The sequence below is a fragment of the Xyrauchen texanus genome, chromosome 13, assembly GCF_025860055.1.
Source record: "Xyrauchen texanus isolate HMW12.3.18 chromosome 13, RBS_HiC_50CHRs, whole genome shotgun sequence".
Lineage (NCBI taxonomy): Eukaryota > Metazoa > Chordata > Actinopteri > Cypriniformes > Catostomidae > Xyrauchen > Xyrauchen texanus.
This window is the reverse complement of record NC_068288.1, coordinates 35,385,172-35,673,529: the sequence shown is the minus strand read 5'-3', so window position 1 is coordinate 35,673,529 and position 288,358 is coordinate 35,385,172. Positions and strand designations below refer to the sequence as shown.

The 288,358-nt window shown below is 38.4% G+C and overlaps 7 protein-coding genes and 1 long non-coding RNA gene across 10 annotated transcripts; 6 read left to right on the top strand and 2 right to left on the bottom strand.

Moving 5' to 3' along the window:
* Nucleotides 1–3,535: 3,535 nt before the first annotated feature.
* Nucleotides 3,536–20,763, bottom strand: LOC127653514 (macrophage-stimulating protein receptor-like). Of its 2 annotated transcripts, none has more exons than XM_052140204.1 (21): nt 20,643–20,763; nt 17,517–18,777; nt 15,043–15,216; nt 14,718–14,843; nt 14,359–14,529; nt 13,668–13,828; nt 13,378–13,513; nt 12,334–12,470; nt 12,031–12,201; nt 11,253–11,346; nt 10,951–11,160; nt 10,080–10,226; nt 9,666–9,819; nt 9,328–9,417; nt 8,833–9,039; nt 8,622–8,702; nt 8,259–8,440; nt 7,542–7,651; nt 5,663–5,828; nt 5,312–5,448; nt 3,536–4,403 (listed from the first exon to the last, which is right to left on the bottom strand). In XM_052140204.1, the coding sequence occupies exons 2-21, from the start codon at nt 18,705–18,707 to the stop codon at nt 4,181–4,183; spliced, it is 4,068 nt and encodes a 1,355-aa protein (XP_051996164.1). In that variant the 5' UTR covers nt 18,708–18,777; nt 20,643–20,763; the 3' UTR covers nt 3,536–4,180. The 2 variants fall into 2 exon arrangements, with proteins under 2 accessions (XP_051996164.1, XP_051996163.1); XM_052140203.1 differs by lacking the exon at nt 20,643–20,763 and adding an exon at nt 20,496–20,642.
* Nucleotides 20,764–23,816: 3,053 nt separating this feature from the next.
* Nucleotides 23,817–79,923, bottom strand: LOC127653520 (uncharacterized). Its single transcript, XR_007971823.1, has 3 exons — nt 79,805–79,923; nt 28,635–28,724; nt 23,817–25,056 (listed from the first exon to the last, which is right to left on the bottom strand). It is a non-coding gene; the product is annotated as an uncharacterized LOC127653520 (long non-coding RNA).
* Nucleotides 79,498–89,831, top strand: LOC127653518 (inositol hexakisphosphate kinase 2-like). The gene is made up of 5 exons (XM_052140207.1): nt 79,498–80,086; nt 84,083–84,296; nt 86,627–86,799; nt 87,666–87,841; nt 88,465–89,831. Exons 1-5 carry the CDS (start codon nt 79,876–79,878, stop codon nt 89,053–89,055), a joined length of 1,365 nt encoding a protein of 454 aa, XP_051996167.1. The 5' UTR covers nt 79,498–79,875; the 3' UTR covers nt 89,056–89,831.
* Nucleotides 89,832–100,626: 10,795 nt separating this feature from the next.
* LOC127653516 (protein transport protein Sec61 subunit alpha-like 1) lies at nt 100,627–108,445 on the top strand. Its single transcript, XM_052140206.1, has 12 exons — nt 100,627–100,762; nt 101,522–101,589; nt 101,677–101,742; nt 101,848–101,926; nt 102,555–102,686; nt 103,753–103,862; nt 104,063–104,216; nt 104,317–104,477; nt 105,911–106,108; nt 106,659–106,850; nt 106,975–107,051; nt 107,180–108,445. Exons 1-12 carry the CDS (start codon nt 100,756–100,758, stop codon nt 107,364–107,366), a joined length of 1,431 nt encoding a protein of 476 aa, XP_051996166.1. The 5' UTR covers nt 100,627–100,755; the 3' UTR covers nt 107,367–108,445.
* A 705-nt stretch (nt 108,446–109,150) lies between these two features.
* On the top strand, nt 109,151–113,148 carry LOC127653519 (ER membrane protein complex subunit 3-like). The gene is made up of 9 exons (XM_052140208.1): nt 109,151–109,272; nt 109,765–109,949; nt 110,062–110,119; nt 110,231–110,324; nt 110,418–110,522; nt 111,384–111,465; nt 111,555–111,634; nt 111,743–111,825; nt 111,938–113,148. The coding sequence occupies exons 2-9, from the start codon at nt 109,795–109,797 to the stop codon at nt 112,064–112,066; spliced, it is 786 nt and encodes a 261-aa protein (XP_051996168.1). The 5' UTR covers nt 109,151–109,272; nt 109,765–109,794; the 3' UTR covers nt 112,067–113,148.
* A 5,997-nt stretch (nt 113,149–119,145) lies between these two features.
* On the top strand, nt 119,146–143,316 carry LOC127653515 (ubiquitin carboxyl-terminal hydrolase 4-like). Its single transcript, XM_052140205.1, has 22 exons — nt 119,146–119,365; nt 120,701–120,828; nt 121,395–121,525; nt 125,123–125,249; nt 126,781–126,926; nt 127,048–127,109; nt 127,523–127,666; nt 128,213–128,330; nt 128,446–128,619; nt 128,708–128,866; nt 129,168–129,392; nt 129,476–129,559; nt 131,498–131,592; nt 131,677–131,859; nt 131,960–132,186; nt 134,696–134,920; nt 135,075–135,145; nt 135,220–135,335; nt 135,513–135,662; nt 138,621–138,724; nt 139,053–139,141; nt 140,689–143,316. The coding sequence occupies exons 1-22, from the start codon at nt 119,217–119,219 to the stop codon at nt 140,809–140,811; spliced, it is 3,030 nt and encodes a 1,009-aa protein (XP_051996165.1). The 5' UTR covers nt 119,146–119,216; the 3' UTR covers nt 140,812–143,316.
* A 4,031-nt stretch (nt 143,317–147,347) lies between these two features.
* On the top strand, nt 147,348–179,305 carry LOC127653513 (Fanconi anemia group D2 protein-like). Of its 2 annotated transcripts, none has more exons than XM_052140201.1 (44): nt 147,348–147,452; nt 147,702–147,811; nt 148,716–148,850; nt 151,741–151,808; nt 151,899–151,999; nt 152,126–152,183; nt 152,293–152,345; nt 152,478–152,556; nt 153,190–153,314; nt 154,758–154,845; nt 155,022–155,126; nt 155,277–155,377; nt 156,516–156,627; nt 156,741–156,776; nt 156,889–157,035; nt 157,440–157,574; nt 158,920–159,051; nt 159,599–159,706; nt 159,942–160,051; nt 160,143–160,197; nt 162,071–162,190; nt 162,685–162,758; nt 163,172–163,318; nt 165,434–165,534; nt 166,074–166,189; nt 168,360–168,468; nt 168,659–168,760; nt 168,859–168,956; nt 170,606–170,773; nt 170,871–170,987; nt 171,117–171,245; nt 171,361–171,479; nt 171,974–172,084; nt 172,167–172,300; nt 172,519–172,618; nt 175,539–175,661; nt 175,753–175,846; nt 175,955–176,026; nt 176,468–176,506; nt 176,630–176,704; nt 178,090–178,164; nt 178,351–178,497; nt 178,647–178,733; nt 178,992–179,305. In XM_052140201.1, the coding sequence occupies exons 2-44, from the start codon at nt 147,748–147,750 to the stop codon at nt 179,064–179,066; spliced, it is 4,344 nt and encodes a 1,447-aa protein (XP_051996161.1). In that variant the 5' UTR covers nt 147,348–147,452; nt 147,702–147,747; the 3' UTR covers nt 179,067–179,305. The 2 variants fall into 2 exon arrangements, with proteins under 2 accessions (XP_051996161.1, XP_051996162.1); XM_052140202.1 differs by lacking the exon at nt 147,348–147,452 and adding an exon at nt 147,457–147,564.
* Nucleotides 179,306–179,569: 264 nt separating this feature from the next.
* On the top strand, nt 179,570–286,734 carry LOC127653816 (testis-expressed protein 264-like). The gene is made up of 4 exons (XM_052140594.1): nt 179,570–180,080; nt 200,325–200,546; nt 272,028–272,208; nt 286,198–286,734. Exons 1-4 carry the CDS (start codon nt 179,823–179,825, stop codon nt 286,509–286,511), a joined length of 975 nt encoding a protein of 324 aa, XP_051996554.1. The 5' UTR covers nt 179,570–179,822; the 3' UTR covers nt 286,512–286,734.
* Nucleotides 286,735–288,358: the final 1,624 nt, after the last annotated feature.

The following is a 288,358-nucleotide window of genomic DNA, read 5'->3' as shown; positions in this document are numbered from 1 at the left end:
ACCGGTGCATTCTTTCTTTTTAAGAATGTTCCAAACAGTTGATTTGGCCACACCTAATGTTTTTGCCATCTCTCTGATGGGTTTGTTTTGATGTTTCAGCCTAATGATGGCTTGCTTCACTGATAGTGACAGCTCTTTGGATCTCATATTGAGAGTTGACAGCAACAGATTCCAAATGCAAATAGCACACTTGAAATGAACTCTGGACCTTTTATCTGCTCCTTGTAAATGGGATAATGAGGGAATAACACACACTTGGCCATGGAACAGCTGAGCACACACTTTCCCATTACTTTTGGTCCCTTAAAAAGTGGGAGGCACATATACAAACTGTTGTAATTCCTACACCGTTCACCTGATTTGGATGTAAATACCCTCAAATTAAAGCTGAAAGTCTGCAGTTAAAGCACATCTTGTTTGTTTAATTTCAAATCCATTGTGGTGGTGTATAGAGACAAAAATATTAGAATTGTGTCGATGTCCCAATATTTATGGACCTGACTGTAAATAGCAAAACATTTTATTTTTAAGTTACTTATTAAAACTGCACAGTAAATGCAGGACGTAATATATCCAATGTCCTGACTAAGAAAGAACGGCTAAAGATTGTAGTTGTTCCAGTAACTTTTCTGGTGGATCTGTATATATTTTTCCTATAGGTTTAAAGGAGAACAATAAAAGCAGTCAAATTACCTGGCAGAAGTGACTCAGCACTTCAAGATACTGGCATTTAAACTTGTCGTATTCCATCTACATGTGATCGTTAGGACTCAATTAGAAGACAAATCTTTATACAACTACTGAGCCAATGAGGTTGAAAATGACTAACAGCTGGTGTATACTGACCTCTGGTGACGAGGTAAATTTGACAGCCAATCCCTTGAAGTATGCAGCATTCAAATAAGGACTGCCTGCAGTCTCATGGAGGAAATATCCATTACATCTTGAAATTTACAAAACACAAACAAATGTGCCATCTGTTACGACCTCTTATTTTGGTCTAGGGTTAGAGGGAACATTGAGATTGAAAATTGGAGTGATGGTAGTGACAAGAGACAACGCTAAACTAAGTAATGTCAAGACAAAAGGGTGATTTATTATACATAAGTAACAAGCTATAATGATAAAAATGAAGCAAATAGATTATATATATATATATATATATATATATATATATATATATATATATATATATATATATATATACATACATACATACATACATATATACATATATATATATATATATATATATATATATATATATATATGTACAATTGGAATAAACATATTCCAAGTAATTAGCCCAAGAGAAACGGGACCCAAATAACACCAAAGAAAAGAAAAACAAAACAAATCTAACTGAATGATTAATCCTCTAACCTAACATAGAAATAAACAGAAAACAAGTATTCAGCGTCAATCGCCGTAACTTACCTACTCTATCTATAAATACAAAACTTAGAGGATGGCGTTCACTTTCTTACCTGGGGTGTCTAACATCAAGTTACCTAATGTTGTACGGTGTATGTCACGTGACATCATACCTGTCCACATTTCTCTTGGGAAGAAAACATGCCAGTTATCAAAAAATTAATAAACAGGGAGTAGTCATACAACGTCCCACCCACACGAAAACGACAAACCAAAAGTGGTAGGGATTTTAGAATGTCACAGAACCAAGAGAGATCTTTTTATTTATTTATTTATTTATTTATTTATTTTTATTGAACAAAAAACGCAGGGGATACATGTATCAAGCACAGAAAAATAAAATAAAATAAAAATAAGACAGTACACTCAAAGTAAGCAAGGCAATAGGCTAGATAAGGGATAACCAAGAGAGATCTGCTCACGATCAATTTGAGAGGCCTTTTAAACGCTGACTGGAAAACTTGATTGGCAGCGGATGAGTTGACGTCATAACGCTTAATGAAGATTGACATCTTCTGGGACCAATAGGAATTCAGAGAAGTAATGAACCTAAGCGAGAGAGAGAGAAAACCACAGGCACACCCACAGGAACGTACACCGGAATTCCTTTTGTATAGAGTTATTTACAACTGAAATGGACATGAACTTTCATTTTTAAAATTACCTTTCATGTAGTGTATAACATAGATTTAAGTTTGAACAAAAACATCCTGCAAAGTTTTATATATGAAAGTTCACCATAAAAAAAGTTATTGTCTCTCAAAAGTAGGAGTCGACTCTGAGTCAATTTAATGAATCGTTTTTCCAATGAGTCATTTTCCTTTTCGTTGTGACGTCAAGACGAAAAATTATCAAATTGGCCGCGCCCACTCATTGCGCGCGCAGACACCAGGGAAAACTTGAAAACATCATGTCGACAAGACGCTGTGTTCTGAAGTGTATATCAAAAGCGACCTTTTTTTCCACTGCCCAGGGACGAGCATGTGAAGAATCAGTGGCTAGAGTTTATATTTACAACTATACCACACAAGTATAGCCCGAAACTTGTGCTGTGTTCGTGTCATTTTAATGACGATTGCTTTAAGTGTGGATTCGCGAGCCGGTTGATACTGAAGGAAGGTTCAGTACCAAGTTTATTTGGATCAGCTTCCTCCTCCGAATCACAACCTGTAAGTGTTATTAAATAATTGTTGCTTTTCTGTGTTTTTTAGCATGCTTAATAAGTATTTGTGTGTGTTGTGAAAGTTACGCTCAGCGCAGCTTCTAGGTCTCCAATGTCAATTTTTTTGAAATATGTGAAATGTTTGTCGATGTTATTGGAGTTGTCATAAAGAATAGAGCAATAACTTGTAGTAATGCAGTGCTTTACCAATATGTTTATGCGTTGGGCTAACGCAAACAATAACTGATTGGGTGTTTACCACCGAACTTTGGGCTATGATCGCTAACATAAATCAACTAAAATTCCTTTTCTGATTTAGATTTTTTTACTACAAAGCAGTGATGGGCGTTCCGTTTCCGACAATCTCTGCACAGAGTATACCAATCACAACTGACTGGGTCATCTGACCAATCACCGCAGATTAGCGTCACGCAAAGGAGGGGTTTAGAAAAATGAGTCGTTGAACGAATCATTTGGGAGTCGGTGAGCAAATCAGGTAAACATAAATGCATATTATAAGACAACAAGTGTTTTTTGTCATTGCATGCATGTAAAACTGTTGTTGGGGACTCCCAAAACAATATTAGGAACATTTTTAAATGCCATAATAGGTGCCCTTTAAGATTTTAGGTTAAAATTTACCTATACTGTATTTTTATTAGAGAAGGTATAGATTTTAGGTGCTGTGACTGGTCACTATTTTAATTGCCTTTTAAAAAAAAATTTTTTTTGCCGTTTTTACAGTAAATAGTCATCCAGGGAAACAAATGAATTGACAAAAGTACATGTAGTCTCTCAATTTATATTCATAAATACGGCATATATAATTATACAAGAATTAGAAAAGTGTTGTTTATAGTTATGTAATTATTAATTAGTATAAATAGGTTATTAGGTAACAGGTCATTGTTTTACATACAGTATGGCATGGGCTGCTTGAATGTCAACTATCCACATATTGCTGTTTGAGTGCTTTATTTACATAAGGGAAATGTATTTACAGACAAAAATAAATCAGTAAAACTTATCAAACCATATTTCAAGTAATCTCACTGCTCTTTGTCAAACGTCTTTATAGAATGCAAAAAAATACAAAATGTTTTGTGAAAAGTGGTGTCTAATACCATAAAAGTGAAACTAAAAATCATCTCAAACAGTATAAAAAAGATATACAATAACAGATGCTTTGTTGTTATCCAGTTTAAGACACAATGCTCTCTATTTAAAAATAAAGTATAAAATAAGACATAGGCATCCAACACAACACAACACAACACAAGCCTTGCATTCATTGGAAAAGTGCACTTGCCCAAAAATATTTTAAATTCCAGAGAGTAAGATACCAATTTGCCTGTGCGACACCTGGCACACAAAGTTCACAAAAGCATGCCATTTAAAAAACGCACAAATAATTGACATTTTCTTCTGTTTAATACACTGTGGGTTTGTCCGGATACAACAGATCATCTTCAGTGCATAGCATTGGTTTTCACTGTTCACAAAACCATATAAGCCTTTGAATTAATGCGATGAAAGCAGCTAAGACTTTGTTCACTCTATGGTGGTAAATGAAAGATCCCAGTGTCAGGTGGCAGAGGAGTGTTCTGACATATCTGAGGCTGTGGGTGGTGCCGGAGAGAGACAGGGGTAAGGCCGGGGCTGGTCCAGATTCACATATGTCATCTGGAGATTGATATAATGCTCCCCTTCAAGGCTGGAGTGGATCTGTTGAATGGCTTGCACAAGTATGGAGAACCCTGGTCTCCTCTCAGGCTCTGGATGCCAGCACTGCACCAGGATGGACCACCTACAAAGCAAAATGTGTGTTATTATCATTAATGAAACCTAAAACGAAAAATAAATGAAGACATTTTCATTTCTGAAATAAAGCCTAACATGACCACAATTTATTTTTAGATACACAGTATTTTATGAAATGTGAAATAACCCGCCTTCATAAACATTAAATAGCCACTAGATGGCGATAACATTTCATGACCTTGAGAAATGAAAACATATTGGAATGATACATCATATATATGACTTTGGCAATCCAATAATACTAAAATTAAAACTAAAATAAAATTTAAATATACTGAAAAACTAAACTGTAACACGTTACAATAAGGTTCTATTCATTAACATTAGTTAATGCTTTAGGTATTATGAACAAACAATTAACAATTTATATTTTACAGCATTTATAAAACATTTTAATATTAGCTAATACAAATACAACGGTTTATTGTTAGTTCATGTTAGTTCATAGTGTATTAACTGTTAACAAATTCAACATTAGATTTTATGTATTGTATTGATATCTGTTCTGATTAACATCAACTAAGATACCAAAAAAATGCTTAATAAGTATTGTTCACTATTTGTTCATGTTAACCAATATTGTTAACTAATGTTAACAAATGAAACCATATTGTAAAGTGCTACCAACTAAACTGAAACAAAAAAAAACTCTTGGAGGGAAAACAAACAAAAATTAAACAAAATTGAAAGGACAAATTGAAAATAACATAGAAATACAAAAATATAAAAAATAAACTATATTAAATTAAAAAAAATTCATAATTATATAAATGCTATATTATAATTTAGCAAGTTCTAAAGAGTTTTCGCATTTATAGCCAAGTTATCACAAATAGTAAATTCAATGTTTATACAATGATTATGTAACTAGGGCAGATATGAAAAGAATCATACAGGGAATCTAAACAGTATTGTGGCTGGCGCAGTCTACGGCCTTGTGTCAGATAGGGAGTAATATCATAAGGGTCCACATCAGGATATGGACAGGCCCCTCTAGTCATCATCTCCCACATCAGTACTCCAAACGACCACTAGAGGGAACAAAATACACAGTGTACAATATAGTCTGCATTTTGTTTACATGTATGTATATGGCATTATGCCTCATTTTTATAATATATTCATAAATATTTATTCTCATTTTCAGCTTATGATATAAAGGCGTGGCAATTATAACCAAAAATATTATATTATATTATCCTTACAAATTCAAGTGATTTCATAAGCATGTTGTTATTAACTTACCACATCTGATTTGGTAGTGAATTTTTGAGTCTGCAGGCTTTCTAATGCCATCCATTTGATTGGCAGCTTTGCTTTCTTACTATCTTGGATGCTATAGTATTCCTTATCATAAACATCACGCGCCATGCCAAAATCAGCCACCTTCACTGTAAATGATTCATCCAGCCTAGGAACAGGTTTTATTACATTTGTTAGATCCTTATTTGTGTATATTCATTTCACTTCTATTCAAATACAAAAAGACTATTGATATATGGTAAATATCAATAGACTTTATAATATATATGGTATATGCTACAGTCGTATGCAAAAGTTTAGGCATCCCTGACAATTTCCATGACGTTCATTTATAAATAATTGGGAGTTTGGATCAGCAATTTCATTTTGATATATCAAATAACTGAAGGACACAGTAATATTTCGGTAGTGAAATGAGGTTCATTGGATTAACAGAAAATGTGCAATATGCATCAAAACGAAATTAGACAGGTGCATAAATTTGGGCACCCTTGTCATTTTGTTGATTTGAATACCTGTAACTACCTAGCACTGATTAATTGGAACACACAATTGGTTTGGTGAGCTCATTAAGCCTTGAACTTCATAGACAGGTGCATCCAATCATGAGAAAAGGTATTTAAGGTGGCCAATTGCAAGTTGTTGTTCTCTTTCACTCTCCTCTGAAGAGTGGCAACATGGGGGCCTCAAAACAACTCTCAAATGACCTGAAAACAAAGATTTTTCAACATTATGGTTTAGGGGAAGGCTATAAAAAGCTATTGCAGAGATTTAAGCTGTCAGTGTCCACTGTGAGGAACATAGTGAGGAAATGGAAGACCACAGGCACAGTTCTTGTTAAGGCCAGAAGTGGCAGGCCAAGTAAAATATCGGCGAGGCAAAGGATGGTGAGAACAGTCAAAAACAGACCACCTCCAAAGACCTACAACATCATCTTGCTGCAGATGGTGTCACTGTGCATCGTTCAACAATTCAGCGCACTTTGCACAAGAAGAAGCTGTACGGGAGAGTGATGCGGAAGAAACCTTTTCTGCACACGCCACAAACAGAGTCGCTTGAGGTATGCAAATGGTACTGGGAATCTTGTTAAAGTTGAGGGTCACATGGATTCCACTCAATATCAGCAGATACTTGAGAATAATGTAGAGGAATCAGTCACAAAGTTGAAGTTTTGCCGGGGCTGGATATTTCAACAAGACAACGATCCAAAACACTGCTCAAAATCTACTCTGGCACTTATGCAGAGGAACAAGTACAATGTTCTGGAATGGCCATCCCATTCCCCAGACCTGAATATCATTGAAAATCTGTGGGGTGATTTTGAAGCGGGCTCGGCAACCATCAAACCTAACTGGAGATGTTTTGCAAGGAGGAATATTCCAAAATACCTTCATCCAGAATCCAGACACTCATTACAGGCTATAGGAAGCATCTAGAGGCTGTTATTTCTGCTAAAGGAGGCTCAACTAAATATTGATGTGATATTTCTGTTGGGGTGCCAAAATTTATATTTATAAAATATATTTCGTTTTGATTCATATTGCACATTTTCTGTTTGTTACACTACTGAAATATTACTGTGTCCTTCAGTTATTTGATCAATCAAAATTAAATTGCTGATCCAAACACCCAATTATTTATAAATGAAAATCATGGAAATTGTCAGGGGTGCCTAAACTTTTGCATACGACTGTATATCTATAAGAAAAGTCAGGATACAGACTGGATGCATTTTTAAGATATATATAAGAAAAGTCTGTTGATATATTGTTTCATATTTTTTTTAATTAATTATGATAATTAAGGTTATGACATATCTATCCATATTGATAAATTAACAACAGATGGATTTGCTACTTACATGCAGTTACGAGCAGCAAGGTCTCGGTGTACAAACTTTTTGTTTGCGAGATATTCCATTCCTTTGGCAACTTGAAGACCAAAGCCAATCAGGTCTTTCATTGTGGGATTCTGAACATAAAGGACAGCTGTTACGTTACAGTATACTTAATGACTGAATAGCAGGGGGCCTGGGTAGCTCAGCGAGTATTGACGCTGACTACCACCCCAGGAGTTGCAAGTTCAAATCCAGTGCAAGCTGAGTGACTAGCCAGGTCTCCTAAGCAACCAAATTTGCCCGGTTGCTAGGGAGGGTAGAGTCACATGGGGTAACCTCCTCGTGGTCGCTATAATGTGGTTCTCGCTCTCTGTGGGGCGCGTGGTGTGTTCGTACACGTATTGAGTCGAGTCACTATGCCACCACAAGGAATTAGAGCACATAGGGAATTGGGCATTCCAAATTGGGGAGAAAATGGGAGGAAACAAATTTGACTGCATAGCACACAATACCAATTAACTGAGATGTGCTTATGAATAGAAATGAAGAGAGGTTATCAGAGGATTGGCAGAAGCGTATTTATGAAACTACAATAAGTAGAAAACAAATTTTTTAAGTAACATTTTAGACTGTATGAAAGATGTTCTGACAAGTGGTCAAAAGCATTGTCAACTTTTATCCCACTGATTAAAACTACAGTATAGTTAAATGGTCTGAAAGTGGCATGAAATGCCTGGTTACCCTCTGCTCAGAGCGGATGAAATGTCTGAGGTCTCCATGCTTCATATAAGGCAGGACCACCAGAGGAAGCCCATCACTTGGAAGAAGAATGCCCAGAAGAGATAAAACATGAGGGTGGTGGAAGGCCTTCATAAGGATCCCTTCTCTCAAAAACTGCTCCACCTCTTCCAGATCAGTGATCCCTTTTAAGAAAAAAAAATAATAATAATAATAATAAAAGCATATTTTCTGTTATCTTTAATTGTCTATTGGTGAAAAAATCTATGAAAGAAACAACCACCCCAAAACACTGTAATGTCAACATGTTTTTATGAGTTTTCATGAGTATCTTCAGCACACTAAAAACAGTGTGAGTTTACTCACTGTTCAATGACTTGACAGCACAGTGGATCGCTTTGTCTTCATTATTGGTAAGATAGCCGTGACACACTGTGCCAAAATGACCTGAGGAATATTTGAGATTAGAATGTAAAATAGAACTACACAACAATTGAATGTATATCTAAAAAGAGTGGAATATAAACAAGAAAGCAACAAATCTAGATGAATGGGGGATCGTCTAAAGAAAGTCAACCTTTGCCAATGATCTGATCCTGCTGAATTTTGAGCTTCTTGGGTGGGATCAAAACATCCTTTACCTCCTCCAACAAGCTGGGCCGGAGGGCGGACATAGAGAACATCTGAGAGGGCATCAGAGGAACTGCTGCAGAGTCCATAGACCCAGCACACAACACACTAGAGAATGTCGTGCTTGAGCCTTGGATTGGAGAAACTGATAGACCTACAGGATGCATAATTTATGTTTAATGAAGATTGAATGCTGTTTGACTGCAAATCTGCAAAAGCACAAAATGCTCTGTGAACACTTTTTATGCCACTAACGTCACATATGGAATTGCAAAAACAATTATTGTTTTCCAGACGTGTTTCAGAATAAGCCATTGTTGCAGCACTTGGCTGGTTGGGATGTTCAAACCAACTTTTGGTGAAAGCAACTTAAATTAATTTAAAGGTCAATTTCACTGACTGTATCATTGCTTTCACAAAAACAGATGTCAGGTTGTCTTACCTCTTCTGTAGTCACCATCAGGTGATCTGTCATAATGCTCCCCCACTGTGTGAGTTGAACGCATGGATAGCCGAACCTCAGCATTGGAAGCTGTCAACCAAATAAAGCCCTTTAACAATGCAATGCAACCAATACTGTGCAAAATTTGAGAAGGCTTTCAAACAAATCTATAATATAACAATTCAACAGCATGCTGAATTAAAAACAGAAACACCAGAAATCACAGCCATTAATTTGTCTGGACATCCACACTTTAAAATAGATATTAATTACTGGTCAAATTAATTTAGGATAACAATGCATTCTATATGTTTTTCGAGGGCAGAATACTGGTTTACCGTTCTTCCTCTTATGCTTTTGTGCCATGGCTACATAGGCCAGAACTGCCCCCAAACCAACTGCAGCTACGATTCCCAGTACAATTCCCACATTGGCATTATTGTTTGCAATTACCACCAAGCCAATGTCATAAACTTCCCCATTCACCAACACCTGAGGAAAACCGAGTCAAAGAGATGCAGTGTGTTACTTTAACACATTTAATGTTTAAATCTTGCGACTCTAGTTTTGAAACAGTGCATTTTTTAGCATTTATTCTTCCATTATAAGTGCATACTTTAATTAACAGCATGTCACAAATGCTGTCAATAGCTCATTACTTCTATTGAGTGTGGAATATTGCATTAAATAGATTGGAACAGAGCGAACTTGAGCATATCAAAGACTAATTAAATTAATTACATTTTCCTCACCTTCACGGGTGCCCCCTTGCTGGGGATGGTCAGACTTTTGGGGATCCTGCAGGTGATCTCATTTTCCAAAACTGTAGTTTTGCAATTTACACCATTAACGGTAATGATGATATCCATGCAACCAAACACCAGGCCTAATCTTTTGTGCTGAAATAAAAAAACAATGTGATTAGATTATAATATTGTCACGTTCCCCTGTTGTTTGCCCTGTGTTCTGTGTCTCACCAGTCTATTGTTTAGAACTACATTTCCCACAATCCACCTGCCGTCATCACTGCCATTTTGTGTCATTGTTCACACCTGTTTATCATTTGTAATCATCCTGTCCTTGTGTATTTATACCCTGGTTTTTTTGTTCTGTCTTTGTCAATCGTTGAAATGTTGTTAGCCTGGTGTATTTCCCTGCCAGTGCTGTTCTAGTTTTATGTTTGTTTCCCCATTGAGGCTATATTGTGAATATAGTCGCTGTTAAAGGGTGCTGTTATAGGCACACTGCACAGCTGAGACTATATTTACCAAATAGCCTGGTCTTAAGTAGATTCTTGATTTTTTTTTAATGCTACACTTAATGCTACACACTGTAATAATGTTAGGGATACAATTGTCATTAAAGCATTATTTTATTAACCAAATTCCATACTTTTGCTCAAGAATATAGTCCCTGACATGTAAACTAAGGTTAATAGTTGGCATCTAAGGGTGCTGTACAGTGGTATAAATAAAAGGTTGGTGAACAGGTGTTTCATGTTACAGCTATAACTATATATTGTTTATTTTAAAAATGACTGGAATACTGTAGTGACCAATCAGCATCCAGGATGGTAACTGTCAGTTTTATATGAAGAAATAATATGCAACCAAAGACACACACTTGTACTGAGATTTTGTCCTGTCCTGAGCTGAGTTCAAGCACATGGCCTTCCATTTCAAATGGGATGGGCTCGGCATTAGCATGACAGGTGAAAGTTTGAGGCAGGAGTTCTTTTGCGCCATCCAGATCTACAGAGAGGATTCCATGCGACTCCTCACATATTGGGCTTGTACACTCCATCTGTGTGGGATTCCCTTGACCACTACACACCTAAGATGTAAGACAATATCCAAGTGACAGCATATCACTAAACATGGCTGTTCAAATTACATACATTTATTGAAAAGAAGAAAGAGTCTTACGATTTGCACAGGTCTTGTGTTGTTGCCTCTGTAATTAATTACGGCCTGGGAAACAGAGTCTAGATTCTGTCCGATGATTGTAATTTTTGATCCTCTTCATTGTAGCAGGTCCCCAAAAAATGCATAGAACAATTTAATCAGCATTCACATCATATTGCATTAATGTTTGCTTCTGAATTCAGAAGTTAAATCTGCCATGTTTTATGAATGCAATTTTCTTTCCTCTATTTAATATTGAATTAGGCAGTTGTAGCTTTAAGATTTATGCCACAGCTTACAACTATTACTTGGTATTGCTAGTCAGTCCCAGGTTGTATTTCTGGACCGGGACAGTTGCTTTCTAGAGAGCATTATAAATTTAAATTTACAATCAGACTTTCATTTTAAAATGCACACATCTGCTAAAAGTTTATTTTGTAAACTTAGGAGTACACTCACATATAGTATATGGCTTAAAAACTAAAAGACATGGACTAAAAAAAAAACATTGATTTTGATTTAATGGGGTCTGTAGTCTGTCATGATTTTATGTGTCTCAACAAGATAATCAAAAATGTTCAATCTGATGATAAAAATTTCTACCAATAGTCTTTTCAATTAACACCACCATTTGTGCCAAAGCGCAGTTGGACAATGGAATGCAAACCAGTTTGAACTTATGCAGTCTTATTTCCACTTAGTGTTATACACAAAACTTGCAGAGGATCATATTACACTATAGCACTGTGAAAGATCATTATCAATTGTGGAAAGAGCAAAACGCAAAGTTTTGACTCACCTTCTAAAAGCACAACTGGGTTTCACCCCCGTCACCTCAGGATTCACCCTGTATCTAAACATTTTTGCAGCTGAAATAGTTGATTCATCAATTACAACCTTCACATCTACTTCTGTAATCTTCTCCACACCTTCAGACCTGCAAACTATAAAAGTCCCATTGCTGGAGATTCTGTGGTGAAATTACAGGAAGGAAAAAAGTCAGAACACAATAGTTAATGAAGCACTCCGTTGGCATTTCTAAAATATTTCTAGACCATGACTTAGCTGTTAAACACTGAATTTCGTAACCTTGCACAATAACCTTTCAACAGGGCAGATTCTGTCTCCAAGCTTGACTGTTCTGCTTCCGCCAGCATCCAGGTGTTTTCCAGACAGCGTGATCAGGGTTCCTCCAATCTTAGGTCCATAGTCTGGACTGATATCTGTGATTTCTGGGGTCTGATTGGAGATATGAAGCATGAAAGTGCTATATCAATTCAAAGCTGCATAATCATCTCACCCTGCAGTTCTCGCCTGGTTACTGAAGCCAAGCAGGCTTCAGTACCTGGATGGGAGACCTCCTGGGGAAAACTAAGGTTGTTGCTGGAAACGTGTTAATGAGGCCAGCAAGGAGAGCTCATCCTGCGGTCTACGTTAGTCCTAACGTCTCAGTATATTGATGGGGACACTATCCTGTAAAAAGGCACCGGCCTTTGGATGAGATGTTAAACCAAGTTCCTGACTCTCTGTGGTCATTAAAAATCCCAGGGCACTTCTCATATTAGGCCTCCTAATAATCCCTATTATAAATTGTCTCTATCACACTACTCTCTCCTCTCCACTGCTAGCTGGTGTGTGATGAGTGTACTGGCTACTACACATTGGTTGTGTTTGAGGAGAATCCTCTGTTCACTATGTCAAGCATTTTGAGTGTATCATCAGAAAAGTGCTATGTAAATGTAACATTAATTCAATAATTCATTCATTCATGCAGTGGTAATGACATTTTTTTACTCGCATTATATTTAATTTCTCTAAAAGTATTTATCAAGAGTTTTTACATGGCTCTCCAGAATACTTTATTTTGATTAGACAATCACAGAATTCTGTGGCCAAATATACATGGCTGCTAAACTGTATAATTAACCATAAATATGCCAAGCAACTGTTACATATCATAGCAGTACTAGTTTATGTCTTTTGTAAATTATCCCTCACCAAAACCCAACATTTATTTATAATCACACTACAAGTCAAATTACATAATTTGACCATAATTAAAAAAAAAACATCACAATGCTGAATAACCTCTGAGGTTAACAAGACTTCAAGTTAATGATAAGGTAGAGAATGTTTCAATCAATACCACAAAGCTGAATCCATGTATGCTGGTATTTCCAGAGATGGAGTATCCATTGTCCACTCTATTTTCATCTACCTGCACTGTTATAGCCACACTGTGGTTCAGTTCTGACCCATCACCTTCAATTGAACACACAAGCCTTACAGAAAGATGAAAAATTATATTCATGAGTGCATGTGCCGGTGGTATACTGTATGTGTTTATGTTAGGATAGAATTCCATATGTCATCTAAACTGAACAGTATCTGAAAACATAAAAATATTTAAAACATGTGTTTGAGTGTGTTACTCACTGGGAGCTACTGCTCTTCTCTGGTATAATAATACAGGTTTTGTTTCCCACTTCAACCTGGTGAGATGTCTGGGTGATAGCAGTTCTAGAGGCTGATTGAATGTCAAAGCCACACAATGTGAGTTCACTCTTGCCATTTGGGGGCACTGTACTGGGGAAAAACTAAAAGAAACACAATTCTAACTATGAGAATTACAGTATATAACAACTCAGATATTTCTTTCAGACAGCAATGAGATTTCAAGGATATCAACTGGAAACTTTGGGTTATCGGTCCTGCTTCCAAAACCCCTGTGACCTCACATGTATCTCCTCTATAGAGTTTCATAAGAGATCAAAATTATGTCCCAAACTGTGACTCAGATTTGCAATGATACCAAAGCATGCAATCAAAAGTCACAATTTCAATATGAACTCTAATATTTCTCGTAAATTCAAAGACAAAATAATGCTTATCAGTCATTTTTTTACTCATTTATTTCTATTTCTATTTTTATGGTGATGCTGGTGGTGCAGAAAAAAACACACTTCACCTTTATGTCTCCAGATATATGAAAGAGCACTCTTTGAGCATTTCATTGCTGTGTCTACGTATTTCTCATAAATTCTTTGTTATGAAATTCTTTGTTATAATTTAATGAAGCATTAAATTATTGCCTAATAATCATTATCTTCCAAAGGCTATATGTTACCTGCATGATAACAGGAGGGCATGAGTTGCTACTCCACTGTTTCTCACACTTAAGCTTTTGGGAACAGACTCCACCACACCAACCACATCCCATAAACTTGGGGGCCGCAAGGCACACAGAACAGTTGAGGAAATGGGCACAACCTGGACCTCTGGGAGACACATTCAAGAGCTGTATATATGAGCATAGAGAGAGATGGTTGTAAAGACACTTCAGTAAACACTGAAAAATGTATCAGCATGAAAAAAAGTTTTTAAGTATGAAACCTTAAGTTCACTGTTGATGGTGAATAACTCTTTAAACTATATAAAATAAATGTGCATACACTGGTGTAATGTAAATTTTGCTGATGTACATGCCTTATTTCCAACGACAAAGAGAAGGGACTCTGAAGAACGAACAGCAGCTATGCGTGACACTCTCTGCTTGTCTTCCACAAGAGAGAAGTTGGCAAACACTACAGGGATTGACTTGCTTAAAATGACCTGAATAAGGAAGAAAATGTATTTTTGTTATGTCACAATTCTTGAGCAATGAGTCAATACCACACATCTGCCTACAGGACACTTAGCCACAACTACCAGAAAACTAATATTATAATATTGACTATAAGTGTCCAATATCATGGGGCGAATGTATACTAATATGCCACTAAAAAGGGCTCAAGAGGGATGCATTAGAAACCTGCAAGAGCCTTCCATGATCTGTGCCGATGTGTGCCACAGTTTTCATCTCAATGGTGGTGACCAGAATAGAAGTGAAAAGCACATCTTTAATCTGTCCGTTGAAGAAGTCCACTCTGTAGTAAGGCTTGGATACAAAGGTAGGGTGAGCTTGGCATGCCAAACTCTCTGGATTCTAAACAAAACAGAACATAAACTTGCAGATTAAATACATGTTTGCTCAAATGTTATTTTATTTTTAATGTATGGATTTAATTTTTTTCTGCTCAGCAAAACTCACAGCCAGGCCCTTGACAGAAAATGCCAGTTTGACCAAATTAAAATCAAATGCCACAAATGCTAAAATGCAAACATCACACTCAGCAGTGCTATAAGTTCTTATATACTTAGAGAACTTATTTCCTAAATATACACTGCAAGTTTACTGCCCATATGCAAAGGTCAGTGGACTGTTATCTTAAAATCCCACCATTTCATTTTCAATTGATTGGTAAAGACTTCACAAAAAGATTACATTTTTCCATTTGTTAGCATTAGGTATCATTAAAAGACTAGTTTACCCAAAAATTCTCTCATCATTTACTTACTCTCATTCCATCCCAGATGCATATGACTTTCTTACTAGTGCAGAACACAAAAAAATATTTGTAAAAGAATATCTCAGCTCAGTAGGTCCATACAATGCAAGTGAATGGTGACCAAAAATTTTAAAGCTCCAAAAAGCACATACTGGTATCATAAAAGTAATCCATATGATTCCAGTGGTTTAATCCAGCATGTCTTCTAAATATAAATGCTTTTTGGATCTTCAAAGTTTTGGTCATCATTCACGTGCATTGTGCACAGAGCTGAGATATTCTTCCAAAAATATTTGTTTGTGTCATGCAGAAGAAAGTCATGCACAACTAGGATGCTTTTCATTTATTGTACATTGTTGTTTTAACTATTGTGTAAACTGATGTTAACAAATACAACCTTATTGTAAAGAGTTACCACTTTATCAAATACAAATTTTACCTATTGCCCATTCCCTGTGCCAGTTTAGTTATGAAATTAAATAAATACAATGTTTACATAACATTTTCCCACTTAAAAGTCCTGTAGATCACTGGGGGATTTGTTTGCACCACAGTGACAAACAAAATCACATCCACCTCAACAGCAACCCGGAGAAAAGGAAGCAACAACTTGTAAAAAGAAGGCTGTAGACACCATCTGGCAGTAATAAATGATTTCCTGCCCCTAGAGCCAATAGACCCAGCTTGAACCCTTGCACCAAATTAGGGTTTGTGCAAAGTACATTCTGCCATTGGTGGCAAACTCTCAATAAGTAGAAAGCAAATTTACTCTATCAAGCCAGGATTTCAACAGTGGCACCTGGAAGCTCGTCTACAGTGATCAGCTTCGGGCAAACAGTATGTTAAGCCTTTCACTGCTGTAAGAACTAATCTCTTCATCCTTGTTAAGACTTTATTAGAATTTTCCATCCCAAGTTCTGCAAGACCATTAAAATGTCCAAGTTAGGGATGATCACTTGTCACATACACTAAAACAACAAATAATTTAAAGAAAATATTTTGCACATCTGATATAATTGGCAGAAGGGCATAAACTAAATGAAATATTCAAGAAGTACTGTATAGCATGGAATGTTTATGTACAATCAACATGTAAATAATATAAAGTACATGTACTTTTCTTATAATCCTACATATGTACAGAACACTGGCTTCACACATCACCTCCTTTTATATTAGACATCCCTTTCCTGTACCTCTGTTTTAAAAACAAACTGTTGACGTCACTTGAATATTCCACCATGGAATGAATGATTTATCATCTCTGGCTGCACATTGCCTTTTAAAATCCGAGAGATAAAGCAGAAAACTCTGATAGCAGATAGGTATTTTATGACGTATTTTATTCATGTTTGAGCATGTGGCCGCTGGTATCTGCGTAACAGAAAGTGACTACATTAATTCAAAAATGCAACAGAGACTTCCAAACTACATGGAATAACAGTGTATGACAAGACCTGGCTCTCACAGCTCACAAAACGCTCCCAGCTCCACTTGTGTGTTTAAACAAATATCAGACGTAAATAACAGAATATGTGAGCAATTTCCATGAACTGGCTAAAATTTCAAGCACTATAATTATTTTATGGTCCACTCCTTTTAAGGTATAGTTTGTGTAATATTAAATACACAGATTAAACCCTTTCACTAAAAGGAGATGGGGGAAAGTATTTTAAAAGACATATGAAGTGAGAAACATGCACACAATTTAGCATTTTCAGGAGGGACAAAAATAATTCATATTGTCTCTACTAAATATACAAAATACAATGTAAAAACAGTCAAAACTTGCCCATAACCCATCTATAAATGTAAAGAGATGGATGGAATCACTGAAATAGATTGGAATAATATGCTTTTCAAATTACTACTTTCTTGGAGAGGAATATTAACTCACCTCATGAGGGAATATTTCATAGGGTTGTAAATGGCATAGTCCCCGTGAGAGCTGCTCTGTCCCATCTGAACAGCAGGACTCTACCCCCTTTTCAATGGCATTGTTCACATAGTCCATTGGAAATGCACACAAGGCAGACTGGCTGGTAGGTTTGCCATCTTTATCTGTTTTAGCAAACACCCCATACAAGATCGGGCTTTCCATCTTCTCCCCTAGTTCATCCGCCAGCTCCTTGCCTGCTGTGCTAAAGTGGGCAGCTTGAACTGAGTTGTACACAACATCCCTAAAGCTCCTTCTCCTTCGTTTGGGCTCAAAGCGGCACTCTAGAACTATCTCCCTGTACATCCAAGGCTCACTATCCTTGATCGGCATCCGCCCCAGATGGGTCTGCAACATGGAGTTCGGTTTCAGTGGGTTCTCCCACTGTACAGATAAAAAATACACATATTCTTCTGTGGAGAATGTATAGATGTAATCAATGATAAATGTATCCTGGAATTTGGGAAGAACTGTCAAACCCCTCACTTGGCTGTCAAAACCATCCTCTGTGGCAAGTAAGCGGCGAATTGAGAGGGATTTCTTGCCATAAGAATCAGCAATTGTGCTATTGATGGTAGCTGCGGTAAAAAGGTATGTTGAAAAACCATCTTCGACCACGCTGACCTTTGTACCCAGAGGACTAGCAACACAATCAGGACAATCCAAAGGTGAATTGGCCTTTTTATTGAAAAAACACTTTGGGTTAGAGGGTTCTTCACCTCTTTTAAGTTCAAGAGCAGTGCAGACTCCATATTGTGTGCTCCCACAGATGTAGAGGAAGTCCAGATGTTCCTGAGGCTCTAGAACAAGAACCTGGTTATCTGTATTCAGTGATGTCCCTGGTACACTCTCAACATCACAGAGACAGGTCTGACAATCTGGACTGCCAACAGGGCCAGTTCGTAATTCCCATAGTTTTGTGAGCTGACTGTCCAAAGCTTCAATCACATTTTGAGAGGCCACGTAGACCTCGCCAAAATATTCACTCACTACTATGTTCTGTATGGCTTTTGTAGTTGGGAAAAAGGGAACTGAATAGGTAACAGAAAAATTCAAAGGTATTTGTGGCACTGTTGGACATGTGTTTAGGGCACATGTCAGATGTATCTGTAACCAGACACAACTTAACAAGGTCCTGGGGCTGAGGAACATCTCCACTCTTCTATGTGGCCTAAAGGAGTAGTCTCTGCTCCTTAACACATGCTGAACATAGCCAGGGTCTCTGAAAGAAACAAGAAATGTATGTCATCATAACGTCATTTTTGTTTCCATTCATTTACAGTAACCAGTCAGGGTACTTTCTGTAATGTCTACTCAATTTTATGGGTTTTCAGAGTTTCAACTCATCAACTCATTCAAATTTTAACAGTAAGTAAATTCAAACCTAACACTGCCACTTTGATTTTACATAAGCTTTCATTTTCTTTTTCAGTGGGTTGAAACTTTGAACAATGTGCATAAGTCACTTTAAAAGGCCTTAAAAAAATAAAAAAAAACATTTTAAATGAATAACGTCCACCAAAATAGACTAGGTAGTTAACCTACTAAAGTAAAACTAATGGTTTAAGCCTACACAGTGCTTGAAAAATAAATTAAACATAACTGCTTGAAGGCGGTCATAATCTCATATTTTGGCAGATATATGTTACCATGGTAAATGAGTAGATGGAATAAAACGATGGAAAGCCTGCGCAATGTCTGCACTTGAAAGAAAATGTAACACTCTTCAATATTGTTGAATTTGTTAGCATTAGTTAATGACATTTGTTAACATGAACTAACAATGAACAATTTATTAATCTTAGTTAATGTTAATTACAACATATAGTAATACATGTTTAAAATATTTTTTTTTACTTGTTAACATTAGTTAATGCACTATGATCTAACATGAACTACAATGAACAATAGTATTTTTATTAACTAACATTAACAAAGATTGCAACGAACAATGATGTAAAAAATATTTTGTTAATTGGTAGTTCATGATAACTAAAACATTAACTAATGTTAAATGAATATTCCGGGTTCAATACAAGTTACGGTCAATCGACAGCATTGGCAGTATAATGTTGATTACCACGAAAATTTATTTTGACTCCTCCCTCCTTTTCTCTAAAGGCACTTATAATGGAAGTGAATGGGTGCCAATTTATATGTTAAAATCCTCACTGTTTCAAAAGTATAGCCACAAGACATAAAGAATATGCGTGTAAAAACAATTCAGTGTGATAAAATCTCTTACTAACCTTTTCTATGTGAAGTTATAGCCAATTTTACAACTTCATTGACATGATGCAATGTCAACAAACCCTAAAACCCCAAAATGACTGTAAAAATGACATTTTAAACAACTTAACAGCTCAAATACACACGTTTTAATAGAAGTAATGCAAGTGCTTTTATAAAATTATAAGATTCACATTTCTGTGTTTAAACCTTCAAACAATTGGCCACATTAATATTCATCGTATAAGTACCTCCCTGTAAAACCAATTTTTGCTTATTTATTTTTTTAAGAAAAGGAGGAAAGTGTCGATATTATTTTTTTGTGGTAATCAACTTTATGCCACAAATGCTGTCGATCGAGCTTAACTTCTGTTGAACCCGGAATATTCCTTTAACAAATGGAACCTTATTGAAAGTGTTGCTGAAAATTCTTTCCAGTGTAATACATGTGCATCAAAGTTCCTCCAGCATAACATTAATCAAACTTTAACTACAATTTACAAGAATCGATAGACAGAGCGCTGCTGTGTCAGTCAAGATTTACGATAGCTTTGATTTTCCGGTTTGGCGACGTAATTTGAATGTGCAGCGATTTATCCTGTAGGAAATTAAATTAAATGCGTAGTCCTATATACGTGTACATGTTACACCAAAGTCGAAGAATTTAAAGAGAAATGTGTTAAAAATTTACATTTTTACACTTATGCTCACCTGAGACGGTGGCCTTTTACCCTTTTATCTGCAGTCATAACTGAACGAGTGAACGTGAGCGCGACGAAATCCACGCGCAGGAGTTCGAATGTCAAACTGCATTTCAAAACCTAGTAGAAAAGTAGATACGTGAAAACGAAAACTCACAAGATCCAGGATTAACCGGTTTCTTCGTGCGGGACAGTTTCGACATCTTGTACTTGCAGAGAGAAGGGTAATCAACCATTCACAGTAGGCTACACGCCTAAAATACCTCATAAGGAAGTCATGTTGCACAATCCTGACATGACATAATCTCCCTGTGGGTTGACATCAAAATTAGGGGTTGCACACTCCTTTGCTTGTCAAAACAGCCTTTATGCTCATAAAATATTTAGATGATGCCTACTAACATCTGGATTTCACACCTGTGGCTTTCATTATGGCTAATAACATTTTTGTTGCAAGGAAATGCAGGGAATTGAGTTCATGTAGGCTAAATTCTGTCCTGGAGGGAGGATAAAATAATGCCCTATGATGTATTATTAAAAAGCCAGCTAATTCACACTTACAATGGTAAAAAATAAACAGAAGTCGCACAACATTAAACTGGGAGGGCGGGAAGCAACGAGTATTTTACTCGTGTATTTGGGTTGTTTCGTAGTTAAATGTGGCATTAAGTCAACTTGTGATGCATTTGGGGGTTTTTTTTCCACACAAATGAATTACAAATATTCGTATCTGCCAAGGTCTAATAAAAGTCTCTTTTCACAGCTTATTCTATACTGTTTGAATTACAGAGAGGAAAAAAAGAAACAATATGAATAATTGCATGTTGTATCAAAAACCAATGTATTCATCATTATTGGTCTGCACTGTAAAAACTGTGCTGCCAGGTATAGTAGTTAGCCTAAAAATTGACATCTTGTTGTAAAATCTGATTTGATATGACTGAATCAACCTGATTAAGATAAAGTAGAAATAGATCCTTAAGGCAACAATTGCACATATCTACTTTTTGCAGTGTAAATAGCATCTGCCTACCCTGTACACAGGATAAGCGGTTGACGATGGATGGATGGATGGATGGATGAAATAGCATCTGTAAATACTGTAATTTGCCCCTGTTCGAAGTCATTTTATTTACATTTCTTTTATATTCATAAAGTATTTTTCTTTATATATTTACTTATTTGCTTGTTGAGTGGCAATTGGAGATGAATAAGGTCTCATACAAAGGAAATACAGTGGCACAGATAGTCTCATTGTACATTTTCCACACTCTTTTAGACAATACATGAATTAGGAAGAGTATTGAAAAAGTGTTTAAAATGTATTGAAATTGTTATATTATTAGTATCCAGAAGAATTATGGTGGCATATCAATCTTGGTATTATTAGTTTTACTGTAAATAATAGGTTATGTGTTTACTTAAAAACCCATTTATACACCGAAAATGACAAGTAAAAAAAAAAATACAATATTTCACAAATGTTTGCACACAGTAAATTTTAATGGTAAAATTTTTTTTTAGTAAAACTTAAGTTTGTGACATAATATAAGTAAATTTAACTTAAACAATTCAGTAACCTTTACAATGATACATGATATTTAAATAAGTTTACATTTTTAATCATCTTTTCTTATGCTAAATGGTAAATTTACCATAATTTTCTTACACAGAACAACCTACTAAACAGTAACCTGCCTGGCTTCAAAAGTGGACACTCTACAGAGACTGCCCTGCTGTCAGTTACTGAAGCTCTGAGACTGGCAAAAGCAGCATCTAAATCATCTGTACTCATCCTGCTGGATCTGTCTGCTGCTTTCGACACAGTAAACTTCAGTTCTCCAGTCAACCTTCACAACAAAGGGTATAAAAGGAACCACACTCCACTGGTTCAAGACTTACCTCAAAGGTAGGTCTTTTAGGGTGTCTTGGAGGGAAAATGTGTCTAAGTCTCACCAACTAGCTACCGGGGTGCCTCAGGGTTCAGTGCTTGGACCGCTCCTCTTCTCCATATACATGTCATCACTAGGATTGGTCATTCAGGCACATGGTTTTCCTATCACTGCTATGCTGATGACACACAACTCTACCTCTCATTCCAGCCTGATGATCCAACGGTAGTGGCCCGGATCTCAGCCTGCCTAGCAGATATTTCATGTTGGATGAAAGATCACCACCTCCAACCCAACCTTGCTAAGACAGAGCTGCTCGGGCTTCCAGCGAGCTCAGCAATTCATCACAACTTCAGCATTCAGCTAGACTCGTCAACGATTACACAATCCAGGACAGCCAGATATCTTGGAGTTGTGTTTGACAATCAGTTGAACTTCACAGACCACATCGCAAGGACTGCCTGATCGTGCAGATTTGCCTTAGGAAGATCAGGCCCTTCCTATCGAAACATGCTATACAACTCCTCGTCCAAGCTCTTGTTCTTTCCAGGCTGGATTATTGCAATGCTCTTCTGACAGGCCTTCCAGCATGTACTGTCAAACCTTTGCAATTGATTCAGAATGCGTCAGCGAGAGTGGTCTTCAACAAGCCCAAGAGCGCACGTCACGCCTCTCTTCATCAAATTGCACTGGCTTCCAATGGTTGCTTGCGTTAAGTTCGAGGTATTGATGCTTGCTTAGAGAACAACCACTAGCACCGCACCCCACTATCTAAACCCACTACTTATGTGCCAGAAACCTGCCATCTGCAGATGAATGGCACCTCATGTATTTGTATTACAGCACTTATTGTATTGTTGCCCTTTTGTTGGATGGATCACTTTTTGTGTTTTCCTCATTTGTAAATCGCTTTAGCCTGCTACATGAATAAATGTAAATGTAAATAGAGATACATTTTACTATAACATTCCACTTTTAGAAGGACCTTTATTACTACTGTATGTTAAAAAATGTACTACATGATATATGGAAGCTTCCCTCATGAAATAACTCAAATAATTAGATCACAATTTAGACCTCAACACTTGGTGCACAAAACACAATGATGGTAAAAATTAACGGATTCTTTTTTTTTTATTTGATCATGAAAAGGTCATTTTTAGAAGAAAAGTAACTTCAGATTTCACAAAAGAAGAAGTTACTAAACGTATCAACAATAAAAATTGTGTTATTGTATTTACCATTAAATTTACTCAAATTAGCTAATCAATCTGAATAAATGTTCTACTTTAGGATTTGATACATGGTGATGCATTGTAAAAATAACAAATAATTATAAATAATATTTACTTATAAGATAAACAATACATTTAAGTACTTAATCTTTTGTGCTATATTTACTATACATAAAAATAACAATTTTCATTGTACTTTCCATGCAAATATACTCACTTCAACAACATTAAAGGTCTCATTCAACCTTGAAACACTCATGATGAATTTAAACAATAGACAGTGTAAGTAAATTGTATTTCTGACTCAGATTTTGAATTGTCATAAATGCCAAATCAACAGCCTTTGCAGCACAATTTTGATAACCACAAAAAATAATCTTGACTTGTATTTTCTTTTCTTTTAAATTAAGTAAAAATTAATACAGTGAGGCTTATGCAATAGAAGTGAATGGGGCCAATTTTTGGAGGGTTTAAAGACAGAAATGTGAAGCTTATAATTTATAAAAGTACTTAATTCATTCTAATGTTAAAACATGTGAATTATTTAAGCTGCAAAGTTGTTTAAATCATCATTTTCGCAGGATAACATATTTTACGGTGTTACATCGACATGGCAATGAAGTTGTAAAATTTTATATCACTTTAAGCAGAAAAGGTAATAAGCAATTTTATCAAACTACAATCATGTTAACAAGCATATTGTTTATGTCCTTGGCTATACTTTTGAACTAGTGTGAATTTTTTAATGTTTACAGATCTGCCCCATTCACTTCCATTGTAAGTGCCTCACTGTAACCCAGATGTTTAAAAAAAAAAAACATTTTGTGGTAATCTTTCCACAAATATTGTACTTGAATATTCCCATAACATTTTGTAGAAACACATGCTGTCTAAATTTGTTGGAACATGAACAAAACACTATAATAGTTACTTTTTTGAAAGTTAGCCAAGACATTGAGACATTAAGTTTTCAATTTACAGTGTAGCAAATGCAAATAATTTGTGGCACAGAATTATCTTTTCACATTGTTAATATTGCTGCTATTTGTATTATGTTTCACACAGTAGTGTTACAAGAAAAAATTGAAAAAGTTAATGGAGGAAACATGTCAAAATATTAGAGCAAACAGATTTAATAATAATAATAATAATAATAACTTTATTTTGTATAGCGCTTTTAAAAGTTAATTCTCAGAGCGCTTTACATAAGCAAAATAAAAAAAATAAAAATAAATAAAAAAAAAAAAATATATATATATATATAAAAAACACATAAAAAGGCATGATCACACAATACAAAATATTTCACACAGGATTACAAACCTAAAAACAAATTATAAATAAATATCAAGACAGATGCCCTGCGATGGACTGGCGACCTGTCCAGGGTGTCCCCTGCCTTTCGCCCAATGTTAGCTGGGATAGGCTCCAGCCCCCCGCGACCCTGTACACAGGATAAGCGGTTGACGATGGATGGATGGATGGATATCAAGACAGATTAAGACCATAAGATACATCTCATTGACAACCACCAATATTACCTTTACCCAAATGCTTCCGTAAAATAATGAGTTTTAAGTGATGTTTTAAAACTTTTCAAAGATGTGAATTTAAAAGATTTGTCTTTTTTCTCTTCTTTTTCTTTACTTTTTTGGTACATAATTTGGTACAGCTCAGCCTGTTATTAAACAGCCTATCTTGGACAGCCAGTGTAGAGTGACAAATGCCATCCCAATTTACTTTTGTCCGCTCAAGCTCTGTTTGGGGTCTGTAAAGACCTCTTTAGTGTGTGTCTGTTTGCCAGAACGTTGGAAATAGAGTTGTTGTTGAACTCAAGTCCCTGTAAACAGAAACAGTCATGAATTTACGTCATAGCCATTCACTCTGCAGTGAATAGTGTTCTCTCCCTGTCTGTCTCTGCTCAGTGTTTAGAGGTGCAGCTCAGGCCTGTTGTGTGGAAGAGGACAATACATTAAGTCCAAAAAGAGAAAGGGGGGGAAAGAAAGAAAGAAAGAAATGGGGAGGGAAAAAGAGAAAGTATATATGACTATAGCATAAATTGGTTAAAATAAAAAAGTTATGTATTCTTTTCACCTTTAAAACATGCTGTCCCTTTAAAAAATGTAACTTATTTAACAATTAGAGATGCATGATTGTAAGCTGGTTTGGTGTGTCCTTTTCATATTCACGTTTACAATAAAATCTGTAATATTTCTCTACTTTTGTTTGTGGATCACCTATGTAAGCCGCCTCCTGATTTCATGTTGTTTAAATGTAATAAAGGGCAGATTTTTGTAGAACTATGTCACAAAATAAATGGCACTTAGTCAATACATACAGCAGGGGGCAACATTTCTCTGCTCTAACATGCATTATCTTTTCTCTCTTTTTTTCGTTTTTCTTTCTTTCTCAACTTGAATTCAGCAACATAACAAACCTTTATGTCTCATTAGGTTTTTAGACATACTACTGGTAATTAAATTTGCTAACTCAGTGATCCAGGTAAGTGAAGCATGGTGCTTTATTCCCATTTGGTCAGTTCAATTTGATCCAGTCATTTATTTCACTGTGCTCACGCTGGTGTGCTGGACAAGTTTGACATTGAACTTCTGGCTTACATAACTGCAGACCCCCTCACAATACACACTATGTTCCTCTCTCCCTTCTCACTCTCAATCAGTTGTTGTGTTCTTTCTTTGCATGATGAATTACTCTGTGTTTGTTTTGCCAAAGCAGTTTCTGGCAGCTGCAAATAGTGGGAATGGTGCAAAATAAAGAAACAAAAAAGTAGTTGCTAGAGAGTGTAGTTTTTTTCTAAGGTGTTCTGGGTGGTTTCTTGGGCATTACTTGGTGGGTTTCAAGGGTGTTCTGTGATCTGCAACCTATGGAGCTGTCCTTCAGTTTGGGTCTATGCAACCCTAACCTTAAAGGGACTGTTCACCCAAAAATGAAAATTCTCTCATTTACTCCATTTACACCCCAGATGTGTATGACTTTCTTTCTTCATCAGAACACAAACAATGATTTTTAGAAGAATATCTCATCTCTGTAGGTCCTCACAATACAAGTGAATGGTGATCAGACATTTGTAGCTCCACAAATCACCTAAAGGAAACAGAAATATTCCATAAGACTCCAGTGGTTAAATTCATATCTTCAGAAGCAATATGATAGGTGGAGGTGAGAAACAAATCAAAATTTGTCCTTTGTTTACTCTAAATCTCCACTTTCACTTTTACATCTGAAAGTCACATGAGGTGCCTATTTAATTTTACTTCCACATCTGAAAGTAAACGTTTAAGCAGAGATTTAGAGTCAAGAAGGTCTTAAATATTGTTCTGTTCTGAAGATATAAATTTAAACACTGGAGTCTTGTGGATTACTTTTATGTTTCCTTTATGTGATTTGTGGAGCTACAAAAGTCTGATCACCCTTTCAATTGCATTGTGAGGACCTACAGAGTGGAGATATTTTTCAAAACATCTTCGTTTGTGTTCTGCTGAAGAAAGTCATACACATCTGGGACAGAGTAAATGATGAGAGAATTTTCATATTTGGGTGAACTATCCCTTTAAATAAAAGCATTGTAATGGCTTAGCTAGCAAGCATTATGCATATTAAAAAGACAAAGAATAAATTAAGACAAAAATGAAAGTCAAAATAAAATATTTATGCACAATAATAATAATAATAGTTATTATTCTCTCTCTCTCTCTCTCTCTCTCTCTCTCTCTCTCTCTCTCTCTCTCTCTCTCTCTCTATATATCTACTACTTGGCTGGGTGCATGTTCCTGGCAATAATTATAACAGATGGAGGGACGGAAGGAAGTATAGAGTGATAATGAACAGCAGAAACAGCTGAAAATTTGTGATATTTAAATAGAGGAATTCATCATGTCAGGTTAATGTCTTGATGGTGTTACACTGTAAAACACGGCAAAAGGAGAGTGAAATCTATCAGGATGACCATGTTTACAGTAAAAAACTCATTTACTCAAGTTTTGACATTTGTACCATCCAGGCTCTTTTCCATTTTAAAGGCAAGCCATAACTGTGATAAACAATTATTGACAAACATGTGTCTTATACAAATTCTGGTCTGGCATTGCATTTAGTTTTATTATTACATCTAAAATTATATTTTATTGATTGGTAGTTTACATGTAATGCAGAAACAGTTCTCACACATTTCTGGTGTCACCAAATATTGAAAGACAAAACTTTAGTTTGTGTGGCAGAACAGACATTATGATTTCAAACCTACAATTAGAACACACACTTTAAAAGGCCTTTCATGTCACTCACATTCGCTGCAGGTAAGTGTATGCTCTGACACCATGTGGAGATAGTAGTTAGTAGCAACATGAGGTAAATCACCAGCCCAACATCACTATTTCCCTTTTTCACTTCCCTGAATTACTGCTGTGAAGCACAAATATATCTTAGGCACACTTTTGAATAAAAGTTTTTATGTGGAGTTTTTCACATATATGAAGAAAACAAACTTTGAACTTTGTCCTGGAAATAAGATTTGGTTCTTCATGCACATTGGATATATAATGTGTTTTCAGGGCCGGCCCAAGCCTTTATGGGGCCCTAAGCAGAATTTGATTTGGGGGCCCCTCTGTGCCGCCAATATGATTGAATATTGTCAGTGCTTGATTATTCACACACTATTAATCTAACATACCCCTTATCAATTTTATTAGTTGTAGCTGTGTTGCTTACAACATACCAATGTCTGCCTGGCATGATTTTACCCTTCTACAGTTTTAAATGTAACAGTAGCACACCTATATTTACCCAATCCTGTTGATCCTCTGTTACCAGTTTTGTGTACTTCCTAGAGAACAATTTGCAGCAGAAGCTGTAGACTGCATCATTTTTTTTTGAATAAGTGAGCAGCTCCACTTAAATTTTTTCCCCATTAATTAACTTTCTGTAGGTGTAGTGGAAGCTTCGGCCATCAGGTTTTTCAGGGAATGTGAAGTTTTCCTTTATAGGCAGTGGCCCTCTGCTTACCAGATCAGTCCTTTCTGAGTTAGACAGGATAGATGACCACATCAGTGGATGCACGTGCTGGGAAGTGCTCCTCGCATGCAGAGGATGGACCTGATGAAAGATGAAAATAATAATAAAATAAAAGATAGCCATGTTAGATGTCATATTAGAAGGTAATGCAACTGTCTGTCAAAAACAAAGGCATGGTTTATCCATATAAATATATTGATCTGGGATTGTTGAAAAATCATCATCAGCTGTAGCACAGGAACTTGGGGCAGGTGGCGTTGGTTGTGCCCCACGTCCAAAATATTTAAACAGTGCTCCTAGGGAAGTTTCATAAGAGTGCATATTTGACAGAATATTTGACAAAATAAGTTATTTTCTCAACACAAATTATTATACACAGCAGCAAGCCATCTGTACTCCTAAAACAACAACTCTTAATCTATAACTAGCTAACTGAGGCATAATTATATTGGAATATAATAGCAAAGACCCCAAAATGGTAGACTAATGTAAATAATGTTAAGTTGTTATCAGTACAAAGTTTATGGAACAGAAGCTTATTTTTATTACAAAAATATATACCCAGGAAAGTAATATAACAGAAGACAAAAACTTTAATCTAAAACTTGCTAAGTAATATGTTGTACTAATAATATATTAAGATGTCAAGGCTATTTACGGATGATTAATCAAACCTTCCTAAAAAAGAAGATATGCTACATAGGCTATGTTAACTAACTAGCCAGCTAATGTTAGCTCGTAACATAGCCTAGCTACTTAACATACCTTTATCCTGCTGTTTTTTCTCTTCCTTTGTTTTCTTTTTTTCCTTTTCTCTGCACCAGAGGATATGTCCTTTTTTGTGACATTGCTGTTTTGCTGTCTGAATGTGCTTGCATCCTGCAGCCCGTTAACATAATATTGCATTTAATATTGCGTTTTTGTATAATTACCATTGTCCATCGACAGTATAATAATAAAAATAAAAAAATAAAAAAGCAGCCACTTAGTTCGCTTATGCCTTGGGCCGGCTCTGTGTGTTTTTACCAAAACTATATGTGGTACATAAAACGCAATTGTGAAGTACCACAAAATGATTCAGGAAACAGCAAAAATTGTAAAAGGTAACAAATACGATAGATAGATAGATAGATAGATAGATAGATAGATAGATAGATAGATAGATAGATAGATAGATAGATAGATAGATAGATAGATAGATAGATAGATAGATAGATAGATAGATAGATAGGTCAATTAAGTAATTAGCTGTATAAACGTGCCTTGACCTGCCGTTTTATGACAATTCCTTCAGCCTGAGAACATGTGCAGTTGAACCCTTTTGTCACTTTTTTGTAACAGGAAAGATTGCATTAATTGGGTTTTTGTGGCTTAAGATTAATGGGACTTTGGGCATTCTGTCATACTAACCGCATTCAAATGGCAAACATTGTCATAATCATCATATAGAAGAAAAAGATCAAAAGTCATATGTCCAGTATGGACTTGTCTGTGATGGCCCAGTATTAGATTTCATTCTGTCACATTCTATTCTATCTTTCTCAATCCAAATGAGTAGGAGGACAAGTCAAGAGTTTGAGAACAGAATGTGAATGTTTCTCCATTGTAAGATGAGCAAAAGGCTCATTGTCTTTGGAGAGAGACAGAGTGAAAAATAAACTACCCACGCATGCTCTCTCTCAGACTCTCTGAGGTCTGATCACTTCATAATGATTTGATATTCTTGTGAGATACGTTTGGCTCATGCCTAGTTGCTTGACCTTTGCATCACCATACGTCATTGCTCTTCAAAAAACATCAAACAACAACTTGTTTGTGGGAGCACAAAATTAACCATAAACAGTTTAGAACAAGTTTGATGCACTGACGATCATGTTTTTCACTTGTCCATCTGTTGGGGGGGCAGTAGGCCGCTCTTACGTAACTCATTACCACACTGGTTGAACCAGTTAACCCATAGAGATAGATAGGATATAGCTCAGATGTTTGTCTACAGCAGGCAATTTAATGCCCATCAAAGGATTGTGTTTACTTTTGCTTGACCCTACTGACACTGTCACTAAATATATTTCACATCAGGCCCATTCAACCATTGGCTTTTTTATCTAGAATTAATAGGTTGGTTTGGTGACCTTCCACATTGACTCAGAACTTGTCCTGGACATTCAATAATAACTGGCCCTTTAATCATACAATACTTAGATGGAGTGAGTTGAGGCAAAATTTCTATAAAGGAGTGGTTGCTGTGATTTTCAGTGGGATGTTGATGATTCATTCTTTCTTGGGCGTATGTATGCCTAATTTCTTACTTGGGCGTCCATGTGGAGCTATAGCGTCACTAAGATCATTGTGAGAAACATGATAAAAGTGTGGGTTAGCTGGTACACTCTTAAGTGTACACAAAGTGTGCAATCATTGCACCGCAAGTGATACCAAACAGAATAGGGAAATAGTGACTGTTTTCAAACAGGTTTCCCGAACGCTCCCCCATCTTCCACGGATTGGATATATTATCTCCTCGAACTCATGCACAATACAATGGGATAGGAGACAGACAGATCACACTGTGAATCTGGCAGCAGCAGGTTGAATATTTGGCTGCTAAAATCGGTCTGAGCAACAAAAATTCAAATCACTGCCCCCAATGGCTGAATCTGTAAGTTTTGTTGAACGTATTTGCTCATGTGAGCTCCAGTTGCCAGGGAAAATAACCACAGAGTAGTGCCAAATGTAGGATGTTTTTTTAGATTTAAATGATATAACATAGTCAACAAGAATGCATATTTTATTACCTTACCAAACCCCAACCCTAAGCCTAACAGTCAGAGAAGTAAAAATGACATTTTAGAGAATAAATCCAACTTCCATAAAATGTTCACCATTGTTTATTGGAACGCAATAACCTCCCGGTTCGCACAGGACCAATTATTTAAATTTTAACTGTAGTAGAATACAATTCCTTATAATTTGCATTTTAAATACGTAATCCAGTTACATGTATTCTCTTACTCCCCAACCCTATCCATAAAAATCCATATCTTCAGAAGCAAAATGATAAGTGTGGGTATGAAATCCTTTTTTTACAATCAATCTCCACTTTCACATTCTTCTTCTATTGTTTTGGTGATTCAAATTATTTGTGCATATCACCACTTACTGGTCAGGGAGGAGAATTTATAGTTAAAAAGGACTTAAATATTGATCTGTTTTTTCACTCACATCTATCTTCTGAATATAGATATTTAACCACTGGAGTTTTATGGATTACTTTTATGCTGCCTTTATGTGCATTTTGGAGCTTCAAAATATTGGTAACTATTCACTTGCATTGTGAGGACCAACAGAGCTCAAATATTCTTCTAAAAATCATCGTTTGTGTTCAGCAGAAACAGAAAGTCATATATATCTGGGATATAAATTATAAGAGAATTTACATTTTGGGGGGAACCATCCCTTTAAATTTATGCAAAAATGTCTGATGAAGAAAACCCTTGACATTAATTCTGCAGTATGGGGTTGATACCAGGATATATGAAGCAACATGCCAATTTCCTGTGTGATCATGTTGTTGGAGAATGTGAGTTAACATTGAAAAAAAATACACACTTCAGTTTTAAGAAGCTTATTTTTACCAAATTTGACTATTAAAAATGATTTTTGTTGGTGTAAAGTACCCAAGTTCATTTAGTTATAATATAATGACTTGAACAAAACTATTTAGATGTTACCACACATTTTTAGGTTACCTAGAGACGATGTGGGTGGTGTATATTAAAGTGTTAATGCATTAAAAGTGTGTGTATAATGAACAGTTAGAGCCCTGTGCGGGTCATGGCCAGCTATAGACCCCATGCTGAATGCCGTTCCTGGAATCAGCAACACTTAATAGACATCACCTCAAACCACACATTTACAGACTCTCTACCATCTCACACACTAATCTATGCATAAATAAAAGTTGCCTAGATGTGCAGTCACATATGTCTTCTTTAGACTGAGGTTGTAGTGAGGATGCGAGTTGTTGATGGAACGTGACCAAAGGTCCATGTTTTGCACCGATACGTAACTGAGATTCAGATATTAAAGTAAAATACTCTGAGCCCCTAAGAGGCCATTTATGTGTCTTTGTCTGCCTCAACTCATTTCCTTTCTAAAGAAATAAAAGCCTTCAAGCCTTTCAGCATTTTATTTAACAAATCTACACTACAATACACTCTTACGTACTTCCATTACCCAGACACGTCTGCCAGAACATCTGGTTTTGTCTTTTCATTTGGTCTGTGCCTCACCCGGTACATCGTGAACACGTGCTGCAGCATGAATGTGTATTTCTTTTGCAGCATTATGTAAGTCTACTCCTCCTCCTATACTAAGTCTGAAATAACTTAAGTGGCTTCTTCTGAGATCTTCATGTGATAAATACTGAATCATAGATTTTTACAGGTGAAATAACAGGAACAATGCCGTTGTCTCAAGTTATCTGCCATATTTTGAACTGCTTGTCCCTGCATGGCAACAAAGCTTATTTCAGAGGACTGAGCTTCTCCAAAAACCTAATCATATCAATTCTCTCCCACGTGTTTTTGTGGTGAGTGACTAACACTGTGTTTCCTAATTAGGAATGGTTTGCAGGCTTTAAATATTACTCCAGAAATTATACAAAACAAAGGATTCTGGTTCTCTGCAGTTAGTAGCCAAATGATTACCAGTAATAAGATTTGAATCATCTTGTAATATTTACACAATGAAAAGTCTGAGGCCCACTGTCAACCCACAAGTAGATGCTAAAATAAACATAGACAGCTGTTGAGTATTTGTTGCCTGCCTACTGTTTTCAATTGCATGAAGTGGTGTGGTGCCATTTAAAATTTTGAGTCTAGAGAAATTCCATATACACTGAAAACTGCCAACAAATGATTATTTTTATTGTAAGTGAATTAAAGTAGTCTGCATTATGCAACGATAAACGTTTTCAGCAGTAGTTGCAGTGTTGGCTAGATCACTTCTGAAATGTAATCCGAAACTGATGTAATCAGTAATGAAATCTTTTAGATTAAACTTTTTAGGTAATCTAATCTGATTACTTTTGGATTACTCAATGCATGTTTTGATTAATCTAATCATTAAGTTTTTTATTTATTTAGAACCAAAATATTTTAATACTCCTTTCAATAATCATCAGAAGTGAACAAGAAAAAGTCCCACACACTGCTGTTTTTCAAATTTATTGATACAATGTTTTGGTCATGCGCTCTTCTTCAGGCATGATTGTTTAATCTTAAATTTATGAGCACAATCACTAAATTGTGCACTAGTTAGTCAGTTGACTGATTTGTGATCAAACATTTAAAATGAACTGTATTCTGACTAAGCAGATTTTAAAATGCAATGCAACTACAAGAATTTGTATTTTACAATCTGATTTCAGATTCCACAATATATGTAATCCATTACTACCAAACACTGGTAGTATGATGTAACTTAACCTTAGTATGTGCATTAGAGTGGCAGCCAGTTTCTGGGCATTTACTGTGTTTCTAGAAAAATATATAAATATACAGTACATGTAGCCGGTGGAAACAAAACCATCTTTTTGGGGGGGTCTTAATGGATGGCTGTTTTCCAAAAAGGGAAAAAAACGCAATCGATTGGGCTGTACTATATACCTAAAAACAATAAGAACTGCAAAAAAAATAAAAAAAATAAGGTATAACAAAATACAGTAATGAAATACAACAAATGAATTAAGGGTCTAATGTCAAAAGAAAATACAAACAAGAAAAATACAAACAAGAGCTAGACTCTAGGGGACTTGGAGAGCTAGACTCTAGGGGACGCAGAGAGCTAGACTCTAGGGGACGCGGAGAGCTAGACTCTAGGGGACGTGGAGAGCAAGGCACTAGGGGACGCAGAGAACAAGGCTCTAGGGGATGTGGAGAGCAAAGCACTAGGGGACTCGGAGAGCAAAGCACTAGGGGACTCGGAGAGCAAAGCACTAGGGGACTCAGAGAATTCAGAGGCCAGGGAAGCTGAAAATTCGAGGGGCAGAGCCATGGAAGACTTGAAGGGCAGAGCCATGGAGACTTGAGGGGCAGAGCCATGGAGACTTGAGGGGCAGAGCTGTGGAATACTTGAGGGGCAGAGCCGTGGAAGACTTGAGGGGTAGAGCCATGGAAGACTTGAGTGGCAGACCCATGGAGGACTCTTCGATAGCCTCTGGGAACTGGACAGACTCGTCGACAGCCTTAGGGAACTTGACTGGCTCATCAACAGACTGGGGAACTGAACAGGCTCGTCAAAAGCCACTGGGTTCAGAAGTGCTGGCAGCGACTGGGTAATGGCCTCTAAGGCTGGGAGTGCTGGCAGCGACTGATTAACAGCCTCCAGGGCCGTGGGATCAGGCAGTGACAGGGGAATGACCTCCGTGGCTATGGGCACTGGCAGTGACAGGGGAACGACCTCCGTGGCCATGGGCACTGGCAGTGACAAAGGAACAACCTCCATGGGCACTGGCAGTGACAGGGGAATGACCTCTGTGGCCATGGGCACTGGCAGTGACAGGGGAAGGACCTCCATGGCCATGGGCACTGGCAGTGACAGGGGAATGTACTCCATGGCTGTGAACACTGGCAGTGACAAGGGTACAACCTCCGTAATCTAGAGCACAAACAGTGACAGGGGAATGACAGTGGAACAGCCTCTGCGGCAGTGAGAACTGGCAATGACAGGGGAACGACCTCCGTGGTCATGAGCACTGGCAGTGACAGGGGAAGGACTTCTGTGGTCGAGGATGCTGGCACTGGACGGGCGAGGCTTCAGGCGCTGGCTCTGGCAAGGACGAGGCTTCAGGCGCTGGCTCTGGGAAGGACGAGGCTTCAGGCGCTGGCTCTGGGAAAGACGAGGCTTCAGGAGCTGGCTCTGAGATGGACGAGGCTTCAGGCGCTGGCTCTGGGATGGACAAGGCTACAGGCGCTGGCTCTGGGACGGACAAGGCTTCAGGCGCTGACTCTGGGATGGACGGGCGTGGGTGCTGGCTCGTTGACTGTGGGGGCATGGGTGCTGGCTCGTTGACAGTGGCAGGCATAGGCGCTGGCTCGTTGATCGTGGCGGCCATGACAGGGAACTCAACCTTGGCGGCCATGACACAGAAACGTCTATCATGATCTATAACTCTGCATAAAATTTTATGGAATCTACACTAATATTATTCTATTTGTTTCCATATCTCAACCTCGGGATTCATATCCTGAGGTTACCAGGTCCGGCCAGATCCAACTCCTGCTTGGTGTCTGACTTCACTGAAAAGTATCGCTGAGTAATGATGACAAACAACAGCTGGTGCTAGCCAGACAGCACTTCAATATTTTAAGATGGACTTCAGGGAATTAACTGATGCCAACTCCAACTGTAAGACATCGGATACTTCATATGCCACTGCCTGATCCTTGGATTATGATGGACCCCACCGAACCTCACCAACATTAGCTACTAGTTGAACTGCGATGCACCTCATTGATCTCTGCCTCCATCTCCTTTGTCTATTGATGGACTACACTCTTGAAATGGAATACATAGACTAAGATTTAATTGCCAACAAAAGCCTTCATCAGCCAACTAACAAAGGACAATGCATCTATGTGAACTCCAGCAGTTAATCCAAGATGGGCTTCAGAGACATTAGTCATTAATCTTAAAGTTTATATCTAAAAAATGTTTTTTAGACACTGGACCTTAAAAATTACTTAGTCTACAAATGTTGAACCATGACTTGCATGGCACACAAATGACTAAAATTGGCATTATATTCATGTTGTTTAGCCAGAGGGGACCTGGCCCCCACAGTGAGCCTGGTTTCTCCCAAGGTTATTTTCATCCATTAACCAACAGTTTAGGGATTTTTGTCTTCCATGCCACCTTCAGCTTGCTCACACGGGTTCTAAATTCAATTCTAATTACATTTTTATACACAAATTTAAATCATATTTAATCAAACTACACAACTGTAGGAGGAATGCTGATTTCCCACAGTGAAGGTCAAACCACTTAGGAGCAGGGCAAAGTCAATATATTTTCAATCTATTCGCCCTGGTGGCATTAAAATAAAAAATCAGCTTCAGGGAGACCTCTTCGAAACTCTCCTGGTGGCAGAGTCCACAGAATTCCACCACAAATTCCTTTATGTGACGATCCCCTTGCCGTAGGCGAATAAGAGCACCTGCTGGGTTCATATTTTGTAGAGTATTCTGTAACATCCTGGCAGGCTGAAGACAGGAACAGATGGAGACGAAGTAGCTGAAGTGTGAACCCGAGTGCAGTTTATTTACAGTGTTGGTAACGGAACATGAAACATACAGACTTGACTTGACATGGAAACAGAGTTACAACCAACAATAATTAACGAGGGACTCTTGTAAATGAGGGATTAAATACACTGACATTGGAAACACAAGACAGCCAATGAAATGATTACATGTTATAATTTTAGCTAAATCCTTCATTTTTATAAGACCTAAGTCTGCAATAACATAAAAAAGTTGAATTGTTTAGGGTTTTGCCTTATAAAACCGAGAGATAACATGTCAAAGGGGGAAACACCAGCAATCTTATTAAACACCTTTGGACACATCCCACTGATTCTACAGCATATAAAGGGGTTAGTGCCACTTCATTTAACCTAAATGCTTTATCTTAACGTTGACAGATTTACCATTTCTCTGTAAAACCGAACATTGCACTTGTTTAATTTTTTTTTCCAATTATAAGTGCATGGTGGCAGTAACTTCACACATTCAACATTACAATTTCTTTATTTTTATGTTACCAACATGCAAATAATCACAGAAATAATGGAATAATAGTTTAAGTCTGTGCCATATGAACTGGCTGTTTTGATGAGGTGAAGATTTGTATTTTTATTTTTACATCAAACTAAAAATTTATTAGTTAGTCCATTTGAGCCTTCTCCCTGTTCATCCATCAATTATATTTACCACTTCCGGAGCAACAAGTGGAATGGCTAGTTTCTAGGTACATGGTATCATGATACTTTAGATAATACAGTATCGTAAGATATGATTATGGTATTGTGACAACCCTACAAGGCATTACTCTACCCATATGCTTCTGTGTACATCACCTTAATACATGCTTATTTCATTCTTATATAATTCACAGCATTTTATGCACTCAAGCACTTGCTTAAGTTTAGAATAATATAATTCTCATAACACATGTTCTCACATAACACGTATTAACTTGTTTGGAAAACTCTCTGGGCTATAATTTATTGAATAAGATATGATCAGGGTTGGGGAGTAATGGAATACATTTAAAATAAGTATTTAAAATACAAACTATAAGTAACTGTATTCCACTACAGTTACAAATGAAATCATTGGTAATTAGAATACAGTTATATTCAAAAATGATTTTGATTACTGAAGAGATTACTTTGCATTTTATTGTCATTTGTTTCATTTAAGATTTAGTCCTTTCAGATGGAAACCATTTATACATATACATTATGCAATCCAAAGTGCATTTGAACAGTGGTGAAACACTTTCTTGTGATGTGTTACATTCATACGTGCAGACAGAGAAGTAAGTTTGAAGTTTGGAGCAGACAAATACTTTGTGTAAATTGTCAGCTTTATGCTAAACTAAAATGCTATGTCTAGCCATTTTATATGCACATGTTACCAGGCATGATCATATTTGTTTATTAAGAAAAGTTATGTTGGATCACAATTACTTTTTTTCTAAGATCTTGGATATTAGGGCAAAAATCGTATTCTTGAAAATAATTTTTGTATTGTTTTCCTATAAAAATATAAAAAAATCATTAAAACAAGATCAATTTGATTAATCTTGCTTTAGAAACAAAACTGCATAAAATATTGAAGTTTTTCAGAGAATGTATTTTTAACATGTGTCTTACTGTACTGGCAGAGAATTTATAGTCAAAAAAATTTAACAAAATCTACCAGTGCTGAAGAAGTAATCCAAAGTATTTAGAATATGTTACTGACCTTGAGTAATCTAATGGAATACATTACAAATTACATTTTACAGCATGTATTCTGTAATCTGTAGTGGAATACATTTCAAAAGTAACCCTCACAACCCTGGATATGATTAATACTACATTTAAATACCCAGTTCTCACATGTGTGCAGAAAGTGCGGTCAAACACCACACATGCAATTCATATGAATCCTTAAAAAATAACCCATAACAAACACTAAATTTTTGGTATAAAATTTGATATTTACCCAAAGAATTATCAACCAATGAACAAAACTTGGAGCTCTATTGCACAATTGCTGTCTCGTTTCGAAAGCTACACCCTCCTGAGCTCACATTTGTCGGCCGCATACGTAATCGAGGCTGTCTCGTTTCGAAGGCTACATGCTAGCTAGGATGCGTCCTTTGAAGGCAGTGGTATACCGAGCGTTCTCCTTTAATCAAGCCTCATTTAAATGAGACGGCCTTCGTAGGACAAACGGAAACAGAATTTATCACGGTTGCTATGACAGCATGTCACTCTTTAGCAAGCGCAAGCGCTTTGAGTGCGAAGGGAACAAAGACCCTTTGGTGTATGAGGTAAGTTTGAGGAGAGTTATAATAATGTAGACAGAAAAGAAAATAGATTTTACAGGTGTACTTTTAGTCTATGATACTTTATTTTAATTACATATTACTATAATTATGCATATTATATACTCTGCACTCATCTACTTCAACTTTGAAATTAACACTTCTTTAATTTGAACATTATATTTTCAGGCAAATTGGCATAATTCGTTTTTTAGACAAATTATGTTAATTTCTGTTGAAGCAAAGAATTGTGGGTTGTGAGTGCCCACGAAGGATACACCTCATGCCTCCTCCGAATTCCCATGAAAGAAGGTCACATTCGAAGGCTGCATTTAGGAATGTCCTACTCGCTTTTCTGAAACGAGACAGCCTCGATGACGTATGAGGCTGAAAAATATGACCTCTGGATGATGCAGCCTTCGAAACGAGACATTTACTGTCTGTTTTCACGTCTCTAACCGGCATGCATGCGCAACACAAGGAGTTCTTAAAGGCACCACGTCCAATTCATGACTTGTTAAATTACATAACATTTCTACACTTGTATACCCTTACAGTGCATTCAGGGTATTTATTTTATCAGTTTGTGTGTTTCCTAGGAATCAAACTCACGATCTTGCCGTTATAGCGTCATGCTCTTCCAGTTGAGCACATGTATATTTTGATTTTTTGACTAATGGGTGAAATACAAAACAAATTATTTTCATTAAATATTACTTAGTTATTAGCACAAGCACATTGCATTGTGGATCACAGTATCCCATACAGAGTGAGGTTGTATACTAGGTCACCTGGATATTCTATATATACAAAATGAATATGCATATTATGTATGCTCATGTATACAAACCATATACTGTATGTATATACTGTATACAACAGAAATTGAAAGAGATGTATGGCTATACCATGCCATAGCCCATGCCTATGGGACTTCAAGAATTTCATTGATGTGCATAGTTTCATCCAAAACAAGAGAAATTCTCCATGCATCCTCTCTATACCTCTCTCTTGTCTCTCTCTCTCTCTCTCTCTCTCTCTCTCTCTCTCTCTCTCTCTCTTTAATGTATAAATGTATGATGAATGAGTGTCTGATCACAGGTGTAGCCTGGCTAAGGGAGCTCTGCCATGGCACTTGTCACAGTATCAGTTAAGTGATCCAATTATGTGTGTGTCTTTTGGGTGTGTGTGTGTGTGTGTGTGTGTGTGTGTGTGTGTGTGTGTGAGCGTGTATTTATCACTTTGTGGGGACCAAATGTCCCCATAAGGATAGTAAAACCCGAAATTTTTGACCTTGTAGGGACATTTTGTCGGTCCCCATGAGGAAAACAGCTTATAAATCATACTAAATTATGTTTTTTGAAAATGTAAAAATGCAAAAAGTTTTCTGTGAGGGTTAGGTTTAGGGGTTGTGTTAGGTTTAGGGGATAGAATATAAAGTTTGTACAGTATAAAAACCATTATGTCTATGGAAAGTCCCCATAAAACATGGAAACACAACTGTGTGTGTGTGTGTGTGTGTGTGTGTGTGTGTGTGTGTGTGTGTGTGTGTGTTTGAGTAAAACTGCTGTGTGGTAGCTGTTAATATATATTCAGCCAATTTGTATAGAGTGCCAACTTGTGCCTCACTACAAATGGGTTTTGTGGGTGTGTATAATTGTTTGACTTTCTTTGTGCCGCACTGTGAATAAGTGTGTACCTGTCAGTGCAAGTGTGTGTGTGTTTATGTGTAGGGTTGTTCTCATTTCACTGCTTGTGTAGAAGGTCTAGTATTACTGGGTTCTTGTTTCAAAGAATGACCTTGCCTCTGGTCCACCCTTACATGTATAATTCAGAACTAATCGGGTCAGTGCCAGTGACATGGGTTTTACTATCTACTAACTACAGCCAAACTGCCATTGATTAGAAATGTTGTGTATTGACAAACCCATTAATGGTGCTATTTTTGAGTCATCTCAATTTGACTAACCTTTCACACAGATAGTGTTAGTCTGTAGGTTTTTACTATTAGGCCCGATCTCATATACCCATTATTAAGACAAGCATTGCTTGTATTGCTTAAACATATATTTAGGGGTTTGAACTAGGGCTTGGGTTTGTGTTTTAGCATGTGCTGTTCAGTCTCGCTAATGGTGAAGCGCTCAGCCTTTCAAAGTTTACTGTTTTGAACGTGCATGCACACTTCGACTGCTTTGTGATACTCATTCAGTACAGTCAACTGCAGGAGCATTGGTACAAAAACTTTCCACGTGTCCAGAGAAATTAGTCCGGGTGTACTGTGCTGATGACGAATTTTGCATCACACACAACTTGCTAAACTACTCAGAACGTATTAGCAACCAATTAGCAAAACCGTGGCAACCATCCACAACACCCTAACATTGTGGTTACAAGAAATTAAAAAATAAAAATAAACAATCTAACCACTACATTGCGCTATGTCTATTTGACCTTTTTGAAGTTTATATTTACATTATGTTTTATATTAAGTCATGTTATGTTCTTTGTTAAGTTATGTCTTTTATACATTTAGTACATTTTAAACCAATCTGATATTAATGTTATAACCAGCAGGGTGACACATTAAAACAGAGTTCTTAGAGCATTGTATAAGGAAAGAGGTTTTCTTTCTGATGGGGAAACCCAAACACTGGTGGTATCTCACTTTGTATGGCCTCACCTCTGGTATTTAAACCCTGGCCTTGATTCGGCTTGTGACAGAATCAAACTTGGGAGGTTGGTAATAACTTCCCTAGACTTCACCCTAGAGCATTATGTCCAATTTAGAAATGGCCTAGGAGCAGAGGCATTTCAATATATCACCGAGTAATGCATACATTTGCTGTAAAATGAGCACATGGATTTGTCAAATAGTTCCATTTTCAGCATCGTTCATCATGTGCAACCCATTAATAAACCAAATACTCCATAGACACATCAACATGGAAACACACACTAAATTAACCCTTTATATTAGTGACCTGAAAAGGCTCATGATCTCAGATCTAGAACCCCCATTGAGCACCCTGTCATCAATCCAGATTCCTGAAGATGGCATGGAAAATGCAATGGAGTTTTATATTCTCACACATGGGATGAGAGACCTACAGTAGCCATCATGGAGAAGGTGCTGAAAGCTGACGTTGTGTGCACAGCTCATGCAAAGTGAATGAGATGTAAAATTAGCTGCCTCCTCCAAATAGCAAGAATAGCACTGATATTACAGTTGGTATTCTGTTTAAGGGAAAGTCATTTTTCAATCATCATAGCTTTTATCATTGCTGAATAGAAGGTGACCTTTGTTTAATTGAAACATGATGATTGTCTCTAGCCAGTGTGTTGGAAGGATTTGCTGTTTGGGTGGGCCACCAGAGTAATTGGTTTGCATATTTCATATTACACATCATTGTGTACTGTGATTGGTTTGGAGTGAGTACCAGCTTGGTGGTTCTGGGCCTAAAACATTTGTTAGATTGAAAAATTAATATATCTGCCTTAACCTATAAGCATGTCCATAAAATGTATATGTATAAACTCTATATACATACACTGGCAGCCAAAAGTTTGGGATACTGATGTGACAGCTTTGCATATCCTTGGCATTCTAGCTGTCAGTTTGTCCAAATACTCAGGTGACATTTCACCGCACAATTCCTGTAGCACTTGCCATAGATGTAGCTGTCTTGTCGGGCACTTCTCACTCACCTTACAGTCTAGCTGATCCCACAAACGCTCAATGGGGTTAAGATCCATAACACTATTTTCCAATTATCTGTTGTCTAATGTCTGTTTCTTTTGCCCAATCTTTCTTTTTGTTTTCTGTTTCAAAAGTGGCATTTTCTTTGCAATTCTTCCCATAAGGCCTGCACCCCTGAGTCTTCTCTGTAATGCGTGTGTTAGTGTGAAAGAACATGAGTGAAAGAAAGTCAAAGGTATCTATGAGGACACCCAAATGAAACTTTGCCAGAACAAGCCAAATTCAGTACAGCATTACTGAATTTCATTTTCATTTTCTGTAATACCTTGTTAAATGAACATCAGTTATCCACGTCAGCATTGTACGAAGCCTTTGAAAGCTGTTTATCTAATAAGAATTATTCATGATAATCATAATTATTCATAACAATAAGTTTGATCCTTTCTATATACATACTGTATACACACACACACACTTATGAACTTATATGGTGTATCAGGGAGACCACTTTGTTGTTTACCCCTCATAAGCCCTAACACATCCTCATACACACACCCACACATACAGAGATCTATTTTTTTAAATAGATACTTACACACTGTATGAGACGGTGAAAGGAGAGACGGAAAAATTGTTGAATAAAAGGGGTAAGGGACTTCGGGGGGATCCCACTTCTGAAGAGGTGGGGTTTACTTTGTCTCTTTCTATTTGTGCTTCTCTCTAATACATCTCCTTTGTTTACTCACTCACTCTTCAACCCCCTCTACCCTTTTATATTCTCTTTGTAATATAAACAAATCTAAATAGTCAACAGTGTATGAAATTACATCTCTGCCACCGTTTTACTTTTGCAACCCTTGCAAAATGCAATCAATGTCCTTCTGTTACATGGAATGTTTTAAATATGCAGTGGTCCCAAAAAGTATTAGGACACACTTAAGCACTTAAAAATGTATGAATGACATTGCATTCGATAACGAAATGTCTTATCATCAAAAAGTGTCACCTGCTTGACCATTTCTGTAAATATGTTTGCTGGTCCCAACAGCTGGTCCCAGGGTAATTTATATATTGTGTGTCTAAATTCAATCACCCTCAAGTTCACACATCAGGTGCCTTTGTAGATTAACCACATTAACTATGTTCCACTAAGTTTGACCATCAGAAAGTGTCCAAACACGATTTTTCTTTATTTTAAAGTGTATGTCTGTTGTTTTGATATTTAACGACTAACAAGCTTCCTTTCGTGAAATGTTTTGATGAGTGTGCTTATGCTGTCTTTCTTTAAGACAAATGCTACTTAGTTTGATATTTTGTCTTGTTCTATATCTAATGCAATGCCACACATACGTTACATAATTCTGTACCATTTTAAAGAGTGACTTAAGTGTTCAAATATTTTTGGGGCCATCATAATGCTTCAGCTTTAATGGCCATGAGAGTTAAAAGGAAAGAACAGGCAGGTGTGTATGAAGGGGGAGGGGTGGCATTTGATGTATTATGTGTGGGTAGTTATGGGTGTGTGATTTTTTTAGATATGGAGTCTGAAAGTCTCTGTGGACTGTTTGATAGATCATGGGAGTTATTCCCTTTGTGTGTGTGTGTGTGTGTGTGTGTGTGTGCGTGCGTTCATGTGTGCGTGTGTGTGCGCTTGTGTGTGTGTGTGTGTGTGTGTGTGTGTGTGTGTGTGTGTGTGTGTGTGTCTGTCTGCAGGGCTTCTAAATTGTTCTGTATAATTATGTGCCCTTCGATTGGAGTTCACTGCGTTTATATTTAAACAGTGCACGGACTGGCACAGTCCATGGCACAGAGCATAGAAAATCCTCTCTTCTGAGCACTAGTATTACATCTCTTTGCCTAAATCTTTTCCATTGGTCATCAATCTCAAATAACCAGTTCCTTGTCTGTTTTGAAATCTAAGATTCAATGTGATATTTTCTCTGGTTTTGTCATCTGGTTTGAAATGAGGAGTGTGCAGTGTTGATTTCTCACAAGATGGGCCTCACTTGTCTGGTACAGTGTGTTCCAACTTATAATGGATTGAGAACATACCCTTTTTTCAACTTAGAGAAGGGGGAGAGATAGAGTCAAAGAGTAAGTTATCTAGAACGTGAAACCTTTTACGTGTCCTTTGCATTTTTTAAATTTCCAGTGTTTTTCCAAAATGCAAAATTACTATTCAGTTTTTTTAGTATATCATTTACAGACACTATAGCTCATAATTTTTTCAATAATGAAACAGATAACAAGAATGCTCCAATTGAAGGTGTCGGTTCCCACAGACAATAATGTTGATGAGTCCCTCAGTTTGTAGAAAAAAAACTTTTGCAATTTGCGGTGGAAGTCAATGGGGAAAGACATTGCACCAGGCAAAATTTTAAAATACAAAAGTTTAGAAAGTATAGCCACAGGACCTTATACGTGCTCACATTTCCAATATTTCAACTCATGACTCAGTCAGTAAAAACTGTAACTTTCGCATAATATGTGCAATGGTACCAAAAAAGGGATAGTTTCCATGGAGAAACCCCAACACACAGAAGTTACGTCGATGTTTAAACAGAAGTACATGGGCCTAGAACAGTTTTCCCACAACTAAAAAAGCCATTTAGACATCTTCTCAGTGTAAATAGCACATATTTTTGTACAGAATATTTAACATAAGTGTTTCAACAAAATACAAGCAGCGCATTTCAGATTGCAAACCCTATGGAACACCCATGTTTTAGAAGTGCAGAACTAGAACCACTATTTTTGTAAAAAATTTACAAACTGAAGGCCGAGTCAAAATAATTGTCTGTGGTAATCAACAGAATGCCATAGATGTCATAGATAAAGCTGTTTTGAGCCCAAACCATTCCTTAAATGCTGAAAATTATTTAAAAAGATAGCAAGTTATTCTACAAATACAGTCAAAGGCAGTCATATTAGTCACCATTCATTGCATTTTTTTCCACACTTACATGGTGACTGAGGCTGACATTCTCCTTTTGTATCACCTCAAAGAATGCAGAATTGAAATAACATGAGTGTGAGAAAATTATGAAAGAATTTTCATTAATAGGTGAACTATACCTTAACGTTTAGATTTTTTATTTTTTCTTAAGAACGAAAATGTAATGCTACCTTAAAAAAGTGGCCAGTATGTTCTAAAAAAACTATTTGAAGTGATGAAGTGATGCAGACGTGATGCAACCAAATATGCTCCAAAAGTGTCCGTCTAATGCAAGAGTACATAGACCAACATTTAAAAATAGCACTAAGTAGGGCAATAATAGGGTTGTGTTCAAAGATATTGTGACTTTTAAGCCACTTTTTGTATTGACTAAATGCTTTACTTGTTTGCTGCCACAATACAGTAGATGTATATGATGTAATGTATTTGAATGATCTCAATTATAATATTTATTACATTTTATATTTATAGTTATTTTAATTATTATATACTAAATTATCCTTACAGTATTTTAGGGCCTTTCTCAGTAAATATTGACATATTTAATTACATAATTAGATTAGATCAGTAGATTTGAAACAGAGCTAATATTTATTGCCTCCTCATGATACAAATGCCTATTCATCTTCTATACCGTTGAATATTTGTAATTTACTTTATCCTTCCCACTGGTTTGGCTCCCTTTTATGTCTTTTCTTATTGGGGCAGCCAGGACTCTTGTATAACTCCACAGATGGACATATGAACAGGTCAGGTATTATTAGGATCAGCCACAGTCGTAAAGTGGGTTTAAATTGGCTCCTCTTGCCAGATCCAAAGTAATTTGATATTGGTATAGGACACATTGTTGAGAGACGTATTTTGTGTGGTGCTTGACGAATAGAAAAGGATTATGATGAAAAAGCAGACAGTGATTGCAGTATGTGGTTCACCAATCTTAGTAGATTGTGGGCTGCCATAATTCTAAACATTTCTGATGTCGAAGTTGTCAAAAACTATGTTGCACCATCCACCTTTGTGTGTTCAAGCACATTCGTTCCAAACCTTTGGTCCCTACTTCAAAAATCCTGGTCCTGAAGATGTTTTTATAAGTGGTGCTTGCTAAGCCATTGTTCTAAACCCCTAAACCTAGTATAAAACTTTGGCATGTTACTTGTCCCGCAGTGTTTGTGCAATGAAAATTAATGATAGGTTAACTCAAAGCATGAAGCTTATTGAGGGAGAGGCGTGTCATTACACTTCTGAAGACCAAAGTATAGTTAGATTTTTCGTGTGCCACTTCATCTTGCGTACAGTAAACATGATGCAAATGTAATAATTGACTGTACTAAAAGAGTACCACAAAGCAGTCACAATGTGCATATATGTCATATGTCCTCACAGTTGGTATACTTTGAAAGGCTGAAGGCTTGATCATGCGTAAGGCACATGGGGAAATAAAAAATGCCCTAGCCATAAGTTATCAGATTTATAGATCCCATCAAGGAGGGACTCAAGACATAGCTAAAGAGCAAAATATCATATACATTTGGTGGTGGGCTCTTTTAACTTGGGACAGTTAGCAACCACCTAAATCACCCTAGCAACCATGTAGCAACTCCATAGCAATTACCCACAGAAAACCCTAGCATGATTTTGGGAAGTTTTTCTTTAGAACATTTTTAGCAAAAATTTCAGCATTAGTGAATTAACTTCACAAAATGTGCTCAACATATTCAACTGTGGGCAGATTAGTATTCTACAGGTGAACATTTTTCATTGTTGCAATGCATAGTAATCAATTATGTCATAATTATTCATTGTTGCAGTTAGTGGAACATTTGCTTTATTTACATCCTTGGAAAGGACAGGGATTTTATAAAGTTGTTTTGTTCTGGTAGTGAAACTGCTGTCCTTCCTACCTTACCAAGCCCAGGCTTCATTTTCTGTATTTCACTTGCTAATAACCTAATAATAGACACATAGACAATGTGGGCCATGGTGTGATTATAATAACCTATGATGCTCACAGAGGCTTGATTGCTCTCAAGTACACATATTCTCAAAGGTGTTGAATGTATAATGAATGCATATGTGTGTTCAATTTTCTGTGCAAATGTGCTGTGTTTGTGTGTCTGTGTTTGTGCACCTCTTCACTGTTGCCAGAGTCGTGATGCTGTATTTTTCCACTGTGCCCACTGTCTGGCCTGCACACACACAGCATTCGATTTCTGGTGCACCATGCCTGTAACCCAAGCAATCAAACATCAGCACACTTCTTCAAAACCATCAACAGTCAATCGGAGCATCAGCACCCTCAAGTAGATTCTTGGCTGTAGTACAACCATGCCTCCTATCACCTAAAAACCTTCTCTGTATCCATCGCCATCATTGATACTTCTCTCACACATCAACACATTCATAGGGGAGAGAGAGGGAATATAGGAATATGAAAAACATAAATAGAATTGGTGCTAGTATCAAATTTAACGTAAAACTAAAAGTATTGATTGAGTTAAATTAATGGCAAAGAAATTGATGGCGTTAATGGCAAAAACTGGAAGTGGATATTAACATAATTATAAAAAAGAACAACAAAAAGCTAGATTAAAAAATTTGTGGACAAGATTTAGGTTGGCTTGAAAAAGCCTGGTCTGAAAGTTTAAAAAGAAGAAAGATAGATAGATAGATAGATAGATAGATAGATAGATAGATAGATAGATAGATAGATAGATAGATAGATAGATAGATAGATAGATAGATAGATAGATAGATAGATAGATAGATAGATAGATAGATAGATAGATAGATAGACACACAGACTAGGGTGAAACTAACAAGGCTCCTTGCTAGCTTGAGTCAAATGTGCCAACCTGGAAGTCTCTATGATGTTCTTGTACAGAGATGTGGGTTTTGCTACTTGGCTGCTAGGGTGAGCTCATTTGGTTGCTAGGCAGTTAACAGGGTGGTACTCAAAAGGCTCCTTGCTAGCTTGAGTCAAATGAGCCAACCTGGAAGTCTCTACGATGTTCTTGTGCAGAGATGTGTGTTTTGCAACTTGGCTGCTAGGGTGAGCTCATTTGGTTGCTAGGCAGTTAACAGGGTGGTACTCAAAAGGCTCCTTGCTAGCTTGAGTCAAATGAGCCAACCTGGAAGTCTCTACATTGTTCTGGTGCTGAGATATGCATATTCTACTTGGCTGCTGGGGTGAGCTCATTTGGTTGCTAGGCACTTTGGTTGTTAACACCCAACAATGATGTCTCTATGACATTCAGATCCGGAGATCTCCCTTTAAATCATTTTGAATGGAAGTCAATGGGGTTGGTTGCTAGGGTGCTATAAATGGTTGCTAGGGAATGGCTAAGTAGTTCCCAAATCAGATATTCTCTGATCCAGAGATATGATCTGACAATTTTCTTGCCAATGTTAAGTCAATGGCATTTTTTTTGGTACAATTTATTCAAAAAATTACCCCTGAAAAAAAGTATCCCTGATCACTTAGAAAAGTTATAGCACACCTCTCCTCTATAAGCTGGTCAATTTGACACCTCATTGAAGGGTGTGCACCAAACGGTGTGGGATGAGTCAGATGCCAACTTTTTTTCCGAAATAATAATAATTAGTATGTGAGATAATAGTTTTGCTAAAGCAAGCACCACTAAAAAATACGTTTAATAAGTAGATCAGTTGGTTGGATTGAAAAACGTATTATTAATGGTGCTTGCTTTACCATCTGTTTTAATATCTGTTGCTCTCCCACACATATTATATCACTTCTGAAGAGATGGATTTAACCTGGCAAGGCTTGCATCATATGAATGAGTCTATCATCTTTTGTGCCAATCCAAACATCCTTCCTTTATCTGCCTGTAAGCTCTGTATCTGTGTACCTGTTTATCCAATTAAGAGAAATGCAGTTGAGAAATATTAGCATACCTTCACTTCTCAGAGAGCAAAAATATCAAGGGATGCGGTGCAAATCGATAGAGAAGTAAGGAGGGGTGCAGTCGAGCAGATAAGAAGAGAGAGAGAGAGAGAGAGAGAGAGAGAGAGAGAAAGTGTAAAAGATATGGGGAGAGTGAAAGAGAGCGATAGAGCAGAAGTTCAATCCACAGATGAGATGAGAGAAATGGAAGAAGGACTGTTCTGTATTTGAGCCTGGAGATACATATGCTATGCTCTGAAATACCTGGGTATCTTTGGCACACAGGCACATTGAACTATACGGAATGTACTAGAACAACCTCCCTTAAGATACAAATGTACACAGATCTAGTCTGTAAAGTTTGTTTCTGCCTTAATTAATTCTGAATACACAATTAAATGGTACGGTAAAGCATTATTTCACACCCAGTAAAACACACATACAAACTGCCCCTCCAGATATTTTGGCAGGCAACCTACACATTTTTCTCATTTATAAAAGTTATGTTTATTTCATACAGTAAGATGGTGTTCCTGCTTGGCTCTAGGCCTGCTGTACCTCCTCAAGTGCCAACTGGGTTTGCTGCAGGGTCATAAGAGTTATATGATTAATTGAACCTGGCAAATTAGCTTACACCAATGAAATAAATGTTTAATGGCTTAGATAAAATAGAACTAGATTCTTGAGGTAACAATTGCAAGTTACCACGTTTTTCAGTGTTTTTTTTTTTCTTCTTATCATACACACACACACACTCCCACACACTTTCAGAGCTTTTATGCAAGTCATTTTACACCCTGCTTGTTGTCAGGCAAGCCATTGTTCCAGTTTTGGGTTGTGCCCGAAACTTGAAAAATGCTGCTTTGACAAAAAAAAAAAAAAAAAACATTCTCAATCTAAATTCATTTATATTTGTATTTATTTTTTCTTATTTTGTGGTGGAAGCATAAATGTATTCTTCATTCCCTGTGATGTCCCATAGTTGAAAGAAGTAAATTAATTCAGAAATGTTTTTTTTTTCCTCATTTATTCAAACTAATGATTCCAAATCCAAAGATATCAAGCAGGCATTAAATATTAAAAGCACTGTCGAATGCTGCAAAAAAATAAGTCTAAGTATTTTTGTCTTTTTTTATTTACAATAAAATACCTAAACATTCTTAACCCTTGTGCATCCTTGTGGACATTTTTGGCTTTTTCAGTTTTGTTTTTTTGATAACTTTGTCTGTGTTAATGCTAACTGCATAAAATTTTCCACAGGTGTGAATTTTTATTGGAATTTTAATATTTCACCCTATTTTCTTTAAAAAAATATATTTTTTGCACTAGTTACACAAAATACTCCCTCTTAGCGTCGTTTTGGACAAAAATGGCACATTGAAACCCATTAAAACTGCGATTTTTAATCCCAGTGCCATTTAACTATAAAATTATGCAATCTTGTTTAACATGCTTTCATTATGTTGGCAAGGCTTCAAAATTTACATTTTAAATATTTTTTACCAGATCGTGCCATTTTTTCAGGTTTGGCGTATCATCGCTTTTGTTGTTGTTTTCTGCTGTTTTTGGCTTATGCATATTATAGAGCCAATTAGATACATTATGAATATATAATTGTGTGAGTGTGTTGGTATGGATTTCAGAGTGTGGTTTGTATGTGTCTGAGGCTCTAATAATAAAAATAAAAAAATTCTGTTTAGCATTTATTAAATTGAAAATAATTATAATTATTATATTTTTTATAAAAAACAACAGTGGCATTATGTAAACAAACCGGCGTTTAAAGTGTTAAAATTCTGAAAATAAATGAATGTTTGGTAATTATGATTAGAACTGATGCTGGTTAAAATATAAGTCAGTGAAAGTAGAAAAAAATATTATTCTATAATATTTTTATGACACTTTTTGACATGGCCATTTTTGTCCATTATGGACCTAAGTGGTAGCTTTTTTAAATCTGATACTGCATAAAAAATATGAAAGCATCAAAATGAATGTTGTTGTTAATCATTGACATATCCAAGGCTCTAATAATCAAAGAAAAAAATTCTGCTTAGCATCTATTAAATTGAAAATAATTACTATTTTTCATTTTTTCCTAAAAAACAACAGTGGCATTATGTAAACAAACCAGCGTTTAAAGGGTTAAAATTCTAAAAATGAATGAATGTTTGGTCATTATGATTAGAGCTGATGCTGGTTAAAAAAAATTATGTCAGTGAAAGTGGAAAAAAATATAAATCTATAATATTTTTATGACAGTTTTTGGACATGACCATTTTTGTCCATAATGAACCTATGTGTAACTTTTTTTAATTGATGCACAAGGGTTAAAACAAGTTACATTTACTTTAGAAGCAAAATGACATCAGATATTAACCTGTTGGTACGCAATTCCCTGCACGCGGTGGTGACGTCACTCTAATTACATTTATAGAAGGTAAATTATATATAAAATTTAAGCAATGTTAACAAATTATACATCTTTTCAATGGTTTAAGGGTTCAACATTGATATCCAATCTTTATTTCACGATAGCAATGCTCCAGAAACAGCAATTTAGTTATTTGTGCCAGGAATACAAATGAAAACATGCAATATCAAAACGGGACTTCATACCTTTGTTATGAAAACGCGATCCCCAGATTAATCCAGTTTGCCACATTTGGGTCAATTGTCCATGACAAGCGTTCACTGAAAAACATCCATTAGCACTTTTTGTCTATAAAAGTGATAAATCTAATAAATATTGATATATTCTCCATTGTTTACATGAGATCTCGCCTGAAAATATTACCCTTCGTCATCGTTCTTCAACAAACTATGCAATCTGAGCAGCATTCATGTTGTAAAACTGTATATTATCTTATATAGTAGAGTCTCGTAAACAAAATGAGCCTGTCTCCATAGTTTATTCATAATAGTCAAGCAGTGCATTCAGATTTTGGGCCGTCTTGAAAGGTGGAGCCTTAATTTTACTCTGTACGCTTCCAGCGATTTTAAAGAGAAAGCTTGCAGGAACTTCATTTTTGTTAGATCATCTTCAAATTTGAAACATAACTTCTTTAGACTTGTGGCTTTAAAAACATTGTATTTCTGGGTTGTCTTGGCACTTTTATTATAGTTTAGATTATAAAAACATGTTAGCACAAAATATTTTCATTACTATAAACTTCAGCTTCTCTAACTTTAAAAAATAACAACGTATATTAATTCTGAAACTTGGGAAATAAAGCCCAAAATGTCTTCTTTCAAAAGATACTACAACTGTGTCCATACTCCAAAGGGTCCAGTAAATACAACCATTTAAGTTCAGGTATGTCATTTTCATGGTTTGTGCTCAAAAAGGGTATCAACAGGTTATGTTTTGCTTTTAGATAAATCTAAAAATATTAGTAAGGCTTATGCTTAAAACAAGAAAAAACTATTTGGCAATGGGGTAAGAAAACTTAAAAAGGGGGAATGTTCATTTTCTTCCCAATGACCTTTTTTTTTTCTTGGTTTAAACCTCAAAAGATGTTTTTTCTCTGAAATCAAGACTTATATTGTCAAATACTGTCTCTAATACAAATGTCAATATATTACTGTAAATCATGTTGGTTCTCAACTAAATGTATTTAGGATGTGTAGACATTTTGCCTGAAAACAAATGTATTTTGTAACACTTTACAATAAGGTTGTGTTCATTAAAATTAACCACATTAGTGTTTATGAACTATGCATAATGCATTCTAAACTAACATGAACAAACAATGAACAATTGTATTTTTATTAATAAAAATTAACCAAGATTTATAATTTCAGTTAATAATTGTTCACTGTTAGTTAAGCAGGGTTTTTCCTGGGTCTTTTGTGGTGGCTGACATATGCGTCCATCCACATGCTGGAAGTTGGATTATAACGTAATTACAATTATTTAATAGAATAGAATATCTTTATTTTCATTGTATAAGTACAATTATTATTGCATAGGTACAATGAAATTACGTTTGCGACTCTCCTTACGACACTATGTAAAATACAACAATCAATAAGATCAAATAAACCAAGTAAATAAAATGAATATACCAAACATGATAAGGAAAGTCCAGCAAATGTAAAAAGTGCAATAGCTCAGGTATGTAGTGCAGCAACGGAATCAGTAGTGTGGAAGGGTATGAAACAGGGGTGTAGCTATACCCCTTTTACTGGGGCACATGTCCCAGTATAAATCTGCTGTGCCCCACAAATCTGATGCGTGCGCACAGAAATATATGTCAGTGCGGCGCCTGCCTGTGTGATTGCTATAATAGCCAGTTAGCCACTGCAGCGCGCATGCAGAAGTACAGGTGTCTGCACGCAAGTCAGATTTGAGGTAGGCTATGAAAACATGGCAAAACTAAAGTACGTTTCTAAATAATACCGATGATCTTATTTTAACTCAAACATTATTGGCTCCTGTAGATGGACATCATAAAATTCTTTGGACAAAGCAGGGACAGGAAAGCAGAAAGGAGAGATGAGTTTGAGGGAGGTAAGACTTGATAAACAAACTACATCCTCAGCCGTCACAGTCAGGTCTCAGACATCAGATGAAAAAGCATCAAGTCTCAGAAAAAAATACTATCAATTCTATGGAATTGGAGAGAAAATAAACACATTTTGAGTTCTGTTTGAGTTCTGTACTGTCTTTGATTGTGTATGATAACAATTATCAATCTTTCAGATATTAAATTAATTTAATTCGCTAGCGCTAGTCAAGGACTCTACATAACCAGTTGGCGGGAACTATGGCTGCTGTGTGCTAACTACCTAGCAACTAAAAAGGACTATAATTTGGCTTGTTTTGAGTTGTTGTTACAAGTAAACTTAAGTGTGGTTAGTAAACAGGTTGTCGGTGTCCCAATATCCCCAGCACAACTTTGGGTTAAAAAAGTGATCTTTTAATTCGAACTGGTTTGGGAGCTTTCCCTGGTAGGAATATTCTATATCTAGAGATGCAGCTTTTTGTTTTTCATGTAGGATGTTTGGTACAAACATGAAACATAACACCTTTGGTAGCACTGCTTTGCTAGCAACCAATTGGAAAAAAACTCTGGATCTCTTTAGAGTGCAAGAGAACACACCTGCCCATAAATCAAGCATGCTTTCCTGGCACAGCTTTAAAGCCAGTGCTGCACATGGCAGTGTAATTGAACAATTGCACTCAGCAAATGAGGCTGAAATAAAAACAGATGGGAGTACCTCACCCGTATTGTGGCTGTGACACAATTCCTGGCAATGATAAGGTAAGCCCCAGCCACAACCATGGAAATGTTCTGAAGTGTTTGAAACTCCTAAAACAGTTTGACCCTTATTTGCAATCCTATTCAGCCCCTTCACGCAGTCTTTACTTATCACCTGCATCTAAAAATTAGATAATTGAGTGCTGTGCTGAAGAGGTTACAGCAAATATTGTCAGGGAGGTAAAAGAGGCAGGGATGTTTTCAATTATGGCAGATGAAGCCAGAGATGGCAATACTGAACAGCTGGCCATATGTGTCCCCTATGTTACGGAAGATACAGTGAAGTAGTGCTTGCTTGCAGTGACAACACTAAATAAATTTGATGCAGAATGCATTACTGCTGCTATAAAAGAGCAGCTAGTGCATCGTGGCATCAATCTTAAGTGTGTAGCACAATCATATGAATGCGTGGCAGTTATGAGAGGGGCTGTAGGTGGTGTACAAGCCAGATTTAAAACAAACCTTACAGAGGCCATTTACAGCATGTGCACTGCTATGCACATCAGCTCAACCTAGTTCTATGTCACACCTGTCAGGCCATACCAGAGGCAAGGGAACTCTTTGACCTGCTACAGAGTGTGTACTAATTTTTCAGTGTTTCACTTGTAAATCATCTCAAATTCAGAGAAGTTCAAAATCAGCTAGGGTTACAGCCATCTGAACTTGTGCAACTTTCAAAGACCCGCTGGTCAAGCCAGTTGCAGTCTGTAAATGCCATCTTAGAGAATCTCCATGCTGTTATTCAGTGTCTCTCAAGCATAAACAACTCCATGGCAGTAGGACTCCATGCCAAACTTAGCAGATTCTCCACAGTATACCTACTGATGATGTTTAAAACTTCTCTGTCTGTAACTGAGAACCTGCACAAATATCTGCAAAGTGAAACAGTAGACATGGCTAAGGCTTCTGAGTACAAAGGAGCTGTGTGTGACACTCTACAACAGATGTGCACAGATGAGAATGCTACTATGCTGTATGATACTGTCAGGACCATTTGTGCAGAAAATCAGATCCCAGAGCAGAGTGCTGCTACTAGACAAAGGCAGAAGCAGAAATGCATGCAGTTTTAAGTAGTGGACTCTAGTTGTGGAGCAGTGAGTGACCTCAGTGATGCAGAGAAGCTGAAAAGTAATCTTTTTCTACCTTGACTTGACAGAATGGTGGCTGAGATGGATCAACATTTTTCATCTCTTAATGGCCAAATTTTGAGAGGTGTTCAGGCATGGATCAGATAGCGTCTTGCAGATCATTACAATGTTGATACTATGTATTTTCAACTTTCAAGTCATGTTCCCAACCTTGACACAGGTTATGCAGATCTCTCTTGACAATCCCAGTCAATAGCTGTAGTTGTGAGCGGTCATTCAGTGTGCTGAGACGGCTCCACACTTGGCTGAGGTGCACAATGGGACAAGATAGGCTTCACCATCTTGCTGTCTTATCGGTTGAGAGGGAAGAACTTTGTAAATTGAGTCAGAAAGTGATTGACCGTTTTGCCAAAATGAAGAATAGGCGGTACAGTTTAATGCTCAAAAAATTAACCAACTCAGACTTGGTGATGGGCAAGACTTTTAAACTACTGGGGAATACTTTATTTACTTTTAGAATATACATGCTCTTTATTTTAGTGGTTGAAGTCATAAAATGACTGGTTTCTTGAACTGTTGTAATTGTAAATTCTTGAAAAACCTATAATTATTCATTATTATCATTGTGTAATTTAAAAGAATGCAAGTTTTCTCTACGGTTTTGTTATCTGCATATACAATGTATGGCTTTTATGCCATAAAACATGTTGAGAATGTTCATGTACATTATGTTGAAGATACTTAAATATATGTTCATAAAGATTAATATCTCTACATGTTTACCTTTCCCCATACTTGTTGCAGTGTAGGAATAGTGGGTTAAGCAAGGGAAGTTTGTATAGTGCATTGTGTTCCACACTTCTTGCATGCAGCAAGCTTTCAAGAAAATAAAAAGCGATGCGAGTAATGGGGGCCTGTGTCCCAGTAGAGCTTTATGTCTAGCAATGCACCTGGTATGAAATGTCAAACAGGATGTTTTTCTAAATTACTTATTTGCATTTTATGTTTACATTGAATTTTCATCATCTAGCAGGAACTTTTTGAATTCGACAATTTTTTTTATTGACTTTTTTTTTTTCCTTTATTAGTGCTATGTGAAATCAAACTAAACATTTAATTAACATCTTATTTCAATAGGACTAGTTATTATGACTGTAGTATGAGTAGACCACCTTACTAAAAAGTATGAGTAAAACACTTTTTTGAAAAGTTTTGTTTCATTCTTCATACCAGATATTGTTTTCTTTTAATCGTGCACTTAATTATTTAAGTAATGCTTAAGAATACGTGAAGAGGAACAAAAGCAGTTTATTTCATAATATAAAATATAATTTGAACAGAACTGTGGCAGGGCGGAGGGCGGAGGGCGGGGCCGGGTCGTGATCCTACACACCCGGTCCCGTATTAGGCTAATCAAGCCTCCCGAGAGGGATACAGGTCGACTGCAGAGGATCGTGCGGGAGAGAGAGATCGTTAACGGGCATGTCCGTCGTGTGTGTTTGTTTAAGTTTTATATTAAAAATATGATTTATATTATCAAGCCGGTTCTCGCCTCCTCCTTTCCATTGATCACTTTACACTGGTGCCGAAAACCCGGGAAGGAGGAGGGATACGCCGTAGTAGAGTTCTCGCCACTACCGTCCACCCAAACAGAGCAGCCACGGCCATCTGTCGGGGGACGAGGAGCCAAGCCGCCTGAAAGAGGACGATGGCCGCCGACCGCAAGGGGAGAAGGGGCTCCTAACCGACCGCCTGGAGCGGTCAGGGCCGCTGCCAGGGGCAGAGGAGTTCCCTACCAGCTGCGGGGTTTGAGACCACCTACCAAGAGCGGGGAGGGGCTTGCTGCCGACCGCCTGGAGCGGGAGAACCGCTGCCAGGGGCGGGGGAGACCCCTTCTGTTCCCCGAGAACGCAGCGGGGCGTTCCGTCCACCAGGGGCTGGAGGACTGCCTCTGATCCGCCCGGAGAGGCGCAGCTGTCGTCCGATAGAGGGTGGAGGAGTGGCCGAGGAACAAGCTATGGCGTATCGGAGAACTGGCGAGTAAGAGTTTTTTTTTCATCTTTCTCTCTTCTCTCTCTCTCACTGCTGCTCTGCGTTGGCCATTTCCCTCTCTTTTAAATTTTACAGTGTTTTTTTGGGGGGTACTACACTGTTACAGGAAGTACCCCCCAGTTTAATTATTTCTGTTTCCCTCCCCTTGTCCCCTCCCTCGTCCAGGTAGACGGGGATGACCTGGCAGCTGGCAGGGCTTGGGGCACGCACTCCCCCAGGGAAAGGGGGTGTACGTCATGCTGGGGGCTCCCCAGCCTGAGAGAACGAGGTAGGAATGTGGCAGGGCGGAGGGCGGGGCCGAGTCATGATCCTAAACGCCCGGTCCCGTATTAGGCTAATCAAGCCTCCCGAGAGGGATAAAGGTTGACTGCAGAGGATCGTGCGGGAGAGAGAGATCGTTAACGGGCATGTCCGTCATGTGTGTGTTTGTTTAAGTTTTATATTAAAAATATTATTTATATTATCAAGCCGGTTCTTGCCTCCTCCTTTCCATTGATCACTTTACAAGAACATATATAACACAGGAGGAAAACTTTGTCCACAAGTTTTGGAGATTCAGACTTATGATGTGTAATTTGAAAACCCTTTATTTTGGCACATGGCACAATGTTGTCCTCTTTAGTACTGTTTAGAATGTAGGTGCTTTCTAGTTGTTTGTTAGGTTTCTCTTCCTCCGTTCCTCCAGAGCTTTAAACTAGAAAATTCTCAGAATTCAAATGGTTGACAAAAGTTTTGTGATCTATGGCACGATATCGACGGATGCCTGGTTCATATATGTGCAAGTGAACCAGGCTGCATTATCCGATCTCTGGAGTATGGTTGACACACACTCGCGCCACAGATACAGTAGGATATTGTAGATCATTTGCACAAGTTCTGTGGTTCTATAATTGCGTGCGCAAAGGGAATCAAAAGGGGAGATGACGTCACTCCAATGTGACTCCAATATTATATTATTTGTGGTTAATAGATACGCTGCTTTTGTTTGTTTTGAGTATTTTCTGCCAGCTCAAGGAAACAATGTGTTGTTCCATGTTGCACACTCACCTTGCAAGTATGAGATGGGAAGCATACTCAGCACATTTAAAGTACCGAACACAAGATTAATATCATCACATTTGCTTCGGCAGCCTGACATTTTGCCCAGGCAGTTGCCAAAAATTCCTTTATATTAACAAATAGAACCCAATTTCAAATGTTGCCAATTATTTTTTTGCAGTCTGCTGGGTAATTTGACATGACATTACAGTGCCTTGAAAGCCTGTTTGAAACCAGTTTCCTTTGAAAGTAACTTTTTTTAAATCTGTCAGTCAAGTTATTGACTGACTGGGCAGCAAGGCAGCTGTCTTTGGTTTCAAATGCAGCCTTGGTCTGCTTGCATGTGTAAAAAAAAACATTCCAGATTCTCCTAGAGAGAGGTGTGTGTGCAAGCACCTGTAATGAGGGCTAGAATGTGTATTAACGGAGAGATGAAAAAGCAGTTATATGAAGCATAAATAACTAACTTAGCCATCCTAATATGATTTTTCCGTGTTATCTTAAGTTACAGTCTGTCTGGTTTGAAACTCATGCTTAGATACAGTATCTATTTCTAGCTGTACGTGAGACAATACTTTATTGACTCTAGACTTTGTTTCACACTTTCACATTTTCCCCTCGTTTTCTTTTTCACAGCAGGAGCATGTCTGTCTGGTAGCTTTGTCTTATGGCTGCTGGTGGTCAATTAGCTGCACTTAATTTATTAATTTTACTCCATCAGGTAACATAATATCATACCAAGTATTTTCAACAAATTATGTTTTATTTATGAATGCATTTATGAACTAAGTATTTTTGGAATTATTTTTAACCATCTGGTCTCAAGGTAATTTTAAGTGAATGTGTTAACTACAAATTAATTAAACACACACTATATACGTGTAGGTGTTATACAGTGTGGTTTTTTTTTAAGCATTGTCAGCTGTGGTCTGATATTTTTCTAAAAGATTTGGGGTAAACGTTCCATCATGTGAAATAGGGCCACAGTAATAATTTAGTATGTATTCAGGTTATGGTGAGCGGGTGAGTTTTCAGTCAATAGTGATAGTAAGTTTGGCATGTTTACTCGTCTTATGGCTCACGTGTATATAGGGTATCATCACTCTGGAATGCCCACACAACATCCATTTATTCATACCCAGAGAAGTGTGACACAACAATGGGTTACTATGGAGACCAGATAAAATACTCTCAGTGGAATCTACTTTCCAGCTTTGTACAATGTCTGTACAGTGTCAGTTGTGTAGTGAGCTCTCTTCAGCCAATAAACAAAAGAAAGGTCCTCCGGTGTGGCATTCGCTATTTTATGTAACACACTTTTAAACATGACCTCTCTTTCATATTCCACATTTTTTTAAACTCCAGAATGAACACTGCTCGACTCTATAAGGACAAAGCAATCTTTCATTTGTATTTTCACAGCAATTGCACTCACGTCTGTGAAGCAGCTTCCACAGATACCACTGGATCTTTTTGAATAATGGTTCTTGTACAGTACATTGAGGGCAGTTGCTGCACAGTGACTTTCCCATGACCTACAGCTATACAGTGATCCAAAAACGTATTTGTACACCAAGCTTAATATATTTGAATGCCATTGCATTAGATAACAAGATATCAGACAAAGTGCCATTTATTAGAGGGAGACAGAGGGAGATAGCGTCACCCACACAATTTTCATGCAAATAAAAAAACACGTTTGTTAGGTTTATAATTTAGTTATGTTAGGTTATAATAGGACACATTTGTGAATTTAAGGGGGACTAATTTTACCAAAAGTAACAAGTTATAGTACCAAAAGTAACTTTTTTAACCAAAAGCTTAAAAGTAACTAAATATATATATATTTTCAGTATATTTCTATATATTCATATATATTCAGACACACACTCCCTTTGTAGATGTTGGATGGCACCCTTTAAAGTCTAAGACCAGAGGTCAAACACAAATACTAACATGAATACATATATAAATGAGACTGTAACAATACATTTTTGACCAAAACACATGCGGTATATTCCTTTGGATTTTCCTGCTGGACAAACACACACACACACACACACGCACACACAAACACTAAAGCACACACACACAGGACTGACAGCATGTGCACTCAATTTAGCCTATTTTTAGGATTTAAGCATTTCAATTACATTACGAAATAAAATTACATAAAATTACGTAATCTTTAACAAAAAATAAATAAATAAATAAATAAATAAATAAATAAATAAATATATATATTATATATACAATTCTTACATATTAATGGTTGAGTACGCAGGAAGTTTAAATAAAATTTCCAAATACATGTGTATATATACTGTATATATATATATATACAGTATATATACAAATGTATTTGGAAATATATATGCTAGGAAGTTTAAATAACATTTCCAAATACATGTGTATATATACTGTATATATATATATACAGTATATATACACATGTATTTGGAAATGTTATTTAAACTTCCTGCGTACTCAACCATTAATATGTAAGAATTGTATAATAGAATTAGCCACGTTTGACCACCCTTATAAGAAGGATAAATGACAAATGATCGGATTCAAAATCTGAATAAAATTCTCCACCATTACAATTGTAATACAACAATGAAGGGGTGGACATTGTAGGCTCGTTTTATCCGCTCGCAATTTATATGTAAGGAAATAGCTTAATAAGGGAATTTTGATTAATTAAATTATTGGAGTAATACTATTATCATAGCTTATTGAAAATAATATCACAATATGTTTGGATATGGTTTGAGCTTCGGAGTGCAGATCTTTTAAAAATCAAGTGACAAGATTATTTATCAAAATATACCACAGTCAGATTAGCTTTGAATAAACAAGACTTTATTACTAATCTAAAACTTCAAACTAACTAAAACATATAGACAAACATAAACAACAGGTTGGTAAGTGAGCTGTAACAGAAGGTGAATGGAAATGATCTGTACAGAGAAATTTGAACTTCATGGTGTCTATAGACAATGCCTTGAGAACCATCAATACTTAATTTATTAAAAGTCAATTTGCAATCGGGTTCCTCAAATTATATTAAAGAGACACCAGCACATTCAGTGAAAGTTTGGAGATGTATACTGGTGGCCAAACATTTGGAATACAGATTTCAACTGATCACAATGTATAGTCAGGACATTAATAATGAGAAAAATTACTATTACAATTTGAAAAAAAAACTTAAACTACTCCAAAAAGTTCTCATCAAAAAATTATCCACGTGGGAGTCATGTGGTGCCATGCAAGGTTCAGACGTGTGAATGCTGAGTTCTGCGCTCTTTGCTAGTTTTAACACTATTATTGTCATAAACTGGTGAGATTCGATACAATCTGTTCTGTTACTGTTCTAGAAAGACAATATGTCAAAGAATTCAAAATCTTGGGGCTCTGGAAACATTAAAAGCTCAAGCCGATGCCCCTGAAAAGACTGCAGACCAGGGAGCAGATCTGGCTTTTGAAATGCGGGAAATTCGGCAAGAATTGTTGAACTTGTCGGCAGTGCTGACGAAGGTCGATGCTGACTTGGGAGTATCTTGTTGTAATACATCGATCGATCACTGCCATGGAGATGAAATTCACTGAGGTGGTTAAAAGAGTGGGGGACGTCGAGAAACGAATCGTTTATCTGGAGTGATTGGAGAGCGAATTAGCCGCTAATCCGCTAGGGACCAAGGCAGATTTGGAGCGCATCTGGGTGAAGCTGGATGATATGAGAATCGCAGTTGGCGAAATAATAAATTCCTCAGGGAGCAGAGGGTCAGAATATTAAGGAATTCCTGGACGGGCTCTTTACGAGCCTGCTCAACATTACAGTGGTGGTGGTGTAGTGGTCTAAGCACATAACTGGTAATCTGGTAATCAGAAGAACCCCACAGCCACCACCATTGTGTCCTTGAGCAAGGCACTTAACTCCAGGTTGCTCTGGGGGGATTGTCCCTGTAATAAGGGCTCTGTAAGTCGCTTTGGATAAAAGCGTCTGCCAAATGCATAAATGCAAATGTAAATGTAAAAGGCCCAATCAATTCTGACCAAATTTCGGAGATCATTCGATAAAGATCTCATGGTATGCGAGGCGAGGAATAAAGGTAGGCTTACTTGGAAAAACCACAGCATTTTCTTGTTCCCAGACTTTGCGAATTCAACAAGAATTCAATTCAAGGAAAGCAAGAAACTCTTACATCAACGGAAGGTCACTTTTGCACTGATGTTCCCAGCCAAATTGAGAATCGAGGCTAAGGATGGCCGTAAAACATTCACATGCACACAGCAAGCATTGTCCTTCATAAAATCAATGGAATGGGTAAGTTATTACGTGGTACTCACTTAGCAGCCAAGTGGGCCTGAATCATTGAACATTCACTTGACTGTTCGAGGAACTGAGCGCCTTTTTTGTTTCTTTTTGTGCTGGTTCCACCAAGCGGCTGGAGTTTGTTTTGTGGAATAACACTCCAAGTCAGTGTTGTGGATGACTCTGCACATTCTTTGAGCTAATGCCTCCTATTGGCTGGAGTTTGTTTTGTGGAGTATTTCTTGCAGGAGTGATTAGGTCATTTGTTGCACTCATGTAGCAGTCGACTGGGCCGGCTTACTAAAAATTCATTAGAATGTCCAAAGAAATGAGCAGCTTTTATTATTTTTTTAGTGCTGGTTCTGCCTAGCGAACCTAGCATCACAGTTATGTGGATGAATCTACATGTTCTTTGAGTTTATTCCAACTGTTGGTTGTAGTTTTTTATAGATTATCTTTTGTTGTGTAATTCTGTCTCACAAATTTTTATAGATTTTGGGGCACCACATAAAAAGTGTAAGAAATATGATATAGTGTTTCTTCAAGAAACGCATCTTTCCCCGCAGGAAGATGAAACATTTGGTGGGTGTGGAGCGGAGGGGGGGCGGGGCCGGTTGGAATATCGCGCACCCGGTCCCCAGTCGGCCTGATGAGGCGCGTGAGGGATAAAGGCGGCCGGTGACGATGGTTCGAGAGAGAGAGAATTACGGACATGTCCGTCATGTGTGAGTGTTTGTGTAAGCTTTTGGTTTAAGTTCTCATTAAATATCATTTATGTTGACAAGCCGGTTCTCGCCTCCTCCTTGCCCATCCTTTAACTGTTTTACATTGGTGCCGAAACCCGGGAGGGAGGAGGGATGTCCGTCACAGAGTCCTCGACACTGCCGTCCACCCTGGGGAGTGCCGCTGCCATCTTCCGGGTGACGGAGTAGCCCGACCGCCCGGATGCGGGGAACGGCCGTCGTCCGCGGAGCAAGTGGGGACTGGATAACCCGACTGCCTGGAGCGAGGGAGCCGCTGCCAGGGGCGGAGGAGTGCCCTGCCGTCCCCAGAGACGCGGAGGGGTCGAGGGAGACCGCCGTCCGCGAGAGGAGGAAGGAACAAACTCTCTGACTGCCCGGAGCGGTACAGCCGCTGCCAGGGGCGGAGGAGTGTCCCCATTTGCTGCCAGAAGAGCGGAGGCGCGTTCTGCCCGCTGGGGGTCGAAGGTTTCACTCCGGTTCGCCCGGGGTTGGAGCGGCTGTCGTCCGCCTGAGTGTGGAGGAGTGTTCGAGGACCACGCGACGGTACATCAGAGAACCGGTGAGTGAGCTTTTTCTCTCTCTCCTCTCTCTCTCCCTGTCGCACCGTGTTGGCCTTTTCCCTCGCCTATTTTGTTTTGTTGTTGTTGTCTTCCCCTCCTGTCTCCTCCCAGGGTGAGGAACGGACAGGAAACAGCATCAAAGGTAAGGCTTCTTTAATCTTTTTACTTTCACACTGAATTACAATTTATCACACAGTTCGCTTCTCTTGGCTTGGTGTCGGGCTCTCCCTCTCGAGGCACTCCGTTTGCTGCTTTTTATGCCGCTCTCCTCATGCTACTGCAATTAGACACAGGTTTTAGACATAATCTAGCTCAGGTGTAAGCGCCCTTACCGCTTTTCTCTCCCAGACGGGCGCTTGACCACGCCCTCGCTGCCACAGTGGGATATGTTTTTTTTTAGTGCTGGCTCAAGTAAGAGCAGGGGATTCATTACATTAATAAGTAAACATCTACAATTCAAATGTCTCAAATAGATTAAATAAACATTAAGAAGAGTCATTATTGTTTTAGCAGAAATTCAGGGGCAAAGTCTTTTTTTGGCTAATATTTACACACCTACGTTATTGATCAGGGCTTTTTATGGATCTTGAAGGGATGTTCCAAGCCGCTGGCACCCCTTATGATATAATATTGGGAGGAGACTTTAATCTTTTGATGGACTCAGTCCTTGATCACAGTGAAGCAAAAGTGTGCAAGCCCCCTAGAGCAACATTGACACTTCACAGGATGTGTAAATATTAGTCTTAAATATATTTGGAGACTTTTGAACCCATCTGGTAGGGACTATAAATTTTTTTCATCAGTCTTTTTTCATACATTTCATCAATGTATCCCTCTTGCAAAATCCCGAATTTCAACAAATGTTAAAGGCTGAAATCAATGTTTATATGGAAATCAACTGGTCCTCAGAATCCTCTGTGGTCGTGGCTTAGGGGGCACTTAAGGGGTTGGATCATACAGTATGCCTCATTCATCCAAAAATCCAAAGCACGAGAAATCGTGAAATTGGAAGGGAATATTAAAAGTGTCAAGGCAGCGCTGAATCGCTGAATGTTGTCTAACGGCCTCAGAGAATTGACCCGATTGAAATACAGATATAATACTTTTTTGTCGCAGAAGGTGGAGTTTTGGCTTTTCAGGGCAAGAAAGTCATACTTTGAGTCAGGGGACAAACCAGGGAAGCTTTTGACTAGATATATAAAGCAGGGAGAGTCTTTTTTACCATCTTCTCAGTGAAATATGCTGGTGGTAAAATATTTACCTAAAATATTTAATTATATTGATATTAATAATGCTTTTAAAGAATTCTATCTTGATCTCTATAGTTCCACGTCTTTGTCTACTGATGAAGATATTAAAAATTTTGTGGAACCATTAGAACTTCCTTTAACTGACGACTGAGCAAAACAATTGTCTTCATTCTGAGATAATCTTGGAGAAGCTTGGAGGGGTAATTAAGGACTTGCCTACAGGCAAGGCTCTGGGGCCATATGGCTTTGCTGCTGACTTTTTAGATCTTTTGCTACAGAATTGGCTCCACTTTTGTTTGAAGTTTATATGGAATCATTAAAGAATGGAAAGCTTCCGCCACCATGACACAAGCCCGAATCAGTCTGATTCTTAAAATGGACAAAGATCCAAGCGAGTGTAAGAGTTACCGTCCAATTCCCTGTTCCAGCTGGACGTAAAAATATTGTAAAAGAAAATTGGCTAACCGATTAAGTAAAGTTACTTATACATATAGATCAGATGGGTTTATTCAGGGCTGCAGCTCTTCTTATAACATTAGGCATTTCATCAATATCATGTGGTTAGTGGGGCATGATCAGACTCTGGTCACTGCCATCTCATTTGACGCCGAAAATGCTCTTGATATGGTACAATGGAATTATCTTTTTAAGATTTTTGAAATATACAGGTTTGGGAATACTTTTATTGGATGGATTAAGTTACTTTATAGACACCCGGTGGCAGCGTTACAAATTAATGGATTAATTTCAGATTATTTTACTCTGGAAAGGGGCACCCGGCAGGGTTGCCCTCTTTAAGGGAACCTAATAGCTTTAAACTGTATTTGATATAATGCCACGTGATTTCCTAGAACCAAATTAACAATTTTGCATGATTACTCAAGGATAAGGTGTTAAAGTGGTGGCTGCCTGGAAATGGGGCCTGTCTAGATTTGATCAAAAATTCATTTTTTCAAATAGTGATGGTGCTGTTTTTTACATCAGTAATGTTCATACTATACTTTGTGATCAGTTGAATGCCACTTTGGTGAATTAAAGTACCAATTTCCTTCCGAAACAGCAAAATCTCTACATTATTCCAAACTTTTGCGTTTCCTTGCGTTGCTTATCATTCTTTGGCTCTTTATAGTAAATTATGTGCTTTATTATGAATGGTTACCATTCTAGTAAAATTACATGAATAAAACAAGATTAAAGAGTATACTCATCAATTTGTCAGTTATAAGTGATTAAAAATCACTACACATATTTTAAATGTTACATCAGGCTACAATAATTTGTGTAAGATAAAATTTTACTATCAAAAATAGACTGTGCGTTGTGTGATGTAGAACAATACAATGAAGTCTTATGATAGTTTTATAGCTCATAATACATGTATATGCATTGTTACATAACTAGAAAAGTTAATTTTGCGATTGTGTCAAAGTTCCTGGATTAAGAGATGTCCTGCAAAAAAAGTTCAAAGACATCCTTCCAAAGACAGTTAGACAGTTTTCAAGCTCTCTTGTCTTGTACAGAGTTTTAGCATGTGACACAGGAAATGTCTCATTTTTAAGTGTAAAATTGGTTAAATCAAAGGACAAAGGAGTGTCTTAGATTTCCCTGGCAATTATGTGGTTTCTTCGGAAGATGGCCTTTAAGTCATGTGATGATCATTAACGTTCAGGGCATTCCTTATGTACAACATGGACTAGGAGGAATCTTTGTGCGTCCACAAAACTTTTGTTTTCAAGGCAGTTAGTATTAGCCAGATGCAGGTTTTAGCTCAGACTCATTGGCGCTAGCAGAGCAGAGTCTTTAATTTATGACTTTGAGGAATTTCCGGTGTGACTGCTAGCCTCTGTGTCTTAGTTTTAATAACTTGGAAGTAAATATCAGTGTAAATCCTGGATTTAATTCGATTAAGCATGGAAATTGATAATTCTTCTGCCCTTAAGATCCTACAATATTATTATTATTATTATTATTATTAAAGCTTACGCAATTCAATTTGATGGAATTTTGTTTTGAAATTGAAATGTGTAAATCTTTATCTCAGCAGGATATGGTGTTCTGTTAGATAGGGTGGAGAGCAACTGGAAAGTTTTAGAGGAAGTGCAGGGCTTTGTCAAGTAGAGGATGTGTGTGTTCAGTCTAGAGACCCTTCATAAAAAGATCAGCACACACTCTCACTGTATCCGACATGTGTCATTAACCCAGGAATTAGCTCAGGAAAGGCTTCATATAAAGACAGATGTAAGGGATATTCTAGGCTAGCTGTGTTAACATTCAGGATGGATTATCTCAGAGTCACGTGCATGTGTTTACGTGATGTATTGTTCATGTGATGGATTGTTAGTATATTGTGGCCCCATGAAGTCAAGAGTGCAGGCAGTCTTTAAGATGATGCCCAAGCAATAATCTAATATCATCAAAGACATCAGTCATTTATGTGTAGTTAAAATAGTTCTCTTACGAGAGGTTCTCTCGTATTGCGTAAGATAGCTTACGCTACGGGAAAGATTCATCTTTTCTGAGATATTGAAGCCAAAATAATTATCCTTACTTTTGTATCCATTGTCAACGCAGTGCAGCAACTGCATACCTTGAGCGGGCTAGCTAGCGAGCTCATAGGTTGCTCTGCAACAACTGCTGCAGCCTATAGACGAACTTGAGTGAACTTGCGTCCAATGACAGGCGCCCGCGCCGTCACTGTATCAAAGCCCGCCAAAATGGGCCTGGCTAGAGTGCATATAAGCGTAAGTTCGTAGGCTGGAACCCTGATTTTCATCTATTCAGCTGAGCTCTTCGCGATCTCTGAACTGCAGAAGCCACGCCGCCGTTCGAGGGGCATCTAGCAAGCTTGGACAGCTCGAAGAAGCCGGCCGTCTTCGCCACCTTCAGCCATCCTGCGAGCTATGCCATCCGGCGACGTATCCTTTTTAGACAAGCAAGTTCCTCAGCCGAACTTCACAAAAAGAGCAACGAGCGTCTTTTTTAAGATGCCTCGCACCACCTGCGCCTCATGCCGCGCCCCTCTCAGCGCCGGAGACCGCCACCTCATCTGCGCTCTCTGCCTGGGACTGGAACATGCAGAGCTCGCTTTCGCTGAACTAACGCCACCTCTCTTGCTCTGGTGGACGGCGCCACCAAGAGGGGCTACTCTTCCATCCCCCCGGTCGAGGATTCGGTAGCAGCACACCTTTGCCCGCCCTCCGCGATATGGCGGTCTAAGCCAGTGCTCCCGTCTAAGGCCTGCAGAATTACTTCCGCCTGTGTTGGCCGCGCCTATGCCGCCGCCGGCCAAGCCGCATCTGCTCTGCATTCCATGGCCGTTTTACAGATCCTCCAAGCGGACCTTCTCCGAGAATGAGAAAGGCAGGCACCCAGAGGCTGTTTCAGATCTAAGGAGCGTGACGGATCTCGCCCTTCGCGCCACCAAAGCTGCAGCTCAAGCCCTAGGGAAGTGCATGGCCGCGCTGACTGTGACCGAGAGACACCTATGGCTAACACTAGCCGATATGGGAGAAGCTGAGCGCTCCACGTTCCTCAACGCGCCGCTCTCTCCGTCCGGTCTCTTCGGTTGTATGAAAATCCAAGGAGATCAGCAGTTACAGAAATATTTCAACTGTCAACTTCTTGTAGAAAGAAATTGGAACTTCATTCACCAACATGCATTCAACTGACCACAATATATAGTCAGGACATTAATAACATAAACAATTACAATTTGAAAAAATTTGTAGATTCTTGGCATTCTAACTGTCAGTTTGTCCAGATACTCAGGTGACATTTCACCTCACGCTTCCTGTAGCACTTGCCATATGTGTAGCTGTCTTGTCGGGCACTTCTCACACACCTTACAGTCTAGCTGATCCCACAAAAGCTCAATGGGGTTTAGATCCATAACACTCTTTTCCAATGATCTGTTGTCCAATATCTGTGTTTCTTTGCCCACTCTAAACTTTTCTTTTTGTTTTTCTGTTTCAAAATTGGCTTTTCCTTTGCAATTCTTCCCATATGGCCTGGGTCTTCTTTGTACTGTTGTACATGAAACTGGTGTTGAGCGGGTAGAATTCAATGAAGCTGTTAGCTGAGGACATTTGAGGCATCTATTTCTCAAACTAGAGACTCTGATGTACTTATCCTCTTGTTTAGTTGTACATCTGGCCTTCCACATCTCTTCCTGTCCTTGTTAGAGCCGGTTGTCCTTGTCTTTGAAGACTGTAGTGTACACCTTTGTATGAAATCTTCAGTTTTGTTTTGGCACTTTCAAGCATTGTATAGCCTTCATTCCTCAAAACAATGATTCTAGAGTTCTAGTTTCTAGAGAAAGCTGTTTCTTTTTTGCCATTTTTTAACTAATATTGACCTTAAGACATGCCAGTCTATTGTATACTGTGGTAACTCAAAAACAAACACAAATGTTCAGCTTCATTTAACGAACCAAATAGCTTTCAACTGTGTATTTTAAAAAGTGATTTTCTATTACCAAATTAGCAACTTATGATCACTCAAGGATAAGGTGCTGGAGTGATGGCTGCTGGAAATGGGGCCTGTCTAGATTTGATAAAAAAAATATTTTTTCAAATAGTGATGGTGCTGTTTTTTACATCAGTAATATCCTGACTATACTTTGTGATAAGTTGAATGCCACTTTGGTGAATTAAAGTACCAATTTCCTTCCAAAACAGCAAAATCTCTACATTATTCCAAACTTTTGGGCACTAGTGTACGAACATCTTATAATATTTTTTTTTAGTGTTGGAAGTGTAGTAAATATGAAACTAACTTAGAATATGCAGTATAATATAACATACAGTATAGTTTCACATATATACAGTATATATTTAAGGTAATAAGTGCCCCTCAAATCAGTTTCAGAGAGCAAATATTGCCCTGTAATAAAAAGGTTCATTTCTGACACTGTTCTTCACTATATTACTGGCAACAGTAAACAAATGGTTTAAATTAGATATTATATAACAGTGGTTCCAAAACAAATGAATCCCAAGGCAAATGTAGTCAGTGGTGGAAAGAATACTGATATAATTCACCTGAGTACAAGTAGATGTACTGAGAAATACTTTGATTCAAGTAAGAGTAAATAAGTAGCTTGCCAAAAAACTACAAGTAATTACGTTACTTTATGAAAATGATATATAAAGTATATGCAGGTATGTTGCCATTTTTAGAACACAAAGACATTTTTTATCTTGAAAGAAATGTATCCTTCCTTTCACCGAGGATGCATTCAATTAATCAAAAACACTGCCAAAATCATTAATTGATAATTATTAATACGGTTTGAAATAATTGTTTTGAGTGGTATTTATAAAAAAAAATATTTACTCGTGATAGCAAACATTGTGTCACCTATTCCTTACAAAAGTGCTAATTTGGTACTCAAGAAAATGTTCTTAGAACAATTAAAAATGGTTGGGCTACCATGCGTTTTTTTTTTTTTTTTTTACAATTTGCTGAGGTATTGAGTTCTTACAAGTTGCTTTACACTTGCAAGTTACATTTTGGTTTAAAAATAGGCAAAAAGAGGGAGACCTGGGTAGCTCAGCGAGTATTGATGCTGACTACCACACCTTCAAACCTAGGGTATGTTGAGTGACTCCAGCCAGGTCTCCTAAGCAACCAAATTGGCCCGGTTGCTAGGGAGGGTAGAGTCACATGGGGTAACCTCCTTGTGGTCGTGATTAGTGGTTCTTGCTCACAATGGGGCGTGTGGTAAGCTGTGCATGTATCGCGGAGAGTAGCACTAGCCTCCACATGCGGAGTCTCCGCGGTGTCATGCACAACGAGCCACGTGATAGATGCGAGGATTAACGGTCTCAGAAGCGGAGGCAACTGAGTCTTGTCCTCCACCCGGATTGAGGTGAGTAACTGCACCACCACGAGGACCTACTAAGTAGTGGGAATTGGGCAAACCAAATTGTGAGAAGAGGGGATACATTTTTTTGTATTATTATTATTTTAAAAACAATAGGCAAAAAGAAAAACATTTCTCCTGATATTCTATTTTCTCTTCAAATCTATTGTTTTAGAAAGCGATGAAGGATATTCCAGGCATTATTGTTGAAAAAACTCTGACCAGCATAGAGGGAAGTGGATGGCCAGATGCACAACAAAAAGACAAATCATAGTCTCTAGTTTGAGAAACAGAATCCTCACAGGTCCTAAACTAGCAGCTTCTAAATGCCAAAGATCTGCATTGCTGCAAGAGGAATCTTGGACAAACAGAGAATTTTAAGAATACAATGTTTATTTAAATAGAAATAGCCATTTGGAACATTCTAAATGTCTCTAAATCGTCTCAAAATTACTTAATTTGCATTGTGACTGAAACTATTTCAGGTTTATTCTCATTCACGTATGTCCAAGTATTTGGATATTAAGTTAACATACTGTATAAAACTAATATAATGCAACATCATAGAGGAAATGTGTTCTAATTGCAGCAATTATTCAGATATGGAACAAGATTATTAAGCAAACTGTTATAAACTCTTACATGCCAACTGAATAAAATAAGGTAAAAATATATATTTTGTGTTTAGTGAGAGGTATGAATGATTCAAACAGTAAAAGTGGTTCTTCTGTATATGTATTATTGTATTACAGTTGTAACAATAAAGTCTTAATTAACATTATTTTTGTTTCCCTCTCCCGTCCCCTCCCACAATCAAGAAGGCGGGAATGACCTGCCGGCATACGGTGCTTCGGGCACGCCCTCCCCCAGGGAAGGGGGGGGTACATCATGCCGGGGGCTCCCCGGCCTGAGAGAACGAGGGAGGAATGTGACGGGGCGGAGGGCGGAGCCGGGTCGTGATTTTACACCCCCGGTCCCTTATCAGGCTAATTAAGCCTCTGAGAGGGATAAAGGCCGACTGCCGATCGTGGTGCGAGAGAGAGATTATATTTTCATTAAAATATTATATATATTGTCAAGCCGGTTCTCGCCTGCTTCTTTCCTTTGAACTCCTTTTCACTATTCCTTTTATTGTAACTTTATTGTTTAAAACTTGAATTTAATTTGGTATTTTTTTTAAGTTCATACTTTTCATTAGCTGTAATTCAATATTTCACATTTCTTTTGAATTCATAATATCTTCAATATTTAAAGATTACTCAGTTCAATTTGATGGAAATTGGCCTAACAATTAAAATGCGTAAATCTTAAAAATAGACTGCAGTATTTATTGGTGTACAAGAATATGTGGAAACAACAGTGCTATTTTAAGGCATTGTGTCTGAATGTGCCGCGGTGCAGGTATTATTCAGTGACCTGTGAGGATTTGCTCTGAGCTGTCTGGTAAATAGACTTACCTTGAGCTCAGCTATTTTCCACCCTGTGCAGGACGTGGCAGTTCTGGGAACTCTGGCCATGGGCCTGTATTATTGTCCATTTTGGCTTGTCAGTTAGATTTGTTCTTACAGTATGATCTCACTGCTCAATAGTTGTGTATAGGTCAAAATACACATGGAGATACTGTAGGCCAACCTGTGTTCCTTTGGTGACCTACAGATTTATTTCTGCATTTAAGAGATCTTTATAGTGTTTATATGGAGTGATTGCGTTGGTCTATTGCTTTTGTTTTCCACCAACTTTGTCAGCTGTTGCTCTTCAGGTAACTCAGTCACTGCCTTCTTATTTACTCCCTATTAATCCATCCCTACCGCTCATGCAACTGTCATCACGTGGGCAAAATCAGGCGACTCGGGCTCCTTGGTTCCTCAAGGTCATTCAGTCCTCTTTCAATTGTTCTCTCTAAAACAATGTTGCAGTTTGGAGACATTCAGAGCAAGCCATTATTTTGTCCATTTCTAACCAGTTCTAAAGGTGATTCAAAACACACAATGTATAAAGATGCACACTCATTCTTAAAGTTATAATATATTTGCGCAAACCGGAATGCACCAAATATGACTTCAGACCAAAACTCATGATATTAGTTGAGCCAGTGTTGCTGTGTCTGAACAGTTGGAATGCTCAACATGCAACACAGCCACTAATTTTTGGGGAAATCAGCATACAAATGGCGTACTTATAGTTGGAATATTGGAGATTATTTAAGTGTTTTAACCTCGAAAAACCTTTTCAAGGTTTACATGAAACACCTTCCCCACCTGTTTTACTTTCCTAATGTGACATATAGTATTTACAAGTGAAAAAGGATATTAAAGAAGAAAATTTAAAAAAGAAATAGTAGGCCAGGACTTGATTTTATCCATCCGAGTTGATTGGATCTTAAAAAGCACTCTCTTTTTGGAGGTGGTTGAAGTAGAGGGGTTGAGAAATAAGATATGTGGGGGTAACATGATGCATGCATCAAGAAAGTAAATGGGGTACATTTTACTTTTTGACTTCATGTTTATTTCAAGACATTATTATAAACATCCCACCTGCTCTAACAGTCAGCACCAACTGCAAACTATTGGCGTCCATAATTTGCAAAAGCAAAAACATACTACATACACAGACCGGTATGCACTATGCTAACTCGTACACTTTGTCCTGGTTTGAGGATGCCAGTGTGTACATCAACCCAAGTGTCTTCGACCTATTGAGAGGCACATTGAGGGATCAGCATTACCCTAATCGCATTACTGTCTCACATTCTCCATTCATGAAGTCCAGTCTTAGCCTTGGCCTTGGCCTCTACCTCTTATTGGGTTACAGAGCAGGTCATGCTCCTATGGATGCAGACTCGGTCCGTAGCTGAAACACCAGTACCAGGACTGGGATTGAATTAAGTGGAGTTGAGCACTGCGTTGGCTTTGGCTGAGAGCACTCACTCACATTCCCTTGTTAAAACTCTGACAAAAAAGCACCACAGCTATTGCAAATTTCAGGACTAGTAGTTCAGTCCTATCATCCTTGTGCAGGGGTCAAATGCACAGTACCAAAGCTCAGAATTTTTCATTTCCAAATGATGATGAAAAAACCTTACATCATCAATTGCAAATGCTGAGACTCTCTGTTCCTTCTCAGACCAGGTTGATGTGTCACACTGTTAGCAGTTTGAATTGGATCCACTTGGGGGAAATGTGCTTAATAACTAATGCATAAATGTTGGTTCTAATTAAATGCTTTTTATCTGTAAACACATTTTTATTATATGTACAGTATAAACATTTTCTATACATAAAATGTAGTTACAAACTATCATAATTTACTCACACTTATATTATCATTATTGTCATGAAATGTTACATGTTTTTGGCCATTTTTGTGAGATTTCCCTGAACATCTATATAACTGGCTTGCATTGCGATTAGTTACTTGACATTAAGCAGATGAGGTTTATACAGAGTAACACCCTGTATAACAGAGTAATAATAGCAGGGACGATCCCCCTCCAAGAGCCACCTGGGGTTATGTAACCTGTTTAAAGGTACAATGGTGATATGGTTATCTCAGGATCTCTGAAGTTCACAGGTTGGTGTATCTGAGATCAAAACGTCAAGCTCCTGTATCACTGGCCTATACCACCACCCAAATTTGCATTTGTTCCATTAATTAATACATTAATTCTTTGCCCCTTTGGCATTACCATTGTGTGACGAGGAGGAGGTGTGGCTGGGCCATCACGATGGACATCCGACACTGAATCAGCCCAGTCAGTGAGAGAGGGATAAATAGGAGCCAGGAATGCCAGTTCGAGAGAGAGAGAGAGACACACAAGGCCACGCTGTCTGTGTGTTTTATGTTATGTTTTAGTTTGTTTATGTCATTAAACTGATGTTGAATGTTCTGCCAGTTCCTGCATCCTCCTTGCCTTCCTTTACTCGTTACATGGTGCCGAAACCTGGGAAGGAGAAGGGATGCACTGTCATGGAGTCCTCACCACTGCCGTCCACCAGGGGACGGAGGAGTTGCTGCCAGCCATCTGGAGTCAGAGGAAACGATGTCAATCGGCAGGAAGCGGGAAAGCCGTTACCGTCCCCAGGGGTCGGAGGACTCCCTGCCGTCTGCCAGGGGAGGAGTGGCTGTCGTCCACCAGAGGGCAGAGGAGTGGCTGAGGGCCAGGCGACGGCATGTCCAGGGACCAGTGAGCAAGTTTTTGCCTCTCTCTTTCCTCTCCCTCCCCTTGTATCTCCCAGAGCTCCAGAGAGATGGGGAAGACCTGCCGGTAGAAGGACGGCCGGAAGGGCAACACCTCCAAGAAGGGAGGGGAGTACGTCATGCCAAAGGTTTCTCTGGCCTGAATTGGGCGGAGGAGTGTGATGAGGAGGAGGGCGTGGCCAGACCATAACGATGGATGCCTGGAGCTGAATCAGCCCAATCAGTGGGAGAATAATAAAGAGGAGATTGGGACGCCAATTCGTGAGAGAGAGAGAGAGAGAGAGAGAGAGAGAGAGAGACACACGTGGCTATGCTGTCTGTGTGTTTTATGTAATGTTTAAGTTAGTTTAGTTTATTAAAGTTATGTTGACTGTTCTGCCGGTTCTCGACTCCTCCTTGCCCATCCTTTACTCATTAAACCTGGTCTCAATCTGAAACATGTTAAGGGATAATGTACAGTCCGTAATGTCAGGAATAATGACCGGGCTGATTGTACATGATCCCCCTTACTATACAACTACTCACCAAATAAAAATTTAATGAGCAAGAAATATTGATTTGCATTTAAATGATCTTATGTGGGAAGAAGAGAGATTAAAAGAGATTAAAGTCAAACGCTGTCTGTGGTCCACCACTACTGCCAATGTCCTACTGTTCATGATACATGCATCCACCCTACATCCAATTGTCTTTTCAATAAACATTACTCATGAAAACACAATGTGGCTCCAGATTTTAAACAGTCTTTCTATTGGGCCCACGGAGAAGGGGGTCCACTCATATAACGTTTGTCTTGGGCCCTGTACACTGTTTCCAAACTTTTTTGACCAGTGAATATCCATGACTTTTCAATGACCTTTAAAATTATTTTTGATTACTGAATAATGACTTTAAGATTGTAGAACCATTCAGAACTATTTGTTGACTATAGAATAGAATCAAAACACAAAGCAAAAATGTAGCCCTTATTCTATACCAAATATATATATTTACACCCAACTTTCCTATGCATGTTAATGAGAGAAGCTTATTCATGTGTCCTTACGCTTGAAGCATGCTCGCCAGGGGCATATTAATGCACAGGTTTATGCAGGCTGAAGCCCAGGGACTCAGAACTCCCATAGGGGCCCCATACACCCTCTCTTCCCCTGTCGTAGTTCGCAGGAGAAGTGCATTTAAAAGTGTTCAGCAGGAGATGCTGATATAAACACAGAAAAAGTGTGCAATATTGAAAGCAGGACTCTACAGTGAGACCATTTCAATCGCATTTGCAACTGAAAATTACTGTGTGCAACTGTGAAAAAATATTTAATCGCACCGATGTGAGTGACTCGACAGAAGTAGCAGTGGGAGAAAAGATCGATTCTCCAATTAATTGATTCTGAGAATGTGGCAGAGCATTGGTGCTTATGCACGCAGAGACAAATGTTAGAAACACGCACATATCCTAAAGCCATATCCTAAAGCCAAGTGCATCCTACAAAACTGATCGCAGACTGGATGTATCAACCACACACCATTCGACTACTAATGAATCTATGATCCCAAAATTAATTCACAAACTCGCACACATGGAAACGGGAGAGTTAATTTTGTGATTACATGTCAACAAAGAACATGAAACATGATCTTGCACCTGTTATTGCACTAATATGTACAACAAGGAGAAACAACACCTGAAAATAATGAGACAGCGGTTCAGGAGAGGTGGGTGATGTTTTTATTTTCAAATAATTTTTATCTGCTTCTTCCCAATGTCTTGTACTCATCTTGCGCTATTTATTTATTCCCAGTCTCTCACTGGTCAGGAAGATTGCACACACCTGATGACTCGTTAGACAAATTTTAAGTGTTGGGGGAAGGGTTTTATTTTATATAATTTGATTCTGCATTTTCTGTTGAATGGAACCAATAAAAATTGTTAATAATAATAAAGTTTACAAAGCCTGGCAAACTGAAATATGCAGCCTCTGACTTTTGTTCATTGTGTGACAGGAACGTTAAATGTGTTCAGCAGTGCAGGTGTCAATTTAGAGTTCTTAAATACATCTAAGAGGACCACACTTCAAAGACTGAATATTGTGTATTTGTACATTTATGTTCACAAGGTGAAACAGGTTAACATGAGCAGCTGTTGTTTTGGTTTTTTTTTTGCAGACATCCTGTCAAATTAACTGAAAATATTACATTTGATTTATAAGAATTTAAACTCCTTTGTCAATACTCACACTATGTTCCTGAATTTGACATAACTGGTGAGCTCAGTTTTCTCATGCCTTTTTGTGCATGTTATATTGCGGCACATTAACGTTATCATCTCTTAAAAAACGGTGCTCTTAATTTTTTTTTTTTTAGTTAGGAGCACATGTGCTCATAAAAAACATCTAAGTGTAGAGCCCAGGAAATCCATCTGTGTAGTGCATGTTCATAAAAAAATAGCCATCCCCAAAACCCCCCAACCCCACCCAGCGGAACTCCGAGGTACCTTAATGTGGCACTGATGCTCGCTTGAATGTTCACGCAAAAACTGACACATGCATGATACAAGTGGATGTATTTGCGAGAACATGCAAGAGTGTTTGTGTAAAGCCAGAGGATGAATGTATGAGCTTCTCTCATGAACGTGCACAGGAGTACTAGGCCAAAGTAAAGCTTTTTGGTGAATAAGGAACTTATTTTTTGCTTTGTTTCTCACATAAAGCGATTGTAGCATTTCAGAAGACATGGATTAAACCATTCAATGATATTGATTATTTTATTGCTGTTTTTATGTCCTTTTTGGAGCTTGAATAGTTTTGGACCCCAGTGACTTACATTGTATGGACAAAAAATAAATAAATTCATCCTTCAAAATATCCTCATTTGTGTTCCACGGAATGAAAAAGTAATACGAGACAAACACGTCATGAAGGTGAACCAAGGATAAGAGAATTGTCATTTTTGGGTGAACTAACCCTTTAAGATTTCATTATTGACGCAATGTTTCAAATTCCTTTTTCATTCAGCCTCCTTCGTTTCCCTACCTCAGATTGTGGAACCTGTCCAGAGGTCATTGTATTCTCTTTCGTGTGTGCACATTATCAGCTTCTCTGAAACATTCATGTCACAGTGAGAAAAACAGTCTCTCACAGCTTCACCCCTCTACCCCAGACTCTTTTCCTCCGACTTCCTCCCCTCCCCCGCCGTTCGTCACTCTTTGTTCGCTTTCTGTCTTCTCATCTGGTCGCCGCCTAACACCGTTCCTGGCGCTCTGATTGGTCTGTTTGTTGTAAGAGGCGAGGCCACTGATGCACCAGTGACATTTTCTCAGTTCGGTGAGCGATTACGGTGTCAGTCAGTACAGACCGTGTATGGAAACAGTTGAACCTCATACGGTTTATACAACTTTAATCTTTTACATTTCAACCTTAGAACAAACATAGAAATCCTTATTAAATAAGGCGAATACGAGTTTGCCGATTTACGTCAAAGAGAGAGGATTTGAAACAAAACACTGAGCCTTCTCTCTGTCTTATGTCGTGTCTCGCGCTTCCTCCTTCCTGTTTCTCTTTGTTTACGTCCTTCAGTGCTCAACAGCGTAAGAAGGTGATTCGTGGAAAAACACAAGTTTGAGGGATAGCAAGCTTTCTTACCTCCTTCTTTTCCGTCTACACATCTGTTGTGTCCAACTGGACCAGGAGTGAGAGTCTAATGCCCCCGGAGGATGAGCCCGGCCATCGAAGGGATGCAGACAGAGCAGCAGAGGTATTTGGGGAAAGGGGTGATGCTTGAGCCATTTGTACATCAGGTGGGAGGACACTCGTGTGTACTCCGTTTCGGCGAGCAGACGATATGCAAGCCCCTCATCCCCCGGGAGCACCAGTATTACAAGAGCCTTCCTGCTGCTATGCGGAAGTTTACACCGCAGTACAGAGGTAAATATCAGTCTGACGTCTGTTCTGTTTTTCTGCTTGTTTTAATTGCTGTTTCTTGTCCTTTCGTTGCTTTCTTTCGCGTACGGTGTGATATTTGTCTCTGTGTGTATGCGTTTTCAGTGTGTTTGACTGATAAAAACATCCTTCTTGAAAAAATTGTCCACACGGGTGCGCTAATGTGCGCGGGTGTCGTGCTTTGCTTGAATGGTTTTTATTTTAAAGGTGCAATATGTAAAAATGTTCATGTAATATTCACAATTTTTTCCCAATGTGTGAACGACTTGTAACATGATTTAAAAAATGAGCCCTTCCCGGACTTCCCAGTTTGCCTATTAAAGCCTGTAGCCTGATTTTCATGCGAATGGAGCAGGTCGCTTTCTCCCAGGAAAATCCAAAGGATGTGAAGTTTATGCTCATTTCCAAGAGCCTTGCCTCAGACAGTAGCCTATCTTCAGCTACTCAACAGAGTCTGCAACATAGGTAACGTTATCTTAGAAATGGAATCCAGCAAATGTCCGGCTTCCAGCACAACACTGACTCCTACACAAACTCTGAGTAAGCAAAAAAACATGTATCTACTGAATCCCATCTGGATAAGCGGGAGCGTGATCGTGGTTGAGCGAAAACTAGAGTGAACATCGGCAGGGCATTTGATTTCTGGAGAGATCTTTGTTTGGTTTTGGGATCATAACCGTCCCTGAATTGGCATTCTTTTTATTGGACAGGTAAGCTTACATAACTGCAAATCATGTGAAATATAGTGCCATAAAGATCGATCTGTGTAATTTTAGCTAACTTTATGTTGCCTGCTAACGCTGCCGAATTGCAAGCTACCTTGCTTCGTAATTTTCAAATCATTTCAACGATCTTATCTTTATAGTAAATGGTAGGTTAATGTCAATGTTTATCTGTAATTATTCAGCAAGTTAAACTACAATAAATCATTAAACGAATGCTAGACAATGTTCAAGATAATGTAAAAAGTTTGATTCATTAGTGTAATGTAACTTGGTTATACAGAAAATACAATCTATTATTATAAAACAATAGCGCATCTATATATCAGAATGACAGCTGTGATGGGATCACATAAAAACTGAATTGTTTCAAAATATTTATAATGTACAGTCTATTTTATAAACGGCTACTGTCATCATCATCATCCACCATATTTAGCTAACAGCTATTGATAAAGCTGGCTAGCTAGCTAACGCCGACATAGGCTATCGTATAAATGCAGTCAATGTATCATGCAAAGAAAAGTGATTACTTCAAACTACAGTCTCGTATAGTCATACCTGGATCCACACTTTGTTTTAGCCCTGTTCCAGCACTGGAGAGTCAAATATAATATGCAGTCTCAAAGTTTATAATAAACCAATCATAACTGTGTAATTTTAAATTATGCTACCTCATCTGTCAGCATGATGTCGGTGAATGAGGTTCAGTGTACATTTTATCATTGTTTTGGTCGATGCACGCTCTTGTCCCTATGGAGTGTGTGCATGAGCACGAGCAGCAGGTTGCTGCCTTTTAACGGATATACCAGGGTGCCAGAGTTTTATTTGAGAAACAATATCTGGATGTGGACTTTTGTCTGGACTAGCAAACTTGGACAAGGAGAGACTGCTGACAAACAACAGTATAGACTTGCTCTCTTTTTGGTTTCAAGATTAGCTGTCAGTTCTGAGGATGCACAAGCTCAATCAGATTACACTGACAGACATGTGCATCTGCCTCTTTCTCTGCCTCAGAACCCTCACCTCTATATGCCTTGCCTTTACTGTGTACTAATGAATGTAGGCTTACTCTGTATCCCATCATTTAAATGCCCTGGTTTCCAGTGTGATAATTGCACAGGGCATCTGTTCTGTATTGGTGGAGGGTGGAGGATGGGCATCAAAACAAAATAATGCTTTGACTTCACCTTAGTGATTTCATATGGTCTTATAAACTACAATATTTTTTGAATAATAAAATTGCTGTGTAATATTATATTGCATGCATTTGTTACTTTGTTAAACCTGTTTTAAACTTTTAATATCTCAACTGTGAATTCTTACTACTGACTGATGCGAAAAATATCTTATCTATCTATCTACAGTGTATAAATCTACAGTACAGTATCATTTTCTCTGGATTTACTATTTATAGGTATGTGTTTGAGTAAATTGAACCTTTTTGTTTTATTCTATAAAGTACTGACAACGTCTCCCAAATTCCAAATAAAAATATTGTCATTTAGAGCATTTATTTGCAGAAAATGACAACTTGTGAAAATATAAAAAAAGATGCAGTGTTTCAGACCTTGAATAATACAAAGAAAAAAAGTTCATATTTATTTTTAGGTGCTTGAATTTTTGTGCCAAGAGGGGCATAACGTTATTCAACAGCAATGTGAAAGACTGGTAGAGAGCATGCCAAGACACATGAAAGATGTGATTGAAAATCAGGATTATTCAACCATATATTGATGCTGAACTCTTAAGTTAAAACATTAGTATTGTGTTGTTTACAAATAAATATGAACTGGTTTTCTTTGCATTATTTGAGGTCTGAAAACACTGCATATACGCATACATACATACATACTGTATATAACTTAAGGTACCTTGTACATCCATCAGTTTATGCTGATTGAAATTAGATATTGCAAAAAAAATATTATATTACAGTATTCTAAATCTAATATGAATCACCATAGAGAATAACTAAGAAAGTGCAATGGTAATTTAAAATTTTAGGGGGGAATGTGTTTAAATGTCATGAAAATAATGTTAGAATGAAAATTCTCAATCATCTTAAAGATATGCTTTGTTTTATGTTAAAAATATAATTTCTTGATATTTGTTATTTTGATTTTGGGGTGAAATATGATGTGCCATTTCGGTATTCCCTGAAGATTGCATAAATTTGTTATTGTATTACATGCAAAAACATCCTTTCTGGGGTTCTCTTGTGTACGTCATCATTATAAGGTTTTGGACTGTTTTTCTGGTCTGCTTCATAACACTTCCTTTGATATGACATTTTTCCTTTTCCAATATTTTGGTGTATATTGTGTTTTATCAGATGCTCTTGATATAAATCTTGAATTTGAGTCATAAACTTTTGAGTTTTGATATTTGTCAATAAATAGTGTTGGTTTCATCATATCTTTAGCCTAATGTCATTTTTTTGTGGGATGAATTAATCTTTAATTTATAGTTGATTGGAAGAAATTTGGTGTGGTTTGCTGAAAGTGTGTGTGTGTGTGTGTGTGTGAGCGTGTATTTATCACTTTGTGGGGACCAAATGTCCCCATAAGGATAGTAAAACCCAAAATTTTTGACCTTGTGGGGACATTTTGTCGGTCCCCATGAGGAAAACAGCTTATAAATCATACTAAATTATGTTTTTTGAAAATGTAAAAATGCAGAAAGTTTTCTGTGAGGGTTAGGTTTAGGGGTAGGGTTAGGTTTAGGGGATAGAATATAAAGTTTGTACATTATAAAAACCATTATGTCTATGGAAAATCCCCATAAAACATGGAAACACTACTGTGTGTGTGTGCGCAGATTCATAAAAAATATGCCGTAAAGCGACTGCTACACCACTACATTGGCTGTTGTTGTTTCCTAGCCTTCTCTTTCTCCCCAACTCCCAGCTCTCTTTGTTTCTTGCTTTTCCCTCTTTCTCTCTCTCTCTCTTTCTCTCTCTCTCTTGCATATATGTTTGTCCTATTATTTGTTTGTTGTGGATTGTGTGATTTCAATCAGGTTAGGAGCAGCCCGTGCTGTCGACTCAGTAGTTTTTGTTAAAGACTGGCGAGCTTTTAAGCGCTAAAAAAGAGAAGTGGGTAAGAGATGTTAAAGATTTCTCAGACAGTTTATTTTAAGCTTAGACCTTTTGACTGCTTCCTGTTTGATGATGTAAAGTGAATACGATTTCATCTTTGACCTTATTTCTTTTTTGTCTCTTTCTCCCACACAATCTTTATCCTCTCTATATCTGCAGGTGTGGTGTCAGTAAGTTTTGAGGAGGATGAGGAAGGGAATTTGTGTCTTATTGCCTACCCTCTGCACAGTGAACTTGGGGACTTGGAAAACATGGATCCCTCAGCTGACCTGGAGCCCAAAAACAAGATGAAGTGGGTCAGCAAGATGCTGCTGGACAATGAGGGCTACAGCAAGGACAGATCCAGACACTCTCGCAAGGATAAGGACAAGAGGTAAGGGGACGTAGCAATTTCATGTGCTATTGATCTGTCAGTGTGTGTAACATATGCAAAAATGTTTTAAAAATAGATATATAAATACATGTATACTCAAGGAGAGGCTAATGGGTTGTGCATCAACAGAAAATTACATTACTAGTTCTACTTATTAGAGGTGCTTTCAAAGACAAGCATCACTATGTCTGAATATTTAGGGATAGGGATTTGAACAAACCCTTAACTCTGAGTATTAAACTATGGTGTGTAATTGTCCCGTACAATTTGTGCTACGGACCATGGATGGTAAATACCTCAAATATTTGAGGAGAGATGTGCTTTTACTTTAAGAAATGCACCACCTATACGTAAGTTACAACTTCGCCTAATTGTGGCGTAAATGGGCACTGAGTCACAGTTTACGCAATACTAAGTATTTGAGTGCTTCACCATTAAACTTGGGTAGGACGCAACCCTACGTATAACTAAATATTTACAGAAGCCTCCGACCAGGATTAACGGATGGAATAAAAAAGCAAACTGATATTTTATGACATCAGTGAACTCATGTTTTGCGTGACAGGCTTCAATCCTTTCAACATACAGTATGATGTTGACATTTACGAGAGAGGGAATTAAAATACTTTTAATACTTTCACTCTTTAGCATGAAATTGTGCAGCTTTTAGTTTCAACACATTCAAAATAATATATAAGATATTATAATTAATAAATATCTATTTTTCCAGCCTGTTGTATCATTTATTTATCACACCCGATTTATTTTAGATACAGTTCCTATATATATAGTTATTTACACAGGTCAAATATAATATTTATCTAATCTACTTTTATTACGTATCGTATTTTAATGGGGTTATAATTTATTACAGCTGACAGTTACGTGAGCAAACAAGGATCAAAAATGGGCATCAATCGTAACAAGATCAAATTGAAATGCAGAACTTTAACACTTCTGTGTACAAATGTTTAAAGGATGTTTATTGGACCAATTAAGGTAAATGTCATATTATGTGACTACGCATTACTTTACGTAGAGGTTACAACCTGCTAGTTAAGTCTTGCCTTAAGAACAGGTGGTTCAACCAAATTAAGCACTGAATTACTATCTAGTAGTTACTAAGCCCTTAGTGTGAACTTTATGTCCCAATTTACATGAGACCTTACGCACAGACTATCATAAAGACTAGAAGGTGGGATTGGTACAGTCAATCAACAGCATATGTGGAATAATGTTGATAACCAATCAAATTAATTTGTCCCTCCTTTAAAAATAAGTAATAAATCTGTGTTATAGTGAGGCGCTTCCAATCGAAGTGAATGGGGGGCCAATCAGTAAATGTTAAAATACTTGCTGTTTGAAAAGTATAGCCACAAAAACATGATTTTTGTGAGATAAAATTACTTTCTAACCTTTGTTACCACGACAATGTTACGTTGAAAGCCTTACAGCTCAAATAATACACAAGTTTTAACAAACGAATTCAAGTGCTTTTTAAAAATGTATATCTTCACATTTCTGCCTTTTTAAAACCTCCAAAAATTGGCCCTATTTACTTCCATTGTATGTGCCTCAGTGTAGCTTTGATTTTTTTTATTACAAAAAAAAAAGATTCAAAATATTTTTTTGTGGTAATTAACATTTAAGCTACATATGCTGTCGATTGAGCTTAACTTGTATTGAACCCAGAATATACTTATTCTAAGCTTTAACCCTATGCCACATCACCCAACATGTACCAATGACCTTCGTGTTAGACATCTCTTGAATAATACCAGCCTTTGTTATTTTGTAATAATGGCCCTTCTCAGCACATGGCTGACTCAGTGGGAATGTGACCCTTCACAGCATTCTTGTCCTCATGTTAAGGCACTGAGCAGCACACTGACCCAGAGCACGCCCAGCTGGGCCGAACAGATGCACTCTCAGCTCCTGGCAGCCCGACAAGTGCAAATGTGCAGTTTGAGCAAGAGGTTTATGTAACTACAGTGTAGCTTTGTGACTTACCTCAGTGTGACTGTTATAGGTTAGGAGTGCATTTGTTAATTCTCAATTTGGGATTATAGGACTTGGGGATAATACCTACTGTGCACCACCCTTCTTTAAAGCATGAGGAAATGCAATTATTTAAGATGTAGCATATGCAAAACTCACATACTGCATGTCTTTGAAGGATTAAATCATGCAAGCCCACGCATGAATCACAGCATGTGATTCATAATCTTGTTGTACTTCAAGAATGTTCAAAAATGTCTGATCCAGGGAGTGTCTTGCTGTGAACCCAATCTGTCTGTCTGGCTGACCCACCTGTATCCTCTCCCCCCCAGTATGAAACGCGAGGAGGAGCTGGAGTGGCTCCAGCAGGCTGAGGTTCTCTACTACAGCCTAGAGAGCAGCAATTCTACCGGCCCTCAGCTCAAGCACAACCCCTGGAGCCTCAAGTGCCACCAGCAGCACCTGCAGAGGATGAAGGAGAATGCGAAACATCGCAACCAATATAGTATCCTTCAACTAGTGACACATACAATGGAGAGACTGGCGTAGTGTGGTTTGATCGCTCTACGGCAGCTGTAGTCTCTATGTCTGTTTTATTTGTTTATTTGGTAAGTAGCCATGTAATAACTGGCATAATCACAAAATAAACCACTTTGGGGTGTTAGACTTTACTATAGTGTCAATGTCAGTTTTTTTTCATGTTTATGTATTTAATGTGGCATATTCTGGATTTTACCTTGCTTTTTAGCCAGTATGACACTTAAGGAGAGTTACGGTGATTTGACAGCAGAGTTATACGTACTTTGATGGGTAGTTATCGACCAGATTGAAGATTATTGCATCTGCTTATAATCATTGTCACTTGTGTCAGCTCTATATTCTGTCGACAGCCTTGTCAATAAATAATACATTTTTTGGATTAAATAATTCTTTTGAACACCTCTTATTTACCACCATTGAATTGTATTATGTATATTAGCATTAGCACGATATTGGCATCGGCCATTGAAAAAAAACAATATCGGTGCCTTTGATGTAGAATTGACGCTGAACAGATGTGTAAAGACAATAGATATCATATTGATGTTGGATTGAGTATTTCCCCCACTGATACATATTCATACTAAATGTGATGCAAAACAAAAGGTCTCTTTACTTTTCATAGAATTACCTGAATTTCTCTGGCAGGGCATTTTGTAAAACAGCAAATGGTAAAGCATCTATTCGATTGCAAATTGGCAGCTAGAACAATACCACAGGAGAGTTCAATCAGTATCTGTCATACAACAATACCACAAAGGTTAATTGTATAGTACAATATTAAAAAGAAATGAAAGTTTGGATTTGCCTTAACCCAGCACCTCCCTGTAGAATTTATCCTGTTAGAGAACCTGACGTGGCGCCACACAGTTCCATGCGTGCTTGATCTGAAGATGGGCACAAGGCAGCATGGGGATGACGCCTCAGAGGAAAAGAAGGCAATGCAGATCCGAAAGTGTCAGCAGAGCACATCAGCCAGCATCGGAGTCCGCCTCTGTGGCATGCAGGTCAGCTTATCTTGATGCAATGAGTAATAGACTGATATAGTAGTAGTAATATATATACATGTCAGTTCCAAAGTTAATTTTCAAGTCAATTTTATTTGTATTGCATGAAAATCATGGCTTAAAATAATATTCTGGGTCCAAGACAAGTTAAGCTCAATCAATAGCATTTGTGGCATAATAATGATTACCACAACAAAATAATTTATACACTGGACGTGTCGACTTGAACATTCTAATCCATTTATTTGTGTTGTTGGCAGTAGTAAAAGCGCCAGCGATTACAGCAAAAAGTGGAATGGGACACCAGTTTAATGTTGGCACAACATGACGTGCTGCAACAGAAGCTTCAAGTGTAGACGGCATCATTGAATATAATGGGTTCTATTGCTTCTGGTGTAGACAGGGTGTTACATTGAGGCACTTACAATGGAAGTGAATGGGGCCAATTTTGGGTTCAATACAAGTTATTATTTCAGTAAGTTTTGAGGAAATATTAATTAAAAAATTATTATGATCGCTAGATTATGGAAAGCCTAGATTCAATAAGAAAAGTGTTAGCTACTTAAAAACATTTTAAAGCAATGTTTTATTCATCTCCTGCCACCTCTTCACTTTCACTACAGGTGTACTATTCAGACACAGGGCAGCTCATGTTCATGAACAAGTATCACGGCCGAAAGCTGACCCTGTCTGGCTTCAAAGAGGCCATTTTTCAGTTCTTCCACGATGGTAGATGCTTAAGACGGGAGCTCCTGTCACCAGTGCTGCGGAGACTGCGAGAAATGCAAGCAGCCCTGGAGGACTGCGAAAGCTACCGATTTTACTCTAGCTCGCTGCTCATAATCTACGACGGAGATCCTCCGCGATCCCGCCACTCCCCAGAGGACGGGCTTTCAGAAGAGGAAGAAGATGAGGAAGAGGATGAGGAAGAAGAAGAGGGGGGTGCTTTTGGTTTCCCTCATGGTGCAGGAGCAGCTAGTAACAGCAACAGTGGTGCTTGCAGCAGCAGCAACAGCTCAGCTGTGGTGCGACGCATGGCCAGGTCAGAAAGCGGCCCGTTGGTGGATGTCCGCATGATTGACTTTGCCCATACCACATGTAGGCATTATGGGGAGGACAGTGTAGTCCATGAAGGCCAAGATAGAGGTTACATCTTCGGTTTGGAGAACCTCATCACCATCATTTCCCAACTTGAGGACCACAGCTCAGATTAAACCATTGCTCAGCTTGCAGTCCCTGTCCGAACACCTTAAAAACCAGCATGGCAGCAAACTAGGGAAAAGCAGTCCATCACTTCATTCTCTTTTTCTCTTCTCATTCTTTCCATCCATTGAGATAAGGACTCAGTAAAAGGACTCTCAGAGCTCAAACTGTTTATTGGTTTTTGTTGGTGTCTTTATGCCAATTTTGTTTTTGTGTGCATTTAGGGTTAAAAAGGGTCGAGAAGCTAACATTGAGAAGTCACATGATCTGTTTAGTAGTTTTACTCAGTACCCCACTGAGCTGTTACAATGTTTATGCTGTTCCTCTATTGTTTTATTTATTTAAAAGATAAAACACCGTGCAAAAGTTATTTACAGAAAAAAGAACCGACTCCGATCCACTCGTTCCTTGAAGGTTCCGGAACGTGGATTTGCTCTTGTTCCTGAGCAATATCTATTTGATGGGAAACAGTAGGCGGAGAAAAGGAAGACTGTTAACTTTTGCTCTACCAGAACGCCCCCTGCACCTTTCCCCATTGTGAAGAGATGACTATATTCAGATATTTAGTTGACATACAGAGACTATAATAAAGCTTTATTTATTTGTCATGTTTCCTAAATAAACTAGAAAAAAGCATTGAAAAAGTGAATGGAGACACAAAGACTACATTCCATGTTATCAATGTTACAATAATGATATTAATAAATATTATTATTTGACATGTTCAAATACCTCTATTTCGTATATCTGTTGTAAACGGTATGTTGGAGGCAAAATAAAACTTGTTTGTGTTACATTCTTATTTCTTACTTTTATTTTATTTTCAAGCAAGATATGCTCGGTCTTCTCAGATAAAGTTACAGTTAGTTGCTAAGACTCACTAAAGGCCAGCTACTGTCTGAAAAGATCCTGAACATAAAAATAGAAAGAATGAAGTTGGTTAAAATAATTAGCATGCACAAAAGTTGGACATAATGAATCTTTATTAGGGATAATAGACATTATGAATTCATAATATGGATCTTTAGGGATATATAACTATAATTATTTTTCTGTATTTGAATGTAATACTGCATCTAGCAGTAGTAATCCATTAACTGAGGCTGCTAGAATCAACATCCAGTCAAAAGTAATAAAATAATGCAATAGAGAGGCAGAAATTTCACACTTTGAAATAGAAAACTGTGAGATCTGCTCCAATGCACCTTGACCTTTATTTAACATTGCAATTAGCTTTCATAGTCATTATCTACCAAGCAAAACATCATGTTTTGTCACCTCATTCACCAAATGTTTGTAATATTGCAGGTCAATTCAATTCTCATCTTCTACAATTGTGGAGACAATGTCTAACCCTAGGTGAAGATTTAACACAACGTGGCCTGACCAAGCGGCAGATGATCTGTTGACCTTTTCCTCTTTGCTGGCTGTTTGAATATACAAATGCTGGTCTAAGCAGGCACAATTTCTCAACCATGCTATTTCATATTTGGAAAATATGTAAAATAAAACACACACACAGACTTATGTAATCTCTGTTGACCTCTCTCATCAACCAGGCATTATCATCCACAGAAACACCACTTACTGGATGTTTTTTGTTTTTGGCTCCATTTGGACTAAATTCTAGAGTCTGTTGTGCGTGAAAATCCAGGAGATCAGCAGTTACAGATATACTCAAACCAGCCCATCAGGCACCAACAATCATGCCACGCTCCAAATCACTGAGATCACATTTTTCCCCATTCTGATGGTTGATGTGAACATTAACTGAAGCTCCTGACCCATATCTGCATGATTTTATACACTGCTGCCACACGATTGGCTGGTTAGATAATTGCATGGATGATTAGCCACAGTACTAAATCATCTCCATTTATAGACAATGTGTCTACTGTGGACAGATCTACACTCTTCAATATAACTTGGTAATCCTTTCCAGCTTTATTGAAAGCAACAATTCTTGATTGTAGGACTTCTGAGATGTCTTTTTTGCAAGACATGGTCCACGTCAGCAGATACTTCTTGTGAATAGCAAACTCAAAATGTTTTGAGTGCTTTTTACAAGTCAAAGTAGCTCTAACCCACACCTCCAATCTTGTTTCTATAATTGGATGGCAGGTTTTCCAACTTCTAACTCTAAATAGCTGTTGTTGACATCATTAATCTAGGGGTTCACATACCTTTTCCAAACTATACTACAAATGCTTGGATGATGTATTGGATATGTGCACAAACAATACATTAATTTGTGTGTTATTTGTTAAAACAGATTGTGTTTGTACATTATTGTAACTTAGATGAAGTTCAAACCAGATGTATGCACAAATGGAGATAATTTCAAAGGACCCAATATTTAACCCTCTCTCTTATGTAGTGTGCCTTATTTGATGAAGAGGGCAACCAATGTCAAAAGATAGGCTCTAGAATGGGCTTTGAGGACAGTGAGTGTTTAATAATTTTTCTGTTTGGCTGTTTTATCTGCTTTATTTTTTTGTCTCTGTGGACTGCATTGCTCCAGCTGATTGCACATAGCAAGAGTGGATACGTGCATCTTATGCAAAAATATATTGTTCAGAATTATGTGTGTTTATATTCAATTCCAAGTGTGTTAATTCACATTAGCGGTTTTTGTGTGTTTGATGTGTATGTCAGTGTAGTCAAGCATCTCCCCTTATCCAGTGCACTGCTTGCCATGGCAATGGACCTGTTTGGTAATACTGAAATCTCTATGGCAACAGAAGAGTGACATATTTTTAGTCTCTTTCTCTATAGCTAGGGATCGTATATGGCCTAAATACTGTAAACTAATTAGACTATACCTTCCATGTTCCAACCTTAAACATTTGGGGATATGTTCCTTAGCTTACATAATAATAGGTTTCTAGTATAAAGCTGACTTATTTAGAGTTAACATTTCAACGCTCATTATAGGTACTCAGCTGTGCTCTATTTACATTCATTTCATTCTATTGTCCCTTTTTATCTGTGTTCCCAAGTATAAACCATTGTGGGGGCCTGGGTAGCTCAGCGAGTATTGACGCTGACTACCACAAGGGGAGTCGCAAGTTCGAATCCAGGGTGTGCTGAGTGATTCCAGCAACCAAATTGTCTAGGGAGGGTAGAGTCACTTGGGGTAGCCTCCTCGTGGTCAAGATTAGGGGTTCTTGCTCTCAGTGGGGTGCAGAAATTAGCATGAGCCTCCACATGCTGTGAGTCTCCACGATGTCATGCAGAATGAGCCATGTGATAAGATGCACGGATTGACTGTCTCAGAAGTGGAGGCAAGTGAGACTTGTCCTCCGCCATCCGGATTGAGGTGAGTAACCGCACCACCATGAGAACCTACTAAGTAGTGGGAATTGGGTATTCTAAATTGGGATAACACATATGCACATTTGTAAATATTAAATTTTCATTTAATTTGAACTCCCCATGTAATTGCCAATGTGAGATGCTTCTGATACAGACTAAACTGGGGCATTCTTTCTTGTATATGTGTTCATGCAGTTGTTAGTGTGTTTCTCTATAATTTTGCCTTTAGAATTGAAAAAGGGATATTTTTCTTAGCTTTGTGTTTTCAATGGTATTAAAATATATATATATATATATATATATATATATATATATATATATATATATATATATACCCTTTTCTCCCAATTTAGAATGCCCAATTCCCACTACTTAGTAGGTTCTCGTGGTGGTGCGGTTAGTCACCTCAATCCGGATGGCGGAGGACAAGTCTCACTTGCTTCCGCTTCTGAGACAGTCAATCCGTGCATCTTAGTTTTGGTCACAATTCTTATTATTTTTTTGTAATGATGTTTTTTTCCCCCTTGAGTTCCTTTGATGTATAAACAACAGATGCATTCTGTTCCATTATGATTAAATGTAGAGCAGTGTAAATCTAGGCGAGAGCTAGTAATGAGTGCTTGTGCAAGTTATAATCACCATCTTCCCTCATCTTTTGTTACATAAGTGGTCAAAGTCACACCTCTAATAGTGAGCCACAAAACCCTTACTCGTGCTACCATACCACATTTATTATCTGTGTAAGTTTCTCTGATGCTGCAGTTTCAGTTATTTATTTTCTTTCTTTCTTTCTAACTGTCTGTCTATCTAACTGTCTGTCAGTCTGTCTGTCTCTCTATCTATGAAGGCAGTATGATATCCATCTATCCATCTTCCTTTCTTTCTTTCTGTACGTCTCTCCGTCTATAAAGGCAGTAGCATATACATCTTTCTTTTTCTCTTTCTGTCTGTCTATCTATCTATCATATCTATCTATCTATCTATCTATCTATCTATCTATCTATCTATGTAATCATATGTCATGTGTATCATATGTATTCATATTTATGTTCTGTGATACTCTGTGCAGTAGTAGTGTGATTTATAGAGGTTACTCAATTCATCCACTCTATTTCATCCCACAGCGTGTTTTGTTTTCCATTGTTCTTCATACTGGATTGCCACAATTTCATAGACACTATAATTTTCATCACGCTTTACATATCAGCACTGTTGCTTTATAATAGGGGGTATTGGGAGAATCCAGCCAGTCTATAGACAGACCCTGACAGTGCCAACCTTATATATGCCCTTTAGTGTTGTTGACCACAATCAGATAGTGATAGAGAATACCAGGCTAAGAAAGAATTAAAATCTTACATAAGCACCACTATGACATAATGTAAATGCCTCTCCCATATAGCATAAATCAGGATTTAGTTGCAGTCTTCTGAGTTGACTTAATTTGCTGACTACATGTATCAACATGTGTTTAATCAAGCTTACCAATTACAATAACAAGATAAACAAAGTCTGTCCACAGAAATACTCTAGATCTGCTATGTTGACATGGCTCATTATTTCATTAAAGACTAAATAGTTGCAAAATGCTGAGGTGAGGGTTCTGTTTGTGCAAAATATCATGCACTTTAACGTAAAGACAAGACTGTATTAACTGAAATAACCAAACTTTTTAAACAAACTCTGGAAGTACCAAGCATGAAAAAATAAAAGACTTCTTTTTATTTTCATTAATGTGACTATTCTGTCAAGTGTAAACCGGTTCAGTCCTGTATAACATCTCAGCAGGAAGGGTGAAAGAAACATGGCTGATTAAGTGTTGCTTTTACATCCCTGATGCTCTTGTTTGTCTAGTAACAGAGTTAGAGAAAAATGAAGGGGATGCTCTATACTTTACATGAAGCTGGCCAATGCAGAGAAACATTATGTTGCTCATAGGTTGCTCTTTCATAGCCCAGGATCCGCTATTAGTCGAAGAGGCCTTTCCAAGTAGATTTTGACGACAGATATTTTCCCCATTTTACATTAAGGAATTGAGCTTAGAAAAAGTGCCCATGCTGACCCCTGTCCACCACCGAAAGCGCCTAAAATGGGCATGTGAGCGTCGGAACTGAACCATGGAGCAATGGAAGAAGAAGGCCTGGTCTGATGAATCATGTTTTCTTTTAGATCATGTGGACAGCAGGATGCGTGTGCATTGTTTACCTGGGAAAAAGATAGCAGCAGCATGCACTATGGGAAGAAGGCAGGATCGGCGGAGGCAATGTGATGATGTGGGCAATGATCTGCTGGAAAACATTGGGTCCTGGCATTTATGTGGATGTTAATTTGACACATACCACCTACCTAAAGATTGTCGCAGACCACATACTCCCCTTCATGGCAACGGCATTACCTGATGGCAGTGGCCTCTCTTAGCAAGATAATGCACCCTGCAAAACTGTTCAGGAATGGTTTGAGGAACATGGCAAAGAGTTCAAAGTGTTGACTTGGCTTCCAAATTCCCCAGATTTCAATCCAACTGAGCATCTATGGGATGTGCTGGACCAACAAGTCCGATCCATGGAGGCCCCACCTCGCAACATACAGGACTTATAGGATCTGCTGCTAACGTCTTGGTGCTAGATACCACGGGACACCTTCAGAGGTCTTGTGGAGTCCATGCCGTGACGGATCAGAGCTGTTTTGGGGGGGCACAAGGGTGACCTACACAATATTATGCAGGTGGTTTTAATGTTGTGGATGATCGCTATGTACAGTCATACAGTCTATATTTACATTTAGGTATGTGGCAGATGCTTTTATCTAAAATGACTTACAGTACAACCAAGGTATTAATTGTATTAGTTTTGTGGGAATTAAACCCATCAGCTTAAAGCACCTACAGAGAGGAGGTGCACACTCTGACACGCTGGTGTCAGGAGCACAACCTCTCCCTCAACGTCAGTAAAACCAAGGAGCTTGTAGTGGACTTCAGGAAGAAAGACGGAGAACATACCCCCATCACCATCAATGGAGCACCGGTGGAGAGAGTAAGCAGTTTCAAGTTCCTCGGTGTCCACATTACTGAGGACCTCACATGGTCCGTTCACACTGAGGCCATTGTGAAGAAGGCTCACCGAGACGGCTGATGAAGTTTGGAATGAACCACCACATCTTCACACAGTTCTACACTGTAGAGAGCATCCTGACTGGCTGCATCACCGCCTGGTACGGCAATAGCACCACCCACAACCGCAAAGCCCTGCAAAGGGTGGTGCGAACTGCCAGAAACATCATCGGAGGTGAGCTTCCCTCCCTCCAGGACATATATAACAGGCGGTGTGTGAAATAAGCTCTGAGGATCATCAGAGACTCCAGCCACCCAAGTCATGGTCTGTTCTCACTGCTACCATCAGGCAGGCGGTATCATAGCATCAGGACCCGCACCAGCCAACTACATGACAGCTTCTTCCCCCAAGCAGTCAGACTGTTGAACACTTGATCTATCAGGATCAATAATTAGCACTGCAATTTATTCAGCTATAATCTCACACTGGACTGTCAACATATTCTCCTCAATACAACTACTAATATATATATATATATATATATATATATATATATATATATATATATATATATATATATATACTTTTTACTTTATTGTATTGTATATTGTGTATGTATATGTGTGTATTGTTTACTGTACACTGTATATAATTATTGTGTTGTGTATGTGTCCATTGTCACTGTCATGACTGCTATGTTGCTCGGAACTGCACACAAGAATTTCACCTACTGTTACGCTTGTGTACATGGTAGTGTGACAATGAAGTGATTTGATTTGATTTAGTGTCATGCTCTACCAATTAAGCTACAGGTACAAATTCAGTTTGTGAAATAAACTATTATTTCATAGAGCAGGGGTTAGGAATCTGTTCCATTATATTGTACTCTGCCCAATTAAGTATATTTTTCTCTGATATCCTATTGTGTATGAGTATGTCATATCATTACATGACTCACCATAAGCCTTTAAAACTCACTTATTGTATTTTCAGATGTCTCTAAATGAAGAAAAAAAAAAATTCTGGAACAGATGCAAATTAGCAAAAATTTGAGGGTAATGCTGCATGGATTCATTTACCTTGTTACAGTAGTTTGTACTACATAGAGATACTGTCTCTATTTGGTGTTTGTGCATTTAAATCTGAGCATATATTGTTCTCTCTTTCTAAACAAATTATATGGATAAAATAAATATATTTCAATGAATATGCTGGGTTCAATACAAGTTAAAGTTCACCGAAATATGAAAATGTTCTAATTATTTACTCCCCCTCAGGCCATTCCAATTATGGATGACTTTCTTTCTTCTACAGAACACAAACAAAGATTTTTACAAAAATATCTTAGCTCTGTTGGTGCTCACAATGCAAGTGGATGCTCTGAAGCTCCAAAAAGCAGCATAAAAGCAGCATAAAAGTAATCCATATGATTCCAGTGGTTTAATGCATTTCTTTAGAAGTGATATGATAGTTGTGGGTTAGAAACAGATCAGTACTTAAAGCTGAAGTATGTAAAGTATGTGTTAAAATACTTTCACATATCCTAGCTCTATATGTAGACAACTATAAGTAAGCCATTCATAGGTTAATTTTCTTGAAAACTGTAAACACTGTCACTATAGGGCTATGAAAATCCTTTGTTAGTTTTAGGTGACCAGTCTATACTAACACAATTGCATTGATTCGCCCAATGGCATGAGTTGGGGCGGGACTATCTCTTTGTTTGACCAGTGGCAGACAGGGGGCATATTCAGAAAGCTGTTTTGAAAACTGCTGTGACTGAAATCGCCCACTCCTTCACTCATTCACTATTTCCTATTTAGTGAATGAACATAAAATCTAGCAGAATATCTCCACACTGTAAGAGACCCAAAACAGAGACGGATCCTCACCACCTTTACAGAGGTGAGAGAGAAATACCTCCACAAACTCTCAAACCTCATGCCACAGTTTTCCAGTTCAGCAGAAACAAAACAGATGCTGGTGTTACTGGGGGAGGACAATCATGCATCAGTTGCAACTAAATCATTTTTTAGATGCACACCCTCAGAAACCAATCACTGCCTTAATGTACTTCAGTCACAGTACTTTTATTTTCTTATGTTCATAATGTCTTGTTAAATGCTTATTTTATTTTATATTGTATAGTGTATATAGTTATTATAGTTTTTATTTTATTAATTACCTGGCACATTATTTGAATTATATTTGTATTGTTATGTGTTATTATTTTATTATTATTATTTGTCTTGTCATTATCTGTTTTGTGTATTAATGCTTTGGCAATATTGTATGTAAACACAATCATGCCAATAAAGTACTTTCAATTGAAATTAAAATGGCAGTGAGTGAACGAAATGAGTGAGCGATTTCAGACGCTGTAAATTCCATGCGTCAGAGAGCACACGGGAGCAGACGAGACATTTTGTCATGAAAATTTCACCTGTGTGGCTTCATGAATTTTATCTCTGTAATCTTTATATATATAGTAGGCAATTAAATGTTTTACTGTGCATAACCCGCCATGTTTTATTTTTGCATTAATACAAATTAAACATAATGAAATTAGCATAATAGGCTACAATTAATTTTTTTACAACTGTTCATTTGTTAGGCCTATGCGTATTACAGTTTTGTTTCTGGTGAATTGTATATTCTTGAGGAGAAGAAAAAGGCATATTACACAAAGAGCAACAACTTTCAGTCGTGCGTGTTTACATTAGCGCGTCAGGTGTTAGCTCGTGGACGCCACCCATCGGTAATAAGTTAATTAGACAAAATACATTAAGCTCTAAACTAAATAACTGAAGAACAGATCCACTGAACTCCGGCAACATTTCTTACAGGATATTTAAAAAGTTTTTTTTTGTAAAAATTCAGTTTTTAACTTACAGCTGAATGCATTTTGTATACTAAAAGATAGTGTTAAAATGTATGTTAATAATACATGGGTGTCAGTGGATCATTTGTGTATTTTATGTTTATATAAATAACTTTTTTTTTAATATCCAGAAGAATGGTTTACACATTTTACCATCACACATTACCTTTATTCCCACACATTATTAGGTCAGAGTTATACAAATTTTGAAAACTAAAGAGACCTTTCTACTGACTCTGAAAAACACCAAAAGAAAGATGTCCAGGGTCCCTGCTCATCTGCGTGAACGAGCTTAGGCATGCTGCATGGAGGCATGAGGACTGCAGATGTGGTCGGGGCAATAAATTGCAATGTCTGTACTGTAAGACGCCTAACACAGCACTTCAGGGAGATAGAAAGGACAGCTGATCGTTCTCGTAGTGGCAGACATATGTTACACATGCACAGGATCGGTACATCTGAATATCAGACCTGCGGGACAGGTACAGGATGAGAACAACAATTGGAATGTGAATAGCCAAAACATTTCTCATCCACACCTATAATATCGCTTCAGAAGACGGCTTTTAACCACTGGAATCGTATGGATTGCTTTTATGCTGCCTTAATGTGCTTTTCGGACCTTTAAATATCTGGCCACCATTCACTTGCATTATGTGAACAGAGCTGAGATATTCTTCTAAAAATCTTCATTTGTGTTCAGCAGAAGAAAGAAAATCAATCACATCTGGAATGGCATGAGGATAAAAAAAATTATGAGAAAATTTTTATTATTGGGTTAACTATTCCTTAAAGCTCAGTCGACATCTTTTGTGGTATAAAATATTGATTACCACATAAATACATTGTGTCTTGTTCCTCCTTTCTGGATTACAGTCGGGCCCTTACAATGGAAGTTTAAAGAATTTAATTAAATTAAAGATTACTCAATTCAATTTGATGGAAGTGTGTTATGAAATTGAAATGCTTAAAGTGTCATCAAAATAGGCTAAATATCCACAAATATTCATAAAAAAAATGCATAAAAGTTAGTTACAGCAGTATAAAGCAGATATTTGTTTTTCTCAAATTGTTAACCAAACCCAAGTGGATCAGGTGAGCCAAATGAAAGTGAGAAATGCACTGCACATTTCATTCCCGGGTTGGTGTGAATGTAAGTATATGGCTCAATGATGAGTAGCCTACGTGTGTCATTGCCCTGCATCAGTTAGGTACTAACACCAGATTGGTAATAGTGGCAGAGTCTAATACGGAACCGGATGTGTAGGATCCACTGATCTAGGCCTATATATAACAGTTATATATATAGATCAGTGGTAGGATCACGACCCGGCCCCGCCCTCCCACAGTAATCTGCTGTCATAAACTCATAATCAGGTTATACACATTCAACAAATCTGTTTTGATAGATTGGAGTATATTTTATTTGATATACAATGTCATTTAATCATTTATTATCAAGTTTTAAGTGCGCCTGTGCTGTAAATTATATCTTAACTTTGGTTCTATGGCCTACACAAAATTTAAAATATACACTTTCAAATAATCTCAAATCATATTTTATAAAAATTATTAAACCGTACTTGACTCCCTTACAAATACTGTAGTGCCATGGTGCAGTAGTGTTATCAAATGATCATTATCATAGCCTGGCAGATCAAAAACCCGAATCCTCAATAGAGACGCTTTCGTAAACAAAAAAGGTAAAATTGTTAAGAAATATTACTTCCATGCACATAATACACGAACCCGCCCCATTAAATTGTGTGTATATATTTATAAAAAATCTTAATTCCGCAATCACAGACGACTGTGATTGGTCAATCCCGGACCAGCGCTGAGAAAAGTCAAGGGTAGCTGTTGAGTACAACACGATACACAGGCTGCAAAAGTAAAGGTGAGGACAATACTTTTCCATATGAATAATAATACAGAGAAACAACATTACACATGTAAAACGCCAAATTAATAGTTAAAATAAGACAAATATATTTTTGACCTTTGTACTGACAAATTAGCGACAGCTTCCGGATCACCAACTCCGCCTATTTTATGACCGCTCACGCTTTTTTTTTTCTTTTTTTTGCCATTTTACCCGTTTCTACAGAAAAGACTGGTCTGTGTCTATAGGGTAACCTTTGAGAAACCTAAGTCTCGCGAGAGTATCATTCGCAGTTACAAAGTTTAGGATTAGGGTTATATTTAGTGGTAGGTTTAAGGTTAGGGGTAGGGGTAGGTATATATATTTATGGTTTCTGTAGGACTCAAAATAAACAATAAACAATGTGTGAACGTCGTATGCGAATCTCGCGAGACTTTAGGTAACTGGGTGGTTACCTTCCAGACACGACCAACTGACGTGTATTTGTGCTCTGGGTGATGACGCGTCTCAAACATGCTCCTCATAGATCCGCTGACTGGTGTCCACTAACCGCTAGACTTTGAACAAGACCAGAAAGGACAAGATGGGCAGTAAGTCTTCATAATGTTAACTGTACTTTAACTTCACCTAAGCCTTAGCCCACTAATAATTACTTCAGTTCATCCTTTAGTTATAAACAGCTGCTATTTCAACAGAATTAATAGCTTGTTAGCTTCAACGCTTCATTTTACTGTGGCTTGGCCTGCACTGTTTTAAACCAGAAAGATTACCATGTATGTTTTGCATTCGATAATACTGGGTTTTCTTTGTGTTGTAAAAAAAAAAAAATGCTCTAAACTTTGATACGTAAATAGCATAAATCTGAAGTTGCACTGATTGTATAGGGGCTAGCTCGGCCAGCTAGCACTGTAACCGTAAACCAACCTAAAAACAAATGCATTTGCTTTAGCAGTCTTTAGTTTCTGTGCATTTACATTTTTCTCTTATTTCCCTTATTGTGTATTGAAAGTCATCTATTTCGTCATCAATGTGTATCATGAAAATATAACGATGACTTTATCCCAGTTTCTGCTGACTTGAAATTGTTAGCCATGTAAACCATTGTCTTAAACTGAAAAGTTATTTATTTATTTTGCATTTGCATGCATGCTGTTAAAAGATGAGGCTTTGTCAGTGTTATTTGGGGTCGAGTTATTTTTCTTGAACTGATTAAATGATGACGTTGCACGAGAGATTCATGCAGTTGCCTGAATTCCACGTTGCATTTTAGCATAGTGGCATTCCCATAATGTTCTTTTGAAAAGCATAAGCTTTGTTAATCTTACTGTAGTTGTTCTGTTCTTTTTCAGTTAAATTCCTGGAGGTGATAAAGCCATTCTGTGTGGTTTTACCGGAGATCCAGAAACCAGAGAGGAAGGTATGCAGCTCTGTCACCTTAAAAATTTGATTTATTTGTCTCTGTAGCATTTCAATGGCACTAAATCCTTGAGCCTTTTCCCAATAGATTCAGTTTAGAGAGAAAGTGCTATGGACTGCGATCACCCTGTTCATCTTTCTGGTGTGCTGCCAGGTATGTTTACGTGGATCAAAAATGAATGTAAACCAATCAGTGGAAGTCCAGTGTCAGTTCTAATAATTAACTAATGAAGTTCAACAACATCCCTCTTTCCTTCAGATTCCTCTCTTTGGAATCATGTCTTCAGACTCAGCAGATCCATTTTACTGGATGAGAGTTATCCTGGCCTCCAACAGAGGTGTGTACAATTTGCAGTGTCTGATACTGTTTGAATCAATACATGATGATTGACAAATGATTAATTTATGCATCAATGTCTGATTAATGCTCATGTGGTTGCTTTATGTGATTGAATTTAATTTAAGAAATGCTCCAGGATTAATACAAGTTAAGCTCATTTTCCCTTTTTTTTCTTTTTGCCTTGATGTTGATTCATGCTACAAAATAATTTGTACTCGTCCCTTGTTTATTTCATAATAGTAAGGTTCTTTTGATGGAAGTGAATGGGACCGGTGCATAATTATTTTTTATATATATATTATTTTTATAATAAGTTAGATGGTCCCTTGTATAAGTAATAAGCTAAGAGAGAATTTCTTTGCATGCAAGCAAAATGGAGATAATAATGGAAATATACCCAAATTAATCGTAATGCATAGGAAATCCACATCAATACCTAGCCCACCAATACATAATACTCACTTTCTGCTTTCAAATTTAATTAGAGTATATGTTCTGAAGATCAGTGTTTGATTTCTGCAATTTTGTGTGCGTCTCATTAGCTAAATGTTACTACTGTGTCATCGGCTTGACCAGCCGCTAGTTTCATAAACTCTGGAGTTTAATGATGTATATATGCATTTCAGGTACTTTGATGGAGTTGGGTATCTCTCCTATTGTAACGTCTGGTCTGATCATGCAGCTGTTGGCTGGAGCTAAAATCATTGAGGTTGGAGACACTCCTAAAGACAGAGCGCTCTTCAATGGTGCTCAGAAACGTGAGGCAATCCCACCTTATATTTAATTCTAATACAGGTTATTATCAAAGAATATTACAAGACTGTTTGGAACACTTGATTCTGATTGGTCAGACGTGGCTTTCTGCAAAATAATATTTATTTATAATGACTAGCTGAACTTTATTTTCATGATTGCACTAGGCAGCTGGTTTCCTACCTAGCAGTTTTAGATTCATGTCTTATCACTCTGCAGTATTTTTTTTATTTTTTTTTCTTGCTTAACAAAACTGTTTAAATTCTCAATTAAATCAATATTTCATGTCCACTTGTTTAAATGGTAAATAGCTTGTAATAAGCAGGATAATACCCAGTCAGCCAGTCAATATTGCAAAATAAACCACTTCGGGCTCATACAACGCCCCTATACATCATGTCAGGGCCTGATCACATTGTCTTGGTTATATTTTTTATTTATTTATTTTGAAAGAGCAATATCCCTAACTAATTGCTCCTCTTCCCTGTGTTTTATTTATTTTTTTTAAACCTCTCCCAAATTAAGTAGAATGTACTGGCTGAAACGAATGGAAAGGTCTATTGATGCTCTTAGTGCAGTATTGCTTGTCAAAAACCCATCTGAAAGGGATGGTTCACCCAAAAATTTAAATCCTCATCATTTATGCACCCTCATGCCATCCTAGATGTGTATGACTTTCTTTTTCAACAGAACACAAAGGAAGATTTTTAGAAAAATATCTCTGCTCTAGGTCCGTACAATGCAAGTGAATGGTCATCAGACCCCTTTGTAGCTCAAAAATCATAGCTCCATGGATTACTTCTATGTTTCTTCTTTGTTATTTTTCGAGCAACAAAAATCTAACTACCGTTCACTTTTATTGTATGGACCTACAGAGCTGAGATATTCTTCTAAAACTCTTTGTTTGTGTTCTGCTAAAGAAAGAAAGACAGACATACACATCTGGGATGTCAGGAGGGTGAGTAAATGAGAGAATTTTCATTTTTGATTGAACTATCCCTTTTAATGTCATCACTACATTTGTTTCTTGGTGGCTCTGTAAGAGATCTAACTATGCTATCTTTCCACCAGTCTTTGGCATGATCATCACCATTGGCCAGGCTATTGTGTATGTGATGACTGGCATGTATGGAGACCCTTCAGAAATGGGTGCTGGAATCTGTCTTGTCATCATCATTCAGGTTAATTCTGTGCTACATTCTAAACTGCTCCTTATTTTTGAACTTCAGAAGTACATCTAGGCACTTGTGTTCAAATATTTTTCAACCTTGACTACAAGAGTGGATTGATGATCAAAGTTCTTTAAAGTGAGGTTTAATCTCAATGTTTAGTTGATTGGAACATTGTTGATCAGTTAATGTTGATTGTCTGTTCTTTGTAGTTGTTTGTGGCAGGTCTGATTGTGCTGCTGCTGGATGAGTTGCTGCAGAAGGGTTACGGGCTGGGCTCTGGTATCTCACTTTTCATTGCCACCAACATCTGTGAGACAATTGTATGGAAGGCATTCAGCCCAACTACAGTCAACACAGGAAGAGGTATGAGTTCTGGAGCAAGATCTCATTTTGAACAGTTTTTCATATCAGGTATTTGTTTTATTGATTTAGTTTGTGTGTGTGTGTATGTGCGTGCATTCAGGTACTGAGTTTGAAGGAGCCATCATTGCTCTGTTCCACCTGTTGGCCACTCGTTCTGATAAAGTGCGAGCTCTGAGGGAGGCCTTCTACAGGCAGAACCTGCCCAACCTCATGAACCTCATAGCCACGGTCTTCGTCTTTGCTGTGGTCATATACTTCCAGGTTAGTGGATTGCTGTTCAGACAAAAGTTAGGCTAGGTATGTGCAAAACTACCATTTATTACAATCGACTAGTCTGTGAGTTGTCTGGATTGTCTGACTGACTAGTCAACTAGTCTGAGTTAATAATTGTGCACCGTTATTTTCACGTGACCCCAATCAGACATGTTTCAGAGAGATCTTCGAAAGCTAAGCAAAGTACTTGGTAACTAACGGATATTCAACAATTAAATAGGCTAAATAACTATAAACTTTTATCGCACTTAACTATCAAAGTAAGAAATAAGCTAGACTCCAAAACAGTGGCATAAAGCCAGAACGCTGAATGACTTACTTTAATGTAACTGGAGTGCTTCAGGGCGATCCTTCCTGCACATTAAAGGCGCATTACTGTAAGATATGCATCCAGCAGTTTAAACCTTTACTGCAACTATTTATTTAAGCAGTTCCATACAGAATCAGCAAAAAAAATTCTCTCTCTATAGCACCTCACAAATATGGGAATATTACTCACCGCAGTGCATTTAATGCGCAATAGGGATCGTCTTGAAATATTGTTGTGGTGGGGCGCTGTAACAACAATGCATAAACTTCCAGCAGAGGGTTTTACTGTGCTGGCTTTTATCCACTGTTGGGCACAGCAAGTTGTAATTACGCAAAAATGCTCTCTGAGAAATGCCATCACTCAGTTAATTCGAGAATTGTGTCTATGATCCGGCCCGAAATAGTGGGGCATTGAAACACTGTGGAGGGAGGAGAGGTGCCCAACCAGCACCCCCTAGATCTGGCCCTGTCTCCCTTTAAAACCCCCACCACTAAAATATTAATGTTAGTTGACTCCTCTACTTCAGAGTCAACTAACTGTCTTGTAGCCTTTATTTTTTTGTCACACATTTTTGAACATATACACACAATTTTTTTTGCATATCTCAACTAAGCTGGGCCATGATATGATGCCCCTGGAGCAGATAGGGTCAAGGGCTCAACAGTGGCATCTTGGGATTGCTGGGGCTTGAACCCCCGACCTTCTGGTCAGTAACCCAGAGCCTTAACCACTGAGCCACCACTGTCCCTGATGAATGATAGTCAATTAGTTGACCACTCTGGCTGGCACATCCCTAATTATAGACCCATTTATAAAAGATGACATTCTTTATAACTTGACACAGTGGCTAAAAACTGCTGATGCTGAAAAAAAAACAGCACATTTAGACACATGCGCATCATGTTTACATAGACAATTGAACAATGGAAGATGCTAAAATTACTAAAAATTCTTGATGTATGGTTGTCTTCAATCTTGATTTATGTTTGTCATACAAATGTTTGTCATACGTTGCTTACAAATTAAGTCTTTATGCATTTGTGGATTTAAGTTGTTAGGCATAAGTGCTATGTATAAGTATGTGCTAATTATATTATTACTTGTACCATAGGGCTTCAGAGTTGACCTGCCCATTAAGTCTGCACGTTACCGTGGCCAGTACAACACGTATCCCATCAAGCTGTTTTACACCTCCAACATTCCCATCATCCTGCAGTCTGCTCTGGTGTCCAACCTGTATGTCATTTCTCAAATGCTCTCCACCCGCTTCAGTGGAAACTTCTTGGTCAACCTGCTGGGGACTTGGTCTGTAAGTGACAATTTTGCATTTCTCTTTTCTTTTTAACCTTCTCATCTTAAGTTTTTATTCCAGGTTTATTTCAGGTTCAAAGGTGCATTATTCCATTTCAACGATGTAAAATGAAAACCTTTAAAGAGCCTGAACAGTTTTCATTCCAAGTTTACTTCAGGTTTAAAGGTGTATTTTTCCATTTTAAAAAAGGTTTACTCTACACCTGAAGAAATTACTTTTTCAAACAGGCTTGTACACTTGAATGGTGTGCTCGTGCATGATATGAAGACTCCAGTCATTCCAGAGCTCTAGAAAAAAAGTATTTTTATTCTTCATCAGGTGGGCCACCCCTTATGGCACTACTCACTTCATTTTGGTAACCAGCTATTATTGGACACTTTCAGTTATGTAATAAATTAATAATGGGTGATATATGGGACAGACTGTGAATAAAATGGCATCGTTAACGGACAAATTTGCATTGGAGTAATGCTGCGCCCATGCCAAAACCACTGTCATGACCTTGCACCTTTTAAGTGTTTTTTGTTTTGTTTGTTTCTATCGACAGGACACCTCAAGTGGAGGACCTGCTCGTGCTTACCCAGTTGGTGGTCTGTGCTACTACCTCTCTCCCCCAGAATCATTTGGCACAGTCCTGGAGGATCCAGTCCATGCTGTCATTTACATTATCTTCATGCTAGGGTCCTGTGCCTTCTTCTCTAAGACTTGGATTGAGGTGTCTGGATCCTCTGCCAAAGATGTATGTGCATTAGGTTATCCCTGCTATTTATTAGGATTTGGTCATTGAGATCACAGAGCTGTGCTGAAAGAGATTTCATTTTGTGAGTGGGTTTTATATATACACTTTTTTTTTATATGCTTAGGTTGCCAAACAGCTGAAAGAACAACAGATGGTTATGAGGGGACACAGAGAAACTTCTATGGTCCATGAACTCAACAGGTAAAACATTCACTCTATTTCAACCATGCTTATCTCGAGGCTTAAGTGTTACAGAAATTAAACACTTCTGACATTGAATAACTTGGAGTGTTGAGTAATTACAACTTCTATTTGTCAAAATCATTAAGGTACATCCCCACTGCAGCAGCTTTTGGAGGACTGTGTATCGGGGGCCTCTCGGTCATGGCCGACTTTTTGGGAGCCATCGGCTCAGGAACGGGAATCTTGTTGGCTGTCACCATCATCTACCAGTACTTTGAGATCTTTGTCAAAGAACAGAGTGAAATGGGCAGTATGGGCGCTCTCATTTTTTAGTAAGGCTCTCCGTGACCACATCAGATGGACTGAACCTATGTGGTTTAAGTTCTTTTTGTATATGATTTTGTTTTATTAAACGCACAAATTCAGTGCTCTACATCCAGGATGTGCTCCCATTGTGCATCTGACCTTGATCTGGAGAGGTACTGAATTAAATTGCATTCTCCTGGGGAAAATATGGCAGCTTAATATGTCAGTATTTAGCATGGGAATGTAACATCCTTAATTTCCGCTTTTACCTTGTGACGATCCTCTATTTGTTATTCTTTTCCCTTAGCGGTACCTATCTATGGGTGTTTCTAATTCCATGTAATTCCATTTAAATACAGTACATATTAATCTAGCATTTAACCAATGAGTAGTATGGACACATGCAACATGTTCATATGTAATCGGCTTTTGATACACCCTGGACTACCTAAATTAGTCTCGGTGTGTGTGTGAACAGGTAAATGCAATGTTATTCTATGGCAACAGTTGATTCTGTGTACATAAAACCTGTTTGTTTTTGTTTTTTTTATGTGTGTGTGTGTGTGTGTGTGTGTGTGTGCGTGCACGTGTGCGTACACATTTGCCAGTTGCATTTTTTTTGTGGGCTGAGTCTATGAAAATGTTTTCTTGGTTGGTTTAAAATTGTCCTACATTTTATTTAATCAGAGAGGCCATTGTTGGGTTGGATTTAGTTTTTCTGATAGAGTTTGCATTGTTTATATCTGTTATTGCCGCCCTGTATCTAAAAGCCATTTTATAATGGTTTAGTTCATTTCAGACACACAACATAATGAGCTAGATTTAGATTGTCCCATTTTCATCTAATTAGCTCTGGTTTCTTTATTGGACCAAATGCTGCAGAAACTGCCTATTAATTAATTTTCCAGTGTTGATATGGGTGGGTTTGTTAAATTGGAGTATGTCATGTGTTATTTTCTTATACAGGCCACGGTAATAAAATTATTGCAAACATTTGTGGAGGTTTGTTTATTGTACAATGTGTTCGATAAACATGGTCTCATTTGGAGCACCAAAATGTTTCCAGAAGATATTCCTTTGTTATTTTAAAGACCAAGATTGCTGTCTCGTGCAGGACCCCCAAAGGCAGGGACCAATATGTCGATCGCGATCTACCAGTCGATCACAAAGGCAATGCTGGTAGATCGCACAAAATTTGAATGTACTTTCGTTAAATTTTAATAAAAATAAATATAATGTCTTTCCTTCCTTTAGTTTCTGTCTGACTTGCACTTGACGACTAGGCGAGGTTTTGTTTATTCAGTTGCCATGACAACTAGGTTTGCGCTTACTCGCCTTCCAAGGACTTCTGAGAACAGAGCGCGAAATTGCGATGCTACTGGCCGGATTAGAAGATGAATTCTATGTAGGGATACATGCAGTAGTCCCAACAAGCATTTTCTTATTTTAAATGAATCTCTGTTTTTTAGTTGGTAGATCTTATTGAGTTGGTCATTTAAAAGTAGATCATCACACAAAAAAATGTGGGCACCCCTGCCCAAAGGGATCTAATTTTCTATTTTTTCTTTTTGAGTGGCCTTTTCCATGAGAATTTAATGAATCTATTAAAAAAACGCAGGATAATTTAAGAAGGCTTATCAAATGCAACAAATCGCTTAAAAACAAAATATGGAATACTTAAAAAAAAAAAAAAACTTAGTGAGCAGTAACCTCTATAGTCATGTTCATATTATGAGATGGAGTAGCGCGACAGATTTGAAATTCTGAAAAGTTGTCAGAAATGACTTTTATTCTGAAAAGCCGTTCGCTGCTGCTGAGTCCATGTCGCTGCTGCAGCACCTCGTGCAGTGGATGCGGCTCGATGGTGTCGCGTCGTCGTTTGAGGCGTTACCGGGCTTCACTGAGATAAATAACGAGTTGGATACAAGACCAGGTACAATGCATTGATAAATTCTCTATTGCCTCAGCAGATATCGTCGGAAATATGGCATATGATCTAAGCGAGTGTTAATGATATGTCAATAAATTATGCATTGCCGCCTAAGACTGAGAGAAGGTTGTTAGCAACTAGCTAACCTCGATGCATCGTTACAGTGCTAGATCTGAACTATATGAAGCACCTGCTTCTCTGATTATGTTTTCTGTATAACAAAACATATAGTTTAGTGACGACACAAACTAACGATTTATCAGCAGTGGTTCGCAGTAAAGTGCCAGCTAAGGGAAATATTACTTTGGGTGTTTAATTATTCTTAAAGGATTAGTTCACCCAAAAATGAAGATTCTATCATCATTTATTCACCCTTTTATTCCATATCCTGATCTGAGAAAGATATGTTGGCAGAATTATAGGAACTGACAGCCTCATTCACTTTCATTGAATGGAAGATCATCTCATATATTTAAATTTTGTTGTTTATCTTAGGGTGGTCCATTACTATCCTTTCTCAGAAACATGGCTGAGCCTGAACTCCTGTTGGACTCCAATATTCGCCTTTGGGTTGTGCTGCCTATTGTGTTCATCACTTTTCTGGTTGGAGTGATCCGCCATTATGTCTCAATTCTGTTACAAAGTGACAAGAAGCTCACGTTAGAGCAGGTTTCAGACAGGTAACATTCTTGACAGTACTGATGTGTTTTTCTACTCCGAATCGTCTATTTTTTGCTGTGCGGCCTTGCCATATTTATTACACAAACGCATTTGTGCTTATTCTATTTACAGTCAGGTTCTAATCAGGAGCAGAGTGTTACGAGAAAATGGAAAATACATCCCCAAACAAGTGAGTCAATCCCATCACATTGTTTTTTTTTTTTTTTTTATAAAATTTTTGCTTCGAGAAGTTGCCTTTTTCTGCACTGCACTGAAATTGAATTATCTCTTTAACAATTAGTCTTACTTGATGAGAAAATTCTACTTTAATAATCAAGAGGATGGGTTTTTCAAGAAGACCAAAAGAAAGGTGGTCCCACCCTCTCCAATGACTGGTGAGTAGTTTTTCTGAAAGGCCTTCTTTTTCAGCATAAAATCACTCCCAGGCTTGAGTGACAAAATAACTGTGGTGATTTTCTTTACATTAGATCCCAGCATGCTGACTGACATGATGAAAGGCAATGTAACAAATGTTCTTCCAATGATTCTTATTGGTGGTTGGATCAACTGGACCTTTTCTGGGTTTGTCACAAGTAAGAGATACAATTTTGCCAACCTTTTTAAACCACATGGCTGCTTTTAGTCAAATTCAGCTGGATAAATAACTGTGCCATAGTTCAACCTTTACTGTAACTGTTGCATTGTGAGTATTAAAGGAATAGTTCACCCAAAAAGGAAAATTCTCATCAGTTTCTCCATCACATGCCATTCAAGATGTGTATGATTTTTCATAAATAGAAAATTGTAGAAGAGTATCTCAGCTCTGTAGGTCCATACAATGCACCTGCAGTGAATGATGACCAGAACTTTGAAGCTCCAAAAAGCACATTAAGGCAGCATACAAGTAATCCTTAGGACTCCAGTGGTTAAATCTGAATGTCTTCAGAAGTGATATGATAGGTGTGGGTGAGAAACAGATAAATATTTAAGTCATTTTTTACTATAAATCTCCACCTTTGACACTATCAGTAGGTGTCAATATGCACAAAGAATGCGAATCACCAAGAAAAATGTGAAAGTGGAGATTTATAGGAAAAAATGACTGAATTATGGATCTGTTTCTCACCCACACCATCATGTGGATTACTTTTATGCTGCCTTTATGTGCTTTTTGGAGCTTCAAAGTTGTGGCCACCATTTACTTGCATTGTGTGGACATACAGAGCTGAGATATTCTTTTAAAAGTCTAACTTTGTGTTCTACAGAAGAAAGATTGTCAGACACATCTGTAATGACATGAGTAAATGATAAGAGACTTTTAATCTTTGGGTGAACTATTCCTTTTAACTATATAACCATTAATGATTTACAATCTATAGCAGTTGAATATACTTGTAGTTAATTGTCAACACAGAACTTGACTTAACACCTTGTAAAAATGGTTCTCTCCCAAGCAAAGGTACCTTTTCCTCTCACACTCCGGTTCAAGCCGATGCTGCAGCAGGGAATTGAGTTGCTCTCACTGGACGCATCCTGGTTTGTGCTCCCACACGCATATATTTATCATCTATTTTTTTTCCTCCAAAGCTTTGTCTGTAATGGTTTCTTGCTGTATACATCCACAGGGTTAGTTCGGCATCTTGGTACTTCCTAAATGTCTTTGGTCTCAGAAGCATGTATTCTTTAATCCTGGGACAAGACAATGGTAAATACATCATATACCTTTTTGTCAGCGTATTATGGAAAGTCTTCTGCATGTCTGCTGCATTTGAATCACATCTGGGGTGCATGCAAATTAAATTTTTTGCAACAGGTGCAGATCAGTCTCGTATCATGCAGGAGCAGATGAGTGGTGCTGCAATGGCAATGCCTGCAGATACAAACAAAGCTTTCAAGGTATTTTAAATTGTGAGCTTTGCCCTGTTAAATTGATGCCATAATGCTATTGTTTTTCTACATGTAGTCCTCATTCTGTATGCAAGTTAACTGCAATGGTTTCACTTCTTAGGCTGAATGGGAGGCATTGGAGTTGACTGACCACCAGTGGGCATTAGAAAATGTTGAGGAGGATCTAATGAGCAAAGACTTAGACCTGTCGGGGATGTTCAGCAAAGACTTGCCAACTGGCATCTTCTAAGTACCTGTCCACTACTAAGAGGTTTTGGATGACCTTCTGAATAGTAGTGACTTGATGAAACTATTGGACTAGCTTTGGAAGTGATGGAAAACCTCAGAATTTTCCTAGAAAGTGTCATAAACCTCATTGCAGACATCATATTTTATGTCATATGCATGCACCATTCCTTCCACTGTTTTTTTTTGTTTGCTTCTCTTGGACACATTATGTAGTATGACAAAAGGTTATTTTATCTTAAAGTTGTATGGTTTATGTCTTGCAACTGCACTCATAAAACATTTGCAGTGCATGTCTTGCAACTGCACTCATAACATTTGCAGTGCATCCCATAGTGAAGCGTGTGGCCAGGTTTTCTTGAAAACATTCCCTAATTATTAATGGTGTGTCAGGGTCATTATTTTTGTTTTAACATTAATATGTATACGTTTTATTGTTTTAGTAGCCCTGCATTCTTAATCTGATATAACCACATGATTGTTTGGACCAAGTAGGCAAATTGGAAGTTTTAGGAAGAATTTAAAAATGGACCAGTCCATAACTTAGATACAATTACATAATAGTATATGCTACTGTACATTGTTTTGTTTTTTAATAGATGCTGTCTTTTGTTGGCAATTATCCAACCAACGGTTATGTTGTGAAAAAATACCTTTGGCAGTGAAAGTGAATTCAATAGATTTTTCTCATGTAGAAAAGATTTATTGGCATTTTTAATATTTATTTGACTTTCTTTTTTCCCTTTACATTTTCATCTTGATTTTTGTACAATAAAATGTCACTGCATTTCTAAAAAAAAAAAAAAAAAACATTAATAAAACAGTCTGTTTAACAAAACATGCATATTCTTAATCAGAATGAGCTTTATTGCAAAGTGTATTTTAATTTTGGTGATGGGAGAAACAATTGTACACTGAACATTACATTGAGATGCAGAATATAAAACAAGGTAATGGTATAAATAGGCATACAAATAATAGGACATAGAATGGAGTATGTACATGTGCAAGTGGTAGTGTATGTGCAAGGTAGGGGTATGTACAGTTATTGAATTATTTAATTTATCTTCTACCACTGTTGATGAAACGGGATGGCAATTCCTTGAAAATAAATTCTGTCATAATTTACTTACCCTTGTGTTGTTCCAAACCTGCATGTCTTACTTGTGTCTGTGGAACATAAAATGCCTAATCATAGGGACTGACAGCCTCATTCACTTTAATGTCTTCATTATTATTATATATATTTATTTTTTTTCATAAAATAAAATGAATGGTGTCTGAATCTGTCATTCAGCTACCATTTTCTTTGTTCCTAGGAAGAGGGTCATTTGGATTTGGAGTAACATGAGAGTATGTAAATGATTACAAAATTTATTTTTGGTAAACTATGAACTTCAATCTACAATTAAAGTCAAAATAATTGGAAAACATGGTATGATATCCATCCTGAAAAACAAAACTGCTAAAACAAGCTAGATCGCACAGCCTTCTCATTTAGCCAGTTTTAGAGGGGTTTTCTGGACTTTTTAACAGGTATGTTAAAGTGCATGATTAGTGACTGTGAATCCTCCTTTCCAGACAATACAAATTGTCATTAAGGACATGTAAAGTTGTCTTTAAAATATCAAATATGTAATATTTGTATTAATGTATCTTAATAGGCAACCCCTCTTCGCTTAAAACAAAATAAATAAATCAAAGCGTGCCAGTGTATGCAGGTAAACAACTAGGCTGCGGTTCACTTCAATTTTAACATCCACGCGCTAACTCTCCTAAGCACGTCCCCTCCCTCAGGGGAATCCCCGCCGCCATATAGGCCTACCTTTTCACAGACTGTGATGTATGGACGCGTTTCCGAGTTATTTATCAGCGTAACATTTTTTTAAAATTATACAATTTTTAAATATTGAAAGTGTAAATTTATAACATTATGCTTTGTGTTATATTACCATTGAATTAGTAAAAAAAATATTTAAAAAAATACCACAGCTGCGAGGATGTTTCTATTACAGCTGCTCCCATTTTTTTATACACCCTCTCTATTTTTTTTGCTCAACTGTAAAGTAATTCAAATGTAATAGTGGATTTTTCTTTTTGTCTTGGTGCAAATGGGTAAGTGAAAATAATATTTGCTGTGATCTCCCATTCACCAATGTCGAAGTTTACCCTGCAAACGTTTACTTCTGCGCTCCCCAAAACAATGGTTTGTTTACATAACGTAATCCTGGGTTCTTTTCTAACTTCGCTCTGTGTTTCACTATCTATGGGAGATATAGGCCACTCCATTGCATGACATATTACAACCATATAACAATTAACAACTAAATGGGTTCCGACCTACTGGCTCCTAGCACTGCATGTGCTAAGGATGGCTCAGACACATCCAATCTGTAGAACCACACAAAAGTGTGTGTTCATCTTGAACTGAAACCCCCTTAAGTAGGACCCACGACGTAGCCATACCAATTGAGGAGTGGGCACTCAAGTCCTCTTGCGGATGAGAATCCCTGCATCTGTATGCTATAGATATCGCATATAAAATCCAGTGGGAGAGCCACTGAAGAGATTGTGGCTTCCCTTTATGAGGAGTGGCACAAGCAGCCCTATCTTAAGAGAGAGAAACTTCAACTCCACCCCTTCTAAAGGCTCAAAAGTGTGGTGAGTAAGAGCCTCTAAAACCATAGACAAATCCCACAAAAGGACCAACTGCATGGAACCCGCCCGCTTGTGGTGTGCCCCTTTTATAACGCTGCTTATTAAAGGGACACTGAAAAGTTACAGTATGGCTCAGCCCACACCATTCTTCAAAGACTCACCATTTATTACTATAAAATAAACGAGTGGAGGAGGCTCTGGTAGTCTATAGTGTCTATGACTGATGGAGGCAGACCTGCTGCACTCAAATTCCACATCTTACACGCCAGGCCCAGAGAGCTATTCTGTCCCATCTGCGACAGGAGGTCCCTCCGGAGAGGAAGGGCTACAGTAGCCTGACAGCAGTTGAACTATCTCCGCTAGCCAATGTTTGGATGGCCAACGTGGGTCTATCAGAATTAATGACTAGAGTGGGGGAGATTAAGCTCAGAGGAGGAAATGCGTAAAGAAGGACATGTGGCCACAGATGGGCTAGAGCAGAGGTGTCAAACTCAGTTCCTGTAGGGCCACAGTCAACCCTAATTAAACACACCTGAATCAGCTAATCAAGGTCTTCAGGAGTGCTTGAAGATTACAAGGCATTTTGTAGCAGGGCTAGAACTAAACTCTGCAGGGATGCGACCCTCCAGGAACTGAGTTTGACTCCCCTGGGCTAGAGGATCCACACCTAGTGGATTTCTGTCCGCTAGAGAGAAATACAGAGGACATTGAGCATTTTCCTCTGAGATGAATAGATCTTCGGCAGCCTGACAGTACCTCTGCCATATCTGATCCACCACCTGTGGATGGAGTCTACACTCTCCGTATAGAGGATTTCCCCTGGACAATAAATCTGGCCCCCTGTTCAAAATCCCCAGAACATGAGTTGCCCTGAGGGATAAGAGTCTTATGCTGCACCACAAGGTCTTATGGCCTATTGATGCAGTTGAAGGGAGCATGTGCCTCTCTCCCTGCAACCACCATAGAATTGTCTTTTGTCACTAAAACATACTGGCCTCTGATGAAACTCTATGTTTCATCAGAATAAGTTTCAGTGCTAAAACACTGCCAGCAACTGTAATTTACAGTATATGCTTGTGAATTAGATGAGAAGGTCGCACACCGTTCAAAGTCCTGCCCATCAGAGTTTCTCCCCAGTCCTTTACGGATGTGTCTGTTGTGACCGTAACCCTTGATGACACCACCCCCAAGGGAATCTCCATTCTGAGAGTCACAGGGCTTTTCCAATTTCTGTTTATAATTTCAGTTAATTTTACCTGCGAGATGCACTCTCTTTTTTTGGAATCACAAAGTACGGGAGTAAAAATCTTGACGGCTCTCCTTCTCTGGCACTACTCTTTTCACCCGTTTGTTTTGATTTCAGCCTTCAGGACATGAGCCGACTCTCCCTTGGCCACCGAAGCTATCACTCTGTTGAATCTGGGTGGTTTCATGTCGAATTGTAGCCTGTGTCCCAGTGGAACCGTAGTTATAACCCACAGATGAACTGTGCATGCGCGCCAGTTGTCTATGCAGTCCGAAAGAGGCCCCCTGTACACTTTCGCCCTGCTGCCGTCGCATGGTGATGATATCATCACTGTCAACGAACAGGCTCCTACTGAAGGAGCGAGCACTCTCCACAGCGGTGATACTAGGGAAGAGCTCTTCATTACTTTAGGTTTTTTGGAACATATCTCCCTCGGCTGGTCACCTGGCTGTGATAGTGTATCTTTTATTATTATGTTTTCCGAGGCCTGGATGCGATAATGCATTCTTTATTATCAATTCCCCTGAACTTAGAGGTGCTTGAAAACCCTTTGTGAGTGCTTGGTGACACTATTGAACATAACTCTTGAGTTCCCTCATTTCTCTGAACTTGAGGAGAACTTACAGAGAAGACCCTTATAGAATTTAGAACGAGGGGGCCTTCTCTTTGCTGACAGAGAAAGGGGGGCAGGGGAACATATGAATGTCAGGTTGCACACTTCTTCTTCTGATCCTCAGGGTGGGGCAGGTGGTTCCTAGCCGCTGCGGTCGCAAACAAATGTTTTCCCCATGGTCCCGAGCCATCCGCTCTTGGTCGTTGAGCAGCTTGTTGCTTGTTGAGCAGGTCTTTGACTTCTAGTCCACACTGGCCTCGCTCTCGCTGCCAGCATGGCTGCTGGAAAGCCCCGCCGAGCTGACTGAGAGGGTGGTCATGGCACTTCCTTGCATGGTAAACAAAGGTTAAATTCCTCCTGTTTCCTGAGGGTGCTGGTTTCTCTCATTTTCTCAAGAGCCAGCCCAAACAGACCCTTAGTGGGGTCGTAAGCTGCGTCCATGACTTCCGCTTTCTGACCATCACCCAAGCCTGACAGGTTTAGCCATAACGCTCTCTCACCAGACATGGCCAAGCCCATTACACTGCCACAGCCCTGAACTGCGGCCCGGAAAAAATGCAAAATTAAATCGTTCACCACACAAATTTCGTCCCAGAGTACCAGGTTCGGCACTCCAGTATATAGTTGTCACCCCATCTCCTCCAAAATCTCTGCCTGGTATGCTGACAGTAAAGTCACTGCGTTCAGTGAGCACACTAACTGCGCTGCATAGTTATACATCCTCTGATAGATCGACACAGTCAGCCGTTCCATCTTACTTGGCAGTAAAATCTGAGAGGAAGCAGAAATAGAGTGCCGGTTTGGATGGAGATGATTGGTCACTGAAGATTCTACCGCTGGGTGTCTGGTCCAGACCACAGCTCTCCCATCCCCTTAATCTCCAACTTAGAATATCCCTTGGCCGTGCTAGGGGGTCTAGACTGTTGGGCAGGGAAGGCGGAATTGTCCTCCTCTTCCATGTCTAAATTGAGGTGGTCATAGTTAGCATTGCCCTCTGTGTCTTCATCACCCAGCCCTTCCTCCTCTTGTGTGAGTAGCCCTTCAAACAGCGGAGGCATGTCCGGGGATTCGGCTTCCATAATGTCCGCCCAGCTCATAGTAGCTCGCGTTTGATGGTCAGTAGCCCTAGATTTTCCATTTAGATCTCCAGACAGACATGGGTCCTGTTGGTTAGACACCACCACTCTCAGCCTTCTTTCCAGAATTTTCTCTGGCATTGACACACATTGGATGCATGTTTGCGGTTGCATGAGCGGCGTTTGAGCATGCTTCAGGCACATAGGGTGAGGGTCCCTGCCCGAGATGGTAGCTCCACATGTCGATGGACACGGGCAGGATGCAACCTCCCTGCTCTTCCACTAATTACCTTTGGCGGGGAAGAAGACCGTCGACATAATGGCTAAAGAGTGAAGTTATAATCCCAGGACTCATCACAACACGTTAGCCTGTTAAAGTTAAAGGCTCACCTTGACGCGTAAAGCCTGGAGTTGACTTGATGCCAAAAAGTTCCTACCATTGTAATTTAATACGAGATAGGCTGAAGAGAATAGCTCGCTTTAATGCGGACACTATTCAAAATTTTTGTTGAGCGAACAGCTAAAAAAAATAACTTTAAAAAGATTTTTAAACTAAACACAATCCAGTCCAACCAACCTCACGTTCGGTGACAGATTCCAATCACAGTCCACCTGTTGAACAGTTAAGCAAAATCAGCAAAAAATCTGGATATGCTGAGAGAGCATGCTGTAGTCCCTCCTGGGAAGAAAGTGCAAATGACTTCTGTAAGGGTCGACCTAGGTGATATATGTGGGGCGGAGCCTGTTCACATGTCGACCTGTCTGTCAAGGACAAACGTGGTGTCATAGGAGCTTCTGTATTGGTCAAGCCCAAAGCAAAACACTGAGCAAAGTTAGAAAAAGAACTGAAAAAGGTGAATTTTGAAAGTAGGTTCCACTTCGTTAAGTTAGCTAGGGAAGTTTCTGTTGACAGACCTTCAACCCCTCGATTTTGACAGAGAGAGCGAAACTACTCTGATGTATGCTCCAGGCAGCTCCATATCCCACAGTGCAATTTGATTTAGCATGACAGCATATTGCAATTCATCAACCCCACCCCCACACAACTCTAATGTATGATGGATGTGAAGTTAGTTAAATTAAGCAGTTTAGAAAAGTTATATTAAGATTTAACCAGATAATACTTATAGCTACCTTAAACTGTTTATCACACAGTTATAGCCTGTATTAATTGTTATGTTAACATTTTCGTTTGTGAAAATCTTGATTAATCCTTTCTTACAATTCATTCTAATTAAAAAAAAAAAAAAACATACGACATTTATACAAAAGCCTCTTAAATCATTGTTTTCTCAGGTGCAAAAATCACTATATAATTCCATAAACTGACATCAGCCTTCAACATGCTCCAAGTGATTAAGGGTTACTCGCGCATCGTAAGCAGTGACGTACATCCAAGTTCATGAGCCGGGAGTGAATTTCGCGAGGGAAGGGTATACACATTTCTAATGGAACGCAGCCCTAGTTGAATTCGTTCAGTATGCGCGCTCCCTCCAGCGCTGCGCGTCCCCTGAATATACTTCAGCGCGCCCGCGGTCACTGCGGGTTCACTCGCTGTACGATGGCGGAGGGAGGCGGACCCGAGCCGGGGAACGCTTCGGACGCTGACGAGAAGCCGGTGATGATTCAGACACCGGTACCGTCCACCGAAAGTCAAAAGCAGAGCATCGGGACGCTGTTGAAAACCCCACTTCGAAAGGGAGACGAGTGGTAAGGAGTTTTAAAGGAAGCTGAATTGAAAGCACGCGTTGTCGGCATCACCTTAGGCCTACAGATGGAGAAACGCCGGATATCCATTCACTAGCCGGGGATCTGGACAGCCACCCGCTCCGCTAAAACCCAACTAGATCGCCCCATTATGATCGAACCAAGCTGTCCACACTTTCAATACGGATTATGTCGGTTAGGGAATGAGGAAGCTGTCTAGTAGCTAGTTAGCACAGATTTACCAATGTTAGCCTCTCCTTTCGCTTCAGTTACAACAGTTATTATATTTAAAATGTTCCCTCAGTAATAAATAACCATATCAGACTTGTACTCCCACGTCAGTAGCCGAAGGTTTGTTAAATAAACCACCGCGTTGTCGGTTATCAATTCTCTGAAAGCTACATGACAAAGTAGCGTCATGCATGTAAGGCACTTTATTAGCCGATGCTAGTTAGCTTGGATAGTTTGAGGTTCACTTTATGGCTTGTTTAGTGTTAATTTGTGTCAGGTGCCAGTTTCATTTTAGAGAAGTGTCAAATTGGATCAATAACGAGCAAACTGAAGTTGTGGCTTAGTCAAAGCCATTAATACAGTGTTACAGTAAGGCAGTGCTTTGTCATGGCCACTGGATAACACCCAGTTACTATGTTGTTTGCCACCAGAAAATATTACACCTCTAATAATCAATACACCATGATATATTTGGTGTTAAGTGAAATTAAGGCCTCAAATATTTAAACTATCTTGTTGAAACCTTGAGCATATGCAGTTAGTATATTGTGTGACGTGTCTGACTAGCTAGGTTATTTTGAAAGTAAGTTGAGGAGCTATATAGAAAGTGAATGGGGTAAATATTTTACTTTCAGTATAGGCATTTTTTGTTGTTGTTGTTTTTTATTTTGTACTTTTTGTCAATGAATCTTAAAACATTCCTATCAAAGGTGGACATTTAGAGATCTAGAACATGTTAGAAATATTAGAAAGCTATGTAGGCTAACTGTTCATGCTAATAGCTATTAATCACACTATTACGTTCAGATAACATATAGGGACATACACAATTTTGCTTCTAGCACTTTTATGGGCAGTGTGTCTGACTGTGTGGAATCCTACTAACAAGCTTAAGTGGTAGAATTTGTTCCTACTTTATATGTGATTAAGACATCCTTGTTTACTCTTTTTATATTAGTAGATGTGTAACAGCACAATAGTTATTTGCTTTGAGGACTGCATTGCAAATAACAGCCCATCAATTGTATTTTAGGTGAAAAAGCAAGTTAATTGTCCTCTCACTCCTGACTTATTCACTGATTGCCACCTATTGTTCAACATGTGTAGGTATTTGATTGACAGCCGGTGGTTCAAACAGTGGAAGAAGTATGTGGGCTTTGACTGCTGGGATATGTATAATGTTGGTGAGCACAATCTGTACCCAGGACCCATTGACAACTCTGGGCTCTTTTCAGGTAATGAATGTTGAGTGCTGTGCCTATCTTTGTTTTGCCACATTCTTGTAGATAGAGGTTGTATTGTAAAAGTGACTAATTTTGCCCGCTATAATATGCTACAATTTGACTTTGTATATAATGTTCTGGACACACTTTGATTTAAGATCTGAAATTTGCTTTTTAAAATATGTATGCTTATATTTGTGAATATTTGGCTTAATTATATTAAAGAAAATGTAGTTTCTCACCTGTCGCTCTAAACCTGCATGACATTCTTACGTGGAACACTGAAATAGATTTGTAATGGTAGACAAAGTTATATGGGGTTGGAACAAAATAAGGATGAGTTAATGACTTTTTTTTTTTTTTTTTTACATGTATTCTTTAACTTTACACATTCAATGGGCATTTCAGTGTATTTGCTTTGTGTTTAGATTTTTGTGCCTTAAAACTCCCATTAGATAAGCATCAAAATTGAAGTTGTGGTGCACCACAGAAACATTGCCAAATCTGATGGATGATACTGCTGATTGTGTTAAATGTGTGGTTTTCTGATGTATCTTTTCATCTTCACTCTGTTACAGATCATGAAGCCCAGACGTTGAAAGAGCATCTCATAGATGAATTAGACTATGTGTTGGTGCCTACAGAGGCCTGGAATAAGCTGGTCTGCTGGTATGGCTGTTTGGAGGGCCAGAAGCCCATCATCAGAAAGGTTACACCTCTTCATGTTTACCTCTGATGCTTGTAATGCAGCATTGATTTTAGATTTTGTGTTACCAAAAGCTGCTTTGAGAGGATATTTTATATGAGCACTTTAATATGCTTTTTGTATTGTCTTTGTGGTAGAGACTTGGATCAGTTTTCTATTTCCATTCTTGGAGTTGCCTGTAAACCAGTAATCACCCATTTAAATGTGAGCGTGATATTGGTATGTGATAATTGCTAGTGGTTGACTGAAATGGGTTATATATTTGCCTATACTGATATTTTGACCGCAGGGTCAGTGGTCGATGACCATTTATTTAATGTAATTAAAAGAGAGCAAAAAAGATGTACACAAAATTGTGGAATTTAAAGGAGCAGTTCTTTTTCATTTATTATTAAAGGTGCACTCAGTTATTTATTTATTTTCTAATTTAGAAAGGTTTACTCCTAAAGAAATGAATTGTAATTTTGAAACATGTATAAAATAATGAGCACTTACATGAGATGAAGACTAGTGATGCACCAATACCACATTCTCTCTTCCAAAACCGGAAATCTCAGTATCGGCCGAACCCAAGCTGATACCAGTGTTGTTTTTTGCGTAATCCGTTTAGAATATCTTTACATTATTGTGTGGAACTAATTGGGAGTACTCTTTAATTTGTAAAGAAACACAAACCTCTAACTACACACGAGTTCAATATAAATGTATAATTTATTAAGAAATACTTTATTATTAACTAGTAAACTGGATAATGTAGCAGCAAATTAACAGTAATTCCAGTCTTCAAGTCTTAAGTAGAAAGGAAACCAGTGCTTTTGTTTTTTCCAAAAATGTTGGAATTTAAATAATTCAGATCTCTTTTTTTTTTTTGTTGTTGTCAGTCCACTTTTCATTCACAGTAATTTTTTGGAACTATTTCAACTTAAATATTGTTATAAATTGTAAACCAATATTAATGATAATACTACTAATAAATTGTTAATAATATTATTATTATTATTATTGATTTAATTTTTTAATACAACAGTAATGCGTTTAAATTGTGCACTTTTTAAACCCTCATGCTTTTATTTTGACATTCAAAACTCTCCAGGAAGTCCTGTATGTGCCTGTCTGTAGGCCAGTTCACTGTAGTTTAATTCACTTCTTATTCAAATTCTGGTACAATGCATTTCCGGTGCCACTCTAAATATTATAAGTGAACCAAACTATTAAGCATCTACATCTGAGATGCTGTTCTTGAGTAGCGCTCAAACATTTTGCACCTCTGTGAAGGCTAAAAATAGCAGAGAGTGCATCACCACCCTGTGCCTGAGTTTGTGTCAACAGAGCAGCACCATTCACTAATGTGCTGGCGCTGCGCATACTATATTTTTACTTATTAAACACAGCCTTTTGTGATTCACAGAGCTATCGCACATCTTCAAGTGGCTTTGAATGAAGTGCACGAGTCATATGCTTTAATTTTGTTTTTATGGTTCTTTTGTGTCAGTTTTGGAGCGTGACCGTAACGAACATGACTAACACACAGTAACTAACGATTTGGATCGGGCTCGTTGGACCGATACCCGATCCGTCTAAAAAATTCAGTGTCGGAGCCAATACGATCCAATTATCGGATCAGTGCATCCCTGATTAAGACTCAAGTCATATCAGTGACCTGATAAAAGCTGTTTTATTCTACATGGAGAGGGTCTCTTCATGGGGACTGCCATGTTTGGATGACCACATGACCAGCCGAATAATACTTGTTTAATCTCAGTAACCACCCTGTTATTGGACACTTTGACTTCTGGATAGGGCTGGGTATCGAGTTCCATACATTTTAGGCACCGACTGAATTGCATCTAAACAATCGAGTATCGAAAAATGTCTTGTCGTTCAGTACCAAATTTCGATACCTAAGGGGTTAATCTCGTCAACATCAGTGACTAGCATGTAGCATGCTAGATGTGCCCAAATCTAAAAGTGCTGGTATCAGAAAATGGTTTGAGTTCCAGGACTGAGAAAGAATGTTATAAGTAACATTGCTAACACTGTTCTACATTACAGAGAAATACTAAACCGTAATAATGAGCCTTTTAAAATATTATTACGATGCAAGCCGCAGCGACACCGGGAAAAACAGTAATGATTCTGAATGTGTCAGAAAAACCAGCATGAGACTGTCTGAATGTTTTGTTAATTTATAGAGAGAAATGCACATTCGGGTTGAGCAAACAGACAATTATCTCGGGATCAATGATGGTCAGAGTGATCGCCAATAGCTGATGCCTTTGACCATGTCATGATGATATTTGGCTCGTTTTGCTATTAAACTATTATTATTATTATTATTATTATTATTATTAAACTATTATCAAATTAATATTACAAATAATTTGCCCGTAGACACAAAGACACTTGTTTGAAGAAACACTCTTTTTTTATATTATTAAGTACAGATGGCAGAAAAGCTGTATATGTGCATATGACGCACTGATACAGAGGCCTGCAGTCTCGTGGAACACACGCATCTAAGGATCTCACACTTTGTTTCTTCCTTCTGATTTTGTAAAAAAAATTTATGAGTGCTGCAAATGACTTCAGACATTTCAGTTCAGGAGTTGCCTTTAGTTCAGTTCACTTTATATCCACAGAGCAGTTTATTGTGAATGCAACTCTGCAGCCTGTAAAATAATACAAAAACATGTTCACCTCGAACCATGATTTATATTTCAGTGATTATTATCATCATTATAATAATTATTTTTATATTTAGAATTGTTTTTATGTCTTCATTTGTATAAGTAATTTTCCGCCTGCATGTTTAGACGGATTCTTACCTGACGGTAAATGGAAAGGTGTGTGTGTGTGTGTTTGTGTGTGTGTGTGTGTGTGTGTGTATGTATGTATATATATATATATATATATATATATATATATATATATATATTTATTTGCTGTTTTGTTTGGAGTGCAATTTGAATTTAGAAATGTATTTGATGTACGTCTTTCTAATAAATTATTTAATTTTCAATGCAAAATAAATAAAGCAAGAATATTCACTACGGTAATCCCTCAGCCCCTGGATAACAAAATACCCGACAGGTATAGAAAGCATGGATGAAGCTTCTTTGCCAGAGAGATGTTCACAACTGTTGTAAAGCCATCTTTCAAAAAGTTTTAAAGCCATCTTTCATTACTGTTTTAATGATGCTGCATCCAGGTCACTAGATGTCAGTGTCCAAGTCCAAGAAGACATTAAAAAATTACTGAGAGCAATTATTATTTCTAAAAATGTATATTTATATAAATGTATGCACAATCCATTGACGAGGCTTTTGTTAGCTTTTTGGAAATGACACTAAAGTCCACTTCTGTTAATCAGCCATTCGGACACACTTAAAAGGCTGGTGCTGAGAATCTCATATCAGCTGATTAACTGGTCTGGTTGCTATATCAATCTACTATATGCATTGAAAAGTTACACAACTAAAGAGAATGTTTAGAAGTTAAGTATATTTTGATGCTGATTGCTTAGTTTGGAAAGCCTCTTGATTGTCTTTTACATGCAATCGTTATTTCTTGATGAGTGTTTGTTTCAAACATGTTTTGCAGGTTGTTGAGCATGGGATGTTTGTGAAGCACTGTAAAGTGGAAGTATATTTGCTTGAGCTGAACTTGTGTGAAAATGACAACATGGACAAAGTCATCACCCGCCATTTCAGCAAAGCAGACACTATAGGTATGAATTGTATATTTGTGAAATTTACACTTTTCAGAAAACATACATGGATTCATATCCAAGTTTTACGCAAGTTTTTATTTTTTTGCACTTGTAATAACCATTACCATTTAGGCTACATTCAGACTGCAGGTAAATCAGATTTTTCAGGCAGACTGTTCGCACTATTAATGGCAAGTGATCAAATCTGATTTGCGCATTCAGACATAACCAACCTATCTGCATGGGTTGCTTTGGTAATGTCGTAGGCGTACCCATGTGACGATGATTTCAAAATGGATGCTGGAAAAATGGAGGTGCATCTCGCTCTCCAAATAAACGCCATGTCCAGTCACGGTGCAGAACTCTGTCGTACAAGAAAAACTCGGTGATGGAGGAGACTGGTAAATATTGTGATGTTCTGTGCTGCAGTCACCGATTTATAACCTCATTGTTGTGTGTCGCATTAAGAGTGATGCAAAAGACCATTTGAAATCTGAATTGAGCAGCCAGAGCGTCCGGACTAATACGCATCTGAAAAAAATCTGATTACAATCACATTTGAAACCACCTCTCGATGTGGTTTGAATCAGATTCTGAAAAATCCGATTTCATGTGTTTTTTTGCTGTCCAGACTATCAAAAACTCATCTAGATATGCAAAAAATCTGATTTTTACTGGCAGTCTGAACAAGGCCTTAGACATATAAAGGAGTAGTACTCAAAAATGTACTCACCCTCATGCTATCCTACATGTCTTCTGCTGAACACCAGCAAAGATTTTCTGAAACATATTTCAGCTTTGTTGGGCCATTCAATGCAAGTGAATCGTTGCCAGAAAATTCAAGCCTTAAAAAGTACACAAAAGCAGCATAAAAGTAATCCATACAACTCCAGTTATTAAATACATGTCTTCAGAAGCCATTTTGTAGGCGTGGGTAAGAAACAGATAAATATCTATGTCCTTTTTTTGACTAGAATTTCTCCTCCCTGTATGCATGAAGATTGCAAACTACCAAAAACATAAGAATGTGAAAGTGAAAATTTTTGAATGTATCAACATTGTTTTTATTTGTATAATGCTTTTCACAACACATTGTTTCAAAGCAGCTTTACAAAAAATTAAGCTGTTGTGTCGTAAAGTCTTCATTGTGCGATTTATTTATTTATTTTTTTTAATGAATAACATGATTATAGATTATATCTTAAAAATATTATTTGTCTTTAGACCCCCAGTGACTGTGGCAAGGAACATAAGATATAGTTATTTATTTATTCAACAGAGCTGAGATAATTTTCTAAAAATCTTTGTGTTCAGAAAAAGAATAAGTCATATACATCTGGGATGGCATTAGGGTGAGTAGATACTGAATTTTCACTTTTGGGTGAATTATTCCTCTAAATTAAAGACCAGTAAATGAAAGCTACGGATTCACTTTAACTGTGTATTAATGCGTAAGTCTTGTGCTGAGACATTTCATTGACATTTTAAATAGCTTTATAACATATTACATTCACCCTCATAGCTCTGTGTTTTTTTTTTTTTTCCGTAGATACCATTGAGAAGGAGATGAGGTCTTTATTTGACATCCCATCAGAAAAGGAAACTCGACTCTGGAATAAATATATGAGTAACACTTATGAACAACTTAACAAACTTGACAGCACTGTACAGGATGCAGGGCTTTTTCAGGGCCAGGTAAAACATTGTACTACATTCAATTCCAATTTTAGTTCGATTAAGACTCTGATGGATATTTAAGACATTTGGTTTTATGAGTTCACACCATTAATTTAAACTCACTGACTTTTTCCCATAGGTGCTTGTTATAGAGAAGAAGAATGAGGATGGCACATGGCCCAGGCAGACAAGCCATTCCAAGTATGTAAATGCAGTGTTGGCCCTTCTCACATTTGAAGGGTCTCTAACACTTATGGATAGCTTGGCTAGAAATGTTTACCTGATTAGACAATTTCAATGGTCTTTAATGAATTGTTGCCAACATGCCTGTTGTTTGTAAAGATATTTTGAAAAGACACTTGCATATAAAGCCCTTTTTATAGTAGCTTTATTCTGTTTTAATGAGTTAAGCAGGAGCAGAATGCATTGTAATGCTAAACTTTTAGAAAATCACTCTGTTTTGCAGGTGCAGGTACCTGAATCTATTTTCTTTTCTTTCTACTTTTTTGAGTTTTTGATTTATTGGGAACATGTTGCACCACTAAAGTGAATCAATCTTGCCAGTAACCCTGTTATTATAATAGTACTTGGATTGACACTAATCGTCTTGTTAGGTCCAGTACTTCCACCTCTCGGAATTATACAACCTCCCCAAAAATCTCCTCAAACTCTTCTGCCACCATTTCCTCCACAATAACGAATGGGGATGGCAATAGCAACTCTGGCTACATGCTGAACAACAGTTCTTCTGGTAACAGGTCAGCTCAAACAAACCTCCAATAAAACTGATTGATTTTACATGTACTCACCTGTGATTGCACATCAATTGAATTAATTCTATATTAATATAGCAAGGTTGCTATGTTGCTTGTCAACTAAACAAACAGATAATTTACTATGTTACTTGGTTGATTTTCTATTGATTCTATTTAGTTATACTTTAATTTATTTAATATTGGTGACTTTTAGCATATTGCTATTGCTGCTTTATTATGGCAGCAATAAGCTAATCAAGGCTGTGTGTGTGTGTGTTTTTGCCACATTCAAGCTGTTTTAGGACCACTTATCTGGTAAAATCACTAATATCTGGCCACTAGTGGGTTATTGCTTTAACTCACAATTGGTTTAGTTCATTTTTCATGAAGTTCAGATTTTAAAAAAGGGGACCAAAACAACTTTTATTTCACGTTTTTTTGTTCACCAATCAGAAATGTATGGGATATATATATATATATATGGGGTGTTAACTGATCATATATACTGTATGTCCTAGGGCACCATGCTAACCCTCCATACCTTTACAGATTAGGAAGTTACAACTCCTACAGCTCCTCCTACAGTTACAGAGAATCGGCTGCTCAGCCGGGCCACTGCGGTCTGAGTAACCTGGGCAACACCTGCTTCATGAACTCTGCTCTCCAGGTATGTAAACAAATAATCCATTTAACTTTCTTCAGGCTAATATTTGAATCTTATCCAATGTTACAGTTTTGTCAACTTGATTGTTTATAGATAGCAACTTTCTCTAATATTTCAGTGCTTGAGCAACACTTCACCTCTGACTGAATACTTCCTGGAGGACTGCTATGAAGCCGAGATCAACCGGGAAAATCCATTAGGGATGCGAGGGGAGATCGCAGAGGCCTACGCAGACCTGGTCAAACAGATGTGGCTTAGTCGGAGCAGTTATGTGGCTCCTCGCACTTTTAAAGTGAGTCTGTAAATCTGGAAGTGATTGGCCATTCCTAAGGTGTGCCCTTACAACAAAATCTAAATGTTAAAACGTTTCTCTCTCCTAGACCCAGGTGGGTCGGTTCGCCCCGCAGTTCTCGGGCTACCAGCAACAAGACTCTCAGGAGCTGCTGGCCTTTCTACTGGACGGCTTACATGAAGACCTTAATCGTGTTAAGAAAAAGCCTTATCTGGCCCTGAAAGATGCTGAAGGGCGCCCTGATGAGGTAAACCTGAATGTAATTTTGTGCTAAACCACTGTGCTAGTCCAGATCTTCTGCTGACTAAAAACTTCCTTGTTAGTTTCATGAAGTAGTTATCATTTATCATTTAAAAAAGAAATTTAGAAATACGTTTTACTTACATTTAGAATGTTTGCAGTGATTTCTGCTTCATGTAAGGCTTAAAGAACTGAATGCTGATCTAGGACCCTCTTAGGTTCCCTGCTTTTAAATTCTAATTCTCATTAGCCTTTCAATTTTATTTTTAAGACTGTAGCCACTGATTTGTATTGTCATTTGTCTGTAGATTGTAGCCAAGGAAGCATGGGCGAACCACCGGTTGCGGAACGATTCCATAATCGTGGACATCTTCCATGGCTTGTTCAAATCTACTCTGGTCTGCCCAGAGTGCTCCAAAGTTTCTGTTACCTTTGACCCTTTCTGCTACCTCACGTTGCCCCTGCCCATGAAGAAAGACCGCACTATGGAGGTGTTCCTGGTTCGCATTGACCCACAGTTCAAACCCATGCAAGTAAGAATCAATTTTCTTAAACTGATACAGGCTTTAGTCCAGGATTAGATCTAAAAAGGTCATTTTATACTTATATTTTCCAGTTTCGTGTAGTGGTTCCCAAAATGGGTCTAGTGGCAGACATGTGCAGTGCTTTGGCCAAACTATCTGGAGTTCCTTCAGAGAATGTAAGACTTTTACTGCACCCATTTTTACCTAACAATCAATATTTATTTTATTTATGCTTGCATTTTGAATTTGATTAAAGGGCAATTCACCCCAAATTAGACATTTATTCATCCTCAAGTTGTTCGAAACCTCTCAAAAAAAAAATTCAGAACACAAGAGATGTTAGGCTGAATGTTCATGCAGCTTTTTTAATTTTTTTATTTTATAGAATGAAATTTAAATTGTGTCAGATGGACAAAAAAAAAAAGTGTGTGTGTATACACACACACACTACCGGTCAAAAGTTTTGAAACACTTATTCTTTATAATCTTTTTTTTTTTTTTTTTTTTTTTCCATGTTTTAGAATAATAGTAAAGTCATCAAAACTATGGAATAACATACATGGAACTATGGGAATTATGTTGTGACTAAACAAAATCCAAAATAAATCAAAACGTATATTTTAGCACCTTCAAAGTAATCACCCTTTACCTAGAATTTTCAGACATATACTCTTGACATTTTCTCAACCAACTTCTTGAGTTATTATCCTGAGGTGCTTTTTAAACGGTATTTAAGGAGTTCCCATCTATGTATGTGTGTGTGTGTGTGTGTGTGTGTGTGTGTGTGTGTGTGTGTGTGTGTGTGTGTATATATATATATATATATACACACACACCGATCCGCCACAATGTTAAAACCACCTGCCTAATATTGGGTAGGACCCCCCTCGTGCTGCCAAAATGGCTCCAACACACATCTCAAAATAGCATTTTGAGATGCCGTTCTTCTCTCCACAATTGTACAGAGGGGTTATCTGAGGTACCGTAGACTTTGTCAGTTAGAACCAGTCTAGCCATTCTCTGTTGACATTTCTCATCAACAAGTCATTTCCATCCACAAAACTATCTCTCACTGTAGGATGTTTTTGTTTTTGGCACCATTTGGAGTAAATTTTTAGAGACTGTTGTGTGTAAAAATCCCAGGAGATCAGCAGTTACAGAAATACTCAAACCAGTCCATCTGGCACCAACAATCATCCATGCGATTATCTAATCAGCCAATCGTGTGGCAGTAGTGCATAAAATCATTCTGATACGGGTCAGGTGCCTCAGTTAATGTTCACATCAACCATTAGAATGGGGAAAAATGTGATCTCTGTGATTTGGAGCGTGGCATGATTGGTGCCAGATGGGCTGGTTTGAGTATTTCTGTAACTGCTGATCTCCTGGGATTTTCATGCACAAAAGTCTCTAGAATTTACTCAGAATGGTGTCACAAAAAAAACATCTAGTGAGCAGCAGTTCTGTGGATGAAAATGTCTTGTTGATGAGAGAGGTCAACAGAGAATAGCCAGACTGGTTCAAACTGACAAAGTCTACGGTAACTTGGATAACCGCTCTATATAATTGTGGTGAGAAGAATGGCATCTCAAAATTATATTCTGAGATTAGGGTTGGCGCTGTTTTGGCGGCACGAGGGGGACCAACACAGTAGTAGTCATGTGGTTTTAATGCTGTGTCTGATCTGTGTGTGTGTGTTTTTATTTTATATATATATATATATATATATAATACTACGTTAACAGAAATTAGAATTGATAGCAGCGATGGTAAGATTTACCGAAAAAAACGACTCTTGGCCTGCTGCTTATACGAAGCTTCTGGTTGGCTTTAGTAGACATGGAATATAGTGCATGGGTCTATGCACTACTATTATGGTGCTTCTTTGGCATTTTCGTTTCTTTTGACATTGTCCTTCCACTTTTATTTAATGGGGGAAAAAAAAACTAGCATGGACTTTCTGCTTAATTTCCCTTTTTGAAAAACAAAATAACATGTAGCTTAAGAACAACATGCTATTTTACAATTTTGGGTAGAATATCCCTTTTAACTTGCTGACATTAGTTTGAACGTGTTGGAATCTAATACAAATTCATTGCTCTTGTCTCTTATAGATGGTTGTGGCAGATGTTTACAATCATAGATTCCATAAAATGTACAGACAGGATGATGGTCTCCATCAGATTATGGAAAAGGACGACATATTTGTGCAAGTCATCTTTTCTGTTTATATTCAGTATTTTTTGCTTCTGCAGGTGAGTGTTGTTTTACAGATTGTGTGTCTGTGTTATAGTTATGAGGTGTTAGAGGAAGACAGCGAGAGGATAAATCTGCCAGTGTACTTCAGAGAGAGGCAAGCCAAGCACAGCGGAGGCTCTTCTGGCACAATGCTCTTTGGCCAGCCACTCCTCATTACCATCCCATGCCACAACCTCACTGTGGATACCCTCTATGATTGTGTGCTAGAGAGAATTGGGTTGGTGTTGTGATTTGAGAGTTTATCTGTAATATCTAGAGAGTGACTGTCCTGTAATTTCAAACGTGATTTAATTTTTAATCGTCTTTTGTCGTTTTAGGCGTTACGTTAAACGTTCACAGAGTACCGTTACGGAGAGCAGAGCGTCTGCATCAGCCACATCTTCCAGCAGAAGCCAGTCACCAGAATGCATAGCTTCAGTGTCTAGTCAAAGCACAGGCCTGAGTGGCTGCAGCAGCCCTGTTTCAGATGGAGCTTCCTGTAGTGCTGCATCCAACACCAGCAACCACTCTGGAACCTGTAACGGCCCCAATGGAACATGTGATGGTAAGACACTCAAATACATTGTCACAGTAAAATATAAATAATTATAGGCAGTTGGCTATTTGCACACTGGTGCAAAGGAAGGTAGATGCTAATTAGACCCCAGGGCAAATACTATTTACACCCCAGCTGCAGTACAAAAAAAAGGTAGATGCTATAATAGCAATCATGAAATTAAACATGATTTCTACACTCAACTCATAAGAACTATTGGAACACTATGGTGCTAATAAAGTGCCCAATGTGGTCTTCTGTTGAAGCACATCCGCCTCAAGATTCTAAGTGTTGTGCATTCGGAGATGCTATTCTGCTCACTACAATATTACAGAGGGGTTATCTGAGTTATCATAGCTTTTCTGTCAGCTTGAATCAGTCTGGCCATTCTCCGTTGACCTCAAGGCATTTCCACCTGCAGAACTGCCGCTCACTGTATTTTTTCTTTTGTTTTTGGAACCATTTGGAGTCTGTTGTGTGTGATAATCCCAGGAGATCAGCAGTTACAGAAACACTCAATCCAGCCCGTCTGGGACAAACATCATGCCATGGTTGAAATCACTGTGATTTTCCCTGTTCTGATTGTTGATGTGATCATTAACTGAAGCTCCTGACCTGCATGATTTTATGCATTGCACTGCTGCCACATGTTTGGCTGATTAGATAATCGCATGAATAAGTAGGTGTATAGGTGTTCCTAACAAAGTGCTCGGTGAGTGTATATTAAAGGGGACCTTTTATACAAAATTCACTTTTACAAGGTGGTTATAAATAAATGTGAGTTGGTAGTGTGTGTACACAACCACTCTTCAATGTTAAGTTCACCCACTCCTCTTTCTTATATTTTTATTAATCAAAAACCTTGTGTCAAAATGAATGGTTTTCGTGGCTTCACACACGACTGGTTAGGGCTCCACCCTATTATCATAGATCCTCCCCTGAGTGATCTACACCCAGTCTGTCATTTGTTTCCACACTGGAGCAGACACAGTGAGAAGAATAATGTCTCAACGTCATAAGTGTTCTGTTGTTGGCTGTATAAGTGAACCTAAGAGTCTTCATGTAATCCCACCATCAGAGCCACTGAAGACGCAGTGGAGAAGTTTTGTTTTTGAAGGAAATGTGTGCATGTTTGTGCAAATAATTTTAAACGGACTGCTTTGAGAATGAGTGTCAATATAAAGCAGGATTTTCAAAATATTTGTTTCTCGTGTATGGATCAGTACCAGTACCTGACAACTACATTGTGCTAGGTTGACTCCAGGTTGCTCCTGGGGGATTTTCCCTGTAATAGATGCACTGTAAGTCGCTTTGGATAAAAGCGTCTGCCAAATGCGTAAATGTAAACCGTTCGCGTTTCAGCTTTATATCCTGAAGATGTAAGTATCACACTTTTATATTTTGTGAATGTTTGCAAATCGCCTTACCGAATGTGCTTGTTAGCCGAGTCCACGGCTAATGCAGCTAAAGTTACCATTGTCTCTTGTATACACAGAGACCAGAGCCATGTCGGGGGTGGGGAGCAGCAGCTCTTTTGCATTTAAAGAGACGCACACAAAAAAAGTGTGTTTTTGATTCCACCCCAAAGAGGCATTTACAACATGGTATAATAAATGATCCGTGGGGTATTTTGAGCTGTAACTTTAAAAACACATTCTGGGGACACCTGAGACTTATATTACATCTTGTAAAAAGGGGCATAATAGGTCTCCTTTAACACTATATTACTGTAGGAAAACATGGTTGCTATAATATTATAATAAAACAACCTTTATGTTATAAATATATATATACATAGTATAAAAGAAAATATTAAGAGTGAAGACAGGAAATGGAATAGGAAAAAGAGTAAACAAAGTTGGATTCGAACCCAGGTCCCTCATACAAAGTCACATTTGCACCAGTGTTACGGCCCCAATGTTTCTACTAGGATATTGGGGGTGCAAATAGCTGTGCTGTGTGGCAGGTGCTATTGACATCTGTGTGCAAATAGACATAATCATATCATGGGGATCGTTATATCATGGAGAACAGATTGTGACTGTTCCAAAACCTAGTGAGCAGTCTAGGAGACATTTAAGGCATCACCGGTGCACTTTTGACTCGATGACCCTTCTGAAAGAGAAGGCAATTCCACAGCACATTGTGAAGAGCTTAGTGGAAAAATGGTCTGTTCAAGTGAGAGAAATGTTGATCCAAAATGGTAAAGAGTTCCAATTACAAAAGGACTATTTTACTCCAGATTTGCCATATTTTTTAGGTTTATTGTAGTTGGCAACATGTTATCACCAACCTGAGTCTATTGTGTGCTTTTGAGTAAGCAGCACTGTTTGTGTGATGCACATATAGAGCATTTCAAATCAGTTACATATGAGCTTCCTTTTCAGTTAGGTGCTTTGCTGCCTATGTTGACAAGAGAGCAAGGCAGCTCATTAGGTTTTGGAACTAAGCCTGTGTTTGTTTTTCAAACACAAATGCCAATGGTCTGTGATTGAGCTTAATAATGTTTGTGTTTCAGGTGAAGAGGAAGCCATGGACCACCAGGAGAGTCCAGAACCTGAGAACAGCAACAAAGACACTGTGGATGGAGAGGAGGACTCTGAATCAGAGAATGGACCCAATAACAGCAGTGGAAAATCTCTGTCTTCCCGGCCTAAACTCTTCTCTTTTAGCATGGTCAACTCATATGGCACAGCCAACATCAGCTCTCTACCTTTTGACGGCAACCTCCTTAAACTCACATGTAACTGTCAGCTTTTTATATTCAATGCTGAGTACGACATATGAATGTTACTCTCTTCCAAAGTGGTTCACATTGATTTGTTCAGGATGACTTTCATTATGTTTACTAATGAATGCATTCGTTTTCCGTTAATAAAAACTGTCCATTTCTTCAGCACATTCTACAGTAGCCATCGACTGGGACTCCGACGTTAAGAAACTTTGCTATGATGACCAGGAAGCTGAGGTAATGCTCGCCAGTCCACTGACTTGCTTCTCATACCATGTGTCCTCAGACATAAATGTGAAGTCTCTCCTCAGGCCTATGACAAGCACGAGAGCATGCTGCATGCACAGAAGAAGAAGACCACAGTAGCTTTACGAGAATGCATTGAGCTCTTCACCACAATGGAGACGCTAGGAGAACATGACCCTTGGTGAGGACACTCAATGCATTACACGTTGCTTATTGTCTTATACATTTTAGGGTTGTTTAGATTTACCAGAGTATTAGGGTTAGGGGTAACCCTAATCCTAACCAATAGACACTACCTGTTATTTTTTACTGCATTTTAAGAGATGTTGTGTATCTTCTCTGCTGTGCTCATCCGCAGGTACTGCCCCACGTGTAAGAAGCATCAGCAGGCCACTAAGAAGTTTGACCTGTGGTCTCTCCCAGGCATTCTTGTTGTGCATCTGAAGCGGTTTTCTTATAACCGCTGCTGGAGAGACAAGCTTGACACTGTTGTGGACTTTCCCATTAGGTAATTGTTATAGCTGCTCTATTTCTATTCCAAACACATCTGCTGCTGATGTCTTAGATTTACACTTTTTATAAATCGCAAGTGAACACAACAAACAAGAACACTGGCATTATACTTATTAATTGGTTATGATGAGCAACTATGTTTGTGTATGGAGAAGGATTCTGTAAATTCCACACCAGATGCTGCCAAATTTACCAGCATATTTTATACTCCCTGAATCAGACATTCGGTAGTAAACAAATGGTTGACTTTGAGGATGTACAAATTTGTACTAAATGTAAGTGTTTTTCATTGTTGCATACTATGATGTGACTTTTTTTGGAATTTTTAATGGAATCTTTATTGCAACATTGTGAGATCGGGACCAGAGCAATCACAAAAAGATTCACACCAGAGAGAAGGAATGGCATTCCAAAAAGATGTTTATTTGTCCATGAGGTGCAAATGTGCAGATAAATAGTGTTAGGAGCAAATAAAAACAAGGTCATTTAAAAACAGTCTAATAACTAGAACTGTTGTTTGGTGCTAAAGCAGTAACAATTCCCCTCCCTCAGCAATGGAGGCAGGAGTCCTAGGCACTCAAAATATGCAAACAACCTTGTTTCTCCATGTGTTCTGAACATAATCAATCCACATGCCATCTTGTTATATATACATATACACACAATTTTCCCGCCTTTGAAAATTGGAATGTACCATTTCTTTACATAAAAGTAACACTCTCCTCCCCATTCTTGAACACAACAAATCACTCAAATAAAGAGTTAAACAGTAAATCAAATACAGTACATAGAATTGATAACAAATATTTGTGTATTAAATGACTAAAATGAGCAAAACCCCAATAAATATTTCAAAATGGTGTTAAAACAACAAATAAGTCCTTTTGAACACTGTAAAATCCTGTGATGAGACAGACTCGCATGCTCCCATCACAAACATAAAGTACATTTAAATTCACACTTTACATGTAAATGCCACATTTTGGCAATGTGTATTTCTGTATGCACACATTTAAAGGAATAGTTCACTCAAAAATGAAAATTCTGTCATTATGCCACCCCAGAAAAAGCCTTTTCTTCTGCTGAACACAAACAAATATGTTTAGAACAATATCTCAGTTCTGCAAGTCAATTCAATGGAAGTCAACAGGGTCCAAAACTAAGCTCAAAAGCATATAAAGGCAACATAAAAGTAATCCATACGACTCCAGCGGTTAAATCCATGTCTTCAAAAGTGATATGATGGGTGTGAGTAAGAAACATATACATATATAAGTCCTTTATCACTATCAATCTTCACTTTTAAACAGTCCTAACCGCTTTCTCTTCGAAACGCCCTTTTTCTTTTGTTTTTGGTGATTTGCATTCTGCGTGCATATTGCCACCTACTGACCAGGGAGGAGGATTTATAATAAATAAGCTTAAATGTTAATCTGTTTCTCGCCACACCTATCATATCACTTCTGCAGTCATAGATTTAACCACTGGAGTCTTTTTGGATTACTTTTATGCTGCATGTATGGGTTTTATTTTTTAGCTTCAATGTTTTGGACCCTGTTGACTTTTATTGAACGGACCTACGGAGTCGAGATATTATCTAAAAAAATCTTTGTTTAAATCAAATAAAATCAAATCACTTTGTCGCACTACCATGTGCACAAGTGCAACAATAGGTGAAAGTCTTGTGTGCAGTTTCGAGCAACATAGCAGTCATGACAGTGACTAGACATATACCAATTTACAATAAACAACATATTTACACAATTAACATATCAAATGTACACATACTTACACAATATAATATACAATGCACAGTAAACAATACACACAATATAGAATACACATACAATAAAAATAAAAAATAAGAGTATATAAAAAATATATATATATATATATATATACACATTAGATGTATTGTGGAGAATATAATTATGACAGTCCAGTGTGAGATATAAGATTAATAAAGTTCAGTGCTTATTATTGATCATGAGAGATCTTGGGGGAAGAAGCTGTCATGTAGTCGGCTGGTGCGGGTCCTGATGCTGCGATACTGCCTGCCTGATGGTAGCAGTGAGAGCAGCCCATGACTCGTACACATCATACACATCTGTGATGGCACGGGGGTAAGGAAATCAGGGAATTTTCATTTTTGCGTGAACCGTCCCTTTAACTGTAAATGTGTGAATTTAGATGTTTTTTATTGTAATGTAATTGGACTGAGGTTTTTGGCATTCATACCCATTTAGAGGTGCTGTGGGTTACCCTACTGAAGAGGAAACAGGAAAGAAAGCAGGAAATTGTCAGTTTCTGAGAGTCATTGACAATCCCATCCATTGATAATTTGGGTAAATTGAGTACTGATACAGAACTGATTTTCCAGATCAATATAAAAATCTGAAGACAACATATAAATTACATTAGCTAAGGTTGCACAATTAGTCAAATTAATAATTAAAGGTACAATTAATCTCCCGCAATGACCTTGTTAAAAAGCGTCAATTGCAGCATTACGTTTTTTTTTATTTTTTAATTTTATTGCAGCGGTTGAGCATTCTTACCAATCATGGACATGTATGTATAATGTATTTTATTATATATTATATTAAACCAAGATAACGTAATCCTAAAACACAAATCTTATTTTGGATGTGAATCCAGCATGAAGAATGTCATACAGGTGCTCCACACAAATACAAAATGTTAATTTTATTAAACCAATATTACTCACAGTTTGAATATCAAGAGAATTGATGGACAGTTATGATTTTTGTATTATTATTTATAATCTTACAGCCCTATCATCAGCTATACTTTTTTTTTTTTTTATTTTTTTTTTTTATCACTGGTAGTTTTATTTGTGTGAAATGTTTTTTTCTGGACTTTATTTTTCCTGAAATTAATGATTTAAACTGGATCACAACGTACTAATATGTCTGGAGATTGTCTCACACAGGGACTTGAACATGTCAGAGTTTGTTTGTGACCCCAAAGCTGACCCATACGTCTATGACCTCATTGCTGTTTCCAACCATTATGGAGGAATGGGCGGAGGCCACTGTAAGTCACTGTTATTGCTTGTCTCTCCCTTTCCTAACCCTTAATTTTGTGAAATCATATCCCATTCTTGTGTCCTATATCTTGCTGTTCCAATCTTTTTAGTAGATAGTTTTTCTGCTAACTGCTTGTCAACAGCCTTTTTTTTTTGCCCTTGTCCCCTTAATTTGTTCTGCAACCCAGTTAGATATCATTTTTGATGGGATTCTACATAAACTGTTAAACAAAATTGTGCGCCTTCAAGGAATTGTACCTGGGAATGATTACTTTGTGTGTTTTTGATAATGAAATTTCAGTCATTAAGCAATAAACGTAATTTCTTCTTTTCCAGACACGGCATATGGCAAGAATAAGATGGATGGAAAATGGTATTACTTTGATGACAGCAGTGTGTCTGCTGCCTCTGAGGATCAGATTGTGGTGAGACTCTTATCTCTTAAAGGAATAGTTATCCCAAAAATGAAAATTCTCTAATTTTCTCACCCTCATGTCATCCCAGATGTGTGAAAAATGTATGACTGTCTATAGCCCTATTCAGATGGCAATTTTTTTTACATGGGGACGTGAGGTAATTCCAGCATTTACAGGGGTTAGTCAGTATTTTTATTGCCGTCCAAATCCGAAATATCTGTTTTAGTCTTCCCACCACCCGCAAGAAAATTCCCGGCCAGTTCCCTCATGCTTTAAAAATGTTATTTTCACATTAGCTTAATTCCAAACATATTTAAAGATATTTAGAGGATACAGTTTGTGGATAGATACATTTTCCATATGACAAGCGCAACTGCAATCGTGTGATCAACAAATAGTCTCGCTCATCCCCCGTGATTTAATTGTCATCTGAACACATTAAATTTTACCTTTACAGACATCACCCTGAGAAATAATTGCCATCCAAATAGGGCTTTTGTGTAGAACACAAATGCATATTTTAAATAAATAAAATACTCTGCTCCATAGGTCCATACAATGCAAGTGAATGGTAACAGAAACTTTGAAGCTCCAAAAAGCACACAAAGGCAGTATAAAAGTAAACAAGACTTCAGTGATTTAATCCATGTCTTCTGAAGCGATCTAATCAATTGTGGGTGAAAGGAGACCAAAATTTAACTCCTTTTTCACTGTATCTTGCCATTGCAACCTCTAGGCACAATCATGATTTCAAGCTCGATTACACTTCCAAGTGCTTAATGCATGCACAGAGTGCTAGATGGTGCTAGGAAGTGTAATAGAGCTTGAAATCATGATTGCCAAGGAAACTGCTGATGTCAAGATTTCGAGTGGAAAAAAAGAGTTCCATTTTGGGCCGTTCTCACCCAAATCCGATTGGATTGCTTCAAATGACATAGATCAAACAATTTGAGTCTTTTATGCTGCCTCTGTGAATTTAGGAGCTTCAAAGGTATTGTCACCATTCCCTTGCAGTGTAAGGACCTACAGAGCTAAGATATTCTTCTAAAAATCTATATTTGTGTTTGGCATATGAAGAAAAAAGTCATACACAGCTGGGATCCATGAGGGTAAATAATGAGAGATTTTTCATTTTTGGATGAACTATTTATGTAAATTGTTTTTGTTAAACAATAATTCCCAGATGTCTTAAAACATTTTCTAAGGTTAATGAATAGCTCTTACATAATCTCTAAAATTGTATGTCCTGCCCACAACAAATTAATTAGCTAGTGGTCGACCGATATGGGTTATTCAGTGGCCGATATCTTAGAGATCATGATGGTCAATAGCCGGTAGAATGCTGTACATATAATTTATTGATGTATAAAATGTGCATTATCCATTGACAAAGCCATTATTAGATTTTCAAACTCACATAAGAGGGAACTGATGGTTCAATTAATTAGCCTATTCCGATAACCTCTATATTGCCAAACATTGGCCAATTTATTGGTATTTTTGTATTTGTAATTGTCTGTTTTATGGAAAACTTAATTTGTTCTTTTTCTTCTTAGACTAAAGCAGCCTACGTGCTCTTTTACCAACGCAGAGGTGCAGATACACCACCCAAATCCACCCCATCTGCATCACTAGGAGGAGCTTCAGTGTCCCTGGATGATCACATGGACACCAACTAAATTTTTTAGTCTTTCAAGAATGGGCACTGAAACAAACTACATATACATGAAACCACCAATGAATCAACGCACATCCTGGCTACTTCAGTGACTATTAAAGGGTAACAAACAGGCCCTTTGTTTTTAGCTTTAATTTAATTTTCTTTCACACATGCATCTTTATCAAGAGCCAAAAATATATAAATAAAGAGAATTTTAATTTGAAGTGTGACGTGAAAGACTTTATTCTTAGACCTTGATGCCTGCTGATAATTGAAGCCTATTTCATTTTAGTTTGAAATGAGGGTAAAACGGCAATATAACCTATCTTTGGACAACATGAATGTTATAAATGGTGCATAGATTGGTTGTCAGGAGAGAGAGAGGGAGAAATGCCTAAAAACAGACTCATGTATGCAACATTACGCTCATCTGAAACATTTGGATTTTGCCTCTTTCCACTTGGACTCTAGCTATCAGCATCTTGTAACGTGCCTCCTGTGAAGAATTGATTCTCTGTGGATATATAATTAAGTGTGTGGTGATAAGCACAGAGATTATTTTGGAGAAGCTTGCACTCTTATTGTCTCCATAGTTAATTAATCCTTTCACAAGCCACCCTGTTCGATATGCCATTCCAGAGGGTGTTTGATTGAAATGTTTTACTCTCTGAAGTGGTTTATTCTATGATGTCATAAAATGTCAGTTCAACTGGATATTCAAAAATGTTTGGGATGCTCTCCCAAATACAAATACATTCTCACTAACAGCATTTGCACCCCAAAAACTGTGAAAACGGGGCTTGCATGTGTGGATAGAGTTTTGAAAATAATAGATGGAACAAGTAAACCCAAGTTACAGACATACACTGCCCCAAAAAAGACTTGTATGATTTTAAACTACAGTATCGTATTTAATATCCGATGGCTAGTGCTTTGTTCCATTTGGACTGATTTTTGCAAGATTATTTTGTCATCTTTTTGGACATATCACTCCTTAAATGGTTTGAATCCAGACCGAGGAATATCAAGAGTCAACTTGAAAGTGTTCTTAAATTTATGTCTACTGAGCAGTTGCAGGTGAAGACTAACATACAAACAACAGGCCGTGGTTCCAATTGCGAACGTCCTTACATGTACAAGAAATGGCAATGCTGTCAATACCTGGAAATGTAGATTGGCATATTTACTAAAAGACGTTAAAAGTGCTTCATACTGCTCAGAAAATAGAACAATAATCCATTGATCTAATGCTTTGGTGTGTGGCAAAACAGCATGCAAATATTTTTGAATCTGCAAAATGGTGACTAGTTGGTTTTTCCTGGTGTGCACCTTTCAGTGGTATTTGCAGTCATTGACTGGTAAATCTATGATTGTTGTTGATATTTATGGTAGTGATGAATTCATGATCCAGATGAAATATAAGACAAAGAGAAGATGCCCCTCTACAACTCCCTTTCGATATGTTCATCAGAAAAGAACATGCATTTATACATTTTGTTTTTGTAATTTCATAGATGTTTCTTCTTTTTGGCATAGATGTAAATAATCATGATCTGGGGCACAGCACTGTTTTGTGTTCTAATATTTATCTTGCCAAGATGTGCAACACCAGATTTTGTTTAAGTCTATTTGAATTAAAAATATAATAAAATGTGGAAGCTTGGTTATAGGGAATGGCTTTTTCTTGTATTTTAAAATGTTTTTATTTACAGTTATATGTTAAAGATCAACTTCACATAGGCAACTTCATGTTCCAGATGAATTATGAATATATTTATGATAATCTACAGGAACAAATTTAGCAAGTGGCCACACCTACTCTTTATTATTACTATTTGCCATGTTTTGGAATGATAGCAAAGTTATTGATACTATGAAATAACACACATGAAAATAAAATAATTATATTGTGACCAAAACATGTTGAATCAACTCTTTAGCTACAAAAAATAGCCACCCGTTGCCTAGATTTCCCTACAGTTTTGCACACACTTGATGTTTTCTGAACTAACTTTGTGTGTTAACGGCTACACCAGGGACAATTTTTAAATCTGCGTAGTTTTAAAAGTAATATTCTGGGTTCAATACAACTTCAACTCAATCAATAGCATTTGTGGTATAATGTTAATTACGACAAAAACAAATTTTAACTCATCTACCTTTTCTTTAAAAAAGCAAAAATCAAGGTTACAGTGAGGCACTTAAAATAGATGTGAATAGGGCCAGTTTTTGGAAGGTGCAGAAATGTGAAGCTCATAATTTTATAAAAGCACTTGCAGTAATCTGTTCAAATTAATGTATTATTTCAACTGTAATGTTATTTCAATTGTCATACAGTATTTAATGTTGTTTTAGGGTTTGTTGACAATACATAATGGCAAGGAATTTGTAAATTTGGATAAATTTACAAATAAAGTCAGTAAGTGATTTTATTATATTAAAATCATGTTAACACACATTGTTGGTCTTTTTGGCTATACTTTTGAAACACTGAGTATTTTTACATTCATTGATTGGCCCCATTGACTTTAATTGTCACCTTGACTTTTGTTTAATAAGCAAAAGTCAAGGTGACAAGTCAAGATTCATTTTTGTGGTTAACAATCTAGACCTTTTCACAGATTGTGATGACACGTTTCCGTCTAATTTAGCAGCGTAAATCTAGCAAACTTTTTACATGATGATTTTTTTTTAAACATTGAGTGTAAGTTTATAACATTATGCTTTGTGTTATATTACACTGGAATTAGTTTTAAAAATGAATTACCACAGCTGTGAGGGGGTTTCCATTACTGCTGCTGAGAGAGTGACAGTAAATTTGGCAGCATCTCCCATCTGATTGTCTTAATCCACTTAATCTTATTTTCTTCTGGAAAGTAATTTTTATTTTTTTATTTTGCTCTTGGAGCAAATGGGTAAGTGAAAATAATATTTGCTGTGATCTCCCATTCACTGTTGTCAAAGTTTACCCTGCAAACCTTTACTTCCGCGTTCCAAAACCTAGAGTATGAAAAAGGTCTTATGTCACAAATGCTGTCGATTCATTTGAACTTGTATTTAACCTGGAATATTCCTTTAAGGTCTACATTTTTGACTTGTTCTGTAATTATGAAAGGATGAGGTATCTGACAAAATGTTTCGCATAGAGCTGGAATAGTTTATATGCATGAAAGTATATTTTATAGTAATGTTATTCTCATTAAATCCAGACTTCCCGTGTGCAAAAGCAGTATTTGTATACATATTTTCTCAAAATCATGTTTTTCTACTCCACCGTAGATATAAATTTTAATGGGTAACATTTAACAGTCTGTAAATGGCCAGTCACTTCTCTGGAGATCTGCAAACCATTTTTAAGAACATATATAGCCGTAAGTAGCGAAGACGGCCCAAACACCATCGGCCTATTTCCACCTGGTGCCTTTCAGAACACAATGGACACATGTATATAGCATTTACATTATTCTAAACAATTTTGAAGCAATCCGAGTAAATATAAGAATATATATAAAATATTCCTGCTGCCAGGTGGTAGCGCTATGACTGTGACCCATATAGTCACATCCATGTGGTTAGTCCCCAAGACTAAACATACATCTAAATTTTTATCTAAATCACACATTGCACACAGCAGATACAAGACGCTTCCTGTTTCCCTTTTTCGCCATTAATGCCTTGCCATGGCAACACTGTTCGATATATCAAAAATCTGTTTGGGCAATAATTTACACATTAGTATGAAAGTACAAAGTATTTTCTTTGTGGTAAAATTGACCAAATGTTGGTTGGGACAATTACGATCTTCTGAAAGTAGGTAGAGACCACTGATATATTCCAGAACCTTTGTGGGGACAGAGATGAGCCTTGTGAGTGCGTGCTTTTGAATAAATCTCTCAGCTCTCTTGCAGATTTTCAGGACGATGTCTGACGGTCTGATAAGTCCACTTTGGGACTTCATGTCAATCAGTGCGTTCATCTTGGGAAGTGCTCTCAGAGTGCTGTTAAACAAGTAGTGCACTGAATCTTCTTCATAGTTGTTTTAACTACAAAGCCTGTTATGCACCCCACCACAGCCTCTTTGAACATAGACGAGCTAGGAAGACTTAGTGATGTTTTTCTCTGTGTCTTCTGTTTCAGGCTGAATGTCATTTTGTCTGAAATGAGTTCACATTTACTATATAGTCTAGTACAAAAAGGGGAACTGTTTTTAAAATTAACATTATGAACAGCACACTATATAGTAAATGCGAACTCATTTAATCAAAGTAAAGTCAAACACACGGGTGGGGTCAATGAGCACCTACAGGTTAAAACTATGAAGCCAGAGAAATGTTGCATCCTGTAACAATCTGCAGATATTGCTATTGTATACTTTTGCTTAAAAAAAAAAGGTGTAATTTATACACTTTGATGTTGTATTTTTACTGTTTATTTTTAAAGATTATGATTGTTATGCCCACTCCAAATGGGGATAATGACTAATTTGTGCGTTGTACTCATTTTAGAATTTGATGAGCAATCCAGTTATATATAGCCTATATATAGAGAGAGATCAGTGGTTCAAAAACATTCCCAGGACAGACATACTTCAGGGACATCAGGATCTCTTAATTTTTAGTTTTCCTGAAAAGTGAAGATAAAACAAAATAAATAAATGGGCATGAGATTCATAATCACTTTATTGCTTAAGACCACAAATGGCACTTTCAATGGAAGTAAATGGGGCCAGTCCATAAATGTTAAAATACATGGTGTTTTGAAAGTATTGCCTCAAGACGAAAACATTACACTAATTGATTGTTTTATTGTGATAAAATGAGGGAGTTACCAGCATTACTGTGTTTACCAGATTACAGGTTTTACTGGATGAACATCATCATGATTCATGCCAACAGTTTTTTTTATTGGATATAACTTTATACCTTTGCACAGATCAGGTTATCAAGTGAATTTATCACACTAAATTCATGATAACACATACTGCGGTAAAGTTGGTTTCATGTTTGACTTTCGTTTGAAAGTCAGAATCAAACACATTTCACTCTCTGCATTGTTCACATTAATAAGCGAAAACAACAGAGATATACATCAACAGATTTCCATAGCATAGCACAAATCTTGAAGTTCAAAACAGGTATTTTTTCATACCAATTTTATTAGGTCTATAAATCTATTAAATAATTTAACCAAATAGCCTTTTAAGACACAAGGCTCTATTTAGGTAGTATACATTTTATATGTTTAGTACAAAAATTAAGAAATGTAAATGTTTTATAATTCTATTAAACTCTATGACGTTTGATCCAAAGACGTCAAACCAACTCAGAATAGCATTCCATACATAGCACAAGGCTTCTTTTTGGGAGTTTACACATGGTATTTTTTATATCTAATTTTTTTAATCCATTTAAATCTATTAAACTCTTTGACCGTTTGTACTAAATATGTCAAACCAACTAATATATTTATATGGTTAAAAAAATTATATATAAAAAATGCCAAGTGTAAACTCCCAAATATAAGCCTTGTACCATGTAAGTAATACATTTCTGATATGTTATGCAGTTTGTTTGACCTAGTTGGATCCATACTGTAAAAGTGATTTTTTTTTTAATCAACGTTGTTACACATTAAGCTTAACTTGTATTGAACCTGATTCCTTTAATGTCCACAATTTGAAACAAAATATATTAATACAAATTACATTAATAATCTGTTATGCATATTTCATGAATATTACATAATTCAAGAATGTTGATTAAAAAACTATTGAAAATTACAATAAAATGTAACCACAATTTATGGATTGTACTCCAATATTAGATGTTTATAAAATGCAGACAGGTACATGACAGCAGCAGCAGGGGATGAAAGATCCAAGAGCGTCACAGATACCTGTTTGGCAGTAAAGGGCTTCTGAATTACATCTTCTCACCTGATTTCCGAATTGATTTCTGGGGACTCCCAGAATCACAAGCCCTTAGTCCGAGAAGTGCTCATGGAGCTTGTTCCTCTGGATGTAGTGCCTGTTAATTGTTCCTCAATGAGAAGCGACATTCTTTGCCCTGTAAGATGAAAACTTGAACTCCTCTCCAGTGAGCGTTTTAGCCGTGATGTCGTGAAACGATTTTATTCCAACCCCGAAGTCTCGACACCGGTATCTAAAGGAAACAGTATAAAACTGTTATCTAAAGGCTTGAAGTGACCAATCATTGCATTGGTCTCTGACGACATTCCACGCCCACTTTTAAGACAAGCGCCTAGAACGCAAGGGAGCATCATCAAAATGTTCTGTACAACGTTTTAGAATAGAAACTATTTATCTTTTTTCAAGGTGATATTTATTGAAAAGACGTATTCTTCTTATTATTATATATATATATATATATATATTTTTTTTTCATACAGAATTATATTGATAAATGAAAAAGACAAAAGGCTATGCCCCTAAACTATTCATGTTTCTACAAGACTGCGAATTTCACCACGACCTCTACGTTTTATGAAACACTAGCGCGGGAAGCAGTGTGTGACAGAAATCCTTCAGCTTGTTTACGAAAATATAAATGTTATGCTTCAGCCTTAATTTAATCAGCACTGACTAATAAAACGGTTAAATGATAAACGCTTAAAGTCAGCAGCGCGGACACTTACTTTGGGGTAAGCATTTTTGACAGGAATTTACTGAAGTACGGTCTCCGTCGAAAGTGCTTAGCATTAGCTAAAAAAAAAAAAAAAAAACATTTTATCCGAGTCTGTCAGGCAGCAAAAGGTTTGTTTTATAGTTTTACAGATATAATCTTGGTTTATTTGATTTATATCAAGAGGGACATTATTTAACAGTGTAGCATATATAGTACATTATTATATTACTCATGTGAAATCACTTTTTTGTTGTTATTTTAATAGGCAACGATTGTCATTCATTGTTTCAATAATCTAATCGGAGTTAAAGATGATGCGTAAGAAGAAGCGCTCTTCCACCACAGTGGACGAAGATTCCACACTTGACATACCAAGTAAGTAACAGCTACTGGCTTTATACTGCACTGTATTATACTGCCTAAGCTTTTTAAAGGAATAGTTCCCCAAAAATGAAAATTATCTTATCATTTACTCACCCTCATGCCATCCGAGATATATAAGACTTTCTTTTCTCTGCAGAACACAAACGAAGATTTGTAGAAGAATGTCCATTTGTTGGTCCATTCAATGCAAGTGAATGGTGACCAGAATTTTGAAGCCCCTAATGGCCGCATAAAAGTTATGAGCATACGACACCAGTGGTTAAAGTCATGTCTTCGGAAGAGATATTATAGGTGTGGGTGAGAAACAGGTCAATATTTAAGTCATTTTTAATTATAAATCTCCATTTTAACCAGCACTCACAGGCATTCTTCTCTCCTAAGAATTCTTCTGGTTTTGGTGATTTGCATTGTTCATGCATATAGCCACTTACTGGTAAGGGAGGAGAATTTATAGTAAGAAAGGACTTAAATATTGATTTGTTTCTTACCCACACCTATTATACCACTTCTGCAGACATGAATTTAACAACTGGAGTCTTATGGATTACTTTTATTCTGCCTTTATGTGTTTTTTTGGAGCTTTGAAATTTTGAGCCCTGTTGACTTGCATAGAATAGACTAAGAGGGTGGATATATTTTCTAAAAACCTTCGTTTGTGTTCAGCAGAAGAAAGTCACACACACCAGAGATTGCATGAGGGTGAGAAAATGATGAAAGATTTTTTTTTTTTTGGTAATTTGTTGTAAGTCATATAGGTATTCTGTCACTGTGTATACAGAACTTTTGTATTGTAGTATGATATTCTGAACAAAGTCAGAGATCTTGTACATTTTAGTGTCGTAGAAAAGTAAACCTTTCTGGTGTTATTATTGAAAATGTGACCTTATTTATACAGAGTCCAAAAAGACCAAAAGCAGTGGGCGACCCACAAAGTCTTCTGTACAGGACTCTCACCCAGACTCAGTTTTTGTTCAGTTCTTGAAGGAATCTGGTGTTACTTTGACTCCTGGCAATACTGCTAATGAAATTGGTAAGATGACTCATTTTGAGGAAGTATCTACTACACAAAAAAAAATATAACGCCATGGCTGAACTTGATCAATCATGGACTGTGGTTCAATGTGTTCAAATTGATTTTTCTTAAATTAAAACTACCTTGAATCTCAACTTCAAGAATAGAAAACCAAATTGAATTGAGTTACCCAACTAAATTAGATATGTTAAATTAACAAAAATGTATCTCTTTCCATGATTAACTACTGTAGCTAGTACAGTGAATGTTAGTATGCCACAGGGTTCCCACATGTCCTGGAAAACCTGTAAACCTGGAATTTTTTAATGCAGTGTTCCAGTCATGGAAAATAACAAAAATACCTAAATGTCTTGGAAAATTATTAATTGTCCTAGAATATATTTTTGTTTAAGATAACTGTTTGACTGTATTACTAACAAGGTTTTATTAAATGTACAAAAAACAAATTTTTGTACAGAAATTCGTATTGTTTTGTCATTGCCAACAGCTTCACATTGTTAAACAATATCAACGGTTAACTGTCATGAACAAATTCTTGTCACATATATTCTCTGCTCATCTACTGCCAACTCCGCTTTGCTCCAATGAAATAGTACAAAATATATATTTTTTTCATTCCAACATTGCTGTTGTCTTACCAAAAAAAATATTTGAGTTATAATATTTTTCTCCCAATTTGTAATGCTCAATTCCCAAAACGCTCTTTGTCCTCGTGGTGGCGTAGTGACTCCAAGAAAGACGAATCTCAGTTGCCTCTGCATCTGAGACTTCAATCCATGCATCTTATCACGTGGCTTGTTGAGCGCATTACCGTGGAGATGTAGCACGCATGGAGGCTTCACACTATTCACCGCGGCATCCACACACACACACCTCCCCACACACCCCAACGAAAGCGAGAACCACATTATAGCGACCACGAGGAGGTTACCCCATGTCAGTGTCAGCCACGGCACACTAGTGTGCTGTGATGGATTGTCAGGTGTGCTTTGGAAAATGATCAAATTCCACAAAATAAATAAATGCTGGAAAAAAAAAATATATAATTTCAGGGATCCAAACTCCTCACCTTTCAGAGAAATTCGCCGGTTTGAAACCATAATCGGTCACTTTTGTGATTGTAAAGAGCAATGATTAATGTGTGAAGCGAGCGATATTTATACGCGTTAAGGACCCTTAACGGCGTATAAATATCGCTCGCTTCTGCACATTAATCATTGCTCTTCACAATCACAAAAGTGACCGATTATGGTCACATGACATGCGTCGTCGTTGCAGAATACATTGAAGCTTATGAAGTGACTTTACACACGTTTTTGCTTCACCAATAATGTCATTGAGAGTATTAAGCAACAAGAAATATTTAAAAACTTTCCAAATTTGTGAAGAGACATTGAATGTCTCATAATTTATTTTAATTAAATATTACCTTATCATTTACAAATATTAGAGACCCCAGTTATTGAACTAATTTAAATTCACCAAGAAAACTCTTATAGACCTAAACATAAACGAGTCATTTTATTACTTTCATCTTCATTATTACTTTCAGCGATCAAAGCAACTGCAAGCTTATTTTCTCTCTTCCAAATACATGTTTTAATGTTTATTGTGCACACCTCCCGCTTTTTTATGTGGCAAACTCGTAAAACTCGTCATGTAGAGGCCAATGCGGCACTTGACGCTGAGTTCAGCCTCCAGAACCAAATTAAAACTGCCATGAGAAGTCATCTGTCTGAGGCAAAGATGCAAAATCGAATGACAATTGCCTCAGCATCAGTCTCCCTTGATGCGTTTGATTACGCACATGTGAGCACCCAGTTTAATTCGATGTGGACCAGCAATAAGGTTTGAGTTGTCGATTATGTTCAGTTCATTTTTTACGTGTTTTGTTCATATCATAATGGTATTTTTTTTATATTGTGTTGTTCATATGTTATGTTTTAGTGGCATCCGCTGTCACTGCAGGGGAAAAAAATATTAATCTGCTTTGCGTGGTGTCTCTGTTGTTCATCTGTTCTATTAATAATAGATTATGACAGAATTTTTATGACCCTGTCCATCAAAATCACGGAGGATGAGAAAGTCTAACGCAATGTATGTGTATGTGACTTGTTATTATTTGTATTTTTTTTTTTTGCATAGCCGAATTTCAAACATTAAAAGTAAACATGCTACTAAGACGGACAGAAAACATTGACAAGTTCTTGAAATGAGAAATATTGATGATGGTTAGCCTATGTGGGATAGTGGTGTGCCGTAGAATTTAGTAGTCGTAAAAAGTGTGCTGTGGGAAACACTGCCCAATCTGACTCTACCCTCCCTAGCAACTGGGCCAATTTGGTTGCTTAGGAGACCTGGCTGGAGTCACTCAGCATGCCCTGGATTCAAACTCACGACTCCAGGGGTGGTAGTCAGCATCTTTACTCACTGAGATACCCAGCCCCAAAAATATTTGAGATCTAAACTATGGACAACCTTGACGGTCGGTCTCGGACCACTGTTCACAGGGTGGTGGTAGTGTGGTGATTCAGCCTTCACACCTCAGGATATCCATGATCATAGTATTTTTATACCACGGTTATCACATGTAGTATGCGGAAAACACTGACAGAATCACAGAATCTAGTCAGAAAAATTACATTCACTATGAAATGCAGAATGTCATGGAATATGACATATTTGGATGAAAATGAATGTTTGAATGCACAATTAATACAATTCAAATTGTGATATGTCTTAGTGTGATATAAAACAGTTTGTTACATACATTGAGTATTATGAACAGGGGAGGATTCAGTAAAACTTACAATGCTAAAAGCTATTTTTTTTTATTTATGTATTCAATTTGAGTAAATCTCAAAATATACATGTTTCATCATAACAGCTGTGGACCAAGTTATATTTCAAAAGCGACTCCAGCAGCGTCTACGAAAGAATCCCAGATCCCCCAATGTGAGAATCATCATTATACTACTCTCTTTATATTGGAAGCTTATTACATTGAATATTTATTAACAATGTTGCATGGCTTATTTCATACAGGAGTTCATATCTGGGCTGGAAACATACTTCGAAGAGCCAGAAAGATTCAGAAACTGCCTGCTTCCATGTGTGCCAGCATCTGCCGGACAGGAAAATACCAAGTAATGAGCATGGCTTTGTTTTTTTAGCTAAATAGTTTAGTAAATACATGTTTATTTTTACTGCAATAATCTTGAAGTCTTATTTACTCTGTATAAATGTTTTTTTGTTTTCTCTCTAATGATCAGTTCTGGTTCCTATCAGGAGAGTCTTGTGCGCTTGTTGCTTGGAATAGAGATGCTACAGGTAAAAATAAATGTACACCCCTTTCCACCACACATATGATCATAGAACCCCAAGTGAGAAAAAATCTAATGTTTTATCTTGTTTCTCTTTTCTTTTGTCCTACATTTAGACACTGGTTATAAACACATTGTTTGAAAAGCTTCCAGAATTCATGTTTGAGGGGTAAATGTCTGTCAAAGTGTAATTTTTTTGCTTTGTTTTTACATTTACTCTTAGTGTGTCGTATACCATTAGAATAACCCAAATAGAGCCCTTTATCACTGTTATTTGTTATTTTAATGTACTCCGTTCCAGAGTGTGTGAGGATGGCCTCAATGTTCCCCGTCTCATTATTAACCAGTTAAAATGGTTGGACCGAATTGTAGATGGCAAGGTACTACTCTACTCACTCTATGGCTCTTATATGGTGTATTTTGTGGCAGTGGAAGTTTCCTGAATGATATTTACAGGGTTCCCAAAGTCTTGGAAATACTTGAAATATCAGGGTTGTAGCCTGGAAAAGTAATGGGAAAAAAAACAAAACTTTAAATCTACAGCAAGTGTGACATTTTCCATGTCATTGTCAGCTCTAAAATATTTCATTGACTAGAAACGGCTTTTTGTGAGTGCAATCTCTACAAAATAAGTAATGGAAATGTATTGGCTGAAAGGTGTGGGAACCCCACATTAATGCTCTAAGCAGTACTGTTTCTCAATTTGATATAAAATGGTCACCAAAATTAGAGTCAAAACTCTTGGACTTGCCAGTCTGATCAAGTGTACATTACTAAGCTGTTGATTATGGATCTATCTTGGTGTGTTTGTTATTGTATTGATGGTGTTTCATATGACGTAAAACCTCAGAACCAAAACCACAAAATTACACAAGTGTACAATACATTACCTATGCATTTACACATTCAGCAAGAAATTTGTATTAGTCTAGTGTTTACTTGTCAAAACCAAATTATGGCACTGCTGTGAATAATGTCTGGCTGATTTAATTGCTCTGTCTCTGTTTGTGTAGGATTTGAGCACTAAGCTTATGCAGATGGTGTCTGTGGCTCCTGTGGAAATCCAGCGGGACATTATTACCAGCTTACCTGAAATCCTGGAGGACTCCCAGCATGGAGATATGGCCAGAGAACTGAAGTATGTCAGCATCAGACCCTGTAGTGTTCTAGCACTTACTTATTTGTTGGCTAGAAGGGTCTGTGAAAGCTGCTTTATTTACAACATGCCTCAAACAAAATTGATGATTTCAATGATTTTGTCACTAAGCTGGCAAACTTGAACAAATCCTGTGATTATTTCATCCTCAAAAGTGCTCATTATATCAAACCGGTATTACATTATAAACACAACTTTGTTTGGAGACATGCCTTTTTTTTAAATTATTTGAATATGTTCCATTTAAGTTCAATTATTATAGTAGTAATGTTTTTTTTGCATAAAAACAAATAGTCCTATATACTGTGGCGGAACATGTCTCGTCATTGTCGCCCCGCCTCTTAGGTCTGTCCATCAGCCAGGCTCATGACGGGAGTGGGTAGGAGAGAGAAGCGCATAGTTAGATGAGCCTTGTTTGGGCAATGGGGGGAATTTTATGTTTATTATTATTTTCAATTAATGCCTCTCCGAGGCTTGATGCCATACCCACTGTGTCCATCTCTTGCTCACCATGCCACAATATGTAAAACATGATCATTTTCCATCCACATTCTGATCCACTGTCAGAAATTCTCTGTTTTGGTGCTGATTTCCCTTTAAGACATGCCAGTAAATGCCCACTGTTATGATTGGCTTTCTGCTATTGATTGACCTGCTCTCTCCTTGTCATCTAGCTGGTACTGGGCAGGGCTACAGAAGTAAATGGTAAAGTAGGCGTTGATGTGTTTTTTTTGAGGCGGTCAGATGCAAATGTCTACTACAGTGTGACATCACAATGTAGAGGAAGTAGAGAACGAGTCATTTTGGCAGCTTGGTTTCAAAAAATGCTTTTTGTTCAGTGAGGAGGAAGTTTTAAGTTCTGAAGCGTACAGTATGTTTTTATAGTACAATGACCTCAGGCATCGCTGCAGTGGTGTGGGGTGTAAAGACTGTGTTTGAATGTATAGTGTTGTCCTAGCGACCACTGTTCAAATCCACGTTTTGTCCCACTCTTTTTCCCATCCGATTTCCTGCTTCCACTCTTAATACTTCCTAAAATAATACATAAAAATAAACACCACACATGCTGTATCTGACACTATTTGCACCAGGGTTGGGGTCCATAGAATATCTGCCACTATTTGCACTGGTGTGTAAAAAGCATATACCATTATTTGGTAGCATCTGCCTTAAAACAGTGTGTCGTGTCAAATCTGCCAATCGGATTGCTGCTAACTAGATCGTTTGTGTGCAATATGCATCATCGCTGGACACTGAACAGGCTGTGGGTGTGCCTTCTGAGGCAGAGATGTTGACCTATGTTTGTTTTAATAATTATGTCTCTGATGTAATGGTGAGTGTGATTATTACGTTGATGGTTATTATCATCCTATACATGGTTTTTATTGTTTGAGTTTCTGTATTTATGTCTGTTCCTTTGTGCAGCGGTTTACTCCAGCAAAACACTCAGCTCACTGTGCCTATTTTGGACGCTTTGTCCAGCCTGAATCTGAGCTCTGCATTACTGTCAGAGGTACCTGACTTGCAAGCACACATTCATGCAGTACTGTGCAAAAGATTTATGCATTTGATTTACACTCATTATGCAACAAAAGGTTGAAAACACAACAAAAATGAATGCCATGCTCTTACATTTGACAAAAATTGAGTACTGAACATGCCTCTCCCCACCCCATCTCTCTCTGTCAGGTGCGTGAGGCAGTTATGGGAACTCTGTCTGCCGTGCAGTTAGAGGATCTTCCTGTTGTAGTGAAGTTCATCTTGCACTCCATCTCTGCATCTGATGTTAATGAGGTTAGGTCCATTGACTTCCGACCTTACACAGATATGAAACAGAGTACTAAACAGTGTCTGTGCTGATACTGTAGAAAACAGTTTTGAATCAAATTTCTAATGCAACGGGGGCAGTAATTATTTTTTTTTTGTCCTGTTGGTGATGCTCAGGTGGTATGTGATTTGCGTAAAAAGCTGGAGTTGGAGCAGTGTGTTTTGCCAGCAGTGCTGCAGGCCTCTCAGAGTCGTATGAACAGTAAAAAAGCAGGAAGGTAGGAATTTTTCTGTTTAAATTTTTTATTTTCTTTTTAATTCCCATTTTTTTAGACTATTCAAACCTTTATCTTAAAGGGTTTTTAGGTTTTGTGCTCCTTATACACTTTTGTCCAAACACGTATGAATTTCTTCTTTGGGACACTAAATGAGAAGTTTTGAAGACTGTCCATGCTGTTCTTTTCCTTACAAAATGGGGGGCTGTCAAGCTCCAAAACTGAAAAGAACCCCCCAAAAAAAGTACCAAAAAAACTGTCCATGAGGCTCAAAGAAATGTTAGGCAGAAAGAATGCTAGTCTCAGTCATAATTTCGTTATATAGAAAAAAACTAAATAAAGTGAAAGCGAATGGTGAAATGGAGGCCAACTTTCTGCTTTAAGGGATAGTTCACCCAAAAATGAAATTTCTCTCATGATTTACTCACCCTCCTGGCATTCCATATGTGTATGGCTTTCTTTCCTCTGCAGAACAGAAGTAAAGATTTTTAGAAGAATATCTCATCTTTGTAGTTCCATACAATGCAAGTAATTGGGTGCCAAAATTCCCATCCCACATGACTCCACCTGCCGACGTGTCCTTGGGCAAGACACTGAACCCCAAGTTACTCGCAATGGCAGCTCTGCCGTCATTGGTGTGTGAATGGGACGCAGTGTATAGTGCTTTGAATACTGTTAAGGTTAAAAAGGCACTATATAAGCGCAGACCATTTAACCACCAGAGACGACTGGAGTACTTTTATGTTGCCCTTTTTGGATTTTGGACTCTCAATTTTGGCACCCATTCAATTGCATTGTATCGAACTACAGAGCTGAAATATGCTTCGTTTGTGTTCTGCAGAAGAAAGAATGGCATACACATCTGGAATGACATGAGGGTGAGTAAATAATTTTCATTTTGGGTGAACTATCCCTTTAGTATATCCTTTTGTGTTCTAAAGAGAAGACAGAAAATCATACAGGTATGGAACAACTTGAAGGTGCGTGAAGACAGACAGAATTTAGATTTTTGGTTCAACAGTTATTATTATTATGAATATATTTGAATTATTATTATACATTTTCTTAAATCAAATGTCTCCAGTTCTGACATGCCAGACATGTGTTTTCCTTTATTATAAATCATGTCTGTTTTGTGCAGGTCATCCAGTGTCCCATCATGCAGCAGTGGTCAGGACAGCGTGACTCTGATTCTGGAAGTCATAAAGTCGGCTATCCGCTTTCAGAAGGCCATCACAGAGGCCTGGCTGAAGGTAAACTGAGAGTTTATATCAACTTTACTGGTTTTAATGTCTTCAAACACTGGGTAACATACTTTAATTTAAATTATTTGATTGTTGTCGATATTTTTTAATTTTATTTGCAGGCCATAGAGAATGTTGATGAGTCAGAGGACCACAAGGTGTGATTGATTTTTCATTTAAGTGTTTTTAATTATGTACTTGCATGCTTTGTATGCTTGAGATATTTTTACACCAAATGTAAGGATAAATGCTACATGTTGTGTCTCCCAGGTGGTTGATCTGTTAGTGCTGTTCATCCTTCACTCCACTAATGCAAACCACAGCCGACGTGGGGCCGAAAGAGTGTTTAAGGTCAAAGTTCGCAAAGGTCTTATTCAGGAAACCCTCCTGCAGAAGGCCTTCAAAGGTCATGCTCAGGTCAGTGCTGCCCAACTTTCATTAACATGCTTTAAGAAAATGTAAATGTGCCTCAAACTATAAGTTATAGAATGCTGTGGGTCGACCTTTTTGCCCATCCATATCTAGAGTGTCCTGAAGTGTGACTAGTGAGAAACCTATCGATCAAGCTGATTTTGAGCTATTTTGAGACTAGGGTTGTCACAATATAAAAATGTCAGTATTCGGTATCAATACCTGTGAAAGTTAATGGTTTTCGATACCACAGCAAAAACCAAATAGCTAATGAACTATTTATTTAATTCTTTATTTATTCAGATGAATAATAATAAAAGTATTAACAAATCAAAAATAAAATTTTTTTTTTTGTATAACTATTGTGAAAATTGTGTGAATATATCATGTGTAGTCTTACTGTGTTACAGGTGATGCGGGGTTATTTCTCATCAATTCTGGCTCTAGCTCAGGGACTCTTGCGTTCTCCAGACTGCTGTGTGGTGCCTTTCGGAGGTCACATGTACAAACAGGCCTTCACTGCCTTTGACTCCTACTGTCAGCAGGTAAAATACACTAACACACTTTGATTCTGCACTGTAGATCTAAAGACTCTAACATTCAAGTCTTTCATAAAATTAACAGTTACACTAAAATACTGTATATTTATGAATATATTTATTTTGGCATGTTGTTAAAGCAACATGTGTAATATTTTGCTTTATGAAGCATGCACTTGTTAAATTAACAAAATTGTATAATCTCTTGTCATCTTCTCACCTCTCATGTCGCTCAAATCTGATGTTTTTTTCTTATAGAACACAAATGAAACATCTGTAAGCTGTCAATTAAAAAAAGTAACATAAGAGTTGTCCATTCGACAAACACTGTATATTACAAATCTTCTAAAGCCAAACAAAGATGTTTCACTATTTCGTGTGTGAAATTATACTGCATGCAGACAACTTTTGTGCTACTTTTGTTCATTTTGGAGCTTTAAAGCCATAGTAACCATCCAGTTATTGTTGTGAACAGAGCAGCCAGGACATTCTGCTTTTAATGGGAAAAAAAGAAGATATCTGAAAATATTTCATAATGTATGATTGTCCCTTTTAAATATTTATAATTTAAACATTTACAATTACACATTATATAAAATTACTACATTTTGTAACCTGTTTGTTTATATGCACTTTTTATATTGAGTTAACATTGATAGGTGTAATAAGCACTAAACTGGTACTATATCTTTAAGAGAAAGTTTTACGTGAGCTTCCACAAGCAAGTGGTTACTGTTGAATGAGCGCATTGCACATTAATAAGATGAAAGTTAAAGTTGTTTGTACCTCATTTGTGCAGTGTGTGATTAAAATTAAAATAGATATGTATTTTTTACTTTTAGATCTACAACTGACTTTAAATAACAGAACAGATATTAAGATAAATTAAATGAATGTGCCTTGATCTCATCTTTTGACACACAATACACAGAACTAGCCAAAAGGAAACTTTTGCTTGCATAATGTGTTGACTTGCTTGTAAAAATTTCTCAAATTCAGATCCACATGCTCCCAAGTTTTGCAACACATTTACCTTCTAAGAGATGTCCAACATTAAGACTGTTGTGAAAACAATAATTTACATCAGAGTACGCACTAACGAGACGCAACGTGTAGTAAAAAATTAGACTGAATTCAGCTTCTTAATTGCCAACAACTTAGTCAGTAAAAGGATCACAATGCTCAAGGTCTTCTCCACCACATGACTCAAAAGTCTCATGCAAGTGATTTACTTCCATTGTAGAGGGTTGATTGTATTTTTGGGGGGAACTATCCTTTTAAGTTAATAGTTCTAATACTTTAACTCAAAGAGGTCCAATTAATGTCCTGTATGTATGTGTGTGTTGTACAGGAGGTGGTGGGCTCTCTAGTCACACACGCATGCAGTGGTGTGAGTGGGGAGGTGGATGTGGCTCTGGATCTTCTCTGTGAGCTGGTGTCTCAGAGACCTACAGAGATGAGCCAGTTCGTTGCTTTTTTGAAGGTATGACGGACCTGTATAACGCCTACCAGTTTTGTGACTATTTATTCAGTTTATTACAGGGTTCCCACAGTGTTGGAAAACTTGGAATCAGGGTTATCAGAATATCAGGGATTTTTCAGATTCTGTTTTCATGTCTGAAAAATCCGAACAATCAGGGAAAGGTATATATAGTGAATGTATGCTCTGCTATAAAATATTTAATTGACTAGATATTGCTTTTGGGTAGACTAGTGATGTCCTATTTGTGGGCAAATCATATATATATATGTTTTTCTTTCTTTTTCCAAGGAGTCTGTCAGACAGAGCAAACCAGCCAGAATTTATGTTTTTTTTTTTTTTTTATCCTTATCTATTAATCTGAAACAATTGTAAAGGTAATGTAATGGAATTTCTTTAGTCAAAAATTGTTGGAACCCTGTTACTAAGATTTTTATAGTAATTAAAGCAGTGGGACAACATGAGGTTTAGTAATTGAGTGGGGGGTGGCTACGTTCTTGCGTTATATACTGTAACCCATGAGCTGGTGTGTTTTGGGGATTTGTGACAGGGTATTCTGGACTACATGGATAACCTGAGCTCACAGCAGATCAGACGACTATTCCACCTGCTCAGCCGCCTGGCGTTCGGACAAGAGCAGCAGGGAGGGCACATCCAGGTGAGAGACCATTGCAGCTTAATGGTGAATTGTGTCATTTTTTGGATGTTAAAATACTTTCAGTTTACTGTGCAGAAATCAAAAGTTTTTTGAACTTTTGCATCCTTCATTGTCTTTTCTCTTTGTTGATAATTTGCCTGGCTGATTCTGTTTCTCAGTTATTTAACAATTGTTTTTATTCCTCTGTTCCCTTTTTCCTAACTGGTTCTCTCTCTCTCTCTCTGTCTGTCTCCAGGATGACATGCACATCGTCATCCGTAAGCAGCTGTCCAGCACGGTGCCCAAGTACAAGCGCATTGGTATTATTGGTGCAGTTATGATGGTGGGCAGTATGGGGGCCTGCAGGTACAAGCTTCACTGATGCTTTCAAAGCATTGCCTTATACAGTGCAGCTGTTAATCTTGTGGTCTTTCATCTTCTGTTGCTGTTTATGTAGAAATAAGCCTGACGGCTCTCAAGGTGGCACGCTGCCTAAAGAGACACACAGACAGGTGAGCAAGATGATCTGGTGTTGTGTGTTTACACTATATTATCATTTGTTTTATCTTTGTTTTGGCATTTACTTTAATACAGGGTTTGTACAAGGTACTTTAATTTGGCTTTTTTTTTTTATTGAAGTCCTGGAAAACCCTTGAAAATTGCAATTTTTACCAAGAGGCGATTAAAAAGTTCTTGAATTATAGAAAATCGTAAAATATGATGCTTAAATCATTTAATAAATGTAAAGATTTTTTCTTCTTCTGAAAAACACGACAACAGACCACTAGACCACTGCTGAAGCAGGCACTTGCTACTTTTCGCTGCGTGTTCAGAATAGGCCAATCACAATCAATTGTTACTGGAGGATTTAAAAATATATATTTTATAGGTAATGCTGTGGTGGATTTAACAAGGATTAATTCTTGCAACTATAAGTTTTCATAAAAAATTACTCTCCTGAGGGAAAAAATTATATGAGATGTAAAATGTTTTGAATGATCTGTATGCAGATCAATGGAGGATTTAGTTTTGTGGGCTCTCTAGAGTCCCCTTGTTTAAAGAAAGCTTTGTGTCTCACAAAAAAGGTTATTTCTGACAACATTTGGATCAATATCAAAATATGAATATCCCTTGAATTTTTTAGTCATGAAAATGCTTTCAATTTTTTTTAAATAATTTTATAACCTAACCTATAATTATATGAAATGGCTTGAATCTGTTTTGAAAATTTTTTAGAAAATATATTTGAAATTGTTAATTACCCCAAAAAAAATTATTGTTCCCTTCATCCGATACACCACGTCTATTACATGTGATGTTATTTATGTACGCATTTTGTACTTATTTTTAATAAAAGAATTGGAGCAAGGCCAAACATGTGTGCAAAAAAGCTAAACAAAATTATTATTAATAATTAAAAAATCCCTTGATTTCATGACGTTGTTGTTATTAATGTTAAACCTTTTTTTATGTTTGAAAAAATTTTTTATACAAAAAGTACTGAATTAAAAACATTTTTAAGGTCAAAGTTCAGAGGCTGCTTAAATATGCATGTAAGGATTTTTCCCAGCATGTTAAAAAGTTATGAATTCCCATTTGAACTAATATCTTCACACAAAAATATTTGGTGTTGTACCCCATTTAACCCTCATTAGTGTTAACTTGGTGTTAACTTGCTTCATTCGTAAAACAAAATTAAATTATAAAAGAACAACAGCCAAGTTGTCCTTTTATGAATACAAATTTATGTCAACATGTTACAAAATATTTTCCATCAGCGTTTATATGCAAAAACTGAATGGAAAATTTTTATATTTAGTAAGTTGGAAAGTCAAAAACTTTTTAGAATGACCCATTTGCAATTTCGGTTCCTCACAGAACTAAATCTGTTGTGTGACTTCAGAAAACATGCAACATAGCACACGAGTCATATGGCCTACTGTTTACGGACCCAGTTATTCACTTTTGTTGGAAAGCGAAGTGCGTTTTAAAGGAGCACAATAATAACTGCACATCAGTTTCGTCATGAATGAACCAAGAATTGTTACTGAGAATATGTGGTTAAAGATGCTCATTGAGATATATTATACTTGTAATAAGTGGTGATTTATAAAAAAAGAATAACTTGATTAATAACGTATTTTTATTTAAAATTAACATATAATTTGTTTTAATGACATCTCGAGCAAAGTCCTTGAAAACAAACAAAAATGTGCTTGAAGCATCTGTATGAATCCTGTTATATAAGATTAGTGTGTGTGTGTGTGTGTGTGTGTGTGTGTGTGTGTGTGTGTGTGTGTGTGTGTGTGTGTGTGTGTGTGTGTGTGTGTGTGTGTGTGTGTGTGTGTGTGTGTGTGTGTGTGTGTGTGTGTGTGTGTGTGATAGGTGATGGCTCTGTTGGAGCTGGTACGTTCATGCAGTGAGAGTTCTCCAGAAGCTGCTGCTCTCTGTTATGATGAGCTGGCCAACCTGATGCAGACCTGCAAACTGGACCCTCTTGTGCAGGTGTGTGTGTGACCACACTTTTCCCTTTAATGCATAACTCGAGTCTTTAGTTACCCGGGACCTCATTCCACCTCCTGTACTGTACCTCATCCAATTTTTGTATTTATGAACACACCTCTTTACTATTTATAGATCAATTTGTGATAGATATATGTCCGGGCCGCTAAAGACCCAAGGTATGTAATAGTTTTTGGTGAGCCCTCTTCTGCCTCAAGAGTGTAATGCATTTTAATTATCTTAATATGTATTATATATATATATATTTAAAGAAGACTATGTATAATTATTTCATTATTATATATTGAATTATTGTTATAATATTGTTATATTTCTCAGCAATTATTTGTATATGCGATTAAATGTGATTTAATTGCGATTTAATTATTATAAAACAATAATAAAGAGCCATGCACAACAAAAGAGAGCCCATTTTAAAAATACAGTGAGCTTTTCAAAAATTGCTATAGTCTGTTAGATCCCTGTGTCATTCTCAGGCTTGGATCGGGAAGAGTGTGTTAGAAGATTTCCAAGAAGACTTTGTTGTTGACCTTGGACCTCAGATATCAGGGTGAGTGACACATTCAGGGGTCATAAATGGCTCATGTATGACCATATAATCATTATGGCCTTTTTGATCAAGAGGACTAGTGAATCATATTTGCATTTTATATCGGTAAATGCTATTATTTGTCAGTTATTTATCTGCTGCTTCAGGCACAGATTTTATTTAATTGGTGTGCTTTGATCAAACCTTAATATTTTATATATATATATATATATATGTAATTGCATTAGTACTGTGTAAAACAAATTAGCAACATGTACTTAATGTATAAATGTTAACAATTTTATCACTAAATAATGAATTACAGTAGCTTGAAAATTGTGTTACATGTACACTTTGATGTTCAGTGTTTCTTTTTTAGTAGTTTGTTGTGTCCTGACCTCCTTCTTACCCTTTTCCTGTATGTGTATTTCCAGTTTGTTTTTGTTTCCTGCCTCTGTGATGTACAATCTGGATGAGGAGGAGAGTCAGGGAGGAATTGCTATCAATCTTCTTCCTCTAATGGCTCAAGACCAGCAACACAAAACAGACACACCCCAACCAGCTGGAGTCAAGAGAGAGAGGTCAGACCAGCCCTAGGACTGATGCTAACACATAAACACACACTTACCCAGCTATAAAAATAATTATAATTTATGACTTTTAGCTATGAATAATTTTTAACTTTTGAGCCTCCTGAAAGTCCCCAAAGGAAGTTTTTGTCAAATTCACTCGCTTCTGGGTAGGGCTGGGTATCGTTCAAAAATGTTAGATACCAATATCTATTTGATACTGGTTCTTAAACGGGGAAAAAATAAACTCCGCAGGAAAACGACAAACACTAGTATTACCGCTGGTTGGACGCTAGGTGATACTATGGGATAATTTTCGGTGAACATGGTTAAGGTTAAGCTTACACAATAAAGCAAGACACCTTTGATTTCAAACTTTGAACTTTATTTTTTTTATTTATTTATAAACAAATGAAACTGGAAAAAAACAAGTGCATTTATAATGTGGTGTTCAACTTTTTGAAAAATGGCTTTACATCAGTTGTGTACATCTCTCTGGCAAAGAAGCTTCATCCGTGCTTTCTCTACCTGTCGGGTATTTCGTTATCCAGGAAAATATATCCCTCTTTCACGATATATATATCCATATATATATATATCCAATTACATCGGAATCCTCGGGGCTGAGGGATTAGTGAATATTCTTGCTTTATTGATTGAAAATTACATTTAAAAATGAAAAACTATGGGCAAATTATTTGTAATATTAATTTGATAATAGTTTAATAATAATAATAATAATAATAATAATAATAATAATTTAATAGATTAATGGGAAAATGAGCCAAATATCATCATGACTATTGGCGATCACTCTGACCATCATTGATCCCGAGATAATTGTCTGTTTGCTCAACCCGAATGTGCAGTTCTCTCTATAAATTAACAAAATTGTTTTTCTGAAACATTCAGAATCATTACCACTTTTCCCGGTGTCGCTGCGGCTCTCTTGCGTACACTTGTAAAAATTACGGTTTAGTATTTCTCTGTAATGTAGAACAGTACTGTTACAGTACAGTAATGTTAGTAATAACATTCTGTCTTAGTCCTGGAACTCAAACAATTTTCTGATACTAGTGTTTTTCCTTGATGCCTAAATACAGCCAATCACCAGCACTTTTAGATTTGGGCACATCTACCAAGCTACATGCTTATCACTGATGTAGACGAGATAAATTCCTTAGGTATCAAAATTTGGTACCGAATGACAACACATTTTTTGATACTCAATTTTTTTAGAGGCCATTCGGTCGGTGCCTGAAATGTATCAAACTCGATACCCAGCCCAACTTCTGGGGACAATTTTGTCCCCAAAGTATTGCTATGGAAACCCACGTTATTGTGGGTGGTTTTAAGTAAATATTGTGTAAAATAAAATGAGCATTTATTCTACATTTACATTTATGCATTTGGCAGACGCTTTTATCCAAAGCGACTTACAGAGCCCTTATTACAGTGACAATCCCCCTGGAGCAACCTTGGAGTTAAGTGCCTTGCTCAAGGACACAATGGTGGTGGCTGTGGGGTTCGAACCATTGTCCTTCTGATTACCAGATTACCAGTTATGTGCTTAGACCACTACACCACCAATTTGGAATGCCCAATTCCCACTACTTAGTAGGTCCTCATGGTGGCGCGGTTACTCACCTCAGTCCGGGTGGCGGAGGACAAGTCTCAGTTGCCTCCGCTTCTGAGACAGTCAATCCGCGCATCTTATCACGTGTCTCTCTTTGCATGACACCGCAGAGACTCACAGCACTGGAGGCTAATGCTACTCTACGCGATCCACGCACAACTTACCACGTGCCCCATTAAGAGCAAGAACCACTAATTGCGACCACGAGGAGGTTACCCCGTGTGGCTCTACCCTCTCTAGCAACCAGGCCAATTTGGTTGCTTGGGAGACCTTGCTGGAGTCACTTGTCACGCCCTGGAATCGAACTCATGACTCCAGAGGTGGTAGCCAGCGTCAATAATAGTTAAATCACACCTTTTTAATTATAGTTTCTGTTAATTTATAGACTATTGACAATAGTTGAAACTGTAGTTCTGGGTGCCAAATCATGTAAAGAGATTTGTGTAAGAGTGACAATATTAATGACTCCCCTAACACCCTTTCATTCACAGGCATGTGTCTCCTCTGTGTCTGTCCCCATTTTTCCGTCTGCTGAGGTTGTGCGAAGAAGTGCAGCATCAGGGAGAGCTGGAAGAGATTGATGCTCTGTTAGGTCAGATCTGACTCTTTTGTGAAACGAGTAATTGCATCATGTTTTATTTGAGCTTGACCAGCTTTATATGTACACATTGTAAACAATTAGTACTTTTAACCTTACAGATTTTACCAACATCACTGTTTCATATGTCTCTTTACTGTTGCTCCCTGGAGGGTTTTGGTCTCACTACACTCAAATACTCTTGAAATGGGCACTTTTAATTGTAGAATAGATATTTTAATATAAAACACTATTAAAAAATCTAACACAAATAATATTTGTATTTATATGAATTAAATTGGCATTATATCACACCTAGCAGAAGCTTATCAGCCAAATTACCTAAGCAAAAATTAGAAGACTTGTCATGGTTTGATGCCTCTGTTTTTTTTATCATGATGAGGATAATGTTGAAATCAGTGTTTTAAGAGGCATGCATTATATTCAAGGATCTCAAGAGTGCAAGTTGCTCAGAGACAAATCCCTCTTTGTTATGTTCCACTGAGAGTGAGTTTTATCATGAGTTTTATCATGAGTTTTGTGTGCTGTTTCAGGATGTTCTCTGGTTCTAACTGATATGGAGGTGGTGGAAAAGGTGGAGAGTTTGTCTAAGACTGAGAGGGAGTTCCTCTGTTCAATGCTCTTTCACACCATCAACTGGTTCAGAGAGGTAAATGCACCCTTCACATAGTACTGAATTCTGAATTTGGAATTTACTTAATATCTTTTTCCCAAAATTAAATTTCTGTCATTATCTACATAAACCTTATGTTGAAACCGGAATGACTTGTGTTTTCTTTCATGGAACACAAAAAGAGACGTTAAGCCATGTGTCCTAACCGATAAGATTTATATACAATGTAACTGAGGCTGTGAAGCTCAGAAAATATCAAAAAGCACCATAAAAGTAGTTCATATGACTTGTGCGCTACATTTCAAATATACAGAAGTCGTACAATAGCCAAGTGTGAGGAAAAGACCAACATTTATTTTTAACTACCGTAATTTCCGGACTATTGAGCGCACCTGAATATAAGCCGCACCCACTGATTTTTAAATAAAATATTATTTTGAACATAAATAAGCCGCACCTGTCTATAAGCCGCAGGTGCCTACCGGTACATTGAAACAAATTAACTTTACTCAGGCTTTAACGAAACACGGTGTGGCAGCGGGGCGTGGTCAAGCGCCGTCCGGAGAGAAAAGCGGTAAAGGCGCTTACACCTGAGCTAAATTATGTCTAACACCGGTGTCTAATTTCAGTAAGCATGGGGAGAGCGGCATAAAAAGGCAGCAGCCACAGAGCTGAGAGAGCGACACACGCCAGTCTAGTGTTGGCGATAGAAGAATTGAGAAACTTTATAAAATTGATTAAACATTGCTGTGGCCATTAAAAGCCTTACCTGGAACGCCAAGTGCCCTGCTGAAAACTGTCACACTGGTGCCCGTGGTGACAGTTTTCCCAAGAAGGACACGTGAAGCAGGGCACTTGAAATTAGACACCGGTGTTAGACATAATTTAGCGCAGGTGTAAGCTCTTACAGATTTTCTCTCCGGACGGGCGCTTGACCACGCCCCCGCTGCCACACACGGCTTGTAATAAAACATTTGCAGTAAACAGTAGCCTACCAAGTCATTGGTCACTATCTTCCTCGTCCTGTGCACTGAAACCACTGAAGTCATCTCCTTCGGTGTCGGAGTTGAATAGCCTCAGATTTAGTTGTCTTTTTGCACTGAGTCAATTCCTCACGCTGCTGTGTCCAACGTCTTATCATCGACTCATTAAGACCAAGCTCCTGTGCAGCAGCTCTGTTTCCTTTTCAACAGCCAGATCAATCGCCTTCAACTTGAAAGCAGCATCATATGCGTTTCTCCATGTCTTTGCCATGGTGAGGGTGACAAAATGACTACCGTAGGCCTAATCAGAATGATGGGAAGTTTGAGCCGCTCGATTTAATCTAAACTGTAAACAAAAAAGTTGTTTTGACCTTAACCCGCTCGGCAATTTCATTGGTCTAATGAAAGCTTCACGGCGCAAAAAACTGAGCACGCCACAGAAATTTTTTTTTTTTTTTTTTTTTAGAAAATTTGAAAGCGGGAAAAATCCATATATTAGCCGCGTCATTGTATAAGCCGCGAGGTTCAAGGCGTGGGAAAAAAGTTGCGGCTTATAGTCCGGAAATTACGGTAATCCTTAAAAATATTTAAAACATTTTGTATAGTGTTCATTTTCATACAGTGTATGTATAATATAAATATTTATACGCTACCGGTCAGAAGTTTAGAAACACTTGACTGAAATGTTTCTCATGATCTTAAAAATATTTTGATCTGAAGGCATATGCTTAAATGTTTGAAATTAGTTTTGTAGACAAAAATATAACCGTGCCACCATATTAATTTATTTCATTATAAAAGTTTAATAAAAATTTTAAAAAAGGTTTTGAAATTGATGACTTAGACCAAATAATTAAGCAGCTAATAAGTGCCCAACATAGATGGGAACTCCTTCAATACTGTTTTAAAAGCATCCCAAGGTGATACCTCAAGAAGTCGGTTGAGAAAATGTCAAGAGTACATGTCTGCAAATTATGGGCAAAGGGTGATTACTTTGAAGATGCTAAAATATAGCACAGTTTTGATTTATTTTGGATTTTGTTTAGTCACAACATAATTCCCATAGTTCCATTTATGTTAATCCATAGTTTTGATGACTTTACTATTATAAAAAAAAAAAAAAAGATTTATAATAAAGAATTAGTAAGTCTTTCAAAACATTTGACCGATAGTGTATACATAATTTAATTATGTATGTTGTGTATTTATTTGTATAATTGCAGGTGGTGAATGCATTTTGCAGGCAGAAAGATCCTGAGATGAAAATGAAGGTTGTAACTCGCATTCAAAACATAACTTTCCTTCAGAGTTTACTGCAGACATGCTTGACAGGTAACAGAGACAGTTTATACACTGTTGAAAGAAATATTTCAAATCTTTGCGGATTTCTCCGCAATGTTTTTGCATTTTAGGTAAAAAATAGTTGCTCTATGTGAAACCTTAGGTTTACTGCTAAGAGTGCTGAACTCAGTTGAACTTGTTTTCTCTGTGATGGTTTACAGTTTTATTTTATTTTTTTTAGCAACACCAGGCTACATTCCTCCTCAGGCTAACTTTGATGGAGAGAGCGCTGAGGGGATGATACCCTCCTCTTCCATTGCTCCACCAAAGAAAGCAAAGAAAGGTTCACCTGCTGAAGAGATGACCAAAATTTACTATCTATTGTATGTATTGTGTTTCAGAAATGGTCAGTATTTCACTGTATGTCTTGTGTGTGTTAAGAGTCAACTGGGAAGAAAAGGAAGGCCTCGGCGAGTAAAAACTCTTCAGCGGACAAGTCACAGCTGGATGGGGCCACAGAGGCAGAGGAGTCCCAACAGGTAAAACAGTGATCCTGTACCTTTACATGCATGCATTGACATGAGCACCTGGTAAATTACACGTCATCCTGGACGAAGTGGAGAATATACACTCACTGAGCACTTTATTAGGAACACTACGGTCCTAATAAAGTGCCCAATGTGGTCTTCTGCTGTCATAGTCCATCTGCCTCAAGGTTTGACTTGTTGTGCATTCTGAGATGCTATTCTGCTTAATACAATTGTACAGAGGGGTTATCTGAGTTACCGTAGCCTTTCTGTCAGCTCAAACCAGTCTGGCCATTCTCCGTTGACCTCTCTCATCAACAAGACATTTCTGTCTGCAGAACTGCATCTCACTGGATGTTTTTTGTTTTTGGCACCATTCAGAGTAAACTCTAGAGACTGTTGTGCGTGATAATCTCTGGAGATCAGCAATTACAGAAATACTCAAACCAGCCCACCTTTCACCAACAATCATTCCATGGTTGATATTACTGTGATTACAAAAACAATGTAATCTTTGCAAAAAATGCAAAGTTTGATCCGAATGGTGTACACTGACATGAGATGACTGACTGTACTCCTAATAGTTTTCTATAAAAAGTGTTTTATTCTACATAGTGCGGGTCACTCCCTTCAATGTGTTTTGCCATTTTGAAAACACATAACTCACGGCCTTTCACTAAACATCGAAGAAGAGTATCCTCACTCTAATTGGCTTCCGTCTGTGTAGATAGATACTCTTGGTTATGCTTAGAACATTGTTGTTTGGTCGAAGAGCGAAAAGAATACAAATGAGCTTTCTTGCCAAGTATGCTTACACAAGGAATTTGTCATGGTGACCGAACACAATAGAACATGCTTATTTATCATGCTTTAGCAGTGGAGACAATGAGAGATCCAGTAGCTGTACTGCCGAAGAAGCAAAAAAAGGTCTGAAGCAACTTGCTTCAAAAAATATATACAGAAAGACTGGCAAAGGCAAAAACCTAGAGTAAACATCGGTAATGGTTAGGCATCTATGTCTTCATTCGTTTAGTGCAAAGTAGCTTTGTACAGCGATTTGTTGTGGATTTTGTGTAAATCATGATGTTGGTTGCTTGGAAAACGAGTTCTTCAAAAACCGTATTCATGGTCATTTGATCATCAAAAACTAATCTTCCCTTTACCATAATATTCGGTATCACTAGATAATTGAGTTTTTTTTTAAGCTAAGCAGTTCTCTAATAAAGGTAATAACTGTCTTTAGAAATAACGTGAAATGTAGACAGTCACCAAAGATTATTGTTATGAGGGACAATAATAATCTGTCCTTAACTGTAGAAAACTGTTGGCTTGAATTCTGAAGGCTGTTTTAGGCAAAGCAATTATATTATAGTAGTAATAAATAACTTTAGAAAATTACCTCAAACTCCAACATTTTCCAGATGCAATTGATATTCCAAAGCTGACTGGGGGCAGCAGAGACGATCATGCTGATCCATATCGCAAGATGACAGTATAGCGTCTAACACCACTGTAACATCGGTATTTGACGAACACTGAATGCACGTTTAACTATAATGAGATTTTACTGTGGTTACCCCTCAACTTTGATCAGTTGAAAGCAGTACTATTTTTGGACGTTTGATACAAGTCAAAGTATTGACATTTTGGTATTTTGGCAGGACCATCCGGAGAAAGAAAGTGAGAGGGAGAAAGAGAAGGATGCCAAATCAGGAGTCAGTCTGTCATCCTACTGGCCGTTCTTCAGAGAGCTGGACGTTGAAGCTCTGAGCGTGCTGCAGTGTGGCCTTCTGTCCCGAACACTACTGGACACTGAACTACACAGCAAGGTTAAAACAAAGTGTGCTGTACAGTTCTAAGTACAAGTACATTCTTTTCTTGAAAAAATGTGTGTTATGCTCTGATAGATTGTTGTTTTGTGTGTAGGTCAGAGAAGAAGTGCAGTTGGGCCCTGCCGAGTTGCACTTCCTGCTGGAGGATATGTGGCGAAAAATGGACTTCAGTTTGGCATCTGCTCCCGCCAAGAAAGCTCCATTTCTCAAAGTATGAACACGCACACATCTTAATGTTATTTAACCAAATAGGACATTATTGTGGATGCATGTCCTTGTTGGTACTCATTGATACACCTGTGATGATGACAATTTAATATTTTCTGTGGCATCTCTCTAGAGTAAGACCGACAGAGCGGTGGGCTTTGCTCACCTGCAGCAGAAAAATGCCAAAGAAATCGCCACCTGTTGCATTGAACTGCTGCCCACACTCTGCACACACCTGGAGAACTGCCACAATCACTTTCAGGTACACACACACATTTATATTTACAGTCTTGTAAACATGGTTATTGTTTATGCAGTAGTGCTGGCTGACACATTTGGTTTTACTGCTCTGTTTGATTGTGTATATTCATACACAGACTGTGCTCTCTGAGAATCAGGGTGTTGTTGATGCTCCTGGTGTTGATGTGAAGGAACAGCAGCTCATGTGTTCAGCCTATCAGCTCTTACTGCAAGTGCTACACACCACGTTCAGTTGGTGAGTCACTTTAGCTGTCTCTTTCCATATCTCTCCATTTCAGCTCTGTCTATTTATGGTAAACCTGTTCCAGTAGCCCATAAATCTTAAAAAAAAAAAAAAAAAAAATTCTGTTCAACTTTTCAGGGTTCCCATGGTCATGGAAATCTTGGAAATATCAGTACATTTAAATGAAATTGAATTATAAAATCCAAAATTTCTATATTGAATATCTATAATTTTCCTCTGCCTAAAATGTGTCATCAGCTAGATTTTGCTTTTGTGTAGATTAACACTTCCTCGTAAGTCATAGTGATGTCTAGGTTAGTGAGCAAATCAATCTTTTGAGTCAATGAAAAGGTCAAAATTATTTTTTAAAAAAAATCTGTCTCCAGCAATACCAACAATGTATTAAAGCTTTCAGTATTCTTTTTGCAATTCTGTTTGTAATTACACTTTAGCTTGAAGATTTCCCAAAATCTTGATTTTTCTCTCACCCTGCTGTTCACCTTCAGGGCAGGTTTCTCTGGTCCAGAGCATCGTGCTCTGCTGAAGAATGCCCTGGGGGTACTGGCCAGCCGACTCAAAGAAGAAGAGACTGACCTGACCCTTGATCAGCTCAGCAGGTGAGAGCATCAGTGCACACAACCTGCATGCTGATGGTGCAGAGAATGTGATGTAACCATCTATGGTGTTTTATATGCTTAGGCATGCTTTTCAGTACCTGCAGAACTTCCGGAGCACAGTGCCCAGCCTAAGCACAGCCCTGTGTCTGACCCAGCTGCTCATCGTGCTGTCCCAGTATGGAGGATCAAACCACAGGACCTACAGAGAACAGATCTGTGCGTTTCTACCTCCTATATTCTGTATAGTACTGTTTCCTCTCACCAACACAACATTTGTATTAGTTGTGTTTGACAATATGGGCTTAACCTGTGTATCCTAAACGACATTTCACCCTGTACCTAAATGTTAGCCATAAGCTGATTTGGTAGTTTCTTGTAGTTTTATTTTAAAATATGGGACATATGATAATTTTAAATTCTATAACCCTCTCCAGCATCTCTTGCGAGGCATTTTCTTTGTCAAGAATGGGTTACAGTGAGCGGAGAGAGAGAGCGAGGAAACAAATACAATGACGCTCTTCAAACGCTTCTCAGGTAAAGTACCTTGTGAGTTACACACATAGATGCTTACAACCATTAAAAGGCAGTGCTTTTCCAAAGTACCTTTACATCTTTGGAAAGCTTATGGGCAGGTTTACATAATTTTTATGTAAACATGCGGCAGAAAAGTACATCTTCTATCAACTTGGATGGGGAAGTCAGAAATCTCCAAAACAGTAGGTCAAGATTATGACAAAGAACATATTTCAAATCCACAGTAAAATCTGACAATGACCGTATTATATATTGTGCTTCTTTAGCTCAGATCTTGCTAAAAATGACTCACAGGAAATGTTTGTATCTAAAATGTGATTGGCTCTTTTACCTGTATGGCAGGACTGCCTTTTCCACATTTGTTGATTGTTGGGAGTTCAAATTTCTCCCATTCATTTTAATACCAATGGTCCTTCTCTGGCTAAATAGTATTTCTGGGAAAATTCAGTATAAGCCAAAAAGATTATTGGGGTGATGAGTGTTAACGTCCACAGACTTGTCATTCTGCCCCTAATTTTACGTTCAAAATTGAATTCAATACAATCAGATAACGTAGTATTCAGACAAACCTTACAATAGTAATATCATTATTATATGAATGCATCTTTTAATAACTGACATACTTCATTACATATTTTGAAAGTTTAGTTCAAGTTCATATTCTCAAAATTGGTACTGATCAAAGTTAACCACATTGTTTCACCCATATTAACCAGGTATGTATGTATATAAACACTGATCAGCCACAACATTAAAACCTCCCTAATATTGTATAGGTCCCCCTTGTCCCGCCAAAACATTGCCTACCCACAGCTCAGAATAGCATTCTGAGATGCTACTTCTTACCACAATTGTACAAAGCGCTCATCTGAGCTACCGTAGACTTTATCAGTTCGTACCAGTCTGGCAATTCTCTGTTGACCTCTCTTATCAACAAGGCATTCCATCCACAGAACTGCCCCTCACTGGATGTTTTTTTGTTTTTGGCACCATTCTGAGTAAATTTTAGAGACTGTTGTGTGTGAAAATTCCAGGAGGTCAGCAGTTACAGAAATACGCAAACCAACCCGTCTGGCACCAACAATCATCCATAGGATATCTAATTAGCTAACCATGTGGTAGCAGTGTAGTGCATAAAATTAAGAAAATATGGGTCAGGAGCTTCAGTTCATGTTCACATCAATCATCAGAATGGGGGGAAAAATGTGATCTCAGTGATTTGGACCATGGCATAATCTTTGGTGCCAGATGAGCTGGTTTGAGTATTTCTGTAACTGCTGATCTCCTGGGATTTTCACACACAACAGTCTTTAGAATTTACTGCAAATGGTGCCAAAAACAAAAAACATCCAGTAAGCGGCAGTTCTGTAGATGGAAATGCCTTGTTGATGAGAGAGAGGTCAACAGAGAATGGCAAGACTGGCCAGTAACTCATATAAAGGCTCTGACAATTATGGTGTTATTGATGTTAGAATAATGCTATTCTGAGATGCGGGTTGGCGCTGTCTTGGCGTCACGATAGGGACTTATTAGTCGTGTGTGTGTGTGTGTGTGTGTGTGTGTGTGTGTGTGTGTGTGTGTTTATCACTTTGTGGGGACCAAATGTCCCCATAAGGATAGTAAAACCCGACATTTTTGACCTTGTGGGGACATTTTGTCGGTCCCCATGAGGAAAACAGCTTATAAATCATACTAAATTATGTTTTTTGAAAATGTAAAAATGCAGAAAGTTTTCTGTGAGGTTTAGGGGATAGAATATAAAGTTTGTACAGTATAAAAACCATTGTGTCTATGGAAAGTCCCCATAAAACATGGAAACACTATGTGTGTGTCTGAATTTTTTAAATATTTAAAGATAATTATATATAATTTTTAAATATTTAAAGATAATTATATAATTTTTAAATATTGAATTATTGTTATATGAGTGGCTTTCTCAGCAAATATGTGTGTATATGTAATTAATCATGATGAATTAATCGGGACACCATGTAATTAATTTGATTAAAAATGTTAATTGATTGACAGCCCATATATATACACAGTTTAAGTCAGACGTTTTCATGTATTTATGCTGAAGTCATTTAAAAAACATTTTTAACCACCCACAGATTTCATATTAGCAAACTATGGTTTTGGAAAGTCGTTTAGGGCATCCTTTGTGCATGACATGAGTAATTTTTCCAACAATTGTTTACAGACAGATTTTTAATTGACTATATCACAATTCCAGTTGGTCAAAGTTTACATACACTTAGTTAACGATGCCTTTAAGCAGCTTGGAAAATTCCATAAAATTATGTAAATGTCTGTGCCTCTTTGCTTGACATAATGGGAAAATCAAAAGAAATCAGCCAAGACTTCAGGAAAAAAAAAGTGTGGACCTCCACAAGCCTGGGTCATCCTTGGGAGCAATTTCGAAATGCCTGAAGGTACCACGTTCATCTGTAAAAACAATAGTATGCAAGTATAAAAATCATGGGACTACACAGCCATCATACTGCTCAGGAAGGAGACACATTCTGTCTGCTAGAGATTAACGTATTTTGGTGTGAAAAGTGCAAATCAATCCCAGAACAACAGCAAAGGACCCTGTGAAGATGCTGGAGGAATCAGGTAGACAAGTATCAACCATAAAACAAATCCTTTATCGATAAAACCTGAAAGGCTTCTCAGCAAGAAAGAAGCCACTGCTCCAAAACTGCCATAAAAAATCCAGACTACAGTTTGCAAGTGCACATGGGGAAAAAGATCTAACTTTTTAGAGAAATGGCCTTTAGTCTGATAAAACAAAAATTGAACTGTTTGGCCATAATCACCATTGTTTTGGGATTATATATATATATAAAATTGAAAATGTATTGAACTGAGATTTAAGGATATTGTTTCTGTTGTGTTGCATCTGGGTTTTCCTCTGTAGTATTTATCTGGAGCACACAGATGATGTTCTGAAGGCGGTGGAGGAAATCACAAGCGAGGGAATTCCAGAGCTGTTGAATGCTGCTAAAGACTCCAGCTCACGTAGCTGGCCAACACTCAACAGGTAAAGCAGCCTGCCAGTGTTTCTCTCCTCTTCAAAGAGAAAGAGTTGCAGTGTATTTATGGTGATATCTATGACCTGCTTGACCCTGTAGGCAGACCTTCCTGGTGTACTACAAGAGCATGATGGCAGAGCTGGAGAGAGCTGTACGCAAGATTCCTCCCAGCAAACAGGCAGATAATCGAGAGGTGTGTGTGTTTGTGGTTTGACAGTGCTGCAGGGTTTATTTTAAATGTCATTTGGGTAATTAGGGACCAACAGAAAGTGTGTAACATAATCCCAATTACCTTTTTTAGGTGCTAAGTGAGAAACTCTTAACATGGAATCTAGCTGTACGGGACTTCCACATACTAATAAACCTGGTCAAGGTACAGAGGCCTTCACATCTCTCCTGTTCTCCCTTATTCACAGTAGCGCCATCTTTAGTTTTTGATGGGAATGACAATGAGGTTGTGAGGGAGAGACCAATTGTCTTTTCAATACTGCTGCTTGAAGTATTTAGGATCGTTCTGCTGAAGAATGACTGAAAAAACATCTTTCCTAGAAATTTCAGTAGACAATGCAACTCCAGAAAACATGAGTTGTGGAAAATGAGATGTGCTGTATGAGCTTTATACAGTGCATGCCTCAGAAGAGACTGCAAGTCTATTCTTCATAGCCTCATTTGCATTCACATAAAAAAAAAATCAATATGGCACCACTGTGAATAAGGTCTATTGCTTTGTTAATAGACCTTACAACACCTCAGCAACAGTAGCAAACTAGTAAACAGACAAGGCACATAAAGCATGTTTTTATATTTCCCACAGGTGTTTGATAGCAGGCCAGTGTTCATGGTTTGTTTAAAGGTGAGAAGTATTACACAGTTGCACACATACACAAACATAGAAATGAACGAATTATTATGATGATGGATTTACATTGTGGCCACTGGACAGGTTTTCTCTTAATGTGCCATTTTTCTCATTCAGTATGGTCGTCTTTTCCTGGAGTCGTTTCTTAAGCTTGGAATGCCTCTGCTTGACTACAGCTTTAAAAAACACAAGGTATTTGAATATAATTTATTTAAACTTCTGGTATGAGGAATGTTATATCCTGTGCATTTTGTCTAGATTAACTAAGAGCTCTACAACAAAAATCAAGTCTTTCTCAAATTTTCAAAATGTGACTTAATATGTATTAGAATAAAGTAATAAGCTACGAGAGGTTCTGCATTACAGTGATTTTTACCCTGGGTATGCAACAACACAAAGCATTGTTAAATATATTAATAATCATATTAGGGCTGTGAATCAAATTTTTTTTAAACTAATTAGTTGCACATTTTTCTGTGATTGATCACAATTAATTACGATTAAATTATGGTATACGATACATTACAAAAAAACGTGAAAAAAAAATCATAAATATATTTACTTTATACTTAGTCTCAAAGAACTTGCAAGAAATTGGTTAGTCATAATTTATTTGAATTATTTGAATTTTTTTTGCAGATAGAGTTTTAGACAAATTTTTACAGGTTTTAATCTTTTATACGTAGTATATGTATACATGTCATAAAATCAGCGCATTGTAATTACAATTCTTCTGCCGTTTTCCAGTGGACTTTTTTTAACAATAGGATCAAATGGGCAGATTCAATTAATATCACACTTTATTGGCAAGAGAAATTGTACATTGTAAATGCATTATTAGACACTATGTATACAGATATATAACATATTGAATGCTGAAGTTTAATTTGATGAAGTTTAAAATCTCAGAAAGATTTTTTTTCTCTGGCTGTGCGTTAAAAAATATTAATCACATAAATTAACGCGTTAAATTTCCCAGCCCTAATAAATATTGTTAAAAATATGAAGTTAACAATTAAATGATTAAGAAAAGAATCCAATTAACAACTTTTCTGTGAAGTTATATAGTTAATGTGATGGGACAACCTGCCCCTTCCTCATGTCATTGTCGCCCCGCCTTTTCTAAAGGCTGTCCTTCAGTCAGGCTCACATCGGGAGTGGGCAGGGTGGAGGAGAGGCACAATTTAATAAGCCTTGTTTGGCAGTGGATAATGAGGCACACCTGATGTGAACAGAACCTCATCACCACTGCCTTTAAAACCTAGAGCGTGCCTTTATCTCCAAGTGTTGGACGCTGGCGTACTCACAGGAGCAGGAGCAGAGCAGGGAGGGTACCGGCCGAATTTGATGCGTTGCCGAAACCCGCCCTCCATAATGTAGATTAAACCATTAAATTGTTAAGGATACCAGGCCATCAATCCCCTCAACGCCGCGGCCCTAAGAAGTTGAGTCACAAAAAGCCACCGCCCCTCATACCATTAAAAAAAAAAAAAAAATGTACAGAGCCTTGTTGCACCACGAGGACTCCAGATTCCCCCTTTGTTCATTTTAATAACTGAACTGTTGGTTCTTCTCAGGAGGATGTCCAGAGTCTACTGAAGACCTTTCAGCTAAGTACTAGACAACTCCACCACATGTGTGGCCACTCAAAGGTAAGCAAAACTAATGCAAAGCAGCTTGTCCATGAAACACAAGTGGTCCTAGACACTTCTAGTTAATAAGCGCCATGTTTTAAATGTAATGGGAGATGTAATTGTTTGAAGACAATACAATTTGTATGTAAAATCTCAGATATATCATTGCTTCTCTAATTATTACTGCTGCTTCTCCATGTTCAGATTAGGCAAGATACAGGGCTGACCAATCATGTTCCAGCCTTAAAGAAAAATCTAGAGCAGTTTGTGTATCGTGTGAAGGCCATGCTCGCTCTTAACCACTGCCAGGAGGCCTTCTGGCTGGGGAACCTGAAGAACAGAGACCTAAAGGTGAGCGGTGTGGAATACAGCAACTCAAAGACTAACGTTTAGATATATCGTCAAGATTAATCTAGTGAAGAGTGATAGGGGAAGTCTACTCCTTTATGAAGAGTGTAGCATTTATTGATAACAATAATACATAACATGTTATTTTTCAGGGTGAAGAGATTCTCTCACAAAGGTCGCAGGCAGCTGATGAAGATGAAGAAGAGGAAGAGTCCTCTCAGTTGCAAAGTGAAGTGGAGGTATAACACTGAACTGATTTATTTTTGTTTAGTTTTTTTTCTAATTTAATTTAGACCCTGCAGTTTTGCTATTAAAGGGAAATATCAAAGTATGCACTGTTTGCTATCAATGAATTATAGATCATACCTACAACTAAAAGCAAGTCACACTCTATCTATCATAATGAAATGGATATGTTATTGCTTTTCGAGACCTTTCATGTTTGTGGTCTCTCTCTTTTACTTCTCATCTTATGCATATTTCAATCTGTTTTGAAGCAGGAGAGTGACTCTGATGAGAGAAACAATGGACATCAAGAGGAAGTAGTAGAGGAATCTGATGAATCAGACTAATAGAAAGCAAGAGAACATCTGAATTGTTTCTTTTCATAAGCACACTGTTAGTACTTTGTTATTATATCAAAATTAGTTTTGAGATTTGTGATCTCTGAAATTGAAATGGAAAAGTTAAATAAATATATACTTTTTCTGGTTAAAGCTGTTGTATAATGTTGACTATAAAGTTATCTGTAATCAAGTGGTTTTCTCTAATTGTGTTTACCTGTTTCAATGGTAATTAGTTTTCATATTTCAAGAAAAGTAATAAATTAATGTCAATATCAGTGGTTTTGTGTTTTGTTTTTGTCCTGCTGTAGACATTGTCCAAAAGACTGTCAGAAATGTTCGGAAGTTTTATTACTTTTAACAGAAATTAAAAAATCACTTTTCTAAATTTACACTTTTTAAATTAATATAAAAATATCGGTACATTTATGAAGTCTGACTTTTGGTATGTTCGCTCCAAACTCCCCTCTGAGTTACGGCCACATGGTTCATCCCGGAAGCAATGAGGATAACGTTTCAGTGTAGAGGCGGATAAATAATGGTCAGCTGTGTCAACAGAAAACTGAAAGACGAGTGTAAACTGACCTCGAAGTAAAACACCGATACTGTAAATTTACAATTTCTGCAAAGCGATACAGATGCGAATAGGCCTGAGCAGGACGCCGAAGGGTTAATATTTGTGTCATTCCAGCAACAGAATTATTGCTACACATTGACAGTCTCTGCGCGTGCTTTCTGAAAACATAAACAAGACACAAGGGCAAAATGTCTGACTTTGTCATTTTGTCTCTAATTATATTTTTGGTCGTTTGTCTCATCTTAACTTTGGTGGGCTTCGTGTTTTACTCCGGTCTTCTCTCTGAAGTAGTGATTCGGACTGGATCTCCACCGGTGAAGAAGATTACGATCGCATATAAGTTCAGCAAAGGATCATATAAGGCCAGTGGAGCTGCTTTCACTGAGAGCTGCAGTATCGGACCGAAGCTGTCATCTGTCGGGGTGTTTTACGATGACCCAAATCAGGTCAGGCTCTCACTTCTGTTTGCTGAATGACAGCCATTGTATGGCTGTTATCCCTTTACAAATAAGCACGGAGTACAAAAAAACAGGTTATTAGTACTATGGTACTTTTTGGTTTGTTTAATAATTTGATGGGTGTTACATGTATTACTGTTAACACTGCAAAACAGCGTATGATTCTCAATGATTTTACATTCAGTCAAGCAGAACTGTCACTTACGTCTGGTTGTGTCTCGAAACTGAGCTCCCTACCTAGACAGCATTTATGGTCGTCATATGCTAGTTCCAAGCCAGCGACATTTGAGCATCTATGGGCATTCAAAGCGCATGCAGCATGCTCAAAAATGATGCACCCACATACACCGATCAGCCACAATATTTAAACTGCCTGCCTAATATTGTGTAGGTCCCCCTCGTGCTGTCAAATCAGCGCCAACCCGCATCTATGAATAGCATTCTGAGATGCCATTCTTCACTTCACAGTTGTACTGAGTGGTTATCTGAGTTACCGTAGACTTTGACAGGTCAAACAAAATGACTCAAACCAGCCCATCTGGCACCAACAATCATGTCATGGTCCAAATCACTGAGTTCACATTTTTCCCCATTCTGTTGGTTGAGGTGAACATTAACTGAAGCTTCTGACCCCTATCTGTTTTATTGTATGCACTGCACTGCTGCCACACGATTGGCTGATTAGATAATTGCATGGATGATTGTTGTGCCAGACGGGCTGGTTTGAGTGTTTCTGTAACTGCTGATCTCCTGGGATTTTCGCACACATCAGTCTCTAGAATTTACTCAGAATGGTGCCCAAAACAAAAACATCCAGAGGCAGTGCTACAGATGGAAACGCCTCTTTTATAAGAGAGGTCAACAGAGATTGGCCAGACTAGTTCGAACTGACAAAGTCTACGTTAACTCGGATAATCTCAGAATGCTATTCTGAGATGTGGGTTGGCACTGTTTTGGCGGCACAACGAGGGGCCTACACGATATTAGGCAGGTGGTTTTAATGTTGTGGATGATCATAGTATGAGGCCCAAAAATACTGTGTGGGTATAGACTGTACTCTTGAGAATCACTGTCACTTGATCTAAAGCAGACTGATAAGGATCAAGCTTTCAACACACTGTTATTACTATTCTTATTTGTGTTTCCATTAAAGGAATAGTTCACCAAAAATGAAAATTCTCTCATCATTTACTCACCCTCATGCCACCACAGATGTGTATGTATTTTCTTTTTCATCTGTAGAACACAAGTGAAGATTTTTAGGAGAATTTCTCAGCCCTTAAGGTACTTACAATGCAGGCAAATGGTGACCAGAACGTTTAAGCTCCAAAAAGCACATAAAGGTAAGTAATCCATAATCATGATTTCAAGCTCAATTACTCTTCCTAGTGCTTGATGCACATGCAGAGCACTAGATGGTGCTAGGAAGTTTAATTGAACTTGAAATTGATCATGGTTGTGACTAGAAACTTCAATGGCAAGATTAACTGTGATAAAAGAGAAATATTTTGGTCTGTTCTCACAAAATCAACTAGATTCCTTCAGCAGACATGGATTAAACCACTGCAATTGCACGGAGTACATTTATGCTGCCTTTTATGTGATTTTTGGAGCTTCAGAGTTTGTCACCATTGACTTGCATTTTAAGGACCTACAGAGCCAAGATATTCTCCTAAAGTTCTTTGTGGTTTTGTTCAGCAGAAGAAAGTCAAACACAGTTGGGAGTATTTGATGAGAGATTTTTCATTTTGGGTGAGCTATCCCTGTAACACTTGCATGTAATAGTCAGAGCAATGTACTAGCCTAGACTAAATGTAATTACAATCATGCCGCATAGGGCCCTTTGTCTCCATCGACAAGTTTAGAATAATAGGAAAGGTTGCTTTTAATCCTACATTCTAACCGTCAAGATTGACTGTCTCTAATAGTAGTTCTTATTACATAGTACTTACTGTTTCATAAGAAAAAGTAAACATCAACACAGAATGTAATCTTTAAAGATGAAGATACGTCACAGCCCATGGAAGAACAATATGGTAGAAGAGATTTGAGGCTCTCCTAATATCTGCAAAATACCGAGAAGAGAATGGCTTCAATGCAGAATATATCAGATGTCTCCGCAGATAATAATTAAATCAGAACAGGTCATGATAGTAGGCTCCATGAAGAGATGTAATTGTGAATCAATGAATGAACCCTGTAGATGCACATACGGTTCTAGTTTGTGCACATTTGTCCACTCCCTAACCCACTTACATAAATTGTGACCTGGAGAGGAGCTGATAAGTTAGTGGGCTTTTAGACTTTCCTTTTGTGCACACTAGGGTTTGAAGTAATATAAGAGATCATTTATCAAGAGAGGCTCAGATCTAAACTTTTCATGCAGCAACTTAAAAGCTTCAGGTTTACGTTGTTCTGAGAAATTTACTTTCCCTTGTGTTTGTCAGCAGGACCAAGTCACCAAATTGCCAGTTTTCTTAATATTTGCTCTCAAGACAATGACACTTTCTGACACATAAGGCCAGAGTGATACTGATCTTAGTCATTAGGTTTTGCATAATCATGCCAAAACATTGATTACATATTATTGTGACAGTGGCTCAAAGTTTTGACACATATTGCTTTATGGAAGGGATAATGTACTTTCAGTTTATCAGTTTACATTATCCCACTCATTACACAGCTACTTACTAAAATAAATCATATGTGCATGAAATTGATTGATTTTAGTTGAGATTTGATTATGTGGGAAGAAAAAGTTCCCGAGTGATTCAGCTGTCAATTACAGTATAGCGGTTACAAAAATATTTGACCACAAAATGCCCAGTTTTGTTCAGAATCACGTATTCCAGAGAGCTGTGTAATAATAATGAATGGCAAAATGATTGCACACAGAATATATAAACAGTATCTGCAGGGTTTTGGTCTGCAATTTTTCCAGTGTCAATGCTGACCTCATATAAGTTTCATACTGCAAATTATCATAATTGATATGGATGTAAAATCCATACCAAGCTGACAATCACAAGAAATACTGAACATCTGCTTTTTGCATCCGAGAGTTTGAGAGAGACCATAGACAAGAAAGGCAGCTTGTCTGGGCTTTTGTATGTGGGTCTTAAAGGGATAGTTCACCCAAAAAATTCTGTCATAATTTATTCACCCTTGTGTCATTTCAAAACCCTATGACTTTCTTTCTTGCATTTAACATAATTGGAGTTATCAAACATTAGCGTTGTCAAACTTGTTGATGCCAAGGACCCCCAAATACACTCAAAACATATTTTAGCCTATTTTTTTTTTTTAGATTTAAGCATTTAAATTTCATAGCAAACATCAAATTGAAGTGTGTAATTTTTAACAAAATTAAAATGGAAAATTACTCTATTCAATTTGATGGAATTTTTTTAATAAAACTGAAATGCATAAATTATGTTTTGTCACAATATATGAAATTCTATGCAGGTTTGTTTTTATTTATTTTAAAATCTATGGCAGTCAATATAATAACATAATCGCGCTGAATCTGATTTCAGAATGAGACGGTAATATTGTCAAAATGGCATAATGTTTTACTCTTTTTCGCTGAAATTTTCTATGTACAACCTTGCAGACCCCACTTTGAAATCCCCTGATCTAGGAGAATTCCCAGGCTGCTCTTTTCCATACAGTAAAAGACAATCCCTTTAAAGCGTGTGCTTATAATGAGTCTTGCCATAAATATGGCTTGTTTTATTCCTTCAGTGTTGGACATACACTCAGTTGACGTTTCATGCACCTCATAATAGGAAAAGGAAAATATGAAACGTTAACAAATTATTCAAACATAGGGCCAATTGAAACCATATGGCGACTGAGTAATGTGGGTTATAAAAAGAAAACTAGTGGTATGTAGTGACTGCCAGACCAGCAGTGCAGACTGTCTGAAACAGTGAGGTGTGGCAGGGTGGACTGGGTTTGTGCCCAGTACTGACGAAATCTTCCAGGAGACTGGCTGAAGCAAGTTAAGAACGCACAGTACCATGACCAGTGTGCACTCCAGACAACCCAGCCTACATATGACACTAAAAGTACCATCATATTAAAATGTTATAAAGGGGATTTTCTTCCCAATGCGCTTTAAGTCCTCATGGTGGTGTAGTGACCTCAATACAGGTGGTGGAAGACGAATCTCAGTAGCCTCCGCATCTGAGACAGTCAATCCCGAACACCTTATCTCGTAGCTTGTTGAGCGCGATACCTCTGAGACCTAGTGCGTGTGGAGGCTCACGTGATTCTCCACGGCATCCATGCACAACACACCACACGCCCCACTGAGAGTGAGAGCCACATTATAGCGACCACAAGGTTAACCCAATGTGATTCTATCCACCCTAGCAACTGGGCCACAGTTGGTTGTTTAGGAAGCCTGACTGGAGTCACTCAGCACGCCATGGATTCAAACGTGCGACTCCAGGTGTGGTAGTCAGCGTCTTTACTTGCTGAGCTACCCAGGCCCCCCTATTTAAATAACTTGACAAGTTATGATAAATAATAACCACCATTGAAAGACTAATTACACTATATTTAAAAAAGGTTAACAAATAAGGAAGTGCATAAAAGTGCAACATAAGTGAAGGGTGTTTTCTCAGTGCTGGGTCAACTGGCACATATGCTTACTTGGCTTAAACTGATCCCCTTGTTTCAACAAAAAAGGCAGAAGCAGTTCATGCATTTTGTGGTCTCTTAGGTACTGTTGTGTTTGCTGAACCACTAGGTGGCACCAAAGGTACAGTGTAAAAAAATCAGTCATAGAGCTGAAGTGGTCAAATTCAGGCTTTCAGTCTGTGGCCTCTTTAAAACTGTCATTGCAAATCTTCTGTAACTTTTTGTATTTATTTAAATTGTCCTGCACAATGGTCTGAAAGTTTTTGGACACTTAAGCCACACTTAAAAATGTATCAATCTCATTGCATTTGATTACAGAATAATAAATAATAGCGTCATCTAATGGAATTGCAAAAATAATAAGCAACAGCTTTTAATCCTAACAAACTTTCATGAAAAGTGTGCTTGTGCTATCTGTCTTTAAAATAAATCCCACTTGGTTTAATATTTTGTTATCTAGCTAATGCAGTGACATTCATACTTTTGTGGCTTTAGTGTCAAAATAACAATATTCTTTTTTTCTTTCTTTTTTTCAGCTGCATTTCATATAAAAGCTAGGTTTGCAATGCCTGTTTTTGCTGCCTTTTTTAAATCATCAGCCACATAGAGCGGGCTGGTACAGGGTGGCTGTGTTTATAGTGTTTGTAGATGGTGAAATGATTGCAGCTTTTGATTGGCACTCTCACCTTTAGTGTCCAAGCCCTGTCTCCCCTGAAGCCAATTAGCTTCAGATAAGGCTATGACAGGTTGTTAGAGCTCTCTGAGGTCGCTGTCCGATTTTAATTTGCATAATGCTCTGTGCTTATTAGCATGCTCAGCCCCCCCATGGGGGCGGGGGGTGGCAGGGGCTGATACAATGTGTTTCAGAAGTTCAGCTGCCAGTGGAGTCAAAGTGTTCAAGCTCAACTCAGATAAAAAGAGGGATTTACACTGTACTGACGATGATCTCTGTTGATGACACTATGAAAGTATCTGTTTGCGGATTAGTGGCAATGGATAACCAAGTGATCCACAGCTCATGTCTGCCACTTTTAAACCACATTGTATGGCATGTGACACAGGTTGTTTTAGAGGACTCACACACTTGCAGTTTAGTCAGAATCATTGTACATTTTGCATGAAAAATTGGTAATATGAAAGCTGTATTTTTTTCAGGCTGGTGAGTGGACCATGGTAAAGAACCCAAGACTACCTGTAGGAGTTGGTCTGATTTCGGTTGTAATGCAAGAGTGGTACAGCTCGCATGAGTGAGAACGCAACCTGTACTAGGGTCCACTCTTGTTGAGGAAGTAAAATATCTAGTGCATGCATTTTTGCTGATTTAAGCATGCCAACATCTTAAGTTACACACACAAAGCATGCAACACACAGATATGCTAGTGTTGTTCACTCTGGTGTGCATAATGGCACCAAATTAATTTGCATATTTGTGATGACACCAGTTGTACTTGAAGACAATCCCTTTAAAGTGTGTCCTTATAATGAGTCTTGCATAAATATGGCTTGTTCATATTTGTATAATATTTGTTCATATATAATAGTTCACTGAAAATTTTGAGTTCACTCATCATTTACTCACCCTCATGCCATACAAGATGGGTATGACTGTCTTTCTTCAGCAAAACACAAGCAAAATATTTCAGCTCTGTAGGTCCATAAAATGCCACATCTAGCCATTATATTCAACTCCAGTAGATTAATTAATTTCTACTAAAAAGAGGGGGCAGTGGTGGCTCAGTGGTTGAGGCTCAGGGTTACTGACCAGAAGGTCAGGGGTTCAAGCCCCAGCACCACCAAGATGCCACTGTTGGGCCCTTGAGCAAGGCACTTAACTCCAGGTTGCTCCGGGGGGATTGTCCCTGTAATAAGTGCACTGTAAGTCGCTTTGGATAAAAACGTCTGCCAAATGCATAAATGTAAATGTAAAAATGTTTGCTTCTGGCCAGCTGGTTGACGAGGGTGGATTTCAAACTGCCTCTCACGTGACAGAAAAGCGCAAAAAGCCTCCTTTGCATTGATATTCATACATAGATACCTTATTAGCAGCTGTTTCTATGGACCGCAATGCTGTTTCCACACACAAGGAGCTCAGTCGGAGTCATATCCTCCACTCACTTGCATTCAAACCAGTTCAAATGGCTCTCATTGTTGACTGTTCCAATATGGTGCCGTAGTTGACGTATCCAAACCAGCTGAATGAGTCATCCGTGTATGAATATTTATATTCTGTTAATATAAATATTAACATTCTGTTGTTAACAACACTGCACTTCCATTTTTTTTTTTTCATATTTCACGCATCAGTTCTCACATGAATTACCAACGCAATTACATACATTTAAAATATTTTAAATGAATACTCTTTTTTTTTTTTTTCTGATTATATCTAAATATTATTAAAAAAAAATACATATTTAATAGAAGAGCATGCTCATCCTGTTAAATAATGTCCCTACATAAATCCCAACTGACATATACTGATGAAATCAAATCAGACATGACATTTGACATAGCATGGCATTTTACATAGGTCTAAATTTTTCTAAAGTATTTACAGTTACACTTTGTTCTATTTTTGATGGCAGTACACAGCCCCCTAAAGTTGCAGATACTTTCTGTATGTTGCTCACTCACTGCCTTTGGAAAGGGGAATGAAGCGTCAGTGTATTTATTGTTCCTCGTTTATTCAGAGTCTTGGTGATGAGCCCTTAACAGCTCATAGGAGGTTATGGGAAAGAGATTTGAGCTTGATATCGGAGGATGGGGAGTGAGAAAGAATAAAAAAAAAAAAACAATGTCTAAGGATGCAAGGTTAAAAAGGCGCTTCTCTCCCGCTCACATTCGCTTGAATGGTTTCACTTTCAGTTCTTGCAGATTCAGCTAGTAATCGCATTTAAGAGTTCCTTTTGTGCATTGAAGCGATTTCCATGTGCATGCCCGCATTACGTAGGTGTAAGACATCGCACATATTTGATAAAGATGCTTGTAAAATAATTAAACAAACAAACAAAAACCACCCAATCTCCCTAATTTGTAGTTAAAAATAGTTTCAAATATTTATGTATTCCTTACACACATCTAGAGTTTCGATTCAGAAGACATTAATTCATCCACAGTCATATGGATTACTTTTATAATGCTATGTGTGCTTTGGGGAGCTTCAAAAATTCACTTGCATTTTATGGAGCTGAAACATTCTTCTAAATCTTAGTTTGTGTTCTGCTGAAGAATGACAGTCATACACATCTGGAATGGCATGAGGGTGAGGAAATGATGACAGAATTGTCATTTTTGGGTCAAGTAATCTTTTAAATTCACCGGGGTCCAACAGAGTTTAGAAGTGAGTCTGAAAAGAGATCAGACGCATTCAGATTCAAACCGCAGCAAACACACCCAGTATGAAAACCGCCTTAAATGTAGCTTGCTACATGTATTTTTTATAGTCCTATCAAGCACCTTTACCTTATTAACATAGCATCAATGTGTCAATTCGTAGTACAAATTTGAATTAATTGATTCAGTAGAACAAATGATTAATTAATAAATTCATATAGATTTAAAATGGATTTTAACACCTTATTTTCTTGCCTCGTTTCCTTCATTTGGATATTATTGATATATAATTCACAGAAAAATGGGACCTAATAATTTGTACTGATACTTTGAGTTTAAGTCAACATGAAATAACATTCCGCATCCCATTTAATTTCTGCAATATGACACATTTCTAAGTGAAACACGATATTCAGTGAGGAAAAAAGTTTGAAAGGACTCAATTTTATCCATCTGAAATTGAATGGATTTTAAGAAGTAGGCATTCCATATCAGAGCCTGACCTGAATGTTAGTTTGTTTAAAATAAATAAATAAATACAAACATTTCTTAACGTAACATGCACTGATTGTTATATGTTCAAGAAGGAGCACTAAATGTGAGTATTGAAGCGAGTTGTTGTCAACTGTACATGCTGTAAGACAATGAAGAGGATTGTATATTTATTTACTGTACCCCTCAACCCAAACCCCAAACCTAATCGTCAGTGGAGTAAAAATGTTATGTTAGAAGGAAAAATGCAATTTTCTAATTGTGCTCGTCAATTATACGAACGAGATCACTTCCTGGTTTCAAGGTATGATCCGAACCCAGGGTCTCCCACGCTGCTAGCGAGCATTCATCCTGTCATGCCACAAGCGAAGGTAACTGCACGGGAGACGTTGCAAAAATGTCTGATCAGTGAGTCGGCATTATGTGGCCGCTCCTAGGATACTTTAACTCCCGGAAACAATGTTCCGCCTCACCGTGTGATCATGTCAAAACCATCTATTGTCAATTGACCTCTCAAATCAAAGGATCATTTGTATTGGACCCTAATGAAACTTGTGCCAATACCATCTATCACACTTTTGTTGAATGAAATTGTTTTTGTCGTGATGAAATCCAAATGCATTCACAAGTCAAACATCAGTTTGCACAATGAACAAAGTTTGCTTTTAACTGCACTGGAAATTCAGAAACATTTCTTTTGAAATGTGAGCGTTATCCTTGGGCTCTGTACTTATCCCTTAAGTTCAGCCCTTTTCCCTTTTCGCACATTATTATCTCCTTTTATTTTCTCAGACCAGGGGGATAAATACCTCTTTCATGAACTTATAAAGATGTAAGATGCAAGAGAGAGGCAAAATGCTCTATACAAAATGGCTTTCTGTTGTCTCAGAGCAATCTTTTAAATGTAAGGATTGGGACATTATCTGGGAGAAAATAATAAGGTACATTGTTCTCAGATTTAAAGGGATTTGTACTTGTCACATTTTATATAGTCTGCTGGCTTTACCACAGACTCGACAAAGGAAGCGTGCAAAACTGTTAATTATACAAACAAGAGTGTGTTTCAAATGTTCTACATCCATGACTTTTGAAAATGCCAGTTGCCCTCCTCTGCCTTTTTTAATTAGACTGATGGTGTGAACGTTGCCTTGAGTTATGATTAGTTATAGCCTGGTTGCAAGAGCCCACACATGACTGATGGACAGTCACTGTGGTTCCAGGCAGTTCAGTTTAGCAGTGTCAGATAGCTAATGAAGCTGAAATCGAGTGCATTTAAGGTAGACCTTGCTTTTTGTGTCTGATTTATGTCTGAAGCATTCATCTGTTTCATAGGGATGTTAAACATCTTTAAAGGAAAACCTGAGCTATTCTTTATCTGAAGCATGCACTATTAAACATTAGTTTAATGCAAAATTGGTTTCCCAAAGGCACAGCATGAAACTCTGTGCTTAGTCAAATACTTAATGAATCCCTGCGTCCAAATGTGCATACTTCCCATACAGTATGCCGAAAAGCACTACGTCAAAACAGTAAGATTACAAATTTGATTAAACTGATATGAGACAGAGACGCACAAACATGACACACTTCACCTTTATGGCTTTTGGTCACACATTTGGTCTGCAGAGCTGATCCAGGCTTTCGGATTGTTTTGCACGCATGCTATAAACGCAAATAACGAACATTTGCTCTGGCGACCCTTGCCATGGCAACTCAAATATTATCACAGGCTTTCCAAACTGGGCTTTTTTGCATACTCCATTTTCTGCCCCATTAATTCTGTCCAGATTGGCCCCTACCAACGGTTCCCCTGAAATGATTCGCCATCAGTTTCAATTTCTGTCAGCATGAGAGTCTATTCAACATTTGAGGGCATTCAGGGCAGCTAATCATAGAGGAACTAGCAGGTTATGCATATTCATGGTGCTGTAACCTGGAAGTGGCACGTCTTCAGATGCAATTCCATGGTATTTCTATCGGGAATTATTTATTTTATAGCATCCATATGAAACATATAAAATGCTATAATGAACTACTATAAGGATAGCAGCAGTGCCAGCAGGACCACAAGATGAATGATTACATGGCAAGTACATATAGTTTGTCGAAGATTAATATGTGATATGTGCTATTTCATTTCATCCTGCTTCAAAGTACTCAAACACACATTACCTCCATAGGCTCTCATTGGAAAATAGCAAACGTGTGTCAGAGTAATGGCAGCAGGACAACAGTTACTGAGACAGGAGTGGTCAGAAGTGCTTTTAAGGGGGCAAAAATATCATACCCTGTCTTTGGAAAAAAATATTAAATTAAAGTTCATTGGTATTACTCAGTGCATATTTATGAAAGTGCACAGTAACATGGAAAAAAACAATACTGCTAAAACTAACGTTTTAGTGTTCCCTGAGAATGGCATACCCCAAGTAAAGTTTCTGAAATAGCCTAACTACTTCCATTATTAGTGTCCAAATTTAATAAATGTCATGGGTAAGGTAACTCATCCTTGCTAGGACCTTTTGAAGGCCTGATGTATCTCCATGCTTTTTTTCAAGTTCCTCTGAAAGGTGTAAGATTTAGGCTTGTATCCAAGTAAGTCACTGCTATTATTATGATGATGATATTATGGGGTCGTAGGCTAGCTGTAATCTTAAGTTTAGGCTGCTGCTTGTTGACCTGGTCAGAGTTGGCTCATTCGTTATGTTGCATACAGCCTGGTTGTGTATGACTGTATAGTAGTACAAGCCAGCTATCTGGAGTCCAACCATGGAGCGCTTCTAAAAGCAGATCCATTGCTTTTAGACCAGCATTTATAATTTCTCTTCTTTATCTAAAATGTTTTAAAGTAATTTATGATACCTACACCTACAACTCCTCAAACTGGTCACCAGAGGTCTCCCTAATGCTTATTCAGGACTCCATTGTCCAGTCTCTTTATAGTCTGCCTGTAGGGTATATAGCGCTTGCTTGCATGCTTGATAAAGTTTTTCTTTATTCATGGTTCAGTTTTAGTCCGTTTCCATTTTAACTCCTTAACTAGATCATTCTATTGTGGTTTCGATGTGCGATTCTGCTTTTTAAAAAGAGTTTATGTTTTGTCTGATAAATTTGCAATGTATAAAATAGGACTTTCAACCTTTACAGAATCAAGGACCTCCCACAACCAGACTCTCAGCCAACCCAGAGACCTCCAGTGTAGCATATTCCAGGGGTCAGTGGTCTGGTTTGGCCTAAATATTTGAATTTAGACAATAGAGATCTTTTCATCTGTGTTAAATATATTTCTAAATTCTGTTCTGAAGTAAACTTCCATCATCTACCACTCTTAGTAATTAGACACCTTGTAGGATTCTGGAACATTCCACAGGAAGCCTCCAATTGGAACTTTGCTCTTGGTATGGAACAAGGTTGGATATAATGAAATCAAATGAAGTGAAGGATGTTTCTAGTGAGGCTTAGTGCTATATCAGTCTAATTTGAGGACAGCTCCACCTGCAGTGTCCATGCTGGGGAACACCATTAAAACCTTGCTACACAAACATGGGGTAATAATTCATACCAGGACAGCCAGACAAAGCTCCCTATCTGTTTCTTTCATATGGCTTTGTAACCTCCAAACAAGCTGGTAATGATATCTCTGAGTCTTAGGATATAAAGAAAGGCTGTTCTACATGGAGCACAAATAAGGCAAACTTATTTTCAGGGAGTGATGAGGTAGCAAAATTGTGGGCTGCACCTCAAGGCCTAACATAAAAAGTGTCCCTTAAAGGGATGTTCTGGGTTCAATCCCAGTTAAGCTCAATCAATAGCATTTGTGACATGATGTTGATTACCACAAAAGTACATTTTGACTCATCCCTCCTTTGTTCAGTAATTCTATGTTCTAATCCTAAGACCTTGCACACTATCCTCACGGTAAACCTGAATATTGCATCAATGTAGCAGACGAAAGTCCCAAATTCCTTCCCACAAGTGTGTTAATTTTGGAATATAGTCAGAAGATTCATAGACTTTATATTATTTATCAAGCTCTAAATGATCCAGTGCTGCTAATTTTTTTTCCTACATTTTGTTGATTCTGCATATGGTTTTGTTGCTGTCATAGTGAAGTAGGCAGATGGCTGTTGAATTTTCATGAGTTCCCTCTTGAGCCAAAGCTGAGCCGCCTCCCTCCATGATTATGCAGATCTGAGCACCTTAGGGACTCCTCCGGTATTCAGAGAGCTTTTGCCATTTCTCTGCCATCCCTAAAAACAAGTGACATATTCACCATCTTGCACGCTCCAAAAACCCTTTCATATGCCAAGCTTGGCCGGGGGAATTCCTAGAAGTCATGGCCCCAGTAGGAAAGAGCGGTGGAGAGAGCCCAGAAAGACGAGAGGAGTAAACCCTTGTTATTTGTCTGCTAATAAAGAATTACCACCTTTTTATTGTTGTGCAGCCTTCGTCAAATCAATTCATTTTAATTTGTATAGCGCTTCTCAAAACACACATCGTTTCAAAGCAGCTTTACAGGAAATCATGCATAAAAAATCAAAACAACAAATGTGTATAGAAATTAAATAGTTAAATAACAATTGTATTTAGTACCCCTGTGAGCAAGCTGAAGGTGACTGTGGTAAGGGACTCCATAAGATGTTGGTTAATGGAGAAAAATAACCTTGGGAGAAACCAGGCTCACTGGGGGGCCAGTTCCCATCTGGCTAAACTGCATGAATATAATGCCAATATTAGTTAATATTAACTTGCAGTGCAAGTCATGTTTTTAAATGGGTAAATTAAGCGTTAATGTCCAGTGTTTTAAAAAGAAAAATAGATTCTTTTTTTATGAACTTCTAAGATTAATGACTAATGTCTTTGAAGTCCATCCTAAATTAACTGCAGAAGTTCATATAGATGCATTGTCCTTTTGTTAGTTGGCTGATGAAGTCTTTTGTTGGCAGTTCATTGATAGTCAGTGTAGTCCATCAATAGACAAAGGTGATGCAGGCAGAGATTAATGAGGGGCATCGCAGATCAACCTGCAGGTAATTTCGGTGGGGTCCATCCGAAGTCCAGGGAAAAGGCAGTGGCAAATGAAGTAACCGATGTCTTACAGTTGGAGTTAACATCAGTTCATCCTCTTAAGTCAGAAGACTGAAGTGATGTCTGGATAGCACTGGCTGTAGTTTTTCATCATCTCTCAGCAACACATAGCAGTGGAGTCTGGATGCTGGATCCAGCAGGTTCTTGTAACCTAGGAATATGAATTCCGAGGTTGAGACATGGAAACAAATAGAATAATATTAGCATTGATGCCATTCAATTTTATGCAGAGTTATGATCATGATGGATGTTTCTGGTTCTGGGAAACCTAACTAAAGCAGCCTAATTGTGAGTTGAAGGATAAATTAGGTGTATGTCTGGCTAAATGGATGAGTGTATAGTCCAATCTAGAAGTGAGTGTGTCTGCATCCTGAACAGTGTTAGGGAGACTATTCCATAGTTTAGGAGCCTGAAAGGATCTACCTCCATTTGTGTATTTTGTTTTTCTTGGAATTATTAACAAGCCAGAATTTTATGATAGTAATGAAAGTGACGGAATATAGTGTGGAGCTAGACCATTTAAAGCTTTGTATGTAGTTAAAATAATTTTAAATTAACACAAATTTTAACAGGTAGTCAATGTAATAACGATAAAGTTGTGCTAATATGATCATATTTCTTGCTGCATTTTGAACCAATTGAAGTTTGTTTACTGAACTTTTGTTTATTGACATCTTCCCAGTAATGTATTACAATAATCTAGTCTTGAGGTCATGAACGCTTGAATGAATTTTTCGTAAATTAGCAATATTTCTCAGATGGAAGAATGCTGTTCTACAAACTTTGGAAATTAGATTTTCAATGGACAGATTGGTATCAAATATAACACCTAAGTTCTTTGCTTAAGAAGATGACGCAACAGTATATCCATCTGTCAAAAAACAATGACTCTTCCAAAGCCGTGCTGAGAATTGCTTTTGAAAATTGCTTTTCCCTGCAGCTGGTCTCTAGAGCGAATTCTGAGAAGAAGCCAAGCTGAGGAAGCAAATGACAATGTACCATGTTTTAGTGGCCATCTTGGAATCCCAAGGGCAAAAAATGCATTGAAAGACAGCTTCCGACATCATTCAGTTCATATCCGGAGTATGCTAGTAAGCAGGGTCCAAAATGTAAACTCCAAAAGAGTTTTAAGAATTGACAATTTGCTAAGCCCCCCCTTAAAAGCACTTCTGACCAATCCTGTCTCAGTAACTGTTGCCCTGCTGCCATTAATCTGACACACGTTTGCTATTTTCCAATGAGAGCCTGTGGAGGTAATGTGTGTTTGAGTACTTCGAAGCAAGATTTTTATAAAAATAAAAATTACGAATTAAAACATGTTGTTGCCGGATCATTTCTGATAGTGACACAAGTTACCCAGAGAGGATACCCTCATTGTTTTTCTTTTTTTCTTTTTTAAATCTTTAAATAAATCTGGAGAAGAGCATTTTATGGATTAAACTTTGTCAGCCCTCATTCCCAATTATCATATAACATCTGGAAAGACACCTACTGTACATTTGCTCCAAGGTAAATTAAAGCTAATGAATGTTAATTAATTTATGTATTGATTCAAGTGATAGGAAAAGCGATAGTAAATAAACAGTTCACAGCATCATAATGAGTGTGTTATGATGTGTTATAAACTGCTCTGTTCACTTATGCTAATGTTATTAGATGTGTAATCACTATTAAATGACATTTTTCTCTTGTCAAGTCATAATCGTTTGCCTTGATTCTTATTCACAGTATCCACAGTTTTAATCAAATTACTGTTTTAGCAAAAAAAAATTCTTCAAAAAACTTCAGATAAATATGCATTACAATGTGACTCTTTGTACCAGCCCACATAAAAATATTATCCATTCTGTTTGAGAGAATATTTTGCCAAAAAATGCATCTTTCACGTCAATCTCCTATTCGTTCCAATGGGCAGAGCTTGTCAGAGTGATTATCCACAACCAAGGGGGGCAGAGCTTAGTGAATTGTCAATTATGGCTGAAGCCCAGTTCACATTGCCAACAACTTTTTGGGTGGATGTCGCTAGTCTATTTGTTACGTGTAGTGGACGTTCCTACTGCTAGTATTTTATTGGTTGGCAGCACAACTGGCCATAGCTCAAACTTACTCAGAATCCTGACAACTTCTGACATGGTTTCCCATGCATTTTTAAATGATCTTTTTATTATTATATCCATGTATTTGATTCTAGACAAATTATGTACAACAGTCGCTAATGCTTGTGTCACCAGATCTCGTTGAAAACAAATGGTCTACTGTCACTTTGTTGCTGTGAGTCACTGACAATTTGAACAGGGCTTAAATCGTGCCAATATACTATTTAGTTTCAGATCAAAAACACTAGGGGCCGCAAGGGTTGGGAACCGAGAAGCAGTTCTTATTCAGAATCATTTACATGTTTAAAAAAAATACCAGAACCGAATGATTTTCATTACAACAATTCCCTGAAAACACATTCATCCGCCGATGTTGATTGGACGCTGTACTAAAATGGACAGCGTTTCCTGCTCTACCATTCAGTGGCTATGCAACACCACTACTAAGGTCACACTCCACCCTCTACTGAAAATAGAGCATATAGAAAATGCTCTCTATCACCACATGCTTTGGTGAACAATGAAGGTAGAAAACCGATATCTGAGATTTAAAACAAAAATAAATTAGTGTGGACATACGGTGAGACGAGTGTTCCTGAATGAAGACTCTAATGAGCCGGTACGTCTGAATCTACAGCACGGAACATACAGCATGACCAGGGTAGTTCGATTTCGAACGATTCCCAACTCTTGTCAGCCGGTACTTTTTAGTTAATGAAAACGTACTGAATTGCTAGTCTTTCATTTTGTCATGTCTCACTCCAAATTAACTGTTACTTTTTAATGTGTACCTTAGGATTGTGGGACTTAAATCAGAGTAACACTTGAAATGACAATGTGCAGATATATATATATATACACATTATAACTTTTGTTGTAATTTAGTGGTATTTTATAAAACATTTTGAATTACTAAAATAATTCAGTCTGTGTTAACACACCTTTTGCAAGAATCTGTTCTGTAAACATGGAGTGGTGGTGGCGTAGTGGGCTAAGCACATAACTTGTAATCAGAAGGTTGCTGGTTCGATCCCCACAGCCACCACCAATGTGTCCTTGAGCAAGGCACTTAACTCCAGGTTGCTCCGGGGGGATTGTCCCTGTAATAAGTGCTCTGTAAGTCACTTTGGATAAAAGTGTCTGCCAAATGCATAAATGTAAATGTAAATGTAAAAATATGAAATTATCTCATAATTTTCTAACAGGTTGCTGAGGGCAGTAAATTCAAGAAGAATTTATTTTCTTATTGCCAAATATTTTTTTTCCATCAAAACTACTAGAAAGTTAGTTTATGGACCAGAATCATTTAGGGAATTTGGAGCTGGAATTGCTAAATTCCTTACGATTTCCATACCTAGGGATATCTCATGATTGAGTAATCAAATGTTCGTCCAACAAGTTCACTGATATAGTCGACTAATTTATCTGCATTTTTTTTCTTAAAAAAAGTGCACTAAAAGCATGCTTTGCTTTAGACGATTCGTAAGGTAAAGCCCTCTCAAAAAGTTATGTATTTAAATGAATCCTCTTTAAAGTATCGCCTCTGTAGTAGGTCTGCAACTAACAAGTATTTTGATAATTGACTAATCTAACGATTATTCTACGGTTCTGCGATTATTGCAGCGAATAATCATTAGCTCTTAACCGCCTATTCAGTTTGTGCCTGACTTAAAAGGTTGTATTATACATGCTTGCTTACAATAAAGAGGACAAAATCATCTTTTAAAAATACTTAAATGATAAAACATTAAGTTTAAAAAAATCACTGTAAAAAAATCTATTGTTATCGTGTTTTGTCTTGTTTTCCATTAAAAATTTTATAAAAATCATTAAAACAATATACATTTACTTGAGAAGCAACATATAAGATATTTAGAATTTACTGTAAGTGTATTTGTCAATTTTGTTTTGCACAATCAACTGAAAACAATGTGTCACAACTTGTCTGTTTGTTTATGACTTTATACAATTTTGGAAAATTCACCTTCAGATATTTATGTTGAATGTCAATACATTTTATAAATTCAACCTGTCTTTTGCAGGTATGGCAAAAAGGACGCTGATAATAATTCTAAGCATTCAAAAGATGAATGAAGAAAATCCATTTATGAATCCAACTGTACATAGTTTCATTTTTAGAACGGCTATTCCAGTATGCAGTTGTTGAGATGCAATGAACCCTAGATGGAATATCTGCTTTGTGAAAAAGATGTGTAACATGTTGCATTGGTTCTTCTCCGCCTCTGTGTGGCCAGCACAACAACTCGAGAACCAATTACGCTGTAAGAAAACGCCTTATCGCGACCATTAGTGCGTTCTTATGCCATCATTCAGACTGGGGCAACTGACAGCAACACAGATCTTAAATTTGATTCATTTTTGTGGATGCATTGAGAGCAAATCTTCATGATTATTTTTGGTTGGCAGTGTGAAGAGTAGTCTGTTTGTTTGTTATTGTTTGAATTGGGACTGCATTTCCTTGTTCGTCCGTATCAGTTCAGCAAATTACTTGACATAAATAGACAAACAACAAGTGAAGGAAACTGTATGCGTAGGCCTCCTTGCTCTTAGTAATTGCCTGTTGTATCTGGGGTGCATAGTCTGGAGAACTGGCTGAAATTCCTACTTTATTTGCTGACAGTTGTGTAGGATGCGAGAGATGGAGAGAGTTCTGAATACCATCATTAGTCCCCGGCTGGAGAAACAAGCTCTTCATGCTGAGAGGGACAAAACGACACAGAAGAAAGAAAAGAGAAAGAAGTACAGCAGGCTAGAGAGGTGAGGGGAGAGATTTAGTAGAGGAAGGTAGAAAAGGACAAACCAAGAGAAAGCAAAAAAAATGTTGCATTGGTTTTTATGGAATTAGAGTAAAGAAAGAAATTCAATAGAAGCAAAGATGTAGATTTGAGGCATTTGAATGAAAGGTATGAGCAGTAGTAATAGTGATGATTGTCTTTATGTCAGTTCCTATAGCTTTATGATTTGTCTACTGTCAACCTGTTGAGAGATTTTCTTACCATTGCTCACCAGCAATACTGGCATTCTGCATTCAACCCAAATTATGGATGTTAACAACATATTGAATCATACATTGTGGGTGAACAAAAGAACACAATGGTAGATAAATAATTAGAAATTAGAACTATATACATTTCTTAGTTGGTTTGCCATTAATGTTTGATTGGAATGCTAGTTCAAATGCACATGCGATTTTGAGTTGGTGTCTAAACAAAGGTGGTTAGCTTCTTGTAGAAAGAACTACATTGCAAAAGATTAGACTTAGAAAGTAATCAGGAGATAAGATAGTTTGACTTGCATTTAAAACGGCCAATCACAGTTCAGTTTGTATTTACATGTTTTTCAGGGAAGGTTTATCTAAAATAGCTGATTGGCTTTTGAAAAAAATGATTCATATAATGGCAGCAGTTGCATAGATAATCACACCAAAATAATATGTTTTGAAATGTGTGAAGACTTCATAATCAAAATCTCTGTTCATCCAACAGAAAGAAGTAGTGATTATTTCACAGACATAACTAGAAAATAAAGCAGAATACACAATTCTGCTTATGGATGTTGATTTGACTTGCTATCAAGAGCCTCCAGCAAAACTCTTGAGTATCTTACAAAGATTTGATGTCACTAACCTGGCAAACTTTGGAAAATCTTATGATTAGCGCTTCCTCAAAAGCACTCATTGTAGCACACTGGTACCTTGTGAACCTGACTTTGTTTCTGGGCAGTGTTGTATGTGCCTTAAAGGTATAGTTCACCCAAAAATGAAAACTCTCTCATCAATTACTCACCCTCATGTCATCCCAGATGTGAACGACTTTGATTCATCTGCAGAACACAAAGATTTTTAGAAGAATATTTCTGCTATACAGTCAGCATAAAGGTAATCCATATGACTCCAGTGGTTTAATCAATGTATTCTGAAGTGATCCAGCTGGTTTTGGGTGAGAACAGACCAAAATATAACTCCTTTATTCACTGTACACATACACACGGTAGATGGCATGAAGGTGAATAAATTATGAGAGAATTTAAATTTTGGGGTTAAGTAACGCTTTAAATTAAACTGGTGTTTCACTGGATCTAAATGACTGTTGAGACTGTGAACACAAGACTTGATGTGTTTTAATATTTGCTGATGTTAATTCTGATGCTGAAATGCTGAATATGTGCAGATGGCTGCAGTAAATTACACAACACAGTTGAAAACTGGTTTGGTAATTAAGAAACTGTTAATGTAAACAGTTTGCCAAAATGTAATCAACATTGGAATGAATGAACATTTTACAGCTCAGCAGTCTCATTTCAAGACATTTGCTATGTGTTCTATGCTAAATTTAATTTAAATTGAACTTGTGTAAATCTACAAAATGCCTCCATTTTTAAATGCTGCATGTGGATATAAAACACTTGATTGAACCAATTAGTCCATGGAGAAATTACCTGATTAGTTTAACCTAGTGCTTGATTACAGTCTAGAGTTTCCCCTTATGAATCCATGTTGTTTTCAGAATACTTTGCAGGTGTAATATTCAATCTAATGAAAGCTCTTTCTCTCTTTCAGACTCAGGCAGATCAATGTCGGTATGTAGTGGGTAGTGTACTGAGTGAAAATGAAGAGAAACCTGATGAAGAGCTACAGCATCTGTATGAGAAGTTTGGCTACAAGGTCATCTCTTTCCCAGAAGTCACCTGTGCTGTGATGTCCTCATTTCCCAACAGATGTGCTCTGTCTCCTATCTGTGGGTCATATAGAGTCTATCCTGAACTTGGACAATATATAAAGGTAACCATTATGTTTTTTGTTGTTGTGATTCAAGTGAGGTCTGTTTGTGTGGGCCTGCTGGCCGGCGTCTCTCATTAGGAGTTCTGTGCAGTTATCTGTGCTGTGAAGGTAATGTGATGGATAGTGCACTACTCACCACGTGTGGTATAGGTATCACTTTTCTAGTGGACTAGTGATTGAAAATGCATTGGTGTACCTGTTGCTTGCTTTCAACCATTCTATGATGTTGCCCTAATAATGGACTGGTTTTATATCTGTATGGAAGCCCTGAATGGCAAAAGTTGAGATATATATATATATTAGGGTTGCACCGATACCACTTTTTCTCTTCCGATTCCGATATCGGAAATCTCAGTAATGGCCGATCCCGATACCAGTGTTGTTTTTTTGTATAATCAATCTGATGAATCTTGATTTCTGCTGAGGTGCACAGATGGCCCACTGCAGCCTCAGCTTTCTGTTTTTGGATGACAGAAGATGGAGTAAAATTCAGCTGAAGTGTTGGGGATAGAAACTTGTGTTAGCGGGAAAAAAACAGTCCTGCGCAGACATCTGCTTCGTTGTGTTCCCAGAGATTCATAGTATCAGTGCAGCGACTCATGATTCACTGTATTGATTTTTCTTAACTGTTTTCCAGTGAGGTCAACAGAACAGCAGTAATAGCATAGCATTTTTATTACGTATAAAATAAGTTTTAGTTGGCACTCTATCGGTTTATCAGTACCAGAATACCCCCAGATGGCTGTAAAAGTACACTGGGGAACCTGCATGCCAAGCATGGCATAAATTGTAGACGGTGTAGCATGCAATATGAATGTAACAGTCTGTCCTAGATGCCGAATTTGCACAGAGGTAGTCCTGTGCGGTCTATACCATATACTCACTTATTTAATTTAGTAAACAATTATGAATTTGTCTTCCTTCTATCCTTAATCACAAGGAATTTCTGTAGTAACGCACTGGTGTACTGAATGATTATAGAGCACCCACAATAAAATACTTTTTATTGAGGTTGGACTCTCATAAACCTTAACCATAAAGTGTCTCTAGGCACAATGCAGCAACATGTCTCTGTCCAGCTGCACAAGAATTGCACAAAAAATTGACAAAACTATGATGTAAGAACAGTGAAAGCCACCAATTTCACTTGTTGACCTACACCACTCTTCCTCCTGGCACACTTTCTCTCTCTGTCTCGCACCGCAACTCACACACACCCCTACTCGAACTTGGCCTGGCTGACAGCTTATTAAAAGTACTGCAATAGTTACATGGGCAGTGTGGTGTAGGAGTCAGCTCAAGATGTTGTATGATGGGATTGTGTATGTGAGGTTTTGTAATGTGATGTATATGGAGCGGCAGAGTGTACAAAGATCGGAGTGAGCAGATGAATAATGGAGATGTAAATGTGTCTTGTGTATGTATGTGTCTAGGCAGGGACATGTCTTTATTGAATAGGGTCTGGATGAAATTTGGGCTCTTGAGACTTTATTATGGAACTAAAGTAAGACTTCCTGCAAAGGCTACTGTACGCCCACCACTTCCAACAACACATGGGCTACCTTTTATAGCTAGATGACAATTTTGTTCATAGTCAGCGAAAATCCTGAGTGCATATGCAAAGACATCTATTTAATGTGTGCATTGTCATATGGAAAATTGAATTTCTAGGGTGTTTGCTCATCTTCACTATATTGCTGAGATGTTGCTTGTTGGATGTTCCGATATTCTGCAGATTTATTTGCAATGTTTATGAATTAGAATGTTTGTAAATTAACTTCCTTTGCAAAATCACTAAAGCAAGAATATTCACCAATCCCTCAGCCCAGGGGTTGCCAATGTAATGTTGGATAGACAACTAAATACCTGACTGGATGAGAATGCACAGGTGAAGTAGGTTAGTTTCCATAGAGATGTTTCCCTTCTCAATTGTTGTAAAGCCATCGTTCAAATAGCTGAACAACACACATTTTAATTGCACTTAATTTAGGGTTTGCCGTGAGTCCCTGTCGCAGCGACCTCAGAACCGCCCTCAGATACTGCATATGCCGCTGCCAATCACTACTGTATATAATGATGTCATCCAGATAGGCAGCCGCGTACGTATAGTGCGGTCTGAGGACTCAGTCCATAAGGTGCTGAAATGTAGCCGGTGTCCCAAACAAACTTAACGGAAGGGTCACAAATGGGTATAAGCCAAACGGTGTGGAGAAGGCCATTGGTGTTAAGGGGATCTTCCAATAATCCTTTGTTAAATCCAGTGTCGAATAAAAATGAGCTGCGCCCAACCAGTCAAGTTGTTCGTCAATACGAGGCATTGGATATGTGTCAAATTTAGATACCGCATTGACGTTTCTATAATCCTCACAGAACCGGACCGAGCCGTCACCCTTCGGAACCAGCACCACCAGGCTGGCTTGTCACTGTGGGATTCTTCTATTACCCCCATATCTAGCATGGCCTTTAATTCTTCCTGAACCATTTTTTTGTTCTCTGGTAATCGGAAGGGACGACTGTGTACCACTACCCCTAGGGTTGTTTCAATATGGTGCTTTATGAGGTTCGTTCGACCAGGAAGGGGCAACCGGGCCATGTCCATAATTTGGATGAGAGGTCGTCTCCGCAAGTGACCAGCATGCCACAATTTGCTTTTAAGTTCACCTCTGCCCTGAGCTCCTCCCTCTCCAGTGCCACCATTGCCAAAGCCATGGGGACAACATCCCTCCATGGTTTTAGGAGGTTGAGGTGGTAAATTTGGCATGCTCTGCACCTATCCGTTCGTTTAACCACATAATCGACTTCCCCGACTCGCCGTATAACTTCAAAGGGCCCTTACCACTTTGCAAGTAATTTAGAGCTTGATGTGGGTTGTAATACAAGGACTTTATCTCCCTATGTAAATTCCCATAGCTGAGCTCCGCTGTTGTTCAGCCGGTACTGACGTACTTGAGCCTGTGGCAAATTCTCCTATGATAGTTGCTCCAAGAGTTTTTCTCTCAGGTCAAGAAAGTATTAAATTTAGTTTTTGCTGTTTGAAGGTCCCTCCATCCAATTTTCCCTCACGACATCTAAGGCACCGTGAGGCTTACGTCCATACAATAATTCAAATGGGGAGAACCCTGTGGAGGCTTACGGGACATCTCAAACTGCGAATAACGGGTTCAAGCCACTTATCCCATTTCTGAGCATCTTCGAGCATGAACTTACGAATCATGTTTTTCAGGGTTTTACTAAACCGTTCGACCAAGCCATCCTTTTGCGGGTGGTACACGCTCGTCCGAATCTATTTTGTACCCAATCATTCGTACAGCTTGCATAGTTTACATGACATGAAATTGCCTTGATCAGTGAGGATTTCTTTCAGAATCCCCACTTGGGAGATAATTCTGAAGAGTGCCTCCGCAACACTATGTTTTTAATATGTAACTAATATGTAAAGAAACACAAACCTCTAACTACACATTATTTCAATATAAATGTATAGCTTATTAAGAAAAACATATTATCTAGTATACTGGATAATGTAGTAGTAAAATTAACAGTAATTCCAGTATAAGTCATCAGTAGAAAAGAAGCAGTTGTTTTGCAAAAACAATGTAACTTAGCTGACTTAGAGCGGGTTGTCCACTAATTATAGGGTGGGTGGTTCGATTCCTGACCCACATGACTACACATACCGAAATGTCCTTGTGCAAGACACTGAACCCCAAGTTGCTCCCAATGGCAGGCTAGCACCTTGCATGGCAGCTCTGCCGTCATTGGTGTGTGAATGTGTGTGTGGGTGAGTGAGACGCAGTGTAAAGCACTTTGAATACTGCTAAGGTTAAACAGGCGCTACATAAGTGTTACCATAATAATTACTAGATCTAGACAAAAAAAACATTGTGTCAATATGATTACTATTTTCTCATACAGTATAATTAGTCTTTAATGCATGAAAATATATAGCTTCTTTTTTATTTTGGGAAGGGGGTCCCTCACAGTAGGATCATCATTTTGGTGGGTGCTTGGCATCAAACAATTTGAAAACCCCATATCTAAGAACAACCAACATAAACTGTAAATAAACACACTGGGGTTGTTTTTTTTTTTTTTGTGGAACATTTACCCAGAGAGCTGACTCATTTACCCCACAGCTCACACATAATGCACTTGGTCTTCTACATTAGCTCAACCTTATTATTGTAGTTCTCCCTCCTGTAGAGAGGACATGTGTTAGAAAAGCTTGTCTTGGGTCTCTCTGCCGACCATAGCAGTTGGTACAGGGAGATGCGATCTGTTGTGGCGTGGGTCAAACACTGAACTGCCCCTGTGCCAACTCAACAATAGGTATCTCCTCCTCTGATCCTCTTTTGTTTCTTTGATTTCATCACCCATCCTTACTAATCTGCACACCTCTTTTCATTAGTCCATCAGTTCTTCTCTTTGGTATATTTATTCTGAAGGCAGACAAATCAATTCGTCAACCTCTATCATTAGTAGACACATTCTTTTCAATCTGCTTAGAGACCGAGCTCTTTCTGAAGCCCTTTCACACACACACACACACACACAGAGAGAGAGAGAGAGAGAGAGAGAGAGAGAGAGAGAGAGACCATCTGTTAAACAGCGAGAGAGCAGAATATCCTGCTCCCAAACTGGAGTTGACTCGAAAGAAACAGCAAAAATGTAATATATGGGTAGTCCCATAACAGCGTAACAGTGATTTCCATTCCAGTCTTCCTGTGTAGCCATTAGAGGACTGACTAAGCCTATTAAAAAGGTGAGGATGAATAAGTGAGTGATAAAATAAAAGAAATATGAACTACATTAGAGGGATTTGACTGAACCCCATACAGATCTCTCATAATGCACCTCTGTCTGTGCACTAGAGAGCAAAGTGAAGTTCCAACTCTAAACAATGTTATGATCCAATAAACAGCATCTCAGTAAACAGTCCAATATACTCTGCCTCTAAATAAAATGTTCCTTCCTGAAGATAACATTTTTTGATCGCAATTAATGTATGTTAATATGTGTGCCATCTTAATGTCATATTAGTTGATGTTTTACAGGTGGTCTTGAGCATCCTCATATTTAAAAATAATTCTAAATTCCTCCCCCAGTAGCGTGGCTGGTGTCTGAGTTTTCGTAAAGAGTATTTCGTTGCTCAGATGTTTCAAACTTTATTTAGCTCCGAGCGAAGAAGCACTTCGCCGTGAGTGTGCTGGGAACTTAAAATGTGTTATCAATGACTTCATGACTCATTCTATGATTAGAATTCACATCAGTAAAAGAAGATGAATTAACTACTCAATGATTATTTCAAGTAATATAAATTCAATAGAAAATGTGTAATTTGTAATGTTTATCTTGCACATTCATGGCACTAATGGTCTAACATGCTACACTCGGCCATAGGAAGCGCCGATTTTGCATGTTATTGTAATTCATGATAACACTGATACTACTGCAAAGATGGGTGTATAAAAGTGTTAATGGGGAGAACACAGACAAAAGAATGATGATAGGCATTAGGGCTGCGTGTAGGGCTGGGATAAACGATTATTTTTTAAACGATTAATCTAGTGATTTTTTTTATTTTTTTTATTCGATGCATGCAATGAGGCAATCTGTCACGACACATTAAAGAGCCACAAAATAGTAGGCCTATTTATGGTTTAATTTTCTTTGAATGACCAAATTTGACAGTTGAGACTTTATTAAATGTTACCTGCTTGGTCCTGTCTGTCAGCGAGTTGTCAGTGTCCTCTATGTATTTTTCACAACATTCATAGTTAAGCGCATTATTAATAGCTATAAGCGAAAACTTTAGGTGTCGACAACGTATTATAGCCTACTCCAACATCGAGTGCAAAGTGGGGAGTTGAAAAAAAAACTAAACGGTGCTCTGTCATCTGCAGCTGCAAACGGGTGGCGCCTCTTCAGATGCTGGTGCATTGCTGTGGTGCTAGAATGGAAGGCCATCTCCATTTTGCAAAGACGACATATCACGGAATTGTTTCCTTTTAAATGAAAGAATTCCCATTCCCATAGGAAGGAGTGCATGCCGCCTTGCACTTCTGTACTGCGCCGCCATCTTTGTTTTGGGTCCGACGATCGATGACGTCGACGCGTTGTCCCAGCCCTAGCTGCGTGGTATATAGACTTTTTAAGGTACAGTATATCGATATATTTTCAAATGAGATATAGGATGAGACAATACTGTTTATATCGATATAGTTTGATATTGCCTTACATCTTCTGTAAAGCCGGGCAGTGTTTGCATCTCCTCTTTCTCACTCTCCGCGCAACCCTACACCCACTTTGTGTCTGTGTGTAAACCCCGCCCCCCACTCTCCCTCTGCATCTGTGTGCAAACTCCACCCCCACTCTCCCTTTGCATGGGAGATGATGTGGACAAATAGCAGAATGTGTTTTAGCAGTCAGTAAGAAGTTTTCCTGAAAGTTTGCCTTGGTGAGTTGTTATGAACCATCGAAACAAACTCAAAAACATCTTCGTTTTGGCCATATTTTGTTCTAAATGATGTCACACATTTTCATTCTTCAACTTCGTTGGAAGTGTGCAGGGGCCTTCAATAACCATTTTAGCAGAGGGACTTCCGTTTCATGCGGATGTACATTTTTATACATTACTGATGTACTGTAATTCCCGATGGTGGATTTTTCTCTGTGTAAACACTACATTTCTGGCATCCTGTGACACGTCAGATTCTTTTTTAGGGCTGTCAAAGAGATCAGTGTGATATGCTCAGGACACCCTTTTCAAAGATATATGTCATGTAGGAGGGACATTTTATTTGTGTCATTCTAAAAATCACTTAAGCCATCTTAAATAATGGTCAATAGTCTTGACTAACCACCTGCGATTGGATGCTGTTGATAGAGCTTAACTTGAATTGAATGGAACATTCCTTTACGTAATTAACTGTTGTTATTATACTCATTTATCTGCTGTCTCACAAAGGTTTTAAGATCCAAAAAATATGTTTGATATATTCTTTGCATATGTTAAAGCCTTTTTGTATTCATTTTGTCCTTTTAAATGCACGATGACTCTGCCCAGGAGCAGACTGGCCATAGAGAGAACCGGGACTTATCCCGGTAGGCTGGCTGCGGAACATGGTTGGACATGGAATCCATATTTAATGAGGTCTCCACTGTGTGGGCAGCTGGAGGAGATGTGGTGGTTAAACTGAGGGGCCAGAAAGTTAATTAAAATAATATGGTGATTAGTGACACTAATGGTGATATTCATTTCAAAAGATAAAGCTTTTACATATTTTCAGTAGCAAAATGTTTAACATTGTGAGGCAAGGGCTAAAAATACAGTGAAATCCAAAAGTCCTCATTGTGAGTCCTCATTGAAATTCTATATTTAAATTAGTATTTAAATTATAATTTAAGTCTGGAAATAAACATGAAATAATAAACATGTGCAAAGTACTATTACTTGTATCTTACTACTGTCCTGTCCTATTGCCCATCGTCAAATATTTTTTGTGTTGAATTATTATTTTTTCTTCATGTAACATACTGTACATTCATTGAACTTTTTGCTGCATTTAAAAATCTGGAAATAAAGCTTTACATTCATTAATGCAAAAGGAGACATACCTCCTAACATACATTAAGATACTCAAATTATCATGCTGTTAATATAATTTTTAATGGAAATAATTATGTATTCAATTAGAAAAATGCAAAATAGAAGGATTTTTACTAATGTTCTTAGACATTTAAACCTCATTTAAGCACTCTGGTGGACCACAGCTCGCTCCTCCCCAGGCGGACGGCAGCAAGTCCTCTGGCCCCTGGCGGATGGAACACCTCCTCCCCTTTTTCGGTGGATGGCAGTGGTTTCTCCAGCTCTCGGTGGCTGGCAGTGACCCTTCCGTCCCCAGGCAGACGGCCGTGGCTGCTCCTTTGGCAGACGGCAGCGGCAAAGACTCTGTGACAGCTCATCCCTCGTCCCTCCTCGGTTTCGGCAACCTTTCTGTTATTTTACAGTCAATTGTTGTTCAAAAACAACAAAAAAAATAAGCATTTAATCACAAATAGCACGGATAAGGGTAATATGCGCTCTTTACAGAATCGCCAGTTGTCTTAAACACACAGTACCAATTTTTAGCTCTTCTACAAATCAGTGTATATACTTGTAAATAGTACAAATTATGCAATTAAATAACTAAGATGTAACAAAATATAATGATTGCAATATAATATCATATTTATTGATGGAATACATAGATTTTACAAAAATATTAATTTAGAAAATTGCATTTTATTTGTTTTTCATCATTTTAGACACATTTGAGCTTTTTTTTTATGTACACAGTTAGAAGGTTCCTTGAATAATTAACAGTATTTGCTGGGAGATAATTTTTTCATATGAAAGCAAAATTGACATTGCAACTGAAATATACACACACATGCATCTATATTGAATCAATTGAATCGAGAGCTTGTAAATCAGAATCTAATCGAATCTGGAAATCTGTATCAGCACCCAGCCCTACAACAAACAAATATGCAGGACATTTGAAGTAGAGCATCTGAACATTCATCGGATAAACAGAAATGGCTCATGACTTCATAATATGTATAACAAGGTAACAATGTTATGTTATCAGTGTTTTAGAGCTTGTTCTAACAGAGAGAGAAAGAGAGAGCAAATAGAAGTAAATGGTCTGCACTTATATAGCACCTTTTTAACATTAGCGGTGTTCAAATCGCTTTACACTGCGATTCATTCACAAACCAATGACGGCAGATCTGCCATGCAAGTTGCTAGCCTGCCATTGGGAGCAACTTGGTGTTCAGTCTTGCCCAAAGACACTTCGGCATGTGGAGTCTTGTGGGTCATGAATCGAACCGCCAACCCTTCGATTAGTGCTCTACCACCACTCTAGTGAGCCACAGCCGCCACGTAAAGTAGAAGGAGAGTCAGACGTGAAGCTGACCACAGGCTGCTCTTTTATGCTTATACAGTGAGTGTGTGTGTGTGGGCTGTCAGACCGGCTGTTTCGAGCTGTTTGATCCTCACAGGAAGCTCTACATCTTTAATGAGACAGCACCACTCCTCCCCCACCCCCCTCACTTTCTTCACCTTGTCCTGGCCTTTCTTTGTCCCCCTGGCCCCATGCACACAATGTTATGGACAATGTTAAATATAGGTGGAAACTGGGTCCAATGCACCTAGAAGATCTATTGTGGTCTGATCACTCAAACAATTGTCTCCCTTTCTCTCACTTAATAATGTGTTAATGTATAGTTGTGGGAACAGACTCGGATGGCTTTAAATTGCACACCAGTTAGTAGTAATGATCCACACTTTTTGTGCTGTCTATTAGACTATTGTTGTCTTTGTGTGTTCCAAGAAAAGAGAGATACAGAAGCGATAGTTCACACATGGGTGAGCGAGTGTGTCTTAGTCGATAAGACAGAAAGTCGATGACTTAATCAGTGAGTGAGCCAATCAGTGAATGCGTTCGCACCAAGTGCATTTGTGTGTGCATATGCATTCTTGTGAGCTCATGGACATATGCCAGATATGGCTTCTTCATAATTAATACTATTATCTGGGAGCATTGTGCAGTGTGTGTGGGTGTCTATGCTGTCATTGCTGTCATATGCAACATAATGTCTGCATTATTATGGAATACTGAATCCTGACCCTGTAGCTGAGACGTGTCCATCACGGCAGTGAAGCAGGTTGGGCTTTATAGTGAATGAACAAAATCCAATGTCTAGATAAAATGTTCACAGATTATTTTTCTTCTCGAGGTTAAGCTGTAAGATCTTTTGGTCAAAAATGAACCAGTTGCCATTATTGATTGAGTACATAAACAATCAGTGTTCAAAAGAATGTTCTTACCTTACATTAATTCACTACGGCAAGCCTATTAAAATGATTAGTATTTTTTGCTGTCAGGTTCGATTTGGTGTAAAATCATTGGCTTATGACATAAATTCTTACATCATTACGTTATGTCCGCACACACAGGAAAGAAGTGCCACCTGTCTCATGTTCTGGCTAGAAAAACTAACTATGATGTTTAACTCAGTTCAGTAACACTCACACAGTTCAGGACAGTATTTTTGCAGTCTAAATTGATGTTTATCTGTTATCCATTTGGCGAAGTTGCTTACCTGCTCTAATGCTTGGAAATGCTTTCTGGTAGGGTTGTTGAAGCTTATATTGCTTGTCATGCTTTTAATAATTGAACATTACTCATGTTAACCCATCGAGATGTATCTGCATTGTCCGGTGAAGTTACTGTGACATGTTTAATTTGACTTCTTGTAATTTGTTATATTGCATATTTAAGCATTTTTTATGTTTAATAAAGCATATGTTATCTACTTCATTATTGAATCCTCATTTTATGTTTTTAGTTCACAGTGTTATTGTGTGCATTGCATAGACATACTGTTGTAGGAACTGAGTCTGGACAAAATAGTATAAAAATAATAAAGTCTTCTTTTGAGTATCAGCCATATCAGTAGTTGAACCTCTTAAATTGAAAATTGATACAATTCAAACATTAGTAGTGGATAAAACACTTGAAAAATCATATTAAGATATACTGATGGTGGCTGAATAGAGAGCCTGTTCTCTAGTTAAAGGTGCTTTTGAGTGCTCCTAAGTGTATACAAAGTATAAATATACTGTATGTGTGTGTATATATATATATATATATATATATATATATATATATATATATATATATATATATATATATATACACTCACCTAAAGGATTATTAGGAACACCTGTTCAATTTCTCATTAATGCAATTATCTAATCAACCAATCACATGGCAGTTGCTTCAATGCATTTAGGGGTGTGGTCCTGGTCAAGACAATCTCCTGAACTCCAAACTGAATGTCAGAATGGGAAAGAAAGGTGATTTAAGCAATTTTGAGCGTGGCATGGTTGTTGGTGCCAGACGGGCCGGTCTGAGTATTTCACAATCTGCTCAGTTACTGGGATTTTCACGCACAACCATTTCTAGGGTTTACAAAGAATGGTGTGAAAAGGGAAAAACATCCAGTATGCGGCAGTCCTGTGGGCTGAAAATGCCTTGTTGATGCTAGAGGTCAGAGGAGAATGGGCCGACTGATTCAAGCTGATAGAAGAGCAACTTTGCCTGAAATAACCACTCGTTACAACCGAGGTATGCAGCAAAGCATTTGTGAAGCCACAACACGCACAACCTTGAGGCGGATGGGCTACAACAGCAGAAGACCCCACGGGTACCACTCATCTCCACTACAAATAGGAAAAAGAGGCTACAATTTGCAAGAGCTCACCAAAATTGGACAGTTGAAGACTGGAAAAATGTTACCTGGTCTGATGAGTCTCGATTTCTGTTGAGACATTCAGATGGTAGAGTCAGAATTTGGCGTAAACAGAATGAGAACATGGATCCATCATGCCTTGTTACCACTGTGCAGGCTGGTGGTGGTGGTGTAATGGTGTGGGGGATGTTTTCTTGGCATACTTTAGGCCCCTTAGTGCCAATTGGGCATCGTTTAAATGCCATGGCCTACCTGAGCATTGTTTCTGACCATGTCTATCCCTTTATGGCCACCATGTACCCATCCTCTGATGGTTACTTCCAGCAGGATAATGCACCATGTCACAAAGCTCGAATCATTTCAAATTGGTTTCTTGAACATGACAATGAGTTCACTGTACTAAAATGGCCCCCCCAGTCACCAGATCTCAACCCAATAGAGCATCTTTGGGATGTGGTGGAACGGGAGCTTCGTGCCCTGGATGTGCATCCCACAAATCTCCATCAACTGCAAGATGCTATCCTATCAATATGGGCCAACATTTCTAAAGAATGCTTTCAGCACCTTGTTGAATCAATGCCACGTAGAATTAAGGCAGTTCTGAAGGCGAAAGGGGGTCAAACACAGTATTAGTATGGTGTTCCTAATAATCCTTTAGGTGAGTGTATATGTATACACATACACACATACAGTATATTTATACACTGTATATATGTTTTATGAAAACTACAATATAAAATACAGGAGTTCCAAAACAACAGTGTAAATGTCAAATTGACCAAACCAAAAAGAGATGTATTTTAAATATTTACAAATGTTTTGATATTTAAAACATTATTTTTCAAGTTTTTAAAGCCTTAAAGGAAATTATACATCCCTAGTTTATTATTTGATATATATCTTTGAAGTTAAATATGAATGACAAATAATCATGAAAGCCCTAAAAGTGACAATTAATCATCATAGCCCTAAAATAGACAAATAATTGTCATTTATGTACAGCCAAAAAAAGTTACATTTTGGTGTAGCTTTAGTACAATCCCTGACAAAAATTATGGAATCACCACACATGGAGGATGTTTGTAACAAATCACAGATATGACACAAAACAATTTTTGTTTAATTGCTGAACATTCTGGCTTTGTCAAAAACCCCTCAAACAAATTAAATCACATTATTTTAATTAATGGCATAGTGTTTTTCCCAGATGAAGTAGAGGAAATGATTATGGAATCACTCAATGTTGAGGAAAAAATTATGGAATCGCCTTGTAATTCCTAAAGCATTTCTAAAACAAATACCCGCACAAGTCTAAAAATGCTAATTAGTCTGCAGTTAAAAGAGAGTGCTTACAGACCTTAACGAGCTGTTGGACTTGGTTAATTGAAAGGAAACATGGCCCCAACAAGGGAGTTGTCAATTTAAACAATGGAAAGGATTATAAAACTCATTCAAGAAGGAAATCCAACACTGAGTGTGGCAAAAGAAGTTAGTCAGCTGTTTCTGAAATTTGGTGCAAGTATAAACAAAATGGGAAGGTTATAAAAGGACCAATGAAGACATCAAAGCATCAGGATAGAAAAGCCAAAGCAATATGCCTTGAAAATTGAAAATGCACAACAAAACAAATGGGCAGAAATAGGAGTCAATGTTTGTGACAGAACTGTAAGAAATCGGCGGAATAAAATGGGATTTACATATAGAAAAGCCATACGAAAGCCAGCACTAACACCTAAACAGAAGAAAACAAGGCTACAGTGGGCTAAAGGGAAGCAATCTTCATAAGTGATATTCAGTGATGAATCACGAATCTGCGCTGGCCAAGGCGATGATGCTGGAACTTTTGTCTGGTGCCGTTCTAATGAAACATATAAAGATGACTGCCTGAAGAAAAGAATCAAATTTCCCCAGTCATTTATGATATGGGGTTGCATGTCAGGTAAAGGACCAGGGGAGATGGCAATCATTACCTCAACTGTCAATGCACAGGTGTATATTGACATTTTTTGACACTTTTCTAATTCCATGGATAGAAAATGGGTTTGGTGATGATGAAGTCATTTTTCAGGATGATAATGTGTCTTGCTACAGAGCAAAGAGTGTTAAAGCTTTTCTTCAGGAAAGGCATATTAACTCAATGACATGGCCAGCAAACTGTCCGGATCTCAATCCGATTGAAAATTTACGGTGGAAATTGAAAGAAATGGTCCATGACAAGGCTCCATCCTGCAAAGCTGATCTGTCAGCCGCTATTCGAGAAAGTTGGAACCAGCTTGATTGAGAATATTGTTTTTCTTTAGTGAAGTCCATGCCTTAAAGAATTCAGGCCATCATAAATGCCAGAGGAGGAGTTACCAAGTGCTAATTGTGATTTTCTTTGTTGATTCCATATTTTTTTCCCTCAACATTGAGTGATTCCATAATTTTTTCCTGTACTTGATCTCGAAAGAAATATACCATTAATTAAAATAATATAATTTAATTTGTTTGAGGGATGTTTCATGATGCCAGAATGTTCAGCTATTAAACAATTTTTTTTTATATCATATCTGTGATTTGTTTATTTGCCACGAAGTAAAAAGCTGGTGATTCCATAATGTTTGCCGGGGATTGTTCTAGACACTGCTTAGTTTTACCATTTTTGGACTTTTTTGTTTCAGTGTGCATCATTGCTTTTCTAGCTGTGAAATGTAATTCACACTCCTTTCCAAGAGTGACCCTATAGTCACCTCTTTCCACTGTGAAATCACAAGCTCTGAATTCAGAAATAGAATCAGACCTATAAACAACCCAAAGTGTATATATATTTTATTTTATTTACAGGATTAGTTCACCCAGAAATGAAAAAAGAAATTACATTTATTCACCATCACATTGTTCCAAACCTGTAAGAGCTTTTCTTTTGTGTGGAAAAAAATAAAATTAAAGTGAATTGTGACTGAGCTGTCAGTCCTTAACATTCTGCCTAACCTCTTCTTTTGTGTCCTATGGAAGATATGTAGGTTTGGAACAACATTAAATAACAGAGTAAATGACAGAATTTTCATTTTTGGGTGAACTATCCTTTTAAGTTTAACATGATAATGGATGAAGAGAACAACATTCTAGCTAGCTAGTTGAAATATGGTGAACAAGGACTCACATTGTATTGTGTCGAGACCAGTACTGTCTGAGACAGTTATACAAATCAGTCAGATTTGTGTTAACCCAGGTTCCCATTTGATGTCTTGTGTATTAAGATGATAAGTTGGCATCGATAGTAGTGATACCCAGATGGAGTGTGAAATAGGGGTCAGATCAACACTGTTGAATAATCCACTGACATGAATGGAGCATGAATAAGTCTCTGCCCCATCGAAGTCCATGCAAACACAGATGTGGTATTTAAGTGTGTGTGTGTGTGTGTGTTTACTTTTTATTTATAAGTTTTTCCTTGAAATGTAATGGAAATGGAAAGAAACAATTCTGTTTTGTTTGCCTCCCCTCTCTTTATTGAGGGAGGGCTGAATAATGTAGTAAATCACCTCTGAGAATCCATCAATGTGTATCTCATGGAGTATTAGATGTGCTTGTATATTTTATCTTGTCCTCCAAAGGCAATCTGACACACAGCTGGTTTGAGATAGATAAGCCAAGTGGACCTTTATGTTGTTTGTCTATTCCTTATAGCTTTAGCCCTTGGTCCCATTTTTGGTCTTTTAGTCCTTTGTGTGATTCATTTTCAGTGAGATCAATAGGTCTTCAGACTAATAAATGTAAATAAGGTCTGACCTGTCTACACAGTTATATTTTATAGCATTGACAGGACTCAACAATGCAAGACCATAATGCATTTTAAATGTGCCTTAATGCATTCTAAATATAACCTAACTGAAAGCACATAGGACAAGTCATAGAAATTCAGGGTTCATGGAGTCATAATGTTTACGAATGACCTTACATTTAAATTCTGATCACCCTTGGGCTACATAGTCTTAATGGAACTACTTGGCTTAAAGGTTAAGTTGCAGTATAGTTTAGGAATTTCCTGGGTTCAATACAAGTAAAGCTCAATCGACAGCATTTGTGGCATAATGTTGATTACTATACAAAATATAAAGCACAAATCTGTAAGTGAATAAGACCAATCCGTAAACAAAATACTCACTGTTTCAAAAGTATGGCAGATGTAAACAGTATGCCTGTTAACATGATTTTAGGGTGATATATTCGCTTACTGACCTTTTCTGTGTATATCAAATATAATCCAATTTTACAACATTGTTGCTGCAGCGCTGGAAGCCTGCACTACTATTTTGAACCAATAATCGGAACAAGAAGCAGATGAAGGGTGACATATTTTTTATCTGACTCCATAAAATAAATCTGATTTCAATAAAATAAATCTGACTCTAAATAAATCTGACTTCTAAGAAGTAGATTTAAAGGGTTAGATTAAACATACATATTCAGGAAACACTAATGGATAAAATAGTGAGTCCTCCGTGTAGGGCTGTCACGATTAGTGTTGTCATGGTACCAAAATTTCAGTAGTCTGTACCGATACCAGTGAAATTTCTTGGTTCTCGATACCAATTTTCGATACCACAGCAAAAATATGATAATAAGATACTGAACACACCAGTTGTTATTTTTTAATAATTTAACAATTATTTAAATAATTATAGTGTAATAATTATTATTAGTTTTCAGAACTCCATGTTTTAAAGTTTAATTTAATTTCATCATCAAAATGGTCTGTGGCAGTGCAGAAGGCGAGGCTGGGTCGTGATTCTGCACACCCGGCCCTTAATCGGGCTAATCAAGCCTCAAGAGGGATAATGGCTGACTGGAAACTGCAGTGCGACAGAGAGAGAGAGATTTACGGACAGCTGTCCGACACCGGTGTGTGTGTGTGTGTTTGTGTCTTTTGGTTAAGTTTATAATTAAAATATTATTTATATTGTCAAGCCGGTTCTCACCTCCCTCTTTACACTGGTGCCGAAACCTGGGAAGGAGGAGGGATGCGCCGTAGTAGACTACCACTCCTTGCCACTACAATCCACCCATGCGGAGAAGCCGTGGCCATCCGCTGGAGGACGGAGGAACCTGGCCACCTGGAAGTGGAGGAACAGCCGCCAACCGCAAGGGGACGAAGGGCTCCCAACCAAGAGCAGTTACCGCTGCCAGGGGCGGGAGAGACCCCTACCGTCCTCAAAAAATGCGACGGGGCACTCCGTTCGCAAGGGGCCGGCAGTTTGCTTATGATCAGCCCGGAGAGGCGTGGCTGTCGTCCATTAGAGGGCGGAGGAGTGGCCGAGGACCAAGCTACAGCATATCGGAGAACCGGCGAGTAAGTGTTTTTTTCTCTCTCTCTCTCCCACTGTGTTGACCTTTCCCTCTCTTTTTAAAAATGTTTAGCCGTTACGGCACGTAGGTGCCAAATTTCTTTTTTGTTACCCTCCCCTTGTCCCCTTCTTTATCCAGGGAAGGGACCTGTCGGCAGACGTGGCCCCTCCCCAGGGAAAGAGGGGGGGTGGGATGTACGTCATGATCGGGCTTCCTGGCCTGAGAGAACGAGGGAGGAATGTGGCGGCGTGGAGGGAGGGGCCGGGTCGTGATTCCGCACACCCGGTCCCTAATCAAGTCTTAGAGAGGGGTAAAGGCCGACTGGAAACTGCAGCGCGACAGAGAGAGAGATTTACGGAGAGCTGACTGACGTGTGTGTGTTTGTGTCTTTTGGTTCTTCACGTGTCTTCACGTTTTGAAAGAATTTGCTACTTTAGTTAGCTTGCAGAGTTTGTGAAAACCAATAGCCAGCTTAGTTAGTCACCTAGCTGTTAAACCTGTGTGAGTAGTTGAATAAACAATTTTGGACAATGGAGACAAAATGCTTACCTATTAAGTGATGACAGAATGACATCAGGTCCTGGGTTATCATCAACAAAAGTCAGGTACAGTCATTTAATGTGTGTTTGCACTGTGAAAGTGTACTGATTAAGAAAGCTATTTTCAATGAGGTTCCGACTGCTTAACGGGTTAAACTATCTTTTATTCTGTGTGCATGTCATGTTTAGAATACTTAAGGTTTATTGTATACTACATTACAGGCCTATTTTTTCTATCCTATAGCTATTTGTTTTTTTACATCGTAACTCTTATTGGTTAACATTCTTTACAGAACAGCTGTCAAATTAGATCAATGGCTAATGCACGACTGCACTTCGTGAAATACGTGCATCATTTCAGTGCATTTTTTCTCTGGTGGATTTTATCTTAACCTACCTGTTAATTATATTCAGAATCAGAATGAGCATTATTGCCACTCTGAAAAACACCAAAAGAAAGATGCCCAGGGTCCCTGCTCATCTGCGTGAATGTGCCTTAGGCATGCTGGACGGAGGTATGAGGAATGCAGATGTGGCCAGGCCAATAAATTGCAATGTCTGTACTGTGAGAGGCCTAAGACAGCGCTACAGGGAGACTGGAAGGACAGCTGATCGTCCTCGCAGTGGCAGACCACATGTAACAACACCTGCACAGGATTGGTACATCCAAATATCACACCTGCGGGACAGGTACAGGATGGCAACAACAACTGCCTGAGTTACTCCAGGAACACACAATCCCTCCATCAGTGCTCAGACTGTCCGCAATAGGCTGAGAGAGGCTGTAATGTGGGCTTGTAGGCCTGTTGTAAGGCAGGTCCTTACCAGACATCATTGGAAACAATGTCACCTATGGGCGCAAACCCACCTTCACTGGACCAGACAGGACTGGCAAAAAGTGCTCTTCACCGATAAGTCACGGTTTTGTCTCACCAGAGGTGATGGTCGGACACGCGTTTATCGTTGAAGGAATGAGCGTTACACTGAGGCCTGTATTCTGGAGTGGGATCAATTTCAAGGTGGAGGGCTTGTTGTCATTGCAGGCAATCTCAATGCTGTGTTACAGGGAAGACATCCTCCTCCCTCATGTGGTACCATTCCTGCAGGCCCATCCTGACATGACCCTGTAGCATGGCATTGCCACCAGCCATACTGCTCATTCTGTGTGTGATTTCCTGCAATACAGGGATGTCAGTGTTCTGGCATGGCCAGCAGAGAGCCTGGATCTCATTCCCATTGAGCACGTCTGTGACCTGTTGGATCGGAGGGTGAGGACTAGGGCTAGGGCTAGGGCCATTCCCCACAGAATTGTCTGGGAACTTGCAAGTGCCTTGGTGGAAGAGTGGGGTAACATCTCAAAGCAAGAACTGGCAAATCTGGTGCAGTCCATGAGGAGGAGATGCACTGCAGTACTTAATGCTGCTGGTGGCCACACCAGAGACTGATTGTTACTTTTGATTTTTTGATGGACACTTTATTCCATGTCTGTGAAACTTGTTCAGTTTATGTCTTAGTTGTTGAATCTTTTTATGTTTCATACAAATATTTACACATGTTAAGTTTGCTGAAAATAAAAGCAGTTGAAAGTGAGAGGACATTTCTTTTTTTGATGAGTTTATATTGTAGGTCTCTCTACTCATTCTGATCTATATAGGTAGAGATCTCAAAGTACTTGTGTGTGCCCTGCTTTTTCTATGAGATATTTGATTGTATGATGTTGATTAAGATAGACAATTAGCCCTTTCCTCCATGTGGCTTCCCATCAGATGCTTTTGTTCTCCGCTTTTTTGCTGGAGGAGGAGAGAGGAGGCGTACTGTTATGTTTAGACTTACATTGCTCTGCATGAAAATAGTGTGTGTGTGTGTGTGTGTGTGTTTTGTGAGTTTCATCCTGCATCTTGCATGGTTTTAAAATGAAATTGTAATTATTTGCTCACCCTTATGTTGTTTCAAAACCAAATAAGCAGCTCTTTCCAAACTGCAACAGTTCAAAATGAATATGCCTCTAAGGCTAATAAACAAACAAATATTTACCTTAAAAGGCAGTATAAAAGTGGTCCATACGACTTGTGCAATATATTATAAGGCTTCTGAAGCTAAATAATTTTCAATGTGAGGAACAGCCTGCAATTTAAGTTATTTGCTGATAATCTTCCCCTCCAGTGAGATGCTAACTTGAGAACTTCTGCAACCAGGTCATTGAGTCAGTGAATTGAACTGGAGAATCTGATTAGTCTGATTTGCTAACCGGATCAACTTGTTCACTGCTAAAACATTCCTTCCTAAATCTGACTGTCGCTGATCTGGTGCAATTCAACCTGTTCTCAAGTTTACAGTTATCAGTAATTACTTAAATTTCGGTTTGTTCCTCATAAAGAGAAATAATTTGGCTTCAGAGGACTTGGTATATAGTGCACAAGTCATATGAACTACTTTTATAGTTCCTTTTTTCATTTTTGGAGCTTCACAGATGTGGTCATTAGAAATTTGTATGGAAAATCTGAGTGAAGATTCTTTAAAATTTCCTTTTGTGTTTTGGTGGGAGGAAAAAAGTTTGGAACGACATAGAGGTCATTTTTGGGTAAACGCTTCATTTACTGTAAGTGTGCACATGCTGATACTTGTTACACAAAGTGAGCGTGCAAATGTTTGAGTGTGTGATGGTTTGCTTGTGAGTTTCAGCGATTTAATCTTTATATGGTATAGTGCCTGTTTCACTGAGCCACTTGATTACATTTTGAAAACCAATTGATTGCAATCTTACTTCGGTTTCTGTCACGCAGGTGAACATGCCGGGGCCCTAATGTGATCACTTGATGGCTAATCTAATCTCTGTTACAGCGATCGCAGGCGACTGGGATTAATAGATGTGATAGAGTGGAGAGTAGATTGTGGGAAGACTTGGATGGTGTAAGTGTGTCTGCCTGATAGGTGTTCATTAGAGAATAAGTGGAGACTTTTGTTACCTGACACTTTTTCCCCTTTTAAAGCATCCATGGGCCACAGAAGTATTCTCAGTCACTATTTGTCTTTCCTGTGTAGAAACGGGTGGACCAAACCTGTAATTACTGTCTCAACAATTGCCTGTTTGGCTTTGTCAGTTTGACTTCAGTAACTGCTGTCTGAAATCTGACAAGAAACTGAACATCCCATTCTTCAAAAAATCATGACAATATGTTCCCGGTTGCATTTTGGGAATAGGATGGGAATCATAGTAAATTAATGTTTACAGTTTTGATTATGATTCCTCTTAACGATTCTGCTTCCTTAATGATTCCATTAAAAGTTCTTAAGTACTTTTGTGGAAGAAATATTTTGAACGAAGCGATTCTTACTTCCCTCAGCAGTCTTTGTTTCCAAAATATTAAATTATAGCTTTTTATTTACAGAATAGGTTTTTGCAAATGGTGTGGTGTGTGTTGGAGAGTTTTTTTAGTTCACCAAAAATGAAAATTTGTTAAATATTTCTGCTCTATTGGTCCATTCAATGCAAATTTGTGGCCAGAACTTTGAAGCTCCAAAAGCATATAAAGGCAGCATAAAAGTAATCCATAGGGTTATTTTTATGCTGCCTTTATGTGCTTTTTGGAGCTTCAAAGTTCTGTTCAACATTTACTTTCATTGAATGGACCTACAGAGCTGAGATAGTTTTCTAAAATTCTTTGTTTGTGTTCAGCAGAAGATCAAGTGTAAGTCATACACATCTGATGTGTCATGAGGGTGAGGAAATAATGAGAGAATTTTCATTTTTGGGTGAACCGTTCCTTTTAAGAGTTCATAAAAAAATTATATTTTATTAATTCATTCATTTTTAGAAAATATCACAAACTCATGTCAATGTGTAGATAAGGATGCACGTTATATCAACAACCATCCTGTAACATGGAATTCTTGATGAAATGAATGACTTGCGGTTCTGTACGTTTTTGATTAACTTAAGAGAATGAGCTGATAAAAGTAATTTGTTCGGTATGATGTGCTGTATATTTTGTGGAGATTCAAAAGAACCGACTCAAAAGACTCCATTGTTCATGAATCAAGGTGCACTGGTTACGTTATAGATTAAAAAGAACCTACTCATAAGAGTCATTTGTTGGGAATCGGACAATGGTAGCACAGGAAACACTGTAAAGGAAACAGAATATTTTGCAAGGTGTTGCATCGGCAGAAGAATGCACATTCAAGAAAACTCTGTATCGATATTTAAAAAACAAAAATCTGAATAAGAACCGGTTTTCGGATCCCAACACTATTGGGAAAGCTACTTTAAAACTGGAGCTTTCTAAGCTCAGGGACTTTGAATCAATTAATGAATCTTTTATTCAGATTAGTTCATTTACATGAATTGTCTGAATGAAGACATCTTTCTCAATGATACATACAGTGCCTTGCAAAAATATTCAGACCCCTGACCAATTCTCTCATATTACCGAATTACAAATGGTACACTGAAATTTCATTCTGATCGATATTTTATTTTAAAACAGTGAAACTTAGAATCAATTGTTGTAAGGTGAAATTTTTTTTGTAAATATTTTTATGAAAATTAAAAAACTGAAATATCTTGCTTGCATAAGTTTTCAACCCCCCACACATTAATATTTGGTCAAGCCACCTTTTGCAGCAATAACTGCTTTAAGTCTTTTGAAGTACATATGTACCAGCTTTGCACACAGTGGCAAAGTGATTTTGGCCCATTCTTCTTGGCAGATTTGCTCCAGTTAGTTCAGGTTGGTTGTTAATGCTTGTGGACTGCAATTTTCAAATAGTGCCACAGATTATCAATAGGATTGAGGTCAGGTCTTTGGGCCACTGTAGGACATTTATTTTTTTGTTCTTGAGCCATTCCGATGTTGCTTTGGCTTTGTGCTTGGGATCATTGTCATGCTGAAATGTGAATTTCCTCCCAAGCTTCAGTTTTTTAGCGGACTGAAGCAGGTTCTCTTGCAGTATTTCCCTGTATTTTGCTCCATCCATTCTTCCTTCAATTCTAACAAGATGCCCAGTCCATGCTGATGAGAAGCATCCCCACAGCATGATGCTGCCACCACCATACTTCACTGTAGGGATGGTGTGTCTTGAGGCATAGGAAGTGTTAGGTTTGCGGCACACAGTGCTTTGAGTTTTGGCCAAAAAGCTCTATCTTGGTCTCATCAGACCACAAAACCTCCCACATCGCAGCTTGGTCACTCGCATGCTTTCTGGCAAACTCCAGACGTGCTTTCTGATTGTATTTTTGGAGTAACGTCTTTTTTCTTGCCACCCTTTCATACAGGCCAGCGTTATGCAGTGCTCTTGATATGGTTGACTGGTGCACCATTACTCCACTCACAGCCACTGAACTCTGTAGCTCCTTCAAAGTGATTGTTGGCCGCACTGTGGTTTCTCTCACGAGTCTCCTTTTTGTTAGAACGCTGAATTTTGAGGGACGGCATTTTCTTGGCAGTGTCTGGGTGGTGTTGTGCAGCTTCCACTTCCTTATTATTGATCCAACTGTGATTATTTCGCTAATCTATGCATTTTTATTACTTTATCTGTAATTTCTGTGGAATGATCTTTGGTCTTCATTTTCCTTCAGATTCACAGCCTGATCAATGGATTTTTTATCTAGAAAATGTGATTGCAACTTTAATGATTCACTGATGGATGCCAATGGTAAAGTAATTGTGTCCTTGTTTGGGCAATTTCTTTCATCAGTGTAACCTGGCAGCTATTTAGCTGTAAGATATTTCATATATATATATATTTCCCAACATAAAACCAATGTCACCTAACAATAATTATTTTTTAGTTCCAGTGTTTTAAAATTAAATATCAAACAGAATAAAATTTCCTTGCACTATTTGTAATTCAGTAATATGAGATAATTGGTCAGGGGTCTGAATACTTTTGCAAGGCACTGTATGTGAGAGAGAGAAATTATGACAATAGTTACACTAGGCAAAATGATCACTTATGTTAGTCATGCAAGTTATTGGCCGATCAAACTAGCCGAATATTAGCCAATTAATTAGCCTGCTCAATACATTTATCACTAATAACCAGTCTTTGTAAGTCGTATCAAGAATTAATTTAACTTTTCCAGACACAACCATTCAGAGGTAGAATGATCTTCTTTTTTTTTTTTGCTTTGTTTTTTTAGTGAGCTCATGGTCATTATTAAAGGTTAACAAAGTTCAAAAGCATCTCTGCAGTTTTCTGTCTATTCCCTACATACAGGTATCAGATACCCTCAAATACCACATTAGCATCTTCAGGAGCCTCTCTTTTCTCCTCGCACCCTCATGGGTCTCCAAACCCCCATGCTCTTGCCGTCCTTACTATTTAATCTCTGTTCACCTAATGCTCTTTGCAGTTCTCTGTGTATTGCTGTGGTCTCTAAGGGAAAACTCTTTTTGTGTTTGTCAGGCTTTAGCATTTGAGGAAATTTGGGGATTTAAGCGAATTGTTGCAGTTAAAAAAGACAAACACCTCAAAGGGTTACAGTCAGTGTGTCAAAGCAAGTTTTTACCATATTTCATAGAATTAAATTTGCCGAAACATCAAACCTGCCTGCGAAAGTAAATGGAGCATTCAAAATGCTATCAGTTATGAATGTCTTGCTATTATAATGGTGACCTTTTCAACTGTTTTGAGGCAGTTTCAAGCTTTTGATGCTAGAAACTATTGTGGCACAAGGTGCTGTGGGAGAGCATCTTTTTTGTTCCTTTGTTGAAAAGGATGGCCCATCAGGTTCCTTATGAGTCCTCACTGAGGCTAATAGAATACTAAAATACAGATATGCTATTTTACTTTAGGGTGATTTGTTGCAAAGGCATCATCCACCAGGATTAACAACTGAATGGGTCTTTTTATACTGTCATGACTTCAGAGATGAATAGAATCAAAACAGACTGCTTTGAAAAGCTATAGACTAATAAATAACTAGAGACAGACAGACTTAATGGATAGATGGATGTATTGATGGACAGGAGACTCACAACTAATAAGCACATGTATGTTTTACCAGTCTAGCTGGTTTACTGGTCTTAGCTGGTTTAAGATTTTCTCCTTGCCAGCCCAAGCTGGTTTAGGTTGGTTTAACTGGGCACATCCTGATCAGCTAAAAAATGCCAAAAAACCTACAATCAGCTTATGCTGCTTTAAGCAGTTTTTTTATCTTGTTCTTTGTGTGGTCTTTTTGGGACCTTGATAGAATGAGAAACTTGTGCTCTTAAAATGGAAGAAATAGTGAGAAAAAAAGGTAATAGTAGCTGATGTCTTGTATGGAAATATTAATGCAGCAATTGTCAGTATGTCGGAAAGAGAGGACGTCATGGAGAGCAGATAGATGCTAAAACCACTTTTCTGATTTCACCCTTCAGGCCGAGACTTTAGAATTGTCACAGTAATGCACAGCTTATGCTATCTAAGCATGCTGGGGGTTGAGTCTCGTCCACTAAGTGCTGCCAGACTTCTCAGCTCACAGGAGTGGAAGTGGTTTTTTTAACATAGCTTCATTGCACCAGTGGCTATTGATTGACATGGGCAATGGGAGGGCAATCAAACTCACATCTGACCTCTCCCGCCTTAGCACTCACAAGTGGAAAGCATTTATTTCTTCCCCTGATATTCCTTGAGAATGTAGAGGGGGGCTGAAGCCATTAACCTACCTCCATCGGCCGACAGAAATCAAGCCACCCACTCCTCCATTTCCGTAAGGGGCTGTGGGGGCTTGGCCATGACAGCTGAGGTTAATTCATAGTGGGAAGCTAGTCAAATATCTGTTTACACCCCCCCCTACATTATGGAGGGATACATAAATAAGAATTTCATGAAATAAATCAATTAGGGCTGTCAATCGATTAACATTTTTAATCAAATTAATTGGTTATATGTGTCACGGTTTCGTGTCACCCGCACCATGTTTCGCGTCATCTGCACCGTGTTTCGCATCATCTGCACCATGTCCCGTGTCGTCTGCACCGTGTCTCGTGTTGTCCGCCCCGTGTTCTCCGTTTCACCCATCACTAGTCACTTTCCATGTCACGCTCCCTTGTTGTCCGCTCACGCTCCCTGTCATGTCTTCCTTGTTGTCCGCCCGTGTTTCACTGTCTCTGTGAAAACTACACTTCCCTTCTTCCCGTCGTTTCCGGCCCTGTCTGCGTGTTATTGTCCGCACCTGTCTGTCATTTTGTCATTACCGTGTCTCTTTATTTAAACCCCGCTGTTTTCCCTTCCCGTTGTCGTGCGTTGACGTTCTCTGTTCGTCGCCCATGTCTGTGCTGGTTACCTTCGCCTTCGTTCTCTGTTCTTGTTTCTCCACCTTGGTTTGCTTACCCTCGCCTTTGTTCTTTGTTCATGTTCCTCCACCTTAGTTAGCTTTTTCCCATTGTGGACCTTGATTTGCTCCTGTGTTTGTTTATTTAGTTATTCCCTTAATAAACTGCGTTTGGATCTGATCCACCTGTCTGCCTGCTCCTGCTTCCCACACTAACGTAACAGAACGCACGACCCACAATGGCTCCAGCAGTTTTGCGGGCAAACTACCGGCTGCTCTGTTTGCGACAGGGGGACCGTCCCCTGGAAGACCACATTCAAGACTTCCTTGTTCTGGCAAGCCTCTCCGACTTTCCGGACTCTGCCTTGGTGGTTTTCTTCCGAGATAACCTGAACCCTTCGCTGAAGGAGCGGTTGCCTCAGACGACGCGCGGCTGGACCCTCCGCGACCTCCTGGAGGCGACCCTACTGTTGTGCGGCTCTCCGTTAACTGTGGCCGTTTCCAAGGAGGACCCTACCTCACCACCCACAGCTGAGACTCACCAGTCGTCCCTGGCGTTCCCTGCCACGTCAGCCCCACCAGTCTGCGAGCCAGAACCCACGCTGGCCCCGGTCTGCGAGCCAGAGCCCACGCCTGCCCCGGTCTGTGAGCCTGAGCCCACGCCAGCCAAGGTCAGCGAGCCTGAGCCCTCGTCAGCCACGGTCAGCGAGCCTGAGCCCTCGCCAGCCACGGCCAGCGAGCCTGAAGCCACGCCGAACAGCGTTCCAGCGTCGCCAGTCGCATCAGCTCGGAGGAAGAGGGGAAGGGGAAAGGCCTCTGCTCTCCAGCCTCCGCCTGCCGCAGCCCCGTGGCCTAAACCCCCTGTGGCTCTTCCCTCAGAGCCCCGCGAACCCAAGCCAGCGCATACCACGGTCAACCAGCCAGTGCATGTCGCCCCAGAGGTCAGTGAGCCAGAGCCTGTCGCCTCAAACGTCAATGAGCCAGTGCCTGTAGCCTCAGATGTCCCTGAGCCAGCACCTGTAGCCTCGACTGTCCCTGAGCCAGCGCCTGTAGCCTCGACCGTCCCTGAGCCAGCGCCTGTAGCCTCGACCGTCCCTGAGCCAGCGCCTGCGGCCTCGACCGTCCAAGAGCCAGTGCCTAAAGCCATGACCGTCCAAGAGCCAGTGCCAGTAGCCATGACCGTCCAAGAGCCAGTGCCAGTAGCCGTGACCGTCCAAGAGCCAGTACCAGAAGCCTCGATCGTCCAAGAGCCAGAGCCTGAAGCCATGACCGTCCAAGAGCCAGTGCCAGTAGCCATGACCGTCAAAGAGCCAGTGCCAGTAACCGTGACTGTCCAAGAGCCAGCGCCAGTGGTCGTGCCCATCCTAGAGCCAGCACCTCCCGAGCCTTCCAGGGCTCCTCCTCTCGAGCCTACCAGGGCTCCGCCTCCCAAGTCTCTCAAGTCTCTCGAGTCTTCCAGGGCTCCTCCTCCCGAGCTTTCCAGAGCTCCGCCATCCGAGTTTCCCGAGCCTTCCAGAGCTCTGCCGTCCGAATTTCCCGAGCTTTCCAGAGCTCCGCCCTCCGAGCTTCCCAGAGCTCCACCTCTCAAGCCTCTTGAGCCTTCTAGGGCTCCGCCTCCCAAGCCTCTCGAGCCTACCAGGGCTCCGCCCCTCAAGCCCCTCGAGCCTTCCAGGGCTTCGCCTCTCAAGTCTCTCGAGTCTTCCAGGGCTCCGCCTCTCAAGCCTCCCAAGCTTTCCAGAGCTCCGCCCTCCGATCTTACCAAGGCTCCGCCCCTCAAGCCCCTCGAGCCTTCCAGGGCTCCGCCTCTCAAGTCTCTCGAGTCTTCCAGGGCTCCGTCTCTCAAGCCTCCCAAGCTTTCCAGAGCTCCGCCCGCTGAGCTTCCCAGAGCTCCGCCTCTCAAGCCTCTCGAGCCTGCCAGGGCTCCGCCCCTCAAGCCTCTCGAGCCTGCCAGGGCTCCGCCCCTCAAGCCTCTCGAGCCTCCCAGGGCTCCGCCTCTCAAGTCTCTCGAGTCTTCCAGGGCTCCGTCTCTCAAGCCTCTCGAGCCTCCCAGGGCTCCGCCTCTCGAACCTCTCGAGCCTTCCAGGGCTCCGCCTTCCAGGCCTCTCGAGCCACCCAGGGCTCCGCCTCTTGAGCCTTCCAGGGCTCCGCCCCCAGAGCCTCCTACGGCTCCGCCTCCTGATCCACTCAAGCCTTCGACGGCTCTGCCCCCAGAGCCTCTCGAGCCCCCTGCAGCTCCGCCTCTCGAGCCTCCTGCAGCTCCACCCCCGGGGCCTCCTGCGGCTCCGCCTCCAGAGCCTCCTATGGCTCCGCCTCTCGATCCACTCAAGCCTTCGACGGCTTCGCCCTCAGAGCCTCCCGAGCCTCCTACGGCTCCGCCACTCCAGCCAGTCAAGCCTTCGACGGCACCGCCCGCCGAGCCTCCTACGGCTCCGCCGCTCGAGCCACTCAAGCCTTCGACGGCTTCACCCTCAGAGCCTCCTACGTCTCTGCCCCCAGAGCCTCCAGAGTCTTCCTGGTCTCCGCTCCTAAAGCCTCCCACGGTGCCGCCTACCTCGGCTCCGCCTCCTGAACCTCTTTCAGCTCCACCTCCTGAGCCTCCCTCAGCCCCGCCTTCAGAGCCTTCATCGCCCTCACCTCCTTCGGCTCCGCCTCCTGAACCTCCTTCAATTCCACCTCCGGAGCCTCCCGAGCCTCTCCCGGCTCCGCCTCCGAAGCCTCCATTGGCTCCGTCTTCAGAGCCTTCTTCGCCCTCGCCACCTTCGGCTCCACCTCCAGTGGCTCCGCCTTCTGAGCCTTCTACACCATCGCCTCCCTTGGCTCCGCCCAACACTGTTCCGCCTCCTGACCTGCCCAAGGCCTTACCGCCTGAGTCTGCCACGGCCCTGCCTAAGCCTCCTTTGGCGCCGCCTCCCAAGTCTTCTACGGCTCCGCCTCCGAAGTCCTCCTTGGATCTGCCTCACACGGCTCTGCCAGCCTCTGTCCTGCGGCCACCTCCCAGGTCTCCAGTACCGGCCCCTGCCCAGAGACCAGCTCCCAGGCCACTCAAACCAGCTCCTGCCCCATGGCCCGCTCCCAGACCTCCTAATCCAAATCTGGTACTCACCTCGTGGCCAGCTCCCGTGCCCCCTCGGCCTATCCCCACATTGTGGCTGCCTTCCAGACCTCCTGAACCTGCCCGGTTGACGCCCCCCAGGCCGCCGGACCCGGTACCCTTCGCACACCCCCATAGACTGCTTGCCTGCCCTCTCGACCTCCCTGGTCTGCCTGCCTCCCGTGGACTGCCTAATTGCCCCCTTGGCCTGTCTCAGCACCCCTTGCACCCCCGCGAACTGTCTTTGTGCCCCTTGTTCGTCCCCTGGTCTGTCTGTTTTCCCCCCAGTCTACCCCCTCTCTGCTGGGTTCTTCACTCCTTTTTATTGTTTCTTTTGTCCATCTTAAGACCGTCTGGAATCCGGTCTTTTTGAGGGGGGATTATGTCACGGTTTCGTGTCACCCACACCATGTTTCGCGTCATCTGCACCGTGTTTCGCATCATCTGCACCATGTCCCGTGTCGTCTGCACCGTGTCTCGTGTTGTCCGCCCCGTGTTCTCCGTTTCACCCATCACTAGTCACTTTCCATGTCACGCTCCCTTGTTGTCCGCTCACGCTCCCTGTCATGTCTTCCTTGTTGTCCGCCCGTGTTTCACTGTCTCTGTGAAAACTACACTTCCCTTCTTCCCGTCGTTTCCGGCCCTGTCTGCGTGTTATTGTCCGCACTTGTCTGTCATTTTGTCATTACCGTGTCTCTTTATTTAAACCCCGCTGTTTTCCCTTCCGTTGTCGTGCGTTGACGTTCTCTGTTCAGTCAGCCCATGTCTGTGCTGGTTACCTTCGCCTTCGTTCTCTGTTCTTGTTTCTCCACCTTGGTTTGCTTACCCTTGCCTTTGTTCTTTGTTCATGTTCCTCCACCTTAGTTAGCTTTTTCCCTTTGTGGACCTTGATTTGCTCCTGTGTTTGTTTATTTAGTTATTCCCTTAATAAACTGCGTTTGGATCTGATCCACCTGTCTGCCTGCTCCTGCTTCCCACACTAACGTAACAATATGTACATGGTGTCCTGATTAATCGCATATACAGATATTTGCTGAGAAAGCCCATCATATAACAATAATTCAATATAAAATGATTATACATAGTTATCTTTAATTATTAAAAAATTATATATATATATATATATATATATATATATATATATATATATATATATATAAATTAAAATATATTCAGATAATTAAAATGCATTACATTCCTGTAGCAGAAGAGTTAATCCTTGATAAGACAATACAAAAAGTGGCTTTAGAATACAATGTATTGTTTACTACCATATTATTGATCATAATCCAATCATTGGCGTACAGTTCACAGCAATCCATTTCATAAGTGAATTTGTCAATCAGTTCGATATTTATTATGAGGGCTTGTTTAAGGACCCGTCAATTTACACCTGTGTCAGATATGCTTGTGTAGCATCTTGGGTGCGTTGTGTCATAAACTTAAAATGTTTAGGTCACTGTGTCAAGTTAAATATAGTTTAATACTCAATCTTTAAACATATCTTGAGATCCATCAAATGTTTTGAACGCAAGAACGTAACGCATTTTTGTGTTCTGCCTACGGAAGTGTTTTCTTCACTGTATAAACTGTGCGTTGCTCATACAGCTGAAATTTCACTTATTGCCCTCTGGAGTAAACAGGTGTTATTACAAGCTTGCATTTCTCAGGAATCTTCCTTATTATGGTCCAGAGACATGCGATTAATTGCGTAATTTTTTTTAATGCGTTATTTTTTGTCAAATTTATCGCACTGAATTAATGTGTTAAATTGACAGCCCTAAAATAAATACATCATGTTAATTAATAAAATGCAATGAAACGTGTGCATAAATGAATAAATAAGGTGTGAAAGGCATTTATTTAAAAAAAAAAAAACTAGTATGAAATATGTTATGAAGTACTCCTAGAAATGTAATATAGCAAATAAAATTAGGGTGCTTTCAAATTTGATTCGATTGCTTGGAACAAACCAGAGTTCATTTCCTCCTCCCTCTCTCGTGGTTCAATCACGTCATTAACGTGAGTACAAGCGGCAGCTGTTAACACTGTAATTACTGTTTTCTCCTAGTAGGAATGCCCAATACCCAATGCGCTCTAAGTCTTCATGCTGGTGTAGTGACTTGCCTAAATCCGGGTGGTGGTGGATGAATCTCAGTTGTCTCCGTGTCTGAGACCATCAGTCTGCGCATCTTATCACGTGGCTTGTTGAGCGCATTACCGTGGAGACCTAGCGCGTGAGGAGGCTTCACGCTATTCCCCGCGGCATCCACACAACTCGCCACGTGCCCCACTGAGAGCGAGATCCACATTATAGCGATCACGAAGAGGTTAACCCAATGTGACTCTACCCACCCTAGCAACCGGGCCAATTGGTTGCTTAAGAAGCCTGACTGGAATCACTCGGCACACCCTGGATTTGATCTTGTGACTGGGTGTGGTAGTCAGCGTCTTTACCTGCTGTGCCATCCAGGCCCCCAGCTTCACAGTGTAAATATGCCACCAAAACTCTAGATGAACAAAACAACACTAGTGTTTGTCTACCTCAGATGCATTGTACGTGCAATGATGTAAAACGTTTTTGCGTTTTTCAGCTGCGAAGAATGTGAGCTGCTCTATGAAGGGGATTTATTTCGAGACAAGCCGGTATGAGAAATGCCTTATACCACGGAAATTGCTATCGCAAGCCTGCAAAGACACGTATTGCACGTCATACCAATTGGTTCTCTTTTGCGATGTGGTATGATTGTGTTCATCAGACAGCAGCTTTCACATCATCCAAATGAACTGAACATTGACATCATTCGAACCTGGATGCTCACCAAAAGAGCAAATGCAAAAGCCCCCCTCAAATAATCAATAATCAATGAGTCAATGATGCGACCCATTAAGTTGTTCAAAAAAACTCTGATGAACCTGCTTTCTGTTTCTGAGTGAAATCATTAAATTATTATTTGTAGTAAATGCTATAAATGTATTTCATAAATGTATAAAATATATAATTATACATAGTTATCTTTAAATATAAAAAATTATATATATATATATATATATATATATATATATATATATATAAAATAAAAAATATTCAGATAATTAAAATGCATTACATTCCTGTAGCAGAAGAGTTAATCATTGATAAGACAATACAAAAAGCGGCTTTAGAATACAATGTATTGTTTACTACCATATTATTGATCATAATCCAATGATTGGCATACAGTTCACAGCAATCCATTTCACAAGTGAATTTGTCAATCAGTTCGATATTTATTATGAGGGCTTGTTTAAGGATAGTAAATGCTATAAATGTATTTTGTAAATGCATAAAAGCAACGTGAGCACAATTATTAAATTTCGACCAACTTTTATCCAAGAGGATAAAAAATGTAATATTTTAATCTTGTTTAAACACACGCACGTGTTTAAACTAGGGCTGTCGATTTAACGCGTTACTTCAGTGTGATTCATTTTGTTAAAAATAACGTTTTAAAAAATTTACGCAATTAATGGCAATGCTCCCGGACTGTAGTAAGGAGGATTCCTGAGAAATGCAAGCTTGTAGTATCACCTGTTTACTCCAGAGGGCAGTAAGTGAAACTTAAGCTGTATGGCAACACGCAGTTTATACTGTGAAGAAAACAACCCTTCAGCACGCAGTTTAACACAAACACGCATTACGTTCTTGCGTTCAAAACACTTGATTGAGTGCAAATTCGAACTAAGGGATCTCAAGATGTGTTCTAAGTATTAAACTATATTTATCTTGACTTGAATAATTATGTCTGCATTATATATAGAATTATTGTTATATGAGGGGCTTTCTCAGCAAATATTTGTATATGCGATTAATTGCTTTTAATTAATCGGGTCAACATGTAATTAATTCTATTACATTTTTTTATTGATTGACAGCCCTAGTTTAAACTAGATGATTAAAATATTTAATTTTTTATCCTCCCGGACAACATTATTGGTCTACGACCCAAATATTTTGAAATAATTAAATAATCATTACATTTAGCAATCAATAAATAGAAATACATTGTGTATATATAAACACACCAAATTAAGGAAATAAATATAAATGGTGAAATAAGGCATTAAATGCCTTGAAATTAAATTATTTATGGAATTCATGATTTTTTTTTTTACAAAATAATTTTGCCCGCTAAATCATTCCATACTTATAGTTTGAAGGCAATAAATTACAAATTAGAATGGGTTAATAAATGTTATAGTTGCATGGGTTGACAGAAAATAGACACTTTAATCTATATATGGTTTTATGATCATTGTTTAATTTGTCATGTTCTTGTGTCTGGGCAATGAAGTGCCTTGTGTTGTAGGTGTTGAGCTATGCTAAAATGCATCTCAGGTTGTGTTGATGTGTTGTGAGTAATTTTCAGAGAGGAGACAAAGGTAAAGGGGGCATGTGAGAATGCAGGGAGGACAGGGGACAGATGGATGAGAGCAAGCTCAGTAAAGATGGTGAACCGACTGAGAGAAATAGAGGGAGCAGATGCAAGGACAAAGTTGAAAGTGGTGCATTGTAAATATGAAATGTTGTAATGTTTCATTAAAAATTAAAAAAGGCAAGCCTCTCAGTCAATCAAGTATTGTGATACTGCACCTGTTTCTGCAAAGACTCATGCAAATAATTGCATAACAGTATCAGTACGCAAACAGCAGTACAAAAGAAACTAGTGGAAATTTGTTTAGTCTTTGTAATCAGAAAATATGTCAATCCGAAAGTAATAAGTACAGATTATTTCACAGACATGATTCAAAAACAAAGCAGAATATACAATTGTACTCATGATAATCTAGTTTACTTGATGTGGCAGGGCAGAGGGTGGGGCCGGGTCGGGATTCTGCACACCCGGCCCCTAATCGGGCTAATTAGCCATCAAGAGGGATAAAGGCCGACCGAAGACGGCAGTGTGGGAGAGAGAGAGATTTACGCACAGCTGTCCGACACCTCTGTGTGTGTTTGTCTTTTTTTGGTTCAGTTTATAATTAAAAATATTATTTATATTGTCAAGCCGTTTCTCGCCGCTTCCTTTCCATTAACCATTGATTGGCCTTTCCCACTCGAGGGCTAATTTGTCTGATTAGGGGCCGGGTGTGCGGAATCATGCCCCGCCTTCCGCCCTGCCACACTTGCCTACTATGTGCTTGCTACTACCTGGTACCTTGCAAACAATTTAGTTTCCAGGTGGACTCGCAATGTGGTTGGAGGCCCCCCATCAGTACACATCCAGCTAATTTTTTTGTGAATATGTTTTGATTGGTAAACAGACTCTAGGTGGTCGGAGAGCATGTCATCTGAGGCTGAGACTAACCAGCAGTAACATTTCATAAATGCATGTGTGATGGTGGGAGCAGCAGAGAGGCTAATGCTGTTGTATTGTTCATTTACAGTGACGAATGAGACTTGGTGAAACATAAACAAATTAATTACGTAGTGCAGCTTTAAATAGTAGTCTAACAAAGTGACAAATTGAATCAACTCAAATCAAAACACAGTACCAATAATGGTTGAAAATAGACATTCATGGACACTGCTTCCCCATGGTACTTAGCCACTGCTGATTTATTAACCCCATTTGATATTCTGTCACTCAATACAATACAAATTCTTCCTTATGATAGAACTCAGTGTAGGTCAGGCAGTGAGAGATGGGCATAAATCATTGAGCCATGGCAAACACCATGTCCATGCCATTGGCCTGTGCTTGCAGTTAGCGGTTAAAGCACTGCCGATATGTGCATATGCGTGAGTAAAAATCTCACCTTACCCCATCCATTAGCATGGACTAGCACCATACATGACCAACACTACTGTTGAGAGTAGATATATTTTCTATTGATATGAGGAAAAAAGGATGGCTATATTTAGAATGGAATAATTGCTTAGTACTTCCTAAACACTGTGCAGTATACATTGTATATGGCCTACTATTTTGAAACAAAACTGGTAAGTGAAACTTATTCCATGATAAATCTTTCAAACAGTAGGCCCAGAATACTATAGTATCACATGACATCAGTTTATTCAGCAAGTGACATCCAGTTATCATCCCAGAAATGTAATATGGTTATATTACACTTAATTCAGTTATGTATAAAAATGTATTAACTTTTTGCAGTTCTTGCTTAATGTGAATATACACTCACCTAAAGGATTATTAGGAACACCATACTAATACTGTATTTGACCCACTTTCGCCTTCAGAACTGCCTTAATTCTACGTGGCATTGATTCAACAAGGTGCTGAAAGCATTCTTTAGAAATGTTGGCCCATATTGATAGGATAGCATCTTGCAGTTGATGGAGATTTGTGGGATGCACATCCAGGGCACGAAGCTCCCGTTCCACCACATCCCAAAGATGCTCTATTGGGTTGAGATCTGGTGACTGTGGGGGGCCATTTTAGTACACTCATTGTCATGTTCAAGAATCCAGTTTGAAATGATTCGAGCTTTGTGACATGGTGCATTATCCTGCTGGAATTAGCCATCAGAGGATGGGTACATGGTGGCCATAAAGGGATGGACATGTCAGAAACAATGCTCAGGTAGGCCGTGGCATTTAAACGATGCCCAATTGGCACTAAGGAGCCTAAAGTGTGCCAAGAAAACATCCTCCACACCATTACACCACCACCACCAGCCTGCACAGTGGTAACAAGGCATGATGGATCCATGTTCTCATTCTGTTTACGCCAAATTCTGACTCTACCATCTGAATGTCTCAACAGAAATCGAGACTCATCAGACCAGGCAACATTTTTCCAGTCTTCAACTGTCCAATTTTGGTGAGCTCTTGCAAACTGTAGCCTCTTTTTCCTGTTTGTAGTGAAGATGAGTGGTACCCGGTGGGGTCTTCTGCTGTTGTAGCCCATCCGCCTCAAGGTTGTGCATGTTGTGGCTTCACAAATGCTTTGCTGCATACCTCGGTTGTAACGAGTGGTTATTTCAGGCAAAGTTGCTCTTCTATCAGCTTGAATCAGTTGGCCCATTCTCCTCCGACCTCTAGCATCAACAAGGCATTTTCGTCCACAGGACTGCCACATACTGGATGTTTTTCCCTTTTCACACCATTCTTTGTAAACCCTAGAAATGGTTGTGCGTGAAAATCCCAGTAACTGAGCAGATTGTGAAATACTCAGACCGGCATCTGGCACCAACAACCATGCCACGCTCAAAATTGCTTAAATCACCTTTCTTTCCCATTCTGACATTCAGTTTGGAGTTCAGGAGATTGTCTTGACCAGGACCACACCCCTAAATGCATTGAAGCAACTGCCATGTGATTGGTTGATTAGATAATTGCATTAATGAGAAATTGAACAGGTGTTCCTAATAATCCTTTAGGTGAGTGTATTTACTATTATTGCTCATTATTTTGATTATGGGTTTGTCACATTGTAAGACCTTTTTTGCTTTGGTGTGTGTGTTTCTACTTGACTGCCAGTAGGTCTGTCGTGATTATTCTATAACCGTCTGATCACGGTTATTTGAGATAAAAGCGATTATTGTGCACTTTAAATTCCCGTCACATTTTAATGCCCAAATAAGGGAATATACAGTATAAATGCCATGAACTGTGCATTTTGGTTGAACTTCATAACGTCATAACTTGACCGCAGCCATCGACCACAGCAGATCCTGTTTTCAAGAGCACGATAAATGCTTCTCATGTGCTCTGATACACGTGCCTTCAGCAGAGACCAACAAATTTAAACTTTTATAGTGAATGCAAAGCACACCAGTTTCGCTTTAATTTAATGATAGGGTGATGGAACAAGTTCCTGGTCATATCGGTTTCATACACGTAGTGTTAATGACGCGCTGTGACACAGGAGGAGGAGACGCTTGCTTTCTATTTCTTTTGAGGGATAAAATGATAAAATGAAATCTCAAAAATTTTGCTTCATGACAAATAAGTGATCCTGGGTTTAATCAAAGAGCATTGAATTAAGGTGTGAAAGTGAAGAAATTATATTTGTCTATTGCATAATTATATATATGAATTACGTAGTGCAGCTTTAAATAGTAGCCTAACAAAGTGACAAATTGAATCAACTCAAATCAAAACAAAGTGCCAATAATGGTTGAAAATAGACATTCTTGGACACTGCTTCCCCATGGTACTTAGCCACTGCTGATTTATTAACCCCATAAATTTATAAATTTTTGTGGTAATGAGCATTATGCCACAAATGCTTTCGATTGAGCTTAATTTGTATTGAACCCAGAATATTCCTTTTAAATATGTAAAAATTAATTTATGAAGCACAATACACCTTAAGTAATATGACAATTTATATGACAGTTAATCGTGAAAGCCCTAAAAGAGAAAATGCATCATCATAGCCCTAAAAAAGATAATTAATTGTCATAATTGCGATTACTGTATTTATTTGACCATTAATCGTCAGCCAAATTTCATAATCGTGACATCCCTGCCAGGGATTTATGTAGTTTGTAATGTCTGATTTGTTGCATTTAGTTAATACAAGGGACTTGGGCTCTTGTGTTTGTGTGTGTCTTCCTCAGAGGACACCACAAAGCACTCTGCTGCTCTCACCCACCTCCTCTCTCTCAATCCCTTGGATTATCAAAGAATTCTGTCTCCATGGAAAGTGATGCTCAGAGAAGGCGGTTGCCCTGGCAACAAGCTCACTTAAACCAGGCCTCTGGATAAAGGGGGGAAGTACAGCTAAGCTGACAAAACTCAAGGCAGAGAGTTTATTATACACATCACTGTGGCACTCTGCATTAGTCACCAGTAGAGAGTACAAGCCACAGATCTGCCACAGAACACAGTGTGTCCTTTTGTAAACCAGACATACCAGCCAGGTCTCGTCTATGAGCCTATAAAAGGCCATCGTAGAGATTCCAATAACAATAATTATTTTTGCAATGTACAATAGCCAATATGATGAATATGAATATTATAAATCTATATTTTGTTGTCAGACTACAGGGTTCTCTAAGTCATGGAAAGCCTGGAAATATCAGGAAATTAATTAAATCTTTTAAAGTCATGTTGAAAAGTCTCAATAGAGCACAATGGAAGTAAGAAATCCCATAACATTTTTCCATAGACGTATTGAGTTTCAATGATAACTTAAAAATTTCAGCTTGAGCTCTGAGGTTGTTCATCAGTGGTATTTTCTTCTGTTGAAGCCATCCATCCGTCTGCCGTTATTTCAACTTCATTGTTTAAATAGCATGTTTGATAGCAGAATTCCTTGTAAACAACTACATTACTCATGGTACAGCAGAGAACGGTTCAGAGTCGGAGAACCACGGCCAAAGAAACCACGAAATTTGCCTTGGATTGCCTGCCCACTCCCATAATGCACTGTGAGTGACATTATTCATATTATTTTATTGCTCCATGGTAAAACACAAAACATTTCATTTTCTTCTTTACATAATTTAAATTCCCATGTGCAAAAGGGAGCAGAAAGAAGATAAAATCTTATAATATCTGTCCCCTATTCCAAAATACAAAATAACTTTCTTAAGCAGCTTACAGCCAAAATTACACTGACAAAAAACAATGTTGTTTAAATAACAGCAATTCATGCAGTATAAAAAAGCAGGCAATGCCCAGACAGCAAAACAACAAGTAATCCAATAAATATAGAGAAAAAAAAAACAAAACAAGACAACAACATGGATCTCACCATATTAATACTAACCAAATTTACTTTGCTTATATCTCTGCTTATGCTAACCGATATTATTAGACCCAATAAAATAAAAATAAAAAATAAAAAAAAACAAATCCAGAAACAACATAAACCTCACCATATTAATACTGACTAAATATACTCTGTTTATACTTATACTTAAACTGACCAATGTTACTACAACTTTTAAGATTATCATGCAATGAATTCCACAATTTTACTCCCATAACTGAGGGGCACATTTGTTTTATAGTCAGATGCGTGCAAATTGATGTTTAAAATTATATCTTCTCCTACTGTACTCTTTTTCTAACTGATAATAATGTTGTATTACCTCTGGTAAGATTTTCAGTCTTACTTTAAACAATATTATTAGTGTTTGAAACTTAGCCAAATCTTCTAGCTTTAATATTCTGGATTTAGCAAACAATTTGCTTGTATGTTCTCGATAATTTACTTTATGAATAATTCTTATAGCTCTCTTCTGTAAAATAGATAAAGGTTTTAAAATGATGTCACGAACCCTGCTCCCTCGCTCCGCCCCCTCGAGCTTCCACGCTCGTTCCGCCCCCTCGAGCTCGCACGCTCTTTTTGCTCCCTCGAGCTCGTACGCTTGTTTTGCTCCCTCGAGCTTCCATGCTCGTTTTGCTCCTACGAGCTCTCATGCTCGTTAGCAGGTCTCCCTCCTCGGGCTCACATGCCCGCTCCCAATCGCCAGAACATTATGTACACCTGCACTCGTCTCAATCTCCACATTAGTTTCACCTGTACTCGTCTCATCACCTTTCTTTGTTTACACCTGCACTTTCCCCTATATATATCACTGCCCTTTCGTCTCACGCCTGGTTGGTTATTGTGTTTAGTTTCCCGTGTCTTTGCCCCCCGCTAGTCTCGTCTAGTTTTGAACTCCTCTAGTTTCCCCCTTAGCTTGCCAGCTCTAGTGTTCCCCTAGCTCCCCTGTTAAGTGTTACTTGTCATTCTATTCTTATTACCCTGGCTCTGACCCCTTGCTTTCCTTGACCTCTCTATTTGTAGATTTGCCCTTTTGTTATATCTTGATTCCCCGGCTTTTGACCTATCGCTCACCCTGACCATTCTTCACTGGATTTGCCCTTTTTTTGTACTTTGCACGCTTTGTGTTTAATAAAGCTGTTTTGTATTCGACATTGTGACTGTCTCTTCTTGTTCGGGTTACACATTATCAAGTCAGGATACCTTTACGTGTACCTCCCTTACCTCCCGGGAGGCTAATTCCAGTCATGACTGTGCAGCTCCTATGTGCTTGAATGGGGGAACACCAACATTTCAAAAACAGGTCAATATTATGATCAAGAGCATAATTAAATCAGCAGTAAAATCTGTCAAAACTGGTATCATAAATTGTGCTTCTTTACCTCATATTACACTAAAAACACAATTTTCCCATCTTGTGTAGCTAATACGCATGCATGTTCTCGAGTTGATTGACAGGCAATGTCTGTTTCGAAACGTTGATTGGCTCTTTTACCTGTATCTGTTGACCAATGGGTGCTAGAGCTCCTTGGTTGGGCATTCCAATTTCTCCCATTCATTTTAATTGAAGTTGCCCATCTCTGCTAAATAGTCTCTAGTCTCTATACATTGCAGTAGACAAATAAACTGAAAAATGCAAGAACCCGCAACAGCACTCTAATAATGGATGTACTGTGGATGGACTGTAGCATAACCCCACATAATTCATTACTTGCGTAGTTGTATCCGTATAACGAAAACTTATTTGTATTTACACCTTTTGAATGTGGTCAGAATCTATCACTTATGACCTCTGAATGTGGTTGCAGTGATCACAATCTGATCACAATGTGCATTTAAACCTGGCATTAAATGTGGTCATGTGCATGTCTGATTGTGATCCGATCTCTGAAAATGCATGTTAAGGTGTAAATGGGGCCCTAGTGTTATGGTTATCTAATGGCATTTTCAAGTTAATAAAAGGCTGGTTGTAAAGTTTGCACCTCATAATTTTATGATTTACTGTGCATTAAAAGCTACAATTAATTTGTGCCTTATCCCATATTGCCATTTATTTTATTGTAGTGTGGAGTCATGAAAATGAATTTTAGTTAGTGTTTTCATTAAGCTTTTATTTTAGTTTTCGTTAACAATAATAACAATGGTTTAAATTCGATAATTTCTTTCATCTTTGTTGGTATTCTTGGAGATAAACTGAAATCCACTGTGGTAAAATCCTGTTAGGATGGCTAGTTGTGGTAACATTTTACCATTGCTGTTTTAAAGAGTGCTTCAAGCTTAATCTCCGGTTAGCTTTAATTGGTGTCCAGAGAGAACTACATTGCGGTTTGCAGCTGTTAAGAATACTGTATATCTGGAGATTGTAACATAGCACTTAGAATAACTCAGTGCAAGGTGGGTCTGTTATACTCATTGATTAGGAAATGAAGAGGGGTTTCAGATTAAACGACATTGCAACGTATTGCAACACCCCATTTTGACAACAATTCACAGTGAATCTTGTGAAAACAGAAAGCAGGAGCACCACTCAAACATAAACAACCGCAATAGACTGACTGAGGATGCAATTCATGGAGTGAATTTGCACAATGTGTTGCTTCGGGGCTTGCTGTAGAAACTAAGTCTGTGTTCTTGCGAGCCAAAGAGCGCTTGTCAGCTTCACTGAGAAAAAGATTTACATTCAATAAGACTGACCGTTCTGCCTCTAGTTATTTCAGTAGTAAATATATAGTATATGTATGTTATATTATGTATAGCTGAAGTTATTGTACAGCAGGGGAAGCCAAATGCTCCAATAGCATCTGTCTCTGCACCTGCTGTTCTCAAGAGCAATTACAGCACTACTTTCCTATATTAACTTATTATAAACTGCAAATCGTCCAGTAAACTTTCAAAGAGAAAGTTGCCACATGTAAATTCCTCTAAAACAACAGAAAAGTGCTCTGGAATACATAGTAAAAAATCTGAGTAGAACCCCACAATCCTCAGGCATCAGGTGCCCACGGGTTTTCACTGTCTAATATTGACATTGAAGATACGTGATTATTATATCACATAATCATAATTTTGCATGCAAAGATGTATTTTATTTCTCATTCAGTGCAACTTTAGAACTCCATAGGACCCCCTATCTATCTATCTATCTATCTATCTATCTATCTCTCTCTCTCTCTCTCTCTCTCTCTCTCTCTCTCTCTCTCTCTCTCTCTCGAAATCACAGTCATTAGTGCAGGAATGGTGGAGTTATATTTGGAGTCCTGACAGCGGTGAAGACAGTAAATACAGATTGTTAGTGCTCTGTCTGTGTCATCTCTGTACTAATAGTTTCTGGCCAGGAGTAAAGCAGGACCAGGTGCAGGGGTCAGAAGGGGTCAGGGGAATCAATCAGCCTAAATCCTCATGTCCAACACTTTAATTATGGACCTTCAGTTTTCTCTGTACTATACTGTATCTGAAAGAACACTCTCAGGAAAGCTTAAGGATTTGATGCTTGACTGCAAAATTAAATAAGGTTTATTCCCCAACATGGTTGTTCCGTGGAACACTGAGAGTGTTAGAGGATGTCTAATATACCTGTAGAGAGCTATCCATTAGTATTCACATAGTATTCATCATAGTATTCATTTTAATGGCAGTTGCTCTCCATGACCCCCCTGGTTTTAGATGGTAATAACATGATATTTACTTGGTACTCCAAGTTACCTTAAATAATACCATGTTACTAACATGGTACACATAAAAAATATAGTACCTGGAGAGAGCTCTCAGCTAGCATTCCCATTCCCATTTGTCGCCTTTTATATGTCAAACAAGGATTTGTGAGTTAATTTTGTTTCCAATCTCATACGAGAGAGTGCTCATTTATGCTTCAGGCTCGTGCATGAGGTGTGACGTGAATGGTATGAGACGGGGAAAAACAAGTACATTTTATGGTTTTAGGAGCCTGCTAAAAAAAATGGCTACCAGAAAAAGATGAAGTGCAATGTGAGGAAATTGTTCTGTCTATTGTAAAAAAAAAGTATATTTAATCAGTTATTTTTCAATGGCCGTCAATGGTGAAAAATGCTCTTAAGCACTTGAGGATGTAGATCTTGCATCTACTAGCAGGAGCTAATGGGGACATACTTACCAGCCAATTCCTTACTCCTTGGTACCAAGTCCATACATACAACCATGGTAATACTTTAAACACTTTTTGATACTTTTTTGTTTATGTTCTCGAGAGGAACCAATTGACATCTATTGTCACTCTTTCATCCTGTAGGAAACCACCTAAAAGCCTTTTCTGAGATACCAGTAAATCAGATATCATATCTAGAGGTCGACCGATTAATCGGCCGATTTTTTGCATTTTTGAACATAATCGGCATCGGCCAATATCCAAGCATATCAAGCCGATTATTAGGCAGGCGCATCTGTGGGCAGCCTAGTGTTGTTGTGGAACACGTGTTCGACGCACACTGCCTCTAGAGTCATTTTCCAGTGAGCAGACCTCATCCAGTGCTAAGTTCCTTGGAGAAAACAGTAAGGGTTAAATTTGTATAACTTCTTTATATTTAATTAAAAACTTTTGATATGTTACTGCCAACTTCAAGAAAAAACGCGACAAACGCGATAGGCGACATGACGTTCGGCTACTTTGGATATTGATAGCGCAGTTGAAGTTGCATTATCACAGCAGAAGGGTTGCTATCATGTCACAATAAGTAAGCAAGAATTTTGCAATTACAGACAGAGAATCTGAGACTTTTATTTGTTCTGTTTGTGTGTCTTATATTTGAGAGGATTGTCACTCAATGCAGAGAAATAAGTAATAAAACAGATACCAACGCGCTATAGGCTATTGAAGTACTGGCTTTGGTAAGCTCGGACGTTATCGGTTCTGCTGTCGGTACTGGAGAAATTAAGAAAATACATTTATTATTGCTATAAAGAGAAAGTTATTTTATCTCGCCAGCCATTTCTATGTATAATATATGAAACCATTTGTCTGTGATGCAATTTAGCTATTCGCAGTGAGAGAGAGAGAGAGAGAGAGAGAGAGAGATCTCGCTGATGCGGTGCTACAGCGAGCACAACATGAGCCCTGCATAATGAGTGACGACGGAGGACAGAACTAAACATTCAAACATAGCCTGGTTTAGATCTGTGATATTAGTCTGATTGAATTTTAGATTTCGCCTTCCAAAGATTATAAAAAGAATATTTATACATAAGCCGCATTCTGGCTAGCACAACTTCCTTCCCTTCACAGCGGTGCACTGACATTTCTCCCTAAAACTCAAAACTTAACGTCAGAATCAGCACGATCGGTGATTGTTGTAAAATGCAGTCTAGCTACTGTTGCTAAATTGCGGGACGCGTTTAATAATAAAAAGAGCGCAAGAGATACCGTTCCCAAGGCGGCGCGCGCCCCGAAACACACCGCAAAGAGACAAGCAAAGTATAGGCTACTTTGGGTTTCATGTGCGCGTCAAAACGATCAAATATACACAAAAATATGTCAAAACGACCGGCTTGGAGATTCACTTAAACACAGTTTATGTCTTAAATGGACATAGTTATGGAAAGAGTTAGGAGAAAATATGCTGCATCAGGAGCCTATTAGATCTGAACTCGGTCTTAAAGGGGAAGCTGTCTATTAAACATGTGACGATTGAGCCATTACTGCGAATCAAACAACAAAAGGCAAAGAGAAAATCACTTACAGCTCTTGAATGAATAACTTCTGCATTAATAAGCATTAATCTATCTATGATAAACTATGCAGAGTTATTTTACAATTGATTACTTTATTAGATTTCTTTTTAGACCACACCTGAACAGTAATGTTAGACCTTCCTGAAATTAAATCACTGTGCCTATATAACGTTTATCTTTGTGTAATATATATATATAACAAAAAGAACCGTTAAGAATACCGTTAAAGTACCGGATCGATAAGCAATATCGGTAATAGTAATACCACTAAAACCTTAACGATACCCATCCCTAGTTATGCCTGTGCTTCTCTTGGATGCTCTGAATATTGGATTATGTGTCTGGATTGCCCCTTAATTAAAGCTGCATTTGGATCTCAACCTTCGTGTCTCGGAGCAGTTCGTAACACCTGCTTGGTTTATTTAATATATTTGTTATACATTATTTATACAATATGTTTTTACATTATATATTTTAAATTTAAGTGTACAAGTGCAGATTGGTCAATTGTTCAATAAATGTATTTGTTGAGAAATTTTTTCTATCTTAAGTATTTGTGTTACATTTTATCTTTCAAATAAAAGGTTCAAATAAGAGGTTAAAAACAAGTACATATCGGTAAAAATAAATTGGCAGCATTAATCGGCCATCGGCCGACCCGGATTTCAAAAGATCGGCATCGGCCTGAAAAAAAAAAAAACAATATCGGTCGACCTCTAATCATATCTGACTTCAACTAAAAGCTTAACGGACTTGGAACCCTTGAGAATATCTGGCCAAAAATGTCTTTTTACAACCCAGGTATTGTCTTTTTTCTCATTCTGTCATTGTCACCATCGTACCTCCTTGTGGCCTTAAGAGTTCAGCCAAAAATCAATCCAGAAGAATTAAATGTTTTAATGAACCAGCTACTGTAGCACATTTTGGCTGCACCCCAATTCACACACTTACACTAGACATTCAAAGTATGTTCTTCACTTGTGTAAGTACATACTTCTGAGAAATTAGCAAGATAGTGCACAAATTTTGGGACACAAAATTGGGTCTTGAGACCCTTGTTGCCTGCTGTTAACATGTACATAAGTGTTAGCATCTTGCTAAATTCTAATACTGATATTAGATTAGCTAATTAATATTATTCAACTTTTAGGTTCGTACATTTAAAAAATATGTTAGTCCTGCGTTCCACTCCACTTTTTGAAATGGAAAAGTGTCACAATCTCTTTTTATTCTGTGATGTTAGATATTATGGAAATAATTAACTGAAAATACATGCACAGATGCACATTTTAAAAAATCTATGTAAATAGTACACCATACATTTGGCAACGCATTATGATTTAGGACGCACTAATTGTAATCTTGCATAATAATTAGGATGCCAAGGATACAAATTGGGACAGTATTTGACTCTTTGACGTACTGATCTTTTATATATACCATTATGTAAATACTCCATCAGTGTGTACTATAATAATAGTTATACTCATATGTACTTTAATTATACTATATAATTACATTACTTTTTTTAATATATTATACTTATATTTTAAATGGGTGAACATAAATGTGGACACTTTGAGCATTTTAGGAAAACACCTCGTAAAGACAACAAGTAAACACATTACTGCCACAAATATAAAAATTCTGTATTTTATGTGTTTGTTTGCATGGCTGTCAAGTGCATGTGTTTATTTGTTCTGTATCCTAATCAGATTTGTAGCATATGTGCAGCTATCTAATTTACAGAGGACATTTTCTGATCTCAAATATAGTCATCAAATCAGATGTGCTAAAAATGTCCCTCCACCACACTGATTCTGTAGGATTTAAAACCATTATTGGGTTTCCAAAGAATGGAAATGTGTGTGTGTGTACTTGTGCGTATGTGTATGTGTATGTGAGAGAGAGAGTGAGTTCCAACTATTGAAAGTGGCTTCCCTGCCAATGCCAAGCGTAAATGGATTTTTAATTAGCGGTTTCCACATACCATTGTTTATGTGTGTTAGGGACCAAAGAGAATAGACATGTCCTCTGCCAAACAGATTTCTTTGTTGGAAGATTTGTTATTAGAAGAAAATAATAAATTGTAAATCTGTTGGTACACTGCTGGTACACACTTTATTTGAGGACCAACACCGCAAGACGTCAAAGCTTGATATTGATCCATTCCCATATGTGCACACATTTTCTTTGTTAGGAAAAAGGTGAATCTGAAGAAACCTGTCATATCGGTGTAATTTTTCACCTTAAATAGAAAGAAATAAGTACTTCTGTTTTACTTAAAGAAAAAAAAAAAGAGCCTATTTTTAGGATTTAAGGATAGGATTAGGATTAAGATTTTTTGCAGCATGACATAAATAAATGAATCAAATAATTCACATTAATATGTAAACAATGAATTAAATATTATTGATACGTTTTCTATACATCATTCTAGTACAAGTACTACCTTAAATACAAACCTTTTTATTAATACTGATTTAAGTAAAAAAATATGATCAACAGCGATCCTCCACAAAATTTTACAGTGGATACGAGACAGTGGTTTGAAGGCATCTCCGGGTCTCCGTCTAACCATTACATGACCAGGTGGATGATTGGTGATTATCTTGGGATGCTTCAGCAAGGCTGGATTGGGCAGATTCGTCTTTGTGAAAGACGCATGAATCAAGCCACGTACAAGGTTATCCTTGAAGAAAAATACTCTGACAATGTTCCCAAACTCTGAGGATTGGTTTTTACAGCAGGACAATTCTCCATGCCACACAGCCAGGTCGATCAAGGTGTGGGTGGAGGAGCACTAGATCAAGACACTGTAATTTATAGCCCAATCTCCAGACCTGAAACCCACAGAACATTTCTGGAATGCCATCAAGAGGAAGATTTGCACATCTTTTTGTGAGATTTATCCAAACAAGGGAGTTCTGATCTGTTGAGGAAATAAGAAGTACAAACTGAAGCCACAGCATCATCTCAGAATGTATTTGTTGGTAACAAAGTGTTTTTTGTTGTTGTTTTTTTCAGCAGATTAAGTCATCCGCTTTCTCGGGAATTGCAAAAACATCTCCGGGTTTAATGAAGTCTGACTGTTAGATGAGTGTTGATTGGCTACTTTCTCCAATAGCGTCTGGCTGCAGACTTGCACTCTCAGACTTGCACGCTCAGACACGAGCGCTTCCGCTGCAAGTGACGTCACTTGCACGCTCAGACACTAGCGCTTCCGCTTCAGCGTAAACTATTGACTTGTTAAAAGTTTAAATAATGTAAATCGCTGGTACAATTTTCTGAATTGGCTGCAAAATGACAATTTCGTTATTATTATTATTACTGAACAAAACGAGCTAATGCCTGTCAGTCTAACTCTGTTTACTTTAAACAAAGACTGGCTGTGTCGGATTGAGAACAGATCATTCAAAAACCGTTTCGTAAACATATATATATATATATATATATATATATATATATATATATATATGCTTTTTCGTTACATGATAACATTTTTACCTTTTACCTTAATATACGCTATTTTTTATCTCTGATACAAATAAAAATAAATTAATGTTATGCCTAACAACCACTCACGGTATTACATACATAAAGGAAACTATTTAATAGAGTGCTATTACATGGTTTGCACGTTGAACCCAGTGTAGTTCAATAGCGTTTGGACCGTCCCGTCCTGTTTTAATGTCTACATTTTTGGTAAAATACGTACTGTAAAATACATGCAATATTCGGTCATTCGACCTTGCATCTCAGTTCAGTTCAGCACAGCTCATTACATTAGCGGAAGCGCTTGTGTCTGAGCGTGCAAGTCTGAGCGTGCAAGTCTGACAGTGCAAGTCTGACAGTGCAAGTCTGCAGCCAGACCCTTCTCACTTTCTCCCCCAGCCCAATTGATTTAGGACTTCTGTGTTGACTCAGGCACCACTGTTGTCTAAGTCCCCACAATTACTGTTCATCAGGAAATGTGGCGTATCGATTGCCTGGGTACACACAGTGCACAAATACACCCACACAGACACGCACTTCACCAAGACTTGCATTCACAAAGGCGCACACTGTCCCTCATGTGTTCATTTGTTTGCTAATGAAAAAAAGAAAACTTTCAGAAGTTTGCTGCTGGTTTGGACATGCCTGCATGGATAGAGGGAGGTGGGGGGAAATAAAGGTGTTATCATGTAGGATAAAAATACAGCATTCTTCTGTGCGCGCCACCATGAGGGACGGTTGGAATTGAACAGCATCGGAAGTGTGAAATGGAGTTTGCTTCTGTTCTCTTGTGTGTGTGTGTGTGTGTGTGTGTGTGTGTGAGAAAGTGTATGAAAGTAAATAGACATGGGAGGAAGGGCTCCAAGGACAGTCGCCAGTTGTCACTGTGATTTGTGGATGTATTCCTACATCTGAGACTTGCCCAGGGATTCTTGTAAGAAATCGCTGGGCTAAGAATAGGCAGTGATATCTGTTGTTAGCCTGAGAGCTCATGAGCAAGGATGATCAGACCTTGCATCTGAACTTGTGGCTTGCTGTTAAGATGGTCTTGAGGCAACTTCCTGTCACTCTTTATATGAGGCTTAAATGGCCCCTTTCTCTCTCTCTCTCCTCCTCTCTCTAACCCCTGCCTCATTATTCAGTGGACTGTCGGTCTCATTTGTTGTCTAGCGAGTGGATGAGTTTGCTGTCAGCTGCTGTCCTCTTGTCTTATGCCTGCAGGTGACTGATAGGCCTCCTTTTTCTCACTCACTTTTGATCGGCACATCTAGTGGATCTCTGTTCAAGATGCTCAACTTCTCTTCCTGCTCCCGCTGTTTTTATCTACTTTATGAATGAATGATTTCAAAGACAAGAATAAAGATTTTTGCTTGTTTTTTCTTACAGAAGCATTCATTGAGAAGTGATGTTTTAAAGTTTAAACAATAGTATGTGGCTTGGTATTTAGAGTTGGGAATCGAAAAGGATTGAACCATTCATATTTATGATTGCGATTACACTTAACAATTCAGGTTCTTGAATGATTCTATTTGTGATTATATGTGCTTTTGAGGAAGACCAAAATGGGTCCTAACTATATATTCTAAGTAAAAAAAAAGCTAAACAAAAACAACACTCTTGTTGGTAACATATTTGATATTTTATTTTGTCTATTTTAAATGAAGTGCCATTTACTACAACAAAACTTGGTTCTGAATGTGTATCTTGTACTCTACATATTGCTAATTGAACCACCAACTGGTAATTACACTGATTTAACTTTCACAAACCAATTATTGATTTGGATATGAAAAGTAATGTCTTAAGGTTTAATGAGTAAGTCAAGAACCACTTCAGTGGGTCAGGGAGTCACCAGACTGATTTAAAGTGGTCATGACTTGGAGTCCTATTTTCCTTGATCATATAAGAGTAGTTTGTGTACATTGTATAAAACATACTGTACATTTCAGAACTCAAAACGTCCTCCTTACTGCAAAAAGAGCATTTGTTGAAACAAAGCTGCTAAAACGACTCGTTCTCTACTTGCACATCGTGATGTCACAAGGTGTTAGACATTTGCTTCTGACCACCTCCACAGCAACACATCGACATCTATTTCTATATAGCTATGCTGTAAGTAAAAGTAATATTCACTGTGCGCTGTATGTACAATTGGTTTGATTCTGTCTTTTTTGAGAAAATGCTTGCTAATGAGCACATACCATCCGTGCTTGCTAGACTTCTGTGTGCACCGTTATTTCCTTCTTAAACCTATAATGCCATATGAATGAACAATGAACAAATATAATACACAATGTTTGAAGGCTGCTTTCTCACTCTGTTCAAGCTGAAAACCAAATACATACATATGGTATGTAAGTTTCACATGTGTATGGCACCATGTAGTGGTTATTTGTGGAATATTTATATCAGTCCACTTTAAATGGCGGTGGACTTCTGCAAACAATTACTCTAATGTTGGGATAAACTACAGCTTATTTTAATAAAGTAAAATTGTCAGTAATAATTTTGTTACTGATACTTTAAAATTAGTATTTGTTGAATATAAGCAACATATGCTTGGTTTAAATTTTGTTATTATTTTATTGAAAAAGCATGTTGAAATTACAAATGTATCAAATATGATACAACAGGCTTTTGAGGTATCTCTCAATCACCATTACATTACATTCATGTCCAATAAATACCAATAAAATCTCAGAGCTTTGAAAATTCTGGCATATACTTTTTATAAGATATATTTAAACTGTGAACTAATATTTCTGTGTATTTCATTTATGCAGCCTGCTGTGCCATTATAAATATCTCATTAGTTTACATTACATGCTATGATGATGTCATCTTACCAAAAGAGACCCAGCGGAAAAAGTTTTTAAATTTCCCTTGTTCAAATGTCACTATAGTGTTTAGTGCATAAAATGCATATGGTAATTTGTTTTTGAAAAAAATAATATTTTATTTATATTTTATTTGATGTGCTAAATTGATCTGTGATACATTTCCAGCTAATATTCATTGACCAAGCAGAGGAAATTGTGATGGGCAAACTCACAAACATTTAGGATTTATGAAAAGCCCAGGGAGTTCTCTGATAATAACCCAAGATTTACCACTGTAGCCTGAATGGGCAGAGAAAAACTTGCATAACAAATGTCCTACACAAAAATTTATTTATATTAATTTACTTTTTATAATGTATCTAATGGTACTAAAAACACTTTAATGTAAAAAAAAATATATAGAATTTTCTGACAATTCTTTCATGTCAAGCTTTACGGGGTTAATATATAAAAAATATTTATGTGTAAATAAACAGAAATCACAATAAACTGCTATCTACCGTTTAAAAAAATAAATACAAAATTTAATTATTTTTACAAAGTAAAAATCTTGCACAATTTTGATGAACTATAGTGCTCAATAAGAGTTTATTCATCGTTTTTTAGCAATTTGATGTACATGTTAGTTACTATACTAAATTGTCTGAGATATCGGCATTACCTAGGCCTGTCGGCCACCCATCATCTCTTGACATCGACATTGGCATCGGCCATTAAAAACCCATATCGGTCGACCGCTACTCTTAAGTAGGTTAATTGGACTACTACTCTGGTGTAGGGTTGCAGCAGTATACCGGTTTCACGGTATACCATGGTATGAAAATTGACGGTTATCATACCATGTACATTTGCTTATCTATGGTATTGAGAAAAAAATGCACTGGACAGAGTAGGCACAACTGTGTTGTTTAATCATTGTGACACACATCACGAGTACAATTGCTGATTATGACTTTATAAAAACTTATTTTTCATTCTTAATCACCCCCCACTATGTTATGATATCAAAACAATTTTACTTTAACCCATGATTTGAAAAACAATGCATTTTAACATTTGTATAGGACCACCTACATATACACACTTATTGCTATATGATTAACTTGCTAACTTTTTTTTTATTTGAGTGGAACTGGTTCTGAATAAGAACAAGTTCTTGATTCACAAAACTTTTGGCATTTCAGTCTTGGATTCAGGGGCGTTCCTAGACATAAAGCTCTTCTGGGGCACAGCCACCCACATAACTCATATTGGGTTTTTTTCTTTCTTGAAAGCCTGTTGCGTGCAAGAATGTGCAACACAAAGCACTATAAAAACTTCAACACTGCAACACTGCAACAAGTACTGGGAAAGGTAAACATGTAGAGATATTAATCTTTATGAAAATATCTTGAACATACTCTACATGAAAATTCTCAACATGTTTTAGGGCATAACATGCATACACCGTGTATACAATTAACAAAACCAGAGAAAACTTTTTTGCACATTTGCATTCTTCTATATTATACATCAGGAAAACCTCTGTCAAGTAAGTCTATAGAATTGCATTATCCAACGTCAGGCAAAATGGTCTCAGAATCTCAGAATGAGCAGAGAGTAGGTCGCTAGGCAGAGTTGGTAGCTAAACTGGCTGTTTGGTTGCTAGCTTGCAAACCTAGCTGAGCTATCTCTAACTTTGTAAATGCAGAAGTGTCATTTCTACAAATTAATACCTAGCTAGTTAACATAATTGGTGTTTAAACTGATTTTTGAAACTCATTAAGTTTACTTGCAACAACAACTCAAAACAAGCCAAACTATATTCCTTTTTAGTTGCTAGGAAATTTGCACACAGCTGACATAGTTACTGCCAACTATTTATGTAGTGTCCTAAACTAGCACTAACAAATAAAATTATTAATTTAATATCTAAAAGATTGATTCATTGTTATCATACACAATAAAAGACAGCACTACAGAACACAAAAATGTGTTTATTTTCTCTGCAATTCCATAGACTTGACAGAGGTTTTCCTGAGACTTGATACTTTTTCATCTGATGTCTGAGACCTGACTCTGATGACTGAGGATGTAGTTTGTTTATCAAGTCTTACCTCCCTCAAACTCATCTCTCCTTTCTGCTTTCCTGTCCCTGCTTCGTCCAAAGAATTTTCTGATGTCCATCTACAGGAGCCAATAATGTATGTGTCAAAATAAGTTCATCTGTATTATTTAGAAACATACTTTATTTTAATCATGTTTTCATAGCCTACCTCAATTCTGACTTGCGTGCCGACACCTGGGTAGGTTTGCGCAGCTGTGCGTAAGTTAGGATGTAAAGTTCACACTAATGGCTTACTAGTTAGTTTGTAACTAAGTCGGTGCTTAATTTGGTTACACCACCTGTTCTCAAGGCAAGACTTAACTAGTAGTTCATAATCTCATAATATGACGTATATAACAGCCTTCAAATTTGTACCCAGAAGTGTTAAAAAACTGTGCATTTCAGTTTATCTTGTTACGGTTGATGTTCAAACCTTGTTTACTCACTTAACTGTCAGCTGTAATACATTTTATCCCCACTAAAATACGATATGTAATAAAACAAGATTTAATAAATAGTATATTTGCCCTGTGTAAATAACAATATATAGGAACTGTATCTAAAATAAATGAGTGATAAATAAATGCTAATACAACAGGCTGGAAAAATTATTATTTTAATATCTTATATATTTTGTATATGTTGACACTTGACACCAGACGACGCACCCTGAAAACGAATCGGTTACCTTACGTAACCTCGGTTCTCTCTAGAAGAGGGAACGAGTATTGTGTAAGCTAGCTTACGCTACGGAAAGATTCATCTTTTCTGAGATATTGAAGCCAAAAAATTATCCTTAATTTTGTATCCATTGTCAACGCAGTGCAGCAACTGCATACCTTGAGCGGGCTAGCTAGCGAGCTCATTGGTTGCTCTGCGGCAACTGCTGCAGCCTATAGACGAACTTGAGTGAACTTGAGTCCAATGACAGGCACTCGCGCCGTCACTGTATCAAAGCCCGCCAGAATGGCCCTGGCTAGAGTGCATATAAGCGTATGTTCGTAGGCTGGAACCCTGGTTTTCATTGAATGAAGCTGAAAATCGCCGTGGCGCGAAAGCACGGCCGGTTATGCAATACTCGTTCCTCTTCTAGAGAGAACCGAGGTTACGTAAGGTAACCGATTCGTTCTCTTACGAGAGGTTCTCTCGTATTGCGTAAGCTAGCTTACGCTACGGGAACCCATTGTCAATGCTGTGCGCGCCAAGCATCCACTGCATGAGCCCCGGGGGTGGGGGGACCCGGGGGAGCCCTTGTGAGTGGGGAAATAATATTTGGCCGGCAAGAGTGCGGGCCAGTGTGTGTGTAATACATAAGCACATAGTGGGAAGGGAAAGACAGAGCGGCGGTGCCGGTCTGTGTGGAATGTGTCCCATCAGTGCAGCTCACCAGGGGAGCTGTAGCATATTAAACCGCTAGTAGTTTTGCCTGCAGGGCGGGCACTTCCAGATTGTAAAATCTGACAAAGGTGGAGGGGGAAGCCCAGCCCGCTGCCACACATATGTCTTGAATGGAAGTCCCGCTGGACCATGCCCACGAGGAGGCCATGCCTCTAGTGGAGTGAGCCCTAATGCCTAATGGGCAGGGTAGATCTTTTGACGCGTACGCGGCAGCAATAGCGTCCACTATCCATCTAGACAGTGTCTGTTTCGAGGCGGCGAAACCTTTGGTGCGCCCTCCGAACGAAACGAAAAGCTGCTCAGAGCATCTGAAAGAGGTGGAGCGTGCAGTATACAATCTCAGTGCTCTGACTGGGCAAAGGAGATTGGCGTCGCGTTCGCTATCGGATGCTGGCAGCGCCGATAGGGAAATGATTTGTGCTCTGAAAGGAGTACCGATCACCTTGGGGACATAGCCGTGTCTAGGCTTTAAAATGACCTTGGAGTCACTTGGTCCAAACTGTAGGGGTTCAGCGAACGCCGCGACGGCCGCCACGTACACTTTGAGCGTGGATGGGGATCTGCCCTTATCCAGCAGCTCTTGTAAAAACACGAGCAGTGACGACACCCCACATGTCCGTGGGTCCAGGTCTCTGTCGGTGCACCATTTTGAAAACACAGACCATTTGGACGCATAGAGTCTTCTCGTGGAAGGGGCTCTAGCATGTATGATAGTGTTTATTACTCCTTCTGGCAAAGCAATGGGTAGTTGTTGATCACCCACGCGTGCAGCGCCCAGCGCTCTGGGTGGGGATGCCAGATCGTGCCGCGAGCTTGAGAGAGGAGATCTCCTCTCACTGGAATGGGCCACGGGGCTGTCAGTGACAGCTGCGTAAGCTCCGGAAACCATGTCTGATTCTCCCAGCGCGGGGCTATGAGGAGCACTGGGTGATGCGTTTCCCTGATCCTCTGCATTACCTGTGGCAATAGCGAGATGGGAGGGAAGGCGTAAAGCGGGCGGTTGGGCCAGTCCTGGGCCAGCGTGGCCTCGCTTTTCAAGAAAAATACTGGGCAGTGAGAGATCTCTTCTGACGCAAAGAGGTCTATCTCTGCTCTGCCGAATATGCTCCATAACTTCTGGACTGTTTGAGCGTGCAGGGACCATTCCTCTGGGGAAATATTGTCTCTGGACAGTCTGTCTGGGCCGTCGTTCAGGTGGCCTGGCACGTCGCGTCACCCTCAGCGGCGCAGGTGGCACTGGGACCAACTCAGTATGCGTTTTGTCAGATGGAAGAGGTTCCTGGATCTGACACCGCCCTGACGGTTTAGATAGGATACCACAGATCTGTTGTCCGAACGGACCAGGACGTGGTGACCCTGAATGACCGGGAGGAAGCGCACGAGCACGTACTCGACCGCTATAATTTCCAGACAATTTATGTGAAGGAGCTTTTCCTGAACTGACCATAGGCCAAAAACCGGAGAGCCCTCGCAGACCGCGCCCCAACCCGTGTTGGACGCGTCTGTCGAGATGACTTTTCGGCGAGATACAGCTCCCATCGTCACTCCCCGCTGATACCATTCGGCCACTGCCCAGGGCTGCAGAGCTGAGATACGGGTCTGAGTCACTCTGATCGGCTGGCGGCCCGTGGCCCAAGCCCGGCGAGCCACGCGGGTGTTTAGCCAATGCTGAAGTGGGCGCATGCACAGTAAACCCAGCTGAAGTACTGCTGCGGCTGAGGCCATGTAACCTAGCATTCTCTGAAATTTTTTCAGAGGCGTGAGGCTGTTCATCTGAAAGGACGCGGCTAGTCGCTGAACACGGCGCGCGCGCTGTGTAGATAAGCGAGCCGTCATCGCCATGGAGTCTAGTTCTATTCCAAGGAAGGAAATTACCTGATTGGGCTGTAGTGAGCTCTTGGTCCAATTGACTGCAAGACCCAAACTGTTCAGAGGACTGAGGAGAACTGTCCTGTGAGACAGAAGCTCCGTATGTGACCGTGCCAAAATCAGCCAATCGTCCAAATAGTTCAGAATTCGCAAGCCCTGACTCCGCAGGGGTGCGAGCGCCGCGTCCATGCACTTCGTGAAAGTACGGGGTGCTAAAGACAGGCCGAACGGAAGGACGGTGTATTGATAAACCTGGCCGTCGAAGGCGAATCTCAAGAATGGCCTGTGATTGGGATTTATCTGAATCTGAAAGTAGGCATCTTTCAGATCGAGAGAAATAAACCAGTCCCCCTGGCGCACATGCGAGAGGAGTTTCCTGATTGTAAGCATTTTGAACGGTCTTTTTGCAAGCACCTTGTTCAAAACCCTGAGATCTAATATTGGTCTGAGGCCGCCGTCTTTCTTGGGGACAAGAAAATAACGGCTGTAAAACCCCGACTCGCTCAGAGAAGGTGGCACTCTCTCTATGGCCCTTTTGCACAGAAGGTTTGCTATTTCTGAACGAAGCATGCAGGCTGCTTCCGTGTTCACAATAGTTTCGAGCCGCGCTCTGAAGCGGGGAGGGCGGCGATCGAACTGTAGCAAATAGCCCTGTTTTATTGTGCTTAACACCCATTTGGATATCCCTGGGATAGCTTTCCACGCTTTGAAGCGTAACGCTTTGAAGCGTAACGCTAGAGGGTGAATGGCCAAGTCGCCCTGATTGCCGCACACAGCGAGCTGAACAGAATGTGTGAGCGCGCTTACTGTGCTTATGCATGACTGCTCGCAGACAGCAGGGACAGGCTGTTCTGTGAGTGACTTCCCGATTGAGGTGAATGGGGAAAGAGTCACATCTGTGAAGTGATGCGCGAGCATAGTCACGGGCATGGGACTTACATACAGAGAGGTGTTTGCTGGCCGTGTGACAGAGCGGGCAGAGAAGGAGCACGCGCACGGATTCGTGGGCGCGTTTATTGACTCTAACACTCGAGCTGGCTGTGCCTGCTTTATGTGAGTGGGCTCTGATAGGGACACGGGAAGTGTAATGCTTGTGTGTAGGGGTGAACACTGGATTGTGGGCACATTTTCTACACAAGGCATGTTTGCTTTTCACAAGCTTTCTTTGGGTCGCCGTGAAAGCGGCATTTGAGTGCAGGCAAACGGGCAGTATCACCTGCTTGTTGGCTGCTGAATCCACCACTGCAGTAGCCTGAGAGAAGGGGACTGACAGGGGGCGAAGCTTTGACGGTGGTCCGGCCGCGGCGGGACTGAGCCGTCGTTTCCTTAACAAAGCTAGGAGGACTTCGGTTGCTCAGGTTTCAGCGCAATCTTAGGCCGAGGCCCGCAGGGGGGCGGTGGTCTGTGGCGGCTGTCTGAGCGCGTTCTAGGGCGGCCACCCTGTCGATGCTGAGAAGTCTGGCTTTGCTGAGCTGGGCGCTGTGAAGAGGCTCATGCAGGAGGCTGGTCACGTGGGCGGCCTGCAGAGGAGCTAGCGCGACGAGGCAGGAAGAGATTCATGGCTTGGGTGTCTTTCTGGACTTCCGAGAAATGGTCAACAATGCCACTCACCGCGGAATCGAAGAGACCGGACGGAGAGAGCGGCGCGTTGAGGAACGTGGAGCGTTCAGCTTCTCCCATGTCGGCTAGCATTAGCCATAGGTGTCTCTCGGTCACAGTCAGCGCGGCCATGCACTTCCCTAGGGCTTGAGCTGCAGATTTGGTGGCGCGAAGTGCGAGATCCGTTGCGCTCCTTAGATCTGAAACAGCCTCTGGATGCCTGCCTTTCTCATCCCACTCTTGAAGAAGATCCGCTTGGAGGATCTGTAAAACGGCCATGGAATGCAGAGCAGATGCGGCTTTTCTGGCGGCGGCATAGGCGCGGCCAACACAGGCGGAAGTAGTTCTGCAGGCCTTAGACGGGAGCACTGGCTTAAACCGCCATCTCGCGGAGGGCGGGCAAAGGTGTGCTGCTACCGAATCCTCGACCGGGGGGATGGAAGAGTAGCCCCTCTCGGTGGCGCCGTCCACTGAAGCGATGGAGACATGGGATCGGTTCCTGGCCGAGAGAGGCGCGTTCCATGATTTAGAGAGCTCGGCGTGGAGTTCCGGCAGGAAGGGAGCGGCCCGGGCCGCGGGCGGCGCGCGGCGACGGCTCTGAAGAAAGCAGCCGTCGAGTCTGTTGGGAGCCTGCTCAGAGGGCGGTGACCACTCGAGCCCGAGGCGGTCGACGGCCTGTGTGAGGAGGCACGTTAGTTCTTCCTCGACTCCGGCGCGGGTCCTGCTGGATTCCTGGGCCGAGGAGGAGGCTTGGGAGCCTGACCACTCCTCGCTGTCCGAAGCCATGATGGAACAGCAGCCCTTATCCTCCGCCTCGTCATCCGAGATGGCAACAGTGCGGCCGCTCGGCGGCAACTGCGGCGTCCCGGGGCGGGAGGGTGAAAGCGAGGCTCGAGGGAGAGGCTCCGGCGAGGTAGTCGCTTCTAACACCGGTTCCGGCAGCCTTTGGGAGCGGCGCTTCTTTCTGCTGTGGCGAAACAAAAGGCGGCGCGGTGGCGTCGGTTTTGAGTGCTCGAGTCGAGCCCGCAGGGTCGACATCGAAGCTCCTCGCAGAGGTCGCATCCGCCGTCAGCGAGGGCGAGCTCTGCATGATCCAGTCCCAGGCAGAGTGCGCAGATGAGGTGGCGGTCTCCTGCGCTGAGAGGGGCGCGCATGAGGCGCATGTGGTGCGAGGCATCTTAAAAGACGCTCGTTGCTCTTTTGTGAAGTTCGCTGAGGAACTTGCTCTAAAAGGATACGTCGCCGGATGGCGTAGCTCGCAGGATGGCTGAAGGTGGCGAAGACGGCCGGCTTCTTCGAGCGCTGTCAAAGCTTGCTAGATGCCCCTCGAACGGCGACGCGGCTTCTGCAGTTCAGAGATGCGAAGAGCTTCGCTGAATAGATGAAAATCAGGGTTCCAGCCTACGAACTTACGCTTATATGCACTCTAGCCACGCCCATTCTGGCGGGCTTTGATACAGTGACGGCGCGAGCGCCTGTCATTGGACGCAAGTTCACTCAAGTTCGTCTATAGGCTGCAGCAGTTGCCGCAGAGCAACCAATGAGCTCGCTAGCTAGCCCGCTCAAGGTATGCGGTTGCTGCACTGCGTTGACAATGGATACAAAGGATCATTTTTTGGCTTCAATATCTCAGAAAAGATGAATCTTTCCGTAGCGTAAGCTAGCTTACGCAATACGAGAGAACCTCTCGTAAGAGAACTGCACGTTTGAATGGTTTCATGCTGAAGAGATGCTTAAAAGTAAAAACTTTTTATCTCTTGTAAATGTAAATGACTGTAAATCCCAACATCATCATATATGTCAAAATGATTGATGACTATCATGCAAAACATGAGCACATTGATGTAATTAACCACGCTGTGGTGGCTTTGGTTATAGCAAGCGCACAGGCGCGTGCATGGATTTCTGCGCACATGCACCAGATTTGTGTTTTCGGTTAAAATACTTTGCTTTTACAAGCGTTGATTGGGTGGGTTACTGCGTTGCATCTAAATGAATGCACTAACAAATAAAGTAAATTGTTAAAACTCAAACTTGAGATTTTACTGGAGCACAGCAGATTTAAACAGTGGCACGTGCCCCAGTAAAAGGGGTCTAGTGACGCCCCAGCTTGGCTTGTTCAGAAATCTTCACCTATCCGAATGCTTGGTTATAAAATACTGAGTTAAACCAAACCCCTGAGCTGCCTTTTTCATGCACCACATTTCCTCTCTATTCTGTACACTATTTGTGTCACCAGCTAAAAGATTTTAGGAGAGCAGATGGATTGATGTTGTTTAGAGGACATCCACCTCGACCTGATCTGAGATCACTGCAGCAGTGCTGTATAAATCAGCCTCACCTGACACAACTGAACTCCTCTGTAATTATTCATGGATTGCTCTGTTTTTTATGTCTTGTGAGACTTGAGAACTTTTACATTGAGAATTTTACAAGATTCGTTACAGGATGTTCACAGCAAACGTGTTTTTGCATCCATCTGCATTGTTTGTACAACTTTTCCTATATACGCATTTAGATGCCGTGTCAAGCTTTAACTAGTAAAAATGTGTCTCGATACACCTCCGTTCTGTTCTATTTTCTGTCCTTCCTGTTTTAGCCCAAGAATGCATATGCTGTAAATAGCCCCTTACATTGTTGACACTTTGACCCTTGGTAGAGAGATAGCATAATTATTTAACAATTTTTGTGGGTGTAAATTAAGTTTACGTTTTCTTGCAGTAGTCGTGTGGGCAAACTCGCCCTCTAAAATTTAATCATTCATTTGGGTTCATTGTCTCATATTTTCTCTTTTTGCTTTATTGGAGTTTCTATACCTAATTTCAATGGGAATAGACTAACATCTGATTGAGTTGTGTATTATGTAAGAGTCGGAGATGAGGTGGATCGGGGATGGGTTTACCTGTGAGTGCTCACACTCTCTGTTTGTGGGAGGAGAAAAATCCTTGGAGCAGCTGTCTGAAAGAACAGTCACAACATTTCTCTGGAGTATTCCACTTCTGTCACTCTCTTCCTCACCTCCTCGCTTTCAGTCTTCCTCTAAAGCTTGTGCAGGAAACTGTACATTGTGTTGAAATCAGTATGTGGTATCTGTTGGGAAAATAAACCTAATTTCTAATTTTATATATACTTTAGTTGATGCAATGAGCATGCTGACCAATAAAATGTGTTCTCAAGCTGGGACAATTAAACTACGGCTCTCAGGATTTTAATTAAATTGTTCTTTCTGACTTTATCAGCTGTGGATTCAGATTAAATTGGCTGCAAAACAACTGAAGAGATGTGACAGTTTCATCATCTATTACATACAAGCAACATCACACTCACAATGGTGCCGTTTTACTGAATATAAGCATGGCCGAACCACAGCCGTGGTGATATACAGCACAAAAGCATAATTGCAAGTGTGAGATATAATTGACCTTGAGTGACAATATAGCTAGTTAATAATAATAATTTTTTGTTATCAATAATTTGATCTTGGTCTGTCGAGCTAACGATAATTTAACATGTTAATTTAGAGATTAATTGCATAAAATAATTTTTTTAAATGTATGAGATTAATTGTCTGTTTTCCTGTACTGATACAAGGAATATTCTTACCACCCAGCAATTCAAGTTTGAAGAACCATCTTCATATTTTTATGAGAACCAGTAAGTTCAGTAAGCGCAGTGCTCAGCCGTACAAGCAACAAACCACACTCATTGACAGTTCTTGTGTTCAAACGCAGCTAGAGAGAGCACAACTCCAAATGCAGAGATCTCGAGTGTTGTTTTATTAAAGTGACACATCCTAAAAACCCTTTTTATGATGCGACACAATCATAATGAGACTCTCCAAATGCATGTGTGCATAGACGTGTCCATAGATAAGCCTTTATTTGTCTACCTCAGACAGATAGATGAATTCAATTGCAAATGGATTGCTGTGGGCCAATGATGATCAATGATATGGAAATAAACAATACATTGCATTCTAAAACCACTTTTTGTCTTGTCTAATCAATACCTTTCTCATCCGCCGCAATAATCCGCCGCAATAATGCAAATTGGTGTTGGCCCCATTTTGCTGCCGGCCCACTGAGAAAAGTCTGGTTCTCCCCTGCATTTATACATAGACCAACCACTCAAATTTATTGTAGACCGAACACAAGGATGTCTTGTGTGAACAGCCCCCAAGTCATCTTTGGACAGATTGAAAAACTCAAGAGCAAAATTGATTGCCAGGCCAGTGAAAAATGTTCAATGATGTAAAAATAATAAAAATAAATGTAATGATTTGTGAAGCCATTTTTGTAATGTCTATTCAATTAAATGATTTACTCATCTGTTGCCATTTTTTGTTAGTTTTTTTAGATACATTTGATGAATTGATCATTATATCATGTAATTACAGTAATTCAATGAAACTTATGTTCCAGATCTGTTACAGACACCCCAGGTTCTCAAGTGAAAATAAATGTTTAACTGATAACACTGTCAGGTTTATCCCAATTAATTTCAACTCCTTTCTCAGTGCTGTCATTACAGTGATGACCCTGAGTGAACCCTGGACAAGTGCACAGTGAATCATTGTGTTAAAATTCTAGAGAAAACCATTCTTTGCTCCAATAGACCGTCTTTGTGTGTGTGTTTTTTTCTGTTTAACTACCAATTTATCAACTTAAAATATAAAGATGAAAGGTGCTTCATATATCACATATATTAGACTCTGCTACACAGTTTAGACAGGTTGATCTATAAAGCAGTAATTTGGCCTGGACTGAGCTGAATCCTAGCAGGAATGCAAGGATCTATCAAGAGACATTGACTTTCTCTGCACAGATATCACCTGTCGATGCATGGGGATTTGGGAATAAATAGCCTTTTATCTCCATGGCTGTGTAGCGAAGTCTTGATCAAGCATCAATGACTAGTTTCATGCAAGCTTGTTTCATCAAGTACAGAATGCATAGTCCTTTCTAAATGATATACAATTAAACATAAAGAATCTAGTCAAAGCAAGATGTGCAAACTTGCTTAAACTGGTTTAAGCTGCTTACAGTAGTGGTTGGCTTCATACAAACTCAACGTATTTAATTTCGGTGAGTTCGAATTCACTCATTAACTATTGAATTTAAGAGAAAATGCCCCATTTTTTTTTTTTTAGCTCTGTTGGTAAAATAAACCTCACCCTCTACCTTTTCATCCTTGTAGGGTATTACATATATCATTTAGAGATGTGGACGGGGTCAGTTAAAATTGTTTTTTTTTTGCATGGGTTTTACCACCATTATATGTCAGGTAAATTGCACGCATGCTAAATTTAGGAGGGAACTTAAGGTCTTGTAATATGTGAGCTATGAGCTAAATTAAACTGTCCTTATCAGGTAAGGAAAAGTATAACGGAATTAGTCACAATCGACAACCATTATAATTTAGATAAATAACAAATAACTAGATTTTTTGTCTTAATAGATTCTCCACCATTGAAATCGTAATACAACGTCTAGTTGTATCTGCTCACAATTTCTACTGTAAGGAATTAGCTTGATTATGATTAATTCACTTATTGGAGTGATATTATTCTCATGGTTTATTGAACATAATATTACACGCATTTAGGTACAAGGAAATCTTGTAGAAACAGGGTTGAGATTATTTATCAAAATATACCACAGACACATCGTCTTTGAACACAGACAAACTTATTACTATTCTAAACATAAATCTAATCTAACATATATATATATATATATATATATATATATATATATATATATATATATATATATATATACATGAGACAGGTTGGTGAAAAGTGACAGAATGTGAAATAACTGATTAGTACAGTGAAGATGAACTTTACGGAGTCTGTTGACAATACCTTAAGAACCATTTATCCTTTGAGTCTACATCGATTTGCTATCGGATTACCCAAATTATTTAATTAATACTCCAGCACTTTGAGCAGAATATTGGAGATGTACTTACTTGTCTTTGTGGTGTTTCCTTGCGTTCTTTGTGTGGCTTGGTTCTTGGTCAAAAGTTCTTTCCGTCAATGTTTTAACTTCTGTGTGTCATCGAGTCCCGAGCTTCCATGGATCTCACATGGGAGGACCGGGCCGTCAGTGGAGCGACCAGACGAAGCACGTGCAGGCTGAAGAGAAGAGACCGGAGAAGAGTGAAGAGAGTAAGATGAAGAGAGCAAGAGAATGTATTCTCGCTTTCTGGAACTATTTGAACTGAGATTGGCCGCATCCCCCAAAAGTGTCCTGCGCCAATCTGAAGTGACTATTCAGAGTCATGGTCAACTAGGCTGTCTTTTCCGACAGTTGAGTTATGGTCCTTTTGTTTCAGACTCTTAAAAATGTCCTGTTCAAAAATACTGCATATTTAATCATGAGCTTTTATATCTTGAGAATGGTAAAAGAGACATGATATTCATTTTCACCAGATTTCTCTTCATACACCAGCAAACGCTTTCATACTAAACATGAAAAAAAAAATGATGGATGCTATACATTTACATGTAGGTAACAAAACATGAAAATCCCTGGTTACAAAATCATATTGGTTTTACACATCATTGTATTTTATCAAGTTAAACCTTTTAGTTACCATTCTTAGTAGAATGAGATGAATCATACAGAATTAAAGATTATATTTTTCAATTATAGGTGACTGCACATCGCTACACACATTTTAAAGAGGTCCATCAGTCTATAACAATTAATTTGTCAGGTACAAACGTTACCACAATTCAAAGCGATTTTTAGCATTATCTATCAAGGCTTGTTTAAGATGAAATGTCTTAGAGTTGTGCAAATCTGATGCTCATTGTAACTTTACACAGAAACAGCCTGGTGTAACTGGGTGTGGGTTCTTGTGAAGACCTGTGATTTACAACGTCAAATGATGTTGCTGGAATTCTTCTGCTTATATAATCTTACATCCTGCTGAGGAAGCAACGTTTCAATTTCAATATTATCTCCTGATTACGCCGTCTAGCACAGAGAAAGTTTAGTCATGTCGACTCTGGTTTGGGTAACATTCACCCCACGGCAATGACTGGGGGTGGGGTTTCTCATACAAAAGGGCAACTAGAAAAATGGAGCATCATTTCACCGTAATTAAAAATGTTCATGCCGGAAGCATACTTTCAATTATGAGGGGCCTGGTTAATCTAGTGACTCGTTATTTAATAATTTTTTTCTGATGGAAGGGAATTAAGATATTCTACATAATAAAGGAGCTCTGAGAGACGGATAATGCTAGAACTGTCAGGCATTATCGATAAATCTCTGTTACACATTTCTCTACAATGAGTTTAACATGATGTAGAATCTTGAAATCATAGAAGCTTATTTTGAAAAAATGTAATAGTAGCTTATACCGGTGGTGTTGGTGCATTTTGCACACATTGTTGTCTAGTAAGTACTATGTTTAGTATTCAACAACCCAGAGCACAAAAAAAATCTAGTTATAAGGTTATTATTGTATCACAGTAACCGTTATTTATTGTATTAATTTAAAACCCCTCTCACTCACACATAACTGAGAGAGTGCAGATTGTAATGGTTGTTTATAGATACAATATGCAAAAGAAATTGGAAAGGGTGGTAATGCACAAATAAATATCCACTAACATTGTAAAGATTAATTTATAAATCCATATACTTTCAAACGTAATGGCTGATTCCGATTAAGTTTGTCAAATAAGAGTTTTTCAGCAGTTGAGCCTGTATTGTTTAATTACTCAGTAAACACATTTTCTTTATCCTAAAATGCTTAAAGTTAGACTGAATGTATGAAGGCAATATAATGTTTATAAGTAAACAATTTTAACTCTTGTTCTCTCTGATTTTATTTGTTTTTCTGATTATATCATGGCCAGTTTCATCAGATATTGAGGTCTTGGGACATGTTACCTATTACTGTAGAAAAACTCCAACAAAAGCCCTAATCAGACTGAACTAGTTTTCCCTGAAGAGGTCAGAGAAATGTGTGTTTCATAGACATACTTTGTAATTTTAATTGCATCCGAATCTGACAAGTCTGTTTTTCTCACACAACCTCTGTAAAAATTCCAGAGAAAATTATCTACTGATTTTTGGCGGACCCAAGGATCCTCTTAGAAATCTAATCTCGTCCGAATGTGAATATCTGCTGATTATTGAGTTTTCACAACGCTTCTCCCCATGTATTTTGACCTACATGAACTACAGTCTAGAACACCTGAAGAGCACCTTTCATTTGGATGTAGATAATTTTTTCATCCAACGGAAAAATATGAAAATAAAATTATAAAGTAGAGCCAAATCGTGTAAAATGCTCAGGTAAGGTAATATACTCATAGTCATTTCTCTGCTCAATTACATAATGTTATAATTATATAATTCCCAGATATTGTTTGTATTGTATTTAGTATTCATCATTGTTTATTTCAGTGGGTTTATTAAACTGTAAGCAGCCACTTCAATAAGCTCATTTGAAGTTTCTTTTAATAGGCTTTTTAAAATAAGTAATTTATAATGAATAATGAATAAATTAAATAATTAGATATTCATATTATTTCAACCTGCTGTAACACATAGCACATAGCTGTAACACATAGCATACAGATTAGATATGAAAGAGAAAGAAGTATACGGCCAGTTTTTGTAATAAATAAGGCTCTCTTTAGCCATATTCATACGGGATTAGTTTTCTAAACAACGTTTCATCGGATCTAGAAAACTTGATAATTGTAACTGAAACGTTGTTTAGAAAACTAATCCCGTATGAATATGGCTAAAGAGAGCCTTATTTATTACAAAAACTGGCCGTATACTTCTATATCTATCTGTATCTATATACATATATACATATATATATATATATATATATATATATATATATATATATATATATATATATATATTATTTGCTTTATTAATCATTATTAAATCTTATAGCAGGAAATTAAATATATTCCCAGTATATGACATGCTGCAAAGTGTAAAAAGTATGACGAATTCCTGGTTTATAAGAAATTGGTCTGCTAATGTGGATGTTGTCTGACTGATGGTGTCTCTTAAAGCCGTGATGAGAGTTCAAGCTGTTACACTAATTAGGGGTCTAGAAGGTAGTTATTAACGCAGTGATCCACAGTTGATGTATGGCAATCCACTGCTGTTATTAGAAATTGTGACTAAAAGCTCTGCTTGGGATGAAGTCCCAAGACGTCTAAGACCAGTGGAAAGTGAAAAGCTTGTGTTTAGCATGTTTTTTAATTTAATACAATTTTGCTTTTATAAATTATATTAGCAGCGTAATAATTTGAGTGAGAACTAATGAAAGAATCTACTCATGCTGACATGGAGGCTTGAGCTAAACCTGATAATCCATGTTTCATTTACGCATTTGGCAGACGCTTTTATCCAAAGCGACTTAGTGCAATTATTACAGGTACAGTCACAAATTTTATTATTTAATTAGTGACCTTGAAAAAGAGCATATTCATTTGAAAATGTTTTATCCAGGTTTAAATTAGATTTTCAGTGTGGTCTCAGACCTCACTTGACATTTACACTTCCAAAAGAATACAGGTAACATCTTGTTAAAGAAAAGTTACATCCAGATTTGAACCATTTGCATACTCTTTCTCACTTTTGTGCTGTCATTGTTTTCATGGAGAAGATTGCGTTGAGTGGATCATCTTTGTCTTGTTCTCCCGTGCTCATCGCTCTTGGTTCAAGAAGATGTGCTCTCATTCGCATATGGGCCCCTGAGGGCCTAAGTCTTTGTGTATAAGGTGATTCATACTGCTTAGTGCACGACTCTTTAACTGAGGATTAGAATAGAACCAATCAATCAGCAATGAGAAAGAGTGTGGGGGAAACTCGACAATTTTAACTTCAATTCAGTCTGTTCATTGTTTCCTTTCACTATCTTCTTGGCTGCTTCTTTCCTCCAATTTCTCAGCATTTTCATCCCAGATTGTCAAAAGTTTTTCTTATCTTACCATGTATTCCTACTTTCTCTTTGAGTAAATGTGTAGGTGTGAGTAAGCGGCATTGAGTCACAAGCCCCACCCCCCGTTCAACATCTTTGGGGCGGGTTGAAGCGGGTTTCGCCCAGGGCGCCAAACAAGCTAGAACCGCTACTGACATAGACACACAATTGATCTCAACCCTTAACACAAAAACCTCACAACAAATCAGCAAACCATACAACAATTTACTAACTGTGGCTACAAAATAAACAACAACAGCAGCTTAAATAAAGTCAGCAAACAGCATAAAATGAGCCTATAACACTAACCGCATAATTTTTCCCTGTTGCAATGCATGTTGGGAACACCCAAATCAGCAACATTGATCAGTATAAAATTGTTCTTTCAGACATCTCTGTTAGGCTAGTTGGGACAACATTAGGTAGAATTTTGTTAGTGTAACATGTTTTTATGTTCCGTAGATGCATTTCATAGGATCTGTGACAAAAAAAGAACAATCTGGATAAAATGCAAAATTTTTTAAAGTGTTGTGGTGATGACCGGGGCAAACTGGCTATAGGCCGGGCATTTTCCTTGTGGGCCGCTGGGTAATTTGGGCCAGCCTGCTGCTGCAAATGTACCGGGCCATCTTACAGGCGATATTGACAGCCGCCCTGGGCTCCAACATGCCCGCACGGACCTCATAACAATGGAAAAATTTATTAAACTCTGTAAGACAAGCCAGCGCATTGGCTTTTATTTTGAAATGATTTACACATCGGAGCGAATATCCGTATGTACGCATCAACTCTGTTCCTAATTATTTGACATACAAATCACAATAATAGTGACAACCAAAAACAACATATTAAGTATAAGATGAGCTCATAAAAATAATCACTAAATGGCAAATAACTGCAAGTTACAACAAATACAGTAACAGTAGTGTAAATAAAATGGGAAAACAGTAAAGCTATGACAAGTACATTGTCATTTGCATAATTTATTCATACCGCAAAGTATTTCTGGGAGCTGAAGCGGTGCTTGCTGAACAATGCTCACCCCTATAAACTTGCAGAAAATAAGCCATGAAAAATATTACTTTGTGGCAAAGATTTGAATCTTTGAAGCTTACTTTGTTTAAAGGATAGCAGAAACAGCGTTTGTCAAAGTATAGGGCTTTCACTTTTTCTCAAGGATAATCTGGGGAAGGAATTAAAACACTGCAGATATAAAGACGCAACAAACTCACATAGAGGGAAAATTAAGCAATTAATATGCAAAATATCTGCGAAGCGCTACACTTTAAGAGGTATGTTTATAATTTGTACATATATATATATATGTACATATTCTGGCAAAATTAATTTTCACTCATATTTTAAAATTAACATTTACACATAATTTTGTGAGTAATTAACATGAAATGTTAAGCATTGTCATTAGTGTCCTGCTGTGTGACACTTTCTTCATCTAACTGTTTTAAACCACATTTTATGATTTTGCATAGCTATATATACATATATATTATTATTAAACTTGTTTCCACAACCATATTAACTAAGACAATTGTTTATTTACACTTCTAGAAAAAAGTTAATAGGTGATTTAAGATCTTTAAAAACTTTGAAGAAATACTGACCACCTAAAATACACACTTTCCCTTTTACTTTCATGTACATTTTAACCTATCATCTGTATGTTGGGAAACATTGCCCTGGTCGGACCCGTTGTCATGACTATCATGTCATGTCAATAGAAATGTATTTTCTTTTACTCTTTTTTTTTTAAACCAAAATGTGAAATTAAGCTGGAAAATGAAATCAATGAGCCAGTGTGGTGTGTTGCGGCCGGGTTTAGTGGGCCGCTCTGGGCCAGAAAGTCCCGGGCCACTTTTTAGTCCCAGTCCACGCCTGGTGATGACTTTTGTTCAGGCACGGAACACTACCTTTTTTCTTTTCTGAAAATGCAAAAATCTAGTATCTTAGCCATCTTCACGCAAGTTGAAGGAGCACTAATAAATGCTTTATGAATTGCTTCATGAATTCTGTACGTTGTGTTTGTGTAGTTATTTATGTTTGTCTATGCCCATCTCTACGTGTATATGTGTGTATCCGTGTGTGCCTCATTTAATCATGGTGCTTGCCATTTCTATGGACCTTAAATAGTGCTACTATAGAGAGAAAATAACTGAAATTGACATACGTTTTCAGACCCTTTACTCAGTACTTAGTTGAAGCACCTTTGGCCACTATTACAGCCTCAAATCTTTTTGGGTATGATGCGACATGCTTTGCAAACCTGGATTTGGGGATTTTCTGCCAATCTTTTCTGCAGATCCTCTCAAGCTCTGTTAGGTTGGATAGGAGCGTCGGTGGACAGCCATTTTCAGGTCTCTCCAGAGATGTTCGATCGGGTTCAAGTCCAGGCTTTGGCTGGGCCACTCAATGACATTCACAGCTGTCACTAAGCCACTCTTGCGTTTTCTTGGCTGTGTGCTTAGGGTCATTGTCCTGTTTGAAGGTGAACCTTCGGCCCAGTCTGAGGTCCTGAGTGCTCTGGACCAAATTTTCATTAAGGATATCTCTGTATTTAAAGCTTTCAGCTTTCCTTCAACCCTGACCAGTGCCACAGTCCCTGCCGCTGAAAAACACCACACAGCATGATGCTAGTGCTACCACCACCATACTTCACCGTTAAGATGGTATTGCACAGGTGAATGAACAGTGTCTGGTTTCCTCGAGACATGACGTTTGGAATTAAGGCCAAACAGATCTTCATTTCATCAGACCAGAGAATCTTGTTTCTCACAGTCTGAGAGTCTTTTAGGTGCTCTTTTGCAAATTCCAAGCAGGCTTTCATGTGTCTTGCGCTAAGGAGAGGCTTCCGTCTGGCAACTCTGCCATAAAGCCCAGATTGGTGGAGTGTTGGAGTGATGGTTGTCCTTCTGCAAGCTTCACCCATCTCCACACATGATCTCTGGAGCTCAATCAGAGTGACCAATGGTTTCTTAGTTTGGCCGGGCAGACAACTCTAGGAAGAGTCCTGGTTGTTCCATACTTCCATTTAAAAAAAAAAATTGGAGGCAACTGAGCTCTTGGGAAACTTCAATGCAGACAAATTTGTTTAGTAGCTTTCCCCAAATCTGTGCATCGACACAATCCTGTCTCTGAGCTCTGCAGACAGTTCCTTTGTTACTTATGTCAATCTGATATTTCACTTTTTTCTTTTTAATAAATTAGCCAAATCTGGTTTTTGCTTTGTCAGTATGGGGTATGGAGTGTAGATTGATGTGAAAAAAATTATAATTTTAATAAATGTAGCATAAGGCTGCAACATAAAAAAGGGGTCTGAATACTTTCTGAATGCACTATATGAATCCACATGTATGCTGGTGTTATATAGGGAGACTTGAATGATGTTTTATGATGTCATAACTCATATTCTCATATCCTTGGTTTATGCATTCAAAAGTTGTTGATTTTTTTATGTATCCTGAAGCAGTGAGCAAGATACATGTGATCTGTATAATATACATGATTAATATTGCTTCCAAAAATAAAAATAAATGTATGGCTTTTGCAATAATATTGAATATATCAGATGCATGGTGCATTGTTATTTTGTTTTAATGGTTTGGCATAGAAATAAACCAACTTAAGTATGCTGCTTGTTTATGACTAAATTATTTTGACCTCATTTGATCACTCTGTCCTAATAACGGTCCCAGACACCTTAACATTAGTTCACTTTTTCACGCCTGGATATTTTATTTGCGTTACAGCCTGATCAGCTTTCATCTTTTGCATTGTTCTCTCAGATCATTACAGTGGCATTTAGTCTTATCCTTAATGAGGCCGCTTCATGAAAAGCAGGCTAATTGGTGTAAACTCCTGCCTAGTACAGCTGCAAAGTTGTTATAAAGCTGGTGTGTTTGATTAGTAAAGGTCTGACCTAAGTTTGATTCTAATGAGGCATGACATCATTGAAGTTCTTTTGCAGAAGACAGTGCCATTCCCTTCTTAGCAATTATGAATGGAAATAATTAGTACTGATTGTAAGAGAGCAAATAACAAGGTGTCGCCACTAATTTCTCAATCCGTAATTTGATATTTATATAGCCTAGATATTATGTTACTATAGCTAATACATTAAAATATACTCATTATACATTTATTTTGGTATTTAAATTGTATTTAAGAGTTATATTGTAACCATGTAAGACCCAGCATGTGACTTTGAGTTGTGTGTGAACGTTACATTCTTAATAATTTCCCAATTTTTTCTTCCTGTAGGAAAGGAGTCTAAACGCATACCCATTCCTTGAGATATGCAAAGGAGATCTTATCCATTATATATGTCCTTTAGAGAATCAGACAGACTTCTGTGTCCCTGAACTTCATGTGAAGAAAACAACTGATGAGACAGAGGAAACAGAGGAGCACAGAGACACTGATGTCGCAGAATCAGAGACAGGTTTGTTACTCAGTCCAGTATCAGTCCAGTAATAGATCGCAATCTCAAAAGGGTATAGCATTGACTTTACAATTACATTCATTCATTTTGTAGATGTTTTTATTAAATACAACTTAAAGGAAAAGTTTACCAAAATTGAAAATTCTCTAATCGTTTACTCACACTCATGCCATTCCAGATGTGTATGACTTTTTTCATCTGCTGAACACATACAAAGATTTTTTGTAGAATATTTCAGCTCTGTAGGTCCTCACAATGGAAGTGAATGGGTCCAAAATTTTAAAGCTCCAAAATCCACATATGGGCAATAGGGCTGAAAGGATTAGTCGACGTTATCGACAAATTCGACAATAGAAAATTGTCAACAAACATTTTAGTTGTCGAATAGTCATTTGCTCTCATTTAGCGTAACATGAGTTCACATTAAACTCTAGTGATGACACGCGAGAGCAGCAATGCAGTTCGCGTCTGACTGAGGAGAGAAAGAATTACATGGCTCACAGTCCAGATGTACTCTAAACTTTCCAAACAGCTTCAGGTCATGTAGATTGCAAAATATGAGGGAATTATAATGCAATAATACAAAATAAGTAAATACAGAAGCACTCTCATTGTGGAATAAGCGGAGCCTGAACTGCCGCTTAAGCAAAACTTGCGTGTCGAGCGTCTTTAAAGGAAACACCTCAGAGTTACATCTTAAATGCAGTTATATTTAACGTGTTATAGCTTTAATAAAGTTCAAATAATACGAAAGCAGATCATGTAAATTACTACAAACTCAGAAAGTGGCATTTCTCTGTGAGGTCAGCGCCTCCTCTATGAGTTGTACGAATGTCTAAGGGGAGAGATTGAAACAACACCCGGCTGATGCACACTCTGTTGCGGGGATGCTCGTCTCTCAAACGTGTGCGCGTGTGCTTGTTGCAGCTAGATTATAAGGTGATGACCCTTGACTTATTGAATCATAATATATGTCACTGTGCATTTCTTATCGTGAAGAAAATTGGCAAGATGCAGCTTTATTAATAAGGGAGAGTTTGTTTTTTTGTGAGTTAAAGATGGATTGAAGTTAACAGAAAGATATGAGAGGGTAGTCTTCGCCCCATTATACACTGCAACAAAATACATTTTTGATTTGTTTTTGTTTTGGCTTGTTTTCCAATATAAATATTTAAAACTCCTTTAAAACAACATACATTTTCTTTAGCAGCTATACTCAGGGTTCCCACAGATCCTTAAGTTTTAAATCTTAAAATGTAAGGTCAAAAAAAGTCTTAAATATCTTAAATGAAACAACATAAGTTTTAATTTTTATTTAAAGGGGTCTTCAATTTGGTTGCGGATAGACAGAAATGATATGACTTAATGTGATTATCAAACTTCAAAACGATATGATTTGATTAATTAAATGCATGCTTTAAAGTGAAAAAATGGCACTGTTGTATTTTCTCCAAGCATGCAGGGGCTTGTGAGTGTTTCCAGATTTTGCAGAGCAGTTCACAATCATTAGGCCTTATCGTAAATTTATGACAAGCGATTTCTTTTGATTAACTGTTGATGATGATGATATAGTGTTTTTGAAATATGACAATTTACTTTTAATTGTCAAAAATTGTAATACATTGTAGATTTTTGAAGGAGTGCACATTTTGTTTCCCTTATCTGAATGAGAGTCCCCAATGTATTTCAAAGTTATAGTGCCTTTAAAGTTAAATGTTCCACGCTATTAATCATAAACTTGTATATAGCCTACCCTGTTTTACTGATAAGCAATGTTGAGACCATGCTGAATGTGTGCCCTGACAGTTTAAGTAAGAGCATTTATTTATTTTGAGTTTGTGTTGGTTTGTTTTGTTTTGGTATGGGGATACGGTATTCATTTTATTTGTTCAAGTCTTGGAAAAAGGTCTTAAAATGTCTTAAATATTATTTTAAAAACTCTGCAGAAACCCTGTATACTGCAGAAGAAATTTTTTATCTGAGATTGTTGAACATGATACTAAAAATACTAATATTTTGAAATATCGAAAAATCCTAAATACATCCCTTGGGCCCACCACCCATTGGAGTCGGGTGCGCTGCCATATGGGTGGCCGTGAATCCCAGGGGGTCTCGATGGCCCAGACCTGGACGGCAAAGGCTAGCTCTGGGGATGTGGAACATCACCTCGCTGGGGGGAATGAGCCGGAACTGGTGAGGGAGGTGGAGCTACCAGTTGGATCTGGTGGGGCTTACTTCGACTCACAGTCTTGTCTATGGATCCATACTCCTGGATAGGGGATGGACTCTATTCTTCTCTGGAGTTTCTCAGGGTGTGAGGTGATGGGCGGGTGTGGGGATACTCACGAGTGACCGGCTGAGCGCCATTACTTTGGAGTTTACCCCGGTGGAGGAGATGGTCGCCTCCCTACGCCAACGGGTTGGGGGGGACTCTGACTGTTGTCTGTGCATATGCATTGAACAGCAGTTCAGAGTATTTGACCTGCTTGGTTTGGGGGATTGGGAGGAACGGCCTCCCTAATCTGAACCCGAGTGGATGTTTGTTGTTAGACTTCTGTTTTAGTCATGGATTATCTATAATGAACACCATGTTCGAACATAAGGATGCTAGTGGTCGATGATCTGAGACCATATGTTTTGGACACTCAAGTGAAGAGAGGGGCGGAGCTGTCAACTGATCACCATCTGGTCAGGGGGTGTAGAAAGACTCTGGACAGACCTGGGAAGCCCAAGCAAATAGTGCGGGTGAACTTTGAATGTTTGCAGAAGGCCCCTCTCTGTGAGATCTTCAACTCACACCTCCGGAGGAGCTTTTCAGGCATCCCTGCGGAGGATGGGAACATTGAACAGGAGTGAGCAATGTTCAAAGCTTCCATTGCCGAAGTCACGTTGGAGAGCTGCGGCCTCAAGGTCTTAGGTGCCTCAAGGTGGTGGACACTGGTGGTCAGGGAAGCCGTTCGACTGAAGAAAGAGACCCTCTGGGATATGTTGTCTTGGAAGTCTCCGGAAGCAGTTGCAAGGTACCGACAGGCCCAAAGGGCTACGACCTCTGCTGTGAAGGAGGCAAATCAGTGGGTGTGGGAAAAGTTTGGAGAAGCCATGGAGAAGGACTTTCAGTCTGCACCAAAGGGGGAAACCGGGAACCATCCAAGCTGTATACAGCAAAGATGGGATGCTGTTGACCTCAACCGAGGAGGTTATTGGGCGGTGGAAGGAACACTTTGAAGAACTTCTAAATTCCAACACGCCTTCTATACTAGAGGCAGAGCCGGAGGCTGATGGGGATCAGATAAAATATCCCTGGGGGAGGTCACTGAGGTTGTCAAACAACTCTGCAGTGGCAAAGCCCCAGGTATTAATGAGATCCGACCATAAATGCTGAAAGCTGTGGATGTGGAGGGGATGTCATGGATGACACGCCTCTTCAACATTGCGTGGAAGTCTGGGACAGTGCCCAAGGAGTGGCAGAACGGGGTGGTGGTTCGCCTCTTCAAAAAGGGTGACCAGAGAGTGTGTGCCAACTACAGGGATATCACACTTCTCATCCTCCCTGGTAAAGTTTACTCTAAGGTGCTGGAGAGGAGGGTACGGCCGATTGTCAAACCTCAGATTGAAGAGGAACAATGCTTGTTCCGTCATGGCCGTGGAACGACGGACCAGATCTTTACTCTCGCAAGGATACTGGAGGGGACCTGGGAGTATGCCCATCTGGTCTACATGTGGTTTGTGGATCTGGAGAAGGCGTATGACCGGGTCCCCCGGGAGGTGCTGCGGGAATACAGGGTGGGGGGGGGTCCCTTCTTAGGGCGATCCAATCCCTGTACGTCCAAAGCGAGAGCTGTGTCCGGGTCCTCGGCACAAACTCGAGTTTGTTTCATGTGGGGGTTAGTCTCTGCGAGGGCTGCGCTTTGTCACCAGTCCTGTTTGTGATATTCATGGACAGGATATCGAGGCGTAGTTGGGGTGGTGAAGGGAAGGGGTGCGGTTCGGTGGGCTGGGGATCTCATTGCTGCTTTTTGCAGATGATGTGGTCTTCATGTCATCATCGGTCCGTGATTTTCAGCTCTCACTGGATCGCTTGACAGTCAAGTGTGAAGCGGGTGGGATGAGATTAGCATCTCTAAATCTGAGGCCATGGTTCTCAGCAGGAAACCGATGGAGTTCGTACTCCAGTTAGGGAAAGAGGTATTGTCCCAAGTGAAGGAGTTCAAGTACCTCGGGTCTTGTTCACGAGTGAGGGGACAATGGAGCGTGAGGTTGGCCGGAGAATCGGGGCAGCGGGGGCGGTATTGCACTCGCTCTATCGCACCGTTGTCACAAAAAGAGAGCTGAGCCGGAAGGCAAAGCTCTCAATCTACCGGTCATTTTTCGTTCCTACCCTCACCTATGGTCATGAAGGCTGTTTCACGACCGAAAGAACTAGGTCACGAGTACAAGCGGTTCAAATGGGTTTCCTAAGAAGGGTGGAGGGCTTCTCTCTTAGAGATAGGGTGAGGAGCTTAGTCATCCATGAGGAGCTCGGAGTAGAGCTGCTGTTCCTTTGCGTCAAAAGGACCCAGTTGAGGTGGTTTGGGCATCTGGTAAGGTGGGCATCATGCCCCCTGAGCGCCTCCCTAGGGAGGTGTTTCAGGCATGAACAGCTGGGAGGAGGCCTCGGGGAAGACCCAGGACTAGGTGGAGAGATTACACTGGACTGGGAACACCTCAGGGTCCCCCAGTCAGAGCTGGTTAATGTGGCTCAGGATAGGGAAGTTTAGGGTCCCCTGCTGGAGCTGCTGCCCCCGCGACCCGACTTCGGATAAGTGGATGAAGATGGATGGATGGATAAAAATCCTTTTAAAAAAGATGCATTCACCTGAGCAGCATATTATATATTTAGACTCACTTTTAGAGAATAGATCTTGAATATAAGTATATTTTGTCTTTACTGCACTCGCAGAAGTATAACCAAGTGAAAAAAATAACACTTGTATACAAAATATACTTACTGTATATTTAAGATACATTGTCTTAAAACAAGTCTAAATATCTTATATGTTGGTTCTCAGGTAAAAGTATCTTGTTTTAAGGATTTTTAGGCAATTTAAATGGAAAATGAGACAAAAACACTTGATAACAATAGGATTTTTTGCAGTGAATTTCTTTCCTGAATTTTTTTAATTTAGTAAATGTCATTTAGAGGTATTTTTAAAAGATGATTTTGTCCTCTTTATTGTTAGTAAGGATGTTTAATACAACCTTTAAAGTCGGGGCACAAGCTGAATAATCAGATAAAGAGCTGATGATTAATCATTGCAGTAATTGCAGAATAGATGAATAATCGATCAAAAATCATTAGATTAATAAATTATCAAAATAATTGTTAGTTGCAGCCTTAATTGGCAATATAAAAGTACTCCAGACGACTACAGTGTTTAAATCAATGTCTTCTAAAGCGAAATGATGTGTGTGAGAAATTGGGTTCAATATTTAAGTCCATATTTTCTATAAGTTCTCCTCCCTTCTCAGTCATTCTCCACTTTTAGTTTCACTTTCACATTCTTCTTCTTGGAAACAGTTCAATTATTTTTTGGTTATTCACAGTCTTAATGCATATTGCACCCTACTCTGCCCAGAGAGGAGAATTTATGATAAAAATGACTTAAAGGTGCACTCAGTAATTCTAATCCAACACACTTTTTGTCAAATTCTTCAAATATCTCTTCACAGTCTGCAAGCTGTCTGTCCTGTGGGTGGGCTGAAAAAATGTAGTATTTGTACACAGCCCTGTCTCTGTAAATGGGACAAAAACAAAGTGGATCGGACCGATCCACACGACACTACTCCTGCAAATTAGTAACAGGCGGTGGTTCTTGCGTGTGCACAGGATGTGGGGTGGGGATGAGCGAGAGGGAAATTCATTAGAAGAGCAAAGGCAAATCTTACTGACGCAAGCTTTCTAAACTCCAAGGAGTACAAATGGCTGAGAAACAGATCAAGAGAAAAAGGTCAGCTTCCAAAGGAGCACTAAAAGGAGTGGTATTTTTGTTTTGGCAGTTGAGTTCGAATATCAACAGTGTTTCTCAGGAATTGCTGAGTGCACCTTTAAATATTGATCTGTTTCTCACCCACACCTATCATATTGTGTCTGAACACATGATTTAACCACCAGAGTCATATGGATTACTTTTCTGCTGCCTTTATGTGGATTTTGGAACTTCAAAATTTTGGCACCCATTTATATTGCATTGTGAGGACCTATCTTCGAAAAAATCTTAATTTGTGTTCTGTAGAAGAAAGTAAGACATACACATCTGGGATGACACCCTAAATGATGAGAGATTTTTCATTTTGGGGTGAACTAGCCCTATAAGACAGAGATACACACTTAGCAAGTACAAAAAAAAATGTCTAGTTCATGTAATTGCATTGTGTATTTTGCAGTCCTTAAGGGCCATTCACAAAGAACACATTCTTGCTTTAAAGAAAAGAAAATGTAGCGCAAAGTATGGGATAAAATGCAGGTGTGCCGAATTTGTAGTTCTTTTAATTTGACACATTGCTTAAAACACAAAACTACTGAGCGAGATGTAGTTATTATAATGCATAGATACGTTATTATATTGTAATTACTATTAGTACAAAAAGTTGGGTAATGCATTACATTTTAAGTTCCTGTAATCAGATTAGTCTACATAGTAAAACAAATCAAAGACTGCAATCGGAAGCAAATTGTGTTAATTGGGAATCAAACCAATAACCTTTCCATTGCTAGCGCCATACAATTTGGGCAGCTGGAGTATAGCAGCTCTTTGCTTTTGTAGTTACAGACATATACAGAATGATGAATCATGTTGTTGCCACATTCAATCTCCACTTCTTGAGTCCTCTCTAATTGGGATTTTGTTAGTAGCTTAAATCCCTTACCATTGCCATCGTTTTGGTTGCTATGAATCTGTCAGTACATGAGAACACAAAACTGCTGTGCTAGCACCTCAGGCTGCATAAGGGTCATTGTTGGGTGAGCATGCTGCAAAATGTGTCAGCAACATTTAAATGGCACGTGACATCATGTGCATTTGTGTTTGCAAAGAAGGCAATTGCATCTACTGCCTTTTCTTCTTAGAGCACACTGAAAAAATACATTTTCAGTATTTTTTTTCTGAAAAACAAAAAACTTTTGTCCATCAAATCAAAGTCATGTGGTGAAACCAACATGTAATTAGCCATGTTGATATTCATGTGACAAAAAAACAACAACATAAAACCGAGACCCTCAAGACCTCAAGTTTTGAAAAAGTAATTATTTTATCATATCATTACATATAAATTTTTGGAGATTTTTATAAAAAGGCACATTTGGTTCAAGTCATGTGGTGGAACCCTAAGAAAACTTCCTGATATTCTAGGCTAAAGTTTTTTTTTACCTTGAATAAAGTTGTGAACATTCTTGTTGTGAAGGTGCAAGAAAAGTATTGTAATACCTTTTAATTGATGGTTACGCCACATGACATTTTTTGTAATGTCATTAAATACATTTTTTGGTAGAAAATGCTATAAATGTTTTTCAAAAATTTGTGAAACAAACTTTGAAACAAAGATTAAATTTTTATGAACTTGACATGTTTTCATTTTGCTAGACTTTAAAAAGATGTCTACTTTTTATCACTTCGGACAACCTTAATTGTCCATGACCCTTATGCTGCAATTTTCGCTAGGTCCCTCTTGAAAAATTCATTTTTTAATCTTAAAGTTTATTTTTAATCTGTATGTTGAAACTGGTCTTTGCCCAGCCTGCAAAAGCTGATAAGTTTTTGAGAGAGGTTTTGGGCTCTATTTAGCTGGCCAGGCTGGAAGACAGCATATACCAGCTTTGGCTAGCTTTAGCTTTTTATTTTGTATTTTTTCCCAGCAGGGTTGTAAAAATAAAGGTTTAATAATACCAGTTTAATCCAGAGCAATCACACTGTGCTCACACATTATCTGCTGTATTATGTTTCTTTTATGAGCCAACAAGCAAAGGAAAACAGAGAAAAATGAAAGAGCATTGCTCAGTAAGATCTGTAGTAGTTCACAATTCACACTGTGTTCAGTTAAACAAATGGCTGTGAAGATTGATGCTAAAGTCCGAGGGCTGTTTTCTGGTCTGCACAGCCAAACAAAATCATTACTCTAGCGGCACAACAGCTAAGCTCTGTGTGTGTGTGTGTGTGTGTGTGTGTGTGTGTGTGTGTGTGTGTGTGTGTGTGTGTGTGTGTGTGTGTGTGCTCCTACAGCTCTCTTAATTAAAGGCCGTTCAATCACAGTTGCTCAGCTGGATCTGACAAGTGCAGGTTGTGAATCAAACTCCTTCATTTGGGGGATTTCAGGGCATTTCAGAACAGCACTCTGTTTTTCTCTCTCTCTCTCTCCATCCATTCTCCACCTCCTTTTATTCCATCTCTTAGGTGCTTTAACTATAACTGCAACTTTAAATGAACCTATAGGTAAATTCTTCCACCACCTCTATTATGCTACATTATGCTGCATCCTTGTGTAAATAGAGTCTGAAAAGCTATAGAATAGGGGTCAAAGTAATGTTTGATTATAATGTTGATTGCGTTCATTACACTAGGTTTAGGTGCAATTCATCTTCGTAAGTATAAAACAAGGTTAAAACATTCTAAAGTTAAACCAGGAATGAAAAATTTAATAACTGGAATTATGTCAAGTAAAACTGTTTACTTTACTGACCCCATTAAATAGATTGATGAACAATATCCTTTCTCAAGTCGATGTATTTACTATTGAAACAGGAATTTGGAACAGAACATGGGCATTTAGCCAAATAGATATTAGACTACATCTCAGCCTGAAACCATAATTTGCTGTTTTTATTTCTAGTCTGCTGCAAGTGGTAAGGGGAGGGAACAAAAAATGGTAATTGGTAATCGCCCCTGCAAACAAGATGATTCACCAATATTTTGGCCCATTTTCCCGTAAGAAAAAGACTTTGGGGGGAATTCACTAAGAATTAATTGTGCCTGGTTAAAGCGCTTTTTATTTGTATGTGCTGGTTTAGCACCAGATTCAATTAAGGATTTCTGCTGAAAAGGCAACAATGCAAACGCACCGACAAAATCTGTGCATGGCACAATTCTTCAAATCTTGCTGGTCAATTCTGAGACACGCTATATAGCGGAGGATGCAGCAGACTCACAGAGATCAAACTGGAAGTTGGCATATTTCCGAGAGTTCCAATACCCTAGGATAGGCCGTATTACGCTGACTCCCTGACAAGCTTCAGCACGTGAACTTCCTTTGTGGCACAACCAAATGTGTGATGCGTCAGCAGCGTGAGAGACCCTGGCTCGAATCCCACATAGAAACCATGAAGTAATTGCGTTTGCATAATCAGTGACGAGCATGATTCGGAGGTTGAATTATACCCTCAGACTTTACATTTTTACTCCACTGATGGTTAGGTTTAGTTTAGGGTTATTACGGGTATTACAGCCTGTACAGCTGAACCAACTCACTTTACAACTCTCTTTTTGTGCCCCTCTGTGGACAATCCACCCTGAAAATGGAGCTCCTGCTTAAACTAGATTGCGGGTGGTTAGAGAATAAGATAAAGGTTTTTGCACTGAAATACAACTTGCAAAAGTGGCGCAACTGCTCAGTGAATTCGCCCTTGTTCATTTTAAACATATCTGCTAAAAATGTTATCAAATTTTATGTGTACACTAGCATGTAAATGGCCTTTAAAGAAAAGACTAAAAGCCACAAAGCTCATATTTTGATTTCATGGATTCTTTAAAGCATCTGCTTTTAGTAGTTTTGTCTGTTAGAGTTCATGATGAGCTCAGGGCATTACAACCTTCATTATACTTTTGTTTGTTTGTGCCCACTGTCATATATCCTTATCTCTCCTTATATCTTTCTCTTTCACTCGTTCTCTCTCTCTCTCTCTCTCTCTCTCTCTCTCTCTCTCTCTCTCTCTCACTCTCAGTCACTCACTCTCTTTCACTTATTGTTAGTCTTAGCCATAATTAATCCTGTCCTCTTTTAAAAATCTCTTTCGTCTGAAGCGTTTTACTTAACAAAAATCCTGAAGTTTGGCTAACAATCCCACTGGACCCAATTTAGAAACTAATTCAAGCAAATGTGATTTAAGAGGCTTTCCATGGAAAGATGTGCTTCGGCTTTGTTGAGATTTCAAACCAGTTGGAGTGGCTGGAAGTAAACCAGGTTTTCCTGAACTGGAAGATCTCCCTTACATATCAAATAACTTACCTGTTATTGCCAAAATAATGTTTCTTGACTATTCGATAATATACAATTGTGAAAAAAATCTTATTGATTTGGATTATGTTTAAAATGTTAGTTTAATAAGGAACCCAAAAATCACCTCATAGTCAACTACTGTCTACGACACCCTTCATTATTCTAATTATTCTATGGGTGAATAAGCTTTCTTCTTCAAAGACGGTGTTCAATCAAGGTATGAAAAGGTCTTCATCGCTTTTTCTATTCTCACCTTTCTATTTATTGCCATGCACAGATTACACTGGTAAATGGTCAAAGTGTCTCATTTTCCATGTCTAATCCCTTGTGTCAATCTCTCATGTTGGCACACTCTGTCTTTGGCAGGCTAGGATCTGTCTAGAGCTGAAGCCGATAATGACACTAGGGCGAGTTATTAAGGCTAGGAAAGTGATTAGGAAAAGTTGGTTGAGCTGGTGAATTAGGGACATTCTCACAACATCACATTGTGGTCCCAAGTGACCATTCTCAGATGTGACAATTATCTTTTAGTGGGAGTCATCCAAGCTGTGAACAGAGCTAATTCCAGTGTCAGAGCTCTCCAGAGCAGCAAGGGTACACTGTGCACAAAGTGAAGGACAAGTACAGGCAAATTTACCAGGAACGAAAAGCCCAGTTGAATCTTAGCGGTGCCCTTTTGGGTTGTTAAAAGGTTTCTCACATACTCTGGCTGAGAGGTTATAATTAGCTGTGGTGAGACATACTTGGTTGGGAGGAAGCTGCTGCCTAACATGTAGTTTTTAAAAGGGGAAGGTTTAAATGATTTTAAGTAGCAACTACACGATGGCTTAAACTATAGTGACATAAGTCTGCATGTAAGCAGTACTGCAGAGGTTATGTTTGTTATGCATGTAACCTATTTATTGCAGCTAAATTAACATTATAGTACAGCCTTAATATTTTTTTTTAAACTATTACCTAATTAAAAAAAATCTAAAGGACACATTTTTAAGATATTTCTTTAAGTCCTTCATGATTTGTAAGACTTTCGGTTCCATTAACGATTCTCAAATATTCATTCTTCCCCCGATGTGAATGGCACACTGTGTTTAAATACTCTGATAGTGTTTCCAATGCTACTGTTCAGCGGCACTGCAACACCACTACTAAATCAGCAACATTAAACAGTGCAACCAGTGTAATCAGATTTTTCAAAGAAATGTCTCTTATTAGTCTGTTTGAATGTACACCGCAAAACATACAGTGTTTCTTATCGAATGCATGGCTCTTATGAAACAGTACTTTATATCTACATCTCACAACATACAACATGACCAATGTAGTTCAATTCAAGAACAAATGACTCTTATGAGTTGGTTCATTTGAATCTACAACACGAAACATAAAAAACATGGCCAGGGCTGCATTTCCCAAAAGCATTGCAAGCTCAATTTGATCGTAGAGACCATTGGCACCAATGGTTTCTACAGTCTACTTAGGCTTACGATGCTTTTGTGAAACGCAGCCCAATATAGTCCAATTCCAGAATTTTTCTTCCAAATAAATTCCAAATTACTCTTTTAAGTCAGTTCTTTTTAATCTACTGCACAAAATATTCAACTTAACAATTGCAGCCTGATTCTGAACAAATGAGGGCATTATTCCCAAATATTTGTGTCACAAAATTACTAAAACAATTGTAAATGGAACTGTTAATGAACCAGAATCATTAAGAGGTTTAGGAACCACAATAGTTAAACTACTTACAATTCACATCCCTTCACAGGCCACATCCACACTAGTTTGTTTAAGTTTGAAACCTCCACTTTCAGTATCGAAAATCGTTTTCGAAAGTCAAATTTGTTCAGCTGAGGAAATCCCCGTTCCAGTGTGGTGGAGATGCGTTAGCGTAGCAAAATCAATGCTTTTTCAAACAAAACGTATTTGTGTGGGTGTCGCCTTGACGTGCTTCTAGATGGGCTGTTTCATGTTCCAGTATACATATTTTGTGGTTCACATAGCTGCGTAACCTTCTGCCTTGACCTGAGTTTTATTACTGTTATGAACCAATCATTCTTTCAGGCTTCTTAGAGATGATTCATTTCATCTGAATGGGATTCAGGCATATTTATGGGATGAGCAAATTTAAGGTGTGTTGTTGCACCTAATGGGGTTTGAAAAGGTCTTCCCCTCTGCTTCTCTCTTCTACCGGAGTGGATATCCCACAATGAATGGAAAGCTGAAGCCTAATTGAGGTGCCAAATCTAATATGTTGAGATGGGCCGTATGAGATAGGGATCTTTTCTCTCCATCTAAAACAATTCTGGCAGTGAGGGAGCAGAGGTCTTATTCACTGCCATTTTAAAAGAAATTAGGCAGCATAGAATTATTGCCATGTTCTATTCTAGTTTAAATAACCAGTTTAAGACTGGCATGTGATGTCAATCCTCATTACTATTTAGTCATTTATTTGTTCCTTTTAAAGCATTTTGACACCGTTTTTTGCAAGTGATTGCAGTCGTGACCTTCTTAAATGACACCTTACTAAAGGATCAGAGCCTCTTGCCCAAAGATTTTTATAGAATGTTAGACTTGAGTGCACTTTCATTATAGTCTGTCCATTTTTCTTTGTTCTGTCATATAAGTTATCCTTTATCCCTCTCTGCTCTTTTTGTTGCCTTTCACACTTTCAACTTGACTTAAAACAATTTCAGTTTTTTTCAAACATAATGTGTGGATATGTTTACTTCTTTAGAAAATATTATGTTTATTATTGTAAATGTAAATAACTGCTCTGAGCCTTTGCCCTTTTGAACATTATAGTGAAGTGACCACTAAACTATTTTTGTTTTTAGGAATTTATTTTTTCTTTCCAGGTGAATCACAGGTGTATACCAGAGTCCCATCTTTTATTCTGAGTTAAATGTTTGTAATCTCTTTGGAGTCCTTTTTTTATTATTTGGCACAAATGCAGCCACAGGGGGTTGCTTTAGCTCATATTTAGCTCTTTGGCAATTATAACTCTCACCTGGTGTGTCACGATAACTGCACAGCTTCTTGCAATTATACTGCTGTTAGTAAATGACTAGGACCTTCTGGTGCTGAGACATGCTATTAAAGAATCCCCAAAGGCTAAATCAGCTAACAGCAGGACTTTAAGCAGTCATTTAATATTCTTTAATTTTATATTCTCCCTTTTCTGACATGTCTCTTAGTTTTCTTATTTTTTTAATTTGTTTATTATGAGAATTTATGTTCACTTATAATTGTTTCAATTGTTATAGAGCGATGTACAATTGTAGCTGAAGAATTAAGTATATAGAGTCTCATTCATTTGGGCAATATAAGGTTTTCCTTGTGTGGGACTGCTGTAAGACCCAGAACTTCACCCAAGAATGAAATTCTGTCATCATGTACTAAAACACCATGTTTTTCCAATTCTGTATGACTGTCTTTATTCCATGGAACACAAACAGAAATGTTTGGCAAAATGTTAGCCTTAGTCACCGTTCACATTTATTGCATCTTTTTCATTACAATGAAAGTGAATGGTGACTGAGGATAACATTCTGCCTAACATAATTTTATGTGTTCAGTGGAGTGAAAAAAAAATGGATTTGTAACATTAGGGGGAGTAAAAGATGACTTTAATTTATGGACGGACTATCCCTTTATGCCACTAGGTTACTTTTTTATTATTATTATTCTAAGGGTTATTGTCTTTGTGAGCATTTTTGTGTTAATATACTTATTTTCCTGGTGAAGATTTTAGGCCTGAGTCAAACTCCGTGATCAAGGGGGTGGTTGAAGAGAGCAGGGACATGGTGGAAGCCTCAACCCCATTGCTGGAGTGTTCTCAGCAGGCACTGGGTGAAGAAGAGGGTCAAAGTGAGAATGGGGACCAGGGAGGCAAGGGATCAGGTGAGTCTGTAGGCAGTGGCTCTTCCTTCGAAGAGCTGGACATGGAAATGGAAGAGGAGAAGGTGGACAAAAAGAATGAAGACCTGGTAGAAGAGGAGGAAGATCATAATGGACAGGAGAAGATGGAAGGAGAAACAGTGGGGAACAGGGAGGAGTAAGGGATAAAGTGTTTTAGATGGAATGTAGGTGAATGATGAGTGTTGGCGTATGCATGTGCACATATGTGAGTGTGGTTTTATATGTGAGAAAAAAAAGAGGAAAAATGTTTGTGTGTGTCTTTAAATCATCAAAAGCTTTGTTGTCTCTGTAAGTTTCTTCCCTGTAATCACAACAAACAATTATTCCTTTCATAACTTTTTATTAAATACTTAATGAAACACATATTATTCTTTTGCTTTGTATTTATTTCTGAAAAAAACATTCACTATTGTCTTTATTTCACACAGTAACCATGGAATACATGTTGCCAGAAAGAAAATAATGTGATTTCTGAAAATAAGGCCACACCATTAACCATTATCTCTAATAAACAGCTTAATCAAAGCTTTATCTTAAACATGTTTAACAGATAATGTATTCAAAACAGGAATAATTAACTGCAAGAGTTTTTCGAAAAGAACTGAAAAGAGTGGGATAACAAGGAAAAACAGCTGGTATTTTGTTATTTGCAATTCAAGTGTCTTACACCACTTTTGTGCTTCCTGCATGCAATTGACTATCTATGGTTGTTTGGAAAAAGTCAGTTGTACAAACAAAGTTTAATTTTTTTCAAGTATAACAAAATATTTTTCTCTCCCTCTACTATGTATTTTTCTATATATTTTTTTTCTGTAATAACTTCTTACATCCCAACTAAAAGAAATGGTTTAGCATAAAAATTGGGTAAAAATTTGTTTTGGGTAATATTTTTCTGATATTGTTGTCTTATGTGTCAGAATGTATCATGCAGTTATTTCTTTTGATACTAACTGTTAATGTCTCTGACAACAGTCAGCATGTCAGTTGATCAGGCTTTTCACAATGTAATTCTGCATTCTTAAAGTATAAAGTATGTGTACGGCAAAAGTGTGTTTTGAGTGTTTGCTTTAATGTGCTACATGCTATTGCACCCGTTTTACTGAGCAAACTTTTCTTTGAGGAAAAGAAAGTACAATTTTAACTTTGCTCCAAAAAATACAAATACTTTCAACCAAATGCTGAATTATCAGAACCAATTACAACATTATTTACAAAAAGTCTCTATTTGTTAACATTAATTAATGCATTCGGTGTGGTGAACTAACATTGACTTTTTACAGCATTTATTATTTATATGTATTTAATATTTTTAATTGTTCATGTTGTTTTTTATTCATAATGTATTCATGGAATATTCAATGTTTAATACTATTTAATATAATGTTGATTTCCACAAAAGATCATTTTAACCTTTATTTAAAAAAAATGAAAAGGAAAGTGCTTTGTTACATTGAGGCACTTACAGTGGAAATGAATGGAGCTAGTCCGTAAATGTTAAATACACTGTTTCAAAAATATGGCTACAAGATGTAAACATTATACATGTGTATATGATTTTAGTATGATAAAATTGCTTACTAACCTTTACTGTAATAAGTACCATATTTAAATTCTGTTGCCATGACAACAGAACCCTGTAGTCTTGGAATAGGATATAACATTACACAGATAATGTTGGTAATTGATCTTCTCACACAAAAATCATATTAACATGTATAATGTTCATGTTTTGTGGCTATACTTTAAAAACAATGTAAACTTTAGTGTTCATCAACTGGCCCCATTCATTTCCAATTTAAGTGCCTTACTGTACTGTTTTTTTTTTTTTTTATAAATGAGGGACGAGTCAAAATTATTTTGATTGATAATTAACATTATGCCACAAATGCTGTTGATTGATCTTAACTTTTGTTGAACCTGGAATATTACTTTAACTAATGTTAACATTATTTTCAATATATATACAGTAATATAAAAAAATTATTAG

What these genes read in the sequence shown, in the direction of transcription:
- LOC127653514 (XM_052140203.1), bottom strand. Translation starts at nt 20,533, where the DNA reads ATGACTGCAGATAAAAGGGTAAAAGGCCACCGTCTCAG. An exon ending in ACACAAGACCTGTGCAAATC is followed by an intron (nt 11,161 to 11,252) that starts GTAAGACTCTTT and finishes CTTACATCTTAG; the next exon opens with GTGTGTAGTGGTCAAGGGAA. An exon ending in TGCTGTCAAGTCATTGAACA is followed by an intron (nt 8,441 to 8,621) that starts GTGAGTAAACTC and finishes TTTTCTTAAAAG; the next exon opens with GGATCACTGATCTGGAAGAG.
- LOC127653518 (XM_052140207.1), top strand. Translation starts at nt 79,876, where the DNA reads ATGAGCCCGGCCATCGAAGGGATGCAGACAGAGCAGCAGAGGTATTTG. An exon ending in GTTTACACCGCAGTACAGAG is followed by an intron (nt 80,087 to 84,082) that starts GTAAATATCAGT and finishes CTATATCTGCAG; the next exon opens with GTGTGGTGTCAGTAAGTTTT. An exon ending in TCCGCCTCTGTGGCATGCAG is followed by an intron (nt 87,842 to 88,464) that starts GTCAGCTTATCT and finishes CTTTCACTACAG; the next exon opens with GTGTACTATTCAGACACAGG.
- LOC127653516 (XM_052140206.1), top strand. An exon ending in TCCAGAAACCAGAGAGGAAG is followed by an intron (nt 101,590 to 101,676) that starts GTATGCAGCTCT and finishes TTTTCCCAATAG; the next exon opens with ATTCAGTTTAGAGAGAAAGT. An exon ending in ATGGTCCATGAACTCAACAG is followed by an intron (nt 107,052 to 107,179) that starts GTAAAACATTCA and finishes AAAATCATTAAG; the next exon opens with GTACATCCCCACTGCAGCAG.
- LOC127653519 (XM_052140208.1), top strand. Translation starts at nt 109,795, where the DNA reads ATGGCTGAGCCTGAACTCCTGTTGGACTCCAATATTCGCCTTTGGGTT. An exon ending in TTAGAGCAGGTTTCAGACAG is followed by an intron (nt 109,950 to 110,061) that starts GTAACATTCTTG and finishes TTCTATTTACAG; the next exon opens with TCAGGTTCTAATCAGGAGCA. An exon ending in GAAAATACATCCCCAAACAA is followed by an intron (nt 110,120 to 110,230) that starts GTGAGTCAATCC and finishes TTTAACAATTAG; the next exon opens with TCTTACTTGATGAGAAAATT.
- LOC127653515 (XM_052140205.1), top strand. Translation starts at nt 119,217, where the DNA reads ATGGCGGAGGGAGGCGGACCCGAGCCGGGGAACGCTTCGGACGCTGAC. An exon ending in CTTCGAAAGGGAGACGAGTG is followed by an intron (nt 119,366 to 120,700) that starts GTAAGGAGTTTT and finishes CAACATGTGTAG; the next exon opens with GTATTTGATTGACAGCCGGT. An exon ending in CTAGGAGAACATGACCCTTG is followed by an intron (nt 135,336 to 135,512) that starts GTGAGGACACTC and finishes GCTCATCCGCAG; the next exon opens with GTACTGCCCCACGTGTAAGA.
- LOC127653513 (XM_052140201.1), top strand. Translation starts at nt 147,748, where the DNA reads ATGATGCGTAAGAAGAAGCGCTCTTCCACCACAGTGGACGAAGATTCC. An exon ending in ACCCTTGATCAGCTCAGCAG is followed by an intron (nt 172,085 to 172,166) that starts GTGAGAGCATCA and finishes TTATATGCTTAG; the next exon opens with GCATGCTTTTCAGTACCTGC. An exon ending in TACTAATAAACCTGGTCAAG is followed by an intron (nt 176,027 to 176,467) that starts GTACAGAGGCCT and finishes TATTTCCCACAG; the next exon opens with GTGTTTGATAGCAGGCCAGT.
- LOC127653816 (XM_052140594.1), top strand. Translation starts at nt 179,823, where the DNA reads ATGTCTGACTTTGTCATTTTGTCTCTAATTATATTTTTGGTCGTTTGT. An exon ending in TTTACGATGACCCAAATCAG is followed by an intron (nt 180,081 to 200,324) that starts GTCAGGCTCTCA and finishes TCTCTCTTTCAG; the next exon opens with ACTCAGGCAGATCAATGTCG. An exon ending in TGTCGCAGAATCAGAGACAG is followed by an intron (nt 272,209 to 286,197) that starts GTTTGTTACTCA and finishes TTCCTGGTGAAG; the next exon opens with ATTTTAGGCCTGAGTCAAAC.